Source organism: Heterodontus francisci, chromosome 11 (genome assembly GCF_036365525.1).
Source record: "Heterodontus francisci isolate sHetFra1 chromosome 11, sHetFra1.hap1, whole genome shotgun sequence".
NCBI classification, from domain to species: domain Eukaryota; kingdom Metazoa; phylum Chordata; class Chondrichthyes; order Heterodontiformes; family Heterodontidae; genus Heterodontus; species Heterodontus francisci.
Genome location: NC_090381.1, coordinates 44,112,105 through 44,397,657, shown reverse-complemented (window position 1 = coordinate 44,397,657; position 285,553 = coordinate 44,112,105). Strand labels below are relative to the sequence as shown.

The window sequence follows — 285,553 nt, the reverse complement described above, 5'->3', positions numbered from 1 at the left end:
ATCTGCTCTAAGTGATTGGATGAAAGGAAGGGGCTTTCGTGAGCCAGTCCTAACAGCTGGAAGCTAATACCTGTGGCCATTGCATCTGGTCTGCTGTACAACAATGGAATTGTTCACTCTGGAGGTGGATCATCAGATGAGGAGGACTGTGCCCCGATGAGGGACAGAAGGACAAATGGGCAGGGGAACATGCAACCAGCTGCCCCAGTGCACCTGACTAAATTGAATGGCATCGGAAAGGCGATGGGCACTCCACTCCCATCATCGCTTGCTATTTTAATGGCCCCCCATGCCATCCTGTCTGTCCCTAGAGGGCTGATTAAATTCAGCCCTTACGTTGGTTCTGTAGAAGCTATGCGTGACTGTCCTGCCTATTTATACACATTTTGTGCTGGCTCTGCATTTTTGGGGGAAATCTTTAAAATGTAAAAAAGTACAATATATGTGGACCGATTTCATTGGATTGATGTAATATTCCTGTGCTAAATAGACACATGAAGGTACTTATTTATATAGGAACAAATTGACAAACTGTTACAGATATTCCACTGACCCCACCAGATCCCCAACCCATTTTCTTATGTTCTGGGTTATTTAGTCATTCAAGGGATAAATTTCCTCAACTAAGAGTGAGCTTGCTGCTACAAATAAGGGAAATCGGGCACCGTTGCACCAGATGGCCTCCAGGTGAAAGAGCCCCAAAGTCAAAAATGGCTGCAGGTTTTGTGGGCCTCTGCCATGACTGAGGTATACAACTTTATGTGCTGGATCTGTTGAGAGGAGGGGGAGGGAGAAGGCAGGAAGTCTCTACTGTGCCCTCCCCTACCAGGAGACTTTAGGACCATTGCAACCTACTGTCACCTTTCCCCAGGAGGTCCTGGGGAAGCACAGTAAGAGCAGCCGACAGGAGGAACATCTGCGTGTAACTCAAGCCCCGCCTACCTACTAGCATTTGGATACAGCAGGAGGGAAGGGGATGGCCAGTGGCAGCACTGGCAGGGGTTGGGGGAGAAAAGTTCTGGTCAAGGCAGGTAGGTGGCAGTAGGTCTCCACGCCCCATTGTCCATCATTTCCACCAGTCCACCCAAGGTGGGGCAGGACAGTATAGGAAAATCCAGGTTGAAGTCTTCCACAATAAAATATATCAGGTTCTGATCTTTCTATTTATAAGTTTGCTTTCTGTATCAGTTTAGTTTTAAGACTTTATTTTATGTGAATAAAGGTAGTTAATGGATGATGAGTTGTACGTTACTAGAATTGTAAAATAGTACAGAACAGAAGGAGGCCATTTGGCCCATTGAGTCTGCTCCAGCTCTTTCGAAGAGCAATCCAGTTAGTCTCACCTCCAATATTTGCCCATATCCCTGCAATTTTTTCTCCTTCAAGTATTTATCAATTTCTTTTTGAAATCTACTATTAAATCAGTAACCAACACTCCATCAGACAGGGCATTCCCCATCCTAACCAATCATTGGACAAAAAAGTTTTTTCCTCCTGTTGCCTCTGGTTCATTTGCCAATCATCTTAAATCTCTGCCCTTTAATTATCGACTCCAGTCATTGAAAACAGTTTCTCCATCTAAATGCTTCGTAATTTTAAATACCTGTATCAAATTTCCTCATTCTTTTCTGCTCTAAGGTGAACAACTCCAGCTTCTCCAGTCAATCCATGTAATTGTAATCCCTCATCACTGGAACCATTCTAATTAATCTCTTTTGTATTCTCTCCAAAGCCTTCATGTCCTTCCTAAAGTGTGGTACCCAGAATTGGACACAATACTCCAGCTAGGGCTGAGCTAGTGTTTGATATAAGTTTAGCATAGCTTCCAGGTTTTTGTACTCTATGCCTCTATTTATAAAGCGCAGGATCTGATATGCTTTATTAACTGCTTTGGCAACCTCCCATACCACCTTCATAGATTTATGCACAAACACTCCTGGATCTCTCTCTTCTTGCACCACCTTTAAAATTGTACCATTTAGTTTGTATTGTCTCTCCTCATTCTTCCTACCAAAATGTATCACTTCACACCTTTCTGTGATGAATTTCATCTGCCATGCTTGCACCCATTCCACTAGCCTGTCCATGTCCTCTTTATGTCTATTACTATCTTCCCCACTGTTAAATAAACTTCCATGTTTTGTGTCATTTGAAAATTTTGAAATTGTGTCCTGTACCCCCAGTCGAAGTCATTAATGGATATCAAAAATAGCAGTGGTCCAAGTACTAAACAATGGGGAACTCCACTGTATATCTCCCTCCAGTCCAAAGAACAGCCATTCACCACAACTCCCTGAGTCAATTTTGTATCCATTCTGTTACTGTCCCAAGCAGAAAAGCAAGGAATGATATAAGGTAGAATGTTTAAATCAGAAGAGGGCTAATATCAATGTAGTGAGAAGTGATCTAGCCAGGATAAAATAGAACCAAAGACTGACAGGAAAAACTGTAACGGAACAATGGGTTATCTTTAAGGAACAGACGCTTCAGATACAGGTTAGACACATTCCAACAAGGACGAAAGGTAAAGGAAAGGTGTATGATGCATTCCAGGTGAACTCATCCAGTAAGATGCCAAATACAATAAGTTGAGAGGGTAGATGACGAATAAATTAAGACTGGCAAAGAGAGAATATGAGAATAGAATGGCAGTCATCATAAAAGGGAACCCAAAGATCTTCTACTGGCATGTAAATATTAAATGGGTAGTAAGAGGTGGAGTGGGGCAAATCCTGCAAATTGTGGCAGGACAGGCACTCTGATTTCAGTGTCCATTCTCAGGCCAACACTCCCACTACTGAGACACTGGTCATGGCTAGTCAGTTACGTTGGCGGGCCACATCATCCACATGCCTAACATAAGACTCCCAAAACAAGTTTTCTACTCCGAACTCCGTCACAGCAAGAGGCCACCAGGAGGGCAGAGGAAATGCTACAAGGATGTCCTTAAAGACTCCCTGAAAAAATCTGACATCTCCACTGATTTGTGGGAATCTTGCCCGAGACTGCCCAAAATCAAGAAGAAGCATCCGCGAAGGTGCCAGCTAGTTCAAACAACATCGGCATGCCCAGGCAGCGACCAAGCACAAACAGCGGAAGGAGCATTCGGAAATTCAAGCATCCCATCACCTCATCAAACACCACCTGCCCCACCTGTGGCAGAGTGTGAGGATCCAGAATTAGAATATTCAGTCACCTAAGGACCCACAACCCTGAAGTGGAAAAGAGTCATCCTCATTCCCGAGGGACTGCCGAAGAAGAAGGAAAAAGGGGCCTATTAGAGACAAATTGGGTAATATATGCCTAGAGGCAGAGGGCAAGGCTAATACCTAATGAATACTTTGTATCGCTGTTTATTAAGGAAGAGGAATTTGACAATATATCTGTAAAAGCGGAGTTTAGGCAATGGATAGGGTAAAAATTGAGAGGGAGGAGTTATTGGAAAGGCTGGCTATGCTTAGGGTAGATAAGTCACCTGGTCTGGATGGCTTGCATCCCAGGTTGCTAAAGGAAGTGGGGGTGGAGATAACAAAAGAGCTTGACATAATCTTCCAATCGTCCCTTGATATGGGGGAGGTGCCAGAGGATTGGAGAATGAAAAATGTGACAAACTTAGTCAAGAAAGGGTGTAAGGACATTCCTAGCAATTACAGGTCACCCAGTGATGGGTAAGGTTTTGGAAAGAATAATCAGTGAAAAAAATCAACAGGCATTTGGAGAAGTTTGAGTTAATTAAGGATAGTCAGCACTGGCTTGACTAGTCTAATAACAGAGAAGTTTGATGAAGGGAATATGGTGGATATTGTCTATATGGATTTTAAGAAAGTATTTGATAAAGTATCACAAAAAAGGTTGGTTAACAAAATTGAGGCTCATGGAATAGGAGAGTTAGTGTCCGATTGGATAAAAAAAAAATTGTTTAAGGACAGAGGACAGCGAGATGTGGTAAATGGTTGTTTTTCAGACTGGAGGATGGTAGACAGTGGTGTTCCCCAAGGGTTACTGCTGGGACCGCTGTCTTTTTTGCTATATATAAATAACTTGGATCTTGGAACACAGAGTACAATTTCAAAATTTGCCAATGATACCAAACTTGGAGGAGTGGCAAACAGCGAAGATATGAATCATCTGCAGCAGGACATAGATAGGCTAGCGAAGTAGGCAGACAAGTGGCAAATGGAATTTAATACAGACAAGTATGAGGTGATGCATTTTGATAGAAGGGATGTGGTAAGGCAATATATACTAAATTATGACCTTTTAAGGTGGTAGGACATATTGAGAGCGTGGTTAGAAAAGCAAATGGGATCTTGGGCCTCATAAATAGAGGCATAGAGTACAAAAGCAGGGAAGTTATGCTGAACCTTTATAAAGCTCTGGTTAGGCCACAACAAGAGTATTGCATCCAGTTCTGGTCAGCACACTTTAGGAAGGATGTGAGGGTCCTTGAGAGGGTGCAGAGGAGATTTACCAGAATGGTTCCGGGGATGAAGGATTTTAATTACAAGGTTAGGTTGTAAAAGCTGAGGTTGTTCTCCCTGGAGATTTGATAGAGTTGTACAAGATTATGACAGGCTTAGATAAGTTAGACAAGGAAAAACTGTTCCCAGTAACTGATGGTACAAGGACTAGGGGACACAGATCGAACGATTTGAGCAAGAGCTGCAGGGAAATGCGAGGAAGAAGCATTTTACGCAGCGAATGATAATGATGAGGGTGGTGGAAGCGGAGACAATCAATGATTTCAAAAGAAAATTGGATGACCACTTGAATGAAATAAACTTGCAGTCCTATGGGGATTGAGCGGGGTTGCGGGACTGACTAGATTGCTCCATAGAGGGCTGGCATGGACTCGATGGGCCAAATGCCCTACTTCTATGCCATAAATGACTTTATGACTGCATGGCCAGAATTTTACACCCCCCCCACCCCACCCCCACACCCACCACAGGTGCGAGCTGGTGGCTGAAGAGGGCGTAAAATTGAGTGAGAGGTGGGGGGTGCCAAACCTGATGCCTTCCCGCCCCTGCAGCAATTTCACAAAGGGTGGCAGTGGCAAGAAACAGCCTGTTTGCCCCAGGCCAATCAAGGCCCTTAAGTGGCCAATTAACTGCCACTTAAGGGCCTCCTCCCACCGCCGCTGGTTTTTTACCAGCGGCGGACAGGTGGCTGAGGTTACTTGGTGGCCTCCTTGCGGGCTGAGGGGCACCTCCTGATCGGACACCCTGTGACCCATGGAGGGCATCCCCCCAAAGCCCCAACTGCCCCCACTGAAATAAAATCCCCCACCCCCTCCTCCGAACCAACACCCCTTGCTTCGCTGGGGCCCAGCCAATTGTCCCAGCGAGGACCCAAAACTTATCTTTCTTCCTGGGCCGACATCCAAGTTCCTGCTGTTGGCTGGGTGCCATCCCAGCAGTGGCCACTGCTCCCAGTGGCGCTGCTGGGGCAGAGAGCTCCTGGCATGCTGATTGCCCAGCAGCTCTTGGAGGCGGGACTTCCTGCTTCAGAGGGGCGGAAGTCCCACCAAGCAATTAAGGGCTTGGGGAGAGCGTAAAAATCCTGGCGTGCCTCCCCATGCCCGGCGGAGGTGGGCTTGTCCCCGACTTTTTGGCCAGTGGGCAGGGCCTCCCACCCAACGTAAAATTCCATCGAATGTCTTCAATTTTGCCCAATATGTGGTACTTTATCAAATTCCTTTTGAAAGTTATAAATGTGCCATTTCCACGTTCAAAATGATCACTTTCGTTGATTATCCATGTCATTATAAATTCACCGATGCCCATCATAAAAGGCCATGTTCTATATTTGTGCAATTTTTAAAACAGTTTATTATTTACTTAATTTGCAGTCAATGTGAAAGATGAATGTTTGCTTTTTGTTGGCATTGAACTGGAAGACAAAATAAATTGGGGAAATACCAGATTAATAATAAATTTACCATTGTGGAGGTGTTACAGCTTCTCAGTTGCAAGTTTTCAATGAACTAGCCTTTTTGGAGCCTTCTCTTAAAACAGTTTCTCTGATGAGCTTAGATGTCATAGAGAAATGCAGCACTGAAACAGGCCCTTTGGCCCACCAAGTCTGTGCCAACCAACAACCACCCATTTATACTAATTCTACATTAATTACAGAGCTGGCGGGCAGCCATAAATGCGGGGCTAAAGTGTGGAGAGTCAAAGAGACTTAGCTGTTGGCAAGAAAAAAGACAGAAGCACAAGGGGAGAGCCAACTGTGTAACAGCCCCGACAACCAATTTTATCTGTAGCACCTGTGGAAGAGTCTGTCACTCTAGAATTGGCCTTTATAGCCACTCCAGGCGCTGCTTTACAGTCCACTGACCACCTCCAGGCACATACTCATTGTTTCCCGAGACAAGGAGGCCAAAGAAGAACATTAATCCCATATTCCCACCACCTACCTGCACTAGGGGCAATTTATAATGGCCAATTTACCTATCAACCTGCAAGTCTTTGGCTGTGGGAGGAAACCAGAGCACCTGGCAGAAACCCACACGGTCACAAGGAGAACTTGCAAACTCCACACAGGCAGTACCCAGAACTGAACCCAGGTCACTGGAGCAGTGAGGCTGCGGTGCTAACCACTGCGCCGCTGTGCCACCTGTACTTTGTAAATGTAAACAAAAAAAAATCCAAGGACAAAGAGTTATTGAAATAATGGCATCAAATTTATTTATTGTATAAATCCCATGCTCAGCATGCGACAAACTTGCTGGTTAGTTCAAATTACTGGATAGCTCTACTAAAGAGTAGGTACAGGAACACTGGGCTAAATGGCCTTTTTCTGTGCTGTGTCATTCTATGATATAAAATAACAACATTCTCACTATTTATCAGACATTTTTACATTAAACTGTAAATTCTGAAGCAAGGGAATGCAATTTCAATCTTCTTTTGAAAATGTTACTGTGTTTTGGAAATGATTGCTGCTTTGGCCACAGTTGTAATTGGCAATAATTTCCATTTGTAATATTATGTAAAAGTAATGTGTTAACAACTGTGGAATGGTTAATAAATCTGAATGTTATTTATCAGACCCTGGTTTGGATAAATAAATAATTTAACTATCCAAGCATACAATAATTCCAGTGATGTATGGCTTTAATGATACTAATTCAAATAAGAAATATATAGACAAGGCATACTGGAAGGTGTAATCAATTCAGGTCAGTTACCTGACCAATTGAACAACCAACCTCCATTGGGGGAGTGGGCTTCTCCATTCACTTGGTGGAGATGGAGAGGCAGAGATGGAGGGAATTCCAGAGCAAGGCCATGGAGGCAGTTGAACACAGGATAAGAATTTTAAGTTTGAGGCATTGCCGGACCAGAAGTTGATGTAGGTCAATGAGCACAGTGGGGATGGGGAGTGGTACTTGGTGTGAGTTAGGATACATGTGGCACAGTTTCGGATAACCTCAAGTTCATGGAGGGTGGAAGATGGGAAGCCAAGCAAGAGAGCACTAGAATATTTGTGTGATGGAATATAGGTATAATAGGCTTGATTAAGTAGAATTTGGAAATAGTTAGGGTATTATGCCTTTAGAGTTAAAGATTGAATAAATGGTTAGTTTTCAGTGCTCACCGAAGTTGCCCTTTAAGATGGTAGAGTTAAATATTTCAAGGTCTCTGTTAGAATAGAATCTCTGTTGTCGGGGGCTTGGAAGATAAAATGCATACATTGAAATAGCCTGTCAGTAAGAGGTAGCAACAAACTCAATTGGTTTGTTCAGACAAGTCGGTTGCTGTGGGTACCATGGAAAGGGCAATTAACAATAAATGAAATGTACTCACAGGAACAAGAGAGGTCAAGTAAACACAATGAGAAACATTTTGACCAGATAAAAGCTCACAGCTTCAAATTCCAGTAAAACAGTAAATTAAAGATATGGATTTTAAAAGGAACACAGGAAGGTCATATCTAATGCAAAAGTCATTTGACCCCTTAGAAATAATATAAATACAAGGTTCTGAAGCAAACACTTAGGGGTGTTGAATCCTCAAACAACACTTCTCGTCCCATGCTTTATTTGGGGATTTAAGGTACAAGTTTACTTCAAATTTTGATGGATATTCTGGATATTCTAAGATAATTTTGCTGTAACATTAGCAAGGTTAAACTTTTGGATTCTTTGTTAGAAATAAGAATGTGTGTTACATCTCAGTAATATTTGATATTGTGATATACTTATTGACTTAAGAAATTTATTGCATGTTAAATTCTTTAATAAATAAATAAAAGTTAATAAATTGTCTCATGTAGTATTCTGTATACAACTACAAGAACCCCTTCTCTGTGTCTCTATAAGTGGAGAGATACGTATTGAAGAGAGTTTCCCAGACCCTTATAATAACTGGGATATTTATGACTTAGCAATAAAATATTAGAAATAGGCTATCCGAAAGATGGTAAAATGCTCTTTTGGTTTTCTTTCTTTGAGGGAAAGCTAGTGCAATTCTTTGGACCTAAATAAGTGTCTCAGAATGTGTCTGGTTTGAACTTGATTAAAGGAGATTCGTGGGGATGTGCTCCTGATTTGGTTTAGTCCCTACAAGGGGTTAAAATCATAAATCACTTCAATTGAGCCTGGAGGGAATAAAGGCATGGTCAAGGCTTACAGCAGCTGATAAACTGAGGCAGGGCAGAGACAGGCAAAGGAGGTGGAATTAGGCAGCCTTTGTGATGACAAGCATATCGGGTCAGAGGAATAGATAGATAGACAGACCAAGAATGTAATATTAAATCGGCTGATACTATTACATGGAAGATTGCTGCATTCCAAATACTGCATTTTAAATCGTTGCTTTCACTACCAAAATACCAAGTTCGACCCAACCTGCAAAGTCACTTTCCAATGTATAAGAGCTATTAGGTTCCATCGAGAAATTCTTTCTGTTGTAGCTTACATAAAATATCACTGGGATGAAAATGAAACTAAGCACAAACTGTAACAACTTAGCAAACAGCTGCCTTCCATTCTTTCACATAGGGCTGAATTTTACTGGCCCCTCGCGCTGCGACCCGCGACCTGCAGGGCCCAGTAAAATGCTGCGGAGAGAGGCCCGCCACGACCCGCGACGTCGAGAAGGGCCTGCCACATATTATCGGCAGTGGTGGGACCTCAGTGTGGCCCCCCCGCCGCACAGCGGCGGCACCAGAATTAGCATATAGTAAAGAGTACTTACCTTTGCTGATTATGCAGCCTGCCACTTCGCCACTGATGCTTCCAGATTTTTCACTGAACGGGCGGCCGTCAGGTGCCGTCCCATTCACGATTTGAAAAGTGGGTGGGTCCACAGAGGCAGAGGTTGTTGCCAGCGATGCTAAGTTCTGTTATTCAGGGGTCTAACCCTGCATTCAGGAAGGGAGGAGGGAGGGGGGGACATTCAGGGGTCTAACCCTGCATTCTGGAAGGGAGGAGGGAAGGGGGACATTCAGGGGTTTAAGTCTGCTTTCTGGAAGGAGGGGGAGGGGGGATATTCAGGGGTCTAGCTCTGCATTCTGGAAGGGAAGAGGGAGGGGGGAATATTCAGGGGTTTAAGTCTGCTTTCTGGAAGGAGGGGGAGGGGATACAGCCCATGGGCTCCGGTGGACATTCCATGCCTTTGTTCCTCATAGTGGCAGCGGTTCTCAAGCCTGACGCCTCTGCAGCCTTTTAGGGGCCCCCCAGAGACCTTTGTGGGGTCACACAGTCAGCAGTGCACCTCTGCATCAGGGAGGTCACCAATGCCCTGCACCGGAGGGCCAGTGAGTATGTCCACTTCAGGATGGAGTCTCACAGTCAGGCCCAGAGGGCCATTGGTTCTGGCACCATTGCTGGAGAACCATAGGTTGTAATGTTCATAGACTGCACCCATGTGGCCATCAGGCCTACTGCCAGGCTACCACCTGCAGATGTCACCATTAAAGGAGCCCTCTCAATCTAGGTGAAGCTGGTACGTGAACACCGCAGGTGCTTGCAGCGAATGTGTGACCACTTCTCAATCAACTGCTATGACACCTGGGTCTTCCGCCAGTCCCGGCTGCCACCGCTGTTCACTGAACTGGCTCAGATAGAGAGATGGCTTCTTGGAGATAAGGGCTATCCTTTGCAGACATGGCTCCCGACACCAGTGAGAGACTCCACCACTGCTGCAGAGGAGAGATACAACGCCAGCCACTGAGCTACATGAGCCACCATCGAGCAGGAGATCGGCCTGCTGAAAGAGCGTCTCCAATGTCTGTATGGATAGAGTGATGCCCTGTACTACGGGCTGAAAAGGCCAGCTCCTTTCTTTGTTACTCACTGTGCTCTGCACAACTACACACCCAATAGGGGAAATGGATTGGGATGATATGAAAGGGATGAAAGGAATGGGATGGGGTGTGGCATGAGAGGGATGGCATCGGAAGTTTGGAATAGCACGGGATGGGGATTTAAAGAAATACTGTTGCAATAAAGATACTAATTTCACTGCAAGTGTTTTACGAGTCTCTGCTAGTTTTTAATATTTGGCTTTTTCTATTGTTACACTTGGTACTTTATAGTGTAGTTTCATTGTATTCAAATGGAGAAACACATCATCAAGTTTAAAAGTCTCCAAACCAAGCTACTTAGAATTAAGCAGAGTTTCAGCTTTTCCAATATGGAGTATACACAAGTCCTATAGGAATGCACAGAACGTATCCACACCCAGAAAACTTAGACAATGTTTGGCAAGACATAGACCCCAAAGTGTTCATAGAGATACTGCTAGAGTTTAACAACCTATTATCACAGAAATACTAGTACAGGTCTTCCCATCACTTGTTGAGCTCAGACCACATGACCCACCAGTGCATTGCCTTGCAGAGTTATCTGGAGCCAAGAAACAAATATCTTCTCCCTCTGCTAGGCCATATCAATGAACCAGTTCAGTTGACCACTCATAAGTAGTGCTCCCAGCCCCGCTTAGCTCAGTTAGCTGGTTACAAAATCCGACATTGGTCAACTTGTTCCAATCTCAGGTCACAACAATCATCATCTTTTAAATGCTTTCCCTGAAGGAAGAGGCTCGAATTTTCACATACCATGATTTCAGCCATTAAGTGGGGATTGCACTCACCAGTGCCCTCCACAGCTGACCCCATCAGAATATGTGGGATCCATAAGAGGACATCTAATTAGCATGAGGCCAGCAGGTATATGTGCTCTGAGGGACGCATCTCAGGCACCTTTGACACTCTGCTGCTCTCCATGGCGTAGTTTTCCCAATTGCAAAATATATTTTTTTGCCCCTTCGGCACAGGCAAGTAATAATTTTGGAAGAAAATGAACTTGCCTTCTGAAAACAAGCCACTTCCCTCTGCTGAATTCCCAGACGGTCCATCTTCAGGAGGTGGTACACTTCATCTCATAATTCTGTTCCCTCTGAGGCCATGGAAGGAAGACCTCCCAGTGTAAGGAGTGTGGATTCTTGGGTGCACATCCTCTCATGTGGAGCAGTCACTTTTGGGGTGGATAGCCCCAGCAAAACTCCTAGCGAAATCTGGATCTGAGCATATCTGGGTCTGAACCTATTTGCTGGGCCTTTTGCTGAACTTCTGTTAGTTATAACAGGAGTTCCCCAGAGGGCTACAGATGTTTAGAGCCCAGCTGTTTATTAAATAAGCATCGATTTGAGCCATTACCAGGTGGACCATGGTGAAATTCCTCCTGAATGGCTGGTGAGCAGCACAATTCCCTACAACGTGTGAGTGGATTACCATCATCATCTTGGCCACAATATTGACTTATACCATATTTCATTGAAGGGTTACAGGTGTGAAGCAGCTACCTGCCTCTCTGTAACCATTTAAGCTACGCACGGCCCCTAAATACATGGCCTCATAGTCACATCCTTACCCTTCAGGTAATACCTTCCAGTAGGTATTGTCCCAAGCCTCACAGTTTCCCCAATAACTTTGTGATAGATATCTTATTTCAGTATGACTTTCTGGATTGGATTTTAGTTCTGGGGTGGGAAACCCACGTAGCACACATTTCCAAATCCTGACCCCACGTCGCGTCAGTGCCTGACATCCGACACTAATTTTTACAAGCTGGACAATGAATGGCCAGGATACATGCTCATTATCCAATTAAGGATGATGGGTGAGTATCTGAGGCTGGAGAGGCAATAGGAGGCCCTCCGGCCCTGAGAAATCGACAGTCCCACTGTCAAAGCCAATGTATATAGGAGAGAGGATGCGCCTCAAGATTGAGGCGCCTTCTGAATGCTTTGTGAAAAGGCAAAAGTAAAACTGGCTACAGCTGCCAGTGGAGCTGCTGTGGAGCTACCCTCGACTGGATGACCTGTGGCTGCAGGAGTGGCCATCTCACCATTGTGGCCAAGCTGGGAGAATGTAGCAAGGGGAGGGTCAAAAATGACTGATGGTGCGCTGCACCCCCAGTCTGCCACTTGGGGGCTGCCACCATCTGTGGGCCATGTTTTGGCCTTAGCGGGGGGCCCAAATGCTGAGTGGAAAGTTCCAGTCAGCATCATCAGAATGACCTTAATAGGCCCTTAATGATGCCTATATAATAAAAGCAAAATACTGCGGATGCTGGAAATTTGAAATAAAAGCAAGAAATGCTGGAACCACTCAGCAGGTCTGGCAACATCTGTGGAAAGAGAAGCAGAGGTAACGTTTCGGGTCAGTGACCCTTCTTCGGAAGAAGTGGTTCCAGCATTTCTTGTTTTTATATCCTTAATGATGCCTAACTGGCTACCCACTGCTTGCAGGCAGGTAGATGTTCAAAGCCCCACCCTAAACTGGCACATACCAAAATGACCCGGAGGTGGGAACAAGCAGGAAAACTGGCACACTGGCGCTGTTGACCCAATAGTGGTGTATACGTTGTATTAGAACTCATCTATTGACTACAATATTTGATAATTTACAAAGTATGCCACAGGAACCTAGCATCTCCGTAGATACCGTCATTTTGTGTGTACAGATATGCAGATCAACTTAATAGCGCTTAGGAAGAGAAATTTCTACAGTTTATCCATTGATATCAAGAAATACCTTGATAGTTAAACTGAACTATGGAATCAATCAGATCTAAAGCAAAGCTTCTGTTGCATCTTAATAATAAAAATAAATAGCAAGTGGTTTAGTGTATTTCCATGTGCAGAATAGGTGCCATGCTCGGAGTGTCCTGCTCATGTGAACACAAATGAGGCCCCAAAGGTGTCCCCCTTATTAATTAAAATGAAATAGGCTGCCAGTGCGACTGGTGCTGCTCATTGGCAGCTCGCCCAATAAGAACGTCAATATTGTGCATTGCTGCTGTTATTTACAGGTGGCATTCAGCTCTTAAAGGAGAGATGCACATTAACTTAAGATTGTAGATAATGAAGGGGACAGGAGAAGCTGCAAGGGTTTTCTGACACTGTGTGGGAGGTATTGGTGGAGGAGATGAGCAAGAGGATGGACACCTGCCACTAGACAGAGGCAAGATTTCCAGGCAAGCTGCTTGACATGAATGGGCAGAGGTGATTGAGCATGTAAGTGCCAGAAGTACTGACCCTGCAATGAAGGAAGAAGTTCAATGACCTCTCAAAGATGGCTACAGTAAGCCTCCTAACTTGTATCTCATTAAGCTCACCCCAGTGCTCACGATCCTTCCTTCCCTGATTACCAGCATTCTTCTCCAATTACGGCTGCACATTTCACTCCACCTCCTTCTGCCCTACTCTGCATTGATACTCTCCTCACAATTACTTCATTCACCTCCTCACATCTTTGGCATTTTCCCACCAGTAACAATATTCTGCACTGACGCATCTCCTTCCTTCTTGCAGGGCAAGCGATATCATAGAGCAGGCAGCAACAGGAGGAGGGCCATGTTTCACCCATCTATTGTCCCCACTTGAAGAGTGGGTGATGGGCAACTTGGTAAGCTTTGCATCAGGAGTGCGGTGTCTGGGGAGGCTAGAGGGTTTTATACTGCCTTTCCTTCTCATCTCACTTAAATCTTGCCTTTACACATGGTGCATGACAACTTGCTGCTACTCTCAGAAGCCATGCATCTGTCTCTGCTTATCCATGCTAGAAAATGTCAACCCTTGTCCCATTCTATTATTTCAGGTACGCAAGCTGCTGACAAATCTCAGGGAGTAGAAGAGGAAGAGGGCAGCACTGCAGGCAGGAAGCATCATTCAAATTTACACTCTCAGACACCAGTTCAGAGACTGGGACCACATTTCGTTCAAACAGTGGACTAGAGAGCTCTGCATGTAGAGATGCACCCAGTAGAAATGCACAGTATAAAGGACAAGAGAACAGGATAACTCAGAGAGCAACCTGCCAGAGGGAGGGTGTGCATTTTGGTCCTGTTGCACAGATTATAGATGAAAACATTAAGGGCCCAACATACATAAGAAGACTTATGACAATCCACATGGCACTTCTAAGTGTACTGGGCTGCCTGCCATTTAGTATGCTCGCAATGTCAGAGAGCATGGAGGAGACTAGCTCCAACTTGTGTGTTGTCTTCATGCATGACGTTGAGACCATGCAGCAAGTGGTCAGCTCCATGAACACTACAAGGGGACCAATGGCAATGGGGCTACTGTTGACAGCTCTGACTGCTTTGATGGAAGATCAGACTGACTCCACCTTGGCTCTGCATCCCAGGATCTCCTCTGGCTTCCAAAGCTTGAAGGAGAGCATGGAAAGGGGCTTCAAGAGCCTCCCAGCACACCTGCACTTGGTTCCTGGGCAGAGCAGTGGAAGTGCTGAGGCTCAGCCCCCTTGGTGTGGTATTGGCTTCAAGGGAGATGCACCTGCTGTCCTCTCTTTGGAAGACAGCATGCCTGCTCTCCTACCAGCCTCTCAATTGGTGCTCCTGTTGGTTACCATAGTGGCTGTTCTGTCACCTTGTTTAATGTACATTGTTTCTATTCAAGTTCCACTCTGTTTAATCGATCATCTTGTCTGATATTGTCAGACAGCCAGCTAGGTCAGACTGCCCTGGTCAAAGTTGAGTCCCAGCATTCTGCGGCTAATATACCGTTGTCTCCTTGCAAACAGTGTTCAGTGACCTGCCGGATTGTTGCATGCACAGAAAACTGACCGAAGTCAGTGATGTCACCAGAAATAGTTTGAAAGGAGCCAGGGGCATAAAGGTTTAGAACCATTGTGGCTTTTACTGACACAGGCGGTGCAGTGCAAACCCTGGGATTGGGTGACAATTCTTGCTCCAACAGTTAAATACGGGTAAGTGGCCATCTTGCTTTGAAATGCAGGTATCTTACACACCTCTGCTGTCTGAGGTGCAGGAATTATCTTCTGTTCCTGAATACCTGCATGCAGTAATGCCTCCTTCAACCTCTTCATGCAGCCTGTGCAAGTCTTTGCTGCCTCCTCTGTTGCTGTTGCTGTTCCTGCTACTTATTTGGCTGCCTTAAGCCCGGCAGCATGCCCACATTCATCAATTGAGAACAAATCCTTCCAGAAGCCTAAAATGACTAACAGGAGACTTACCTTAATGGCGGTAAGAATCCCTTTGAATACCATTTTGAAAGTTGCTTGCTGGCAGTTCTCACAATGAATTGCTAGGTGGGTTAAGGAAGTAGTTTTAGGTATGTATGGGCACCAGTTTAACAAAGGGGCCCTGATTCAGGTGTAATACCCTTATTAGCACACTTTAATGATGTTGATGTTTGTTGCAAGGGGCTGCTGGGGCAACTTGTTGTGCACTTAACAATATGGCATTGCATGCATTTCCGGTACACAATTTTACGTCAAAGAATTTAACTTTGTTCCATCTGTATGGTCTTCAGAAACATGCAAAGCACATCACAATTTATACTTCTTGGCATTTGATCATAACACATTGAGGGCTGTCATGGTGATGAAGTGAAAACAGCTTCCAAATGGGTGCTCAGTTAATAAGACATGCCTGTTTGAAAATCTAATTGTAGCTGGCAATTTTGGTCCTCATTGCTGATTACCATAATGTAAACTTGCCTGGAGGTGCTAAAACAGAAGCAATTTCCGTGGAGCTGTATATGTGGAATCCACGTAGCCACTTCCACTGAAGGTGTGGACTGCACTGGCTGACGCACAACAGCAGATTTCAGGATGACTCGGGGACTGAGTGAGAGGGCATGGCACTGGAGATTCTAATAGAGGAGGTCCAGAGGAGGAGATATGATCTGTACCTACAGGGGATAGGAGACCACATCTCCCTCCTGTCCCTCTCTCCTGCAGCAGCAGGTACTGCTCTGTCTGGCCTCTTGTCCTCCTACCATACCTCCATGCATTCCTACAACAGACCAAAGGGGACCCCTAACAAGATGTCCATTACCAAGCATTCCCTTTCTCCTGGTGACTCACAAGGTGTCCAATAATGTAGAGTAGCACAGCACTTTGTCTTTTTAGAAGAAGTGCTCAGGCAATTTACAGAATCAAAGTAGATAATGTGAAATCTTGACAAAGTATCTCAAAGTCTTCTGTGGGTTTCAAAAGTTGTCTTTGAACCTCTGGCAACAAGTGAACAGTATAAGTTGGTATACCTTTAAGTAGTGCTCAAAGTCCTTAGCAATGACTTGTTTACTCCCAGTCAGCTGGTTGCTGTTTGGCGAGCATGATAGGTCAAGAGCTATCCACCAAAATGTCATGCAGTCTCATAAATGAGCGCTAGCAGGCAATTTAAATGGCAATATTCAGGCGGCCATTCCTAGCAAAAGTTTCAACTCCTTTATCAAGATGATAACTATATCTTTCTCTAAAGGGTGGCACAGTGGCACAGTGGTTAGCACCATAGCCTCACAGCTCCAGCGACCCGGGTTCGATTCTGGGTACTGCCTGTGTGGAGTTTGCAAGTTCTCCCTGTGTCTGCGTGGGTTTCCTCCAGGTGCTCCGGTTTCCTCCCACATGCCAAAGACTTGCAGGTTGATAGGTAAATTGGCCATTATAAATTGCCCCTAGTATAGGTAGGTGGTAGGGAAATACAGGGACAGGTGGGGATGTGGTAGGAATATGGAATTAGTGTAGGATTAGTAGAAATGGGTGGTTGATGGTCGGCACAGACTCGGTGGGCCGAAGGGCCTGTTTCAGTGCTGTATCTCTAAAACTAAAACATGACGTCTTGTGTTTAATGTGAAAAAAGCAGCATTTCATCTTAAGGCCCTATTTGGCCACCACTGAAGATCTTTAGCGCCTTAAGTATTTGGGGAAATCAACTTCCATTTTATTTAACCAAAAGCATCACCCATTATTTTAATGTATCCTCACCACAGTAAATATCTGGCGTTTTTAAACAAAATCCTTTTTTCTAACAAATTTCCTTTTCCAGTTGTTGCTGCACCACTTTGTATTGTCTCTGGTTAAGTTAGTGTGATAGATATAATAGTAAGCCCATCATATCAGGAGTGTGCCATACACTACCCAGCCCACCACGGCTGCATATCAGTTACAATTGGGAGACCATGCTTAGACAGAGTTTTATTAATTTTTTGGAAATACATTTAATGTACACTCTGTGAAAGACAAAAAATAGGTAATGCAAATGTTGAAATGGTTTCAAAACTCTTTCTGTCTCAATATTTAATTATTTTTGTCTTTTTTTAAAAAGTATCCTGGATGCGGAAGTTGTGTTGAACGAAAAATTTTAACAAACTTGTCGGTGAGATGCACAATCTGTACAGCTGAGAAAGGAAAGTGTTATGAATTCTGCTGGCAATGTTCAAAGGAGTGGAAGGGCCAAGCATCACGCTCCGATCGATGTGACAATGAAGGGTGCACCAACATCCAGCTGGAAACGCTGAAAAACTGTGGCAACAAGGTTTTACGCTACAGCAATATTCAGAACTGTCCCAAAATCCGTGCGTGTCCTACATGCGGGTTGCTAATAGAGCATAAAGATATGTGCAAATATGCAATGTGCACGAGATGTCATGTAGAATTTTGCTTTGCTTGCCTTCAGACTAAAGAAATTTGCAGCAAATCATCTCGATACTCTGCTGCTTGTGCTAAACCTGTGGCCCCAGAACAAACAAGTATTCCTGTGTGGAATCGCAGTTCAAATTCAAATGCACCAAATTCTGATGACTCTTCCTGGTGTACCATTAGTTAAGCAAGTGATGAGAGTCTCAAATTGTATGAAAATATGAAAAGGCCGATCACAGAAGTCAAACAATATCACAATGCACGTCATTTAATTTTGCTGATCAATATTACCTTGTGCTAATTTTAGAAGGAGCGATTTGATAGGCTAAACTAGGTTCGTTTGTTCTGATGATACTATGGTAAGAGATATAAATAAACAATTATATTTGGCATTTCATATTGTTAAAAACATTATTTCATAATACTTTCATCTCTGAATTAATGTGGACTGTAGCATTTGCTCAGACATCAAAGCCTGGCCTTTCCTTTTTCTATACTTCATTTATATATGGATGTGAGTGAAACTTTATAGCTGTTGTTTGGCACCATTACAAGTCAAGTGCGGTATATTTTGCATCAGTTGCATTATTCTCATATGAATGCTTAGTGGCCTGATGCAAAATACCTCTCTGCTTTCCTTATGTTAAACGATTTAAAATATAAATGTAATTTTAGAAGTATTAAGACACGTGTTAAAAAGTTGAAGGACCATTGCTGTTGGTGTACTCTCCTATAAAAGAAGTGTTGAGAATATAGGTCAGTATCTATCTGTATGTTAAGCAGTGTGCAATTTTATATTTAGTGTTTTAAAATAGTTCAAGTTATATCTGAGCTGTTAATGTGACGGGTTATTGTTTTAACTTGAATTTCATTTCTTCGTAATCTTTGGTTTTTTGAAATAAAGGCAGCAAAATGTGATAAGAACGGTGCATGATCACGGAGATTGTGATGCACCATTAACCTGTGACCATTGCTTCTGATGCAGGCAGCAAACAAACTTTGAGCTGTCTGCTCATTTAAATGATTGTCGCATGCAGCTAGGGCTAAGCGTATTGTTGCAAAGCTGTATGCCTGAGCACAAGGCAAAAAATTGTGAAAGTCATTATAAATGTGAGATTGATCTATCTAGTGCATTTGTGTTTGGGTGAGGTTGCAACCATTTTGGGAATTGTGTAAAAATAGTTTTTTTTTAACCTATGAGAAAACCTGTAATGTTTGTTTATTTGATCCGAAAGACATTCAGGGGCTAACACAATGTTTTTAACAAAACACAATTGTGGTCAGTTGGGAGGTGAACAGCGGTAACCATCCAGCCCCCTTTCCATCTGTCCATAACAGCTCTCTTGGAATACAGAGACTCAGTGACATCCCTTATGCAATAGTGGATGACACACTGGGACATGCTGCAAATATCATCTACTCCTGGCTGGAGGATGCCAGTAACATAAAAGATCATGGCCATGGTCGCCTTCGCAGCCTCTGGCAATATTATCCTCACCCTGCTCTGATGCTGCAGTTCTGGCTCCAGTAGATTTTCAATGAAAATCCCCTTTGGGAAATGGAGTGTCTGACACATTGTTTCTCGCTGAGATTCAGGTAGGAGAATCACTCTGTTAGCACCCTGGGCAGATATGGCCTCCTGCTGAGAACCCTTCTCCCCCTGCTTCTCCTCCCTCTTCAGTAGCTTGTCCTGCTCTATGTTGTCTCTGCCTATTCTCCCTGTCATGAGGTAGGACAGGGGGAATACAAACTACTGCACCATGTTTAGGAACAAGTGGTTTGTGCAGAATCCTTGAAGTCAAGACAAGGTCCTGCAGCATATGCCACTTCTCTTCCTGTAGACTTCAACAACTTTAAACAAGTCTGGAAATCACCAAACACTTCTGCAAGCTTAGAAATAGCCAGTAAAAAAAACGATAAGTAACTAACCAGAAGGTAGCTGATAATTCATTTAAATAGCACTGGTGCATTCCTTCCTGCAGGTGAAGGCATGTTCAGCTGTGTGATGCGAAGAGAGGACATTAGCTGAACCATTAGCGGGAGTGTTGAGCTCCATAATGGCACCATTGGTATCAAATCAGTGTGACGTCATGATCTGCCGACTCTGCATACTTCTGGTGGATGGTCTCTGTGCTTGTGTTAACACCCTCACCAAAATGGCATCTGGAGAAGTTAGCACCAGAAGTACGCACATGCATCATGCCATGGACACCATTTTGGGGGCAAAATGTGATCTGTAGTGCTGAAAAAACAATCACTATGGAGCCAAATTTTGGGCTCAAGGTTTAAAGGGAAGGAATTGACATAAAGGAATTTGGCACAAGTATGTAAAACAATTATATGGGAGCAGCACACAGTTGACGGAAATGCTCCCAGTGATATGGAAACAGATGGTCAGGAGATAGAAGCTGATTATTTAGGAAATATTTGATCTCATCTGGGAAAAATGATTGGGCTGAAGAATTTGAAATGTAATACTATAGCTAATCGTTCTGTGCAGTCTTGTAAGGAAAATGCAAATATTAAAGATTTCATTCAATAAAGTATGAACTTTGCAAACAATTTGTTGTGAATTTGTTTCTGAAAAGTTGATCATAAAATTATTTTAGAAGGGTTTTCAATTATACACAAGATGAAAGATAGCTGTGAAGTGTCTCTGTGCTACAAAATCATTTCAATATTCTTACTGAGAGTGCAATTAAGACAATATTTTAAACTTTAACAATCATTCAACTATTTTTACATATTTAATAGCTTTTATGCTTTCTGATCTGTAGTGCATATTTGTTCTGTGCATCAGATGACATGTGGAATGTTGTTTTGCTTGCCTTCAGACTAAAGCAATTTTCAGCTAATCACCTAACTATTCTGCTTCTTGTGCTAAGTCTTTTACTCCACAGGAAACAAATATTTAGTGTGGAATCACAAAACTTTATAAGCTAGTTTATCTGACTTCAGCTAAAACCTCACAGCTGCATAATTGCAAGGAGTGACGTAACAATTTAGACAACTAGTTCTGTGAAAGATTTTTGTTTCATAAAAGCATCCAGAATATTAAGTCATCTATTTTCCAGAGTCACCTGAAGCATCTGGGTCTAATACATTGAGTCTTTATAAACAGATGTCTATTTAAAGTGGTTAAAAGATGAGCTCTTGCAGGACATGCCACTCAGATTGGTTAAAAATTAAATCAAATAGGTTTATTCAAATGTTAAAGGTATAAGAGATGATACTTGTGGCACAAAATGTGTTTGGACAAAGGCCTTTGGAAAAGAGTGGCCTCAGCAAAAGCACACAGAGAAAAGTCAGACCAAAAACCAGATGAATGACAGATAGGAAATTCTGAGAGAAAAGTTGCAGAAATTTAGAGATTTAAAGAATCGACAAGCCAGATGCAGGCAGATGTTTAACTTTATCACTTGGATGCACAAGAAATTTTCTTGAAAATAAGAGGTGAGATTTGAACCAGCTCTAGTCCAACAGCTACCAGCAGCAGAGATCGATTTACCCAGGAAACAGACAATCCAAGAGGGAATAGATGCCACTTTACATATGTCAATCTGGGACATTGAACTAGAGATCAAATTATAATAATTGATGCCAATTGATGTTGAGCTATTGTGACATATTAGAACTGTCTTTGTAACCTCAATTATTAATTATCAGTTCATAATCTACACCTGATAGTTTCCATACGTTATTCTGAAATACTGCTAATTGTGTAATAAATGGATGAATAAAGAAATGTTAGTTCATGACTTCATGGTCTGACTGCTTTGTAGGTGATTGGAAAGAAGAGATTAACTCATTCCAGCTCCTTCCAGTCAGGGAGAACACAGAGGGCTAAGTACAAGTTGAGATACAATCAAAGAATGAGCAACTCCACACCAACAGTAGATTATTCATACACCTACATACAAAAGTGTTTCATAACCAAATAGAACAGAAAACATTTATAGAACTCCATCACCTAGTACACCAAAGTATTGGTTCTCTTCGGCTATAAAACAAGGAGAGTAGGCTCAGCTGTTCCTGGTAGTGTGTGCTGGGGTCAGGTGGTCACATCCAAGGAGGTAGCCACTGAATGAAAGTGGATAAATTAACAGGTGCTGCACTTCTGGAGTTATTTTTAATTATAATGGCCCCTCCCTCCCCTGTTATGTTGTCAAAATACTTTTAATTCTTTATCTTGAGAAGCTGTAAGATCCCAGCGGTGGTGGGAAGAGGCCCTTAAATGGCCATAAATAGGCTACTTAAGGGCCTTAATTGATCTCTGGGTGGGAAGGTCATAGTCGACCTTTCGTGCCCCCCGGGGGAATGGGAACCGGGAATCCCAGTGTTGGGTTCCACGGCAATTCTGCCCTGATTCTCCACCCCTCTACAACCCCCCAACACCCCCCACCCAATGAAAGCTGCTATCAGGATGAGAACAACATCTGGCCCTAAAATTGGTCCAACCATCCCTAACAACAGAAGTTAAAGATAGTATTTGACAACATTATAAGCCTCCTTCTTTAGTCTAAGAGTAGTATGCTTGAGGCTGGGAGGTATGCAGAACTAGGCAAAGGATGACCAATAAATTGATAAAGTGAGAGAATTAATAGAGTATGAAAATGAACTAGCGAGAGGCATAAAAACAGATTGTAAATGATTTGTGAAAAGGAAGAGATTAGCAAAAATAAAATGGAAATATCACACACACTGTTCCCTGCTTAGGTTGAGGAAAGAGAAATGTTCCCAGAAGATGCTGGGTGGGTAAGGTCTCCTGCTGAGAACCCTCCTCCTACTCCTCCTCCTTCCTCTGAAGGTAGCTTGTCCTCCTCTGTTTTTCCTCTTCTCAATCTACAGCATCCATGACTGGGAACAAGTGGTCTGACCAGAACCCTTGAAGTCAGCACCAAGAACTTCACCACATGCAGCAGTACTGCCTGTCAACTTCACCAACTTTTAACTGCACTAGAAAACCCACAGAAAACTGACAGCCACACCAGAAATCGATCAACAACTAACCTGAGAGTGGCTGATGATCCATTTAAAGTGCATTGGTGGGGGGAGGGGGGTCCTTCCTGCTGCTGAAGGCATGTTCAGCTGTGTGTGTTTAAGAAAGGGTGTTAGGTGAAGCAGCGAGGTTGAAAATGGCAGCGCTGGTATGAAATCAATGTTAGACTCTGACATGACATCACAATCTGCCTACTCTGCATACTTCAGGTGCACGCTCCTAGCACTCTTGATAGCACCGTCACCAAAATGTCGTCCAGAGCGCACCATGCACCAGAGCATCCGCAACACAGATGTCTTCTTGGTTCTGAAACAAAACCCTTCATGCTGAAACTACGGTCGGTATAGAGCCGGATTTTGCAGCCCTGAAGTCTTTTTTTTATTACATATGGAGTGCTACTTTTGGTCTCCTAGCCTAGGGAAGGATGTAATCGTAAGGATCTAATTGAAATATTCAAAATTCTTATGGGTTTAGTGGAGTAGATGCTGGGACAATGTTTTCACTGGCTGGAGTGTCTGGAACTAGGAGTCACAGTCTCAGAATAAGAGGGCGACCATTTAGGACTGCGATGACGAGAAATTTCTTCACTCATAGGGTTACGAACTTTTGGAATTTTCTACCCCAGATGGCTTTGGATGCTCAGTCATTGAACGCATTCAAGACAGAGCTTGATGGATTTATGGTTACTAAGCAAATTAAGTGATATGGGGATAGTACAGGAAGGTGGAATTGAGGTCGAAGATCAGCCATAATCTTATTGAATGGTGGAATAGGCTCAATGGATTGATTGCCTACTCGCTCCTATTTCATATGATCTTATGTAAGTAGATTCTTTGCCAGCAAATCTAATCTGCTAGAATGATAAACGGGATTTTTTTTCAATGTTGAGAAACCTCAGCCACTGAAATTAAATTTTGGGGTGGGGTGGATCACCAACTAGTTAAATGTCAAAAGATTATCTTGTGATGTGTCACAATTGTTCCTCCCTTTTTATCATAAAGTCCTAGGAAAGTATAGACAAAAGTGGATCTTGACTACTCACCTCAGAATTGACAGCGTTTATACCTATTCTCACACTTATGCCATGATGCTTTCAAAGATATTAACCTGCACCTTTTCAAGTTCCACCTATGATTCTAGTCTCAACTGTATCATCAAGGTCCCCGCGGAACCTTTGTCACAGGAACCCTTGCAGCAGGCTTTCAGCTACCCCTTCAAGATCACTCTGATGTAGATCCACACAGCCTGCAGTCAGGCTCGCCTGCTGGACATGCTGGCCATGTGTATGTATTTGTCCCCGTCCATGTAGTGAAGTCTGTTCTCCAATCGTCGTGGCCATCCCTGCCATTGGACAAAGACCTTGCTTTGCCCAGACTATGTGGTAGTCGGTATGCAACGGCCACCCCATGTTAAAAGAACCCATGCATAGGCATCTTCCAATTTGGATCCAGAATTGGACTATTCAATCACCTAAGGACCCACAATCCTGGAGTGGAAGAAAGTCATCCTCATTTCCGAGGGACTGCCTAAGAAGAAGAAGAAAACATGGTGAGGCTTCAAGGGGAGGATGTTTTGAATTGGACAGGAAGTCCAGCCAGGCAGTATTCACACAAGTCTCTTGTCCAATAACACAATTGTGTCTATTAGATACCTAACTGGATCTTAGTTGCCCACCAGGAATGGTAGGTGTTATAATTTGAGAAAGGGGAAGTGAAAACAACACTTTCACTTTCAAAAACATATTTTCAAAGAATTTAAGCAGGAATTGTGAACCTATCACAACCTCTGCATCACCAACTCGTTCTTTCATATGAAACCCCGTCACCAGGTTTCACGGAAGCACCCAAGATCACGTCGTTGGCACCAACTGGACCTCATTGTCACAAGGCGAGCCTCTATAAACAGTGTCCAAATCACACGCAGCTTCCACAGTGCAGACTGTGACACTGACCACTCCCTGGTGTGCAGCAAAGTTAGACTCATACCAAAGAAGCTGCATCACTTCAAGCAAAAGGGCCGCCTGCGACTAACAGAATTTCTTATCCACAGCTGTTACATAAGTTTCTAAATTCACTTGAAAAAGCCCTTCAAAACACTCCTGCAGGGGATGCAGAGATGAAGTGGGCCCACATCAGAGATGCCATCTATGACTCAGCAATGACCACCTTTGGCAAACGTGAGAAGCAGAATGTAGACTGGTTTCAATCTCACTTTGAAGAGCTGGAACCTGTCATAGTCGCTAAGCGCACTGCACCGTTGAACTACAAGAAAGCCCCCAGCGACTTAACATCCATAACACTTAAAGTAGCCAGAAGCGCTGCACAAAGAACAGCCAGGCACTGTGCAAATGACTACTGGCAACACCTATGCAGTCATATTCAGCTGGCCTCCAACACCGGAAACATCAGAGGAATGTATGATGACATTAAAAGAGCTTTTGGGCCAACCATCAAGAAGATCGCCCCACTAAAGTCTAAAGGAGGGGACACGATCACTGACCAACGCAAGCAAATGGACCGCTGGGTGGAGCACTACCTAGAACTGTACTCCAGGGAAAATGTTGTCACTGATGCCGCCCTCAATGCAGCCCAGTCTCTGCCAGTCATGGATGAGCTGGATGAACAGCCAACAAAATTGGAACTCAGTGATGCCATTGATTCTCCAGCCAGTGGAAAAGCCCCTGGAAAGGACGGCATTACCCCTGAAATAATCAAGAGTGCCAAACCTGCTATACTCTCAGCACTCCATGAACTGCTTTGCCTGTGCTGGGATGAGGGAGCAGTACCACAGGACATGCACGATGCCAATATCATCACCCTCTATAAGAACAAGGGTGACCGCGGTGACTGCAACAACTACCGTGGAATCTTCCTGCTCAGCATAGTGGGGAAAGTCTTCGCTCAAGTTGTTTTAAACAGAATCCAGAAGCTGGCTGAGCATGTCTACCCTGAGGCACAGTGCGGCTTTCGAGCAGAGAGATCCACCATTGACATGCTGTTCTCCCTTTGCCAGCTACAGGAGCAATGCCGTGAACAACAGATGCTCCTCTACGTTGCTTTCATCGATCTCACCAAAGTCTTTGACCTCGTCAGCAGACGTGGTCTCTTCAGAATACTAGCAAAGATCGGATGTCCACCAAAGCTACTCAGTGTCATCACCTCATTCCATGACAATATGAAAGGCACAATTCAGCATAGTGGTGCCTCATCAGAGCCCTTTCCTATCCTGAGTGGCGTGAAACAGGGCTGTGTTCTCGCACCTACACTGTGATCTTCTTCTCACTGCTGCTCTCACATGCGTTCAAGTCTTCAGAAGAAGGAATTTTCCTCCACACAAGATCAAATGGCAGGTTGTTCAACCTTGCCCATCTTAAAGTGACAACCAAAGCATGGAAGGTCCTCATCAGGAAACTCCTCTTTGCTGACGATGCTGCATTAACATCTCACACTGAAGAGTGTCTGCAGAGACTCATCGACAGGATTGTAGCTGCCTGCAATGAATTTGACCTAACCATCAGCCTCAAGAAAATGAACATCATGGGACAGGACGTCAGAAATGCTCCATCTATCAATATCGGCGACCACGTTCTGGAAGTGCTTCAAGAGTTCACCTAACTAGGCTCAACTATCACCAGTAACCTGTCTCTCGATGCAGAAATCAACACGCGCATGGGAAAGGCGTCCACTGCTATGTCCAGACTGGCCAAGAGGGTGTGGGAAAATGGTGCACTGACACAGAACACAAAAGTCCGAGTGTATCAAGCCTGTGTCCTCAGTAACTTGCTCTACAGCAGCGAGGCCTGGACAACGTATGTCAGCCAAGAGCGATGTCTCAATTCATTCCACCTTCGCTGCCTCCGGAGAATCCTTGGCATCAGGTGGCAGGACCATATCTCCAACGCAGAAGTCCTCGAGGCGGCCAACATCCCCAGCATATCCACCCTACTGAGCTAGCGGCGCTTGAGATGGCTTGGCCATGTGAGCCGCATGGAAGATGGCACGATCCCCAAGGACACATTGTACAGCGAGCTCGACACTGGTATCAGACCCACCAGCCGTCCATGTCTCCGCTTTAAAGACGTCTGCAAACGCGACATGAAGTCCTGTGACATTGACCACAAGTCCTGGGAGTCAGTTGCCAGTGATCGTCAGAGCTGGCGGGCAGCCATAAAGGTGGGGCGAAAGAGTGGCGAGTCGAAGAGACTTGGCAATTGGCAGGAAAAAAGACAGAAGCGCAAGGAGAGAGCCAACTGTGTAACAGCCCCTACTACCAATTTTAATTGCAGCGCCTGTGGAAGAGTCTGTCACTCTAGAATTGGCCTTTATAGCCACTCCAGGCGCTACTTCACAAACCACTGACCACCTCCAGGTGCTTACCCATTGTCTCTCGAAACAAGGAGGCCAAAGAAAGAAGAAGAAATATATGTTTTCAATGTTTGGTTATAGGGTTTAAAAAGGGCACTATTTAATAATTTATTTTGTGAAAAGATCTCAGATTCTAATGAAGCATTACAACAATTTGCAATTATTTATTACTCATCCACAAAACGACAATTATCAGCACTTGGCTACAACTTTACTCTAACCCAATCAATACATACCAACTTGAGAAGGCAAATCAAGTGGGAAAAGGATCCAATCTGAGGGCAGGAAAATTGATAGAACTGTAACATTGTGTAACAATTTTGTACCATGATCAATTTTGTGTATTAAGAATTCAAATAAGAGGGTTAATCCCAGAAAGGATGGTAATCATACAGAATTGATGAAAGTTACTGTTTAATTGAGAGACCTCAGAGACTTGGCATCAAAGACTCAAAGCAACACTTTGTATGTTGTATGTTGAATTTAATTGATTATAAGCATAAGGTTAACAGTAATATTGTATATATAATCAATAGCTACGTCAAATAACAGAATCCAATTCCGTAACAAACAACACAAATCTCTAAGCTTATATGAATGATTGAGGGAGAATCTCACATCCCTTGGAGACATCTGATATTTCATCAACCTTCTCATTTAACACAATGATGTCTATCTCTCAGTAATAGTTAAAACCAAATTTGTATGATGTTAATGCATTAGTCCTTTTACTTGTGCAATTGTTCCCATCTAGATACAACAATCTTCATATGCCACTCTCCTTATTTTATACATTTCAGTTGGCTGCTGGACTTTGGGCCTCGATGTGTCATGCAGATACTTAATTGCTTTCTAGTGAAGTTTCTATTATTAAAAGTAAAAGGTTCAAAATATATATTTTGCTAGACTTAATCTGCTTTTAGGATAAATCTGCTTTATGTAATCAATTTAATTTTTCATCAGGTTTGAAGCCTCTTGGGTTTATCAAGTTAAATTGTTGTTCTCTGCCCACACAGCTGGATTTAAGAAAACATTCACTTTCCATAATATACCAACTGTAAAAAAACATGAGCATAATAATCAGAACAGAGCTGTAAACCATCCTCTTCTTTCTGTTTTTTTCCTGTCCGCCTGTACTCGTGTATTTCTCAGACGTTTTCCACTGGAGTTGATGTTTGCGCCATTTAGCAAATATAGGAGCCTTGCTCCCTGTGTTTAATTTACTCCTAATCCAGTCTTAACCCAATGGTACGTTTGTGCATCCATAGTCCATAATTCTATCGGTTACAGTAGCTACACTCTGGAGGGAGAGCAGTGCAGCCTCAGCTGTCTGCTAAACTCCTGTAATATAAAATCATCTTAAAGTCATGTGAGGAACTTACATCTTGTTTTTCTTAATATATTTGTTCAATCTGATCTTATTGTTAAGAAGTATATGCACTGGAAGTTACAAAGGAAATGCAGATGATGGATTGATCAATTCATAAAAACAGCAATGGGCGATTACCAGCTGCACAATGAATGGTGCCAGGCTAAGTACTTTAAGCTACTACAATTCAAATAATCATCTCAGGCAACCATAGTCAAACATTCCTCCACACAAAGCACAGAATATTACATCAACATTATATGAAAATAGCACTGAAATTAATTTAGTCATGAAATTACTATTTTCATTACTGAAGTCTTCGGTGTCAGAAAGCTTATAAATAAGGCTTTAGGATTCAAATGTTATCTGGTTGTGGGGACAAGGGAGGGAAACTGGTTTTAAACAGTAAGTTCACTAATTCCCAATTAAAATTCAGTCTTGCAGTAACTGAAATGAATATAATGCTTAAGATGTCAGATGCCTCGGAATATGCTGTGATGCAGCAACACATCAAAGCATTCCAATGGCGTAAAAGCATTTTACGTGAAAACTTTGACCACTTTATCTACACAAATATGATGGCTTTTCCTTCATCTGAACATTTAGGTGTGCTTGATTTAGATATATGCAAATTAATGGGAACATCCTCCTATGTTCTCCATGTATTTCCAGGGTGCACACCAACTGGCCCACATTGAGAAAAAGTTTGAACATTACTGTACTAGTAAGTTCAGGAGATGATGATTTTCCCTTCCTGTTCCCCACAACCAGTCCCATGTGCAAGCATTTCCCCCCCAAGTTCCTGTCCTGTGATATGGAACTCACAGAAAGGTAATGGTCGGAACACGTCCACATTCCACTTCTCCAGTGCAGAATTTGTTAGACCAATAAACTGCACCACTGGGTTGAACGCATATGTAATATATCTAGGGAGAACCTCTTCGATTCCAGCTTGGAATCGAAGTTTGCCTTGGTGCAATCTCTTTGGCACAAAGAGAAAACCATGACTCTGGTCGGTTTGCCTGACATATAGCCGTCACCTCCAGACAGGCAAAGCAAAATTCAACATGACACCTACAACATATAATATTTTTACACCCTCTTAGGTTGTGCTCAAGCAGCTTGCCGCAAGTAGGGCATGCCCGAATAGAAGGGCAGTTTTTCACTACAGTTTCTGCGAGGTTAACTAATGGGCAGTTGCGTAATGTATCCAATTCTAAGTTGGTGCATCCTTCGTTGTCGCATCGATCAGAGCGTGGCCCAGGTCCCTTCCAAGGTTTCATGCATTGCCAGCAGAACTGGGCAACACTCCCTTTCTCGGCAGTGCAGATGATGCAGTGGACACTCAGGTTAGACAGGTCTGTGCGTTCAACAAATGTTCCACATCCTGGACACTATTGGCAAGAAATAAAGTGAGGTAAATAACTGACCAGCAATAACTCCAGGTCACAACAGTGAAATTCTGGCACGCTAACCTGTTGCATTATTCAGTCAAACTTGTTTAGCTGTTAATGTGATTGACTCTGTCTTCCATTTTTAATTATTGGCTATACCATAAACTCTATCCCATTACAACCAACTCAAGTTTTGCACCTAGGGGTAGTTTCAAAGTTAAAAAGGTATAAATTCTATTCAACTAATTTAAACTACCCTTTCTTTTGCACTGACACACAACATTATTGGACTTCTAACTGGTACCCAACATTTCTATACTTTAGTTAATTCTGGTGTGTTTGCAGTATACAAATGTCAGACATGATTGACTTTGTGTCATCTGCTTTTGAAAAATATTCAGCCTGGAGTTTGCTGTCAATGGTGAAGCAAGGGTGCTCACTGTTGACCATGAAGAAACCTGGCCACAAAGATCTAGCAATCTCTGTGGTGTGCCTTTCCTGACAGTAGTTTAAAGCAGGCCCTAAGTCAAGGGAATGCAACAGTAGCAATGTCGGCAGGCAAGATAAACAGACAATCAAATTGAAGTATTCATACACAGCAAACCAGGAAGTTAAAAGCACTTAACATCTTTCACTTTTAATTTAAATTTTCAGATAACAAAAATAAATGATTGGATTAAGATAGAAGTTAAAATAAAGTTAAACTGCTGAGAAATTAAAATAGATTTTTTCAGATATGTGGAATTTTTTCTCATTATGGAGAAATTTGACATTTCACAAGGCTAGTGAGAGTAATTATTAGTAGTAATTATGAAGCTAGTACATTGTTAAAAACCCAGTTACACTTCGTTCAACAATTGTAACTTTTTCAATGGTTTTTACATTGAGACTAACAAGTGTAAGAGTTCAAGTTTTGATCAATCCCATTGATTTCCATTGCTTGCAGTCTGGGGATGCCTCAACAGTGCACCCACTGGAGAAGCGTAGCATTACTGACAGCAACTTTCTGATGTCAGCATTATTCTGCACATTTGCAGACTCCAGAAGTTACTGTTAGTTCAGTGGTGTAATGATGGTGAATGCTGACAGTTGTGCCATCATTACCACCATAAAATCTGGGCCAGTGTTTCTGAAACAGCGTTAATGTGTGAAATCACTTCAGTGATCAGAAAATAATCCAAAACTTTTACTTGTGTTTTATATTTAACATGCATCCTCATTTTTAAAAGCACGGTTATCTTGTACTGTATTTCTATTGTGAAACTTACTGATTTGTATTCACAGTACTCAGCTGCAGCCAGCACGGCAACAGTTTCCTCAAAATATTGCTGCTCCTCGGTGGTCAGTACTGCTAGTTTGCGAACTTCATGATAGGGCCATTCCTGTCCACATTTGTTTGTAGTTTCCTCCTTCAGCGCTGGACAGAAGAACTTATACTGACCCTGTAGTTCCAAAGTTAAATTTAAATTAGGTCCCAAAACTTCAATTGGGTGACGACGATGTGAGTGGCAAAAAGGATTACACCACTCAGTTACGAATCCCTCACTGAGTTCCCAACACTTGTCCGACTGCCTCACAGTGTCCAACTCCCTCACTCAGTGTCAACCTCCCTCACTCACTGTCCGACTGCCTCACTCAATATCCAACTGCCTCACTCAATGTCCAACTGTCTCACTCAATGTCCAACTGTCTCACTCAATGTCCAACTGTCTCACTCAATGTCCAACTCACTCTCTCAGTGTCAACCTCCCTCACTCAGTGTCCAACTGTCTCACTCAATGTCCAACTGTCTCACTCAATGTCCAACTGTCTCACTCAATGTCCAACTGTCTCACTCAATGTCCAACTGTCTCACTCAGTTATCCTCTGATCTCCTGGAATTAACACAGGCAGCCTGTGACTCCCAGAATGGGAATGAGAAGCTATTTTTTCTTAAGGTGGCATAAAAATATAATAATAGATGGCATAAAGAATTTAGCAGGAATTTCTTTATACAGAGTGTGGTGAGAATGTGCATACCACTGCCACATGGAGCGGTTGAAACAGATAGCATTGATGTATTTAAGGAGAGCCTTGATGCTCACACAAGGAAGAAGTGAATAGAGAGATGAAAGAGGGAAATAGACTAGGTGAAGGGTCACATCCAGTATAAGCACAAATAAACACTGGCATTGGCCAGTTGAGCTAACTGGCCTTTTACTGTGCTGTAGACCCTCTGTAACTCTGATTATATTTTGACCACAGCAACACGGGAGTTCTATAAAGTTATCAAATTAAATGTGGCATCTACCTATTGGTAGGTAGGAGACATTGAACGTGCTTTTGTTCTACTGAGTTTTGTGCAGGATTAGTTGGAATGCCACCCTTTCTTATCTTCTGTATTCAGTGCAAATTCTTCCAGGGCATTTAGCATATTGCCTTAAGTCTTCCTTTGCATTCTTATCGTGATTCAATGCTGTGTTTAATATTCTGTCAATAAACATTGATGTTCCTGTATATTAACAAATTCCTTCAGTAGAAATGTTAACACTTTATGACAGAATCTTAAATCTATTTGAGCTCATCTCAATATCAGACAGATATTTCTCAGGCCTCTAGCACTCGAGTATTGTATCAGTAAAGCTGAGTCTGATATAGTGCATTGAAAATCTGAAGATAGGAAAGACTCTAAAATGATGTGGATATTAAATAATATTGTACTTGAGTGGTGTAGTAATTAAGAACAATGATTCAGACTAGTCTCAGCCAGGTTGGTAGAAAAAACAGAGTGTAGTTAAAGCTATGCACTTCTAACCATCCCAAAAAAATCACTTACTCAAAATATAGTGTGACATTGGGACCAAAATAACTGTGTGGGAATGATCCAAATGAATCCCAGGGGGAAAAAAAAACAATGAATGGAAGTGCATGTTGTATTCACACAGAATTTTAATTTGCTGATGGTAGAAAAAATATTGTAGCACAAAAAAAGCCAAATTTGAAATATGCTTTTTAATGAGAATTAGAGTAGCACTTAGGCTGAGCAGGGTTCATTTAGTGATGGAAAATAAATGCTGCCCTTGTTAGCACCACCACACCTTCAGAATGATTTTTTTTAAAGAGGTTATGCATTCCAGACTGCCTGAAACTTGGCCTGTTTTGCAGGCAGCATATGGTCTGCTACCCCTTGATGTGGTCACTGTGGCATATCTCATTCCACCTGAAATGGAGGGAGGAGGATGAATCTGTTAGGGAACAGATTCTCTTGACAAAATCTAAATTTAAAAACATTTAAGAAACAGTGCTGCAGGAGGAATAAAATATTATAGTTGTATTTTTACATATTTATATAGTTCCTTTAAGTTTGCCAGGCTCAATTTAAAAGCCAAAAATGCTTACCTGATCTAGAAGGCTTCGACACCAACCAGTCAGTGAGTTTGGATCCACTGCATGTTTGCAGGACATTTCCGCTCGCAAAATATTAGGATCATCATCTCCTGAAATAAAAGTAGCACAACCATTTTTGAAAGCGTGCTTACTTGGGAAACAGCCAAATGCTAATTACCAGTAGCTAATGTACAGGTCAGGAAAGATAAGACTCCTAGATCTAAAGGGACTAAATTTGATGAAAATCTTAACTTGAAGCTAGCCACGTGAAGCAAAACATCAAATGATAGTTATCCACTAAATTTTGTTTGTGCTATTGCTCCTACTCAATTTTAAAATGGCTTCCAAACTTCTAAAATGGCTGCCAATATTTTCAAAGAAAATGCACAATGGAATACATTTTTCCCCCAATATTCTTGATTGCCATCTTTGTAACATGCCATACAGGCTGCCTGGCTGGTAACCCTTTAGTTAGGAGTGGGTGGAATAAAGTGACTGAATTAGGGTCACTAATCTTCTAGGATTGTCCTGGAATTAAAGATTAATCTCCTGGATATTACTTTGAACAACCTTGGAGAAGAAAAATCACATTTGACAAAAGTGCTTTTTTTAAAAAACTTTTTGAACACTTTTGTTAATTAGTTAGACTGGGTGGTCAGAGGTCATGTGATCAAACCTCCAGGCTTATACCCAACCAGAGTTGGCAACTCTGGATTGATTGACTATTAGCATTGAGAAAAAATGTTATTAATAATGTAGAGCAGACTAATGATACATTCTTCAAAATCAGTATTGTTGACTTTTACTTGCTGTGGAGTAAAACTTGATATGAAACTTGTAAAGGAAATAGTAAAACGACGTTTAATATGTGGGAGTGCAAGAAGTTATTTTCTAGCTGGCAATCTGACCTGTGAAACTACAGTATGAATTAACAATTGTCATCACCAGTGTGCAAGATAACCTTTTAGATTTGTTCCTTTATTTTCCAGGTTGATTGAACCGTTGTTTCATACAGTAGAATCTCTCACACAATTGATAATTGTGGCTTCCAGAATTCTTCATTGGAATTTTACTCTATCTCCTTCAAAAGTTAATTGATTTTTAACCACAGACATTTTAATTAGTGCACTTCTAATTTTCTCAGACTGAAATGAGAAGGGAAAAAAGAAAGAAAAGCAATTAATTGTTTTATTGTTTAGTTTGTAATGTTGAATGAGAGTTTCTCTGTATCCCACCTGCTAAAAAGAAACACCAGCAAAGTCTCTGCAAAGTTCAATCCAACTCTGCACAGCTATTTATACTTCTCTATACACATCTGGGAGTGCAACCTTGAATGCACCATGATTTTACTAGCAAGTAAAATTTGTGGATGAACTCTTGCATGTACAGGGCAAAGCCTTGAACAGTTTAATTGGTTCACTAGTATATCTGTGTATATTGTCATACGTGGAAGGAGGTGTAATGAAATAAACAATGAAATGGAGTAATGATGAAGCTAAAAAGTCTACTGTTAAAACTAAAATACAGGAACTTGGACACTTGAACCACAGTCAAAATGGAGTAGTGGCCATGTGACCCTTCCTGTACTGGAAATCCACAAACTCATCTGCAAAGATGGGGCTCATTAGCCACATCTGAAAAAGCTCTGGGGAGAACCTCTTTGAAATTGAAAGGAGCTATTGTATATTAATAACTCTGATCAACATGAATGAACTAACAGAGGATGCTGGAGACAGTCTGACTCATAGCCAAACCAAGATGAATAAGGTGTGAAGCTGCATAACAGAATGATTCCCATTCAAACATCAAATGATAGCCATGGTTATCATCCTGGTTCATTGTGTGATCAAAACAAGGGAGAGGGCCATGCGTCTCCTAATAGAATCTCCAATGTGATAGATTTTGACTTTAAAAAGGTAGCTGTCTGGACAGAGAGGGAGGAGATAAAGCCAACATCACAGAAGCATGTGAGAAGGATTCAGCAAGCAAGAACCCTGCTGACCAAAAACAGCTACCACAGCAGAGACATCACAAAGAGACTAACCATCTGTAAAGGTAACAAACTACACACCACCACCTTTGGACAGTATTACAACCACGAGAGCTGTACAATACCTCCTCAAGGTCAAGATTGTGAATAATCAGGCCTGCAACATTTTAAAAAAAGACTTTTCCTCTCAAGAAGACTCAATAATTTTTTGTAAACTATAAACACCTTACTTGGGACTTTAAACTACCTCTTACCCTTTTCTCTCTATCTAACAATTCTTGTGTATGTATGGGTGGGTGAATGTGTGTGAGAGATGTTGCAATCATTTTGAGATTTGCTTAAAAATAGCTCCTTTTTTGTCTATGAGAAAACCTAACATTTGCCTGTTTAATTGACCCCAAAGACACTCAGGGACTAAAAGCATAATTTTAACAACATACGACTACGGTCAGTTGGGAGGTGAACAGTGGGAAGCACCCACATCCCTTATCATCTGTCCAGAGCAATATCAGTAAAGTCATCTGCACTAAGGAAATCAGCTGAAAATCAGAAAATGTCAGGCAACATCCTGAAAGCACACAAGGTCTACCCAAAGAAAAATCTTATAACAACAATTCAAAAAATCGTATCGTGCTAATCCATGACAGTGTTTTTGCAGAAAGAGACTCTAAAGTAAATTCTGCCGGTGGTTTAAAACACAGCAATACTGCATGTAATAGAACATATATATTTGCATTTACCTGTAATTTCATCCTTCCTTTTCACAAATTTCAACGTATGATCATTTGGATCATAACTTTTCTCTGTTTGCTCTCGGTTTTTTGACATCTCGCAAGCTGCAAAGTGTAATCTGTTTGCTGAAACACTGAATATAAAGTTGACTGGAAAGTCCCTTCAACAAAACGGTTCCGGAAAACAACAGCCTTCACTGCTGATCAGATGATCTTGCACAATGTAGCTGCAAGCGTATTAGACAGATGATAAACCAATCTAGGATATAAGTCACACACTGTCTCTTTGTGTTAACACTCCTTGGGCTGCATTTTATATTGCCGCTGCCAATTTAACCATGGCTGTCTGCACGCACGGACCGCAAGTCACGGAGCCGCCACGGTATTCAGCGGGGGGCTCATATTAAATGGCGGGGGCTGACCACCCACCTGATAACGTGAAGATAGTGGGCTGTCCGTCCCAGGCAATGGCATCAGCAGCCTTTGCGTAGGCACTGATACCATTTTTAAAGGGCTTCGAGCCCTTCCATTTTATTTACATATTTAAAGCTGCAGTGAAATTACAAATTTAAATAAATTTATCCTGACCCTCTCCCAACCCCACAGTAACACTGGAAGTAATAACCTGCCCTCTACCCACACCCCCCTCCAAAATATTTACCTTGTGCATCCGATGTTCCTCCACCCGAAAGTTCAGAAACTTGAAACTTTACCCCTACCCACCATCCCCTACACCAATGACAGGACTCTGATGCTGCTCCCCACCCCCGCCGCACTGAAAAACCTACCTGCTCCCCCTTCCCCACCAGTGTTCCACCTCGAATCCCCAGACGGATAATTTCACACTTCTCCACATCATACTCCATCTTCTTGCCCAAACACTTAACTAGTTTGATATCCCTTTGCAGCCTCTTTACATCCACCTCATGGCTGACTTTCCCACTTAGCTTTGCATCTTCAGCAAACTTGGATATGTTACATTCATTAATCCACATCTTTGTGTAGCACAGTGGCAATGAGGAGCAAAGAGGAAAAAGCACTCCTGCAGAGTAACAGGCAGAACTGAGCAGGGAGCAGGGTCAAAAGCAGATGAACATGGAGCAAAAGCTAAGTTGCTCAGCAGCATTTTTAATTTCCCAGCTGAGGTGGAAAATCTGTGGCAAAATGACCACAAGGAGACAGAAAAAGCACAGCACAGTGGCAAAAGAACAGCTGAGGCACAGTAGTGCCAAAACAACCCAGGATTATTTTTCATTTTGCACCATGGCAAATAAAGGTGGTGGATTGAACATTGAGGCCTAAAGTGGTCCAGTAAAGAGTCAGAAGTAGGGAAATGCTGAGAATCAAGGGAGGAGGGAATCAGGTAGTTTGTGGTGCTGCAGAGGTGGAGGAACAGGGGAGGGATAACAGTATCACCTAGTGGTTTGAGGCCTGTTATTACAGCAGGACAGGTGCATGTTGACATAAATTTATTTCATTATAATTATTGGCTAGAATTTTTACATTATAAATATTGAGATTAAAGTTTTTGTTTAAAAAATCTAAGGATAATGTAGTCATGAAATTTGCACCACATGCAAGGCTTGATATCTAAGTAGAGAGATACAGGTTCAACCAATTAAGAAAGAATATTGCTACTTTGTTTCAAGGTGTATTATCTTAATGAAATGTGGCATTCACATATATGGGATAGGGGACAGAGCCTTACATCATTTTATGACAGTAGGTGCAAGTAACATGTTTCGAAGTCAAGTCATTGTATTTTTTTAGTTCATTTACAGGATGTGGGTGTCACTGGCAAGGCCAGCATTTATTGCCCATCCATAACTGCCCTTGAGAAGGTGGTGGTGAGCCACCTTCTTGAATCACTGCAGTCCCTGTGATGTAGGTACACCAACAGTGCTGCTGGAGAGGCAACTGAGTGGCTTGCTCGGCCATTTTAGGGAGTAGTTAAGAGTCAACCACATTGCTGTAGGACTGGAGTCACATGTCAGCCAGACCAGGTAAGGATGGCTGATTTCCTTCCCTAAAGGATATTAATGAACCAGATGAGTTTTCACAATGATCAAGTAGTTTCATGGTCACCATTACTGAGATGAGTTATTTATTCCAGATTTATTTATTAAATTTAAGTTTAACCAGTTGCCATGTTGGGATTTGAACTCATGCATTATTAGTCCAGTGTCATTACTACTATGCCACCATTCCCTCCCTGTTACATGGCATTGTAGCATGTTTGCAAGAATGCAAACCAACATTCAAATAGTGTTTGCATGAACATGGTGCCTCTTTAAATTTTGTTTTGGATTTAGTAATTTTCTTGTAACACAATAATACTTTAAGTTAACAACAGCGGCAATCTTTAGTTTCTGTTTCATATCTCAGTAAGAAGTGGGGATTTACAGGAACTGAGGGTTGTTTGTTTATGAAGATAATGCACTTTGGCTTTTTCACTTGTCCTTCAGAGTTTAGTTTCAAACTTACATTGTTCATATTTCTAATTGCCACCTTCATTTCACTCAAGGGGAAAAAGTCATCACAATAACTTATATATTTCCTCCTAATTTTCTACTCTATATCCTCCTCTCTTAAAGGCAGTGTTCTAGAAATTCAGGAGTGACACTTTTGGGCTCACAGTGAAGTAAGAATGAATCTGATAGTGGGCTTCGGACCCTATTGCCATAGATTCTGTGTGGTGTTACAGCGCACTGAAGAGTGGGGAGAACAGGTAAGAAATCAGGCCATAGCTAGCACCGCAGTGGCCCTATGGCAGGTGGGTCTGAATGGAGATAGTGGAGGCCGGGAAAATGCGAGGGTTATGGGGAGGGGTGGGGTGGCTCTTCTCAGTAAGTGCCATCTAGAAGAATAAAATCAGGGGTATAGCCTTTCTGGAGTGTATGGGGACACCCGAGTAAAGCCTGGCTACCCGACCTGAACCCGACCAAACTCGACTTCATGTGTTGGGTTCGGGTCATGTCGGGTCTGTGTCCTGAGTCCAACATTCGGGCTCAGGTCGGGTCAGACTGGACTGTGCTGTTTTGTTTCATAGTGTTTTTGTTTTGATCTACAATTTTTATCCGTTTCAGTAATATGTTTGTTCTTTTAGGGTCGGGTCGGGAATTTTTAAAAAATAGAGGACTTGGGCCCGGGTCGGGTTTTAATTTTATACCCGAGCCAGGCTTTATACCTGAGTTCCCGTCCAGTCACGTACCATCCTGACTTGGACATATATCATTGTTTCCTTTTTTTTTCAGGTTGTTTTTCTTCTGGTTTGCACTTGCTGCTGTTCAATATTCAGTGTATTCACACCTAATCTGTACTAATGCTTTGTCTTTCAACACACCATTAACATATTGTTTGCCTTTTCTCCGTGACCTTTTGGTCAGCTATGTGGCCTGGTCCAATCTGCACCTTCTCCTTTGTTATTTCTTGCCCCACCCCCACCTCACTTGTTTATAATCTGTGACTTTTCTAATATTTGTCAGTTCCGAAGAAGGGTCACTGACCCGAAACGTTAACTCTGCTTCTCTTTCCACAGATGCTGCCAGACCTGCTGAGTGATTCCAGCATTTCTTGTTTTTGTATCATTGTTTCTTCATTGGCGTGGGTCAAAATCCTGAAACACCCGACTTAATAGTGTTGTCGGAGTACCTTCACCATGCAGACTGCAGCAGTTCAAGAAGGCAGCTCACAATGACCTTTTGAAGAGTAATTAGGGATTGGCAATAAATGCTGGTTTTGCCAGTTGTATTCACATCCAGAAAATGAATAAATGAAACCACCTAGATCATGATCTGAGGAATTTAGGAGCAATGGTCCTTAAACAATTCTCTTCTGATGACGCACAATTCACTCTTTTCTGGGTTTAATGGAGGCAGGACAGGGAGTGAGTTAGCCATTTAAATATTATAATAAGGCTGAGAGCCTCACATTTAAATTCTCTTACAGGTTTAATTGTGCCAGTCGAGTTTCCCAGATCTTGGGAGGTAAGATTAGCTTGTGGGCCAGGAGGAGCAGGGGTGCATCCCCCAATGCCCTTAGCTTCACTGGGATTGGACGTACACCATCCCACCCATTTAGAAACCCCCATTCAAAGACGATCTCACCCCAACCCTCATTTGAGGATCACATCCCCTCTTTGGGGTCACATGTTGGATCCCCCCCACCCCTGGATCAAACTCACCACCAGGTGGGGCAACAGTTCACACACACCTCACCCACAGTTCATAAGTCAGAGGTCAGGCCCCCAAACACTATCAGCTGCAGACTCCTTAACAGGGATTGTGGTCTGCTCCAGATTGCTCCCTGTCCAACTGGAAGCCAAGCTTGTCAATCAGTCTGACTTCCAGATAGACATCCTGTCAAAATAAAATACACATACTGTGGAGTTGACCCTCTACTCAGGAGACCTGGCCTTGTCATTGAACGTCAATGGTTCAAAATAGAAACAGGAAACGCTGGAAACATTCAGCAAATTAGGCAGCATCCATTGAGAAAACATGAGTCGTCAGTTGATGATGCAGCCTGCTCAGCTGAGTGCCTCCAGTGTTTGATGTTTTTGCTGCAGATTTCCAGCAACTGCAGTATTTTGCTTTTGTATCATCTTCCAACTTCTCTACTGAAGACTGAATTGGGGGAGAGAGCAACAATTTCCCTTTCTCAAGATTGCAACCCTTAATATGCATTCCTTAATAACAAACGTACCTCCACTTTCAAGAAAGAAAATAAAAATCCTTCCATTTATTTCGCACATTTCAAAAGCTCAGAACATCCCAAAGTGCTTTTCAACCAATTAACTAATTTTGAAGTAAAAGCAAAATACAGCAGATGCTGGAAATCTGAAACACAAACAAGAAATGCTGGAAATACTCAGCAGGTCTGGCAGCATCTGTGGAGAGAGAAGCAGAGTTAACATTTCAGGTCAGTGACCCTTCATCAGAACTGGCAGATATTAGAAATGTAAAAGGCTATAAGCAAGTAAAGTGGGGTGGGGGCAAGAGATAACAAAAGGGAAGGCGTTGATAGGACAAAGTCACAGAGAATAACTGACCAGAAGTTTATGGAGCAAAGGCAAATGGTATGTTAAGGGTGTGCTGAAAGATAAAGCATTAGTATAGAGAGGGTGCTAATGGACTGTAAACCGAGCCAAAACTAATTTTGAAGTTTAGTCACTGTTATATTGTAGGAAACATGGAGCCAATTAGAGAACAGCAAGGTCCCACAACCAGTAATATGATAATCTTCAGATAATCTGTTTTAGTGGTGTTGATTGTGGGATGAATATTGTCTTGAACTCCCCTGCTCTTCTTTGAATAATGCTGTGTGATCTTTTACAGGGCCTATTCTAAGTTATAGAGTGGCATATTTATCAATCAGTGAACATACCTGGTGTCTGTTAGGCTTCAGGAAACACATTACCTGCTTATTAATGTCTGATATGTTTATTTCATTGGTACATTGATTGTGTTCTTGCTGCCGTGAGTACAAGAAGCTTCTGCACATCAACTAATGATGTGCTACTGCCTGAGTGGAAACTGAAGGAACTTACCTTCAAATAGCTGATGTTCTTTAATGATGACAGTCATAATAATCAATTTCTAAATCATTCATTGCACCCACTCCAGCACAACCATGTTACTGAGAATATTAATAATTAGCGGAGACCCGCAAAACATTTGCGGTTAAATGTTAAATGCAACAGTACTTCTTTAGATAGAAGATTTCCAGTTATTCTTTCACCAAAGACTTTAACAGAATCAAAATTTCTGACTCTGGAAACAGGCCTAGCAAGATAAATACGAATTTTGTCAAGAGTCTGGCCTTGTGTCTTGTTTATAATCATAGAATATGAAAATCTAATTGAGAACTGTTTTCCCCTGAGTTGAAAAGGCAGGATTACATCTGATGGGCTCAATATTATTCGAGGAATAAACAATCTATTTCCTTGAAATCTGCCTGTTATAATTTCAATATCTATCATCAAAGAAAACAGCTTCCTAACTACCAGCCTTGTTCCATGACAAATTCGTTACTTCAGATTCAGCAACATTATAACTGCTCCTTCCTTGTGTCTAGGTTTGTGTGGTGGTATGCCCATTGAACTTAGACTGTGTAGAAACTCTGGAGGCAATAGATGTTATCATCTTCTTTGTCTACAGGATCAATGCTTATGTATTCTTTCAATTCACCTTACAGCTTTTCTAAAACTTCATTTTTAGCACAAAGAATGCCTTTCAAATAATAAGTTGGATCAAATAATTCTCAAATAATTGTCCCCTGCACACTTAACCAATTCCATCATCTCATCCACCCCTCCCATGCCATCCCCATCCCATGCCATTTCACCCCTCCCATGCCATCCCCATCCCATCCCTTCCATCCCTCCCATGCTATCCCCATCCCTCAGGGAATCAATCTCTCCAACAAGGGTAACTTCACTGTGGGGCTCCCCTAACCTTCAGCTGTTTTTGTTTTCCACCCCACCGCCACCACCAACTGTTGGCAGCCGCACGTGCATTGCTGCTCCAGTCCTTTGCATGCCCCACATACTTCTGCATGCACCAGGCACCACCCACCAAATATACCCACCAACAGATGCACCCCTTAAACTGACCAATCAAAAAAGTCCGCACAGACAAAAAAAAACGAGATTATTATAGATTCCACATTGGGAAGCAAGCCTGTAAATATCCCAGATCACAGTATGATCTTTTAAATATAATACTTATTAGTAATGTATAGGAAAATAAAATTATTGCCCAAGAACATATTATGTAAAATTTAATTTTAAATATTTACTTTATTCAGTAAAAGTTGGAAAAATGTACATTTGGTTTCACCTGCTAAATAATCACTGTAAAAATACCAAGAATTTTATAGTAATGATGTAAATCTACATTTTGAAACAATTTTGGTATAGATGTAACAAAGAGGTCGCATAGATAGCTGATGAAAATAGCAAGCTCTTCGACATGGTTCGTATTCAATGCAAACAGTATCGATAGATTTATCAGTACAAGTACCTCACCTCCACATATAAATGCAACCAAATATATTTTTAAAGCAATAACTTGTATGGATGTTAAGACCATGGTTGTGTTTGCATTCCTCTGTAATTATGTAGTGAGATTATACAGAATCTTCAGGTCCTTGTAATTATTCAGAGGTGAGATTAAATCTTATCACTGTTCCATTCCTCCAGGCAGACGTAGCACCATCAGAATTGTGGATTTATCCTTGAGCTTGTAATCGGTGAATTTTTTCACGTCTTCCAATTGCTCGTTTGCAAAAATTAAGCGCAGATCATCAGCACTGGCTAATACAAAAAAAAGAGAGAAAATGAGACAAAAAAAACCTAAACAAAACCACACGCACTTCCTAAATAACATCATTAGTAATTCTTCTAATTTTAGAGTTAAATACATTTAGATCCAGCATCACCTCCAGAAAGTTAAATCCCAAAGATGGGGTTAAATCTTGTCAAACCCAAAGATTTTAATATCAACATAAAGCACTTCTGCTGTTAAACACGCAGCCACTTTCCCATTAGGTGTATAGAACATCTTAGGGACAATTTTCAATTTCCATCACCCGGTGGAGCGGATTGTCCACCCAATGTTCATCTCGTTAATTTCAGAAGTCCACTCTTTAATCATTTCGCACTTATTACCCACATACCTGCTTGTCCTGGCAGTCTCTCCAGCAGTTTTTCCTTGAACTTAGAGACGAACATCTCATCAAATTCCGTCTCTGAATGTGAAATATCAACAGTAATCTTTTCCCCTTTCAACCCCACCACAAACACTTGATAGATTTTCCCCATTGTTTTGTCTTCGGAACTTTAAAAGCTGCTGAACGTCCTTCGTAATTCTCGAAGTCTCATGTATGTAAACAGGATTCAGTTTCACTTTTAGTTTCAAGCAATTTACTGGAACTGCAGCACTGAGCAATCTTAATGCTATGTGATACTTTCAATTTTTTTTTCCAAAATATACTTTATTCATAAAGATCTGTAAAAAATACATTACCAAACAGTTTCAAACAGCACCAAAAAATACAAACATTGCAGGGGAGATCAGTTTCCTTCATTACAATCATGAGTTGCTTCACAACCCTTCCTTTTCACATTTGTCATGCCAATTACATTTTTACATTTACAGCAAATGAAAATTTTCCCGATACAGTTCGAGGGGTTTCCCATGGATCCAGCCCCTCAGTTCAGCTTGGTGAGGGGACCTTACACTGTGGTCTTTCCCCATTGAGCCTTTGCTGCGGCTGCCCCAAGCTTTAGTGCGGCCCTCAGCACGTAGTCCTGGACCTTGGAATGTGCCAGTCTGCAACATTCGGTGGTGGATAACTCTTTGCGCTGGAAGACCAGCAAGTTTCAGGCAGACCAAAGGGCGTCTTTCACCGAATTGATAGCCCTCCAGCAGCAGTTGATGTTTATCTCGGTGTGCATCCCTGGGAACAGCCCGTAGAGCACAGACTCCTGTGTTACAGAGCTGCTTGGGATGAACCTCGACAAAAACCACTGCATCTCTTTCCACACCTGCTTTGCAAAGACACATTCCAGGAGGAGGTGGGCAACCGTCTCTTCCCCACCACAGCCACCGTGGGGGCATTGCGCAGAGGGGGTGAGACTTCGGGCGTGCAGGAAGGATCTGACGGGGAGGGCTCTTCTCACCACCAGCCAAGCTACATCTTGGTGCTTGTTTGAAAGTTCTGGTGATGAGGCATTCCGCCAAATGACTTTGGCGGTCTGCTCGGGGAACCATCCGACAGGATCCACCGTCATCTTTTCCCATAGGGCCTTGAGGACATTCCGTGCACACCACTGCCTGATGGATCAGTGGTCAAAGGTGTTTTCCCTCAGAAACTGCTCCACGAAGGATAGGTGGTACGGCACGGTCCAACTGCATGGAGCGTTCCGTGGCAATGTGACCAGGCCCATCCTTTGCAACACCGGGGACAGATAGAACCTCAGCACGTACTGTTTGCGTACTGGAGGTCTACACACAGCTTGATGCAGACGCACACGAAGGTGATCATCAGGATGAGGGCCACGTTGGGTACATTTTTCCCGCTCTTATCCAGAGGTTTGAACATCGTGTCCCTCCGGACCCAGTCCATTTTAGATCCCTAGATGAAGCGGAAAATGGCTCGGGTGACTGCCACAGTGCAGGAGTGGGGTATGGGCCAGACCTGCGCCACATACAGCAACAACGTGAGCGCCTCGCACCAACTTCTGTAAAATTCTTTACCCTAAATGTTATTGATAAATTATGAAGTGCTTTACCACATGAGAACTATTCCACTACACAATAAAGTAACAATTGCATACTTTGGAAAGATAATCTTCTGTAATTTTCTACACATGATGTGGTCTTGATTTTCCTCCATTTGACTGCCGGAGTTTGGACTGTTTCAGAGCTGCTGAAAGTGGAAAGTGCATAATACTGCATCTCAGAGAGCAGCTATAGTCAAAGACCATCTATGTAAAAACAAAAATACTCAGCAGGTCAGGCAGCATCAGTGGAGAGAGAAACAGAGTTAACGTTTCAGGTCAGTGACCTTTCATCACACCATCTACATATGTAACGTCAGTGCAAACATTTCACTGAATATGATCTGTATCCCTTCTTACTCTTTTGTTTCCCATGTTGCCAACAATTGTGCTATTTCAGTCCATATTTACTTGCTCCTTCATTAGCAGAAGGTGGGTAAAGTGGCTGGTGCTTTCCTCCTGAAGTCTTTAAATATTAAGTTGTCTCTTGTTTGAGGGCAATGGAGGCTCCAGTAGTGCTTTCTGCAGGCTATGTTTCATCTGCTACCATGGCAACATAGCCCTGCTCATTTCTGTCATGTGCCAGCATCTGAAGGGCTCGGACCCTTGAAATGTTACGCCCCAAGGCTCAACCAATGATGTCTCCTGATCCTCTGGTCAGCAGTGAATGCCTCTTCATCCTTCACCACCAACTCCTCCTGCCAATGTGCATTATAGTCTGTGCATTATCAGCCTGTGTATTATCTGACTGTGTATTATCAACCTGTGTATTCCCATCAGACTCAGAAACTACTTCCCCTTATTACACCCATACCACAATTAGTACTTTGGGTTAGTGCTTTGGAGGGAGACAGCAAATGTGTGTGAAGAGGGGGCAGGAATCTTTGATACAGATGGGCCAGGTTTCCCTTGCTGCACTTCCTTTGATGTGACACACCTAGGGCTGAATTTAATTCAGCCACTTGGAGTGGGAATGGAGGCATGGGAGCCAGAGAATCGCGTCGGAAGCGTCTGCCCAGAAATACGCCGTCATAGCATCGGTTCCGGATTTAATCAGCGGCAGGAAAGCATCAAGGTGGCATTGCCATCCCAAAGCCATGGGAAAGTAATTTAAATTGTAGAACACTTACGTTTAATACCTTAGTATCTAATTCATCGTGATTCAATGGGAGGCTTGGTATTAAGTGGATGGCGGGCAGCCGTCACGAACCTTAGGATTCCTGACTGTGAAAAATTGGTGGCACAGAGGTGAGGCTTCAGTGTCATGATGGGTAGGCAGCCATGCCCAGCAAAGGATCGGGGGAGAGGAGGAGTGGAGGCCATTGTCAGCATACAGTGTGGCACGCTCTACAAGGCGGGGGTCAGGGTCTTGGGTGCTCTGCAAGGGGTTTAGGGTTGCGGGTGGGAGTGCTGGCTGAGCAGGGACTTGGATGGTCTGCAGTGGGGGAGATGGCTAGGGTTTGGGTGGCTGCATTGGGTGACCAAACCATTGAGTGAGATGTTTGGCTGTCCATACTGCTGGATGAGAGTTGTAATGAGTTCTTTATGTTGTCTGATGCAACATAAATGAGATGCATGGAGTCCAGTTGGTTGAAGATCTCCCGGGTTAGATTCTGGGTACTGCCTGTGCGGAGTTTGCAAGTTCTCCCTGTGTCTGCGTGGGTTTTCACCGGGTGCTCCGGTTTCCTCCCACATCCAAAGACTTGCAGGTGATAGGTAAATTGGCCGTTGTAAATTGCCCCTAGTGTAGGGCGGTGATAGGGAATATGGGATTACTGTAGGGTTAGTATAAATGGCTGGTTGTTGGTCGGCGCAGACTCAGTGGGCCGAAGGGCCTGTTTCAGTGCTGTATCTCTAAATAAAAAAATAAATAAAAGCTTATTCACTATTATATGCACTACAGAGCTAACTATTTACAGAACCTTCCTCTAGGTATTATAGTTGCAGAGTGACTCTGAATTCGAGTCACATAACCTCATCCTGGTACTTAGCTCATTAGCATATTAAGATCTTAAATGGACATCACTCTTAAAGGCAATCATACAACAAGAGGGTCAGCTATCAGCAAGGATGGACACTGAGGGCCATCAGTGTGTTTGCCAGGAGGGGTAGCAAAAGCACAGTTGCCAAGGCAGAGTTGTCTTTGCATTGACAGTGCTCTGAAGGCCTACTGATCACCTGGCATGGGTCTCATATGCCTTGTCTTTTTGGACCCTCATAGCTTGATGTGGCACCTCCGACAGAGGGAGAAGCAGCAGCAGGCAACCATGCCAAGAAGGGTTCATCTGTGCCAGAGAGTGTACTGGACTTGAATCAGCTTCCTCCAAGCATCTGAGCAGCATTGTCAGTGAAGACTACGCCTTTCCAGGGAGGCCATCACTAACCTATACACCATGCTGCCGGACAAGTTGCGACATATGGAATTTGGGGGTCACCCTACGACCGTGGCCCTGAAGATCACAGTGGCACCAGACTCACAAATTCATGCCCGTCTTTCCTGGTACTCCAAGTTTGAATCCCTCCAATCAGATTTCCACCCCTGCCACAATACAAAAATGGCTTTTATCAAAGTCACAAATGACATCATATGTGACTGTGACAAAGGTAAACTATCCCTCCTTGTCCTTCTCAACCTGTAGCCTCTGACACAGTTGACCATACATCCTCCTCCAACACCTCACCACTGTTGCCCAGCTGGGTGGGTGGGACTGCTCTCACCTGATTCTATCCTTATCTATCTAATCATAGCCAGAGAATCACTTGCAATGACTTCTCTTCTTGCTCCTGCACCGTTACCTCTAGTGCCCCCCAAGGATCCATCAATTGGCTCCCTTCTAATTATCATCTACATGCTGCCCCTTGGCGATATCATTCGAAAATACAGCTTAGTTTTCACATGTATGCTGACGACACCCAGCTCTACCTCACCACCTCTCTTGACTCTACTGTTGCTAAATTATTGGACTACTTATTCGACATCTTTATCCAGTACTGGATAAGTGGAAATTTCCTCCAATTAAAGTTTAGAAAGAGTGAAGCCATTGTCTTTGGTCCCTGCTCCAAACTCCATTCCCTTGCTACAACTCTATCCTTTTCCCTGGCAACTGTCTGAACTAAACCAGACTGTTCGCAAGCTTGGTGTTATATTTGACCCCGAGATGAGCTTTTGACCTCATATTCATGTCATACTAAGACCACCTATTTCCACCTGCGTAACATCGCCCAACTTCACCCATGACTCAGCTGATCAGCTGCTAAAATCCTTTTCCTGCCTTTGTAAGCCTCCAGACTTGACTATTCCAATGCACTCCTGGTCAGCCTCCCAGATTCTACCCTCTGTAAACTTGACATCATCCAAAACTCTGCTGCCTCTGTTCTAATTCACACCAAATCCCATTCACACATCATCCCTGTGCTTGCTCACCTACACTGTCATTGTTAAGAAATGCCTCAATTTTAAAATTCTCATCTTGTTTTCAAATCTCTCCATGGCATTGCCCCTCTCGATCTCTGTAATCTTGTCTAGCACCTCAACCCTCTGAGATACCTGAGCTCATCTAATTCTGGCCTCTTTAGCAAGCCCAATTTTAATTGCTCTGACATTGGTGGCCATGCCTTCAACTGCCTAGATGCTAAAGCTCTGGAATTTCTTCACTAAACCTTTGCATCTCTGCCATATCCTTCTTCCTTGAATAATTCCTTAAAACTAACTCTTTGACCAAGCTTTTGGAGACCTTCCCTAATATTGCCATAAGTGGCTCGGTATCTAATTTTGCTTTATAGCACTCCTGTGAAGCACCTTGGGATGTTTTACCACATTAAAGGCATGAGATAAATATATGTTGTTGTTGCAAACATGCACCTCTTGCTTCTCCCCCTTCTCTCACCCCAACCCTACCCTTGTGACTTTCTCCTTTCAGATCCCTAAGAAATACCAGTTGGTTAAATACATGTGCAGGAGTGTGAAGTCCAAGAGGAACAGGACACAGATGAAAATGTAAAATCATCATTTGATCTGACACTAGCAGCCACCAGCTCAGGCACTGGCACTGCACGTACTCTAGAGGGTAGCATAGAGGTCGAATCTACATGTGGTGAGTCACTGGGCACAAGTGGCCTGCTGCCAGGGCAGGGGGAAAGGATAACACAGGTGCCAACTCTCCAGTGGATGGGGTGATGCATGAGTTCTGCTGCAGAGGACTCAGATGAGGGCATTGGTGGGGTGGCATACAGAAATAGGCTGATAGTCATGCACAATGAAATGCTTAGTGCATTGGCAGGCCAGTCAGAAAGCTTGTTGTCACTGACAAAGAGCATGGAGGAGTTCTGCATCAACTTGGCACAGGACTTTGCACAGAGTTTGGAGCCTATACTTCCCAGTGTGGTATTATTGGCCAACTCTATGACAGCACTTGCAGACCTGACCATGATGCAGTATTTGATGGCCAATGCCTCAGCTTCCATTGCAGCACAAGCAGATGCCACCTAATGTCTGAATATTGGAAGCTCAGACGGAGGCCACGCAATCTTAACCTGCTGCCATGCAGGCTCAGACTGCTTCCATCGTGATTCCTCCAACAGATTGCTGCCATCAATGCCGAGATGGTGCAATCCAAAGCAGGGGCTTCCAGGCCCAGAGCTGCTCGAGGTCATCCTGTAAGAACAACTGCTGGAAGTCAACATCTTCCACTAGCCGTGCTGCAGCCACTGGGTTAGCACTGTAGAGGAGCACTAGGCCAGGCAAAGACAGCCACAAGAAAGGCACCAAGGGTGATCAGTTGATTTTTGTATGGACTATTGGATGTTTTGTTCAGTAAAGTTGGCTTGGAATTGTTGTATTGTACTAGCTTTTATTTCAGCATTATGGCCAAGACGATGCTGCAATGCTCGGTGACAGATGGAAGGTTAACTGCGTGACTGTTTTAGAATGGGAATTTCTGGTTGTGTCCAGTGGAACCAGAGTTCAATGAAGAAATCATAGGCAGGTCGGCCAGAAAGGGTTGCCTGCTCCCCATTCCTTCTTTTCCTCCTCCTCCTCTTCCTCAGTTTCTCACTGTATACCTGGTGGCAAGGATTGTGCCCTCATGATGTCTAAATTGTGCCTGACACAGCAAAACACAACAAAATATGGCACATACTCCAGCGAGCACTGCAGGATTCCTGCAGAGCGCTCCTTGCGGTAGAACCATGCCTTCAGCACCCCTCTGGTCTGCTCTATGATGTTTTGTGTGGCAGCATGACTCTCAATGTACCCAATCTGGCCACATGTGATTGGGTTGTGCGCAGAGTCATGAGCCAAGTGTTAAGCAGATAGCCCTTGTCGCCCAATGGTCACGTTCTGGTTTGACATGGTGAGTGAGGGAACAGCAGACTGGTGCAGAATTAAAGCATCACGACTGCTGACAAGATAGTGCTGAGCAGGGTCACACAACAGCTGCATATTCAGGAAGTGGTACCCTTTGCAATTGCAATACATCTCTGCTTTTAGATGAGTTGTTAGCAAAGCCACGAGTGTACACTCAATGTCATCCTGCACCAGGGAAAGCCCACTCTCTTGGCAAAACCATGTGCATGCTTTTTTCTGGTCAGAGGAAAGACAATAAACTCCAATGTCCTGGCATAAAGAACACCAGTCACCTCCCCAGCAGCAGCAGTGGATGGTGAACAAGAACGCATTACAGATGTCACCTGTTCCAGCTTGGAAAGATCCCGACATGAAAAAATTCATGGTCACAGTCACCAGCACAGCCACTGGCAGTGCCGTCCTTGCTCTGCTCTGAGGTTGCAGATCTGGTTGCAAGGGCGACAGATTTCTGTGAGTACCTCTTTCATAAAATGCAGTCAATGCACACACTCTTACTGCCTTAGGTTGAGGTAGGAGAAATGTTCCCTGGACACCCTGGGTGGATAAAGCCTCCTGCTGAGATACCTTCTACCCTCCTCCTCCTGCCCTCCCCTCCTGCGAATAGCCTGTCCTCTTCTGTGCTGCCTCTTTTCTATCTGTCTCTCACGTTGCAGGCCAAGAAGCACTCATGACTTGCAGCAAGTGGTCTGATCAGAACCATTCGTTGGTTGTATATTAATGGTGTTTAATTGGATGCAGGTGTTGGGCATTAACTAACGCTTCACTTGAGCTCATATAAGTAGGAACAGACTGGAACTGGGGTTTTAGTTTAGGAGGTGCACGTTTGTACTATGTATCTATGTGAATAAATGCTTATAAAATGATGTAAAATTTCACTCCTGTTTTATCCTTCACCACGAGGCTTTCTGGAAAGTAACATGATAGCAGAGAATGGTTGCCTAAGTAGAAGCCTGGAAACTAAGAAAAAGATTTTTCAGATAGAAAATCTAAAATCCTAGTGGCCATTGTGGAAAATGGCAGAAAGCAAATGCAAATTGTCGGGGTATGATTATCCTTCGATGTTCTTGATGTCTGAACCATATGACCAGTGGAGGATTGAAGTGGATATGTGGTTCCAGGTTAAAGCCCCTACCAAAGAGAAAACAAAGTATAGCCTTGGTGTAAGAAGTAAAAGAAGTAAAATCAGAAGTCAAGTACTTAATGAGCTTGATACCATGTCAGTTGGATAGTGATATAAGTTTGGACCTTCTAATTAGAGTTCTTGGATGAAACCTACAAAAAAGATGATCTTTTAAATGCCTATGATGCATGGTCAGACTTTGATAGATTTCAAAAAACAGAGGTCATTCCATTAAAGAATATATCATGGACTTTAACAGGTTGATAAAATTCAATTTGCGATCCCTTGGTACCAGCGCTAAAAATACTGGATTGTGCTAAGGTGTCTAATACGGACAGGCAACTGGTTTTAACTGGTGTGAAAGCAAAATAATATGGATGCTGGGAATCTGAAATAAAACCTAAATGCTGGAAATACACAGAAGGTCTGGCAGCATCTGGGGATAGAGAAACAAATTTAACATTTCAGATCAGTGACTTTACATTGGAACTGGACTGCCATGAGGCAGGCTAGTTCTACCCTACTGATGCATGTTGATGATTTCTTATAATGGAAAGTGTTGTCCTTTAGCTTGGCAAACTGAGATAATAAAAAGGGTTATTAAAAGTACTCTGACTGCAGAAACACTGGTTCTTGTGGAGGGAGTGATATGGGATTCTATTTGTCAAATATTTTAGGTGAGATTCTGTACAATGGGCATACTGAAGATAGTATACCCAGTGAACGTTATGTAGATAATCATTCATTATGGGAGATCGTACACTCTACGAAAAGTGTGAGTGAAAAAAGGTTATGGATTGACCTTGCTGGTTTGAAACAAATGCTGGAAAGAAAGGAATTTCTAAAATTAAATGGGTGGTGCAAGCCATCAACAGTCAGATTGTTTTTCTAAAAAATAGGTGAGTGTGCAAAGAAATTGTTAGGTGTTCTAGAGGAAGGACGTCTCATAATGTAATGCTTTGTATAGAATATGTAAGTATTTTGATTTAATTTGATTTTTTTAATTATATCTATTAAGTCTATGTTTTAAATAAATAGAGAGGAGGGAATTGGTTAGTTTTATAATATTGCATTTAATTAGATGCAAGTGGTGGGCATTAACTAGGGCTTTTTGGGGCTCCTATAAATAGGAGCAAATTGGAACTGGGGTTTGAGTGTAGGAGGGGCATGTTTGTAATGTGTATCTCTGTGAAAAAATGCTTATACAAGTGTGTAAAGATTGGATCCTGTTTTATCCTTCACCACTGGGCTTTCTGGAAAGTAACACCCTTAAAATCAAAACCAAAGCCTTTATGGGGCCACATGGAGGAAGGGAGTGGAAAGCCCAGTATTTGTGGGGGGGGGGGGGAATCGATGGTGTTGGAATGGGAGATCAGGAGGGTCAAGTTGGTGGGTCTTGCAGCACATTTGATCGCAAGGTGTGGAGGGGGAGGAAGATGGTATGTAAGTGCAAAGACACTTAAAAGGCACTTACCTGTTGGATCCTAGATTCCTTGTCCCACTTTGGCTGTAGAGTTTCCGAAGGCCTGGGATATCTGGGTAAAATTTAAAATGGAGATTAAATTTGAGGCAGCAGCCTCATTATAATATTTAAATGAGGGACAGCCTCCTGTGACGACTTGTTTGGTTCTCTGTCCCCCTGCACCATCCCTTTCCTACTGCCCCTGATCCACACCCCCCACCACCACACTGGCTCTGCAAATACTGGAACTGGGTGGATTGGGGATGGCTTGCGGTCAGGTGTCAGATTTTGAACATTTTTACATCCCACCCAATGCTCCCATTTTTGGGAGTTAAAATTCCCACCTCAGTAATCTAAAGAGACAGGTTGTGCCTTATATTCGAGGTTTCTTTGTAATCTGCCAAATAGACTTTTAGCTGCATTGCTCAATAATGAAGGTTGTTCTTTTGCAGGACTGTGCTGTTGGAGGGACTTTCCAGTCAATTAAAATTCAGTATTTCAGCATAAAGGCTACACTTTGCAGCTTGTATAATGTCAATAGAACTACAGCGAACAGAGAAACGTTGTGATCCAGACAATCGTATACTGAAATTTGTGAAAAGGAAAGATGAAATCACAGGAAATGCAAATATATGTGTTCTATTATGCGCAGAATTGTTGCATTTTAAAACCACTGGCAGAATTTGATACTATCGTATACTTAACTTTTATTTGCAAAAACACAGACCGGAATTTTACGCCACCCCAACAAGCTGGATGGTGGCCACTTCAGGGCCTTCGCCCGCCTTCATGTGAATTATACGCATGGCAATCAGCTGTCCTGGAGCCAGGAAAAGCCGCCTGGGAAAAGCAGGCAGTTTCCGATCGTCTCGGGGTGGGTGGCCCTGCTCATCAGGCACAGGGTGCCCAATGGAGCGCCGACCCTGCTACCCCAACCAGCCCCAAGACCCAACACCTCCCCGCGCCCCTTCCCTCTAAACGACCACACTTGCCTTGCTGGGGCCCGACCGATTAACCCCATCGAGGCAACCAAAACTTACCTTTCCTCCCGGCTCCCCAACATCTTTGCTGGATGCTGGGCTGTAGGCCCAGAAGTGGCCACCATTTCCGGTGGCGCTGCTGAGACTAAGAGCTGCTGGCCCGCTGATTTGCCAGTAGCTCAATGAGGCGTGACGTCCTCCCTCAAGCGGCTGGAAGTCCTGCCTTGGAACAATTAAAGCCTGGCGACCCGTAAAATATGAAACGGATCCCCAGGTGAGGAGGAAGCGGGTTCGCCACTAACATTTCCGTCAGAGGCCGGCTCCCGTCCGCCCACCATAAAATTCCGGCCACAGTCATGGACTAGCAAGATATATGTCATTTTTTATTGCTGTTGCATGGTTTTTGGTCATGCTTTCAGAAGGTGGCCTGAGCTTTTCAGATTGTTAGCTGACTCCCTTGTGTACAGATGACTGTATTTTGAGTGTGACATTTATTTAGGATGGTGTAAAGTGCATTATTTTAACTGTGCTTGGTATTTTCTACTAACCTGGCTGAAACTAGTCCAAGTTCTTGCTCTTAACCACAGCACCTCTCATGTACAATATTATTTAATATCCACATCATTTTAGAGTCTTTCCTATCTTCAGGATCCTCCCCACTCCAAAGGTTAATTTCAGTGGCTTGGGTTTCTCAACATTTTTTTTAAATCCTGTTTATCATTCCAGCAGATAGGGTTTTCTGGCTAAGAATCTACTTACATAAGAACAGAAATAGGAGCAGGAGAAGACAAACCACCCATTGAGCCTGCTTCACCATTCAATAAGATTATGGCTACATCTACCTCAATTCCACCTTCCTGTATTATCTCCATATCACTTAATTTGCTTAGTATCCGTAAACCTATTAAGCTCTCTCTTGAATGTATTCAATGGCTGAGCATCCACAGCCATCTGGCATAGAAAATTCCAAAAGTTCAAAACCCTTTGAGCTTATAAATGTCTTGTCATCTCAGTCCTAAATGGCCAACCTCTTATTTGGAGACTGTGGCACCTAGTTCCAGATTCTCCAGCCAGGGAAAGTATCCTCCCAGCACCTGCCCTGTCAAGTTCCTTAGAATTTTGAACATTTCAATTACATTACCTATCATACTTCTAAACTCTGGGGAATATCTCCTCAAAGGTAAGCCCCTCATCCCAGGAATCAGTCTAGTGAACCTTCATTGCACTTCCTCTAAGGTAAGTACATCCTTCCCTAGGTAAAGAGTTCAAAACCACTACTCTAGATGTCATCTCAGCAAGGCCCAATGTAATTGCAACTACACTTAAGGGCCGCAAAATATGGCTCCATAGCGCTTGTAATTTCAGATTTAAGGGTGTCATTTTGCAACCAAAATAGCATCCGTGTTGCACACGCACACTTCCAGCATGGTGCATACTGGATGCTATTTTGGTGAGGATGCTATCAAGAGTGCTAGGAGCGTGCACCTGAAGTATGCAGAGTAGGCAGATTGTGATGTCATGTCAGAGTCTAACACTGATTTCATACCAGCGCTGCCATTTTCAACCTCGCTGCTTCACCTAACACCCTCTCTTAAACACACATAGCTGAACATGCCTTCAGCAGCCGGAAGGACCACCCACTCCCCCCACCAGTGCACTTTAAATGAATCATCAGCCACTCTCAGGTTAGTCGTTGATCGATTTCTGCTGTGGCTGTTAGTTTTCTGTGAGTTTTCTAGTGCTGTTTAAAGCTGGTGAAGTTGACAGGGAGCGGTGCTGCATGTGGTGAAGTTCCTGGTGCTGACTTTAAGGGTTCTGGTCAGACCACTTGCTCCCAGTCATTGATGCTGTAGATTGAACAGAGGAGAACAAACTGCCCACAAAGGGAGGAGGAGGAGGAGAGCTCTCAGCAAGAGACCTTATCTATCCAGGCTCTTACCTCAATTGAAGCAAGGAACAGTGTGTGTGTGATATTTCCATTTTACTTTTGCTAATCTTTTCCTTTTTACATATTATTTACAATCTGTTTTTATGCCTTTTGCTAATTCACTTTCAAACTCAATCCTCTCACCTTATCAATTTCTTGGTCATCCTTTGCCTAGTTCTAAATTCCTCCCAATCCTCCGTCGTACTACTCTTAGACTATATAATGGCTTATAATGTTGTCAAATACCATCTTTAACTTCTGTTGTTAGTCAGGGTTGGATCACTTTTCCTGTGGGGTTTTTGTTCTTTATCTGTTAGCAGTGGCTCAGTTTGTTCTTCCTTTGCCTCTGAGTTAGAAAACTGTGTGTTCAGATCCCATTCCAGAGACTTGACTGCAAAAATCTAAGCTGGTATTCCAATGTAGCTCTGAGGGGATGCTGCACTCTTGGTGGTGCTATCTTTTAGATGAGGTGTTAAACTAAGGCTCTGTCATCCTTCGCAGGTGGACATAAAAGATCCCATGGGACTATTTAGAAGAAGAACAGGGGAGTTATCCCTGGTGTCCTGGACTTTATTTATCCCTCCATTTCATCACTGAAACACATTATCTGGTCATTATCACATTGCTGTTTGTGGGAGCTTGAAGTGTGCAAATTGGCTGCTGTGTTTCTTATATGACAACCATGTCTACACTTCAAAAGTACTGGATTGGATGTAACGTTCTTTGGTATGTTGTGAAAGTTGCAAGTCTTTCTTACAGGAATTATTGTTTGCAAAAGAATGCAGCCTCTCAAGATAAAGTATGAAAAATATTTTGATAACATAACAGGGGAGGGAGGGGCCATTATAATTAAAAATAACTCCAGAAGTACAGCACCTGATAATTCACACACTTTCATTCTGTGGCTATCTCCCTGGATGTGACCACCTGACCCCAGCACACACTATCAGGAACAGCTGAGCCTACTCTCCTTGTTCTACAGCCAAAGATAGCCAATACTTTAGTGTTCTAGGTGATGGAGTTTTATAAATCTGTTTTCTGTTCTATTTGGTTATGAAACACTTTTATTTGTAGTTATATGAATAATTAGCTGTTGGTGTGGAGTTGCTCATTCTTTGATTTTATCTCAACTTGTACTTAGCCCTCTGTGTTCTCCTTGACTGGAAGGAGCTGGAATGAGTTAATCTCTTCTTTCCAATCACCTACAAAGCAGTCAGACCATGAAGTCATGAACTAACATTTCTTTATTCATGCATTTATTACACAATTAGCAGTATTTCAGAATAACGTATGGAAACTATCAGGTGTAGATTATTAACTGATAATTAATAATTGAGGTTACAAAGACAGTTCTAATATGTCACAGTAGCTCAACATCAATTGGCATCAATTATTATAATTTGATCTCTAGTTCAATGTCCCAGATTGACATATGTAAAGTGGTATCTATTCCCTCTTGGATTGTCTGTTTCCTGAGTAAATTTATCTCCCGGATGCTAGCTATTGGACTAGAGCTGTTTTAAACCTCACTTCTCATTCTCACAAAAATTTCTTGTGCATCCAAGTGATAAACTTAAACATCTTCCTGTATCTGGCGTGTAGATTCCTTAAATCTCTAAATTTCTGCAGAATTTCCTATTTGTCATTCATCTGGTTTTTGGTCTGACTTTACTATGTGTGTTTTTGCTGAGCCTGCTGTTTTCCAAAGGCCTTTTGTCCAAACATATTTTGTGCCACAAGTATCATCTCGTATACCTTTGACATGCAAATAAACCTCTTTGATTTAATTTTTAACCAATCTGAGTCATATGTACTGCAACAGTTCATTTTTGAACCAACTTAAATAGACATCTGTCAAGGAATTAGGAACTTAGGAACATAGGAGCAGGAGAAGGTCATTCAGCTCATTGAGCCTGTTCAGCCATTCAATACGTTTGTGGCTGATCATCCACTTCAATGCTTTTTTCCCACACTATGCCCATATCCCCTTATGTCATTGGTATTTAGAAATCTGTCAATCTCTGCTTTAAACATACTCAATGACTGAGTTTCCACAGCCGTCTGGGGTAAAGAATTCCAAAAATTCACAACCCTCTGAGTAAAGAAATTTCTCCTCATCTCTGTCCTAAATGGCTTCCCCCTTATTTTGAAATTGTGTCCCCTGGTTCGAGACTCCCCAACCAGCACAAGCATCTTAGTTGCATCTACCCTGTCTATTCTGTTAAGTATTTTGCAGGTTTCAATGAGATCACCTCTCATTCTTCGAAACTCTAGAGAATACAGGCCCAATTTCCCCAATCTCTCTCCATAGGACAGTTCCGCCATCCCGGGAACAAGTCTGGTGAACCTTCATTGCACTCCCTCTATGGCAATAATATCCTTCCTAAGGTAAGGGGACCAAAAATGCACACAGTACTCCAGGTGTGGTCCAACCAAGGTTCTGTACAATTGAAGCAAGACTTCACTACTCCTGTACTCAAATCCTCTTGTGATAAAGGCTAACATACCATTAGCCTTCCTAATTGTTTGCTGCACCTGCATGTTAGCTTTAAGTGACTTATTGACGAGGACACCCAGGTCCCTTTGTACATCTACACTTTCTAATTTCTAACCATTTAAGAAATACTCTGCACATCTATTCCTCCTATCAAAATGGATAACCTCACATTTTTCCACATTATATTCCATCTGCCACATTCTTGCCCACTCACTAAGTCTGTCCAAATCCCCTTGAAGCTGCTTTGCATCTTCCTCACAACACACATTCCCACCTAGTTTTGATTCATCTGTGAACTTGAAGATATTACATTTGGTTCCCACATCCAAATCATTGATATATATTGTGAACAGCTGGGGCCCAAGTACTGATCCTTGTGGTACCCCTTGCCAACACGAGAATGACCTGTTTATTCCTACTGTCTGTTTTCTGCCTGTTAACCAATCCTTAATCCATGCCAGTATATTACTTCCTATCCCATATGCTTTAATTTTGCTAACCAACCTGTGTGGGACTTTATCAAAAGCCTTCTGAAAATCCAAGTATACTACACCCACCAACTCCCCTTTATCAATTCTGTTAGTAACATTCTCAAAAAAAACCAACAGTTTCATCAAATATGATTTTCCATTCATAAATCCATGTTGACCATGCCCAATCAGATCATTATTATCCAAGTGTCCATTTATATATATTTCGAACATTTTCCCTACAACTGATGTAAGGCTAACAGCTCAGTAACTCCCTGTTTTCTCTCTCCCTCCCTTCTTGAATAGTGGGGTGACATTTGTGACCTTCCAATCTGCAGGAACCATTCCAGAATCTATAGAAGTTTGGAAGATGATCACCAATGCATCCACTATCTCCATAGCTACTTCTTTCAACACTCTGGGGTGTAGAATATCAGGTTCCGAGGACTTATCAACCTTCAGCCTCATTAATTTCTCCATCATAATGACTTGATATTATCCATGATTGAAAAGACCCAGATGCTTCAGGTGACTCTGGAAAACAGAAGAGTCAATACTTTTATGAAACAAAAAACATTCACAAAGCTGGTTGCCTAAATTGTTACCGTTACTCTTTGCTGTTATGCAAGCGTGACGATTTAGCATATTTTAATAAACTATAAAGTTTTGTGATTCCACAATATATTTGTGGAATATTTGTTTCCTTTTGGGCAAAAGACGTAGCACAAGAAGCAGAGTAGTTAGGTGATTGCCTGAAAATTGCTTTAGTCTGAAGGCAAGCAAAACAACATTCCACATGTCTTCTGATGCACAAAACTATATATACACTACAGATCAGATGATGTAAAAGCTATTAAATATGGAAAAAAAGTTGAATGATTGTTAAAGTTTAAAATATTGTCTTAATTGCACTCTCAGGAATGATATTTGTTATGATCACCTGGTTCAAGGTTTGTAATAATTTTCTAAAAGTAACTTATATTTTAGGAATTGAATGTTTTAATGCAAGACAAATAAAAACACCTGGCTTGAGAAGCTAGTAAACAAACCTAGGGTGGTTACAAATCTAAACATACCCCATATTTATTTAGTAAGGTCTTAATGGGAAGTGAGAAGAATCTAAACAATGGGAACCTGTCTGAACCTCTTGATGGAGATGGTGTGTCTGCAGCTGTCTCAATCAGGGGTTTAAATTAATCATGTGATTTCCCAGAACAAAGAGAAAATTTGGAGTTGGAAATAATTAGTTCAAATTGCTATCTGGGACATCCCTCACACATTGTGCAGGGAGTTCCTGTTGGTGTTTTGATCTGCGTACTTACTGACAGGCAACCAGTTGACTTTTGGAAAGCAGTTAGCTTCAGAGAAGGCTATTGGCCACAGGAAACCGCTAGGTTTTGGGAAAACATTTGACTTCAGACAGGCTGTTGGTCACAGACAAAGCTGTTGGCTTTAGGAGCAGCTGGAATCAGGAGCAAAGAGGCTATCGGCAAGCAGGGGTAGTTCTGTTTTGACTAAGACCTGTGCTCAAGCTCGGAAGTCCAGATCTGGGAGATATGATACCTCAGAAGATATCTGGGGGTTAAGGAATTCAAAATAAATTCCTAAGAGCTGTGGACATGTTTGGTGATTTCCAGAGCTGCTTAAAGTTGTTGAAGTCTACAGGAAGTGTTGTGGCACATGCTGTAGGACTTTGTCTTCACTTCACGGATTCTGTACAAACTACTTATTCCCAAATAGGGAATAACAAAGGAGAAGGTGTAGATTGGACAAGGCCACATAGCTGACCAAAAGGTCATGGAACAAAGGCAAACAATATGTTAATGGTGTGTTGAAAGACAAAGCATTAGTACAGAAAAGGTGTTAACGGACTGAATATTGAACAGCAGCAATTGCAAACATGAAAAAAACAGTGGGTAAGCAAACTGAACAAACTAAGATGAAATGAAATAAATGCAAAAAAAAAGGGTTGTAAAAAATGTAAAAAAGAAAAAAAGAAGAAAAAAGAAAAAACAACTAAAAATGAAAGTAAAATGGGGGGCTGTCATGCTCTGAAATTATTGAACTCAATGTTCAGTCCGGCAGGCTGTAGTGTGCCTAATCGGTAGATGAGATGCTGTTCCTCGAGCTTGCGTTGATGTTCACTGGAATACTGCAGCAATCCCAGGACAGAGATGTGAGCATGAGAGCAGGGGGGAGTGTTGAAATGGCAAGCAAACGGAAGCTCAGGGTCCTGTTGCGGACTGAGCGGAGGTGTTCCGTAAAGCGGTCACCCAAAACAGAACAGGACAAGCTGCTGAAGAGGGAGGAGAACCAGGGAGAGAAGGGCTCTCAGCAGGAGGCCATATCTGCCTGAATCTTAGTAAAGGAAACTACGAAGGTATGAGGCGCAAGTTGGCTATGATGGATTGGGAAACGTTACTTAAAGGGATGACGGTGGATAGGCAATGGCAAACATTCAAAGAGCGCATGGATGAACTGCAACAATTGTTTATTCCTGTCTGGCGCAAAAGTGAAAAGGGAAAAGTAGCCAAACCATGGTTTATAAGGGAAATTAGAGATAGCATTAAATCCAAGGGACAGGCATACAAATTCGCCAGAAAAAACAACAGACCTGAGGATTGGGAGCAGTTTAGAATTCAGCAAAGGAGGACCAAGGGATTGATTAAGAAAGGGAAAATAGAGTACGAGAGCAAGCTTGCGGGGAACATAAAAACTGACTGTAAAATTTTCTATAGGTACGTGAAGAGAAGAAGATTAGTGAAGACAAATGTGGGTCCCTTACAGTCAGAAACAGGGGAATTTATTATGGGGAACTAAGAAATGGCTGACCAACTAAATGCATACTTTGGTTCTGTCTTCACAAAGGAGAACACAAATATCATACCAGAAATGTTGGGGAACACAGGGCTTAGTGAGAGAGAGGAACTGAAGGAAATTAGTATTAGTAGAGAAATGGTGTTGGGGAAATTGATGGGATTGAAGGCTGATAAATCCCCAGGGCCTGATGGTCTGCATCCCAGAGTACTTAAGGAAGTGGCCCTAGATATAGTGGATGCATTGGTGGTCATCTTCCAAGATTCTATAGACTCTGGAACAGTTCCTACAGATTGGAGGGTAGCTAATGTAACCCCACTATTTAAAAAGGGAGGTAGAGAGAAAGCAGGGAATTATAGATCAGTCAGTAGCGGGGAAAATTCTAGAGACCATTATCAAAGATTTTATAGCAGAGCACTTGCAGAACAGTGGTAGAATCGGGCAGAGTAAGTATGGATTTACAAAAGGGAAATCATGCTTGACAAATCTACCAGAATTCTTCGAGGATGTAACTAGTAGAGTTGATGAGGGGGAGCCAGCGGTTGTGGTTTATTTGGACTTTCAGAAGGCTTTCGACAAAGTCCCACATAAGAGATTAGCGTATAAAATTAAAGCGCATGGGATTGTGGGTAGTGTGTTGCGATGGATAGAAAATTGGTTGGCAGACAGGAAACAAAGAGTAGGGATTAAATGGATCTTTTTCCAAATGGCAGGCAGTGACTAGTGGAGTACCGCAGGGATCAGTGCTAGGACCCCAGCAATTCACAATATATATTAATGATTTAGATGAGGGAGCTAAATGTAATATCTCCAAATTTGCAGATGACACAAAACTGGGTGGGAGGGTGAGTTGTGAGGAGGATGCAGAGAGGCTTGAGGGTTTGGACAAGTGGAGTGAGTGGGCAAATGCATGGCAGATGCAGTATAATGTGGATAAATGTGAGGTTATCCACTTCGGTAGCAAAAACAGCAATGCAGATTATTATCTGAACAGCTATAAACTGAGAGAGGGGAATATGCAACGAGAACTGGGTATTCTCGTATACCAGTCACTGAAGGTAAGCAAGCAAGTCTGACAGGTGGTAAAAAAGGCAAATAGTATGTTGGCTTTCATAGCGAGAGGACTCGAGTACAGGAGCAGGGATGTCTTGCTGCAATTATACAGGGCCTTGGTGAGGCCACACCTGGACTATTGTGTCCAGTTTTGGTCTCCTTACCTGAGGAAGGATGGTCTTGCTATAGAGGGAGTGGAGCACAAGTTTACCAGATTGATTCCTGGGATGGCGGGACTGACGTATGAGGAGAGATTGAGTCCGTTAGGATTATATTCGCTGGAGTTCAGAAGAGTGAGGGGGGAATCTCATAGAAACCTATAAAATTCTAACAGCACTTGACAGGGTAGATGCAGAAGGATGCTCCTGATGGTGGGGGAGTCCAGAACCAGGGGTCATAGTCTAAGGATACGGGGTAAACCATTCAGGACTGAGATGAGTGGTGAGCCTGTGGAATTCGTTACCACAGAAAGCAGTTGAGGCCAAAACATTGTATGTTTTCAAGAAGGAGGTAGATATAGCTCTTGGGTCTAAAGGGATCAAAGGATGTGGGGTGAAAGCGGGAACAGGCTACTGAGTTGGATGATCAGCCATGATCATAATGAATGGTGGAGCAGGCTCGAAGGGCTGAATGGCCTACTCCTGCTCCTATTTTCTATGTTTCTATGTTTCTGTGCCCAGGGTGTTAAGGGATCAATTCTCCAATCTGAATCTCACCGAGGAACAGTGTGTCTGATGTCTTCATTCCAGAAAGGAGATTTTCACTGAAATCTGCCAACTACTGGAGCCACAACTGCAGCCTCAGAGCAGGGCGAGGGTATTATTGCCAGTGGTTGTGAAGGTGACCATGGCTGTGATCATTTATGTGTTTGGTTCCCTCCAGCACTTTGCAGGCACCACATGTCAATTATGAGATGTACTGCAACTGGAAGGGATTTCATTCTCTCCATGTCCAGCTGGTGTGTGACCATAGGCAGTGTATCATGCAGGTCAGTGCCCAGTAACCTGGCAGCAGTCATGATGCCTTCATTCTGCGGCACTCCACTGTGCCATCTGCAGTTGAGCCAGCATAACAAACCAGAGGGCAGCTACTATGGGACAATGTCTATCTGCTGACCACATGACTCATGACGCCAGTGTGCAATTCATGCACACGTGGGCAGCATGCACATAAGGAAAGCCATGCTACCACATGAAATGTAATCAAGGAAACTTAGAGTACTTAATACTTCTGCTACCTGGACTGCTTTAAAGGAGCCTGCTCTCAGCAGAGTACATGTGAAGATTCAACATGATCTGCTGTATGCTGCATAACCTCAGCATCATGAGTGCACAGCCCTTGCTGCCAGCTGTATCGCAAACATGTCTACAAACCTAGAGCCAGTAAAGAAAAATCAATCAGTAGCTAAACAGAAAGTAGATGATGATCCCGTTAAATAGCAGTGGGCTATGTGTTCGGCTGTGCGATGATAAGAGAGGACGTTAGCTGAACTGTTATCTGGAGTGTTGAGCAGAAGGAGGAAGAATGGAAAGAGGAGGAGGAAGAGGAGGAGGAGGAAGAGAAGGAAGGAGGGCAACCAATACAGACTCTTTTTGGCCAGGCTGTCCGTGATTGACTCATGTAACTGTGGTACAAGTGAACACAATCCTAATTCCTCACGCATTATCTTCCCCCTGTTATTGATCATCACTGAATCCACTTGCATACATTGTTAAAATAAAAGTCACCACAAAACAAACTTCTGGGGAGTCCAGAACCAGGAGACACAATTTCAAAATAAGGGGGAAGCCATTTAGGACGGAGATGAGGAGAAATTTCTTTACTCAGATGGTTGTGAATCTTTGGAATTCTTTACTGCAGAGGGCTGTGGAAGCTCAGTCACTGACTGTGTTTAAAGCAGAGATTGACAGATTTTTAAATACCAATGACATAAAGGGATATTGGAATAGTATGGAAAAAAGGCATTGAAGTGAATGATCAGCCATGATCGTATTGAATGACAGAGCAAGCTCAATGGGTTGAATAGCCTACTCCTGCTCCTATGTTCCTAAGTTCCTAAAAACATTCTAAATCAAATTTATAAATCAAACCATGCCGTATTGCATACAAAGGTCAACTAATTGTTTTTGTACATTCCCTTAGTGCTTGACTTCTGTGTGCCTTTGCCTGTTGTTATGATCAGGTGAGGAGGGATCGAAGGGCTACCTCTTGTCCCTCTCCTTGTTTGACCGCAACAGGGTTTTTTTTAAAGGGAATGTGCTTGCCAATTCAGTGAGTGTTTAACTATTTACGTACTATGATCATAAAATAACCAATTGGACAGGTTTTCTTGGGTTTGACAAAGAAAGACATTAGCTTTATTGTACTTAAACCGAACTGAGTAAAATAATAAACTACGTTCCAACTTTCACACACACACACGCACTTACACACGCAAGATTCACACACACACACGCGCACACGCATCCATACACACACACAAATATGTTACAGAGTGGGGAAGGATAGATCGGTTACATTAGAGTCCGGAGCAATAAAAAAGGGTATAGTGTCTGTGGAGTTCGGTGATGAACCCAGTAGTCCTGAGGCTTCCAGTTTGTCGATGTGCCAGCAGTTCCTCCTGGAAACAGTGATGTAGATGAGATCCTTCACGGGGTTTCTGTCTACTGCTGTGATAGGCTTAGGTAGGCAGGATTTAAAATGTGCCAAGTGGACAGGAGAGAGAGAGAAGGACTCCACTTGGGTCTCTTCTGATCAGTGTCCAGTTGCTTGTCTGCTGCAGGGAGAAAAAACAGCTTAAAACACACAGATGGTGTGCCTGTCATGTGATGGCTCAGTTTGTGTTTCCTCTTGCAATTTAATTAGTTCCTGTCTCGAAATTCCCTTCTCTCAATCAGGTTTCCATTGTTTAAGTGATTGCCTTTGAATGGTTTGTCTCCACCAGTTTAATGTCCCAAGTGTTTGTCTTTAAATCTCTTGCTCATGGGACTGGCCAGGTGATGCATTCCAAACTTCCCAAGTTATTGTTCTGGAGGGGACTAGCCAGACAATTCAACTCCCTCTCAATGCATTGGCATGTAGGGGAAATTTTGGTGACCATTTCAACTCCTAGAGGTCACCTTTCTTCAAATTTTGATTCAGGTTTCCAGCCGATGGTTTAAAAAATCATCATTTGGCGTACCACATGTACATGGCACTTTTTTAATGATCTGACGCAGTGTTACCCCTGTGGCTGCAGCATGGCTGGTGGAAAGCTGCTAATTCTCAGATGAGATTGCAGATGACTTTGAGCAGCTTTGGCCTGCGAAAGTCCATATTCAGTCTGCATGGGGGTGGGGCAGCAGCCTGGGATGGCTGGCTGACAAGCAACAGCAAGGCCACTGGTGGCGTAGTCGTGGTGGGAAGATGAATGCTATCATTTGAGAGAGGATGGCAGGTTTGTGCTCCATGGAGCCACTGCCACTCTCCTACGGCAGTGCCAGAGCAACCCTCATTGGAGGACAGACTGCTGGGCATCAATGACAGTTTGCAAACCCTTTTGAACACTGGCATCCACAGCTGTAATGGCAACAGTCTGAGCTTCCACTGCAGCACCCTGATGTTGGGTGACCTCTGCTTGTGCTGCAATGGAAGCTGAGAAATCGGCCATCAGATACTGCATCATAGTTGGGTCCGCAAGTGCACTCATGGAGTTGATCACCACTTCGATGCCGGAGCAAATGGGCTCTAAGCTCTGTGCAAAGCCCTGTGGCAAATTGGTACCAAGCACCTCCATGCTCCTTGACATTGACCTCAGGCTTTCTGTTAGGCCTTCCAATACACCCAGCATTTTAGAACACATGACCATTAGCCTTCTTTTGTCAGCCGCCCTGTTGAACTCCTCACCTGAACTTGTGGGCAACCTTGGAAGTGAAATGTGAGAAGGAGGATTAGGTATGAGCGTACCATCATCTTCAGTTGTTCCAACCTTGCTGCTAGCCATGGCTACAGTGATGGTCACTCTAATGATGACAACCATTATCTCCTTCATGGGAGTAAGGATGTACAGGTTTGCCTGTTCCCCACTGGTTAGGTACTGCTGCCACCTGTTGCGCGCCACCTTTTCTTGCAAGAGAGAAGGAAGTATTGATAGTGAGTGTGGTGCAATATGTTTGGGTGACCTGGCTATCATGATAGAATAGCTGGCAGTGTGTGCAAGATGTTAAATGTGGGTGTGAGGGTTGTAGCAAAGTTAACTGTGTGAAGGCGAGGTGAAGCTTCGAATGTTAGGTATGAGTCGTGATTAATAGAGATTGTTGGTAGGTGAGTGATGCGATGGTGATGCATTGAGGCTTGTGGTGCGGTTGGTGGGATGTGGCATTTGAAAGCAGATTCACTGATCTTGACTACTCGTGTGAGGTCACTGAGTTTTTCGTGGCACTGCATCTAGACCCTCAGTGCTAGACTCATGACTTTGTCTGCCACGGCTATCTGGTCCCACTGCCTTCTTAATGTTTATCTGGAGTGCCTCCTGGCCCCCTCTGGACAGGTGACATTTCTCCTGTGCCAAGGCCTCCAGTGCAGCATTGGAAAATCTTAGAACCCTCTCTCTGCCATGTTGTGCCATTCATGTGTCTTATGTGGGTCAATCTCACATTTACAATGACTTCCAGCACCTGCTCCAGCCAATATGCACCACCCCTTTAAGAGGTGCAGGCTCACTTCATATAGTGCCGGCATACTAACTCATTCTAGCCTTTCACAATTTTTTGCCTCCTGCTCAGGCATGCAGCTTCACAACAAAATATTTAGACTTGGCTGCTCAAAGTTTGCATCGGAAGCAATGGTCGCAGGTGAATAGAGCATCACAATCTCCATGCACGCTTACAGTTCTTATCACATATTGCAGATTTTATTTCCAGAAACCAAAGATTAAAAAGAATTGGAATTCAAGTTGAAACAATAAACTGACAAACACATTAATAGCTCGGCTATAACTTGAATTTTTTTTAAAAACACAAAATATAAAATTGCACACTGCTTAACATATAGATGGTTAGCACCGCAGCCTCACAGCTCCAGCGACCCGGGTTTGATTCTGGGTACTGCCTGTGCAGAGTTTGCAAGTTCTCCCTGCCACTGCGTGGGTTTTCGCCGGGTGCTCCGGTTTCCTCCCACAGTCAAAGATTTGCAGGTGATAGGTAAATTGGCCATTATAAATTGCCCCTAGTATAGGTAGGTGGTAGGGGAATTGAAGGAAGGTGGGGATGTGAGAGGGTAATGGGATTAATGTAGGATTAGTATAAATGGGTGGTTGATGGTCAGCACAGACTTGGTGGGCTGAAGGGCCTGTTTCAGTGCTGTATCTCTAAATAAATAGATACTGATGTATATTCTCGACACTACTTTTATCCGACAGTGAGCAGATGGGGTAGGAGGGAGGGCTTTAGTTTCACTGGGTCTGTTTCTGGCAAAGGTGGGACCTGTACAAGTTGGATGGGTTGGACCTGAACCGGAACGGGACCAACATCCTTGCTGGGAAGTTTGCAAGTGCTGTTGCGGGGGCGGGAGGGGGGGTGGGGGGTGGGTGGTTAAACTAATTTGGCAGGGGAATGGGAGACAGAGTGGAGGTAAAGTAGGGGGTGATGCACAGTCAAATATAAAAGAGAAACTGAGTCAGTCTGGAAGGCAGAGCAAATATAGACCTGTTAAGGCACAAGTGAAAAATGCAAGGCTGGATTGCATCTATTTTAATGCAAGGAGTCTTACTAGTAAGGCAGGTGGATTGAGGGCAATGATTAGCACATGGGAATACGATATTATTGCTATCAAGAGATATGATTGAGGAAGGGACAGGACTGGCAGCTCAATATTCCAGGGTATAGAATCAACAGGTGAGACAAGGGAGGGGGTAAAAGAGGAGGTGGCATTGCACTGTTGATCAAGGAGTCAATTACTGCAGTAAGGAGGGATGATATCTTTGAAGGTTCCTCAAATGAGGCCATATGGGTAGAAAAACAAAAAAGGGGCAATCACTTGGCTGGGAGTGTACTACAGGCCTCCAAACAGTTAGGGAGAAATAGCGAAGCAGATATGTAGGCGAATCTCAGAGAGGTGTAAAAATAATAGAGTAATAATAATAGGGGATTTCAACGTCCCCAATATTAACTGGGATAGTCTTAGGGCAAAAGGCATAAAGGGGGCAGAATTATTAAAATGCATACAGGAGAGCTTTTTGAGCCAGTACCTAGAAAATCCGACAAGAGAAGGGGCAGTACTGGACCCAAACCCAGGGAATGAAGCCGGACAAGTGTTAGAAGTGTCAGTGGGGGTGCATTTCGGGGATAGTGACCATAACTCTGTCAGATTTAAGGTAGTTATGGAAAAGGACAAAGATGGACCGGAAATAAAGGTACTGAATTGGGGGAAGGCCGATTTCAATCTGATATAACAGGATGTGCCAAAGTGGACTGGGAGCAGTTACTTGTAGGAAAGTCTACATCAGACCACTGGGAGTCATTCAAAGAGGAAATAATGAGAGTTCAGAGCCAACATGTTCCCATAAAGGTGAAGGGTAGGACCAACAAATCCAGGGAACACTGGAAGTCAAGGGATATAGAGGCAACCTTTTTTTTTTGCATTTATTTCATTTCATCTTAGTTTGTTCAGTTTGCTTACCCACTGTTTTTTTTCAGGTTTGCACTTGCTGCTGTTCAATATTCAGTGTATTAACACCTAATCTGTACTAATGCTTTGTCTTTCAACACACCATTAACATATTGTTTGCCTCTGCTCCGTGACGTTTTGGTCAGCTATGTGGCCTGGTCCAATCTAGACCTCCTTTGTTATCTCTTGCCCCACCCCCACCTCACTTGCTTATAACCTGTGACTTTTCTAATATTTGTCAGTTCCGAAGAAGGGTCACTGAACCGAAACGTTAACTCTGCTTCTCTTTTCACAGATGCTGCCAGACCTGCTGAGTGATTCCAGCATTTCTTGTTTTTATTTCAGATTTCCAGCATCCGCAGTATTTTGCTTTTATTTAAGGGATATAGAGGATTGGATTAGGAAAAAAAGGAGGCTTATGGCAGATTCAGAGTGCTGAAAACAGCAGAGGCACTAGAGGAGTATAGAAAGTGTAGGGGGGTACTTAAAAAAGTAATTAGGAGAGCAAAGAGGGGACGTGAAAAAACACTGGCAGACAAGATAAAGGAAAATCCTAAAGTGTTTTATAAGTATATTCAGGTCAAGAGGATAACCAGGGAAAGAGTAGGGCCCATTAGGGGCCAACGTGGCAATCTGTGTGTGGAGCCAGAGGACATAGGTGAGGTTTTAAATGATTACTTTTCATCTGTGTTCACTATGGAGAAGGACAATGCAGGTGTAGAGATCAGGGAGGGGGATTGTGATATTGTGATATACTTGAACATATTAGCATTGAAAGGGAGGAAGTATTAGCTCAGATGTATCCCAGGCTGTTATGTGAGGCAAGGGAGGAGATAGCAGGGGCTGTGACACAAATTTTCAAATCCTCTCGGGCCACCGGAGATGTACCAGAGGATTGGAGGATAGTGAATGTGGTACCATTATTCAAGAAGGGTAGCAAGGACAAGCCAGGTAATTACAGGCCAGTGAGTCTAACATCAGTGGTAGGGAAACTATTGGAAAAAATCAGAGGGATAGGATTAATCTCCACTTGGAGAGGCAGGGATTAATCAGGGATAGTCAGCATAGCTTTGTCAGGGGGAAATCGTGTCTAACTAACTTGATTGAATTTTTGGAGGCGGTGAACAGATGTGTAGATGAGGGTAAAGCGGTTGATGTAGTCTACATGGACTTCAGTAAGGTTTTTCATAAGATCCCGCATGGGAAATTGGTTAAGAAGTTAAGAGCCCACGGAAACAGGGGCAATTTGGCAAATTGGATCCAAAATTGGCTTAGTGACAGGAAGCAGAGGGTAATGGTCGAGGGTTGTTTTTGCGAGTGGAAGCCTGTCACCAGTGGTGTACCGCAGGGATTGGTGCTGGGACCCTTGCTGTTTGCAGTGTACATTAATGATTTAGACGTGAATATAGGAGGTATGATACATAAGTTTGCAGATGACACGAAAATTGGTGGTGTCATAAATAGTGAGGAGGACAGCCTTAGATTACAGGACGATAGAGATGGGCTGGTAAGATGGGCAGAGCAGGGGCAAATGGCGTTTAATCCTGAGATGTGTGAGGTGACGCATTTTGGGAGGACTAACAAGGCAAGGGAATATACAATGGATTGTAGGACCCTAGGAAGTACAGAGGGTCAGAGGGACCTTGGTATACTTGTCCATAGATCACTGAAGGCAGCAGCCAGGTAGATAAGGTGGTTAGGAAGGCATATGGGATACTTGCCATTATTAGCCGAGGCATAGAATATAAGGTCAGGGAGGTTATAATGGAGCTGTATAAAATGCTAGTTAGGCCACAGCTGGAGTACTAGGCACCACACTATGGGAAGGATGTGATTGCACTGGAGAGGGTGCAGAGGGGATTCACCAGGATGTTTCCTGAGCTGAGCATTTCAGCTATGAAGAGAGACTGAAAAGGCTAGGGTTGTTTTCCTTAGAGCAGAGAAGGCTGAGGTGGGACATGATTGAGGTATAGAAAATTATGAGGGGCATTGATAGGTTGATAGGAAGAAACTTTTTCCCTTAGCAGAGTGGTCAATAACCAGGGGGCATAGATTTAAAGTAAGAGGCAGGATGTTTAGAGGGGATTTGAGGAAATAAATTTTCACTCAGAGGGTGGTTGGAATCTGGAAAGCACTGCCTGAAGAGGTGGTAGAGGCAGGAACCCTCACAACATTTAAGAAGCATTTAGATGAGCATTTGAAACGCCATAGCATACAAGGCTACAGGCCAAGTGCTGGAAAATGGGATTAGAATAGTTAGGTGCTTGATGGCCAGCACAGACACGAAGGGCCTATTTCTGTGCTGTATAGCTCTATGACTCATAGGGAATACGAAGAAGAAAGTTACTTCAAAATAGAACAGGTGTATCAGTTGAATGAAAGTAGATGATTTGATGACATAAGGTGATTAATTATAATGGAATAATAGGGTAATTCTATGACTCTATGACGATGAGTGCACCAACAGCCAATTTATGAATATTTGTACAGCAATTGCCCATTGCTTTTTTAACGTATGTCTTAACACTTCTAAAAATCAATTTATATTTTAAATATTTTAACATTAGGAAAGCACGAAGAAGAGGATGAGTTTTCTTGGCAAAAACAAGATGCTGCTACCCATATACAATAGTTAGTAAATACATTGTAATGGATAGCTTTAATGAACCTTAATCTATGATGAACTGTCTATGATTCCTTAACAAAATCCATGATGCATGTGCAGTTTTGAAAACTGTTGAGACATTGTAAAAATTTCTTATGTTTCAATGACCATTTTAGAAACAGTCATTAACTGATTTTTTTTGTTGCAAATTGAATTAAAGGATAAGTTTTACAAGTATGTCAAAGATTAGTAACTGCAATGTGCATCATTTGCTATCCAGTTTGAGGGCAGATAATCTGAGTGTCCAATGTCATTTGGAAGTTGTCTGTATCATATAATTGTATTACGTTATGTGCACCTTTGTGAACAGGTAAGAGATTTGGCTTGAAGTAGATTGGTTAGTCTGGAGTACAATCTTACAGATAGTGACTAAACATTTTGTTTTTGAACAATACATACAGTAACAAGTCCCCAACTTTTTGCAGAAAAGCTTTTTGTTAATAATTATCTTGTCAGAGCTGAATTGTAATTGACAGTGATAGACAGAGATATAGACAAAAGTGAATTTAAGAGAATCACTTATTTGGAGGAACAAAAAGGCACTCTTTATTAGCAATTGTGTTTATCTAATTTTGTCAGTAGCTTTGGTGAGCAAATGGCATTTTGTCAATGAGAGATTCTGTTTTTTCTGTATTTTAGAATCCAGGACCTGGTTTAACAGCCTGTCAAGATGAATAAACTAGTCTTGTTAATCTCTTTGGCCCTTCCTGTCTCACTCTGTATTTTTTTCTTTTACATGACTCTTCTGAAGTCCTGCCCAAAATTCTCCTGATTTGGAGATGTTTGCAATACAGAGGGAGGAGGCCTTGCAGGATGATGAGAGACGGGAGCAGGAGATATCCTCGGACGATGAAGACACAGTGGAGGTGCTGCAGCATATGCACATGGGAGGATGAAGAGCTTTGAGGCATTGCAGACAGGGCGAGCAAAGAGCAAAGGATGCACGACAGCGCCTTATTGCTGAACGCTTGCACTATCCTTGAGGAGCAGAATATGCTCCCCATGCCACACATCAGCGTGCTTCATCTGATAGACAGTCTTCTGCACCTGTAACATCTGTGTCTCCTCCATCACTGGCAGCAGATGACTGAGCCATTGCCCATGTGACTGCATCCTTGCGGTGCATTCATCATGCACACTGGCATGGCAATGATGTTGTTCCAAACCTTGGCATTTCTCTCAGGTCAATGATGTAATGGGAGGAGACACAATCGGAACATGCTGGCATGCACCATTCACACAGCACAAAGGAGACACCTGTTAGAAAAATACATTTATTAAGAAGGAAATCAATAGATATGCATTTCACCTGTGATAACCCATCAGTGTCATGGTGTCTTTTTTAACCATTTGCAGGTTTATTTTCACTATGCAACCTCTGCGCTAGCAGCTTGACTGGAGGCAGGTGGCTTTGGATGACTTGGGCAGTCGTCCGCTGGGCACACGAGGCCTGGAGGGCAACGGCTTCCTGAGGGCATCCTGCACCAGTGCAGGGCTTTCCTCAGACATCACAGCTGCTGGAGCAGGTCTCAATGGCAGAGGGGCTGGGGAGCCGGTGTCCACATTGGAATCACCTTGAGGGGAGACCCCAGATATGGACTGCTGGCTCACCTCCTCCCTCTCAACGCTCATAGGAACCTCTCTGCTCTCCTGAGAAGGACCATGTTGTTGTTTGCCAATGTTATATATCTGCATCCTTACTCTTCCAGGAAGAGGGCACACAATGAGAGGGAGTCCTCCAGGACTGGTGGAGGGGTGCTGGACCTCCGACCATTGTTCCAGGCTGAGGAGGAGGCCCTCGAACTATGTGGCAGCCAGGGAGAACATTCTATTTCAGACGTAGAGCTTGGGTTCCCTGGGTGAACATGTATCTCTTTGACAAACACAATGATTAATTGAATCACTTCCTTTAATACTGTCATATTAGTGATATGTACACCAGTGAACCTAAAACTGTGTTCTTCACATTGGATCGTGCAGGGTGACACTCCAAGGTGGCATTGGAGGCCCTGGAGAAACAATCTCTAGGCCCCTAATCCCTCTCTCTCCTAGCCACTGCTGCATCAAGCTCATGGCCACGGTGGGGGTTTGCAGGTCTGCGCACATCTGTGAAATGTGACTCTCCATGAGGGTCGCCATCCTCCCATGGAGGAAGCCATGCACTCATTTGCCTGGGACATGGCAGCTGTCATGGCATGGATGGACTTCCCCATCATCCGCTCATGGCTGCGCATGGTCTGTGGCATCTCCGCCAGATGTTGCCTTATCTCTCCCTGCAACTCCAGCATGCCCTGTACTATCAACACCAGAGGGGCATCATCAGCCTGGAGCTCAGCATGGGCCTGGCCACCCACAGTCCTCCGACTGTCTGAGGCCTCAGCTATTTCAGCCTCAGCCAGCTACTCAGGCGCATGCGTGATGCTCTCACCAGCTGTGACCCAGACTCTAAAGCCGGACGGTTTCCCAACAAGGTGAGTATCTCTGTGCTGGTGGAAGGTGCGGGAGTGTCATGGGATGCTGCATCCTCTGAGATTGTTTGTTTCTCACAGGTGCTGGCACTCTCCAGGTCTCGGATGCCACCTCGGAGCGTCACCCTGCAAGATACAATGTGAAGAGCACAGTTTTAGGTTCACGGGTGTACATATCACTAATATGACAACATTGTGTCCACAAAGGAAATGTTTTGAATAATCATTGCATTTGTCAAAGAGATGTATGTTCACCCGGGACTCCAAGCTCCAAATTTGAAACTGATCATCCTCCCTGACCACCATGTAGTTCGAGGGCCTCCTCCTCAGCCTGGGACAGTGGTCAGAGGTCCAGCACCCCTCCACCAGTCCTGGAGGACTCCCTCGCATAGTGTGCCCTCTTTGCCTGGAAGAGTAAGGATGCAGATGTATAACATTGCCAAACAACATGACGCTTTTCACAACAGTTGTGCTACAACAAAAGGTGGGGACAGTCAGTGTGTCAGACGGACTCAGCCTGTCATGTACGTGCCATGCTCTTGGGTGCAAATGAGGGTGGATTCTTTCACACACACAGCCACCCATGTAGCATCAATCCTCCCTGCCTGACCTCCCTGTCTTTGACATGGCAGTTGCACCCATGTCAGATGGAGCCACAAAAAATAGTGCCAATTACTTTTGCCGTGCATGTGAGATCGTTCATCCTCTTTCTGACTCGTCAGCTGACACTGTTTGCGGCGTCGGTCAGCCGGCCCCCTCCACATCATCGGGGGGGGGGGGGGGAGGCAACCTGGGCATGCTAATGAGCCGCTACACTTAGGATCGCAGCAGCTCTGCGACATGCGGCCCGCCATTTTTCTCAGCCGCTGCCAAAGTTAGTGGTGGCCATTTAAAATCCAGGCTGGCATGTTTCAACATCATGTCATTATTTATTTTAATTCATTCACTGGATGTGAGTATCACCAGCAAGGCCAACATTTATTTCCCATCCCTAATTGTCCATGGGAAAGTGGTGCTGTGTCACCTTCTTGAATCACTGCAGTCCATGTGATGTAGGTACACCAACAGTGCTGCTGGAGAGAGAACTGAATGGCTTGCTCGGCCATTTCAGGGGGCCGTTAATAGTCAACCACATTTCTGTGTGTCTGGAATCACAAATAGGCCAGACAGGGTAAGGATGGAAGATTTCCTTCGTGAACCAGATGGGTTTTTACAATGGTCCAGTAGTTTCATGGTCACCATTACTGAGATTAGCTTTTTATTCCAGATTTATTAATTGTATTTAAATTTCACCAGTTGCCATGATGGGATTTGAACTCCTATATTACTAGTCCAGTGTCATTACTGCTATGCTATCATTCTCTCTATGTTACTACATGTCATTGTAACATGTTTGCAAGAAGGCAAAACAACATTCAAATAGTGTTTTCATGATCATGGTGCTTCTTTAAATCCTGTTTTGGATTTAGTAATTTTCTTGTCACACAATTTTACTTTAAATTAACAACAGCTGCAATCTTTAGTTTCTGTTTCATTTCTCTGAAAGAGCTGGGGATTTACAGGAACTGAGGCTTGTTTGTTTATGAAGATAATGCACTTAGGCTTTTTCACTTGTCCTTCAGAGTATAATTTCAAACCTAGGTTGTTTATGTTTCTAACTGCCACCTTCATTTCACTCAAGGGGAAAAATTAAATCACAATAACTTATATATTTCCTCTTCATTTTCTACTCTATATGCTCCTCTCTTAAAGGCAGTGATCTAGAAATTCAGGAGTGACAATTTTGGGCTCGTGGTGAAGTTTGGGATGAATCTGATAGTGGGCCTCAGACCTAATTGTCATAGATTCTGTGTGGTGTTACAGCTCACTGAAGAATGGGGAGAACAGTTAAGAAATCAGACCATGGCTAGCACCGCAGTGGCGCTCGGGTAGGTGGGTCTGAATGGCGATAGTGGAGAATGCAAGGGCTATGGGGAGGGGTGGGTGGCTGTTCTCAGTAAGTGCCATCTAGAAGTATAAAATCAGGAGTTTGGCCTTTTCTGGAGTGTATGGGGACACCCCAAGTTCCCCTCCAGTCACATACCATCCTAACTTGGATATATATCACTGTTTATTCATTGGTGCTGGGTCAAAATCCTGAAACGCCCTAACAGCACTGAAGGAGTACCTTAACCACACAGACTGCAGCAGTTCAAGAAAGTGGCTCACAATGACCTCTTAAAGAGCAATTAGGGATTGGCAATAATTGCTGGTCTTGTATGAATAAATGAAAGCACCTGAATCATGACCCAAGGAGTTTAGGGGCGATGGTCCTTAAATAATTCTTTGTTGATGATGCACAATGCCCTAATTTCTGGGTTTAATTGAGGCAGGACAGGGAGTGGGTTAGCCATTTAAATATTATAATAAGGCTGAGAGCCTCACATTTAAATTCTCTTATAGGTTTAATCGTGCCAGTCGAGTTTCCCAGATGTTGGGAGGTCATATCAGCTTGGGGAAAAGGTAAGTGCCTTTACAGCACTGCTTGTGGGCCAGGAGGAGCAGGGGTGCTTCCCCCAGTGCCCCAAGTTTCACTGAGATTGGACGTACACCCTCCCACCCATTCTGATACCTCCATCCAAAGGCGGCCCCACCCCTACTCCTGTTCGGGGATCACACTCTTCCTCGGTGTCTCAAATCATTCCACCCCAACCCTGGATCAAACTCACCACCAGGCAGGGCATCAGTTCTCAATCTCCTGCCCCAGAGGTCAGAGGTCAGGCCCCCAAACACCAGCTGCTGCAAGCTCCATAACCAGCAATATGATAATCTCCAGATAATCTGTTTTAGTGGTGCTGATTGTGGGATGAATATTGTCTTGAACTCACCTGCTCTTCTTTGAATAATGCTGTGTGATCTTTTACAGGGCCTTTTTTAAGTTATAAAGTGGCATATTTATCAATCAGTGAACCTACCTGGTGTCTGTTAGGCTTCAAAAAACACATTAACTGCTTATTAATAAAAGCAAAATACTGCAGATGCTGGAAATCTGAAATAAAAACAAGAAATGCTGGAAATACTCAGCAGGTCTGGCAGCATCTGTGGAGAGAAAAACAGAGTTAACGTTTCAGGTCAGTGACCCTTCTTTGGAACTCAGAACTGAGTTCACCACTAAAACAGATTATCTGGAGATTATCATATTGCTGGTTGTGGGACCTTGCTGTTCTCTAATTGGCTCCATGTTTCCTACAATATAACAGTGACTAAACTTCAAAATTAGTTAATTGGCTGAAAAGCACTTTGGGACGTCCTGAGCTTTTCAAATGTGCTATATAAATGGACGTTTTTTAAATTTTCTTTCTTGAAAGTGGAGTTCTGAAGAAGGGTCACTGACCTGAAACATTAACTCTGCTTCTCTCTCCATAGATGCTGCCAGACCTGCTGAGTATGTCCAGCATTTCTTGTTTTTATGCCTGCTTATTAATGTCTGATATGTTTATTTCATTGGGACATTGATTGTGTTCTTGCTGCCGTGAGTACAAGAAGCTGCTGCACATCAACTAATGTAGTGCTACTGGAAACTGAAGGAACTTACCTTCAAATAGCTGATGTTCTTTAATGGTGACAGTCATAATAATCAACTTCTAAACCCATTTATTTCACCCACTCCAGCACAACCATGTTACTGAGAATATTAATAATAATTAGCAGACACTCGAAAAACATATGCTGTCAAATCAGTTTCTTTATTGCAATAGTACTTCTTTAAATATAAGATATCTAGTTATTCTTTCACCAAAGACTTTACAGAATCAAAACTTCTGACTCTGGAAAAAGCTACATAAAGCTGTCCATGTGTCAAAACAGGCCTAGCAAGAAAAATACGAATTTTGTCAAGAGTCTATCCTTGTGTCTTGTTTATAATCATAGAATATGAAAATCTAATTGGGAACTGTTATCCCCTGAGTTGAAAAGGCAGGATTACATCTGATGGGCTCAATATTATTCGAGGAATAAACAATCTATTTCCTTGAAATCTGCCTGTTATAATTTCAGCATCTAACATAGAAGAAAACAGCTTCCCAACTACCAGCCTTGTTCCATGACAAAGTCCTGTAGACATTATCATCTTCTTCGACTATCGAATCTTTTAATTCAGCTGACAGCTTTTCTAAAACTTTTTCATTCAAATCCAGTGAATCTTCATTTTTAGCACGAAGAATACCTTTCAAATAATAACTTGTATCAAATAACAAAGTGACTTCTGGCAACGTAACAGCCCGCCGACATCTTCAGAGCGCTGCAAGCTGCGCACATGCGCAGTCTCCTTCTCTCTGCTCCTGCGCGGCCTGCTGTCTTGCCGGGGTGTGTTGTCGCATGCTTGGGAAAATGTAAAGTGCATTGTGTTACATCATCACGTAACGTACCTGGTCCATCTCCACGCATGCGCGCTGAAGTGTCTGATTGTTCCCCACTCCTCACTTCCCACGCCCCCACCCCTAATCTCGCACCCCCCCCGCTCTCCAGCCACCCACTCCCAGCTTTCCTCCCCCCACCCTCCTCCAGCCGCTAGCTCTTAGCCCGCTTCCCTCCTCCTGGCTGGCCTTGCTTCTCCAGGTGGCGAGCGAAGAACGATCGAATGTAGGATTGAGCGGCCGAGGAGGTAAGTGCCGAAGCTTGGAACTAACGGCTGGGGGAGGGCAGGTGGTGGTGAGGGGGTGTGGGGGGGGGGGGGTCGAAGCAGGGAGTGAGCAGCTGGAGAGCAGGGTGGCGGGTTGGGAAGGGGTGCTGCAAGCAGGAAACAAGAGGCCTGAGAGCGGGGTGATAAATATGTGATAAATTGAGCAGCGCCATTTTCTGTGAGAAATTGAGCAGCGCCATTTTTAATCCTGACAGCTGCCTGAACGTCGCATACAGTGACTTTCCAATGGAAGATGCTACATTTGTGCATGTACTAGTACTGCGCCACCTAGTGGTTGCATTGTCAGCAAACACAGCCATCAAATAATTATCCCTGCCATTTTGCCACACTTAACCAATTTCATCATCTCATCTACCCCTCCCATGCTATTCCATCCTTCCCATTCCATCCCTCCCATGCCATCCCCATCCCATTCCTTCCATCCCTCCCATGCCATCCCTCAGAAAAACAATCTCTCCAGCCAGGGTAACTTTGCTGCTGGGCTCCCTAACCTTCCGCTGTTTTTATTTTCCACCAAACATTCCCCTCCCCACCCTGCCGCCAGCACCAACTGTTGGTAGCCGCACATGCATCACTGCTCCAGTCCTTTGCATGCTCCACATGCCTCTGCATGCGCCAGGTACAACCCACCAAATAAACCCAGTAATAGATGCACCCCTTAAACTGACCAATGAGAAAGTCCAGAAAGAAAGAAAAACGCATATTATGATTATAGATTCCACGTGGTCCTGTTGGGAAGCAAGCCTGTAAATGTCCCTTGTCACTGTATGATATTTCAAATATAATACTTATTAGTAACAATATAGGAAAATACAATAATTGCCTAGGAGCATATTATGTAAAATTTAATTTTAAATATATACTTTATTCAGTAAAAGTTGGAAAAATATATATTTGGTTTCATCTGCTAAACAATCACTGTAAAAATACTAAGAATTTTATAGCAATGATGTAAATCTATATTTTGAAACAATTTTGGTATAGATGTAACAAAGAGGTCACATAGATAGCTGATCAAAATAGCAAGCTCTTCGACATGGTTCGTATTCAATGCAAACAGTATTGATAGATTTATCAGTACAAGTACCTCACCTCCACATATAAATGCGACCAAATATATTTTTAAAGCAATAACTTGTTGAATGTTAAGACCATGATTGTGTCTGCATTCCTCTGTAATTGTGTAGTGAGGTAAGGGTCACCAATGTTCGATTATACAGAATCTCAGGTCCTTGAGATTTCTTCAGAGGTGAGATTTGCTCTCTAAATCTTCTCCCCTCCTCCAGGCAGACATTGCACTATCAGAACACAGGGTTTATTCTTGAGCTTGTAATCAGATAATTTTTTTGCATCTCCCAATTGCTTGTTTGCAAAAATGAAGCGCAGATCATCAGCACTGGCTCATCCAAAAAAAAAGAGAAAATGAGAAAAAAACCTAAACAAAACCACACTCACTTCCTAAATAACATCATTAGTAATTCTTCTAATTTTAGAATTAAATACATTTAGATCCAGCATCACCTCCAGAAAGTTAAGTTCCAAAGATTTTAATATCAACATAAAGCACTTCTGCTGTTAAACATGCAGCCACTTTCCCATTAGGTGTATACAACATCTGGGGGGCAATTTTCAATTTCTATCACCTGGTGGAGCAGATTGTCCACCCAATTTTCATCTTGTTAATTTCAGAAGTCCACTCTTTAATCATATTGCACTTATTACCCACATACCTAATTGCCTCCAGCAGTTTCTCCTATAACTTAGAGACAAACAAGTCATCAAATTCTGTCTCTGAATGTGAAATTTCAACAGTGATTTTTATTCCCCTTTCATCCCTATCAAAAACACATGATAGATTTCCCCCATTGTTCTGCCTTAGGAACTTTAAAAGCTGCTGTATCTCCTTCGTAATTCTGGATTCAGTTTCACTTTTAGTTTCAGAAAACTTACTGGAACTGCAGCACTGGGCAATCTCAATGGTATGTGACACTTTAAATAACTTCCTTAAAATGCTTCATCCCAAATTTTATTAATAAATTTATTTATTTAGAGATACAGCATTGAAACAGGCCCTTTGGCCCACTGAGTCGGTGCTGACCAACAACCACCCATTTATACTAATCCTACATTAATCTCATATTCCCTACCACATCCCCACCATTCTCCTACCACCTACCTATACTAGGGGCAATTTACAATGGCCAATTTACCTATCAACCTGCAAGTCTTTGGCTGTGGGAGGAAATTGGAGCACCTGGCGGAAACCCATGGGGTCACAGGGAGAATTTGCAAACTCCGCACAGGCAGTACCCAGAATTGAACGCAGGTCGCTGGAGCTGTGAGGCTGCGGTGCTAACCACTGCGCCACTGTGCCGCCCGCTTTACCACATTAAGAACTATTCTACAATACAATAAAGTAACAATTGCACACTTTGGAAAGATCATCTTCTGTAATTTTCTACGCATGATGTGACTATGCTCCGGACTTTCTGGGGTTGATTTTCCTCCAGTTTACTGCTGGAGTTTGGACCAATTTGGAGCTGATGAAAATGGAAAACACTGCATAATACTGCATCTCGGAGTGTAGCTATAGCGAAAAAGACATTAGTGCAAACATTTAACTGAGTATGATCTGTGTCCCTTCCTACTCTTTTGTTTCCCTTGTTGCCTACAATTATGCTTTTTCAGTTCATATCTCCATTGCTCCTTTATTAGCAGGAGGTGCTGTTACAACTGAGGTGGGAGTAATGCACTGTCAATTCAGTCCCATTATTCCATAGGTCATAGCATATTATTAAAGTTTCCCCACCGACCAGAAATTAGGCAAATTAAACACTTGATTGACCCCCAGAATAAAACAGACAAAACCAGATATCTTTAAACAACAGCAAATTAACTATTTATTAATAAACTAAGTCTTAAATACTATTGAGATAAACCTATGTCAAAAAGACTTCATAACTTCTTATTTCTCCTAACCTTCATGCACACACATACATCCAAAAACCAACAGTTAACTTTTTTTAAAATAATGTTTTTAAATTAGAGCTGTTTCTTAGGGATAATAAAATAATTGAGTTGTAAGTCTTGGTTGGTTACATTCCTAGTTTGGTGAGGTGTCCCAGAGTCAAATACTCAGATGCCACTTGAAGTCTCCAGGCGAATTTGACCAACGGTCTATAATGGATAGGCGTTCAAAGCACTTTGGCTAAGCTGGCATCACACATTTCTTTCAAGAAGGAGTATAACAACAGGTCTATTTGGATTTTAAAATTGGCAGTCTATCAGCAGAAACTTTACTGACAATTCCAGAAAGCACAAACAGGTAACAGAAAGTCACTCCTGAGGCAGAGACTTCCAGAGATTGGAAGTAAAAAGGAATTTTCTGCCTCCAATAATGCAAATGTTCTGTTTCCAGGGTTTTTTCCTCCTTAGGCAATAACACAGCCTGTAGGTCAATGTAGATTTTTCTGCTGAGAGAGACAACTCTTTCTTCAGTAGAGCACATTTCACTGGTCTCCAGATCAAACCAGTTCCAGGCAGTCTTTACACACAGTAAACTGATACAATACAGCATGTGACCCCGCTCTCGTGCTGTTGCCTAGGAAACAGGATTGCTTCTTGCACACACTGTGCCTAGAGAATATAGAAGCTTCTCCCAGCCTTAAAGGTACACAGACCCCCCCCCTTAGTTTTTAAACAGAGCAGGAAAAATCTCCCATGACAGTGGGTAAAGTGGCTGGCTGATGCTTTCTTCATCCTCCACCACCAATTCCTCTTGCCACTGTGCATTATCAGCCTGTGCATTATCAACCTCTGTATTACCTGTTTATTATCAGCCTGTGTATTATCAACCAGTGTATTATCAGCCTGTGCATTAAAGCCTGGCTGCCCAACCTGAACCCAACTAGACCCAACTACATGTGTTGGGTTCGGGTCGGGTCGGGTTGAAATTCCAAATCCAGCATTCGAGCTCAGGTCGGGTCGGGCTGGACACTGCTTCCAGGAAGTCACGGGATCAGGCTTACCCATGATTCCCCACAACTCCAGCTGCAGGAGCAGCCTGCTGCCAGAACAGATGAAGGAGATTTGTGTCGGGTCGGGTCGGGTCAGGTCGGGTGCGAAAAAAATTAAAGGGCTCAGGTTGGGTTCAGGTTGGCTGTGGTCGGGTTGGGTTTTAATTTTATACCTGAGCCAGGCTTTACTGTGCATTATCAGCCTGTGTATTAGCAACCTGTGTATCATCAGCCTGTGTATTATCAACCTGTGTCCTGCCAGCCTGTGTATTCCCATCAGGCCCAGAAGCTACTTCTCCATATTACATCCATACCACAATTAGTATCTCTGGGTTGGTGCTTTGGAGGGAGACAGCAAATGTGCATGAAGAGGAGACATGAAGCTCTGATACTGGAGAACTGCTAACGTTGTACCTCTGTTTAAAAAGGGAGCAAGGGATAGACCGAATAATTACAGGCCAGTCAGTCTAAACTCAGGAGTGGGCAAATTAATGGAATTTATTCTGAGAGACAGGATAAACTGACACTTAGAAAGGCACAGGTTAATCAAGGATAGTCAGCATGGATTTGTTAAGGGAAGATCTTGTTTGACCAACTTGATTGAATTATTTGAAGAAGTAACAAGGAAGATAGATGAAGGTAGTGCAGTTGATGTGGTCTACATGGATTTTAGCAAGGCTTTTGACAAGGTCCCACATGACAGACTGGTTAAAAAAATAAAGTACCATAGGATCTACGGAAATGCAACAAGGTGGATACAAAATTGGCTCAGTGGCAGGAAACAAAGGGTAATTGTTGATGGGTGTTTTAGCGACTGGAAGGCTGTTTCCAGTGCCGTTCCACAGGGCTCAGTACTGGGTGCCCTGCTTTTTGTGGTAAATATTAATGATTTGGACGTAAATGTAGGGGGCGTGATCAAGAAGTTTGCAGATGACACAAAGATTGGCCGTGTGGTAGATAGCGAAGAGGATAGCTGTAGGCTGCAGGAAGATATTTATGGTCTGGTCAGATGGGCAGAAAAGTGGCAAATGGAATTCAACCTTGCAAAGTGTGAACTGATGCATTTGGGGAGGTCAAACAAGGCAAATGGAATTCAACCTTGCGAAGTGTGAGCTGATGCATTTGGGGAGGTCAAACAAGGCAAAGGAATACACAATTAATGGGAAAATACTGAGAAGTGTAAAGGAACTGAGGGACCTTGGAGTGAATGTTCACAGATCCCTGAAGGCGGTAGGACAGGTCAATAAGGTGGTTAAGAAGGCATATGGAATCTTTACCTTTACTTGCTGAAGTGTAGAATATAAGAGCAAGGAGGTTATGCTGAAACTGTATAACTCATTGGTTGGGCCACAACTTGAGTACTGTGTGCAGTTCTGGTCACCTCGTTACAGAATGGATGTAATTGCACTAGAGAGGGTATAGAGGAGATTTACAAGGATGTTGCCAGGACTGGAAAAATGGTGGTCTAATTGAAACATATAAGAACTTGAGGGGACTTGACAGATTGGATACCGAAAGGATGTTTCTTCTCGTGGGAGAGACAAAAACTAGGGGTCACTATTTAAAAATAAGAGCTCACCCATTTAAGACAGAGATAAGGAGAAAATTTTGCTTTCAGAGGGTGATGAGTCTTTGAAACTGTCTTCCTCAAAAGGCATGAAAGTAGAATCTTTGAATATTTTGAAGGCAGAGGTAGTTAGATTCTTGATAATCAAGGGGGTGAAAGGTTATTGGGGGTAGGCGGGAATGTGGAGTTGAGGTTACAATCAGATCAGCCATGATTTCATTGAATGGCAGAGCAGGTTCGAGGGGCCAAGTGGCTTAATCCATAATCCATAAGTTTCTATGTCTATAATGCTTCTTTGCATCCCTTTAATTTCAGAGGGTCACTCTTTAATCATATCACACTTATAACCCACATACCTGGGGCTGAATTTTACCAGCCCTCTGACGTTGGGGGTCGTGGCAGGGGATGGTGGGGGGGCCATAAAATTCTTCCTGAGAGGCGCATCTCGTCCCCCGACATCAAGAAGGCTCCACCACATTTTACCAATGGTGGCGAGGCCTCGTTGCGGACCCCCATCGCAAAGTGGCGGAGTCTTCTTTGCGTAATAAAATTAGTTCGAATAAATGTTCATGAACTTAGCTGAACCGGGCGGCAGTCCCACAACAATGTTACGACCAGTGGCCAGAAATCCCACACCTTCAGATCCCCATTTGGGAATCTGAGGCAAGACACTGGTGGGAAGGGGGGAGGAGTGTAATTTTCAGGTCGAGGCAGGGGAGTGGTGAAAACTGATTCCATTGGCTGAGGGGATGCTTGAAAGGGATTGAAGGTCAATGATCATAAAGGTCGGGACTGGCAAAAATGTTTTTTCTGGAGGGGGAGGGAACAAAATTTATTGTTTGATATTTTGGGGGGTGGGGGGGTGTTGGAAGATGGTCTTTGATGTGGACTTTACTGTTTTTATTCAAATTAAAGGTAATGTTCCCTTTAAACATTCAAAGCATCTGTCAGGGTTTGAACGCCATTGCCAGGGACAGAGTGGCTGCCCCTCCATGTCATCGGGGGCAACTGTCCCGCCCCCACCATTTAAGTGAGCCCCCGCGTGTAATATAGAGGGAGCTCAGCAACGGCCGATCCGCACGGGTGGACCACCAACTTCAAAGTGCACTGCCGCGATTTGCGGTGCACTGAGAAAATTCAGGCCCTGATTGTCCTGGCAGTATCATCAGCAGTTTCTTCTTGAATATCATAGACTCATAGGAAATAGGAGTAGGAATAGGCTATTCAGCACATCACGCCTGCTCTGCCAGTCGAACAGATCTTGGCTGATCATTTACCTCAACGCCATTTTTCCCCACTATCCCCATATCCCTTGATGTCATTAGTATCCAGAAATCCAGAATATAAGGACCTTCATCTCATTAAAGTTTGTCTCTCATTGTGTAATATTGTCATTTTTTAAAACCAGTTAAACATTGGTTTTTGAATGTATGTGTGTGTGCATGAAGGCTAGGATAAATAAGAAGTTATAAGGTCTTTAGACATAAATTTATTTCAATAGTGTTTTTTGGTGTATTTTAATTCTGGGGGTTAACAAAGTTTTTAATTTGGCTATTTTTCTGTGGAGTGATGGGACTGAATTGACAGTGCATTGCTCCCACCTCAGTCATAACATATTAATTGGGGGCTCATGTCTGGGATCATATTAATTGCTCTCACATCTAGGATCATATTAATTGGAGACTCAATTGTCGGGATCCAAATCTAATGCCAATTACATGAATTATAAGGGGAGAAATAATTTGAAAGAGAAAAATAAAAGCAACCAGGTTTCCTGTATAATGGGGTAAAGGCTATATCATCAGAATGGCATTAGCAGTTGCTGGAGACTTTCAGGGAAAGGGGAATGTGTCCCACAATGACCTGACAACTTTAAGATTAGACTAAAAGATCTGGCAGTACAATTGGGATTAGAGTTGAAATCAGGTGCTAAAATGCAGAGATATTTGATGTAATAGTCCAACATTTATAATTGGAAGAAGAAGAAGAAGAAGAAGAAGAAGATAGTAAGTCAGAGAATGATGCAGTGGAATTAGCTAAAATTCAGTTACAGTTGCGGCAACTGGAGCATCAACAGGAAACAGAAAAAGCAATAGCAAGAAGAAAACTTGAACTTCAGAGAGTAAGTGAAAGAGAAGAGAGGGAATTTAGATTAAACGAGATGGAACTAAAGAAAAAGGGGCAGTCTTTAATCCAGGGAAAGTTCTGGTCAGGAAAAATCTGAATTTAGTCCAGGACCCAGCGAAAAGCTATTTAAATTTATACAAGCTCTTCCTAAATTTGAGGAAAGAGACGTAGAGGCATTTTTCATTTCTTTTGAAAAAATACATAAACCAATGAAATGGCCAAAGGAAAGCTGGATACTGCTTATGCTAAGCAGGTTTATAGGCAGAGCTCATGAAGTTTATGCCATGCTTCCTGAAGAGGCTTCTGCAGATTATGAGATGGCAAAAAGGCTATTCTCACTGCGTATGAGTTAGTCCCTGAAGCTTACTGTCAGAAGTTTCGGAACTTACAGAGATTGGCTGTGCAGATGCATGTAGAATTTGAGAGGGTGAAGCAAATTAATTTTGACCGTTGGATACGGGCATTAAGGATGGAAACCACATATGAGAATGTTAGAGAATTGACTCTCTTGGAAGAGTTTAAAAATTCCATTCCTTCATTAATGAAACCTCATGTAGATAACCTGAAAGTTTTGAAAGCTAGGCAAGCATCGGAAATTGCTAATGATTTTGAGCTTGTGAATAAGCCAAAACCCTTTGGCTGTCACCCCCATAAAAGCAAGAAGGATAGAAAGTGGAAAAATGAAAGGAAGGCAAATAGCCTGGGACAAGAAGGAACAGCTGGGTATGCGCCAGGATCACCTCCACAGGCCAGAAAGGAAGATGCTGAGGGTAGGACTGAGGCCCGCAAGCCAAAGTGTTATTATTGCTACAAAACAGGTCATCTTCATTCAGAATGCCGGAAATTGTGAGGTATACCCATAGGACTTGTTGGGGTACACAAAGCTAATGCAGAGGAAGGAACTCTGACTGAGAGAACAGCAGACCAGGCTGTAGCTTTAAAGCGGCTGTAAAAGCAGATACAAAAACTAAAGTGAGTGTAGAGGTTAAGAATAAGATACCCAAAAGTTATAATGAATTCTTGTCAACAGGAAAAGTAACACCAGATCCTTTAAGTGAGGCAGGAAAATCTATCATTATACTCAGGGATACAGGAGCAACCCAAACACTCTTGCTGGGGAAAGATATAAAGTTTCCACCAGAGAGCGCCCTGAATGCTAAGGTTTTAGTTAATGGAATTGGCGGGGAGTAGATACACGTACCTTTATATAAAATACGCCTAGAGAGTGACCTAATATCTGGGATAGTAACTGTAGGAGTTGTCCAGAGTTTGCCAGTAGAGGGAATGGATCTACTCCTAGAAAATGATTTGGCCGGATCAAAAATATCAATTTCTCCTATAATTACAAAGAAATCAAGTGAAGTTAGAGAAACAGAACAATTACAGGAAAAAGTTCCAGGAATATTTCCTATGCGTGTAGTCACCCAAGCAATGGCTAAACATGTTCCATTGTCGGAGGTAAAAGTGGCACCACAAACAGACAGCTGACTATCTGAAACCTTATTTGGGGATTTAGATAATCCAGATGAGATGTTTAACAAATCTTCTATAATTGCAGCACAGCAAGCTGATCCAGAGTTATACAGAATGGCACAGACGGTTCTGACAGATGCTGAGATAAAATGAGTTCTGAAGGCTATTATGTGGAAAATGGGGTTTAGAGGAGGAAATGGAGACCACTTCATAGAATTGCGGACCAAGACTGGATAATGGTTGAACAGATAGTAGCACCATTTAAATATCGCCAGGGTTTATTAAGGTTAGCACAAAGCATTACTTTTGCAGGACAGGGGGAAACATTAAAAGGACTGTTCAGTAGCCCTTATAAAGTGATTAAAACAGTGGGTAAGGTAAATTAAAAACAAGAAATGCTGGAATCACTCAGCAGGTCTGGCAGCATCTGTGGAAAGAGAAGCAGAGTTAACGTTTCAGGTCAGTGACCCTTCATCGGAACCCGAAAGGTAAATTACTTGATTTACACCCCTGATCACTGAAAGAAGAGTCAGTTGTGTCACATCAATATGTTAAAGCAATATTATCACAGGGAGGAGGATAAACCAGTACAGATATGTCAGATAATGGGGACTGTTGAGAAGCAAAAAGATAGTGAGGATGAGGCAGAAGGAGGCCTAGACAATTCTCAGACTGAACCTCCAACTATCCGTTTAGCGAATACAGAATGGCTAGGAAAATTGGACAACATGCTTTTGCAATTGGATGCAAAACAACGTGAAGACCTAACCAGGCTTTTCACAACATTTAAAAGAGTTTGTAGGAATAAGCCAGGATGTACAACCTTAGCCACACATGACGTGGATAGAGGAGAATCCGTTTCTTTAAAGCAGCATCCTTACCAATTAAGTCGGGACAAAGAGGCCCAAGTAAAAGCAGAAATCCAATACATGCTGGAAAACAACTTAATCAAACCTAGTCAAAGCAGCTGGAGTTCACCAATATTCTTGGTGCCTAAACCTGACAGGTCGGCCCGACTTTGCATAGACTACAGAAAAGTCAATGCATTAACGAAGGCAGACTCCTACACAATTCCTCGTTTAGAAGACTGTATTGATGGAGTGGGCAGTGTTAGTTTTTTTAGCAAGATCAACTTGTTAAAGGGATACTGGCAAGTTCCTTTGACTCCTCGAGCCAAAGAGATATCAGTTTTTGCAACACCAGACAGTCTTGTTCAGTGCCGAGTGATGCCATTTGGGCTAACAAAAATGCCCCAGCCACTTTTCAAAGATTAATGAATCAGGTGGTTGCCAGTGTTCCCAGCTGTGTAGTGTATCTAGATGATGTACTAATATACAGTAACATGTGGCAAGAACACTTAAACCAGCTAAAACTCTGTTTAAAAAATTGCAAACAGTGGACATAGTGATAAATCTGGCAAAAAGTGAATTCGGAAAAGCAAACGTAACTTATTTCGGACACATAGTGGGGCAAGGACAACTATTGCTGAAAAAGGCAAAAGCACAAGCCTTAGTAGACTTTCCTATCCCTGAATCTAAATGTGAAATAATGAAATTTTTGGGAATATGCGGTTTTTACAGGAAGTTTGTTCGGAATTTTAGTGCTGTAGCTACTCAATTAACAGATTTGCTACAAAAGAAGAAAGCCAAAGTAGTCTGTTCAGATGAATGCCAGGCAGCTTTTGAAAAGTTAAAGGCAATCTTAACTAATGAACCAGTGTTGGCTGTTCGAAAGTTTGCTAAACCCTTCAAAATAGCGATTGATGCTAGCGATCTGTGGGGCTGATGCAGTCTTATTGCAGGATGACGAATCGGGAATAGAAAAATCAGTAGGGTACTTTTCAAGAAAACTAAAATGCCACCAAAAATGGTATCCCACTGTGGAAAAGGAAACATTAGGACTGTTGCTGGCTCTCAAACATTTTGAAGTGTATTTCCGCCAAAACTATAAAGAAACATTAATATACACTGACCATAACCCATTAACGTTTGTGGAAAAATGTAAAAGTCAAAATGCTAGAATATTTAGATGGCGTTTATTGTTACAACCTTATCATTTGAAGATTGTACATATTTCGGGGAAAAACAATGTTATCGACAATGCTTTGTCATGAATTTAACCTTGTTATGTTACATGAATGGCGATGGTGCAAAGAAAAATTCTGTTAATTATCAGTAGAGTGAATGGGTGCATGAATGTGAAAATATATTGAGTTTTTTTTCAGTTTATGTTTTGCATTGTAATGAAATGCCTTTTTAAGAATGGTGTTTCCTTTCGCCAAGAGCAGAGATGTCATGGAACTGATTTTTTTCCTCCTCTATTAAAACAGTGTGCCTTCAAGACTGAGAGAAGCTTTTATATTCTGTTTGCAAGCTGCACCTGTTTCCTAGGCAATAGCAGGAGAGACGTGTTGTATTGTATCAAGTTACCGGTCTGATCTGGAGACCAACTAAGCATGCTTACTAAAAGGAAGGATCCCTCTCTCTTTGCAGAAAAATCTACATTTATCTTCAAGCTGTGCATTGCCTAAGGAGAGAAAAACCTCTGGAAAGGAACATTTTGCATTGTTGGAGGTAGTAACTTTCTTTTTAGTTCCAAACTCTAAGAATTCTCTGCTTCAGGAGTAACTCTCTGTCATCTTTTTGTGTTTGCTGGAATTCTCAATAAAGTTTCTACTGAAAGACTACCAATTTTAAAATCCAAATAGACCTGTTGCCATACTCCTTGTTGAGGGAACTGTGTGATGCCTGTTGAAACCAAAGTTTTGATTGCCTATCCCATAAAGACAGCTCATCAAAGTTGTCTCGAGACTTTGAATGGCATCTGGCTATTCCACTCTTGGACACCCCACCAACTGGGAATGTAAATCACCAGGACTTGCAACCCAGCTACTTATTTATTCCTGAGAAACATCATTTTTTAAACCGGTTAACTGTGGTTTTTGAATGTATGTGTGTGCATGAAGGTTAGGATAAATAAGAAGTTATAAGGTCTTTAGACATAAATTTATTTCAATAGTGTTTAAGATTTATTTTATTAAAAAATAGCTAATTTATGGTTGGTTAAAGATGTATTTTTATTCTGGGGGTTAATAAAGTGTTTAATTTGGCTGTTTTCTGGTAGATGGGAAAACTTTAATGATATGCTATGACCCTGGAGTGTTAGGACTGAATTGACAGTGCATTGCTTCTGCCTCAGTCGTAACAATATGAAGTGATTTATTTTTCCCCTTTCAACCCCACCACAAACACCTTATAGATTTTCCCCATTGACTGTCCAAGGAACTTTCTAAACTGCTGTATCTTCTCTGTAGTTCTTGAAATCTATTGCAAACAAGGTGTATTCAGTTTTACTTTTAGCTTCATACAGTTTGATGGAATTGCAGCACTGAGCAAGCTCAATGGTGCATGACTTTAAATAATTTCCTTATGATGCTCCAATATTCTACAATACAATAAAGTAAGAATTGCACACTGTGAAAAGATCACCATCTGTAATTTTCTACACATGATGTGGCCATGCTCCAGACTTTCTGTGCTTGATTTGCCTCCATTTTACTGCCAGATTTTGGACCATTTCAGAGCTGCTAAAAATGGAAAACACTGCATAATACTGCATCTCAGAGTGTAGCTAAAGAAAAAAGACCATCTACATAGATAAAGCAGTACAAATATTTAACTGACTATCATCTGAGTCCCTTTCTACTCTTTTATTTCCCTTATTACCTACAATTATGCTATTTCCGTCCATATCTACTTACTCCTTCATTAGCAGGAGGTGGGTAAAGTGGCTAGCTGGTGCTTTCCTCCTGAAGTCTTTAAATATTAAGATAAATATTAAGCTGTCTCTTGTCTGAGTGCAAGGGAAACTCCAGTACAGCTTGTTGCAGGCTATGTTCCATGCCAGCCTAGTCCTAGTTCATTTTTTCCACATGTGCCAGCATCTGAGGGGCTAGGACCCTTGAAGTGTAGGCCCCAAGGTTCAACCATGACAAGAGTTTCCTGATTCTCTGGTCAACAGAGGTAGCGAAAGGATAGTTGAGGCAAAAACCCTCAACTCATTCAAAAGGAGTCTGGATATGCGCCTCAAGTGCTGTAATCTGTAGGGCTACAGACCAAATGCTGGAAAGTGGGATTAGAATAGATGGATTGTTTTTCCACTGGCACAGACACGATGGGCCGAGCGGCCTTTTTCTGTGCCTTAAACTTCCTATGATTTCTATTCTATGATTCTAACAGTCCAGTCTTCATCTTCCACCGCCAACTCCTCCTGGCACTGTGCATTATCAGCCTGTGCATGCCAAATAGGCTCATCCACTACATTTTAATGTTACCCGACCACCACAGCAACCTCATTCCCCCACTCCAGCAACCCCACCCCACAGACCGCATTCACAATGAATATCTCTGGGTTAATGCTTGGGCGGGAGGGAGTAAATGATGGCATGTATGAAGGGGAGGCAGGAAGCTCTGATTCAGATGAGCCAGGTTTCTCTTGCTTATTGCTGTGGCACACCTCGCAAGGCAGAAAAGAAGAGGTTAGCATGGGTATGTCAGCAGTAAAATAGTCATAGCACTTTCAATACAAGCTATGACTTTAAGTGGTCACATGGTAATATGATGCCAGATTATTTGCATGCTAAAGCTGTAAGACATGAAAGTATGAGTTTTAGATCTAAATTGCAGCCGGCATCTCCCCTCCTGCTTCCTTGTCTCCTACTGCTTCTCGCAAATGCCCATCGAAGAGCTTCAGGTCTTCCTCTCTAATGGAGTGAGAAACTGGAAGCTGGGAGACCTATCACTTGTTGTTGCTGGTTACTTTCTACTGTTTACTTTCAGAAGAAAATAAAGCACAGGCCAAACTGGTTACAAATGTGAAACATACTTATTACATTGCATTGTTGCAGGGCATAATTTCTTACCTTGACAATGCTGGAAGCTCAACTAGCTTCTTCCAGTATTGAGTTAGCATGTGAGGAGATGGCACTGACTGCCAAGACCACTTCCGTCCACTATATTTGGATTGTGCCTTTGGTTAGCCTCCTTCCAAATAACAACTCCCTCCTTTCCCTTATCTGAGTAAATAAACCATCTGTGAAAGAGTCTGTAAACTTCAGGACTCTGGGCCTGTTAGACAAATTTCTAGCAAGCACTCAAGTCCTTACTTTTTGATGTTACACTGGTAACTTACCCCTTTACGCTTCTGCAACAGCAGTTTCATGCCCCTCCTCTCAAGGGCCTCCAAGTGACCTCCCAATACAGATTGATAATTATGTTGCAAACCCAATTTGAAGATTAAGAATGAGAGAAAGGTCGCATAGGTGGGACCACAGAGGAAAATATATGTCTTTTTGTTGTTGTTTGTGACCTCTGATTTGGGAAGATTTTCCAATTGTCACTGTGTTGTTCAGCCTATTTATCTCAACCAATTTTTTCAAATGTTCTTCTCAACTTTGGACAAGACAATGGCACCTCCTGCTGAAGAAACAGTTGTGATTGACTTCAGATTCCAAAAACTGAGGAACTTTGTTTTCCCACTTTTTAAAATTGCTACACAATATTGAACCATGAGGCTAGTGTTTCCATCCATTCCCAATCAATAGGCAGCAAATCCAGCTTATTGATTGTTTTACAAACCATTTTGGAATGCAACTAAAAATGAACAACAGACATTAGATGGACAATTTCCAGTTGAAACATCTGTTTTTGGAATGCAGGGACTAAGAAATGAGATGGGAATCAGAGTCTGTCAGATTCCCACTCAACTTGCACATTGTGCAAAGTTCCAGTCAGTCTTTTAGGTAGGCCTCAGAATCTTCAGGTTGGGTTCTCATCAGAATGTGCAAGAACCCCACTTTAATAGGCAATACTATTTAAATTAATTGAAATGATGTCCAATTCCATTCTTTAAAACAGGATTCCATTGTGTGCAAAGTCTGCCCATATATAGGGCTGTATTTAGGGCAGCCACTTGGAGTAGGAATGGAGGTGTGGGAAGCCGGATAATAGTGTCGGACAAGTCCACCCAATGCAACATGAATGTAACTTAAATAGTAGAACAGACAGTTTTAATGCATTTGCATGCAATTGTAAGTGATTCAATGGGTGGCTTGGAATTGAGTGGACAACAGGAGGCCCTCATGTGCCTTCAGACCCCAGCCGTTGGAAGCTGGTGGCACCATGGTGTGGTCTCAGTGCCGCGACGGGTAGGCAGCCATGCCCAACACTGCATGGGGAAGAGTGGAGGCCATTGTCGCTGTGCGCTCTACATTGGTGGGCTTGGTTTCGGGTGGCAGTGCCGAGTGAGCTGGGTTTCAGGTGGCAGTGACAGGTAAGCAGGGTGTCGGGTGGTCTGCAAGGGGGACTTGGATTTGGGTGGCGGATGAGAGGGTCAGCTATCAGCAAGGATGGGGCACTGAGGACCATTAGCAAGTCTTCCAAGAGAAGTAGCAAAGGAAAAGCTGCCAAGACAGATTCATATTTGCAAGGACAGCACTCTGGAGGCCGACTGATCACCTGGCATGGGTCTCATACACTGTGCCTTTCTGGAACCCCGTGGCGTGATGCAGAGGCCCCTGAAGGAGGGAGGCCAGGAGGCAGCTGCACCTGCCCATGAAACTCCACATCAAGAGCAACAGCAGCCAGCCATGACAAAAAGGGTCAACCTGCGCCACAGAGTTTAGGGACACAAGTCAGCTACCTTCAAATGTCCAAGGCATTGTCAGCAAAGACTACGGCACTCCAGGGAGGCCATCACTGACTTATGCGCCATTTATGACCTATGGGATTTGGAGGGGAACCTATGCCCATGGCATTGAAAATCACCATGGCACTTAACTTTTACATATCCACTGGGGACATGTGTGGCATTTCCTAGGCAGTAGCCCACCACTGCATCAAGAAGGTGACCAATGCCCTGTTCAAGAGGGCCGGTGACTATGTGCACTACTGGACTAACCCTGACAGTCAGGTAGAGAAGGACATTGGATTTGGGACAATTGCTGGATTTCCCCAGGTGTACGATGTAGTAGACTGCACGTATGTCGCCATCAAGGTTCCAATAGACCAGCCAGCTGCCTTCATCAACAGGAAGGACTTCCATTCCATCAATGTTCAACAGGTGTGTGACCACCGAAAGCATTTCCTGCAGGTGTGTGCCTGCTTCCTGGGAAGCAGCCATGCTGCCTACATACTTTGTTACACCTACAAGAAGTTCAACAATAAAAAATTATGAACTAAAACTGAAGAGTTATAAAAATTGACTTTGTCTTTTAAAAAATTGAGTTTTCTTTTAAAAGGGAACAATGTGCTTCAAAATGCCTGCTGAAGGTTCAAAGATCTGGACTTTGTACATTCAAATTGTCTGACAGAGACAAAGGAATAGCTTCAAAGCTCAGAGGTGTCAATAGCACCCATCCTACACCCATCCTGAAATATTCCTGAATTGAATGGGGTCTTCTGAAACAAAGAAGGTGTGAAGTGAAAACATCATAAACAGATTATTCTCATCCTGAACACAACAAGAGACACTTTTGAATTGAATGGGTTCATCTGAAACAAAGAAGGTGTGATGTAGCCATATCCTCGGCCATTGTTGGTCACTACAGAGAAGAAAATACCTGTTTTCCAGCAGAGGCAAGCTGTAACAAATTTTTACCTTACAAAGCAGCCCGAGAGAGAGAGAAAGAGAGACATGCAGAAAGAAGCTTCATAACAGCTTTTCCAGCTAAGGGGCTGGGAGAACATCCAGCAAACCAGAAGGGCCATGCCCTGCCATAGAATTCTGCAGTGAACTAGAAGTGATCCATTATCTTCAACTGAACTTTCAACCAAGAGAGAAACCTACAAACATCTCAGCCTGCAATGAATAAGAACTTGAATTCCAAGAGAATTCAACAGGTTTACCGTGACCCTGAAATCTACCCCCCACTTTCAAGTGCTTAGCTCTTTTCCTCTCTATCTGTCCCTTGTGTGTGTGTGAGTGTGTGTGAGTGAATGTGTGAGTGGATGTGGTTGTGACAATTTTGGGTTAAGGCACATTGATCAATAAATAATTGATTTTCTGTTTTAAACCTACAAGAAAACCTGTCACTGTTTGCTTATTTGACAAATAAAACACAAAGGGGTTAAACCCTAATAATAAAACACACTTGCTGTGGTCAGGATGAAGTAGAATAGTGGGACCCACCCAAACGCCTCACCACGTGACCATAACAACTTCGACAGTCCCAGGTGCCACAGCTTTTCAGGCCACCCCACTCACCTTCAGGAACGGATTCTCAGGGACAAGGGCTACCCATTGAAGATATGGCTACTGATGCCTGTGAGGAACCCTTGCACTACAGCAGAGGAGAGGTATATCATCTGCCACAGCTCCACCAGAGTGCTCATCGAGCAGGCCATTAGTCTGCTGAAGATGAGGTTCCGTTACTTGGATCGATATGTTGGAGCCCTGCTGTATGCCTCAGTGAGGGTCTCATGTATCATGGTGGTGCTGTGCTCTGCACAATCTAGCACTACAGAGGTGGTAGGCCTTACATGATGAGGACATGATTGAACGTCGCTGCTCAACCGATGAGGAGGACACTAACGAGGGTGTTAAGTAGGCAACACTGGATGTTGAACCCCTTGTACTGGAGGCCAGGCACATTGAGAGATGGGTCAAGGAGGCAAGAGACAATCTTATACACACCCGCTTCCAGTCACCATGATGACCTTGCAGAGTGAAATCAATAAAGACTTATCTCGATGCAAGAAGTCTGTTGCCTCCTTTCCATTAGTCTTCTGTGCCTAGCGCCCAGCGGAACCATATACTATGGCCCATGGGAGATGCTAATCAAATGAAGGCTGTACCTACATTAGCATCCACTAAGGGGGAAGGGTGAAATCAGCAGCTCACAATTAAGGCATGATTGAATAATCATTTTCTACAATTAAAGTTAATTTCAAAAACAAAGGAACTTCATAAGAGAAAACAAATGTCAAATGTCAAACACCCTTGAAACCCCAAGTATCCCTAGGTGGTTTTCTTTATATATTTTTGAGTGTTTCTATGAGGTGTGATTCCTGCGCTGGCAGCTGAACTGGAGACAAGCTGCTGGTCAGGCTGCCCCTTGGCCGGATGATGACTTTGGCAGCCGTCCTCTGGCTGCCTGAGGCCTGGAGGGCCCCAGCTGCCTGAGGGTTTCTTGCACAGGTGCAGGACTCTCCTTAGGTGGTTACTGGAGCTGGGCTCACTGGCGGAGGGGCTGAAGAGCTGCTGTCCACACTCGGAGCACTCTGAGGGGAACCTCCCTGGTGACCAGAAAAGGATGAGGAGCTGGAGAAGATTCCAGGTGCCTTGTCCTTCTCTTGCCTTGCCACTGCAGCTTCAAGCTGATGGCCAAGGTGATGATGTTCAGGTCTGTGTGCATTTGTGGGATCTGGCTCTCCAGGAGGGCCGCCAATATCTTGATGGAGGAAGCCAGGTGCTCACATGCCTGAGGCATGACAGCATTCACGGCATGAATGGACTCCTCCATCATCCGCTCATGGCTGCACATTGCCTCTGGCATCTCCGCCAGATGTTGCCTTACCTCTCTCTGCAACTCCAGTATGCCCTGTGCTGTCAACACCAGAGACTCGTCATCAGCCTGGGGCTCAGCATGGGCCTGGCCACCCACAGTCCTCTGACTGTCAGATGCCTCAGCTGTCTCAGCCTCAACCAGCTGCTCGGGTGCGTGAGTAGTATTCTCACCAGCTTGTGACATTGATTCTAAAGCCGAGCCGAAGCCCACCAAAGTGAAAGTATCTGCGCTGGTGGAAAGAGAGAGATAGTAAGACTTTTCAGGAAGAGCGAGCTAACAGTTCTGCTAGTGGCAGCCCCTCGTCCCCTGCTGGGGTTTCCTACATGGTTCCTCCCCACATGTGCTGTCAGGGGAACTATTGGGGATATGGTTTGAAAGAAGGTCGCCTGAGGCCAAGATGCAGCCATGCACCTGCCAGGATGTGGTGATGCCTCACCCTCTCTGCCTGCACCTTTGAGGTGCCTCCCTCCCCATCTCAAGCTGCCAGGCGCATTCCCACATGCAAGCCCCAAGAGGAAGGGGGTGTGAACTTTGGCAGACCAAAGAGGTCATTGACTCTTTTACTGCACTGGACCAAGGTTCTGGGGCTGCTCCCACAGCTGCTTACCTCCTCTGAGAACTCCGTCCAGGGTTGTTTGGTCTGGCGGGAGGGTCTCTTCTTGCCATCCCTGGGGAAGAGGATCGCCCACCTTTCTCTTGCATCCTGCAGGAGAATCTGCAGGGAGGTATTGTTAAATCGTGGGGCCACCCTGTGTCTTGCCTTGGACATGGTCCCAGTTCTATCAAGCTCTGTTCTGATGGTCTGAATTCCTGGTGCAGCAAGGTCCAGGAGCTGCGGTCACAGGAACCAGCAGCTACAGTAGTGTTGTAGGGGGGTCCAGTAGTCACAGGAACCAGCAGCTATAGTAGTGTTGCAGGGAGGTCCAGTAGTATCAGGAACCAGAAGCTACAATAGTGTTGCAGGGTGGTCCGGTAGTCACAGGAATCAGTAGCTACAGTAGTGTTGAGGGGGTGGGGGGGGGGGGGGTCCAGCAGTTCACAGTACCATCATAGTGCTCCAGCAACACTCCAAATTCACTGCCTAACTGAAAGGCAGCAATACAAGCAGGGTCGGCAGCTCTTAAAGTATGGCACCAGCTACTGCTGAGAGGTCAGCTGATGGCATAATTTGCACCTCGGAGTTCGCCCCGCCACATAATTGGATGGGCCCCACGCCTCCATTGTTGTAATTGGCTGTCCGCTGCGTGATTGCGGTGGGCCCGCTGCACATATAACGAGCAGAGACAATGCCTACATCTGGGTCCACTACCGCCACTCGCAACGGGCTTCCTAGATCCAGGCCATGGTCAAAGGCCAGGATTGTGGAATTTCTGGCTGTGACTTTATAGCACTTTTCTGAAGTCTTCGCTTTTTGAAATTTGCTAACCATTGGAACAGCTCTCCAGGCATTTTGACAATTACTTGGTGTAAGCACGTTGCTTCTGTAGCCCACAGCCCTCTTTCTTTCAACAAAGCTTTCACTAAAATAGGAAATTCTTGCTTCCTGAAACATGTCATATATCTTTCTAGAATATGGTTCACCAACCTGCTTCAATAACTATCAGCACAAAGTAAACCAAAATCATTAGCAAAGGTCATATGGCTCATTTCCAATTGTTGGTTCACACTTAGGACAAACCATCTTCAGCTGCTTCATCAATGACCTTCCTTCAACCAAAAGGTCAGAAGTGAGGATGTCCGTTGATGAATGCACAATGTTCAGCACCATTCGTGACTCCTCAGATACTGAAGCAGTCTGTGTAGAAATGTAGACAACATCCAGGCTTGGGCTGATAAGTGGCAAGTTACATTCATGCCAGCCACGTGAGTGGCAAGTAACATTTGCCCCACACAATTGCCAGGCAATGACCATCTCCAACAAGAGAGAATCTAATCATCTCCCCATGACATTCAATGGCATTACGATTGCTGAATCCCCCATTATCAACATCCGAGGGGTTATCATTGACCAGAAACTGAACTGGATTAGCCATACAAATACTGTGGCTGCAAGAGCAAGTCAGAGGCTTGGAATCCTGTGGCGAGTAACTCACCTCCTGACTCCCCTGTCCACCATCTACAAGGCACAAGTCAGGAGTGTGATGGAATAGAATGACTTGGAATTATATCGCCGTTCCTTCACTGTCACTGGGTCAAAATCCTAGACCTCCCTTCCTAAAAGCACTATGAGTGTACCTACCTCACGTAGACTGCAGCGGTTCAAGAAAGTAGCTCACATCACCTTCTCAAGGGCAATTCGGGATGGGCAATAAATGCTGGTCTATCCAGCAACACCCACATCCCATGAATGAATAAAAAAAACTTATCTAGCACTCTACTGAGTGATTTCAATTACTGCATATGGTAAACATAGTAGCATCAATCACATGATTGCCCTTCCACTTGTTCTGGACTAGAATAAAGTGTCCATAAACAAGCTAAAGGTTGTGTTTTTATTCTCTACAGTGTATGAGGGGACCAGGTAGCTTAGATAGCTAGCCTATGTTCAGGAAAATGTCAACAGTGCAGGTTCAGTTCCTGTTTTGGTTTGAGGAAGCCACTTCAGATAACATCTTCGCTAGTCATTTTCATCTCTCCTGGGAGGAGAAAAAGAACAGAGTACCGATACTTGGGCAGACCACCACCTCGGCACTGTATATGACAGAATAGACCAAGTCTAACATTTAACCTTAAGTGATTAATCAGTTATTAGACAATACAAATGATGCTCTGTACTGCATATTTCTTGTCATCTTAGATGGTTGAAAAATAGTACATTGCTACGGATATATGAACATACGAATTAGGAGCAGAAGTAGGTCATTCAGCCCCTCGTGCCTGCTCCATCATTCAATAAGATAATGGCTGATCTGTTTGTGTCTCAAATTCCACACTCCCTATCTATCCCCGATAACCTTTGATTCCCTTGCCTAACAAGAATATATCTACCTCTGCCTCAAAAATATTCAATGACCCTGCCTCCACCACCTTCTAAGGCAGAGAGTTCCAAAGTCACACAATCCTATGAGAGAAAAATAATTCTTCTTGCAGCTACCACTGCATGTATGTAAAACTACTTTTCCATATTTATCTACAGATAAAAATAATTGATGGAAACATCAGCCAAATGCTAACAGCACAATAGTCAAGCTTGTGCTTTATCCAAACTGGGTTCAAAATAAAGACACGATCCATAATTCTTCTTAGCGTACATATTCCCTGATTATATATTCTCTTTCTTTCGCATCCTGTTGACCTCTATATTTATTGAGCTTTAGTGAATATAAAGCTGAAACTGGAGATACCAAGAGGATGCCTCGATTATAAGGATGCATCTTCCTTTAGAGTCATAGAGTTATACAGCACAGAAACAGGCCCTTCGGCCCATCGTGTCCTTGCCAGCCATCAAGCACCTAACTATTCTAATCTCATTTTCCAGCATTTGGCCTACAGCCTTGTATGCTATGGCATTTCAAGTGCTCATCTGAATACTTCTTAAATGTTATGAGGGTTCCTGCCTCTACCATCTCTTCAGGCAGTGCATTCCAGATTCCAACCACCCTCTGAGTGAAATTTTTTTTCCTCAAATCCCCTCTAAACCTCCTGCCCCTTACCTTAAATCTATGCCCCCTGGATATTGACCCCTCCGCTCGGAGAAAAAGTTTCTTCCTATCTAACCTATCAATCAATGCCCCTAAAAATCTTGTATACCTCAATCAGATCCCCCCCTCAGCCTTCTCTGCTCTAAGGAAAACAACCCCTAAACAGCATCCATCTCTTTTCATTGTATTGAACATCAATGCGACAACAGTGATGTAACTCATGTCTATCCTAAACTGCACTTACCAATAATTATTTAATAATCATGGAATCCATCCAGCAGTTATGTTGCAATCTCTGAAACCACACAAACTACCCTATATCTCCATTAACTACTAAATCTCTAGTTGCCATGTGTAGTGATGTCGTAAGCAGGATTTTTTGAATATATTCATTACTTATATGCAGTTAGCAAACAATAGTTAATTTCCACAATATCTTTGGATGAAATATTTGTGCAATTAGAATTATAGCAAGTGAATGCAGTACTTCATATCACAGGATTGTTCTCAATATCACAGGACTGCATGATGATAATATGAAAGTATGAAATTTATTAAAATGCTGGATTCAAAGATGTGAAAGACTGTTTGTTGACATGAATTTGATGTTTCAGGCTGATGACCTATCAGTACTGATAAAAGGTTCACAACTTGAAATATTAACTGTTTCTCCTCAGATGTTGCCTAACACGCTGAGTGTTTCTTGGAATTGATGTTTATATTTCAAATTTCCAGCATCCTCAGTATGTTGCTATTAACATTATCTTGTTTGAATTGTTAAATCATTCAATTACAGACATGGATGTGACATGTATTTTGTGGGGGAAGCGACTATCTATAATCTTTCCAAACGCGCGTTAATTATGATTGTTTAATTCAGTATTTACCTGGGGGTGAGGGCGTAGCATTAGTGACAGACTCCCATGGAGCTTCTCCCAATATTAACAATCACAAGGGCCCTGTACTGATTTCAAAAGGGTGCGATATCGGGATCATCAGCCGTTCTTAATTGGAAGTAAAAATCAGGAGAGGTTTAGAACATCGCCCGTGTAACAGAATCGGGAAAAGTCAAAATTACCCTCGTGTGAGCTACTTAAAGGAAAACTTTTTTCAAAAAAAAAAACATAATTAAGCTGCTAGTAAATCAACAAATAGACAAAAGATACAAAAATAGACTAAATGTGATGACTTTGTAGATACCATGGAATCACTTTGCGGGCCATTTGAGATGTTTTCACAGATTCTTTCGGGTCTGGAAACTGCTGACAAGCTAATGTTTTCAGTGAGCACTTCCTTCAACGTTGTAAATCAGCCAGTCAGCTGGCGAGCCCAAATGTGGCCGATCTGAGCTCGAAATCTTGCCCTGATTTGGGGAGAATACTTTTGGTTGAGATATAAAGAAACAAATAGTGGATGCTGGAAATCTGAAATAAAACCAGAAAATGTTGTAAATATGCTTTCCAGATGGTACATTTGCAGCGAGTGTTTGTTGCTAAGTTTCTGCTTGTCTTGTGAGGCAGCTTGTTGCTACAGGGAACCAAGAATGCAGAGTTTCACTTTCTGTAGCTGACTGTAAAATTGCGCGACAATAAAGTGACTGGCCGGCAGCTTCTGTGAATTGGAGCCAGTGAGGTAAAAGCACTCGTCCTCACCCCGACCCCAGCTCCAGTGAAGTTGTATCCGGAAGGACAGTTAGTAAAAGCCCCAAATCTACAGCAGAGGAATCCTCCTCCCCGGATAACAGCAGAATGAGACCGGGGCAGACCCGGGCCACATTGAGCTCCGCGATCCAGGTCAGCGTCAACCAAGCAGCCAGTCCAGGCTCCAGGAACCGGAGTAGCTCTATGGCCCAGGACCTTCCGGAATATGGACACTTCGGCGATACAGAAACAGGCCAGGTGTCAGCAGAAATAATGTCTCACTTCCAACCACCGGAGCCCTGGTTAAAGCTTTCTGCACACACAGAGGAGGGAATAACACCTGTGAGTTTGCTTTCTTCACCCCATCTGGTCTCAAATCTATTTGTATTTCCATTTCTCTTTGTCCTCAGCAAAATGCATTATTACTCTGCAGCACTGAATATGTTTAGCAGATTAATCCTTTGCATACATATTTAGACGCAATTCAATATTAAGGGTTATACCTGTTTTAAACAATACTTCAAGGGAAACAGTAAAATCTGTTTTAGAATAGAAAAGTTATTGTGCAAAATAAAACAACTAACAGACTGGTTCTACCAAGACTAAAACAAATGTTTTACTGTTATAACTCTATTGTACGTCCGCAATTTCCATTTTTCCCCCCAAAAATATACTTTATTCATAAAATTCTGTTAAAAAAATGCATTACAAAACAGTTCAAACCAGCACTAAGTTGACATTCGAAAAAGTGCAAAAGAAATCAGTTTTCTTTGATACAGGAGTGAGTTGCCTCACAATTTTTATTTTTTTTATTTCCAAAATATACTTTATTCATAAAAATCTGCAAAAATTACATTGCCAAACAGTTTCAAACAGCACCAAAAAATACAAACATTGCAAGGGAGATCAGTTTCCTTCAATACTGTCATGAGTTTCTTCCCAACCCTTCCGTTTCACAATTGTCATGTCAATTACAGTTTTACATTTACAGCAATTGAGAATATTAATGATACAGTTCGAGGGGTTTCCCATGGATCCAGCCCCTCAGTTCAGCTTGGTGGGGGAACCTTACACTGTGGTCTTTCCCCATTGAGCCTTTGCTGCGGCTGCCCCAAGCTTTAGTGCGTCCCTCAGCACGTAGTCCTGGACCTTGGAATGTGCCAGTCTGCAACATTCGGTGGTGGACAACTCTTTGCGCTGGAAGACCAGCAAGTTTCGAGCAGACCAAAGGGCATCTTTCACCGAATTGATAGTCCTCCAGCAGCAGTTGATGTTTGTCTCGGTGTGCGTCCCTGGGAACAGCCCGTAGAGCACAGACTCCTGTGTTACAGAGCTGCTTGGGATGAACCTTGACAAAAACCACTGCATTTCTTTCCACACCTGCTTTGCAAAGGCACATTCCAGGAGGAGGTGGGCAACCGTCTCTTCCCCACCACAGCCAACGCGGGGGCACGGTGCGGAGGGGGCGAGACTTCGGGTGTGCATGAAGGATCTGACGGGGAGGGCCCTTCTCACCACCAGCCAAGCTACGTCTTGGTGCTTGTTTGAAAGTTCTGGTGATGAGGCATTCCGCCAAATGACTTTGACGGTCTGCTCGGGGAACCATCCGACAGGATCCACCGTTTCCTTTTCCCGTAGGGCCTTGAGGACATTCCATGCAGACCACTGCCTGATGGACCGGTGGTCAAAGGTGTTTTCCCGCAGAAACTGCTCCACGAAGGATAGGTGGTACGGCACCGCCCAACTGCATGGAGCGTTCCGCGGCAATGTGACCAGGCCCATCCTTCGCAACACCGGGAACAGATAGAACCTCAGCACGTAGTGACACTTGGAGTTTGCGTACTGGGGATCTACACACAGCTTGATGCAGCCGCACACGAAGGTGGTCATCAGGATGAGGGCCACGTTGGGTACATTTTTCCCGCCCTTGTCCAGAGATTTGAACATCGTGTCCCTCCGGACCCGGTCCATTTTAGATCCCTAGACGATGCGGAAAATGGCTCGGGTGACTGCCACGGCGCAGGAGTGGGGTATGGGCCAGACCTGCGCCACGTAGAGCAACAACGTGAGCGCCTCGCACCTGATGACCAGGTTCTTACCCACAATGGAGAGAGATCGCTGCCCCCACATGCCCAACTTTTGTCGTACCTTGGCTACTCGCTCCTCCCATGTTTTGGTGCACGCCCCGGCCCTTCCGAACCATATCCCCAGCACCTTCAGGTAATCTGACCTGACGTTGAAGGGGACAAAGGATCGGTCAGCCCAGTTGCCAAAGAACATGGCCTCGCTCTTGCCGTGGTTAACTTTGGCTCCCGAGGCCAGTTCGAACTGGTCGCAGATGCTCATCAGTCTGCGCACGGACAGCGGATCCGAGCAGAAAACGGCGACGTCATCCATGTACAGGGAGGTTTTGACCTGAGTGCCTCCGCTGCCTGGGATTGTCACCCCCCTTATGCTCGCATCCTTCCCAATAGACTCAGCAAAGGGTTCAATACAGCAAACAAACAAGACCGGGGACAGAGGACAGCCCTGTCTGACTCCAGATTTGATCGGGAAACTTTCAGATTCCCACCCGTTGATTGAAACTGCGCTACTGATGTTTGTGTAGAGCAGTTGGATCCAATTGCAGATTCCCTCCCCAAACCCCATTTTGGAAAGCACGTCCATCATGTAGGTGTGCGATATCCTGTCAAAAGCCTTCTCCTGGTCCAGGCTGATGAGGCAGGTGTCCACCCTCCTGTCCCGTACGTAGGCGATCGTATCCCTGAGTAGCGCGAGACTATCAGAGATCTTCCTGCCGGGTACAGTACAGGTCTGATCGGGGTGAATCACCAACTCCAGAGCAGACTTGACTCGACTGGCTATGACTTTGGACAGAATCTTGTAATCAACATTAAGCAGTGAGATGGGCCGCCAATTTCTGATTTTTGCCCTCTCCCCCTTCTGCTTGTAAATGAGGGTGATGATGTCTTTTCTCATGGATTCTGACATGCTGCCGGCCAGGAGCATACTCTCGTATACTTCCAGCAGGTCCGGGCCAACCCAGTCCCACAGGGCCGAGTACAACTCGACCGGTAAGCCGTCGCTCCCGGGAGTTTTACTCGTCTCGAAAGACTCGACGGCCTTTGTCAGCTCGTCCAGAGTTAGCGGCTTGTCCAGTCTCTCCCTCCTGCTGTCATCTAAGACCTCTGTGATAGATGACAGGAAGGACTGGGAGGCTCTGCTGTCTGTGGGCTTCGCGTCATACAGCCCAGCATAAAAGGATTTGCTAATCCTTAGTATGTCGGACTGCGAAGACGTTACCGAGCCATCTTCTTCCTTCAGGCTGCTGATAACAGAGCTCTCTCTGTGTACCTATTGGAAGAAGTAACGCGAGCACGTCTCATCCTGCTCGATGGAGCGGACTCTGGACTGGAAGATGATCTTGGAGGCCTCCTTGGCAAAGAGCGAGGCCTGCTGGCTCTTCACCTCTTGGAGGTCCTCCTTGACCTCAACCCCCATTGACTGCAACCGGAGTAGATTTTGCATAATTTTCTGGAGTCGGGACATTTCCCTCTGTCTCTCTCTCTCGCCCTCTGAACACCTTTGTGGATGAAGAACCTCTTGATGTTCTCCTTAATCGCTTCCCACCAGTGAACTGGAGACTCAAAGAGGGGTTTCACGGTCCTCCAACCTTTGTAATCCCTTTTGAGTTCCTCAACGTTCTCTGGGGTCAGCAGTGTCGCATTGAGCTTCCACGTCCCTCTGCCAACCCGCTGGTCGTCCTGGAAGTGACAGTCGGCCAGTAAGAGGCAGTGGTCGGAGAAGAACACCGGCTTGACGTCGGTGGATCCGACCGTGACAGCACGGGACACAAACAGGAAGTCAATCCTCGAACGGGCAGACCCGTCCGATCTTGACCATGTGTATCTGCGCTGCGCTCCGTCTGCAGGTTTGCTGAAGACGTCGTGCAGTTTGGCATCTTTAACTGTTTCTATTAGGAATCTGGACGTAGTATCCAGTTTGCTGTCGTCACTGCCGGATCGTCCAGCCGCATCGATGATGCAGTTGAAGTCACCGCCTAGAATGACCGGCCTGGACGTCGCCAGCAGCAGTGGGAGCTGCTGGAAGACGGTCAGCCGCTCGCTGCGTTGTTCCTGGGGCGTACACGTTGATCAACTGGAGCGGAGCGTTGTTGTACATCACGTCTGCTACGAGGAGGCGGCCGCCCACCACCTCCTTAACTTTGGAGATGGTGAAGTTACCTCCCCGCAGCAGAATACCCAGGCCGGAGGAACGGCAGTCATTACCCACCGACCAGACCAATGGCCTGTGGGACCACCATCGCGACCACTGCCTGTAGGTGCTGAGGTGTGGTATTCCACACTCCTGCAGAAACAGTAGGTCAGCTTTGACCTTGGCAAGGTAATCCAAGGTTGAAACACATCGCGTAGTAGATTTAATGCTACGCACATTAATGGAAGCAATTCTTACACCCATTTTTTACTAAAAATTAGTTGTTGCTTCCCATACCATTTGTCCTCGCTAGTCCCAGTCCTTCGGGATGTTCCTGCATACCCATCGTGTGCGCAAGCAGTTTCACGTTGGTTGGGCTCAGAAACCCCTCCTGATTTTTCATGCAGTGTTTGTTCCGCTCGGGTGACATCGGGGGGGTCTTGTAGGCAGAGGGGATTGGGTTGTCCTCAGCTGCTTCCATCTGTTCCTCCTCGAAAACATCACAGCTCCCGGTCTCCCGGAGCTCAGGTGCGCCAGACGTGTCTTTGCTCCCGGTGTCCCGGAGCTGAGATGCGTTGGCCACGTCGTTACGTGTGGGGCATTGGGGTTGGGGCACGCCGGGCCCATCACAGCTTCCAGTGCCCGGGGGCTGGGATGCTTTATCATCCATCTCGCAGTTCTGCCGCCTCTTTTGAAGGGGCTGTCGTTCCAGCATTTCCCCGTCCAGTGAAGAGGAGTCGTTGCAGTCTGATTCAGAAGAGAGCCTCCTCTTGCCACTGGTTTGGGTGGTGGCTTTGGGATGTTTTTTCTTTGTGGTTTTCCTCTGGACCACTTGCCACTGACCTGTTTGTCCATCTGCTGCCTCCTCCTCCATTGATTCTGTCTGTGGTGGAGGGGTTTCCGGGCGCTGGGTAGGTGCTGGGTCATTGGTTTCAGCTGCCTCCCCTTCCTTCTCAGGTTGAAGTTCCTCACTGCGGAGAAGGTTGCTGGTCTCCTTTCGAACAGCGGACGCCTTCGTCGAACCTTCTCCCGGCCTTTCCTTGGACCTTGCCGCCTGAGCATAGCTGAGGCAACGTTTGGGGCAGGTCTTGTAGAGATGGTCTGCCGCACCGCACAAGTTGCAACACTTAGTCTGCTTACAGTCCTTGGTCTGATGACCTTCCTCCTTGCAGTTCTTGCAAACAACCGTGCTGCAGTTGGCTGCCATGTGACCAGATTTGCCACAGGTGCGGCAAACTCTGGGCTGCCCAGCCCAGGCCATATGGGTGGAGAGCAGAAGAAAAAGGAGCAGCCTAGGAGTGTACTATAGACCCCCAAATAGTGAGAGGGAGATAGAAGAACAAATATGTAGGCAAAGTTCTGAGTGTAAAAACTATAGGGATATAATAGATGGGGATTTCAACTACACTAATATAAACTGGGATACAAAATTCTTGAACTGCATTCAAGAGAACTTTTTTAGCACGCACGTAACAAGCCCAAAAAGAGGGGTCGCAATTCTAGATTTAGTCTTCGGTAATGAAACTGGCAGGTAGATGAAGTAACAGTGGGTGACCATTTTGGAGATAGCGATCATAATATATTTAGTTTTAGTATAATTATGGGAAAGGACAAAGATAAGACAGGAGTTAAAGTTCTAAATTGGGGGAAAGCAAATTTTACAAAATTGAGAGGCTGTCTGGTGAAAGTGGACTGGATACAGCTACTGGAAGGAAAATCAGTGGCAAACCAATGGGAGGCATTCAAAAGCGAGATACTATAGGCACAGTGTAGGCATGTCCCCACAAAGATAGAGGGTGGTACGGTGAAATCTAGAGCCCCCTGGTTATCTGGAGACTTACAGGGTATGTTGAAGCAGAAAAAGAAAGCTTATGACGATCACAAAAAAACTTAATACTTTAGAAATCCCAGAGGAGTATAGAAAGTGCAGGGGTGAAGTAAAAAAGGAAATTAGAAAAGCCAAGAGAGAACATGAAAAAATATTGGCAGATAAAATCAAGGAAAACACAAAGATGTTTTATCAGTCCATTAAGAGAAAGAGGATAACTAAGGAAAGGGTAGGGCCTATCAGAGATGTACAAGGGAATTTATGCATGGATGCAGAAGATGTGGGCAGGGTTCTTCATGAGTTTTTTGTCTCTGTCTTCACAAAGGAGAGGGTTGATGCAGACATTGTAGTTAAAGAGGAGGAATGTGAAATATTAGATATGATAAGTATAATGAGAGAGGAAGTACTAGAGGGTCTGAATCTTTGAAAGTGGATAAATCACCAGGGCCGGTTGGATTGCATCCCAGATTGTTAAAGGAAGCCAGGGAGGAAATAGCGGATGCGCTGAGGATTATCTTCGAATCCTCACTGGATACAGGTGATGTGCCAGAGGATTGGAGGTCTACGAACGTTATCCCATTGTTTAAAAAGGGTGCAAAGGAGAGGCCAAATAATTATAGGCAAGTCAGTCTGACCTCAGTGGTGGGTAAATTATTAGAATAAGTTCTGAGGGATAGGATAAACTGTCACTTAGAAAGGCACAGTATGGTCAGGGACAGTCAGCATGGATTTGTTAAGGTAAGGTCATGTCTTACTAACTTGATTGAATTCTTTGAGAAAGTAACAAGGAGGATTAATGAGGGTAGTGTAGTGGATGTGGTCCACATGGATATTAGTAAGGCATTTGACAAGGTCCCACATGGCAGACTGGTCAGTAAAGTCAAAGCCCTAGGGATACAGGGGAATGTGGCAGGTTGGATTCAAAATTGACTCAGTGACAGGAAGCAAAGGGTAGTAGCCGACGGATGTTTTTTGTGAATGAAAAGCTGTTTCCAGTGGCGTTCCACAGGGCTCAGTGTTGGGACTCTTGCTGTTTGTGGTATATATTAATGATTTGGACTTAAATGTGGGAGGCATGATTGGGAAATTTGCTGATGACACAAAAATTAGTCATGTAGTTGATAGTGAAGAGATAGCTGTAGACTCCAGAATGATATCAATGGTTTGGTTGAGTGGGCGGAAACGTGGCAAATGGAATTCAATTCAGAGAAGTGTGAGGTAATTCACTTGGGGAGGGCAAATAAAGCGAGGGAATACACAATAAATGGGAGGATATTGAGAGGGGTAGAAGAAGTGAGAGACCTTGGAATGCATGTCCACAGGTCCCTAAAGGTGGCAGGACAGGTAGATAAAGTGATGAAGAAGGCAAATGGAATGCTTTCCTTTATTGGCCGAGGTATCGAATATAAAAGTAGGGATGTAATGCTGGAACTGTATAAAACGCTGATTCGACCACAGCTGGAGTATTGCGTACAGTTCTGGTTGCCACATTACAGGAAGGACATAGTTGCTCTGGAGGGAATGCAGAGGTGACTTACAAGAATGTTGCCAGGGCTTGAAAGTTGCAGCTATGAGGAAAGATTGGATAGACTAGATTTTTTTCCTTAGAACAGAGGAGGCTGAGGGGTGACTTAATTGAGGTGTACAAAATTATGAGGGGCCTAGATAGAGTAACAGGAAGGACCTGTTTCCCCTAGCAGAGAGGTCAATTACCAGGGGGCACAGATTTAAGGTGATTGATAGAAGGATTAGAGGGGACATGAGGAAAAAGCTTTTCACCCAGAGGGTGGTGGGTGTCTGCAATTTACTGCCAGGAATGGTGGTGGAGGCAGAAACCCTCAGTTCTTTTAAAATATACCTGTAATTGAAGTCCATCATCCTTGGAACCATTCCTGTATATCATTTCTGCATCCTCTCGAAAACCTTCACATCTTTCCTAAAGTGCGGTGCCCAGATTGGACACAATACTCCAATTAAGGCCGAATCAATGTTTTATACTGGTTCATTATCACTTCCTTGCTTTTGTACACTATGCCTCGATTGCTCGATTGGTAAAATCCAGAATTCTGTATGTCTTTTTAACCAGTTTCTCAGCTTGCCACTTCAACGATTTGTGCACATATATCCCCAGGTCTCTTTGTTCCTGTACATCCTTTAAATTTGCACCTTTAATTTTATATTGTGTTCTCTCATTCCTCCCACCAAAATGAATCGCTGCGTTAAATTTCATCTACCACACGTCTTTCCATTCCACCAGCCTGTCTCTGTCCACTTGAAATATATCATTTTCCTCTTCACAATTCACAATACTTCCAAGTTTTGTATCATCTGCAAATTTTGAAATTGTGCCCTATACACCCAAGTCTAAGTCATTAATATATATGAAGGGAAATCGTGGCTCTGGTACTGAACCCTTGAGAACACCACCTTCCAGTAGTCTGAAAAACAACCATTTGTCACTCGTCTCTGTTTTCTCACTCAGCCAACTTCATATCAATGCTGCCATTGTCCCTTTTATTCCATGAGCTTCAACTTTGCTGGCAAATCTATTATGTAGGACTTCAGCAAACACCTTTGGAAGTCCACATACACCACATCAACTGCATTACCCTCATCAACCCTCTCTGATACCTCATCAAAAGACTCAGTCAAGTTAAACACGATTTGTCTTTAACAAATCCATGCTGGCTTTCCTTAATTAAACCACCCCTGTCTGAGTCATCGTTAATTTTGTCCCAGATTATCTTTTCTAAAAGCTTTCCCACCCCTGAGGTTAAACCAACTGGCCTGTAGTTATTGGTTTTATCCTAGCAACGTTTTGTTTGAACACCGTTTTGTTTGAACAAGGGTGTAACATTTGTAATTCTCTAATCCTGTGCGACCAACCCTGTATCTAAGGAGGATTGGAAGATTATATCCAGTACCTCTGCAACTTCCACACTTGTTTTCTTTGATCTATCCTCAAGAAGCTTTAATTCCCTTGATAAACCACTAAAAAAGCCACAGATTGTAACTTTCCTGCAAAAGGCCACTTCCCCATGACCTATTTCTTGGAAACCATGATTCACTGCTGAGGGACAACAATTCCACTCATTTGTCACAAGGTGGAAAAAATTCCAGGTTCTATAATACAGAGGCGGAGAGGCCGAGACCCGAGAGTAGCTGAGGAGAGGCGGAACGAGAGAGAGAGGGAGATAAAGGGCGCGAACAGAGGCAGAGAGGCCGAGACCCAAGAGGAGCTGAGGAGAGGCATACCTTCGGGAACTTCAGGCGGCGGTATTCCAAGTGACATCAGGATTCAAAAAGTAATGGGGGCGCAGGGAAGCAGCTGATTGGTAAGTAGGTTCAGATGAGTTTTTCTACTGCAGTCCATTAGCTTCAAAGGTAAAGGTAAGGACTTTAGATTGTAGTGGGTAGTGTTTGGAGTAGAACAAGGCCCCTAGTGTAATTAGTATTTTTTAATTAAAGGGAGTAACTAAGTAATCTAAAGGTAAGTCGTGGCAGGAGATCTCGTACCCATGATATGCTCCTCCTGCGCTATATGGGAAATCAGGGACGCTTCCAGTGTGGTGGTGGGGGTGGGGAGGAGCTGTGTTTGCTCGTGCTGTTGGGGAGGGTTTAAACTAGAATGGTAGGGGGATGGGAATCTAAGCAGGGAGACAGAAGAGGAGCAAACAAGGTTAGAAATGAAAGACAGAAAGGTAAGAAGCATAATTGGAAGGCAGAGAAAACAAGGGCGAGAAAAAGACAAGTTTAAAGGCATTGTGTCTTAATGCGCGGAGCATTCGTAATAAGGTAGATGAATTAACTGCGCAAATAGATATAAACGATTATGATATAGTTTCGATTACGGAGACATGGCTGCAGGATGACCAAGGATGGGAACTGAACATCCAGGGGGTATTCAGTATTTAGGAAGGACAGGCGAAAAGGGAAAGGAGAGGGGTGGGGGGCGGTGGGGGAGGTGGTAGCGTTGTTAGTAAAGGAGAAAATCAATGCACTAGTGAGGAAGGATATTGACTCGGAAAATCATGATGTGGAATCTGTATGGGTGGAGCTAAGAAATACCACGGGACAGAAAACGTTGGTGGGGGTTGTCTATATGCCCCCAAACAGTAGTGGAGATGTGAGGGATGGCATTAAACAGGAAATTAGAGATGCATGCAATAAGGGTACAATTGTAATCATGGGTGATTTTAATCTACATTTAGATTGGTCAAACCAAATTAGCAATAATACTGTGCAGGAGGATTTCCTAGCGTGTGTATGTGTCAGTTTTTTGACCAATACGTTGAGGAACCGACTAGAGAACAGGCTATCCTAGACTGGCTATTGTGCAATGAGAAAGGATTAATTAACAATCTTGTTGGGTGTCCCTTGGGGAGGAGCGACCATAACATGATAAAATTCTTCATTAGGATGGAGAGTGAAGTAGTTGAATTTGAAACTAGGGTCCTGAATCTAAATAAAGGAAACTACGAAGGTATGAGGCGCCAGTTGGCTATGGCAGATTGGGGAACTTTACTAAAAGAGTTGATGGTGGATAGGCAATGGATAATATTTAAAGAACGTGTGCATGAATTACAACAATTATTCATTCCTGTCTGGTGCAAAAATAAAACCGGAAAGGTGGCTCAACCGTGGCTTACAAAATAAATTAGGGATAGTAGTAGATCCAAAGAGGAGGCATATAAACTTGCCAGAAAAAGCAGCAAGTCTGAGGATTGGGAGCAGTTTAGAATTCAGCAAAGGAGGACAAAGAGATTGTTTAAGCGGGGGAAAATATAGTATGAGAATAAACTTGCGGGGAACATAAAAACTGACTGTAAAAGCTTCTATAAATATGTGAAGAGCAAAAGATTAGTGAAGACAAATGTAGGTCCCTTACAGTCAGAAACGGGGGAAATTATAATGGGGAACAAAGAAATGGCAGAACAATTAAACACGTACATTGGTTCTGTCTTCACAAAGGAGGACACAAATAACCTCCCAGAAATGTTAGGGAACCAAGGGTCTAATGGCTTTTTATTTTAGGAACTTACTGTATTTGTCCATAGAAATGTAAGTCGTGTCACTACAAGTCTAAGTACTCTTTTAACACTGTGAGAAATGTTAATGACTGTCAGTAAGCCTCTCTGGTACCGAAAATTAACTTCTGCAATTGCGGATTCTTATTCTTCCAGGTTTTGAATTTTTTAGGAAAATTTGAATTAGATCAAATTTTATTTTATTTATTTTTGCTTTCTGTTTTTTTTCTATCTCTCTTTTAATCAAATCTTTCTTTTCCGAAGATGTTCCTCTCACTTTATTTCTCTTTCTGTGCCTGATTTGACATTGAATTCACCACCTTTAATTCGCCTTTTTCAGTTCTCCGATGTATATTTCACAATCCTTCAATCTGATTGGTTAAGGAGGTACCCTGTTAGTTGCCCTGTTCACTCTGGTCCCAGATGCTCTGTTTTCCTTACTACAGTTTTATCAGCTCACACTTTCAGCAACTTTGTGGGCAAAACTCTCAATAATGGCTATATTGATTTGTGTGCCTAGTTATAACTGTGCTTGGCAGTTATTTGGGGATAATACAAGTGCAGCAGAAACAGAGCTCCATCTGACTTCAAACTGTAAAATTCCAACGAAATCTTTTAATAGTTAAAATAATACATAAATATGTCCAGATATAGAAATTAGTTTTGAAGGAAGTGGCAAGCTGCTTTTCTCAGAAGAACATAATTATAAGCTTAATTCTACAATCCGACACTTCCAGAGCATTCAAAGAGACCACGGGTTTGAAAATTCGGGCTACAAAATTATCGTCCTTCTCTGATCTGTGTTCCTTTTGAGCATGACTCCCCATTGTGAACATAGGATTGCAAAATTACTCCTTGCATGTAGTCACTTGATTTGTGTTGAGAGTTTGGAAGGACCTTATCAAATAATTTTCTGCACTTCTTCAGATTGCTGCATATTGATGAAATAAAAACCCTTATATTCCTGTTTGACAAAAACTGTTTAACAGAATCTGCTTACAGTCAACTACACCCAGTGGTGTGGAAGGTCAACATAGTATGGAGCTTTAACTGTGTTTCTACTATTTCAGAGGAATCAGTTAATCCTGCCCACCTCTTGAACAGTTATTTTCTAGGTGTCAGTGACATTATAATTTCTTCCTGGTGCCTTGAAAAGAAGCAATATCCAAAGAAATTGACTGCTTACAATTCAATAGGTACAGTAAAAGCAGTTGGAGTCACTGAAAATCTGCAGAAATCTAGAGCACTGTTTCATCCAGTTCTGTAATCCCCCTCTGGTGAGCCTAGACCTCCTAATGTACTGCTAACCTGATAACGCTATGTTATTCATCCTAGGCTTGTATATGCTTTTACAAACGTAGGATATTTTTCCTGTCCTCTTGTGTGACTACCTCTCCTGTCCTCTGCCCTCTTTGAATACCAGAGGGACTAATGAGGCCTATGTTAATCAGTCTTGCACAATCTGTCACACTTGTGGTGAACAAATTTTTTAAATCTAGTCCAACTGTAGTAATACTGATGTCATTTTTAAATAAATCATCAAGATGGCTTCCATAGCCAAGTCAATTGGATCTTCTCCTTTATAATTTCCTAGGTTGGGGTTTCAGTACACCAACAACAACCACTTACTGCTGTGTTAAACCTATATTAGAATGTGCAGAGTAGTGTAAACGTCACTCAGAGGTATGCTTAACACATATGGGCTGGAATTTTATGTTGGGTGGAGGCCTGGTCCACCGGCTGAAAAGTTGGGGGCAAGCCCGCCTCCGCTGGGCCTGGGGAGCCACGCAGGGGATTTTTCGCTCCCTTGATTGGCCTTGGGCAGGACTTTGACCTCCTTGAGGCAGGAAGCCCTGCCTAATGGAGCTGCCAGCCAATCAGTGGGCCAGCAGCTCTTAATCCCAGCAGCGCCACCCGGAGCAGTGGCCACTGCTGGGACTGCACGCAGCCAATAGAAGCAAGAAGGATGACGGCACCTGAAACAAGGTAGTCGTTCCGGGCTCGCCAGGGACAATCAGCCAAGCTCCGGTGAGGGAAGGGGGTATTGTTTGGGAGGGCCGGGGGGGAGTGAGTAGTGGGGAGAGGTGGGCCTGGGGAGGACCTTCCATGGGACACAGGGCATCCGATCATGAGGGCCAACCCCCTGGCAATTAATGGCCACTTAAGTGCCTTGATTAGCCTGGGGCGGGCGGGCAGGCCGTTTCTCACTGCTGCTGCCTTGTGTAAAACTGCAGTGGGGCCAGAAGGGCGTCGGGAATGGCAACCCCCAGCTGTCACTCAATGTTACGTCCCCCTTCTGCCATCAGCCTGCATGTGTGAAATTCCGACTGTAGTGTACATTTGTCTAACTGTTGGTGAAATTACTTACATTCCAAATATCTGATCTTGTGCTCCTAAAATTATTGCTAAACAGCTGTAATGCACGCTTTATATTTCATGGAATAGCTTATTGGCAATAATTTTCCAGTCACATGCTGCAAATCTATGGATGAAGTTGCATACAGGATGATTCAACTCCATATCTATATGTTTCAGGAAAGAAAATTAAACAGAGATGCAATGCTGCATTCTCCAGGAATCGCAACCCAGGCTCATGTACCATATTTCTGTAACCATGAACAAAACTCTGTTGACCAAGTCTGTGAAGAGAGGCCACCCACAAGATACTCTAAAAATCAACGTAAGTGCATGCTAAGATGATAAGCTGAATTGAAGTACACCTGAAGTGAAGCTCACAATGACTTCAATAAGAAAAACCTACCTCTTCAGTAGGTGCTGTTTTGTCCCATAGGCTTTTTTCACCTGGATGGGGGTTTACAGTGTCTATGAAGAAAGCTGGAATAATTTAATCTGTTTCCCGTATTAATTTTGTTCTCTATGAATGTCACCTGTATTACTATATTGTCAGCATATGCATCCACCACGGTATGCAACAATCTTGATGTTTAGCAAGAACCCCACTTGAATCACAATCATCTGTTTAGGTATAGATATGCAAAAATTCCAGAAAACTGCAGTTCCTACACTCTTGGGATATTGGAACGTTGTGTGCAGAATTAAATTTCGGAATACCAGCTTCGCACAGTAGCAGTACTCTTACCTGAGTCTGACGGTTGTGGGTTCAAGTCCCACTGCAGGGTCTGATCATGTCATTTAGGCTATTGCTTCAATGCAGTGATGAGGAGGTACATTACCAAATGAGATATTAAATGAGGCCTGCCTGCTCAGTGAATGCAAAAGATTCCGTGGCACTATTCTATATTTCCAGTCTCTACACTGTACCTCAAGCAGTGCAACTTAAACAGATGGACTGGTGATTTATTTCATTGCTGTTTGTGGAAACATAATGTGTTCAAATTAACTGCTGTGTTTGCCTCCATCCCAAAAGTGAACACAAAATTGTAATTAATTGGATGTGAAAGGTATCAATGAAAGTTCTCTTTTCCCTTTACTTATTTACTTCCTGAATAGATGAAGTAACTTGGGGGAGAATGCACAGCATAGTTTGTTGGAAAAATGGGGATTGACAGCCTGACTGAATTTTAAATGTCATCTGATTGCTAGAAGCTTGAAGCTGCATATCAGCAAACATGGAGGCTAGAACAACAAAGTGTATAATATAACACTTCTTTTTATAGGATTTGTGGGACTCACCAATACAAGCAACAACTGCTGTGTGAATGCCCTTCTGCAGACCTTGTTTATGACTCCAGAATATAAAATCTTACTATTGAAGTAAGTTCCAGTTTCACTAAGCTGATTTTTTATTTTGTAACTAATCAAGACTATATTTGTACCACATATTTTAACCTCTACCAGGTTTTGCAAATTTGACCATATTTGTGACATACCTTTTATATTTTTACACACACAAAACACCGTTAAAGTAATTTTAGATTCATTTTATTGAAATCTGTAATATTCATTCTAAGGAATCCAGACTGAATTTCAGCTAAATGACAAAATGATGCTTCAGTTGTACAGAACATCTGGGAATTTGGATTCAATTTAGAACACTGACCCACAACAACAATTTGTATTTATATAGCACCTTTAATGTAATAAAAGGTCCCAAAGTGCTTCACAGGAGTGTTATGATGCAAAATTTGCTACTGAGCTGCATAAGGTAATATGAGATCAGATGTCTTAAAGCTTAGCCAAAGAGGTAGGTTTTAAGGAGTATATTAAAGGATGAAAGATAAGCAGAGAAGTATAGGGAGGAAATTTCAGAGCTTAGGACCTTAGCAACAAATGGCAGAGCTACTAATGGTGGAGCGATATAAATCAGGGATGCTTAACAGGCCAGAATTAGCTGAGTGTGTATATTTCGGAGTGTTGTGGTGCTGAAGGAGATCACAGAAATGGGGAGCGGCGAAGCCATGGAGGGATTTGAAAACAAAGATGACAATTTTAAAATCAAGGCATTGCTTAACCTGGAACCAATGTAGGTCAGCGAGCACAAGGGTGATAGATGGCGTGAGTTAGGCCATGGGCAGCAAAGTTTTGGATGACCTCAAATTTACAGATAGGTAAAATGTGTGAGCCAGGCCAGGAGTGCATCGGAATAATTAAGTCTAGAGGTAACAAAGATATGAATAAGGATTTCTTTTGCAGATGAACAGAGACGGGAAAAGTCAGGCGATATTACAGAGGTGGAAATAGGCAGACTTAGTGATTCTTTTCCTTGTTTTCAAATCCCTCCATGGCCTCGCCCCTCCCCATTTCTATGATCTCCTTCAGCACCACAACACTCCGAGATATATGCAAATATGTTATTGGAAGCTCATCTCTGGGTCAAATATGACACCAAGGTTATGAACAAACTGGTTTAGTTCCAGAACGTTGCCAAACAGAGGGATGGAGTTTGTAGCTAGGGAACGGAGTTTGTAGCAGTAACCAAAGGCAATAGCTTCAGTCTTCCTAATATTGGAGAACATTTCTGTTCATCCAGTACTCGATGTCAGACAAGCAGTCTGATAATTTAGAGACAGTAGAGGAGTCGAGGGAGGTGGCGGTGAGGTGCAGCTGGGTGTCATCAGCATATGTGTGAAAACTGACATTGTAATTTCAGATGATGTCGCCGAGGAGCACCATGGAGATGAGGAATAGAAGGGGTCCAAGGATAGATTCTCAGAGGTCATAAGAGATAATGTTGCAGCAGCAGGAAAATATGTTATTGCAGATGATTCTCATGCTACAATTAGATAGATAAGAATGGAACCAAGTACCTGCAGTCCCACCCTCCTAGATGACACTGAAGAGGCATTGCAGGAGAATGGTGTGGTCAACCATGTCAAAGGCTGCAGACAGATCGAGAAGGATGAGGAGGAATAGTTTACCTTTGTCACAGTCACATAAGATATCATTCATGACTTTGATGAAAAGCATTTTGGTCTTGTGGAAGGGACGGAAACTTGATTGGAGGGATTCAGACATAGAGTTCCAGGAAAGAGGGGCACAAATTTGGGAGGCAACAACACATTCATGGATGTTGGAGAGGAAAGGGAGGTTAGATTTGGGGAGGTAGTTTGCAAGGACGGTGGGGTCAAGAGTGCACTTTTTGAGGAGCGGAGTGATGACAGCAGGTTTGAAGGAGAGGGACAACACCTGAAGAAAGAGAACTGTTAACAATATTGGCTAACACGGGAACTAGGAAGGGAAGTGGGTGGTCAATAGTTTAGTGGAATATGGTTGAGGGAACAGGAGCTGGGTCTCAGAGGCAAAATGAGCTCAGAGAGGGTATGAGGGGAGACAGGAGAGAAAGATGCGAATTCAGGCTAGGGCAGTGGGAGCTTTAGAGGAGGTTTGGCCAGGTGGGTTAGTGGAAGGGAGGGAAGCATAGAGGCAGCTGATCGTATGGACTCAATCTTAGTGACAGATGGGCCCATGAGCTCCTCACACTTGTTATTGACGGTAAGGGTGGAGGACACAGGGGAGAGGGTTTTAAGAAGATGGTTTGCAGTAGAGAAAAGAAGCTGGGGGTCATCTCTGCATTCTCGGATGATCCTAGAATACTAAGCAGTTGTGGCAGACAAAAGGTCTAGCCAGATCTGGCGGTGGATGGCTAAGCCAGTTGTCCACCGTATCTGTCAAGTCTGCGGCCGTTGGTCAAAAGGGAGTGGAGATGAGGGCTGTACCGGAGGTACGGCCAGAGTGAGAGAAAGTCATGTTTTTCATGGGAACTAGGGCATCAAAGGTGGAGGTGCGGTCGAACAAATCTGTAGCTGCAGAAATGTCATGGTGGACAGAGGGCCAAATGCTGGACAGTTGGAATTTTGGAAGTGCAGTTGTAAATGAACTAGGGGGAGTTTTTCATCTGCGGATACAGAAGGAAATTGGGTGGGACAGAGAAGGGGGTGTGGGTGGAATGGTGCAATAAGAGATGACCTTATCTGCGATTATTACAATGGGAGAACTGAGGCCTCATGATATACACTGGCCTTGGAGTAGGTGCAGCACGCATTCACCCAGAGTGATACCAGAATTTAGGAGGTTAAATTAAGAGCATAGTTTGCATAAACTTGGTTTGTATTCCCTTAAGTTTGGAGAGCTGATCTAATTAAGGGATCAAAAATGATAAAGGTATTCAATAGAGTAGATAGAGAGAAACTCTTTCCTCTGGTGGAGGGGTTCAGAACAAGAGGACATCATCTTTAGGAATTAAGTCTTAAAATCAAGAAGCAATTTTGTTTTTCTTACACAGAGGTTAGTGGAAATTTTAAACTCTCTTCCCCAAAAGGCTGTGGATGCTGAGTCAAATTAAATTTTCAAAATTGAGCTTGATACATTTTATTATATATTCTCTGAAGTTTAGATGAATGAGAGGTGATCTAATTGAGACATACAAGACTCTGAAAGGGCTTGATAGGGTAATATTGATGACTTGGTATCAAAAATATATATTAATGATGAACTTGGTTGTCGACTGATACTATACATTCCAGTTTTACCAGCTACTGGGCAGCAGTGCCACCTACTGGTAGCCCATGCAAAGAAACCAATACTGGAGTTTTCAGTGACCTGTCATTTTCTGATTCACATCTGAGCTACAAATTTCTATGCATAGGTTAAGATGAAAATCAGTGTGCACCATTCCATTAGTCAAAGAACATATTAAAAATAAATCAAATGTTTACTTTTATGCTCAAATTGTGTTCTATTTATTTGAAGCATCATTTTTTATTATAAATGGAACGGAATAGCCTAATATGATGAATACTGTAGTGATATAAAAAGAGTTCCCTCAATTGGCAAACTTGCCACCTAGCACTGCCTAGTACAGACTAGCAATGTCTAAAGTTTGATTCCTAGTTTTGGCTAAGGAAGCCAATCTCAATCGGCTATAGTAAATCTACTACACTGGCCCTCAGGCCCCTTGACCAAGGGAGGAAAAATCAACCAAGCCTGATTACATTACTGGAATAGTTACTGCTTGGCCAAAGGGTCAGGCATAGCTCTGATGTACCTTGTGGTAAGCATCTGGGCTGGTTTGAGAAAGGTCTGTTGGGCACGGTACCAGAGGGCAGCTGGCACCTGTGCAACCATACCACAATATGATTCATGCCCTTCAGTCAAGGACAAGAAGAAATTAGAGAGAGGAAAATAAATTGATTGTTAGGATGGGGTTTACACTCAATCTGCTGCATGATGTGTTCCCTAACCAAACTGTACCACCATTGATTAGTGCAGAAAAGAAGCAAACCACATCCACAAAGGGAAGAAAAAGAAATTGAAAGACTCATTACCTATGGTTGCACATACATAGCACCTAATAGTGGTAAAGTAACTGGTGCAATTAAGTCTTCGTCCTGTCTGTTGCTTGGGAAAGTTCTTGATGCAAAGAAACTGTGAGTAAAAAGGAAAATAAAACATTGTACAGCAGAAACTATTTGCTGTGAAATATCTTGAGGCTTACAGATCCAAATTTCTTTGTGATTACTCCTAGTTACACTTTATGATCCAACAGAAAGTCTGTACTGACACAAAGCAGGCAATGGCTCATTTGAATCATACACTCTTTGCCAAAGATGTGGCCTCTCAGTTTTATTTTTGTCCATCCCTGTCCATCGCAATGAACATGCTTCTATTGAGTTAGTTTTCTGGGTACACAGTTCGTTTGTTCCCTTGTTATAGGTGTCGACAGAAAGGTGCTCTGATAAAAGCCAATAACCACATCCCATATCATCTTGACAAAGTGTTCCAGCATCTGCAGGATAATACCCAGAGAACGATATTTCCTTTGAAATTTATTCGGTGCTTGATATTAAACCATATTAACAGTAAGTATACTGCCAGCTTCATTTTGGATAGTTAACTTGACTTTACCTGTTGAACAAAGAGTGTGAAAAAATCTGATGAAGTCAGTTTAGTATCTGAAAATAAATGAGTGTTACAGTGAGTGTTTGACTGCAACAGGGTTTATTCCTCTTAAACAGTGACTATGCTTACCACCTTTGTGAGTGTTTTATCTTTTACCGTTACTGTGATTGAGAAAGAACCAATTGGACAGGTTTTCTTGAGTATAAACAAGAAGAGGTAAGTTTATTATACTTGACACTCTAACCCGATTTAAAGATACTAAAAATACGCTACACATTCATGCACACATTCACATGAGAATCATACACATATGAATAGATTACAGGAGGGAAAATAGATTTGGTGGCTGGATTAAAGTGCAGGATAAATGGAACTTAAATACAGTCTGTAAATCCAGTAGTCATTGGCTGAAGTTGTATTCATGAAGTCCTCGCTGGTCAAAGTGCACTTTGGTTGGTCTGCTTTGCTCAAGGTTGCTTGAAGGCAGAATTGCAGTTGGCTCTATTCCCATTGTCACTGGCTGTAGCAGTCTGGGTCCCCAGTCGCAGACAGTTTTCACTTGATGTTTTCTGAGGAGAGAGAAAGAAGAGAGTGAGAGGTGGGGAGCTGCAGCCTTCTGTGCTGTTGTACACTCAGTTACTCTTTGTCTCATTTGCTGTACAATGAAACTTGTTTTTTCAGAGATGATCAGGCGGTCACATGGTTCTTTTCAATCCCCTTTGTTTCCAAGAAGGTTTTTCTGAAATCTTCCAATGAAATTCAAGGTTCTACACGCCCCAGGGTGTCCATTCACACTCAGGGCTGAATTCTATAAGCCCGCCACCGAAATCGGCCGTGGGCAGAAAAAATGATGGCCCGCCTATGCGGGCCGTACATCAAAGAGTCATCGTGATTCCGAGCGCAGCGGCTCATTTAAATAACAGGGGCAGGCTGCCCACCCCGATCATGTGGAGGGGGTGAGCTGTCCATTCTCGGCAATGGTGTCAGCTGCCTGTGCACAAGTGCTCACACCATTTTTAAAGGGCTGTCAGCCCTACCAGCTAATTTAAGTATTTAAAGTGAAATTGAATTAAAATAAATAAAACATTTCTTTTGCTCCTGTCCCACCCCCAATATTAATTACATTAATTATTTGCCCTTCTCCTCCAAAACACATATCTTCACAATCTGACCTTCCCCCTTCCCCCTCCAAACTACACAAACTTTAAATTTCCCACCATCCCTACATTTATGACATCATGGCGCTCCCCCCCCCCACACTGAGAAACTTACCTCCTCCCCGCTCCCCACCAATGTTGCGCCTTGTTTCCCTGGACGGGGATCTGAAGGCGCAGCCATGCCGGCCTTCAGGGTGAAGATCGCGGCAGGACTTCAGGAGGCGACAGGATAGTCATTAATGCAGGTATTTTAATTTATTTAAATATTTAGATTTAGGTCGTGTCACCAAGCAGCAGCGGGCTGCCACGAGGCCTCACCCTGTCAGCAATATCAGGCCGGGCCCTGCTGGCACAGGGTCTGTGGCGGACCTCATCCAGGGCCATCTTCAGGTGCCCCCCCCCACCCCCCACCACGAATCCCGATGTCAAGGGCTGCATAGAATCCAGCCCTTGGAGGGGGTTATCTCTTTCAAAGTTAAAGGGTGGGATGGCCTTGACTGTCAAGCTAATGAAGCCATTCCAGGTAACTCAGTTACTTAGAGGAAGCCATTGTGGAGGCAGTGGTGTAGTGGCATTGTCACTGGACTAGTAACCCAGAGACCCAGGGTATTGCTCTGGGAATATGGGTTCAAATCCCACCACAGCAGAAGGTGGAATTTGAATTCAATTAATAAATCTGGCATTAAAAGCTAATCTAATGATGGACATGAAACCATTGTCGATTGTTGTAAAAACTCATCTGGTTCACTAATGTCCTTTAGGGAAGGAAATCTGCTCTCGTTACCTGATCTGGCCTACATGTGACTCCAGACCCACAGCAATGTGGTTGACTCTTACATGCCCTCTGAAATGGCCTAGCAAGCCACTCAGTTGTATTTACCCGCTACGAAGTTAATAAAATTGAATGAAACCGGATGGACCACCCGGCATCGACCTAGGCACCAGAAACGACAATGGCAAACCCAGCCCTGTCGACCCTGCAAAGTCCTCCTTACTAACATCTGGGGGCTTGTGCCAAAGTTGGGAGAGCTATCCCACAGACTAGTCAAGCAACAGCCTGACATAGTCATACTCACAGAATCATACCTTACAGACAATGTCCCAGACATGGCCATCACCATCCCCGGGTATGTCCTGTCCCACCGGCATGACAGACCCACCAGAGGTGGTGACACAGAAGGGAGGGAGTTGCCCTGGGAGTCCTCAACATCGACTCTGGACCCCATGAAGTCTCATGGCATCAGATCAAACATGGACAAGGAAACCTCCTGCTGATTGCCACCTACTGCCCTCCCTCAGCTGATGAGTTAGTACTCCTCCATGTTGAACACCACTTGGAGGAAGCACTGAGGGTGGCAAGGGCACAGAATGTACTCTGGGTGGGGGACTTCAATGTCCATCACCAAGAGTGGCTCGGTAGCACCACTATTGACCGAGCTGGCCGAGTCCTAAATGACATATCTGCTAGACTGGGTATGCGGCAGGTGGTGAGTGAACCAACAAGAGGGGAAAACATACTTGACCTCGTCCTCACCAACCTGCCTGCCGCAGATGCATCATCCCATGACAGTATTGGTAGGAGTGACCACCGCACAGTCGTTGTGGAGACGAAGTCCCGCCTTCACATTGAGGATACCCTCCTTCGTGTTGTGTGGCACCACCACCGTGCTGAATGGGATAGATTTCGAGCAGATCTAGCAAGGCAAAACTAGGCATCCATGAGGCGCTGTGCGCCATCAGCAGCAGCAGAATTGTACTCAACCACAATCTGTAATCTCATGACCCGGCATATCCCCGACTCTACCATTACCATCAAGCCAGGAGACCAACCCTGGTTCAATGAAGAGTGCAGGAGGGCATGCCAGGAGCAGCACCAGGCATACCTCAAAATGAGGTGTCGACCTGGTGAAGCTACAACACAGGACTATCTGCATGCCAAACTGCATACCCAGCATGCGATAGCCAGAGCTAAGCGATCCCATAACCAACAGATCAGATCTAAGCTCTGCAGTCCTGCCACATCCAGCCGTGAATGATGATGGACAATTAAACAACTAACTGGAGGAGGTGGCTCCACAAATATCCCCATCCTCAATGATGGGGGAGCCCAGCACATCAGTGCGAAAGATATGGCTGAAGCATTTTCCTCCTCCTGAACTCCCCAGCATCACAGATGCTAGACATCAGCCAATTCGATTCACTCCGCGTAATATCAAGAAACAACTGAGGGCACTGCATACTGCAAAGGTTCTGGGCCCTGATAATATTACGGCAATAGTACTGAAGACCTGTGCTCCAGAACTTGCCGTGCCCCTAACCAAGCTGTTCCTGTACAGCTACAACACTGGCATCTACCCTGCAATGTGGAAAATTGCCCAGGTATGTCCTGTAAACAAAAAGCAGGACAAGTCCAACCCGGCCAATTACCGCCCCATCAGCCTACTCTCAATCAGCATAAAGTGATGGAAGGTGTCATCAACAGTGCCATCAAGCGGCACTTGCTTAGCAATAACCTGCTTAGTGACGCTCAGTTTGGGTTCCACCAGGGCCACTCAGCTACTGACCTTATTGGTTCAAACATGGACAAAGGAGCTGAACTCCAGAGGTGAGGTTAGAGTGACTGCCCTTGACATCAAGGCAGCATTTGACCGAGTATGGCATCAAGGAGCCCCAGCAAAACTGGAGTCAATGGGAATCAGGGGGAAAACCCTCCACTGGTTGGAGTCATACCTAGTGCAAAGGAAGATGGTTGTGGTTGTTGGAGGTCAATCATCTGAGCTCGAGGACATCACTGCAGGAGTTCCTCAGGTTGTGTCCTAGGCCCAACCATCTTCAGCTGCTTCATCAATGACCTTCCTTCAATCATAAGGTCAGAAGTGGGGATGTTCGCTGATGATTGCACAATGTTCAGCACCATTCATGACTCCTCAGATACTGAAGCAGTCCGTGTAGAAATGCAACAAGACCTGGACAATATCCAGGCTTGGGCTGATAAGTGGCAAGTAACATTCACGCCACACAAGTGCCAGGCAATGACCATCTCCAACAAGAGAGAATCTAACCATCTCCCCTTGACATTCAATGGCATTACCATCGCTGAATCCCCCACTATCAACATCCTAGGGGCTACCATTGATCAGAAACTGAACTGGAGTAGCCATATAAATACCACAGCTACAAGAGCAGGTCAGAGGCCCGGAATCCTGTGATGAGTAACTCACCTCCTGACTCCCCAAAGCCTGTCCACTTTCTCCAAGGCACAAGTCAGGAGTGTGATGGAATACTCTTCACTTGCCTGGATGGTTGCAGCTCCAACAACACTCAAGAAGCTCGACACCATCCAGCCTGCTTGATTGGCACCCCATCTACAAACATTCACTCCCTCCACCACCGACGCACAGTGGCAGCAGTGTGTACCATCTACAAGATGCACTGCAACAATGCACCAAGGCTCCTTAGACAGCACCTTCCAAACCCATGACCTCTACCAACTAGAAGGACAAGGGCAGCAAATGCATGGGAGCACCACCACCTGCAAGTTCCCCTCCAAGTCACACACTATCCTGACTTGGAACTATATCGCCGTTCCTTCACTGTCGCTAGGTCAAAATCCTGGAACTCCCTTCCTAACAGCACTGTGGGTGTACCTACCCCACATGGACTGCAGCGGTTCAAGAAGGCAGCTCACCACCACCTTCTCAAGGGCAATTAGGGATGGGCAATAAATGCTGGCCTGGTCAGCGATGCCCACATCCCATGAATGAATAAAAAAAATTTAAAAATAGTCTTGGTTGGGCTTCTTGTTAGACTTTTTGTCTCCAGTCCAATCTCCTGATATTTGAAATGTAAATGGCAGTGGCCATCTTGGCTGTTAGTTCTTTAAAAGTTACTTGTAGGGTTTTTTCCCATTAAAAGTCTAAGGTAAGTTTCCATCCAATGAAATTAATATTTCCCATTTGACATATAGGGTTTTCCTGACAAACTTGATCTATCTCATTGTCAGTTAATACATTTTTATAGCAGTGTTTTATTTGTTATAATGTCTTGGAAGGACATTGCAGAATATCGCTATCCTAATATGTTGTGCGGCAGCATCGCAGGGCATGTTAATACTGTCGCCACACACATCCACACACGCATTTCGCCATCTGCCAAATTCCTAACCTCAGCATATCATCTCTGTTCATTAACAGCAACTTGTATTTTTACAAATCCTTTAACATAGTAAGACATTTCAAGGTGCTTCACAGGAATGTTACCACCAAAATATGACACCAGGCTACATCAGGAGATATTAGGGCAGATGACCAAAACCTTGGTCATAAAGATAGGTTTTAAGAAGCAGCTTAAAGGAAAGAGATTTTCATCCTTTGTTTATGTCCCTCAGCACATTGTTCTCCAGTTTGCAGGTCAGGCAAACCTCACCCTGAGAAGGTGTTCGGGAATTCCTCATTCACTTGTCTTCTGATTTTCTACCCACCTAGGAAAGGCCCATTTTCTCTGGGAAATATCTCCCCAATGGCTTAACTGGGATTTGGAACGCCGTCATGTGGTAATTTCCATGGCTCATTGCATTGTTACAGTAATATGCTGGACCACCAAACTATCACCATCCTTGTTCATTTAGCTGGAGTGGAACATCATGTATTCACTGAATAGTGCATTAGGTGTAGAATCTCTCTGCTCCCAGGCTGCCATTGCCCAACCATTTTTTTTTTAACAGGACTAATGAAGGACTGAGAAGTTGTAACAAATGTACAGATAACCCTTTATAACTTATATTGGAATTTAGATATCTACAGTTCAGCTTTAATGTACCATATTCATGGGTTTAAATGGTACTGGGTAGTATTGTTTACCAATTTTGAAAACACTGAGGAGAAAATTTAGCACAATGTAAATCTGCATCAAGAAGTGAGTTAAAAAACCTTAGCAAATAACATGTATATAACATACAGCACTTTGGACAATACTGTCTCCTCCAAGGATTATGTTATGGAGCTAGTAAGCAAGACAACAGCATCAAAAGAAAAGGCTTGACTGAATCTGTTTTAGTAGCTTTACAGAGAAGAAAGCAATTTCAGTATATAATACAAATCCTCAGACTTACATCGAAACTCTTACAGAGTGTAGTCATTTCTATAGAATATAGTAATTTTTATAGGGTGCAGTCTGAGTTGTGCAATGGATGTATGGTATTCCCAAATATGTAAGGTGTTTTATTTCTGCATTTAATTTAAGTGGGGATTCAGCTGGATGCTGAAGAGACATTTCGTTCCCTCTTTAGTCTGTTACAAGATCAGCTGAAGGAGACAGAGTTTGTAAGTACCTGAGAAATGAAATCTTTTTATTTTTCTATCAGACCATAGGCCTGTATAAAGTTGTATGTTTGAACAGGTTATGAATTTGTCGGAGATGAGCACATAAAACAAGTCAAGAGATGTTCACTCTTTTTGTTTCCAATGTTTCCTCTGCTGTGGTAAAGGGACTGGATCTTCCTAAGAGTGCAGTTGCATAGTTACTTAACAGTCCACCAGTACTTCATCCAAATGACATTCTTCATCAGTGAGTGTCAATAAGTTATTCAATCATGGAGGATATCATTGCCAAGCCCAATCCTATCCTCACCTGCAGTGAAGACACATGCCCTCTCAAGCAGGTTTCACTGGATCCTGATGAGGAGTAGAAGCCAAAAGGTTTCCTTTATCTGCCAAGGCCACTTAACAGAGGGTTTATTTTTATTTTATTTAGAGTTACAGAACTGAAACAGGCCCTTCGGCCCACCAAGTCTGTGCCAACCAACAGCCACCCATTTATACTAACCCTACAGTAATCCCATATTCCCTTCCTACACTAGGGGCAATTTACAATGGTCAATTTACCTATCACCTGCAAGTCTTTGGCTGTGGGAGGAAACCGGAGCACCCAGCGAAAACCCACGCGGTCACAGGGAGAACTTGCAAACTCCACGCAGGCAGTAACCAGAATCAAACCCGGGTCCTTGGAGCTGTGAGGCTGCGGTGCTAACCACTGCGCCACTGTGCCACCCAATGATTAATACCCTTACAATTCTTACAATACCCTTCTAATCAGTAAGTATTTTATTAGATCATGTTGCAAGCAATGATTCCTTGCAAAGAGAGGGCAAAATTCTATAGTTTGTGAAACTGAAATTGATCCCAACTTCAGAATTTAACGTATTAGCAAATTAACATGGAAATCCTGAAGTTGCAGTTTCTCATTCAGTGCAGGCTGTGCTGTGACATCCTCCTTAGAGCCCACAATCGGTGAAATCAGTTGATTCCTGTTTAGCACTCTCATATTTCTATTAGAAACCCCATAAAAACTTAAACCTTGTTCATTAAGATGCAACTAGGTTTTTAATGGCGATCTGAGTACTAACAATTGCTGAATAAATGATCGCACCCTGAAAAAATAGTTTTATATTTGGGGCATGTTGTTACATTTCTCCTTTATGATTAATTACTAGATTTTTTCAAGTTAAAATAATTGCCAAAATCAAAATTGTTCATGATATTTCAGCTTCTATCTTAACCCCATGTGTACATCCCAATATTTATTTCTCTCTCTGTAAAAAAAAAAATTGAAGTGATTTGATTTTATTGCTTTTCATATCTTGATTTGCTGTCTGTAAGAATTATGTAATGTGATTGGCTGCTTGGATAGATTGATGATGTCACTGCAGCTCAATGCTGGCAATCCGCATTGAAGAACACTACAATCAATAGCATGGCAAGAGAGTTAAAGTTCTTGCCACAGAGATTGCGAAATCTCTCAGCGCAGCTTTCTTTAAGGTCCATGATGATTGCTATCACTTTGTCACTGACTGCAAATTCTGGTCCAAGTGCCAGGAGAGAATTGAAAAGTGAAATCTATTAATATTGTTCTACGTTTTATATTTATTTTTCTACAGATCAGTGATATTAATAATCTTCATATGCTAACCACTGAGGAATATACAAAATGTTTAGAATGCCAACATGAATTCAAGCAGGTTGGATACATGCTGACTATTCCTCTTTCGCTTTACAACCCTTCATCTGGGAAACCTTATGAGAGTGTAGTAAGTGTTATTTTCTTAAATCCCGTTTTGATTCATGATATCATGTTTTAATAGTAAACATGTTAATAGTCTCTCAAGTCTTTACATTCATAAAAATAAACTTCTTAATGGAGTCTGATGTGGATTTATCCTCACGTAGAACCGAACAGAGGAACCCCTTCAAGGTTTGATTTGATAACTGGAATTGGAACAAAAATTCTGATCCCAGTCTTGACTGGCTTTTTTTTAGCATGGCTTTGTCTAGCTTTGACAGTTCTAGGAAGTTGTTCAATAACCAAGCATTATGTCACAAATGGTGGGATTATCGATGGCTGCATTTGGCTAACTATTTCAATGAATTCTGAAATCTAGACATTAGAAATTATCATACTGATCTCAAAATCTGCATTTACACAACCCATATTTGTTTTTTAAAAAGTTTAAGTGTGATTTTGCACACTAACTACAGTAATCTGTATAAGGTCAATCACATTTTAAATACAAGTATTAGGAAACAGCCAGTTATCTGAAAAATGTAAACCCCTTCTCTGTGAATTACTGATATCGCAAAAAACAAAGATTTGATTTAGAAACTTGCATCAATCTTTGTTGTTTTTTTTGCCACGTAATCTGAACTAGAAGAGAGTATTTCACAAGGGTAAATGCAGATGACAAAGATCCCTCAGCCATCTAGCTTATCTTCCCATAGAATCCCCCTCATCACAGCATCAAATTGTTAAAATTATTCCAGAAATTTTGGCTGCAAAATTGGTCTCCTCAGCTCCCATATGTTTGGCACTATGGGTGCCATTTTAGTACCAAAATGGTGTCTGTGCCACATTTGCACACCACACCGAACACCATTTTGGGAAGGTTAGTAGCGTAGGTGTTAGGAGCATGCACCAGATGTATAGAATAAGCAGGTCATGGTGTCAGTCAGTGTGTAGTGCTGATTCGATTCTAGCGGTGCCATTTTCAGCCTCGTCGCTTCAGCTAACACCCTTTCTTAAACACACATAGCTGAACAGGCATTCAACTGCACAAATGACTCCCCACCAGCACTTCTTAAGGAATCATCATCAACCACTCTCAGATTAATTGCTAATTAGTTTCTGCTGGTTCTGTTTGAGCTTGTAGAAGTTGTTTAAAGTTAGTGAAGTTTTCATGGAGTGGTACAGCATATGGAGAAAGCCTTGGTTCTGACTTCAAGGGTTATGATCAGACCACTTGCTCCCAGCCATGGGTGCTGTAGTTACCATCCTCCTTGGCCTGCAGCATGACAGAGAGATTAAGCAGAGGCAGCAAGAAAGAGGACAAGCTGCTCACAGAAGGAGGAGGGGGAGAAGGAGTCTTAGTAGGAGGCCTTGTCCACCTAGGGTCTTCTATGAGCAGTTCTCTTACTTTAACCTAAGCCAGGAGCACTGTGTGCTAAAGGAACTCTGCCACCTATTGCAACCAGACTGGCGACCTCAGAACAAGGCAGACGGTGCTGCCAGTAGCTGTGAAGATGACTCTAGCCCTGTGTTCTTCACATTGGGATCTTCCAGGCTGGAGTAGGTGACATATGTAACATCTCCCAGTTCACCATCCACTGCTACATCAAAGAGGTGACAGATACTTTTTTATGCCAGGAGAGCAGAGTTCATTGTATTCTCTTTGACCAGAGAGAAACTGACATAGCATGCATGTGACTCTGCCAGGATAGCATGGTGCAGGGTACCATCGACTGCACCTTGTGCCTTTACAGGCACCACTTCTAGCTGAATGTGCAGTTAGTGTGCCACCATGCTCAACCATCATACTGGTGAATGCCTGCTATCCTGGCAGCAGTCAGGCTGCTGTTTCCTCAGTATTTCAGCCACTACATCAAGCCAGAGAGGGGCTGCTCAGCAAGAAGGTCTATCCATTTCACACCTGGGTCATGACTCCAATCTGCAACCTGACCACATGTGGCCAGCATGCGTACAATGAGAACTATACTGCCATACAAAACATCATAGAGCAGACCACTGAGGAGCTGAAGCAATGGTTCCACTGTCTGAACTGGTCTGGAGGAGCCCTCCAGTACACACTGGAGCATGTGTCCCAGTTCATGCTGGTCTACTGTATGCTCCACAACCTGGCCAGCATGAGGGCCCAAACTTGCCACCAGGGATACAGCGAGCAACTCAAGAGGAGGAGCGGGGGAAGGGAGGGGCAACCAACAACTTCCCTTTCTAGCCGGCTGTCCATGGTCACCTCATTTGACTATGGGTCCCATGAACGTACCCCATATCACCTTTGTACAACAGTCACGCACCTTACCATCCCTCTCTTATGGACCATCACAATATCCTCTTCACCATAATACTGAAATAAAAGCCATCACAAAACTACCAGTCCAAACCAACTTTATCCAGAAAAAACATCCAATAATGCATAAAAAAAAGTCAACTATTCATACTTGTGCATTCCCTTAGTGCCTGTCTTCCACGTGCCTTTGCTTGGCCTAGTGCTCCTACACAGTGCTGCACCAGTGGCCGCAGCATGGCTGGTGGAAGGCTGCTGTCTTTCACTGGGAGAGACTGCAGATGGCCCTGTAGGATGACCTCGAGCAGCTCTGGGCCTTGAGGGCCTGGCTATGGACTGCACCACCTCAGCATGGGCAGCAGTAGTCTGGGCTGGCTGATTGAGAGACAACAGCAAGGGCACTGGTGGAGTAGCAGTGGTGGAAGGAAGAATGCTGTCATCCTGCGAGAGGACAGTGGGTTGGTGCTCCACGGAGCCACTGCCACTCCCCTGGGGCGCACCTCAGAAATCCTATTGATCTACTGGAGCACAGATTGTTCAGGTAGTGTGAGATCCTGAAAGCCTCTTTGATTGCTGGTATCTGCAGCCATGATGGCAGCAGTCTGAGCCTGCATGGCACCAAGCTGTGCTTACATGGCAACATCTGTGACTTCATGACCTTGTCTGAGATTCCACTGCAGCATTCAGACATTCGGCGGTTTCTACCTGTGCTATGAAGGAAGCTGAGACATCGGCCATCAGATGCTGCAGCATGGTTGGGTTCCGCAAGTGCTCTCATGGAGTTGGCCACCACTTCCTGGGCTCCAAACTCTGCGCAAAGCCCTGTGCCAAGCTGGCGGCGGGCTCTTCAATGCTCCTTCATAGTGACAGCAGTCTTTGTGGCAGATCTGCCAAGGCACCCAGCATGATGTGCATGGCCATCAACCTTTTTCTTTACACCGCCCCATTAAAGTCCTAATCTGAATCCTCTGCAACAGAACCCATGTGCAGTCTTGTCTTCTGGGGAGCTGGCCCCCTGCACTACCTTTTCCCCCTGCCGTGGGTGCAACCCACTCATGCCCAGTGACTCACCGCAAGCAGATCCCGCCTCAATGCTATCTATCCTCTAAAGTTCATGCAGTGCAAATATCTGAGCTGGTGGCTGCATCTGTGAGATCAAGTGAGTGTGTTTCTTCATCTGTGCCCCCTAGACTTCACACTCCTGTACTAATGCTTGAACAGATGGCAGTTCTTGGGTATCTGAAAGGAGAAAGGCAAAGGGTAGGGTTGTAGTGATGGGGAGGAGAGGAGGGAAGCATCCTTAAACCATCTGCAGCTTGTCAATCTGAAGAGAGTGTTGAATGAGGGGGAGGTGGGATGTGAGAAGGTGGATTATGAAGATACCATCATCCTCTATGGTTTCAGCACCCCCCTGCTGGCCATGGCCGCTCCAGTAATGACCAGCACCGTCTCCTCCATGGGGGAGAGGACTTGCAGCCATGCCTGTCTCCTGCCAGTTAGGTGCTGCTGCATCCGACTATGTTCCACTTTGTCCTGTAAGAGAGATGGAAGTGTGTCAGTGAGTGTGATGCAATGTGTTTCAGTGATGTGCTTGTCATAGTTGAATAGCTGGTATTGTGTACAGGCTGTGAGATGTGAGCAGTGCTAAGCTTGTGAGGTTGCAGTGAAGCTATGAGTGTGAGGTATGAGTCGTGGTTGATAGAGACTGCTGGTAGGTAAGTGAAAAGCGTGTGGTAAATGGAGCAATGTGTGAGGCTGGTGGTTCATTTGTAAGGTGTGAAGATGTATTCACTGACCTTGACCACTTACGTGAGGTCATTTAAACTTTTTGCAGCACTGCATCCAGGTCCTCTGAATTGACCACAATGGCTACCTGCTCCCACTGTCTTTGTAATGTCTGATTGGAGAGCCTCCTTGTTCTCACTGAGGAAAGGGGATGTCTCTCCTCCTATCCACCTCCTACACTAAGGCCTGTAGTGCTGCATTGGAGAACCATAGGCCACATTCTCAGACTTGTTGCATCATTTCCCCTCTTCTTTCTGTTCATGAACTCTTCTTGAACCAGTTCCAGCACCTACTGCTGCCAGAATGCACCGTCCCTTTAAGAGTTGCAGACTGGTTTTAATCAGTACAGGCTGGCTTTAAGTGGTGCTAGCCTTGAACAAACTAGGGTCCCCTGCTGAGGCATGCAGCAACTCAGCAGTATGGTTAACACTGGGTTGCAAGGCACTATCATGTAAATTAGCAGCGAGCACAAAGTTTGTGCGCTGCCTCCACTGCTACAAACAGGTGAATCAATCATGCATCACGATCTCCGTGCCCATTTTCCAGCCTTATCCAATTTAGAGTCATAGAGTTATACAGCACAGAAACATGCCTTTCGGCCCATTGTGTCTGTGCCGGCCATCAAGCACCTATCTATTCTAATGCTATTTTTTCTCCTTTTGTTTTCACTGCTTTACCCAGAAGACTGTTTCAGGCATTAATCACTCTTTGTCAGTTAGAGCTTCCTGACATTGTCCTTAACTTGTTTTTCAGATTTATACTCAGGTCCCATTATCCAGCAGTCATAAGTAGGTCTCCGTATTAAACTTTTCTATTCCACACAGTATCCCATTTATTTCTATATAAAGTCCCCTCCCATTCAAATCCTTGTCATGTTGATAGTATTGAATTTTGTTCTGCCATAGTTTTGTCCACTTGCAAATATATCTTGGCTTGTCTGTAATTTCTTGACTGCACCATTAGACTCGACTACTCCTTCCACCCCCCTCCACTACCGCCACTTAGTATCATCTGTAAATCTGACTAAACTACATTTGCATTTCATTTATGTCATTTATACACATCAGAAACAAAAGCAGTTCTAACACCAATCTCTGGACCATAGCATTCAGTATATCTCACCAATCCGCCATTAGTCCCCTAACTGGGAGTTGCTACTTCCTTTCCTTCAGTATTTCCTAACGTGTCTTAAAGTCTTTTTACTTAAGATATCAACTGCCTTAAGCTTCTGTAAGAGTCTTTCATGTGCAACTTTATTTAAAGTTTTCTAGAAGTTTAAATATACAACAGCATGAGGCTTATAAGTGTCCACTTGAGAGGTTGTTACGATCAGGTGAGAAATGTGTCTAGGGGTCTGTTACTATCTTCACCTGGTCTTATTGTAACAGGGTTTAATTTTAAACACATTGTGTTTTGAGCTCCCCCTTTGTGAATCCTTGTTCACAGCTTTCCAATTATAAGACAAAGAAACCAGCACAAACAGGCTTTCTCAGGTTTAAAGAAGAAACGTGAAATTTATTAAACCTTAAACTTAAACTCTAAAACGGTTAACGTCTACGGATATATGACGCACCCACGCTAGCATGCACACGCAATATACACATGCAGATAGGGACAGAAAAGGGAACAAGAAAATATAGTAGACAGGGGTTTGAGGCAATATCAGAAGAGTTTCTTGTTTACTGTGCTTCGAGCTCACTGTTGTCCTTTTGTAAGTAGTCCTGCTGTTCGTCCGGGCCCAGTGTTCTTCTTAAACCTTGTTCACGTAGGAAACTTTTCCCTCTTTGAAGTTCACATGTTTTCACAAGAGTCAGTTCCATGGGAAAAAGATGGAGGCAGGCAGGACTGGAGAGGAGGTTCTGTTCCAACTGGGAGCACACGGCGTTCTGAGTTCAAATTCTGTTTTTCCAATTTAAAACTTCCCTAGTTGGCCAGCAGGTGGTCACATGACTGACTGGGTTGTCCAGGTCTCTTCTGTGTATCGGGGCAGGGACTGGTTCCTCGTTGTTTCAACACTGTCTGTAACTATGCCAATGCTTTTCCAGTCAGGGGCTTGCAATTTTAAGTTTTAATGTTCATGTGGCGAAATAATGTGTGCCTCAGTCTTGGTAGGTGGGGGGGCTTGCCTGAGAGAGGTCAATTCCTTAAAACAGTCGAGGGGTTTGGTTAGGCAGAATCTGTCCCTTGTGAAGTAGGGTAGAATCTTCCCAGCACCATGGAGGCGGGGCAGGAGGCAAGACTGGGAGTATAATTTCAAGATAGTATGTCGGGTCGGCTCCCCAACATGCTCCTGCCCCTGAGCGATCTTGCCAGAAGCAGGGTCAGTATAGCAGTGGGGGTAGCAAATTAAGCCACTTTAGGGGCTAATTGGGGGCAAGCTGCTGCCGGGATTGTCCCCCCGTTGCACTGGCTCCCCACTGAGGCCAAAGCCCAGCAGGTACCAGGAGGAGGCTTTTGGGCGGAAGGCCAGGGGGACAATTGACACCTCCTACGGCTGCCCCCTTATCACGGAGCCACAAGCAATCCTGTAGAGGGGCCCCCCCTGCATAATGATGGCTTGACAGCTGTGGCTATTTATTTTTTAATTTACAGAAGAATTTCTATTTTGAATCAATCTCGCTGTCTCCAGACTGCATCAGCAGTGCCCACCTCACCCCGAGGGGCTGACGGCCGTTCACAGCTTTGGGCACTATGATTGGCCTCCTGCTTTGGGAACCCGCCTGCAATCTTTAATTGGATGGTGAACACATAGGCAGCCTCTTAATTGACTGCTTCCAGTAAGATGCGATGCCATGCGGCCAGCTGACACCATCAGGGTCAGGACCCTCTTTTGGTCCCGATGGCAGAAAAATTGCAGTGGTAGTAAAATTCCACCCAGTTTTAACTACTACATATTAGTTGTTTTCATAAAAATAATCCTCAACTTTCTTCCTAATGAGCAATTCCATTATTTTATCAGTTACCCAGCTTTGTTTTATCACCTTTCTTGATAATAGGTACCATGTGGGTTTGTTCCACTCGAGCCAGACCTCCCCTGTGTTCGCAGGTTGCCTCAAAATGATGACCAGCTTGCTGTAATTTTGTAAAGCAGCTAATTATAAAACCTGAATTTCTCAGCATCCTTTGGAACCCTCCCCCCCCCCCAAATAAATGAAAACAAGCAACATCTTGAATGCACCCTGTTAGACTGTGACTCAAAACAATAACATCCTGCATTTTCAACACAGGCATTCACTTGCAGTTTTTTTTCAGTGTGAATTTTGCCCATGAATACAGAAGCAGCATACTAAGTATGGAGGATAAAAACTGAATGTAGTTTTGGCAGGATAATTTCATGATGCAGGAGTGAAATAGATGAGATTTGCCTTGTTCACCACATAAATCAGTGCCATTTCTGTACACTGCGGGAGGTAATAGGCACAATACAAATGGGAATTATGGAATGGGATCTCACAAGGAATCTGTGCTACTTCAGTTAGTGAAAATTAATCTGGATTGTTTCATCTTTAGCTATGAATGACAGTTACTATCTGTTTCCACATATACACATGCCAAGGTTAAATATCCTATGGGTCAAGATTTGGTTTTCAAAGGTAAACCCTTTTGAAAATAAGCTAAAGGACAACTTTAAATTGTACTCTGGTATATTGACATAAGTTTATTTTAAGAATACCATGTGTGCCAAGTTGCCAATGCAAAGTCAAAAAATGTTATGGGGGATTTAGTCACTTCTTTCCAAATCCAGAACTGAAAAGGGAGAAAAATAAGATCGAGCTACGGAGACGGTGTTGTTCAGCTTGTTTGTTGCTGATGAAAATTCTTTCAGAACCTTTGCTAAATATCTAGTGCCACCAAATCATGAGACAAATGCATGACGGGGAAAAAAATAGACTTTTTTTTAATAGATAGAAATGTTGTTCTCAGGCTGTGACATTAGATTTGCCCAGAAACTTCCATCAAAAGCCCAACTGCCTGATCCAACTTCAAACCGGCCAGGGAAACAATAATTTCTGGGAATCATGCACTTTGAAATGTAACATTTAAGCCATTGTCTCCTTCATCCATAATATTTTTGAATTTTGGTTCCCTTAATGTCCCACCCAAAATAAGTAAACCAGATATTTCTGGGATTTTTTTCTGGTTTAACATTGAATACTTTTGTATTTAACCAGGAGAAATCCCTTGATGCCTTCTTTGAACTCCAACACTTAGATGATGCTAACATGTGGTATTGTGACCAATGTGGAGAAAAGACAGCAGCAGTACAGGTGGGTACTGACTACCAAATCAGATTTGGAAGACTTATCATTCTTGTGTCAAATAGTTAATATTTTTCTCATTTCGGTATTATAAAAATGAGCCATATTAACTCACAACTGGATTTCATATTTGTATGTTTGCTTTTACTTCTGTGGCATGTATGATTATCTGATAATTACTTTTTCTTTAACAGGGAAACAAAGTGCTTTCTTGTCCACAAATACTATGCCTACAGCTAAAACGCTTTGACTTTGCTTCAAATTTGGGGACAACAGTCAAGAACTATGATTTTATGGCATTTCCAGAGAGCTTGCATTTTGAAAAATTCATTGAAAAACATCACAGCCAAATGGTGTGTTTTTATGCACAGGCGCATGTCTGAATTGTACACTGTTTTTCTTCCACTGTCCAGCTCTGAGTGACTGCCCTTCCATTTCTACCTATCCAAACACAGTCGGTGCTTTCCAGCAATGGCTTCTCCTCTCTCCATTGTACAATCACTTCCAAGGTCCCCAAGAATCTAATTTTGACCCATTTCCTTTTGCTTATCACTGTGGGCTAAACTTTGACATGCACACTGACAGTGCTCAATTCTAGCTATCCACCACTTCTCAACCTCTTCACTGCCTTCATGCTGTAGATTTCTTGACAACAGGAAATCCTGAATTAGTCACAATTTCCTCTGGCTCAAAATCAGTAAGACATCGGAAGGGCTGAATTTTATGGGCCGCCTAGGGATGGGAATGGAGGTGGGGTGGCACATAATTTTACACCAGAAGCCAGGGGTGGGAGGGTAGAGTGCCCATTGTCATCCTGACACCTTCCAATTTAGTCTGGGTTGAAGAAGGCCAAGGATGGCCTTCCCGTTCTAGGCCAATTGAGACCCTTAACTGGCCAATTAGTGGCCACTTAAGGGCTTCTTCCCGCCTCCACCTCAATTTAATAGAAGGCAGAGGGGCCCGCCGCCATGGGGAGACGTTGCCAAGTAAAGTGTGACGGCCTGCTAGCGGGATTGGGGAGGGCTCCTTCTTTGGGGGCAATCCAGGGCCTCAGGAGAGCCTTCCCCCCCCCCCACCCACCCCAGTGCCGATCACCACTTTCCTGGAAAGACATGCCCCTAGCCCCCCAACCCTGTATCCGTGGCCTGCCTGAGTGGTGCCAGCAACCGTGACTCCATTTGCCTCTCTCAGGGCCTCTGAAGTCCTTGGTACAGCAGTACCAGCAGTGGCCACCACTCCCAGTGGTACTGCCGGTACTGTAGAGCTGCCAGCCTTTTGATTGGCCGGCAGCTCTGCAGGCAGGATCTCGTGCCTCAAAGGGACATGAAATTGCAACGGGGTCTGATGGAGGGCTGAGGCAGGGTCTCCCCACTCCCCTCCCCCACACCTATTGACTGGCCGCCAGGAACCTCATCGCCAGAATAAAATTCAACCCTTCATCTTTGGCTTCCATCCCCTGCCACTGATTCCATTCCTTCCCCAGTCCCACTCATGCTGAACTAGTCTGTTTGCATTCTTGGCATCCTGTTCAACCCTGAGCTGCATTTAAAGCCTCATACCCTACTCATCAGTGAGGTCACTTACATCCACCTCTGCAATATTTCCCACTTCTCCCCATTCAGCAAAACATTTGTATGTGCCTTTGTCACATCGAAACTGCCTTTCTCACCCTCCATAAACGCTAGCTTATTCAAAACCCGGCCACACATATCCACTCCCACACTAAGTCCTGCTAATCCATCATCACAGTCCTTGCTGATCTAAACTAGTGCCCTGCTCCCCCAATAGATTAAATTCAAAATTTTTATCCTTGCCTATAAATACCCCCATGTCTGTGTCCTACCGTATCTCTGCAATGTCCTCCAGCTCTCCTCAATGCTTGCTCCTTTGAATCCAGCCTGATATGCGTCTCCCCTCCATTGGTGGCAAAGGCTTCAACCAGCTGTCTGGAATTCTCTACCAAAATCTGTCCAACTTGCCACCTCTCTCTCTCCCACAATGTTAAAAAACAATTTCTTCAACCAGCCTTCCATTGCTCTTACTAATCTGTCATGATCTGGTTCAGCATCCCTTTTCCTTACACCTCTTACACCTTGGGCCATTTCTTTATGTTATAGGTGTTATAGATCTGCTGTTGCTAATAGTTTGCATTTTTCTTTGCAGAGCAAATGGCAATACAATCTCCTGTCTGTGATTGTGCATATGGGCAGCACATCCTTTGGGCATTACTATGCTCATATAAGGAGGTTTCCAGAAATGGATTGGTACTGCTTCAATGATAAAAATGTAATGAATGTAAGTACTGGTATATTTAAGATACAGGCTACTTAAACTAAAATATCAATCCCATTGTTCAGATTATAGACTGTTGCCTCTGTATAGGATGCTTGAGGCTGGTTATTTGTAGACAGCTCCTGAATTCTTGAAGTACAGTCTGCCATCAGATGAACTCCTTTGTAGACATAATTTCTCTAGTAATTTGTTCTCTGTTTAGTTGAGTTATATTGCTGCTCAGTTTATAGCTGGGATAATAGCACAGTAAGTGTTCAGTGAACTCCAGAGTGTGGATACCACCATCAGATGGCTGACATATTTGTTGTCTTGCTGGGTAGACTCAGAGTGGTATTTGAAGTCTAGAAAGAAGATCAAGAAGCCCATGGTAATTTGAGACAGACAATGGCAAAGTGGGAATGGTGGAGTAGAGGAGATGTGGGACTGCTTGGCACACAAATTAGGTGGAACAGTGGAGTTCCAGGCACATGTAGCGGACAGTATAACAGATTATGAGGCAGATGATTTTTTGGTATTCCACATTAGTTATTTTAGCTAAGAGAACAAAAAAAAGTTCTTATATTCTTGATTTTCTGATTAGTGCACCTTAATGTAAAGTTCACTCCCAAAATTGCACACCCTTTATCTAAAATTGATCGGTTTACCAGCTTGACTTATTAAAATTTATCTTCAACTTTTAACTTGAAATGCTCACATTAAAGTCATTTAGAAATTCTGTCAAAATCCTAGGGCACAATCGATTCCTTAGATTGTATGTGGGAACACATTTGTATTGGTCTTATTTAGGATTTTCTGTAGATAGCCTCTAAGAAATGATGGTGGCATAAATACACATCTATTTTTCCCTCTCTGCCATAAAAGGATTCATAATGAGAAATCATGGAATATGATTTGTATCCCACAAAGTGGCGAAGTGGTGTTACAGTCGGTGACACAAATGGTACATTGCATCATATTCTATGACTTATTATTATTATTGCTTTAAAATGCCAACTGTATTAATGGCCTTGGTTTTGTGGCAACAGTGAAGCAATGGCAATCTGTAGCATGACAAGCCTTTTCCCAGAAGCAGTTTAAATCTGGAGCCAAGTCAAGGAAATCTCCAGGCGTGCAGTAACAATGATGTTAGCAAGCAGGGTAAGCAGCCAATCACATTGACGTATTCTTACAAACAGCAAACCAGGAATATCAAATGTTTTATCCTTCATTTTTAATTTAAATTTTCAACAACAATGGCAGTATTTATATAGCACCTTTATCATAATAAAAATGTCCTAAGGCGCTTCACAAAGGCATTATAAAGCATAATGTGATACCGAGCCATATAAGGGGATATTAGGGCAGGTGACCAAAAGCTTGGTCAATGAGATAGGTTTTAAGGAGTGTCTTAAAGGGGGAAAGTGAGGTAGAGAGGGGGAGAGATTTAGAGAGGGAATTGCAGAGTTTCAGGTCTAGGCAGCCAAAGGCATGGCCACCAATGGTGAAATGATTAAAATTAGGGATGATCAAGAGGCCAGAATTAGAAAACGCAGATATCTTGGAGGGTTATAGGGCTGGCGAATATTATAGAGATAGAAAGGGCCACAGTGTGGAGGGATTTGAAAACAAGGATGAGAATTTGAAAATCAAGGCACTTTTTAACTAAGAGCCACTGTAGGTCAGCGAGCACATGTGTGATGGATAAACAGGATATAGTGCGAGTTAGGACACAAAAAGCAGAGTTTTAGATGGCTTCAAGTTTACAGAGGGTAGAATATGGGAGGCCAGCCAGGAGAGCATTGGAATAGTCAAGTCTGGAGGTAACAAAGGTGTGATTGAGGGTTTCAACAGCAGAAGAGCTGAGGCATGGCAGAGTCGAGCAATAGAGGTGGAAATAGGTGGTCTTAGTGAAGACATGGGTATGTGGTTGAAAGCTCATCTCGGGTCAAATATGACACTTTTTTTTTATTCGTTACTGGCTAGGACAGCATTTATTGCCCCTCCTAAATTGCCCTTGAGAAGGTGGTGTTGAGCTGCCTTCCTGAACCACTGCAGTCCATGTGGGGTAGGTACACCCACAGTGCTGTTAGGAAGGGAGTTCCAGGATTTTGGCCCAGCGACAGTGAAGGAACGGTGATATAGTTCCAAGTCAGGATGCTGTGTGGATTGGAGGGGAACATGCAGATGGTGGTGTTCCCATGCATCTGCAGCACTTGTCCTTCTAGGTGGTAGAGGTCGTGGGTTTGGAAGGTGCTATCTAAGGAGCCTTGGTGCATTACTGCAGTGCATCTTGTAGATGGTACACACTGCTGCTACTGTGCGACGATAGTGGAGGGAGTGAATGTTTGTAGATGGGGTGCGAATCAAGGGGGCTGCTTTGTCCTGGATGGTGTTGAGCTTCTTGAGTGCTGTTGGAGCTGCAACCATCCAGACAAATGGAGAGTATTCCATCACACTCCTGACTTGTGGCTTGTAGATGTTGGACAGGCCTTAGGGAGTCAGGAGGTGAGTTACTCGTCGCAGGATTCCTAGCCTCTGACCTGCTCTTGTAGCCATGGTATTTATATGGCTACTCCAGTTCAGTTTCTGGTCAATGGTAACCCCTGAGATGTTGATAGTGTAGGATTCAGTGATCATAATGCCATTGAATGTCAAGGGGAGATGGTTAGATTCTCTCATGTTTGAGATGGTCATTGCCTGGCACTTGCGTGGCGCGAGTTTTACTTGCCACTTATCAGCCTAAGCCTGGATATTGTCCAGGTCTTGCTGCATTTCTACATAGACTGCTTTAGTATCTGACGAGTTGTGAATGGTGCTGAACATTGTGCAAACATCAGCGAACATCCCCACTTCTGACCTTATGATGGAGGGAAGGTCATTGATGAAGCAGCTGAAGGTGATTGCCCCTAGGACACCACCATGAGGAACTCCTGCAGTGATGTCCTGGAGTTGAGCTGATTGACCTCCAGCAACCACAACCATCTTCCTTTGCACTAGGTATGACTCCAACCAGCAGAATGTTTTCCCCTCTAATTCCTATTAACTCCAGTTTTGCTAGGGCTCCTAGATGCCACACTCGGTCAAATGCTGCCTTGATCTCACCTCACCTCTTGAGTTCAGCTCTTTTTGTCCATGTTTGAACCAAGGCTGTAATGAGATCAGGAGCTGAGTGGCCTTGGTGGAACCCAAACTGAGCATCACCGAGCAGGTTATTGCTAAGCAAGTGTTGCTTGATAGCACTGTCGACATCTTCCATCACTTTACTGATGATTGAGAGTAGACTGATGGGACGGTAATTGGCTGGGTTGGATTTGTCCTGTCTTTTGTGTACAGGACATACCTGGGCAATTTTCCACATTGCCAAGTAGATGCTAGTGTTGGTAGCTGTACTGGAGCAGCTTAGTTAGGTGTATGGCTAGATCTGGAGCACAGGTCTTCAGTACTATTGCCGAAACGTTGTCAGGGCCCATAGCCTTTGCAGTATCCAGTGCATTCAGTCATTTCTTGATACCATGTGAAATTAATCGAATTGGCTGAAGACTGGCATCTGTGAAGCTGGAGACTTCTGCATCACTAAGATTGAAAACAACCTGGTTTAGCCTCAGACAGTTGCAGTCAGTGGCTAGGGAGTGGAATTTGTGAGAATGGTTTCTGTCTTCCCAATACTTAATACGAGGAAATTTCTGCTTATCCACTACTGGATGCCAGACCAGCAATCTGACAATTTAGGGACAGTAGAAGGGTTAAGAGAGGTGGCAGTGAGGTAAAGCTGGATGTCATCAGTGTACATGTGGAAACTGGCGTATTTTGGGTTAAGGTCGCCAAGGAGCAGCATGCAGATGAGAAATAACAAAGGCCAAGAATAGGTCCTAGGGTGACACCAGAGGTGACATTGCAGGAGCACGAAGAGAAGCCAGTGCACATGATTCTCTGGCTACAATTAGATAGATAAGAATGGAACCAGGTAAAAGCAGTCCCACCCGGCTGGAATGACGGTGGAGAGGCATTGGAGGAGGATGGTGTGGTCAACCATGTTAAAGGCTGCAGGTAGGTCGAGAAGGATGAGGAGGGTTAGTTTACCTTTGTCACAGTCACATAGGATGTCATCTGTGACTTTGATGAGAGTTGTTACAATACTGTGCCGGGGTGGAATGCTGATTGGAGGGATTCAAACATGGAGTTCTGGGAAAGATGGGTGTAAATTTGGGAGGCAATAACACATTCAAGGACTTTGGAGAGGAATTGGAGGTTGGAAATTGGGAGGTATTTTGCAAGGATGGTGGAGTCAAGGGTGGGTTTTTGAGGAAAGGGGTGATGACGGCTGATTTGAAGGAAAGAGGAAGATGGTGGCATAAATAATGATGATTGGATTAAGTCAGAAGCTAAATTATCAATATAGACAAACTTTAAAAACATATTATGTTAAAAATATATAACTTTTTATCATAATGGAGAAATTTGACATTCAACAAATATTAAATTACCCTTTCTGGACCAGTGAGGGTGTTTAGCTGTAGTCATGAAGTTATTAGGCAATTAAAAACCCAGTAACACTCCATTCATCAAGGTGTAACTTTTCCAATGGATTTTACAATGAGGCTAAGAGCATAAGAGTGGAAGTTCTCATCAGTTCAAAGTTTTCCCATTGATTCCAGTCTTGGGGGACCTCATCAGCACCCTATGGAGAAGCATAGAATCACTGACAGAAACCTCTGGGGCTGAAGTTTTGCCACAGAGGTGGGAAACAGGAAAGTTTTTGAGTCAGAAACCTGCCTCTGTTGGAAAATTGATTAAAGTTCAGATTTTCACAAGGGTGAGCTCTTAATTGATATGGAGATGGGTTCCCTGTCCAATTACAGCCAGTGAGGGTGGGAATGGAGGTGGGTCAGATGAAGTGTGGGAGTCATTTAGACACCACTGAGACTTCTGGTTGTCTTGAGGGAGAAATCTGCTGATTGTGCCAAAGTCTTCCACAGCACCAGCGGCCTGGCACCCGGGTAGGGCAGACCCTCGCTTTATCGACGTCGACCTGGATCTAATGCTGGAGGTCGTGACAGAGAGGAGGGAGGTCCTCTTTGGGAAGGGTGGCAGGAGGAGGCCAACTCGTCATGCAGCAGGGGCACCTCGCCATTCAACATTATCTCCCTCTGCCTCCAAATCCTCCTCCTCTCTTAACCTCCTGCTCCTCCCCCGATCAGCTGCCTGTCCTTGGCAGCTTTACCCCCTACTTTTCTGCCCCTGCAATTCAAGGAGGGTGATAACCCCATTCAAAGCCTGGTTGCTGACTGCATATTCCCCCTGCTACCTATGCAGTGCCAAGCACACCCCCTTCCAAACTGTCCAATCCTCCCTCCTGTGGGGCCGTGATGATGCCATGGGGCAGCCATGACTGGCTCCCCACTCTTTACTGGCCTCCCTTCAGCTGGTCAGTTTCAGAAGGTGTGGATAAGCTGTTCGCCCCTTTAAAAATTAGAACTTCAGTCCCTGGCAAGCTCTAATTAAGCTTTTTAACAAGATTACTAGGACTCCATTGGGAGGAGATTGGGATTCCTGTTCTGCCATCCCTCCACCTTGCTGTGTATTGTTGGCACCGGGATCAGCACCTTGAAATTTACACCCACGCGGCACCAGTATTTTTGGACCCCACCGCCTCTATTCCTGACTTTGCGGGGGGCGGGGGGGGGGAGGGGGCTCCGAAAATTCAGCCCTTGGAGTCCGCACAAGTGCAGAATAACCTGGAAATCCAGAAGTTGCTGTCAGTTTCAGTGGAATAATGACGACAAACGCTGACTGTTTCGCTATCATTGCAGCACAAAATCTGGGCCATTGTTATGCATTGTGGATTGTTTCTGTGATGTCTTTGTGAAATCCCAGCCCCTCCCCCAACATATGCTCATTTGTGACACTGTTTCCATGAAGTGCAAATTTAAAAAATGTGCGGTGTAATGAATAATGACCTTTCTGCAGTGAAGCTAACCATTTATATCCTGTCGCAAAGGGCACACAAGTGCTGTGACATTTTAATCTAAATTGCATTGCCCAAGGAATAAGGAAGCCGGCATGATCAAAACGTTCAAGTCACTTGCCTCTCAAAAGAATCTGTTATGTAAATTAGATAGTAATGCTAAGATAGTCGTGGGAGTCAGTTGCCAGCGTTCGCCAGAGCTGGCGGGCAGCCATAAAGACGGGGCTAAAATGTGGCGAGTCGAAGAGACTTAGTAGTTGGCAGGAAAAAAGACAGAGGCGCAAGGGGAGAGCCAACTGTGCAACAGCCCCGACAAACAAATTTCTCTGCAGCACCTGTGGAAGAGCCTGTCACTCTAGAATTGGCCTTTATAGCCACTCCAGGTGCTGCTTCACAAACCACTGACCACCTCCAGGCGCGTATCCATTGTCTCTCGAGATAAGGAGGCCCAAAGAAAGAAAGAAGAATGCTAATGCTAATGAACCTGGACTTTCAGATTGTGGAAGTTCATTTGTACTATAAATACTGATTATCTCTGCTCTGATAGGTAACATGGGAAGATGTTAAAATGACATTTGGATCATCGCCCAGCTCCTCAACTCATCAAAATGAATTTCAAATGTAAGCATACTGCAATACATTCCATTAACATTGTTTAATGTATGGGGGATTAGTGCCAAATTTAATTGTAAAGCCAAAATTTTGTTACATTTTTGGGATTTTTAAACAATTTTTCCACAGAAAGGATTAGGAATTTTTTTTTAAATTATTTTTAGTGTTGTGTTTTAAAGCAAAATGTATTCGCACAAGTTCAACAGAAATGCACAAAAAACATGAATTAAAATAAATACATGTTTTGTGCAAAGGTTGGAAATAATAGTGAATAATTATTTGATGAAGTTCTTTTTCTTTTTGCCTCTTGGAGGCTCTTTTATTGTCACTAATCATAAGGAGTTTAAAAGTGTTGGTGGTGGAATTGGACTTTGTAGCGCCCGTATTTTGGGTGCTATGAGGCATCTTAAACTACAAAAATGGCATCCTTGACTTGATACACGCTCTTCCGACTCCAGCCTATGCCCTATGCAGGTGCGCTTCTCCCACTTCAGTTAATTCTTGCTGCCTCCTGTTGTGTGCCACCTTCTGCAAGAAAGAGAGAATTGTGTCAATGACTGTCGTGCACAATGTCGTAATGTGGCTGCCATGGTTGCAAAGCTATCAGTTTGTGCAAGCTGAGAGATATGGATGCGAGGCTTACAATAATGCCAAGTGTGTGAGAGTGAGATAAAGCTATGAATTTTAGGTATGAGTCCTGATTGATGGAGATTTCTGGTAGGTGAGTTGAATTGAGATGGAATTGAGCAGTGGCTGAGATTGCAGATGCAGTTCAGAGGATATGGCATTTGATGATGCACTCACTGATCTTGACCACTCGTGTGAGATCATTAAACGTCTTCCTGCACGGCATCCAGATCCTGGGGGCTACATTTCTGGCATTGACTTCTGCCGCTATCCCTTCCCACTGCTTTCTGAGAATGTGTGTGTGTGTGGCGGGGTGGGGGGGGGGGGGGGGGAGGAGGGGGCGGGGAGGTGCCTTCAGCCACCCTGAGGGTACAGGACATCTCTCTTGTTGTATTATCTCTTTCTAGATGAATACAAATGGAGCTGAAGGGCAGACAAAAGGTTTGAACGCAGAGCTTTAATGGAGACTTGTTGTTTCAGCTTACATGTGATAACTGACTGCAAGACTGAATCACGTGATATTGCATCACTTCCTGTAATGATATACAGATTAACATAAACAAATTATTATATTTAACACAGTAACAAATACACTATCACAACATCCTCCTTCCTTTAAATGACAGCCCCATGTTGTATAACATTAATATGTATATAAATAAGCAAGCCTTATGAGGATAAGAAATTTGACAATTACAACACTATTCGCATAAAACATTCAACTGTAACAAGAACATTTGGAACGCTGCTTTTCAAGGTGTTGTCTACATTTGGAACCATACTAGTTATCAGCTGACTCGACCCGACCTTTGACAATGTCATGTGTGTTCTTGAACTGTCCGTCCTCTCCTTCTGAAGATTATGTTTGGAGGATTGTTTTCAGTTGTCAGCGTGTTGCTTGTTGTCACTTCATCTGCAAAACATATGTGAGTACACATAGGCGATGCTGGTTGGTCGCTTTGTGCATGGTGAGCAGAGAGTCCCTGAGGTGAGATTGATTCCTTCGCAGAACTGCATCATTTGCTGTTGTCGTCTCATATGAACGTGGTTCTTTGCACACCTTGGACACCTCTGCTGGGATTCATGTCTGTTCTTAGGAACCTCACCTTTTGGCCAATGTATAGTGGTGGTAATTGTGCACCTGCATGCATGTCATGTGCATCTTTCATCTTATCTTGTTTCTGACATAACCAGTCTGTGACCAAGGACAACTTGGTGAGATGATAGCTTGGTAGTGTTGTTCTCATCGGTTGACCTAATAGAATCTCAGCAGGTGACGGCAATCTGCAGTCTAATGGAGATGTACAAAGATGCAATAATGCAACTTGGATATCTTTCCCAGTTTCCGAACACTTTGATCAGCGATTTGACTGTCCTGACCACACATTCAGCCATCCCATTTGAACGAGGATATCGGGATGATGATGCGACATGGTTGATGGACCATTGTTCACACATATCCTAGAATGATTTTCCCATGTATTGTGGACCGTTGTCAGATACCACTTCTACTGGGGCAAAAAAGACTAAAGGTGGCACTAACAGTGTTGGCCACTGCTGTACTCGACGTGTCTCGAAGCTTCTGTACAATAGAAAATTTGGAGTGGTAGTCAGTCACTAGCAGACAGTCGTCTCTGCCCACAAAGCACAGATCAGTTGCTGTCTTGCTGCATGGTGATGATGATATGTCATGCAGTTGGAAAAGCTCTTTCTGTTGACTAGCCTAGTATTCCTGACATACAGCACAAGCTCTCACCCTCTGGTCAATGTCCTTGCTACTGATGAACCAGAACACTGACTCACAAGCAAGTCATCTCAACCTCTCTATTCCCATGTGGAGCTGTCCAGGAATGTCAGACTGAAGTGTCACTAGAGTGAGTACTTGGCGTCCTTTGAATTGTACTCCATTTGATATATCCATTTTGTCTCAATATGGCCAATACATTCTCAGATCCGTAGGGATCTCCTGAATGGTCTCCGGCCAACCCTAGACAACGATCTGCCACAGTGCTCAGAGTATGGGGTCTTGAGAAGTTTCCCTCTGGAGTTCCTCTCTCTTGTTTTGACTGAAGCACATGAGATCTACGTTGTAGACAAACTCCAAGCTTGCACAGACTTTGTCCACCTGGAAGTCAAGTGGTATGTCTCGCACCATCCCAGGATTGGGCAGTCCTATGTGGTCTGATAGGACCATCTGACTACCCGGTTTATATCTGACATCACAGTTATCACCCTGAATTTTGATGAGTGACCTCTAGAGTCGAGGCCATGCGCTCATGAGCGATTTTCTCCAGGTCATTTCCAGCATATCTGTCACGAATGTGAACTCTTTCCCAAATAAGTATGTGAGGAACCTGGTGATCCTGAAGACAAGAGCGAGAGTTTCGTGTTCGATATTGGAGTAATTTGCTTGTACCGGTGACAGACTTTTAATACCAAATGCGGCAGGCTTGCTGTCTTGAAAAAGACATGCACTGAGACCTTTCTGCAATACATCCACTTCGAATGTCATTGCCCTCACAGGGTCAGAGTATTGGATACATGACTTGGCTGACAGTTCTTGTTTCAACACATTGAACACATGTTGATGATCGTCCTGCCATAGGAATGGAATGTCTTTTTTCAGCAGTTCTCTTAGTGGAGAAGTCTTCTCTGAGAAGCTCGGCATATATGCAGCAAGGAAGTTGAATAGACCTAGACACCTTTGGAGGTCTCCTTGTCCTGCGATGTTAGCATTGACTGGATATCTTCGATCTTCTCAGGATCCGGGCGGATACCTGAACTTGAGTAAACGGCACTGAAGAAATTTATGTGGTCTGCCTTAATGGAGCACTTTTTGCTGTTGAAAACCAAACCTTTGCATCCGGCGGACTCCATTCACAAGTGTGAAGGGCAGGCATAAAGGTTGAACACAACTTTAATGGAGACTTCTTGTTACTTCAGCTTACACGTGCTAACTGACAGTGCAAGAGAACTGAATCACGTGATATTACATCACTTACTGTGATGGCGGGCAGCCATAAAGGCGGGGCTAAAGTGTGGCGAGTTGAAGAGACTTAGCAGTTGGCAGGAAAAAAGACAGAGGCGCAAGGGGAGAGCCAACTGTGTAACAGCCCCGACAAACAAATTTTTCTGCAGCACCTGTGGAAGAGCCTGTCACTCTAGAATTGGCCTTTATAGCCACTCCAGGCGCTGCTCCACACACCACTGACTACCTCCAGGCGCTTACCCATTGTCTCTCGAGATAAGGAGGCCAAAGAAAGACTGTGATGGCATACATATTAGCATAAACATATACTTAAATGATTATATTTAACATACTAACAAATACACTATCACAACATCCCCTTTTCTCCATCTCTTCCACCAGGACCTCCAGTGCAGCATCGTATAACTTTGGGCATGCTCGCTGCCACGGTCAGCATTGTTGACTCTTCCACAGCACACTATTCTTAATGATCTCAGAACCACTAGCCATCACCATGTTCCTCCCTTTAAGGGTGTAGGCTAGCTTTAAGTAGTGCTTGGCACTCAGGCTATTGGGTCTCCTACTGATGCGTGCAGACAATGAACAGAGTGGGGAGTGTTGACTGCATGCAGCATTCAAGGAAGTGAGCTGACAGCACAATGTTGGCACCCTGTCTGCATTGCAGTGAACAGGCATGGGTTAATAACATGTCGCAATCCCTGCCCCGTTCTCAGTGGTTATCTAATTTACTAGCCTGTGCGGGTTAATGTCCCCAACTTAAATGCAATACAAATCCAGCAGGTTTTATCAGTTGTCTGCAAAGCTTGAGGAAAGAGCTTCGCTACTTTCAAACAGATACAGACTGCCTGATTTCTTCAGTTATGTGCATGCCAGCCAGCTATTTTCAAATTAATCCAGGAAATACTTCTAATTGTAAGTGTTTTGAAGGATGTTTAAAATACTGTATCTGTTCATATTTGGAAAAATCACTTTTGAATTTCTTAGACATATAATTCAGGCAAGAGAGCTGCTGCACTGCTAAGAAGCTCAAGAAAAAAGACTGCATATTAAACTTAAATTTATAGAATAGCTTAGCAATTAGGCTGTGAACATTTTATAGTTAACCTATCAAGGAGCTAGATAGGATTTCTGTTATTGTTATTTATTTATTTGTTCATCTTTTATTGCACAAATTTGCTTAATAATTTAAATCTAAAAAAGAGGTTATACTGGTGGGAGTGGGGCTGCAGCATGGGTGGTAGATGGGGGAACGGCTTGGGAGGGGGATATGTTACTGAAAGCTTACTTAGATATCAAAGTTGGTGAAGGTGCTGTCGAAGCATGGAGAGTTGGAACTCATCTATGAGGGTAATCATTGGCCAACAAATCTTCAGGAAGAGTAGGAAAGACTCACAAATGTAGCTGTGTATGTCGAACACCCTTACACAAATAGCTGAAATAAAAGAATATGCAGCAAGTGCAATTTAATCATTCAGGCTAGCTGTATTTCAAATTAACCTTGCCACAGAGGGTGAAAATTATTTTCAAATTGTAAATGTCCAAAACTCCTGGTACAAATTTTCAGAACAATTTTGCCACATACTTGTCTTTCCCAGTGTTAATGTAGGCATGGTGGATCTCACTTGGTTTAGTGCCAATTTTGGCATTTAGAAACTAGCCTCCAACTGGTAACTGGTATGTGTGCAACACTCAACTAGCAAGTGCTCAATTTTCTATTTCTTTCCCCCAAATAACTCACTCCAAGTGGTGTCTTCTCATTGCCAGCACTGGACAGAGTTGTAAAATTACTAAGCTGAAGCTAGTGCCTTTTCTTGCTTCCACCAGCAGAAATCTCGCCCGTACTTTTGGACGAAACTTTGTATTACTGATAAATTGGTTATGACTGCGTATAAATATATGTGGCTTCCTATGTGACATCTGCATTTAACAGTTTTCATTCTATTTAGGCACGGAACAGCTTATCTTCTTTTTTATAAGAGGATGGAATAGATTTCAGGTTAGTCATTCATAACTTATTGAAATATTCATGATAAATGCATAAAATAAATATTGGTTTCAAAACCAATTTAAAAAGATTCTCACTGAGTAAATATCCTTGCAGTGTTTTTCACCTCTGTCCGCATCTTTGGATGCAGTTATGGTATAATGCGATTGCTTTTGTCACAATATAAAAACCCAAAAATCATCAGTACCATGGTGTTGTAGAATAGAAGGTCTCTCCCACAAAACCTCAGGGAGATGGGACATTATTTTTAGCCCCAGTTTTAACCTATCCCACCTGGAGCATAAAACCAAGTGAGGTGTAAAACTGGCATCTGACCCAAACATGTTAAAATCGGACCTATTATTCCGAGTCACTTTCTAAAGTGCATTGTAGGTCATTGACCATTAAATGCCAACTTCAAGCGTTTAGATATAATTTTTACATCTTTACTCCAATTAATTATCAGCACTTTGTCATTAGTATAGAGGAAAGCCCATTATATGCATTCAAGCAAGTCACGCATCAATAAAGTTGCATATCGACTTGTAAAGAGTGCTGGGATTACATTACACCAATAATTTTTCTAACCATGGAATTTAAGAGGTGATGTAAACAGGGAGCTCAGCTGCATTGGCCATTTTATTGCACTGTGGCATGAGGGAGAAGGTGTGGCAGGAAACCTCTACACATTAACATTGGCTGCTTCTCTGGTTAATTATTACTTTACAACACAGTCTTCTCTTTTCAAAATGATTGAAAACTAATGCACAGCTGCCGATGCCACCAGAGATCTTTTAAATTATAAAGAAAGGTTTGCAAAATGGCAGAGCATCACCTGGACATATGTGATGAGATTTCTACAACACCTTTAGCACCAGTACACTTCAAATTTCAGGTTCAGTATAAAAGCAATACAGGAGGATTGACCATCTTTTGTACTGGGGAACAACCATGGAAAACAGAAAATTGTCTGTACAACAACTTCAAACAAATGAGATTCACCTATAAAATTGCATGTAGAGTTTACTTTAATTCTGCATCTTTGATATCTATTGTAGTTTGCAAATATTGACTTCTTGGGGTTATTGTCTGTCAGTTCTCTTCATTGTAGGAATGCAGACCTTGCTGTCCTTCAGTCTAGGGATCAAGGCCCTCTTCCATTCTTTGTGTTTTGGGCTCATGGTTTGTCTATAGATTTTCAGTCTTTATTTTCAATAAAATGTTTTACTTGCCTGTGGACATTAACCTATTCTCATTAATTCATGAATGTACATGTGAGAATGAGAAAATAAAGTAGAAAATCAAGTCAGCATGCTAACCAAATTACAAACGGTTTTCTAATTTTGAAGCAATGGGGCATTAAAAATCACTTCACATTAACCAAGAAGATGGAAAAATTCCAGTGAAACAATACAGAGCAAGCTGATCCTCTAATCTTTTTCAAATATAAATTGTGACTTTCATATACTCAGAAAAATGTAAAAACATATTCAAAATTTACAAGACTTTTACTTACTTTTTATAATTAAAACTACTCTGATTTGATTAAAGCTCGAGTAGGATGGAGCTTAAGGAAACTTATTCCTACCCAAGATATCGTAACATTTTTCAGATCTTCACAACTTATTAGTTTTCTTTTATTAATATCAAAATGAAGTATTAAAATTCTAAACTGGGTTGCAGCAAAATGTCTTTAGTAGAGAATCCCTTAATGGCTCCTGATCTGCACTGAGTCTGTGAAACTGGAAAAGTCTATTGGCTTTAATCTTCTTAGACTAAGGGAAGGATGAGTTCCACTGCGTACATTTTTTACACCGAGTCTTGCTGGAAGGAAGCACTTATGTGGACAGTGATATGGGACCTGGTTCTGATGCCCCACAATAGTCAATATTCACAGTTTAGCCTAACATATGATGAATAGCCTTTTGGATGAAGACTGTTATTTTAATAATTTTTGAGCATGGATCTTCAACACCAAAACATATTGCTGGTCAGTTATATTTCGAGAAGAATTAGCAGGACTGTATGAAAAGTGTATATTTATATACTATGTAGTTATAGAAGATCTCATTATAGGATCTAAACACTAAAATTTAAGCATTCATAATTCAAATTATTAATGTAACTAAATCAGTGTTTATTTTATTTTTTATGCTCTAGTGTTTTTGGTATATCTATTGTGAAATATTAAATATGAAGTTTAAGTTTAATTTTTTCTGTATTTTCCTGATTTAAATCAGATGATGGATTTGTAGTCTGACTGTGGGTTAGTTTCCATCTTGTTGGGGAGTAGCTTATTTTCCCAAGAGAGCAACTGCAACTCGATCTATTTCTTACCAACCTTTTCTGAAACAAATACATATTTGCTAGTGAATGCCAAACAGTCATAGCATGTGACCAGCTTATACTCTGCTGCTAGCACAGTACAAATGTTATTTTAAGTTGATAAACCTGCCCCATCAAGGACATGTGTGCAAATGGGGCTTCCAGAACATAAATGTTATAACTGAACTACACACAAGACTTAGGCTGCACCTGAATTAATCTCCATCTTTTTAATGATTAGGGAAATATATAAACTGGATCTACCAGAACTCCATTTATTCCAAACACCAGCCATGAGGAGAGGGGTTGCGGATGTGATAGAATGTCAAGATTGGAATTATCTTTAACATTGTACAGCTGTTAAAGTGAAAATACTGTTACAACACATGGTATCTCAGATCATGTAAAAAATGAAATAAACTTCCAAAAATTACATGTTCTGCTCATTTTGTTTCTTTCATTCTTCTTCATATAATTGCACACACTCAACAAGCCGATGGTCTGAAGTTTTACTATCTGAATGCGATTTCTGATGGATTTGGTTTAATAGTGACTTGGATGGAATTCTGCCATTTTGTAAGCACAAATGAAAATAGTAGAATGCATACCGAATATTTATATGGCACCACTTGACTTTGTCTCCATCCTTGCATTTGAGACTTTCTTTCATTGATCTAGTTCTTGTGCAAGCAGTCAGTAGTTGTGGAAAATTTTAGAATTTTTTGAGAAGATTCTTTGGTGAAATCTGAAGGACATTTTTTCACACTAATATAACACACCACGTCCATAGTGAAACTGAGCCAAAGTATTAAACATTAATTTATTACATGACCAGCAACTTTACAAACCAGTTTTGAGATTAGATTAGATTAGAGATGCAGCACTGAAACAGGCCCTTCGGCCCACCGAGTCTGTGCCGAACATCAACCACCCATTTATACTAATCCCACATTCCTACCAAACATCCCCACCTGTCCCTATATTTCCCTACCACCTACCTATACTAGTGACAATTTATAATGGCCAATTTGCCTATCAACCTGTGGCACAGTGGCGCAGTGGTTAGCACCGCAGCCTCACAGCTCCGGTGACCCGGGTTCAATTCTGGGTACTGCCTGTGTGGAGTTTGCAAGTTCTCCCTGTGTCTGCGTGGGTTTCCTCCGGGTACTCCGGTTTCCTCCCACAGCCAAAAGACTTGCTGGTTGATAGGTTAATTGGCCATTATAAATTGCCCCTAGTATAGGTAGGGAAATATAGGGACAGGTGGGGATGCGGTAGGAATATGGAATTAGTGTAGGATTAGTATAAATGGGTGGTTGATGGTCGGCACAGACCCGGTGGGCCAAAGGGCCTGTTTCAGTGCCGTATCTCTAAACTAAACTAAGTCTTTTGGCTTGTGGGAGGAAACCGGAGCACCCGGAGAAAACCCACACAGACACAGGGAGAACTTGCAAACTCCACACAGGCAGTACCCGGAATCGAACCCTGGTCCCTGGAGCTGTGAGGCTGCGGTGCTAACCACTGCGCCACTGTGCCGCCCTATATTCAGTACAAACTCATATTTCCCAATCTGTCTGCAGCCAGTTGACAAAAATGTCTCTGCCCTTATAACCCTAAATGTCGAATTCAAGATAGTGACCAACTTCATAGATTTCAAGATCTTAATTGTCCAAATTGCAACATTTTAATGAAAGTATAGAATTTCTCAAGGAAGCATATACCCTTCCAGGAATAAAAAGAAAGAAAAGAAAGACGTGCATTTATATGGTGTTTTTCATTACCACCGGACGTCTCAAAGTACTTTACAGCCAAAGAAGTACTTTTGAAGTGTAGTCACCTTTGTATTGTAGGAAATGTGCAGCCAATTAACACCCACAGCAATGTGATAATGATCAGATAATCTGTTTATATGATGGCGATTGAGGGTGTAAATATTGGCCAGGACACTGGGGAGAACTCGCCTACTCATTTTTGAAATAATATGCCATGATATCTTTTACATCTACCCAAGCAGGCTGATGGGTCCTCTGTTTAATGTCTCATCTGACACATTAGATTTTGGTGGCGTGCACCATTTGAAAGGTGAACAATGGCCTGGATTTTGCAGTCAGCAGCGAAGTGATGGTGCACACCGCTGACCTTAAAGAAAGCTGCCAAAAAATGTCTAGAGTCTCTGTGGCATAGATTTCACCTTTACAACGTTAATTTAGTTCTGATGGCAGCTATGGGGCATTTCTGGCATCCAGCAATAGTGATGTCATCAAGCAGGCTAAGGAGCCAATCACATTGAAGAATTTTCACTGACAGCAAACTAGGAGATAACAAGCAGGATTTATCATTCATTTTTAAAATAATTTTCCAGAAAGCAAAATAAAGACTGGGACATAGATATGGGACTAAGGTAGAAGCTGAAATCTATGGAATTTTTAGCATGGAATGGAGAAATTTGGCATTCCATACATATAAACAATAGGAGCAAGAAAAGGTCCCTTGGCTCCTCAAGCCCGCTCCGCCATTTAATAAGATCATGGCTGACCCTCAACCTCAACTCCACTTTCCCACCGATTGCCATATCCCTTGATTTCCTTAAGAATCCAAAAGCTCCAGTCTCAACCTGGAACATACTCAACAACTGAGCATCCACAGCCCAAGAGGGTAGAGAACATTAAAGATTCACAACCCTTTGGGTGAAGTAATTTCTCCTCATCTTAGTCCAAAATGGCTGACCCCTTATCCTGAAACTATGCCCACTAGTTCTAGACTCTCCAGCCAAGGAAATAGTCTCTTAGCATCTACCCTGTCAAACCCTCTCAGAATCAAATTAGTTTTTCAGGATCAGAGAGGTTTATCAGCAATAATTATGACTTAATAAACCATTAAAAACCTAATTACACATTCCAACAAGTCACAACTTTTTCCAAGAGTTTTTACAAGACCAGTAGCATAAAAAGGGGGAGTTTGTGTCAGTTCAGTGATTTCTAATTGATTTCATTGCCAAGGACTTCAACCCTGTGGAAGAGCAGGGAATCACTGACAGGAACTTCTGGATTTCCACATTTAACCGCACATGAACAGACACTAAAGATGCTGTCAGTGCCAGAGTATCAAGACACTAGTCATGGCTAGTCAGTTATGTTGGGTGGGCCACATCGTCCGCAAGCCTGACTCAAGACTCCCAAAACAGGCTTTCTACTCTGAGCTCCAACACGGCAAGAGGCTACCAGGAGGGCAGAGGAAATGTTACAAGGATGTCCCTGAAAAAATGTGACATCTTCACTGATTCATGGGAATCTCTTGCCCGAGACCACCCAAAATGGAGAAGCATCCACGAAGGTGCCAGCCTGTTCAAACAATGTCGACATGCCCAGGCAGCGAACAAATGCAAATAGTGGAAACAGCATGCAGAAATTCGAGCATCCCATTCACTCGCCTCACCAAACACCAGCTGCCCCACCTGTGGCAGAGCGTGCGGATCCAGAATTGGACTATTCAGTCACCTTAGGACCCACACTCTAGAGTGGAAAAAAGTCATCCTTGTTCCCAAGGCACTGCCTAAGAAGAAGAAATGTAGCAAACACTGATAGTTGCACAGTTATCACAACTGCAAAGTTCAGGCTTGCCATCCTATTCTGATTTTAAATTCTAGCACCATCTACCAAAAACTTGCTATAGTCGCCTTTAGCTGTGAAGGTGCCTGACATGAAAGAAACTAACTGGGGGTGGGAGGGAAAGGAGGGTAGGCAAAAGAGAAGGGATAACAATTTAAGATAATTGAACCTTTCCTATTACAAAAGATGTAGAAGGTTTTTTTCAGATCAATTTCTCAAAAGGGCTCTTGATAGCAAAACCCCACTTCTGATATCAAAAAAATACCAGCAGCGTAAAGGCCTGCTACCCAACCCGAACCCGACGGGACCTGACGACATGTGTCGGGTTCAGGTCAGGTCAGATTGCTCTTCCGTGTCCGGCTTTCAGGCTCCGGTTGGGTCAGGCCAGGTCTGGGTCGGACACACACAGTATTGATTGGACTTGAAAGGTTGTTAAAAAGATGAAGAATGGAGCCACGAAGTCAGCGATTGTTTGGTCATGAATTAAACAGAAACCCATGGAGCTGTGCCCAGACAGGTTGTGCCACACTGTACTAGTATCTGTATTGCCTAAAATAAACACAGCAGTTGCCCGAAAGCGCAGAAAATATCATTATACATTACCTAGACTCCTGCTTTACAGGATGAAATACTTGCTGCAAGTTTATCCAGTAAGCAGTTGAGATGCAGAGACCAGGAAGGTCCTGAGTGATTAATTATAAAATATACCGTACTTATATAAAAAATATAAAATGATCACTGTCAGGACTCTAGTCTACATACATACAGTACTGTACTAGACTAGAGTCCTGACAGAGATCATTTTATATTTTTTATATAAGTACGGTATATTTTATAATTAATCACTCAGGACCTTCCTGGTCTCTGCATCTCAACTGCTTACTGGATAAACTTGCAGCAAGTATTTCAATCAGTAAAGCAGGAGTCTAGGTAATGTATAATAATATTTTCTGAGCCTTCAGGCAACTGCTGTGTTTATTTTAAGGCTAAGTTTGCTGACAATGCAACCACTAGGTGGCACTGCACAGGCACATGCATAAATGCAGCCTGTGCCACTAAAACATGACAGTCTGCGACATTCAGGCAGCTGCCAGGAATAAAGATGGCACTGCTCAAATAATCACACAAAGCCAAAGTAAATACATGGTAGCACACAATGGCCGATGGTAGCGAGTGAGCGGGCGGGGGGGGCTGTCGAGCGAGGTGGGAGGGGGGGTAGCAAGGGAGGGGGGTGTGGAGAGCGAGCAGGTGGGGGGGGTAGCAAGCGGGGGGTTGGAGGGAGAGTGGGCAGGGCGTGGAGAGCAAGGGAGGTGGGTGTCGAGAGCAGGCAGGGGGTGGGGGGGGGGGGGGGGGGGGAAGGAACAGAGCGCACCTGCCGCCACCAAGGTCTTCGGCCGCTCTCCCACCCACTCTCTCCCTGCTTCCCCATGTAACGCAATGATGTCATATCCGCATGCGCCAACCAGTCCTGGCAATCCAGAATGCAGTGCATGCGCAGAGCAGGAGCCTGTTTGCGCATGTGCGCATCTTGGCACGGTCTGATGACATCAGCGGCTGGCTGCATTGTCAAGAATCACTTTGTTATTTTAAGCAATACAGATACTGGTCCAATGTGGCACAACTCCATGGGTTTCTGTTTAACTCGTGACCAAACAATCACTGACTTCGTGGCTCCAATCTTCATCTTTTTAAACAACCTTTCAAGTCCAATTAACAGTTTTCGTTGCTTATCTGCACAAACTGAAAAAGTGAAAAACGGATTCGGAATCGGAAGGTAAGTAAAGTGAACATTCCGGTGGTTGGGTCGGGCTTGGGAAAAAAATGGAAGGACTGGGGTCAGGGCGGGCTCAGGTTCGATGTGGTTCTGTCGGGTTCGGGGCGGGGTTTTTTTTAAATCCAGACCTGAGCAGGCCTTTACAGCAACTGCAAAGCACTGCAGAAGCAATACGTCTCATGGGCGTATCAAATTACAGGAAAAGCTTGGCAGAAAGACAATTCGGCGTCCCTGAATATATATTCTGGGATAATAGTAGCACTAGAACTACAAAAAGGAACGAAACTGTCTGAGGAATTAGAATCCATAACAATACATATTTGTTTATAGACAATGCTCGCCGCTCCAGCTGTGTTTGTGGTTTTTACCGCCTATATAATTTGGAATCTTCATCTAACTCAACCCGCGCGCCTCATTTAAACAGAACGGAAGTGACGTTTCCAGACTGTCCGATTCAGAAATCGACACCCAGAATTAAACATGTGAAATTATTTTTAATTGTCTGCTATTTTACATTAGATATATATTCCCCGGCTATTATTTGTTTCTGATTATTGGGATTAATTTAATGATTTGGTGTGACGTCATGGCGTGGGCCTGGCCGAGGCTATAAGAAGGGGAGCGGGGAGCGTTCGCGCTCTCTCTGAGGCTGGCGCTGGCTGTGAGTAGGTTGTGTTTTCTGATCGTTTGGCGTCAACTCTTATTTTCATGATAGTAATACGATAGAGAATGGCTGTTTAAGAATATTTTAACCAGTAAATCAAGTGTAGCCTATTTGTACACTTTTTTAAAAAAGTCGTTTTTTGAGCGGCGCGGGTGGGTGGCTGGACGCCACGTGGTGTGGGTGGGGGAGGGGGTGATGGTTTCTCCCGGGAGTGGAGCGCCTGCGTCCTCCTTTCTCACCCAAGTCCTTTATCCCACTCTATTCCCCACCACCCGCCCCTCCCTCCCCCCTCCTTCAGTATCGGCGCCTCTGTTACCCGCCCCCACCCTTTAGAGGTCCCATTTCAGTTGCACGTGTTAATACCGATAAAATGGTGGCTGGGCCCAGAGTGATAGTGTAGGATCGGATCTGCGAATGAGTGGCTCCGTCCCTTAACTGCCAGACATCTTGTAATAAGTGTTGACACAATGGGCGACCCCCCCCCCCCCGCCCCGCGAATGCCTATTGACATGGGGACTGTGATCTCATTGAAACCTACTAAAGGGATCGGCAGGGTAGATGCAGCTGTTTCCCCTGGTTGGGGAGTCTAGAACCAAGTGTGATTGTGTCTTTTCTAATTTGTTTTTTCTTTCAATGTAGGCATCATTTTTAACTTCTGAGAAATGGGGTCAGGATTGATTGTGCTGTTTGCTATAACAGGTTAGTATGAGCCCTTGATTGATATAATACTGGATAGTACACCATGGTGTTTTTATGTGCGGCCGATGTTTACTGTTGACTGAAATTTGGGTTGTATTTTGTAGCCTGAATGTGTTTAATGCATAACCCATATCCTAACACCGAATTTCGTTTTTATACATGTGCTCAGCAATGGGAAATTGTTAAAGAAGTAAAGCAATTGGCTGTTACTGTGAGAAGGAACCTTTCCCATTCTACCTTTAGACGAAGGTGTCAAGCCTTGACCAGACAGTGCACAATCTAAGTGGTACATGAAATTGTTGCAATGAAGCCTTGCCCTCCCTTTCTGGCAGTTACAGAAGAGGCTATGACACTATTGGAAGAAATTGTGTAAGTTCTCTGGGTGCCCTGGTGAATGTTTATTACTTACTTGGGTGGCGCAGTGGTTAGCACCGCAGCTTCACAGCTCCAACGACCCAGGTTCAGTTCTGGGTACTGCCTGTGTGGAGTTTGCAGGTTCTCCTTTGACCGTGTGGGTTTCTGCTGGGTGCTCTGGTTTCCTCCCACAGCCAAAGACTTGCAGGTTGACGGGTAAATTGGCCATTGTAAATTGCCCCTAGTATAGGTAGGTGGTAGGAGAATTGAGGGAAGATGTGGTAAGGAATATATAGTTAGCGTAGGATTAGTATAAATGGGTGGTTGATGGTTGGCGCAGACTCAGTGGGCCGAAGGGCCTCTTTCAGTGCTGTATTCTCTATGACTCTGTAAAAGCATCTTCTAGTAATTTCTTGCTGTTTGTGGTCCATTGGTGTGCATAAATTGGTTGCCATGTTCCCTTGCAATAGGGCAATAAAAGTGCATAGGGGTGTGCTGAGGTCATTAAAGGTGTTTTATCAACAAAGTGACAATGCAACCCCCACCCCCGGACGACGTAGTGCTCCCAGGCTCGCACGTGTGCAGAACAGACTCCTGCTGCCAGTATGATGCTGCACACGCGCAGCCTGCGTTAGCACCCATACACGTGCATTTGTCATTTTTCGGTTGTCACCACTCTTTTTCCCCCCCCCCATGATCGCAGCCTTTTTTCCCAGCATGGGGGAAGTGTGGAAGAGAGACTGACCAGATGGGGAGGGTAAGTGGCGTTCCAGTACATGAGGCTGCATTTGCAAGTACTGCGCCACCTAGTGGTTGTGTTGTCAGCAAACAGCCTTTTATCAATGCAGATTTGTTCTCTGCCACCATTTTGGACTTTAAGCATTAAATACACCTTGTATTGCCTTGTATTTACCTGAATGATGAAACCAAATAGGAAGTGCCGTCAGATTCGAGAACTGATGATCCTGTTTTAATTCTGATTTAATTAAACGTGAAATTTAATTTTTTTCACGAGTACATGTGGTGTGTTCTGAAATTACTGAATATTGTTTGTTCTTTTTCAGCAATTGATATCTCTGAAATGTTTTAATTGGTAAGTTATAATCAAATGCTATCAACCTAGGCTAATAAGTACACTAAGCATCCATTCCTCCCAACAATTTGTCCATGCTTATTTATCTTTTCCACCCAATTGGCACTACCAACTATGTAACACTTGCTACAGAGGTTGTGGCTTCAAGCTACACTATATAACTTGTGTAGATCTCTTGGCAGAAACCTCAGGTCAACAGGGCGTACCACATTGTCTATGGTCTTATCTTTTGGGTAAGATACTAACTGCCTATTTGTATACAGAAGTTCCCATTGTAAGATTTGCAAATGTCTGTGATTCTTTCAAAGTTTTCACCAGCTTTCAAAACCTACACTGGGGTCCTTGTGCCATTGACTGAACAAATTACAGGCTTGTTACTGGATTTTCTTGCACATTCTTGTCACAATCACGTGGCATGTATATAACTGCTATTGAGCTCCAATAGTCAAGTAACCTAGGCAGAAACTGCAGCAAAATTAGGAATTTTGAACTCTTGGAACTTTTGATTAATTTCAGAAATTATAAACTTTATATATGAAGTTGTGTTTATAGTAAATCTGTGGCAAATAATTTGCAAGTGGGCTGCAAAATTGTGCTGTAATGAAACCAAATTGAAAATAGCTGGAATTAAGGCCAGATTGGAAAGTGTTGAGCAATAGTTTTCTGGTCAGACCTGGTCTTTATGTAAAGGCTGAGATTTAAATGTATTCTAATTTTTGTTTTCTTTTAAAAGTAGGAGCCCATTTCCACATCTGAGGAATGGGAACTGGATAGATTCTGTGCACAGTTGGCTCATAACAGGTCAGTTTGAGCCCTTTCTTCATATTATTCAGGGTACTGCACCATATGGAGTTAGTGTTACTGTTAATAGACTGTAATCTGAAATTTGAGTTGTGCTGACCCCTAATTCATACCCTTGCCTAATAGTCTATAAAAATTAGTATTGAAAAGCAATTGGCGCTTGGTATGAGAAGGAAACTTTCACTGACCTTTGATATTGAGCTGAATATCTGAAGTCACGTGCTTAAATCTGTTGCAAGTAATTTCAAATATAGTGTGCAAGATTGTGCTGTAGAATGACATACATGATGAAACCTAAACTCAAAATAGCTGGAATTACCGTCAGATTGGAAAGTGTTGAGCAATGGTTTTCTGATCATGTCATGTGACCCTTTTAATGTAAATATTTAATATTGGTGTCTTTGTTCTAATTTTTGTTTTCTCTTTGAAGGCAGTTGAGCTTTTCACCTTGCGCGTGGTGGTGTCGTTCGGATGCAAGCATTCATTGAAGTTTGCCGAGGAGTTCTCGTGTCCCAACTTCCAAAAATGGTGTAACTGGCTCCTTATGCCAGTGCTGAAGGTAGGACCTTGTATGCATAATGACTGCAATTAATTGTGAGAAATAGTCATTTAGGTAGTGAAGTGCTTTTGGCTGCCTAGTTTTAGCCTCGTGCACATCCCTTATTTTAATCACGCCATCATTGATGGCTATATCTTTGGCTGCCTAGGCCGTAAACCGTGGTATTCCTCCCTCTACCTTTTTAAGCCACTCCCTGGAGCCTACTCTTTGACCCAGCTCTTGGTCACCTTTAAGCCCCTTATGTGGCTCAGTAAAATTTTGTTGAATGCTCCTGTGATGGACTTGGCATTTTATTACATTAAATGTGCTATGTAACTAAGCTGTGAATTATGTAAAGGCCATCTGTTACTTATTTGAGTTTGTTCTTCAAATAGGTAGAAATATTTGGGTAAATTTTAAACCACTTAGGAGCCTAATTTATTTGGAGCTATTTTCTAATGGTATTCAATAATTCTGTTGTGTCAATATTGAAAGTTGAGTGCATTTTCTGGCTTGTGTTGTACTCCATATTGTAATTTTTGAAGCAGATTTGATCTTGTGGATGATGAAACTAAACTCAAATAGCTGGAATTACCGTCAGATTGAACAGTGTTGAGTAATGGTTCTCTGATCACAACATTGTATTCTTCTGTGTTAAATACACTAAAAATGGACAATTTTAACACATTTGCTGTGTCCTTAGATGGCGATGGTTGTCGCACTGGATCCTTGGCTGTGCCCATGAAAGATTCATTGCCAGGTGAGCTTTGACAGATGAAATTTCAACACTGACTAGCATGTTAATCTGTAAAATTAGCCAATAATTCAATTCAAGCTAAGCTTTTTGCAATTTGTTGTAAGTTAAATTGGTGCTTTAAAAATATTCAGTAGACCCCATCTATGAATGATGATAAATCCAAATAGGAAGTGCCGTCAGATACGAGAACTGATGATACTCTGTTTCAGTACTGACTCTTCAGATGGGGACAACTACAGCTACCTTTTAAACAGTTACTATGCCTTCTGAATACTTTTTTTTTTACTCTCCCAGCAATTGGCATTGAAACCATCTTCAATATTGACCATTGAACAGGTGAGTAGTAAATCTAATTTGGGTATAGATGAACTGCTTTTTTGAGTGTGACAGCATTATGGTTATTGAATTGAAACATTGTGTTACTGGCCATGTGGTTAGACAGTGTTTTTATTAAGCTGAAGTATTGCTACTGTCAGAATAGATGTCCATAAAATGTGCTAATATAATCAGTTTTGATTGAGAGACTGGTCCTGCTTCATCCCTATATTCCTTAAGCATCTGGGATATTACTTTAAAGGTTGTAAAAGCTTTTCATCTTGCACTCATCAGGGAAATTGCAACAATCAATGTAAGGGAAAGCAACAACTTGTACTGCATGAGAAGAGTACTGTTTGGTTAGCAAGTGAACTCTGGTAGTGGTATTGCCATGGCGAATGCACCAGTTTACAGTGACAAGTTAACTGCCAAGCCTATCATTACTCATAATGTGATATATAAATTTCAACGCCAGTGGGGTGCTAGGTATATAGGCTGTATGTCCCAAAGACTGGCGGATAGTATCGAACAACACGTCCCTTCTACTGGTTGCAATGGGCAAGGTACGGGCTGTACCCAACCAACTCCTGCTTGCAAAACTCAAAACAATTTTTCAACATTAGGTGTAATTCCGCGATTGGACAATATTTGCTAAATAATCCAGTGTGCTAAGAATTAGACTGACAACCAATTCAAGGTTGTTAGTAGGGCTCGCAGTGTGGCGCATTTGTGCGTACTAGAAGCTACATATATTAATACACAGAGCCCTGTCTTCGCAGACAGTGAACATGTACAAGTATTGCGCCTGTTTGAGCTGAACAAAGTAAGTGACAGCCATTCGCTGTTTCATTGGTCAAGGCATTGCCCCGAGGAATCAGGTAAGCTGTCTGGTTTAAATTTCAAACAAAGCTTGGCCGTAAACTGGTGCATTCGCCATGGCAATGCCTCTACCAATCAGTTCAGTTGCCAATCAATCGGCACTCTTCTCATACTGTATATGTTGTTTTCCCTTACATTGGTTATTCTTGCGATTGTCCTGGTGAGTGCAAGATGGAAAGCTTCGACATGTCTCTATTTTCAGCAATACTCAGTTCTGTGCTACTAAACGACTATACTTTAAAGGTGCTTTATAAATGCGTGTTCCTGATTAAACCCCATTTCAGAATTCTCTAAACTGGTAGGTATAAATTTCTGAGGTGGTTAGGCTTACCATGTGGCATGATTCAAAATTGAAGCAGAGTGGTTGTCTGTCACTGGAAGAAGCCAAAATAACGAATGCTATTAATGGGAAGCCTCAATGGGGTTAATTAATTATGGCCTTGCAGGCAGGGAAGAGTACTCCTTGACTGTCATTCTCATCTTTGTTCTTGATCTCGTTACAGCACAGTGAAGAGCTATTGAAACTACAATCTTTGCCTGTGGGTATAAACAACCGTTGGCCTTTTGCTTGTGATCTGTGGAGTTTCTGGCAAACTTAAATCCATTGTTCTCATCCAATGAGGTTTCTACTAATAGTATTGACAATCTGTTTGCCTTGTTCATGTTTGATTAGCTGATATTGGGGCTAGAATTGTAACATTTGTGCCCAAGTTGAAAGTTGCATCTTTTGTCGTTTGGTAGTACAGAAATTGGGTATTGCTTGAAAAAAAGACATACTGTCAAAGCTTTTCATGTGCTCATCAGGACGGTGCAAGAATGGAAAATTTCAAAGGGGAGCAACAATTTATACTTCATGAGAAAAGTGTGCTGATTGGTTGGCAAGTCAACTCTGGTCGAGGAGTTGCTGTGGAGAATGCACCAGGGAACAATTGTCCCACACATACTGGGCTGGATTTTACCAGTTTCTACCAATGTTGGGGGCCTGGGGAATGCAGAAAGTACCTCCAGGGGAGGCATGCCATGGGCCTCGATGCCAGGAAGGACCTGCCCCATATTATCAGCAGTAATGAGGCCTTGTGGCAGCCCCCGCCACTCGCAGCAAGGGTCTGCAAATGAGGCCCGGCAGAACCTCATCCTTCCTTTTTTTTTTTCCCCCCGTGCCTGACCCGACCGTCGGTTAATTTACCTTCCGTTTTTCACTTTCTTCCTTACCTGCACAAGCTTAAAATAACTAGCAAAACCATCTTTAAAGTCCAAAAAGTAAATTAACATTAAACCTGAGGTGATGATAGAGCATGTCCGGTCCGACCCAAGCCCGAATGCCAGACCCGGAGGTACGACCCGACCTAAAGCCAACTTGTCTGGTTCAGGTTGGGTAGCAAGCCTTACTTGGCAGTGGAAACTTAATTTAAATAATCGTAATTCTTGCATAATAACTTAGCTAGTCGCGACAGCCGTCACATGCCAATATTCCTACCAGTTGCCGGAACTCCTGTGTCTTTGGATTTCTACATGAGGCGGCACACTGGGGGGAGGAGTAAAGTTATCAGGGCAGCGTGGCAGAGAAAACTTCTTATTGGTTGAGGGGATGGTGGGCAGGGGTTGAAGGTTACAGCAAAGAAAGTTTGGGAGGTACAGTCGGGATTGCGAGTTGACTTTTTGGGGGGTGGTGGAGAGATGGCAGCTAATAAAGTTTTTTTCATTGGGTGGGAGAGGGGGTTGAAACTAATTTTTCATGACGTACGTATTTTAAATAAAAATGTAAATCGTACTGAAGGGCTCAAAGCCCTTTAAAAATGGCACCTACGCTGTGGTGCTGGACACTGGACGGAGCACCTACCCCCTCTACGTCATCGGGGCGGGCGTTGTGCAGATTCCATGTAAGTGAGCCGCCACGCTAAATATTGCGGTGGCTCAGTGGCGCACATCTCGTGTGTGCTGTGCCATTTTTGAAGCTGTAAAAATTCAGCTTACTCTTTAATTCAAAAAAGGTGCAACATGGGCAGCACAGTGGCGCAGTCGTTAGCACTGCAGCCTCACAACTCCAGGGACCCAGGTTCAATTCTGGGTACTGCCTGTGCGGAGTTTGCAAGTTCCCCCTGTGACTGCATGGGTTTTTGCCGGGTGCTCCAGTTTCCTCCCACAGCCAAAGACTTGCAGGTGATAGGTAAATTGACCATTGTAAATTGCCCCTAGTGTAGGAAGGGAATATGGGATTACTGTAGGGTTAGTATAAATGGGTGGCTGTTGGTCGGCACAGACTCGGGGGGCGAAGGGCCTGTTTCAGTGCTGTATTTCTAAATAAAATGTTCCTTTTAGCCTGCAGGGGACAGGTCCCTGCATAGAAATATTTGTAGCCTCTAGCAGGCGTAAGTGAGCTAAATTGAATGGTGTAATTCACTGGTGTAAATTGTTGCTCCGCTTTGAAATTTGGCATTCTTGCATTTGTGCTGTTGAGTGCAAGAGAAAGCTTCGACAATGTCATCTCTTCAACAATACTCAATCTTTTGTGTTACCTATTGTAATTCTTTTACACCTGTTTGGAGTAACAATTGACTGAAGACTTGTAAACAGAAAATGAATGCTTGAGCAATTTGTGAATTCTTTTGATACGTTCAATGATATTGGCTAAAGTGTAAAAATCTGAAGATGTGCTTACTGATGCACTTGACATGTATATAGGTATCCATATTCAATGAATGATTTGGAAGTGTGGTTCTGTCTACCATGTTTTAAACTTGTGCCACCTTTATAATGGGGCATGTACTGTTTTAGTGTGTAAATCTGTAAACTTTTAAAATAAATGGGAAAGTTTATTAGGCAGTCTAGAAAGATAAACCAACTAAAATATTTATTTGAAAGCACTTATTTACTTACAGAAAAGAAGATGGCAGCAAAAAAGGTAGATGAGAGGAAGAAATGTCATAACTTTAGCGATGAAGACCTTGACAAACTTCTCAATGAGGTAGAGGCGAAGCGTCACCGTCTTCTTGGTTACGATAAACGCAGAGCTCCTAGAAAAGTTAGCATCTTGGCATGGAAGGAGGTTGCAGAGGCTGTGACTGCTAACAGCACTGTTCCACGGACTGCAGAGCAATGTCGCAAGAAATTGAATGATTTAACACGATCTGCCAGGGTTTGTAGAGTTCTTGGAGATCTTTTAAATTTTCTTTTAGGATTTAAAAGGTTATGAAGTGAAGATCTTGTCTGCGGGTAGTTGGGTGGGTTGTTCAGGGTGATATGAAGTCAAGTGGTTGTATTTAGTTGCCTTTGGAGATGGGACTCACTAAGTCTTGTAAAGATCTCTTGTCTGCACTCAGTGGAGCTGTGAAATTGCTTTCAGTGGATGATACCTCGAAATCTGACATTTAGTAATGTTTTGCATGTCTCTTTAAACAGAGTAAGATGGCTCATAATGCCCGGGAGCGTTCATTGACCCGATTGAGTGGGGGTGGTGTGGCTTTTCTGAAGGATCTTAACGAGTATGAAGAGAGGGCCAGGCAGCTGGTGGGAATCAGTAATAGTTCAGTGTCTGGTGGCCAAACAGATATTGGAGTGAGGGAAGGTGAGTGTAAGCAGCTGAATGTTTAAGCTTTGTTTGTACATATGAACTTCTGTGATATGACAAATGAATATGCATCAATGATTTTTTCTGGCAGGTGTACAGCTGTCTTGGGACACAACGGCTGGAGATTTCAACGAGTCAGCGACAGCAGCTGAGGGTGCTGAAAGAGGGCCTGGAGAAGGTGCTGAGTTGCGGGTCATAGAGGAAAGCAAGATGATAAAGGATGAGGTGAAAGAGGAAGGGGAGTGGCATGCAGATGAGCAGGAAGGTGTGCACCCTGGCTGGGAGGGCAGGCAAAGCAGTGCTGTTACCCCTGTCCCCATGTTGCACCTTCAGGATGCTGATGTGGGGGGGCCACAATCCTGGGACAATATTCAGATTGTCTCTTCATCTCCTGGCCCCTCTTGCTCTAAGCTAGAAACAGATAGATGCCCTCCTGTCAGCCATGAATCTGATACCGGGGGGCTACTGGGAGGATGTGTGATAGACCGGTCTGAACTATCAAGTGCTGAGGGGCTTCCAGCAGTTCCAGTACTTGCTCCATTGCCTTCAGTGACACGTGGACCACATCAGCCCCATGTTGAGACCTCAGTGGAAGAAGTGGAAGAGGTGTTCATTGCAGGGCTTAGGGATGTGCTGGTGGCTCAACATGACAGGCAGCTAGACTCTCTGGACTTGATCAGACAGGAGATGACTGGTCTTTGTCAGGAGGTGAGGGAGTTGAAGACCAGTCTTTGTCAGGAGGTGAGGGAGTTGAAGACAAGTCTTTGTCAGCAGCTGGCCTTTTCTATTCAAAAACTTACTGATGCATTGACTGCTACAAAGCAGATCCATGTAAATCAGGTTGCTGCAAGTGACCTTAACCAGATAGCAAAACAAACACCCGAGTTGTATGCAGTTGGTACAGCAGTAACAGAAATGACCCCAATACAACCACTCTTAAACACTCCAAGTCCAGAAACAGTGCAGTCATATGAGCCAGCAGCTGTACCTGTAATGGATGCAGCTTCTGGACAGCAGCATTCCAGCAACGAGTTATCTGCTGCTGGGCATGCCTTTGGTACCAGAGGGGTCAGGTTGCGGGTACGGGGAAGACGCAGGAGGCATTAGGGTGCCACCACTTAAAGTGGGCTTTTTCTCCGCACCCTATGTAATAGTGACACCAGGCACAGATGATTAATTTGGTTTTGAGGAAATGGTTGTTATTTATTGAATTGTTATTTATAATTTACTGTCGTTTGTTTTTACACATTTAGCCTGTAGCCATTCTAAATTGTTCAAAATATTATTTTTTTTAATATGGGACATTTTAATAACATTGTATAAAAAATATTGCACTAAGCAGCTAAAGTTAACATTGTTCAATAACTACCTCAGATGTCTTGCAATGAGTCTTTGCTGCTAAAATAAAATGACACTTATTTCACTTTCCATCTACGCGGTCTGATTTCCTGGGAGAGAGAATTTTGCCACTGTGTCCAGATGCATCAGCCATCAGCTGCTTTCCAGCCACCCTGGCAGCTGCAGCTGGGGTTTCCTCAGGTGGACTCTAAGTGACCATTTTGGATCCTCCATTCCATCAATTCTTGGTGCGATCTTGCCTGCAGATGGAGGGTAGTCCTTCATGCAGAGCAAAGTTGTGCAATGAGCAGCAGGCCACCCCACAGTTCTTGACAATTACTGTAAAGTGCCCCCGATTTGTCCAGGTACTTGAAACGTGATTAAAATACATTTTTAAGTCACTTCAATCTTGCTAAAGTGTTTTACATTAAAACATCAAAAGGCAAATATTCATAAGTCATACACATCTAAAGCTCTTTCAACAGTTGCTTGAGTCTTACACATTAAAACAAAAGTCAGATAAATTGATTAGTCATATACATTTAAAGATCTTCTGAAAGTCACTTCAATCTTTTTCCAAAAAGTCAAAAAAAATCCATTGAAGTCTGAGCCATACTCAAAACTTGCCTTTAACAAATAAATGAACATTTAAAACGTCATGCACTCCAATCTATGAAAGTTCCCTCCTGCTGCTTTGTTTTAATGCCAGTGCCTTCCTGGAATGATTGAGCTCCTGAGCAAGGTTTGTGCCTGCTAGTAGCTCAAAAAATCCATGTGAATTCCAGTGTAACTTGTGAGCAGTCAGTCCAAATTCACAAAGTATTGGTCCCTGCTGCTTTAAAGAGAAGGCTGCTGTGGAGCACATTATCGCACACTGCAACTTCCAGTTTTTGGTGCAAATTTTTACAGACCAGAAGTTGCAGTGCTGTTCTGATCCTCAACAGCAATGAACATCTCAGCAGTCCTGTCCTGCAAGCTGATTTAATTCTTCAATCAACAGGTCATGCTTCTTATTCTGTTGGCCACAGCATTGTCTTCATGTTCCAGCACCAGCTATTCCTTGCCCTTTTCCTCCCACTCTGATGGATGCTGGGAGAAGAGGGCAACAAAGCAAGCTTGTGCACACTTGTCAGACTGCTATCTGTTTGCTATCAGGCAAATAGTACTAACTTGGTCATTTCTGCTGAGTTCAATTGCAAAGGCAGATAATACATTCAGCATGCTGGTTTAGGGAAGTTCAATAAGCACTTTGTGCTTTAATTTTACTTATCTTTGGCCTCCTTATCTCGAGAGACAATGGGTAAGCGCCTGGAGGTGGTCAGTGGTGTGTGGAGCAGCGCCTGGAGTGGCTATAAAGGCCAATTCTAGAGTGACAGGTGCTGTAGAAAAATTTGTTTGTCGGGGCTGTTACACAGTTGGCTCTCCCCTTGCGCTTTTGTTTTTTTTCCTGCCAACTGCTAAGTCTCTTCGACTCGAACTTAATTTTACTAGAATGACTTAATCCTTGCTATTTACTATTCTGAAAGCTTTGCTGATTTCTGGCATTTTGGAAGTATTAAATATCAGATTGTATTGCCTGCCTTCTGCTAGCAAAACTCTTAACGCTACATGTCCACTGTAAGCGGTATATATTCATATGGCTGGGGAAGCAGTTATAATTCGATATTGAGGTTAACAATCTATTCAGTGGCTTCAGCTGATGCAGTATGAATGATTTTGATGCCACCAGGAATGGATCTCAGGGCAAGAGTTCAATATGTGGGTGATGTTCTGACTTGGGATGGCCAGAATCTCAATTTGAGCTGGTCCTCATGTTCTGCTTTAGTTTTTGTTTTGGAGATACAGCACTGAAACAGGCCCTTTGGCCCACCGAGTCTGTGCCGACCATCAACCACCCATTTATACTAATCCTACACTAATACCTACCCTATATTTCCCTACCACAATGGCCAATTAACCTATCAACGTGCAAGTTTTTGGCATGTGGGAGGAAATCGGAGCACCCGGAGGAAACCCATGCAGACACAGGGAGAACTTGCAAACTCCACACAGGCAGTACCCAGAATTGAACCCAGGTCGCTGGAGCTGTGAGGCTGCGGTGCTAACCACTGCGCCACTGAGCCAGTGGCCACATCTTCCCTGGTTTGTCCTCAAGCGGTTGAGGGTTGTCCAGATTTTCTGTGGGGAATTTGAAACCTGGGACTTCGCCACGCAGGTCAATTACCATGTTGTGGTTGCTGATAGCAGTCAACCAGGAGGTGAGGCTGTTGTCAGTTTGTAGGGTGTGGAGTGTGTTCCAGTAGGGGCTGAGGTTTCAGGTGAGTGTGTGGAGGTTTTTTGTGGTTCTGTATCAGTGGGAGTGCTTCATTAGCTGTCAGCTGGTGGTCTTTGCGGAGAACATTTTCCCTGTGGACATCGGGAGGTTCATTCTGTGCTAGCTTAAGAAGCCACTCAAGCTGTGTTGGTCTCAACATTCCAGAAGTAATCCTCATGATTTCTCTGAGGTGGATATCTACCATGTTTGTGTGGTGGCTCCTGAGCCAGGTAGAGCAACAGTACTCTTGGGTACATTGACCGTACACAGCCACAGTCAAGACGAGAGTGAAATCTAATAAGGAAACTGGGTACCAGCTGGAGAGCCAACACTATATAGCACCCTCAGCATGTCACCAGATGCTTTACAATAGATTGGGCCAGAATTTATAATGGCAAGGTTAGTTGCACTTACTATTTTATGTGGGTAACCAGTACAGCAAATGAACTTTCTGTATTTGGGCGGCACAGTGGTTAGCACCGCAGCCTCACAGCTCCAGGGACCCGGGTTCAATTCTGGGTACTGCCTGTGCGGAGTTTGCAAGTTCTCCCTGTGACCGCGTGGGTTTTTGCCGGGTGCTCCGGTTTCCTCCCACCGCCAAACACTTGCAGGTAATAGGCAAATTGGCCATTGTAAATTGCCCGTAGTGTTGGTAGGTGATAGGGAATATGGGATTACTGTAGGGTTAGTATAAATGGGTGGTTCTTGGTTGGCACAGACTCGGGATAAAGGGCCTGTTTCAGTGCTGTATCTCTAAATAAAAATAAATAGATGTGAAATCCAAAAATTGCTGTCTTGAGTCACCTCACAACTATCTTATCTGGTGAAAGATCACAGATCTGAAATGTTAACTGTCTCCACAGATGCTGCCAGACCTGTTCAGTATCTCCAGCACTTTTTTTTTATTTCTCAACATCTTTTTTTGAACTTTCTGTACTTGTCCATTAAATTTGCCATAGAAGCTTGAGTTGTCATTACCTGCTTATCATCATAGAATCAGAGATACAGCACTGAAACGGGCCCTTCGGTCCAACGAGTGTGTGTCGACCAATAACCATCCATTTATACTAATCCTACATTAATCCCATATTCCCTTACACCCCCACCTTCCCTCAATTCTCCTACCACCTACCTATACTAGGGGCAATTTACAATGGCCAATTCACCCATCAACCTGAAAGTCTTTGGCTGTGGGAGGAAACCAGAGCACCCGGTGGAAACCCACGCGGTCACAGGGAGACCTTGCAGACTCCGCACAGGTTTAATGGCAGGTTCAATATTCATGCTCACTATTAGCAACCTAAATAGTTTGCACTTCAGGAAGAAACTCCCAATCCCATGAAAATTCCCATTCTAACAGGAAAGCTATGAAGGAATGGCATTTCACGTATGCCCTAATGCGACTGTTGCTTTGCATAGGTGATCTGCACCAATTCTGGTTCCACGGATCACCAATAATCTCCAGTCTTCTGGAATCTGGTTTATTATGAGCACAGGTATTTTCAGATCAGATTGTTCCAGGAAGGGAGTGGATTCACTGTTTTCCAACTGTCACAGACCTGTAGTTATTTTTCTCCTCAGATTAAAAACAGTGTGTGTGCCTTTAACAAAAACAAGAAATGCTGGATTCACTCAGCAGGTCTGGCAGCATCTGTGGAAAGAGAAGCAGAGTTAACGTTTCGGGTCAGTGACCCTTCTTCGGAAGGTGTGTGCTTTTAAATTTGTTAAAAACAGTGCCCTGTTAAGGGATAGAACATTCTGGAGAGACAGTGTGCCACAGTTGCATTTTTTGTTACCCTGGGCAACAGTAAGAGAGAGAGAGGTCGCACTGTAATGTTTCCACTTGGCTGTGTGGGGAACTGGCAGAGACCGGCTGAAACCAGTTCTGAGAGACTTTTTAGCAAGGTGAACTGAAGAGAAAGGAGCTGGTTATTCTCTCTCGGCAGAAAATTTTAGAAGGAGCTACAAGCCAAGCTAACTCCCTGAGTAAAGAAGAAAAAGCCTTCTTTTTCAAGAAGGCATTTGTATTGCTGTGCTCATCGTTCAAAGAACTGTTTAATGCTTGCTGCAGCCAAAGAGTGGAATGTCTATCTAGCGAAGGACTATTTTCATCAAATCTATGTGAAAACTCCAAGTGACCTTTGATTATTTTTCACATTAGAAGACCTCATCCATCAGGAACGCAACCTACAAAAACTCATTTTATTTGTTATCCTTTTAACAAAAGTGTTGATGACTGTTCAATCTCCCACTAACTTTTTGGTGAGATTTTGAAAATTCTTTTTTGACTCTTTATTCTCTCTCAATTCAATCTTTCCCTCCTTTTTATGTAGCTGATTTCATGTTTTTCCAAAAATATGCTCTATTCATGAAATTTGTAAAAATACAACTGTTCAAATTTGATATTACATAAAAATGCAAAACAGATCTGTTTCTTTCAATACAGTACATGAGGTGCCTCACTACACTTGCCTTTACAGGGTGTGTTTACATTGCACATCAAACGAGGGGTTTTATATATTTCTAGCTGCTCTATGATAGGTGAGCTTTATGCACCTTTCCCTATTGAGCCTTTGCCTCAGCTACCCCAAGCTTTAGTGCGTTCCTCAGCACGTACTCCTGGATCTTGACATGTGCCAGTCTGCAACACATTGATTTCACCACCTCCAATTTGCCCTTTTTCTCAATTTTATTTCCCAATCCTTATAACGCATTGCCCTGTTCAATCTGGTCCCAGATGCATTGTTACCCTCACTGCAGTGTTAATCAGAAAGCACTTCTGTGAGCAAAATTTTGCTGAAGCATGGAGCATTTTTAACTAATAGATACTGCTACAGAAAATTTATGGCTGAATGTATTTTGAAGTGCCACAAGGCAACCACAAGTATAATAGTACACATCAAGGCCACAAACATCAGATAAATGAACGATCAGATAATTGCTCTTTTTCAAGTACCATGTTTTGAGTACAGGAGTAGTGAAGTTGTGCTTCAATTGTCTAGAAGCTTGATTAGACTGCATCTGGAGTACTGTGTGCTGTTTTGGTCCCCTTAGCTTAGGAAGGATATTATTCCCATAGAGGGAGCGTGAGAGCGGGCAGGACTGTCCTATGAAGAGAGATTGGGGAAACTGGGCCTGTATCACCAACTCGTTCTTTCATACTAAACGCTGTCACCGGGTTTCATGGAGACACCCAAGATCACATCGTTGGCACCAGCTGGACCTCATTGTCACAAGGCGAGTCTCTATGAACAGTGTCCAAATCACATGCAGCTTCCACAGTGCGGACTGCAACACTGACCACTCCCTGGTGTGCAGCAAAGTTAGACTCAAAACCACCAAGAAGCTACAATGCTCCAAGCAGAAGGGCTGCCCGTGCATTAACACTAACAGAATTTCTGATCCACAGCTGTTACATAAGTTTCTAAATTCACATGCAAAAGCCCTTCGAAACACTCCTTCAGGGGATGCAGAGACGAAGTGGGCCCACATCAGAGATGCCATCTATGACTCCGCAATGACCACCTTTGGCAAACGTAAGAAGCAGAATGCAGACTGGTTTCAATCTCACTTTGAAGAGCTGGAGCTCGTCATAGCCGCTAAACGCACTGCACTGTTGAACTACAAGAAAGCCCCCAGCGAGTTAACATCCGTAGCACTTGAAGTAGCCAGAAGCGCTGTACAAAGAACAGCCAGGCGCAGTGCAAATGACTATGCAACACCTATGCAGTCGTATTCAGTTGGCCTCCAACACCGGAAACATCAAAGGAATGTATGATAGCATTGAGAGCTTTTGGGCCAACCATCAGGAAGATTGCCCCCCCCCCCTCAAGTCTAAATCGGGGGACACGATCACTGACAAACGCAAGCAAATGGACTGCTGGGTGGAGCACTACCTAGAACTGTACTCCAGGGAAAATGTTGTCATTGATACCGCCCTCAATGCAGCCCAGTCTCTGCCAGTCATGGATGAGCTGGACGAACAGACAAGAAAATAGGAACTCAGTGATGCCATTGATTCTCTAGCCAGTGGAAAAGCCCCTGGAAAGGAAGCCATTACCCTTGAAATAATCGAGTGCCAAGCCTACTATACTCTCAGCACTCCATGAACTGCTTTGCCTGTGTTGGGATGAGGGAGCAGTACCACAGGACATGCGCAATGCCAATATCACCCTCTATAAGAACAAGGGTGGCCGCGGTGACCAACAACTACCGTTTAAATCTCCTTGTTCAGCATAGTGCGGAAAGTCTTCACTCGAATCGTTTTAAATAGACTCCAGAAGCTGGCTGAGCATGTCTACCCTGAGGCACAGTGCGGCTTTCGAGCAGAGATCCATCATTGACATGCTGTTCTCCCTTCGCCAGCTACAGGAGAAATGCCGCAAACAACAGATGCCTCTCTATGTTGCTTTTATAGATCTTACCAAAGCCTTTGACCTCGTCAGCAGACGTGGTCTCTACAGACTACTAGCAAAGATCGATGTCCACCAAAGCTACTAAGTATCATCACCTCATTCCATGACAATATGAAAGGCACAATTCAACATAGTGTTCATATGCCTCATCAGACCCCTTTCCTATCCTGAGTGGCGTGAAACAGGGCTGTGTTCACGCACCTACACTGTTTGGGATCTTATTCTCACTGCTGCTCTCACTTGCGTTCAAGTCTTCAGAAGAAGGAATTTTCTTCCACACAAGATCAAATGGCAGGTTGTTCAACCGTGCCCATCTTAGAGCGAAGACCAAAGTACGGAAAGTCCTCGTCGGGGAACTCCTCTTTGCTGACGATGCTGCATTAACATCCCATACAGAAGAGTGTCTGCAGAGACTCATCGACAGGTTTGCGGCTGCCTGCAATGAATTTGGCCGAACCATCAGCCTCAAGAAGACGAGCATCATGGGACAGGACGTCAGAAATGCTCCATCCATCAATATCGGCGGCCACGTTCTGGAAGTGGTTCAAGAGTTCACCTACCTAGGCTCAACTATCACCAGTAACCTGTCTCTCGAGGCAGAAATCAACATGTGCATGGGAAAGGCGTCTGCTGCTATGTCCAGACTGGCCAAGAAGGTTTGGGAAAATGGCGCACTGACATGGAACACAAAAGTCTGAGTGCTTCAAGCCTGTGTCCTCAGTACCTTGCTCTACGGCAGCGAGGCCTGGACAACGTATGTCAGCCAAGAGCAACGTCTCAACTCATTCCATCTTGGCTGCCTCCAGAGAATCCTTGGCATCAGGTGGCAGGACCGTATCTCCAGTGCAGAAGTCCTCTAAGCGGCCAACATCCCCAGCATATACACACCACTGAGCCAGCGGCGCTTGAGATGGCTTGGCCATGTGAGCTGCATGGAAGATGGCAGGATCCCCAAGGATGCATTGTATGTGAGCTCGTCACTGGTATCAGACCCACCGGCCGTCCATGTCTCCGCTTTAAAGACGTCTGCAAACGCGACATGAAGTCCTGTGACGTTGACCACAAGTCGTGGGAATCAGTTGCCAGTGATCACCAGAGCTGGCGGACAGCCATAAAGGCGGGGCTACAGAGTGGTGAGTCGAAGAGACTTAGCAGTTGGCAGGAAAAAAGACAGAAGTACAAGGAGAGAGCCAACTGTGTAATAGCCCCGACAACCAATTTTATCTGCAGTTCCTGTGGAAGAGTCTGTCACTCTAGAATTGGCCTTTACAGCCACTCCTGGCGCTGTTCCACAAACCACTGAGCACCTCTAGGCGTTTACCCATTGTCTCTCGAGACAAGGAGGCCAAAGAAGAAGATTCTCTCGAGTTTCGAAGAATGAGAGGTGATCTCATTGAAACCTACAAAATACTTAAAGGGATAGACAGGTTAGATGCAGCTAAGATGTTTCCCCTGGTTGGGGAGTCTAGAACAATTTCAAAATAAGGGGAAAGCTGGAGCAGGCTCGATGGCCTGAATGGCCTACTCCTGCTCCTACATTATGTTTTACAGTCACAGCAGATGCAGTGCAATGCTCCCTGTGCTCAAGTGTCAGAGTGAATTGTGTGTTCAACTCTAGTGCAGCTTTTATCGACAATGTCTTGTCTTAAAGAAGTGAGAGTTACCAACTGAGCAAAACAAAAACTTAAGGAACAGAGTGAGTGAGAATGTGTGCTTTCTGAGGGGCCTGTGTCTTATTGCTATGCACATTTAGAGGAAGAAGTGAGATTTAAATCCATCTCCTGAGGGGTGGAGTTCACATACCTTTCAGTCGAAGGAGAGAGGTTTCATGATGTTAGATTAGATTAGATTAGAGATACAGCACTGAAACAGGCCCTTCGGCCCACCGAGTCTGTGCCGACCATCAGCCACCCATTTATACTAATCCTACACTAATCCCATATTCCTACCAAACATCCCCATCTGTCCCTATATTTCCCTACCACCTACCTATACTAGTGACAATTTATAATGGCCAATTTACCTACCAACCTGCAAGTCTTTTGGCTTGTGGGAGGAAACCGGAGCACCCGGAGAAAACCCACGCAGACACAGGGAGAACTTGCAAACTCCACACAGGCAGTACCCGGAATCGAACCCGGGTCCCTGGAGCTGTGAGGCTGCAGTGCTAACCACTGCGCCACTGTGCCGCCCCACTGTTGTTTACTGACAACTGATAATTGCTTCTCTTCCTATAGTATCTATGTTCAATTGAATCCTCAGCTGGCACATGCCCACCCACATCACTGTCTCGAACATCCCGAATGGCATCTCTTAGAGTCAGGGTCATTTACGGCACAGAAGGAGGCCATTGAGTTCATGCCAGCTCTCCACGGAGCTATCCAATTCAGTTCCATTCCCCCACTCGATCCCTGTAGCCCTGCAAGTTTTATTTCCTTCAAGTGGCCATCCAATTTCCTTTTGAAATCATTGATTGTCGCAACGAGTTCCAGGACATTACCACCCATTGTGTAAAAAAAAAGTCCCTCCTCATGTTTCCCTTACATGTCTTGCCCAAAACCTTCAATCTGTGTCTCCTAGTCCTTGTACCACTTGTCTAACTTATCTAAACCTTTCATAATCTTGTACACCTCTATCAAATCTCCTTTGTTCTAAGCAGAACAAACCCAGCTTTTCCACCATAACCTTGAAACAAAAATCCCCCATCCCTGGAACCATTCTGATAACTTTCCTCGGCACTTTCTCAAGGACCCTCACATCATTCCTAAAGTGTGGTGACCAGAACTGGATGCAATACTCTGGTTGAGGCCCAACCAGAGCTATATAAATGTTCGGCATAACTTCCCTGCTTTAGCATTCAATGCCTCTATTTATGAAGCCCAAGATCCTATATGCTTTACTAACCACTCTCTCAATATGTCCTGCCACCTTCAAAGATCAATGCACAAGCACCCCCAGGTAGGTCCCTCTGTTCCTGCACACTCTTTAGAACTGTGCCATTAATTATATATTGCCTCTCCCTATCCCTTCTGCCAAAATGCATCACCTCATATTTGGTCAGTATTAAATTCCATCTTCCACCTGTCGGCCCATTCTGCTAGCCTATCTATGTCCTGTTGCAGGTGATTCATATCATCCTTGCTGTTTGCCACAACTCCAAGTTTGGTGTCATCGACAAATTGAGATTCTACTCTATTCCACGGTCCAAGTCATTTATATGTAGCAAAAAAGCAGTGGTCCAAGCACTGACCCTCAGGCAACACCACTTTCCACCATCCTCAAGTGTGAAAAATGACCATCTACTACAACTCGCTGTTTTCTGTCCTTATTTTCTAGCCAATGTGACACTGCCCTTATTCCATGAGCCTCTATTTTGTTTCAGGATGTACACGATTTCCATCTAATAAAGGGTTAGTTGTTGGATCCTTGGTGTTTTCCCATCTGTTGCCAGTCTCTACTGCCTGCATTTTCATTTTTAAAAAAGCACAAAATGCGAATTATCTTTGCAACAAAACCCAGGTACTTGTATCTGCAGGTGACCCATAATGGTGGAGGAGTGATATCCAGCGACCCGGGTTCAATTCTGGGTACTGCCTGTGTGGGGTTTGCAAGTTCTCCCTGTGTCTGTGTGGGTTTCCTCCCACATGCCAAAGACTTGCTGGTTGATAGGTTAATTGGCCATTATAAATTGCCCCTAGTATAGGTAGGTGGGAGGGAAATATAGGGACAGGTGGGGATGTGGTAGGAATATGGAATTAGTGTAGGATAAGTATAAATGGGTGGTTGATGGTAGGCACAGACTCGGTGGGCCAAAGGGCCTGTTTCAGTGCTGTATCTCTAAACTAAACTAAACTAAACTAATGCTTGAGGCATTTCCTGAGCAAATTAGATTTGTTTTTTTATTTGTTTCTTCCATTTACCATTTTAATCTCAGGCAGGTTCCAGCATTTTCTCTGTTCTGATGAAAGGTCACTGACCTGCAACGTTAACTCTGCTTCTTTCTCTGCAGATGCTGCCAGACCTGCTGAGTATTTCCAGCATTTCTTGTTTGTATTTCAGATTTCCAGCATCTGCAGTATTTTGCTTCTATTTTAGTTCTTTCAGTGTCCTCTTGACAACCCAATTGAAAAAAAAACTAATCCAACATTTCTTCAGTTTGACTGAATTCCTCAAAAAATATTTTCAACAAAAAACAGAAACATTTTCATAACAAAGGCAAGGAGAAAATGCTGGTATAATTAAAGCAAAATACTGCAGATGCTGGAAATCTGAAATAAAAACACAAAATGCTGGAGATACTCAGCAGGTCTGGCAGCATCTGTGGAGAGAGAAGCAGAGTTAACATTTCAAGTCAGCGACCCTTCTTCATTTCCGATGCTGAAGAAGTGTCACACAGGAAGAGACCAGTTTCTTGCTGAATGCAGAGGAGAAGGGAATTCTCAAGGAAGGAGAGAAGACCACAACCCAGCTCAGCTTTCCAGCACCTCTAAAAGACACTGAGAAGTCCACTGTGTCAACTCATTTCATCTCCTGTCTTTGAAGAAAAGCCTGCTAAATTAATTCTCAATGCCACCTGAAAAGAACTGTTCTAAAAGTTCCCAGTGACCTGTTTATGTGTGCTCAGAGGCAAGTCTGTATGCCAGTTTTGGAACATAACATATCTCATCTGCTGTTTTCTTCAGGAATGAGCAAATATTTAGCCCAGGTGCTTTTTTTTGTCTGTAACAGAGCTCTGAACAAAAATCCCTTTTATTTTTTCGCTTAACCGCTGTGTGAGTGATGGGCGCTAAGGTAGAAAAGGGAACTTTAAAATTTCAATCTGTGTGTTTATGCTTTACTTCATTACTGGTTAAGACTTGTTTTATAATCTGACAATTTTGTTGTTCATTAAAGAAACCTGATTAGTGTGTTTTATTCTCAGAAAAATAGAGTATATGATTGACTGTATCGGTACTTGGGAAAATTTAAATATATGTTGTGACCTGTGGAGATGTGGAACTAGAACAAACAATGCACTCCTCCTGCCTCGATCGTAACACCTTGATATGCATGGAATCTTATTGAAATAACTGAGCTTACTGCTCTCAGTGTAATTTGTGTTGCCTCCATTATTAGTGATACCATTTCTGGATCCAAGGCATTGGATCGACCTGTTTGGATGAATACAGTTGCACCTGCCACATTATTTTCTTCTGTTTGTCTGGAGCGTCATTATGTTTAGATTATATTTCCATTTCTTGAAATCATCATTGCTTTGTTCAAAAATAGCCTATCAGAATAACCTTTTGCATTTGCCATCATTAATGTTGAAAGCAGACTGAATGTTTTTCATTGTACATTTTTAAAATCAGTTTCTTTCTTTGCAATTTACACTTCTGTGATGTTGCTATGCATAGCTTTGAATTTATGAAGTATAACATACAACTTGAAAGTGATTCTATTTTAAACTCTGCCATTACCACTACTTGCCTGTTAATGAGTTTTCAGTGAGAGACAGCTGGAGTTCTTAGGTTGGAGTGATGGTGATACTGCTTTTAGTTTGAAGGAGGAGGAGAAATAAGTGGGGTTCTCTAGCCCCAACTGGAAAAGATTTCTTAGTGCGAGATCCTGGTACATTAATTCAAGTGTAAACTGTCACACTTCTCAACATGAGTATTAATTAATCTTATGAGGAAAGCACAGCCTAGTGTTATGGAAGGTCACGCTTTAGTGTCCATTTTGGCTGTGATCTGTTGAAATATTTCCATAATAAATCTTTAAAGTGATGTCACAAATTCTTTTGTAATTTATGAATGAATATGATCATTTAAAAGTCATCTTTTTGAAGAATTAGCTAAATTGTTACTACAAATTCCCATGGAAAAAAATTGATTGCAGAATTCCTGTGAGGAATGACATGATTTGATGTAGTTCTATTATCTTTGTAATATTCTGTAAATTTTGAACATAAGCTGAGTATAATTTTATTCTAAGTCCTAGGACCTAGGTGTTTAGCAATATTGATTCATGACAAAATGAAAGTGTTTTATTTGTTGGTGTGACCTGAAATCAACCATACTGAATCACTTAAACCATATGAATCTGATGAATAATTGTGTGACAAGAACTTTACAATTAGTGAAAAGTCCTGAGATATTGTGACATCTCAGCTAGCTGTTAACAAGGGCAGAAAACATAGAAGACAGTGTAAAAAATAAAACCGAAAGTAAGGAATTTTATCTGAAATAAGGTGCCATTTTGATGTGTAATCGAGGAAAATTAGTTAAGCAAGTGATCCATATTTTTCACAACTAAAATGATGCATAAAATTACATGCACAAACAGAAATCTGGTGCTATTACTAGTATGCAACTTTTGGCATGAAGCCTTCCGTAACAGTTTCTGATATGAATAGAGTAGGTAATCAAACAGGTTATTTTCTTATCACCATTTTGATATGTGGACCCGCAAATGGAACAATAGCATATTGCATTATGGGCATCTTCTAAATTTCTTTAAAGGTCAAACTTCCCAGCTGGCATTTACACATTCTGTCGCCATGGAGACTGCTATTTTTGTAGATATTGGCAGCATCACCACCTAAGATGTAACAGGGCTCAACATGCAGATTACATGGGAAGATGCCACAGATTGCTTCAAATATCATCACCACCTTGCCTTTCCCCTTTTTAAAATAGTTTTTGAGGATTTTAAAATACTAACATTATTCCTGTATTTCTCAAATTTAAATCAGTTCTTTGCATTAATTTATTTCTTCCCTCTGCTGCTAATGGTGCAAGACAGAACTTATTACCTTTCATGTTACTGAATTTAAATAATTCAGCAGCTTAATACCTTAATAGTACAAAGCAAACAAACTGCTCTGGACTTTAGTATTCAGAGGAGTGACGCAGGTATACAGAGCAATTACTGAAACCATAAAATGCTAAAACAGCAAAGGACTTCACGGAAATACCTTACCACACTCACTACTCAAGTTTAACGAAAAAGGCTTTTTGTATGAAAATCTTGCATGTGGAATGAGTGACTTATTGAGAGTAGCCAGAATTTAAAGAATGTGTAAGTACTTTCTAAACTATTTAATATTTTAAAAGGCCAAAGTGCATACTCAAATATTTACAGAAGTCAAATTCTAGGAGTAATCTGCTTTCCACAATGTTAAGACTGCCGAGGCTTTAACTTTTATCTGAATTTATATTTAAACTATCAAGCAGCAGGCCCCCAAACTATTGTACAGCAACTATGGAGTGTGGAATGGGACTGTAATCATGTTTGAAAAACTGTATTTGCTTTAGAAGAGCAGGTAAAGGAAATGGCTGCTAGGCAGAACTTGAACATATGTCAGAGACTAGGATTATGCATAGCTACTCTTGCCCTCCCTGTTTTAGTACATTCATTGCCCAGAAACATAGGAACAGGTATAAGCCACTCCGCACGTTGAATCTGTTAAACCATTCAATTAGATCATGGCTGATCTGTATCTTAACGACATCTACCCACTTTGGTAATGCAACCTTTATAACCTTGTCCAACAAAATCTATCACTCTCAGTTTTGAAATTTTCAATTGATCGATCCGCAACAGATTTTTGAGGAGAAAGTTTCAGATTTTCACTATCCTTTTGCTTTAGGTAAAATATTCCTAATTCTGCTTGTGATTGCTTTTTCTGCTGCTAGGATTTATTCTCTGTTGTCCTAATTGTATCATGCATTCAAATGGCAATTTCTTTCACCCACAATGTGGTGGGATATGTCTGCTCCTCAGTATAGATAGAGGAAGAATTTCCTATGGGACCATAACACACAATACGCAGCTAATAGGAATAACCATAAGTATTTTTTAAAATGTCATTGCCTGGAGCCTCCCAGATACATCCAATACATAAATTTGTGTGTGTAAAAAGATTGTATGAAGCAAAAATGTGTTTAGGTTGCCCAGTGGTACAGCTCATTGAAGGAAAGAAAGGCTTGCATTTATATCGCACGTGTCATGAATGTCCCAAAGTGCTTTACAGCCAACGAAGTACTTCTGAAGGGTACTCACTGTTGTTGGAAATGTATCAGCCAATGTGTGCGCAGCAAGCTTCCACAACTAGCAATGGGAGAATGACCAGATAATCTGTTTTTATGATGTTGATTGAGGGATAAATATTTACCAGGACACCAATGATGACTCCCCTGCTCTTCAAAATAGTGTCATGGGATCTTTTATGTCAACCTGAGAGGGCAAAACTGACCACGGTTTACCGTCTTATCTGAAAGACTGCATCCCTCTTAACTATCAGTTCTATTATTAGTTTCAAGAGTTGTGTGTCACAACAGTGGTGCTGTAGCTCTACTAACAAATAGGCCGAGGTGGCATCTAAAGTCCAAATTAGAGTAAATTAAGAAAAATAGATCTTAATTGGCTTAATTTGTTTCAGACATATTTGAACCCTGTGGTAGATACTTTGCACTACTTTGCAGCTATAGGGATTCTGTGGTTATATAGTTTATCATATAGATTTGCTTGAAAAAGAGGCATATTAAAAGACATGGGGAACAAGCAGGAGTTTGGGATTAGACAGGGGGGGAAGGTCATTTTCTCTTTCACTGTCTGGATGATAAACAGGCAATTTTCATTTCTTATTGATTACTCTCAGAATAACTTACCTCTTCCCAGTCCTGCACCATCACCTCTTGAATCCCCCAGTGATCTATCCTTGCACACCCCACCACCAGCGCCCCCACCGGCCCCCTTCCTTACTACATGTTGCCTCTTGACAACACCATTCACATATATGAGGTCAGCTTCCCATCCAGCTCTCCCTCACAATACAGCCTCTATACTGTCAGACTGCTTGTTCGATATTTAGTTCTGGGGTGAGTAGTTGTCTGCAGCTATGCATTGAGAAAGCTCATCATTTTTGACCACTATCTTAACATTCATATCCTCATCACCAGTTTCACTCCCTTTCATCCAGCCACTGTCTGAGAATGAAACAGATTTTTTGCAACTGTGGTGTCCTGACTGATTCTGAGTTGAGTTTCTGACCCCAAATCCTCTCCATCCCAAAATTCTTGGGCTGGAATTTCATTACAGAGGCAGGAAAAAGGAGCCTGATCTGGTTTTTGGTCAGAAACTGACCACTGGTGGGAAACTGGTTCAGATTCAGATTTTCAAATGGGTAAGCCCTTAATTGGTATGGAGATGGGTTTCCTGTCCACTTAAAGGCAGCGGATCTGGGATCCCAGTGGGCTCATGTCCTTCTCTGGATTCCTACCACTCATCACTGTGAAAAGCAAGTCTTACAGCTGCAGCAATGGCTACTCTATGGCATTTTTGGAGCAGTTGAGCTTTATTTTGGGCCTCTGATCAAGTTAAACAGCCCTTCTCATAGTCCTCATGGCCCCTCTCAGCGTTCATAACTTGTACTCCCTGCCGTGTTCCAGACATGGTGTTTTCCCCATTTCCTTCATTTAAAAATTGTGAACTGATAAGCCTGTTAATGAGCTCCTCAATGAGTTGAACAGGCATATAATTGGAGGTATGCGGGGTTGCCGTTCCCTCCCTCCGGCATCCCTTTAGAAATGGCTTTGCATTCCGAAGGTGGCGGGATCCAGTGCTGACCTCCAAGAATGCAATCTTTAAATTGCGCCCATAATTGCTCCCACCCCCATCAAGTTTTAAAATCTGACCCTTATGATTCCACCTTTGACCACCTCAAGCAGTGAAATCATCATCCATGCCTTTCACACCTCCAGACTCAAGGTCTGATTTTTATCTCCCCCTACCTAACAGAAACCGGGCTGGGAGGCAGCTAAAATGAAACTAGCCATTTACCCACTCTAATGTCACTTCCTTCTCACCACTTCCAGATGCTAACGCTTTTTTGCGCAGGCAGGTGGGACATCTACAGGAAGGAAGCGGGGTCCTCCTTTAAATATGCAGATTGAACCAGATCTGCAATTTTAGTTGGGAGTCCTGTACAAGGGAGCAATGATTGCTTCCCTGTCAAGCTGGACCTGTCAGCAGGGGGATCATGGGCCAGAAGAGGCCCCGCAGGTAACTTTGGCAGATGTAACTTAAGGAAGTTCTCATAAAGAAGCTTTGAACCTCTCTTGCTCAGGCTACAATCCCCCCACCCTGATTGTGGCCAGAGCACCACCACTCCCAGCTGCTTTGGGGCTCATGCACACTATACCCCACTCCCCTTTAAAACCAGGGCCAATTACTCCAATGCTGTGCTGTCCAGCCTCCCCATCTTTTACATTCCAGAAATTGCAGCTAATCCAAAACTCCGGTGCCTGTATTCTGTCCACTATCAAGACCCATGTTCCTATCACTCCTAGCCTCATCAACCAAGGTTTGGTTCCTCAAGTATAAAATAACCTCACCCTACCTTTGTAACCTTTTCCAGCCCTGTAAACTCCCCATGGACCCTGCGCTTCCCATTTCTTTGTATCTGGTCTCATGTATCCCTCTTCAGTCATGCTTTCAGCTAATTAAGCCAATGTATATGGTTGCTGTCATTTCTGTATGCCCATATGGAAAATTGGCCCCTCAGTTTTATTTTGACAGTTAAGTATAATCAGAATCTTAAATACCAACCTTGATGTTTGTTTAATGTATCCAGATTGGGAGTGGGAACAGGCTTTCAATGTTGCATGTGTTTTCCCCCTTTCAACTTTGAATTCTCCTAAATTAAGAGAAAGCATTGAAAATGATCGAGGGCTGGGGCTGAAGGAAAATGGAGTTGATGTGTAGAAAGTAGAAATAGTGCTTCAAAGGCTATGAAGAAATGGGTATCCCCATAATGCTGAAATTAGATAAGTCAATTATACAGCTTCTCTCCATCCCATCATACAGATTCCCATGGAAATCTTGAATTGAAAGATGATCATGCTGTAAAAATATGTATTTTTACATTCCCATATCCATATCACCTTTCCAGGCACTTACCAGAAGACCGACAATGAGGCATGGTGGAGGCATATTAATTTATGGTATGTTAGCTGATCATCATGAGCCATGTATTGCATATATACAGATTGGCGAGTAAATATGGCATGCACAAAGGGAAGTTTTCTTAAAGGGACAGGCTAGCCTATATAAATCATCTCTGCCAAAGTTCTGTTATTTCAGAATTTTATCTGAATTGGACTAAAACAGATAAAATCAGATTTCTTATTTGGTTTGGAACTCATTTCCACCCACTGTACCCTCCTTTAGTAACAGTGCTATTAGTTGTCATGGTAACGAAGATGAATTCATGCCTGGTTACTGACAATATTTCAATAGCTCTTTCTGAAATCTCTCTTCATTTCATTTGAGATGAACTAACCACAGTATAGCTATCCTTGGAGTGAAAGATTCAGGGGCACTCACTGGATTATAAATATAATCTTGCATTTCTTTCCATTTACCAAGAGTACCCAGTATGGATTCAGCAGGAATAACACAGCAAAGAGGAACATCAGTGTGAAGGGATGATAGCAAGCAGTAAAAACAGTGTGAAACAGATTGGTGCAGTGAAAATGGATGATGCTCACGGTGATAATAGGGAACTTGATCTCACTCAACACGAAACTGACGATGCAGAGCGAGAAGGAAAGAAGCACGTACCCATCCGCAGGAATTCTTTGTTTTACCGATCTATGAGGAGGAAACGACATACTAAGGGTCAGTCTGAATCAGCACCAAGACAAACAAACAGTAAGTTACTGAGATGTACAATCATAATAGCATACGCAGGGCCACAGAATAGTCATGGCACTTCATCGTAGGTAAGCAATATTAATTCCATGTCATCACAGCTGATAACCAAACTGTTTTTTTAAAAAAAAATTTCCCCTCAATTTTCTCCACTTTTCTCCTGAATTGTGTTGGGATGAGGATGCATGGGCACCAGCTTGCCTTCTGATACCTTGTCCAATTGCTCATTCGGCACATGTAAGCCTAGGAGTTGAGCGTTAGCAGGTTACTCAATTAAGGAGGACCCGACCAAACCATGAGGATTTTGAACCTGTTCTCACTGGGAACCCACATGCACACAGACTTCTTTCAATGGCAATCGAGAGTGGGAACCCTCTCTAGATTAAGGGCAGCGTGACTAATTATCACACTCAACTATAGCCCCAGCTAAGGTCATCCAACTCTACACTGACCAAGGGTCAAGTCTGAGATCTTCCTGGTCTATGCTACACAAGATGGTGCCTTTACCAGTGAAGCAATTGGTGGAGTTCTGACCAAATAGTTCAAACACTAATGAACATTGTGCAGTCAGACCATTTGTTATGAAACAAATTGTACTGTACTGTTATCCAACAACATATGTTAAAGAGGCAGTTTCTTGGTAATTGGTGAAGGATAATAACAGAACAATCACCATTGTTTTTATTGTGATGAATTCTTAAGCAATTGCCATAATGCAAGTATACACTGTGAAAGGATTTGTGCCATTGCATTGGAACATTTGGTAAATGTAGAAAAAGACTTGACATTTTTTCAAAATCACTGTTGCCCCTTTAAGATCTTAACTCTGGAATATTCAATTATCTAAAGTGCTCTTGCTCACAGTGAAGTACTGTAAGCGCATAGAGCCAGCAGTCAGTTTGTCCAGGCAACACCTCTAAAGCGTTTCATTCAGAATACAGAGTTCAGACTCATCCTACTAGTCAGGTAGGAGGATGAATTTAACATAATTTCTGCTTGCTCATGTCAGTAGTGTTTCATATAAAAAAAATGTTTCCTTATTTTGGTGCTTGGGATGTTTAAAATAATTCAGCTCGTAAGCTTGATTTTTTTTGTTCAAAGTCATTCACAAATAGGGAAACTGATCTGATATGAAAAATGTTACAGTACAGTAAAAAAAAATTCAAAAGCTGTTGTGTAAACATATTTTATAAGTGCATTTAAGATAATATACAGAATAGCAATATATCGAAGAGATTTATACAGGGACGTTATGCTGAACATTTATAAAGTTCTGGTTAAGCCCTAACTAGAGTATTGTGTCCGGTTCTGGTCACCACAATTTAGGAAGGATGTCAGGGTCCTTGAGAGGGTGCAGAGGGGATTTACCAGAATGGTTCCAGAATGGGGGTTTAGTTACAAGGTTAGGTTGGAAAAGCTGGGGTTGTTCTCCCTGGAGCAAAGAAGATTGAGAGGTAATTTGATAGAGGTGTACAAGAGTATGACAGGCTTCAATAAGTTAGACAAAGAAAAACAGTTCCCATTAACTAATGGAACAAGGACTAGGCGACACAGATTGAAGGTTTTGGGCAAGAAATGCAGGGGGAATGTGAGGAGGAACTTTATTACACAGTGAGTGGTAATGACCTGGAACTTGATGCCCATGAGGAAGCAGAGACAATCAATGATTTCAAAAGGAAATTGCATGGGCATGAAGGAAATAAACTTGCAGGGCTATGTGGATTGAGCAGGGGAGTGGGACTGACTGGATAGTTCCGTGAAGAGCCAGATTGGCCTCGATGGGCTGAATGGCCGCCTCCTATGTCGTAATTGACTGTATGCTAATCACAGGGCCGCATGGAGTCAATCACATTTCACTGGCATCAGTGGCTCTCCAGCACTACCTCACTCAAGTGACCATTCTTCATTTGCGAGTATGTCGACAGGCAGCTCAACCACATGATGCATCACAGTCATGTAACCCTCTACTGACACACATGCACTTTAAGAAAGGGTCACTGAATAACATCATAAGTGTGAATTGTAGCTGGTTTTATTCCCTAGTCTAGTTTCGGTCAGCTACAGGTGAGATCAGCTCACAAAGCAGAGATCAACTAATTCAAAAGAGACCAAGATCAATCTTGCGACCTCTCTGGTCTACAACAGAGTTGCATCACATGTTGCGTTTACTTACAGAAAGATCAGGAGAGTTAACTCATTCATTTGGCAATTACAGTAAATGTGATTTGTCTCATTTAGAAAAATATTTGTAAATGCCAAATCCAATTTGTTATACGGTATTGGATTGACAGCTTCTGGAAGGTTTATATAATGCAGATCATTCCTGAAACAATGTAAATTCATTTTATTTTAAGATGTAAACATGCACAAAATTATTGGAACCCAAGATTGGGTTATTGCATCTAAACCTGTCAAGCTTTTGTTTAAAACTAGCAAATCTCCCACGACAAAGCACATGGTTAATCAAGGATGCAGTAGGGTTAATGTTGGTGGGAAAGTGATTGATGAAAAGATTTATTTCCTATGTAGATTTGTTTAAATGTAGTAATTACACATAATGATTAATAAAATTCAATTAGAGATTTAAATAGGGATAAGTCACTTATTTAAATGATAAAAATAAATGAGTAAATTAAGTAAGTTTAAAATGCAATAAACTATTATACGATGGAGAGGATCCCACAATACTGTCGGCAGGTAAATTCAAAATGGTGAGATACAAAGGTGTCCGTGAGTAAAAAAGCTGAATAATGAAGAACGAAGAGCACCGAAATAATCAACAACTGCAGAATACAGTGACAGTAATAAGCTTTGCGATTCTTAATCATGAATTCAAAATTTACTCATTCTGTTCTTTTATCTGTATACTTCTGTTGGATATGGAGCTAATCATGGGACTGAGGGATGTGAAATTTCACTAAATTGAAATAAATTTGGAAATTAGAGTTATATAGTCATTTATGGCACAGAAGGAGGCCATTTGTCCCATCGAGTCCATGCCTGCTCTGTACAGAGCTATGTGGTCAGTCCCCAGATCGATCCTGAGCCCTGCAAGTCTATTTCTCTCAACATCCAACTTCCACTTGAAGTCACTGATTCCACCACCCTTGTGGGCAGTGAGTTATAATATAATATTGATTTGGTTCAGAATGTCTAAGATGACTGAAGAGAGTGACAAAAGTGTGGCAGAACATATGAAAGTTACTCAGTTACTTACATTAATTTAACAATTTAAAAAAAGAAAATGAAAAGAGCCTTGACAGATAAAAGCTCTAAAGTACAAAGTCCAAGTACTGGTTATGTGTTACTAGTCTAACAATAACTTCTCTACTAATCTCTACAATTTTCAGTACAACATTTAAAAGCACAAACCCGACTAATTGGTTTTCACTGATTGAATTGCAGAACTAACTCAGGATGAACTTTTGTTTCTGTGTTCTGTCAGTGATCTAAACACACTCCTTCAAAAAAAGGAGTGGCTCTATTAAAAAAGTAGAAGTTTTGGTGGATGTTTGAACCTCTGACTGCACCTCCATCTACACGACTGGAGGAATTGAACATCTTTATCAGGTTATTGCAACGCAATATATCAAGATTTCTTTTGAAGGTTTCATTGCAGTAATAATTTGAAGAAAGGATGTTGAGAACTTCTTTCAAAACAATTTATGACATTTCTTAATTTTTCAGATAGCACCAATTTTAGATGAAAGGATTGGTCTAGAGCATACTGTCCCTCAATAAATGCAGCACTAAAGCCTGCTGCGTGGAATTGGAGCAATACATTTTGGGTTTAGTTGTGTTCTGTGAGTGATGATAAATTGAAAGAGATGTTTCAATCTTTTGTATTTGTACAGGGACCAAGGAAATTGCATAATCCTATGACTCATCAGAAATAAAATTAACTTTGAGGCTGATTGGTTATCGCTGCAGAAAACTGGAGGTGGACTTAAGATGTGAGAAATGTGATAATAATAGGAATGCTGTCTGAGCCCCTGCAAATGAATAATCTTTGCATCATTATTATTGAGATATCCAAGTAGGAAAGGTATTTCTACAGCATACATTTGGTGAAGGGGAGATATATTTTTGAGAGATTCTCTCACAGCAATAAAAGCCGGGCTTGGTGGGATTCAATCTGAAGATTTTTTTTCCTTCCTCTCCCCTCTTCTCTCACCACTTATTTTCCATCCCACCTCAGCTTAATGCATTGGTTCCTTGCTGGGTTACCGTTCCACGTATGCCAGTCACCATCCAGTATTTTGCTTAAGTGCTCACTGTTAATATGTAAGCCTTGACAGTGAGTGGCAGGGCCCTATTTGACTATGGGGATGCAATGTAGTCAGGCCCAGTCCTGTCCTTGTCCGACATCCACACATGGGCAAGGGTGCTAGGTATTGGAATTTTTGTAGCTTTCTGGTAAATTATAGAGAATCTATATTTACTATATTATTCTTACATGAAGGAATCTTTTTCAGATACCATTTTGGGTATATTGTTTATGGGAGAATGGTGCCTATATGATAGTACATGACAGATTTATACAATATCAGAACCTTTATTAAATATCTATAAATACAAACTGGATAGTTGGATAGAAAATTCAAGTGCCAAAGTTAAGTCTCAAAATGCTGAGTCAGGAGTCTGCCATATGTAAAGAAATCAATATCAATCTATGTCAAACGTCAATTAAATGAAAGACTAAACTTATGCAAATTGAAAGACTAGAAGCTGCAGCGACACACAAAATATGGAAACATGGGGTAAATTAATCTATTCAAGTGCTTCACGGAACATGAAAAATTAAAAAATAACTTAGGTGAGAATCAAACAGTCTGGAAAAGTCTTTGACTGTTAAAAGAATCAGAAAGGAAAAAACAATCATTTTTGTACCGACAATGACATACAATATTGAGAACAAAAGCATGATTGACCTGCTGTGTATTTCGAGCACTTTCTTTATTTGGCACAGTACTGAGACCAGAGTTTTGGAAGCACGTTGGGGAAAAAAAAAGGAAGCAACAGAAATGAAGGTCACTAAAAACCACACTAGGAAGATGAATCAATATTCTAAGAGCATGAGGATGCATGGTTATGAAATTGTGAGTTTGGAAGGGAGGTTAGAGCAAGCTTCAATAGAATCGAGAAGCTTGCATGATATTGAACATCAGAATGAAGAGGGCTGGAATGGGAAGCAGAATCAGACCCGAGGCAATGGCAGAATTGGTATAAAAACAGAAATAAAAACAGAAAGTCTGGCAGCATCTGTGGAGAGAGAAACAGAGTTAATATTTCAGGTTGGTGACCTTTCATCATAGAGTCATAGAGTTATACAGCACAGAAACAGGCCCTTCAGCCCATCATGTCCATACTGGCCATCAAGCACCTATCTATTCTAATCCCATTTTCTAACACTTGGCCCACAGCCTTGTATGCTATGGTGTTTCAAGTGCTCATCTAAATGCTTCTTAAATGTTGTGAGGGTTCCTGCCTCTACCACCACTTCAGGCAGTGTGTTCCAGATTCCAACCACCCTCTGCGTGAAATTTTTTTTCCTCAAATCCCCTCAAAACCTCCTACCCCTTACCTTAAATCTACGCCCCTTGGTTATTGACACCTCCGCTATCTACCCGATCTATGCCCCTCATAATTTTGTATACCTCAATCAGGTCCCCCCTCAGCCTTCTCTGCTCGAAGGAAAACAACCCTAGCCTATCCAGTCTCTCTTCATAGCTGAAATGCTCCAGTCCAGGCAACATCCTGGTGAATCTCCTCTGCACCTTCTTCAGTGCAATCACATCCTTCCTATAGTGTGGCGACCAGAACTGTACACAGTACACCAGCTGTGGCCTAACTAGCGTTTTATACAGTTCCATCATAACCTCCCTGCTCTTATAATCTATGCCTCGGCTGATAAAGGCAAGTATCCCATATGCCTTCCGAACCACCTTATCTACCTGTGCTGCCGCCTTCAATGATCTATGGACATGTACACCAAGGTCCCTCTGACCCTCTGTACTTCCTAGGGTCCCACCATCCATTGTATATTCCCTTGCCTTGTTAGTCCTCCCAAAATGCTCACACTTCTCAGGATTAAATTCCATTTGCCACTGCTCTGCCCATCTTACCAGCCCATCTATATTGTCCTGTAATCTAAGGCTTTTCTCCTCACTATTTACAACACAACCAATTCTCGTGTTATCTGCGAACTTACTGATCATACATTCACGTCTAAATCATTAATGTACGTTACAAACAGCAAGGGTCCCAGCACCGGTCCCTGTGGTACACCACTGGTCACAGGCTTCCAATCGCAAAAACAACCCTCGACCATTACCCTCTGCCTCCTGCCACTCAGCCAATTTTGGATCCAATTTGCCAAATTGCCCTGGATCCCATGGGCTCTTACCTTCTTAACCAATCTCCCATGCGGGACATTATCAAAAGCCTTACTGAAGTCCATCTAGACTACATCAACTGCTTTACCCTCATCGACACATCTAGTCACCTCCTTGAAAAATTCAATCAAGTTTGATAGACATGATCTTCCCCTGACAAAGCCATGCAGACTATCCTTGATTAATCTCTGCCTCTCCAAGTGGAGATTAATCCTGTCCCTCAGAATTTTTTCCAATAGTTTCCCAACCACTGATGCTAGACTCACCAGCCTGTAATTACCTGGTTTATCCCTGCTACCCTTCTTGAATAATGGTACCACATTTGCTGTCCTCCAGTCCTCTGGCACCTCTCCTGTGGCCAGGGAGGATTTGAAAATTTGTGTCAGAGCCCCTGCTATCTCCTCCCTTGCCTCACATAACAGCTTGGGATATATTTCACCTGGGCCTGGGGATTTATCCACTTTTAAGCCTGCTAAAACCACTAATATCTCCTGCCTTTCAGAGCTAACTTGTTCAAATATATCACAATCCCCCTCCCTGATCTCTACACCTACATCATCCTTCTCCATAGTGAACACAGATGAAAAGTAATCATTTAAAACCTCATCAATGTCCTCCGGCTCCACACACATTGCCACTTTGGTCCCTAATGGGCCCCACTCTTTCCCTGGTTATCCTCTTGCCCTTAATATACTTATAAAATGCCTTGGGATTTTCCTTTATCTTGCCAGCCAGTGTTTTTCATGCCCCCTCTTCGCTCTTCTAATTACTTTTTTAAGTACCTGCCCCCTACACCTTCTATACTCCTCTAGGGCCTTGATTCCCTAAAAACCACTACTTACTATATGAAAAAAATTAGTAATAATTACTAGTATTTATTAATAAATTACACTAATTAAAAAAAAAACACACTTTAGTAGTACTAACCTTATCACTTATAAGGTAAGTTTTGAGGTTTTTAAAAAGAACTTTCTCTCCCTGATTTTTTAAAGCTATTTACAGGCACTAACTGCTGTTACTTACCCAACCAATCAGCTTACAGATTTCCTGTGATCAGAACTGGTAAAGGTTTAGAAATGTAACAGTCTTTGAGCAAGTGAAATGGGGGAGGGGGGAAGAAGAACAGGAAGGATGGTCTGTGATAGGGCAGAGGGCAGGAGGGATTAAATGACAAAGATGTCATGGAGCAAAAGGAAAAGCGAGTAGTAATAGTCGTAGTAAAAGACAAAATGTTGGTGCAGAGAGAATGTTAATGGCAGAATAACTGTCAAAGCAAAAACATGAAAAACAAGTTGCAGACTGTTTTTTAACATGTACCAATCAAGAAGGCAGTCATGGTCTGAAGTTGTTGAACTCAATGTTGAGTTCGGTGGGCTGTAGAGTGCCTCATTGGAAGATGTGGTGCTGTTCCTTGAGCTTGCATTGAGCTTCACTGGAACACTGAAGCAGGCATTGGACGGAAATGTGGGCAGAGTGGTGAAGTAAAATGACAAGCAACTGGAAGCTCGAGGTCATGCTTGTAGACTGAGCGGAGGTGTTCCACAAAACAGTCACCCAATCTGTTTTTGGTCGCCCTGTTGTAGAGGACACCGCATGGTGAGCAGCGAATATACCAAATTGAAAGAAGTACAAGTAAATTGCTGCTTCACCTGGAAGGAGTGTTTGGGGCCTTGGATGGTGAGGAGAGAGGACGCAAGAGGGCAGGTGTTAACACCTCCAGCGATTGCATGGGAAGGTGCCGTAGGAAGGGGCAAGGTGGCGGGGGTGATGGAGGAGTGGACGGTCCCTTCAGAATGCTGACAAGGGAGGGGAGGGAAGATGTGTTTGGTGGTGGCATCACACTGAAGGTGCCAGAAATGGCAGAGGATGATCCTTTGGATGAGGAGACTGGTGGGATGGAAAGTGAGGATAAGGGGAACCCTGTCGCGGTTCTGGGAGTGAGGTGAAGGGGTGAGGGCAGAAGTGCAGGAAAAGGGTCGACATGGTTGAGGGCCCTGTCAACCACAGTGTGGGTGGGAATCCTTGGTTGATAAAAAAGGAAGATATACCAGAAGTGCTGTTGTGGAAGGTTGCATCATCAGAACATATATCAGAACATAAATGGGTGGTTGATGGTCGGCACAGACTCGGTGGGCCGAAGGGCCTATTTCAGTGCTGTATCTCTCTATAAATCTATGACTCTATATGCAATGGAGAAACTGGGAGAATGGAATGGAGTCCTTACAGGAGGAAGGATGTGAGGAAGTGTAGTCGAGGTAGTTGTGGGAGTCAGTGGGTTTATAATGAATATTAGTAAACAGCCTATCCCCAAGGATGGCGACAGAGAAGTCGAGGAAGGGAAATGTTGGAGATGGACCATGCGAAGGTGAGAGAAGGGTAGAAATTGGACGTGAAGTTGATAAAGTTTTCCAGTTTGGGGTGAGAGCAGGAAGAATCAAAGAATCATCGAAAGTTTAAGGCACAGAAAGAGGCCACTTGGCCCATTGTGTCTGTGCCGGCTGAAAAACAATCAACCCATTCTAATCCCACCTTCCAGCATTTGGTCCGTAGCCCTGCAAATTACAGCATTTGAGGTGCATATCCAGACTCCTTTTGAATGAGTTGAGGGTTTCTGCCTCAATTACTCTTTCAGGCATTGGGTTCAGACCCCTACCACCCTCTGGGTGAAAAAACCTTTCCTCATCTCCCCTCTAATTTTCCTACCAATCACCAAGGCCCCAATAGAGTCATCAATGTACTGGAAAAAGAGTTGGGTGAGGGGGCCTGAGTAGGACTGGAACAAGGAATGTTTGACATACCCCACAAAAAGACAGGCATAATTAGGACCCATGGATGTAGGTGGGATGAGACTGGACAAGGGGAGAAAAAATTGAGTCAAGATAGCAAGAAATAAGTTCAGTGGGACAGGAACAGGCTGAAATGATGGGTCTACTAGGACAGCCCTGTTTTGTGGATTTTGGGAAGGAGGTAGAAGCGGGCTGTTCAGGGTTGCGGGACAATGAGGTGGGAAGCTATAGAGGGAAGACCTCCAGAGGAGATGAGGTCAGTAACTGTCCTGGCAACAGTGGTTTGTTGTTTGGTGGTGGGGTCCTCGTCCAGGAGGAGGTAGGAAGAAGTGTCTGAGAGTTGATGCTCAGCCTCGACAAGGTTGAGGTCGATGCGCCAGACAATAACAGCACCACCCTAGTCTTCAGGTTTGATCATAATGTTGGGGTTAGACGTGAAAGAATAGAATGCAGAGGGAGGTATAAGAACAGAACTGTTTAGATGTAGTTAATTAGGAAGGTTCTATAGAATTTGCTGAGCTTCTGAAATGGGATTATACTGTGTCCCCCAAGAAGCCTGAGGTATAATGATTCGGATACTCATTTTGGAATGTAGATGTTAAAGCATTGGTTGTGATACAAATTAAGGTTTGATTCTTTGTTTATCAAATTAGCATTTTATCACATTTGGTTGCTTTTGAATATTATGGGCTAAAAATTCAGGTCCCGCTGGGGGGCAGGAACGGAGGTAGGGGAACAAAAATACAGGCACTGGCTGGTGTGCCAATTTCCTGATGTCATTCATGGCGCCGGCTAGATTCACCAGGGTGGGAGGAGGTCGTCCCCCCGATCCATGAACAACACCAATTAACATTGTTAAAGAGCTCGTTGAGGAATTTTCTGATTTTGACAGGAGCACAATGGCTGCACGCGCTGTCTGGGTGATTGGAGGTCCGCTCACGGAATTAGGTGGGCTCCATGAAAGGGTGAGGGGGACTCAGTCATTGGCACACAGGTACCATCAGGTCAGCGCAGGTTAGGGAGAGTGGGCAGTAAGCGGTTAAGCAGTACAGGGGTTGTCACCCCGCTGGCATCGTGGGGGCATAAGAGGAGGGGGCAAGGCTTCCAAACACAATTCAGGGGTGGGGGAGGGGAGCCTACCTGAGCAGAAGAAAGGCAGCAATGACAATGGGGGCATGTCTCTCAGATTTTGGGTCAACTGGTGATTAGGAGCAACACCCACCACAAGGGTAGAGCCCCGGCATCAGGAGGACAGAGAAGAAGTTCGAGGGGCAAGAAGGATATGGAGGTCACACCCTCAGCATTGGATCTATCACTGAAGACCAAGAACTAGTGTCCCAGGAAACCGCATCTGTGATCTCGTTGACGAAGACTTCACACCTTGCAGCACTGGTCAACGTGCCCTGCCAGTAGCCATCAAAGTTACTGTGGCCTTGAGCTTCTTTCCTTCTAGCTCCTTCCAAGGATCAGCTCCAGACCTTGGCATCTCCCAAACAGCTGTACACCACTGCATCTCACTGGTCACTGATGCCTATTTGTGAGAGCTGGACAGTACATTCAATTTCAGACAGATGCGGCCCTGCAGGCAAAGAGGGCAGTGGGTTTCACCTCCATCATTGGATTCCCCCAGGTGCAGGGTGTAATTTATTGCACCCATCTGGCCATCAAGGCACCCAGTGACTGTTCAGACAAATTCATCAACAGGAAGGGCTTCCACTCCCTCAGCGCTCAACTGGTCTGTGACCACAACAAGAGCTTCCTCCATGTGTGCGCTTGAAGCTGCCATGACTCCTCCATCTTTCCACCAGTCCAGGCTGTCTCTCTACACTCCACCCATCCCCCCCCACCCTCAAACTCTGTGGATGGATTCTAGGGGACAAGGGCTATCCCTTGAAGAGACGGCTCCGCACCCCTCTACAAGAGTCCAAGACAGAGGTACAGAGACAATGCAACTGAAGCCATCTGGTCAGTAGGACCACCATTGAACAGGCCATCAGGCTTCTGAAGATGCAGTTCCAGTGCTTGGACCGGTCGGCTGGTTTAGTTTAGTTTAGAGATACAGCACTGAAACAGGCCCTTTGGCCCACCGAGTCTGTGCTGACCATCAACCACCCATTTATACTAATCCTACACTAATTCCATATCCCTACCACATCCCCACCTGTCCCGATATTTCCCTACCACCTACCTATACTAGGGGCAATTTATAATGGCCAATTTACCTATCAACCTGCAAGTCTTTGGCATGTGGGAGGAAACCGGAGCACCCGGAGGAAACCCACGCAGACACAGGGAGAACTTGCAAACTCCACACAGGCAGTACCCAGAATTGAACCCGGGTCGCTGGAGCTGTGAGGCCGCGGTGCTAACCACTGCGCCACTGTGCCGCCCTGTGCAGCACACTCCTGCAAGGGTTTCGGTCATTGTGCTGGTCTGCTGTGCTCTCCATAACATGGCTTTCCAGAGAGGTGTAGACCTTGAAGAGCGTGAGGCCTTGGAAGAACACAGCTTATCAGTGGAAGAGGAGGTGGAGGGGGAAGATGCAGAACACCAAGGTGCCTTTGTTTAACAGGGTGGTGGTTGTGCCTGACGCGGGGCTCGAGGGTCTCATCAGGATGCCATACACATCAGGGATCATCTGATTCATGCTTGTTTCGACTGAACCCCTTTGACCCAAGAGCAATGGTATGGTATGGAACTTACTCTAAGCTTGCTCACCTTCACTGCTTCATACCTCTTGTCCCATCATTAATAAAAGGAGGATCACAAGTCTGGCTTCATGTATCAATATTTACATAATTCTCATTAAGGAAATCAGTGCATATTTACAGGTAGAAGATACCCCAGTGACCCACTCAGTGCTCTGTCCGTGCGGTGGTCTCTGTGCTCGGTCACTTCTATGTGGTGCTCCCATGTGGCCTCAGAGGAGGTGGAGGCAGTCTGCTCAGTTGTCTTTGCATGTGGCAGTCATTCTCAATGTGGAGGTGCCTGTGGGCGTATCTCCAATGGCTGCTGCATCTGCATCAATGAAGGGGCAGCCTCCGTCACTGGGCCCTAGTGCATAGATGCTCCCTCCATCAGAGGGGCCAAGGAGGCTCATGATGATGATACCTCGTGAGGGGTGGGACCCTCATCCTCCTTGATAACTGCCTCAGCCTTTGGTTGGTGCTCCAGATTGCTGGATGGGAGCACCAGCTGGGGCACAACTGGCATCCTGTTCAGGCATCCCTGCGCCATCAGCGCCACTGATTGGTCAAGGCTACACAGTATGGAATGTATCCTGTGTACGTCAGTGCACCGTTCCTGCATGCACTCCATGTGCTGCCACATATGACTCTCCACGAGGTTGGCCACTCCCTCAGTGGAGGAGCTAATGTGCTCAAAGCCCTGAGCCATGGTGGCACACATGAGCTGAATGAACTCCTCCATTCTCAGTCCATGCCCTCTCACTGCCTTAGGGAACTCCTACATGTGAGAGCACATCAGTTGCTGCTGGTCTAAGTAGAGCCTCCTTTACTATGACTCATGAGACAGCTATACCCAGCTGAGCAGGGCTGCATCTGACCTCCATCCTTCAAGGGGGACTGCCCACCGCTGCCTCTGGCACCCACTTGTGCACTCTAGCGCTGTGCTCATCACCCAATGCCACCCTATCTAATGGCATGCGAGGAGCCACAGAGGTGACTGTATATGCATTGATCGAGGGTGCGCTTGTAAGATGTGAAGTGCCTCTTCTGAGCTCTGATGTCGCTGTACTCAGTCCAGTGATGGTGAGAGAGTTGATCTCATTGCTTAGATGACTGCACCTGTGGGAGACATAAGAAGAGATCATGAAAGCTAGCAGTGGATAGCAGAAGCCTCTGCAGTGCTGAGGCTTCCCAATGCAACTCAGTCTTCAGTATGCTGTTGGACAGGGTGGAGTGTAATGGACCCCCTTAATAAACACATTGCACTCTCTAATCACCATCTCCACCATGGATGCTCATTTTACCTTGCTCAATTTCCTCATGGTATGCAACCATAGTGATGTCCACAGCTTCCTCTTCCACGGCAGTGATAACATGTAGGTAGGGAACCCCTCCTCCTGTCTCAGCACGCTGATGGAAATTATGAGCCCGTTTCTCCTGAAAGGGCAAAAGAGAGGAAGATAAGGTCCTGCTGTCCTCTTTGGCTATTAGAGGCTGCATGTTTCAAGTTCTGGAAGGTCCTCAGCAGCATGATGGCTCTGAGCATTCTGAAGGGTCAGTTAGTGTCCTGGTCACACACACCTCTCAGCTGAGGCTCCTCAGCTGGTGGATCTGCTGGAGGATGAATACCCAGAGGCCTGTCCTGAAAGTTTTGCAATGCATTCACCTTGCCAGAACGTATGTGATCATTGAACCTTTTCTGACACTGGATCCAGTTACAGCACACCACATTCCTTCTGCTGACTGTGTCAGCTATTTCCATCTAGGCCTGCTTAGTCTGGGTGGATGGCCTCCTCCTGCCACCCTCTGGGAAGAGGACCTCCCTCCTCTCCCTTACAGCCTCAAAGAAGATCTCCAGGTCCGCATCCGTGAATCAAGTGGCTGCACTGCCCCAGGTTCCAGGCCTCTGCCTCTCCTGACACCTTCTATGATTTTCCAAACTGAAGGTAAAGCATTGAAATGGCAGCCATGGTAACGGCTGCCTTTGTCTGTTTGAATCAAGCCCGCACTTGAACATTCCCTCCTCCATTTCCACCACCACAACCACTAAACCTTTTTCCAAGCCAATTAAGGGGGCATCCCCGTCAATATCAGGGCCGGTGAATGTTTCCCTTCAGGGGCAAGTTCGGGACCGGAAGTGGTCTCGACTTACGTTTCCGACCCCTGGAAGGGAAAATCCTGCTCTATATTTACAAGCTGAGCTACCTTAAGGTGACCTTAATAAAGAATTTAACAATTCCATCATTATTATCAGATGGATACTCTTGATAATATATCAGGACTATTTTTATAGTGTACAGTATGTGAAGTTAGCACTGGTACGTGTATTTTTGTGTTCTGGTGCAGCATTCTTGAGTCTGAATTTTGAAGTCACTAAACTGAAATTTAAAGTTTATTCCCTGGTATGAAACTGGATTCATTTCTTCATGTTCCAGTGAATAGATTAGTTTTTATCACCATTGCTACTCATTATCAACAAAATAATCAAATTTAGTCACAGGTGTATCTATGATGTTGAAATCAGCACTGGATAACATACTTGCTAAGTGTTACAACAATCTCAAGCTACCTTTTATACTGATTTGATAGACTCAACATTATAATTTCACAAAACCCTTGCTTTTTCACTTTCCATTGGAAGTACATATTTGTCCATTGTTTATTTTCTGGTGGAGTCTAGCAAATGTAAATGTATTACAAAGTTCTTGATCCAAATCTTTTCCATTGTAAATGTACAAAAAATACTTTTCAATCAAGATACAAAGTAAGTACGTGGACTCCTAGTGTCGATGCCCTGATGAAAACTGCATTTATATCATGACAGAAAAGTGGTTATACATTTACTAGCTTAGTCCTGTGTTGTTGTATCGCAACCTGTGCAGTAAGTTAGCTATATTGAACTTTTTATGGGTTTTATCTTATTAGATAGCTACAAGACCATGAGGAATGATGGCCTGCAGGAAAGACCAAATGATCTAGTACGTGCTCCCAAATCTTCCGATTCATTGCCTTGTTGGAAAATTCCAACTATCACCCCACAGAACCTGCAGAGATCTCCACTATTCAGCAACAACCTTAGGTGAGAACATGGGTAAACAACTCTGTTTGAATTGTGCAAGGTGAAAATACAGGAAATGTGTGATGTACTTTTGACATGTTTCATCAAAATGTTTCAACTGATTCCGATTTTCCAACAAGTCTTCCAGCATAAGGATCCCGATTTTAATTCAAGGAAAACCGGCCTGACCTTGGCAGTGTGAGGCATGGGCCTCATTCACACGCCTCCAGTCAGTTGCCCATCTAATACCAACCAGAAACAGCATTTGGCTATTTGGCAGGAGTGGAATATGAAGAGGCTGCTGATGGAGCACTGAAGGAGGTAGTCTCATGGTAGGGTTAAACATAAAGCTTTTATAAGAGGAATTGCAGTCATTTCATGAAGTGTGTGACAGTGTTGCCAATGTTTTCTGTGAATGTGCATGCTGAAGGTTATTGCCTGCGGACTTATACAAGGAGCAAAGATGATTCCAGGGAGTAGACTTGAGGAAAGATTTTGCTTTTAACAAGTTTTGAAAAGTTTTATGCTCATCAAAGTGAATTCAACCTGTCCTATTTCAAGTACCAGTGTAAGCATTAGTACTGCCAGGTTAGGTGTGTGTGAGGATAAAAGCTCCTTTTCTTTTCAAAAACTATATTCATACAATTTGTAAAAGTACATTATATAACAGTTCAACTTCCACAAAGTGCAATACAGTTCAATTTCTTTCAATACTGTATGTGGCAATCTGAGGTGCCTCACTGCACTTACAATTACAGGTTATTTTTACATAATACATTTACATTTCATGTCAAACATTCTCTGGTGCATACAGCCTGAGGAGTTCCAGCCCTTTGGGGAATGCCCTAGACTGTGGCCTTTCCCCATTGAGCCTTTGCGGGCTGCCCCAAGCTTTAGTGAGTCCCTCAGCATGTAGTCTTGGACCTTGGAATGTGCCGTTCTGCAGCAGTTGGTCGAGGGCAACTCTTTCCACTGGAAAACTAAAGAGCGTCTTTCACCGAGTTGATGGTCCTCCAGCAGCAGTTGATGTTTGTCTCGGTGTTCATCCTGGGAACAGCTTGTAGAGCACTGAGTCCTGTATTATGGAGCTGCTCGGCACAGTGGTGCAGTGGTTAGCACTGCAGCCTCACAGCTCCAGGGACCCGGGTTCGATTCTGGGTACTGCCTGTGTGGAGTTTGCAAGTTCTCCCTGTGTCTGCGTGGGTTTTCTCCGGGTGCTCCGGTTTCCTCCCACAAGCCAAAAGACTTGCAGGTTGACAGGTGACATTATAAATTGTCACTAGTGTAGGTAGGTGGTAGGGAAATATAGGGACAGGTGGGGATGTTTGGTAGGAATATAGGATTAGTATAAATGGGTGGTTGATGTTCGGCACAGACTCGGTGGGCTGAAGGGCCTGTTTCAGTGCTGTATCTCTAAAAAAAAACCACTGCATCTCTTTCCAGACCTTCTTTACAAAGGCACATTCCAGTAGGAGTTGGGTGACCATCTCTTCCCCATCAGAGCCACTTCAAGTGCAACGTACGGAAATGCTGGGCCTCCGTGTCTGCATGAAGGATCTGACAGGAAGGGCCCTACTCACCACCAGTCAAACTACATCTTGGTGCTTCTTTGAAATTCTGCCAAATGCCTTTGACAGTCTGCTCAGGGAAACATCCAACAGGATCAACCATCTCCGTTTTCCGCAGAGCTCCAAAGGCGTTATGTGTGGACCATTGCCTGATGGGCTTGTGGTCAAAGGTGTATTTCTGTACAAAATTTTCCATGAGGGTCAAATGATATGGCACAGTCCAACTGAATGGAGTGGTCCATGGCAATGTGGTCAGACCCATCCTTCACAACACTGGGGACAGACAGAACCTCAGTATGTAGTGAAACTTGGTGTTTGCATACAGAGGCTCTATGCACGGCTTTGTGCAGCTGCAGACAAAGGTGACCATCAGGATGAGAGCAACATCGTGTACATTTTTCCCCCAAGAGGAGTCTAGAGACTTGTACATTGTGTTGCTGCAGACACGGTCCATTTTCGATCTCCAGATGAAGTGGAAGATCGTTTGGGTGACTGTCATGATGCAGAGCGGGGTATGAGCCAGACCTGTGCCGCATGCAGCCAACACTGAGAGCGCCTCACGCCTAATGACCAGGTTCTTACCAGGAATGGAGAGGGAGTGTTGCTCCCTCATACCCAGTTTCTGTTTCACTTTGGCTATGTGCTTCTCCCTGTTTTTGGCGCATGCCCTGGCCCCGCCGAAGCATATTCCCAGCACCTTCAGGTAGTCTGACCTCGGTGAAAGGGACAAAGGATTGGTCAACCCAGTTCCCAAAGAAAATGGCCTCGCTCTTGCCGCAATTTACTTTGGTTCCCGAGGCCAGTTCAAACTGGTCACAGATGCTCATAAGTCTGAGAACCGACAACGGATCTGAGCAGAAGACGGTGACATCGTCCAAGTACAGGGAGACTTTGACCTGAGTGAAACTGGGCAGGGAGGCTTTGACCTGAGTGAAACTGGGCAGGGAGGCTTTGACCTGAGTGCCTCCACTTCCTGGGATTGTCACCCCTCTTATGCCCACATTCTTCCTAATGAACTCAGCAAAAGGCTCGATACAGCACACGACCAAGACAGAGGAGAGAGGACAGCCTTGCTTGGCTTCAGATTTCATCCAAAAGCTTTCATGATTTCCACTCATTAATTGAAACTATACTACTGATGTTTGTGTAGAATAGTTGGATCCAATTGTGGATTCTCTCCCCAAACCTCATTTTGGAGAGCACATCCGGCATGTGTGCGATGTTTTGTCAAAGGCTTTCTCCTGGTCCAAGCTGATGAGGCGAGTGTCCACCCAGTCTTATCCCTGAGTAGGGTAAGGTGATCAGAGATCTTCTTGCAGGGTACAGTGCAGGTCTGATCGGGGTGGATCACCAACTCCAGAGTAGACTTGATCCATTGGCAATGGCATTGGACAGTATCTTATTGTTCACATTAAGCAGTGAAGTTGGCCGCCAATTTCTGATTTCCTCCCTCTCCCGCATCCGCTGTAAATGAGGGTGATGATGCCTTTTCTCATGGATTCTGACATACTGCCAGCCAGAAGCATACTCTCGTACACTTCCAGCAGGTCTGGGCTGATCCAGTCCCACAGAGTTGAATACAACTCAGCTGGTAAGCCGTCACTTCTGGGGATTTTATTCATCTGGACGGTCCTGACAGCCTTTGTTCATAGTTGGCATTTTGTCCAGACTCTCCCGCTTACTGTCATCTCAGATCTCCATGATAGAGGACAGGAAGGACTGGGAGACCATGCTGTCTGTGGGCTTCACATCGTACAGCCTGGCATAAAGGATTTTCTGATCGTTAGAAAAATGAAATACTGTGGATTTTTTAATTCTTTCATGGGATGTGGGCGTCACAAGCAAGGCCAGCAATTGTTACCCATCCTGAATTGCCCTTAACAACTCAGTGGCTTGCTAGGCCATTTCAGAGGGCAGTTGAGAGTCAACCACATTGCTTGAGTCTGGAGTCACATGTCGGCCAGACCAGGTAAGAACAGCAGATTTCCTTCCCTAAAGGATATTAGTGAACCAAATGGGTTTTTACAACAATCGATGATCATTTCATGCCACCATTACTGAGACTAGCTTTCAATTCCAGATTTTTATTAATTAATTGAATTTATTAATTCATTGAATTTAAATGCCACAAGCTGCACCGGTGGGATTTGAACCCCTGTCCCCAGGACATTAGCCTCATTTTGGAGAGTATGTCCGCCATGTAGGTAGCTGAAAATCTGAAATAAAAACAGAAATGCTGGAAATACTCAGCAGGTCTGGCAGCATCTGTGGGGAGACAAACAGAGTTAACATTTCAGGTATGTGACCTTTCACCAGATGTTAAGATACGGTTCTTGTGAGGTGACTCAAGACAGCAATTTTTGGATTTCACATTTAACTGTACATTTGCTGTACCATTTACCCGTCTAAAATAGCAAGTGCAATTATCCTTGCCATTATAAATTCTAGCCCAATCTATTGTAAACAGAGTTAATGTTTCAAGTTTGTGGCCTATCATCAGAACAGTTCTCCTGTAAGTGACAGTCAGCCAGTAGGAGGCAGTGGTCAGAGGAGAACATGACGTCAGTGGATCTGACCAAGAGCACTTGGAACACAAACAGGAAGTCTATTCTGGAATGAACGGGCCCGTCTGTTCTTGACCAGGTGTGTATATGCGGACCTCCATCTGCAGGGTTACTTTAGACATTGCGCAGCTTGGCATCTTTCACTGCTTCCATCAGGGGTCTGGATGTAGCATCCGGTTTGCTGTCAGCCTTGCCGACTGTCCAGCTGCATTGATGATGCAGTTAAAGTCTCTGCCTAGAATGTCTAGACTGGATGGGAGCTGCTGGAAGACGGCCAGCTGCTTGTTCTTAAGAGCCGGGGCGTTTTAAAAAATTTGTTCATGGGATATGGGCACCACTGGCTAAGCTAGCATTTATTGCCCATCCCTAATTGCTCTTGAGAAGGTGGTGGTGAGCTGCCTTCTTGAACCGCTGCAGTCCTTGGGGTGTAGGTACACCCACAGTGCTGTTAGGAGGGAGTTCTAGGATTTTAACCCAGCAACAGTGAAGGTACAGCGATATAGTTCCAAGTCAGGATGGTGTGTGGCTTAGAGGGGAGCTTGCAGGTGGTGGTGTTCCCCCATGCATCTGCTGCCTTTGTCATTCTAGGTGGTAGAGGTCGCGGGTTTGGAAGATGCTGTTGAACGAGTCTTGGTGAGTTGTTGTTTCTTGTAGATGTACACACTGCTGCCACTGTGCGTGAGTGGTGAAGGGGCTGAATGTTCAATGTTGTGGATGGGGTGCTAATCAAGCAGGTTGCTTTGTCCTGGATGGTGTTGAGCTTCTTGAGTGTTGTTGGAGCTGCACCCATCCAGGCAATTGGAGAGTATTCCATCGCACTCCTGACTTGTGCCTTGTAGGTGGTGGAGAGGCATGGGGGAGTCAGGAGATGAGTTACTCTCTGCAGAATTCCCAGCCTCTGACCTGCTTTTTTAGCCACAGCATTTATATGGCTGGTCCAGTTCAGTTTCTGGTCAATGGTAACCCCCAAGGATGTTGATAGTGGGGGATTCAGCGATGGTAATGCCATTGAACATCAAGTTAGATGGTTAGATTCTCTCTTGTTTGAGATAGTACTTGCCTGGCACTTGTGTGGCGTGAATGTTACTTGCCACTTATCGGCCCAAGCCTGAATGTTGTGCAGGTCTTGCTGCATATGGGCACAGGTTGCTTCATTATCTGAGGAGTCGTGAATGCTGCTGAACATTGTGCAATCATCAGCGAACATCCCCTCTTCTGACCTTATGATGGAGGGAAGACCATTGATGAAACAGCTGAAGATGGTTGAACCTAGGGCAGTACCCTGAGGAACTCCTGCAGTGATATCCTGGGACTGAGATGATTGACCTCTAACAACCATCTTCCATTGCACTAGGTATGACTCCAACCAGCGGAGAGTTTCCCCCCAATTCCCATTGACTCCAGTTTTGCTAGGGCTCCTTGATGCCATACTCGGCTGCCTTGATGTCAAGGGTATTCACTCTCACCTCACCTCTGGAGTTCAGCTCTTTTGTCTATGTTTGGACCAAGGCTGTAATGAGGTCAGGAGCTGAGTGGCCCTGGCGGAACCCAAACTGAGTGTCAGTGCGCAGATTATTGCTGAGCAAGTGCCAGTTGATAGCACTGTCAACGACCCCTTCCATTACTTTACTGATGATCGGGAGTAGACTGATAGGGCGGTAATGGGCCGGGTTAGATTTGTCCTGCTTTTTGTGTACAGGACATACTTGGGAAATTTTCCACATTGCCGGGTAGATGCCAGTGTTGTAGATGTACTGGAACAGCTTGGCTAGGGGTGCAGCTAGTTCTGGAGCACATGATTCAGTACATTAGTTAACCAGAGCGGAGCATTTTTGTGCATTACATCTGTTATGAGGAGGCAGCGGCCTACCACCTCCTTAACTTTGGCAACGGTAGTTACCTCCCCACAGCAGAATGCCCAGGCTGGAAGAACGGCAATTGTTTCCTCTTGACCAGATCAATGGTCTGTGCGACCACCATCCATTGCCAGTAGATGCTGAGGTGTGGGATTCATCACTCCTGCAGAAATAGGTCGACTTTGATCTTAGTGAGTTGCCCCAAGATGGAAACATAGTGGCCTTAACACTATGCGTGTTCATGGAGGCAATTTTTAATCACCTTTCAGGTGTGTAATCTATCAGTCTGATTATGCTAGTCCCTGCCCTTGGCTATGATCCTGCATACCCATTGTGTTCACGAACTATTGCACTGTCGTTTGACTGAGATACCAGTCCTAGTCTTCCATGGGAACAGTGTTCCGCCTGGGTGACATCGAGGGTGGAGGGGGGAGGGGAGGCGGTGGTCAGAGTGGTGTTTGTGTAACTGGGAAGGTTTGGCTTGTCCCCAGATAGAGCAGAGGGGAAGGACAGCACTTTGGCAAGGACTTTGTTGCTCCAAGCCTCCCAGAGCTAGTGCGCGCTGGTCACTTTGTGCTGCCGGCTTCCTGGAGCTTGTGCGAATTGTTCCCAGTATTTTTGGGCGGGGTGCGCTGGTTGCATCGCTGTTCCCAGCTTCTCGGGGCTGGTGTGCACTCAGCGCTTTGCTGTTCCCAACCTTCTGGGACTGGGGTGCGTTGGGCTGCTCGCTATTCCCAGTGTTTTGGGCCTCAGTGCACGGGGCCCTTTGCCACTTTCAGTGTTTCGGAACTGGAAACCCTTTGCCTCCTTTATTGACTTTGCATTTTTCTGCTTTTTCTGTTGATGACAGCTTTCTTGCAGTTCCTCGTCCAACAAGATGCATCCGCTGCTGTCCGTTTGAGACATCAGTTGCTTCTTGCCATTAGTTTGGATGAGAGCTTTTTCCTTTTTTTTGTGTATTCTTCTTTGTGGTTTTCCTTTTAACCACCTGCCAGTCTCCTTATTGTTCCACTGCTTCCTCTCTTCCATCGACTCTGTCTACTCTAGAGGAGGCTGAGGGGTGATGTTCTGGGTTTGGCAGTTTGCTGAAGTGTCTTTCCCATTTTTGCCCCTTGTCCACTGAGGGCCTTGATGGAGGGTGGGGTGTTAATCTCCTTTGAAGTGGCCTTGTTTGTCCCTCCTTTAATTGCCTGTGCATAGGTGGCACTGCACTTTGGGCAGGCCTTGTAGAGCTGACCAGCCTCACTACACAGGTTGCAGCACTTGCTATCCTTGCATTCCTTTGTCTGATGATAATGTTTTGCTGCAATTGGCGGCCACATGTCCGGCTTTGCCACAGGTGCAACACATTCTGCGTACACCAAGTAGTTCGACTTCCTCCGATGGTGAAGCTGGAAGGATGGTGGAGGATGGCTCCCTTGCCGTTCACCTTCTAGATCACTTTGACCTGACGCATGCTGGTCCAAATCCCAAAAAGGTCATTGACTTCACTGCTGTTTCCAGCCATCTTGTCGCATCTGGCAAGGAACATAAGTGCATCCACGGCAGGGATATGGAAGCTATATATGTGGATCATCACCACGCAATTTCATTATGATGGTAGCAGCTCCGCAGTGAGGATCAAAGCGGTGCCTGATTTTCTTTCTTCTTGAATACTTACAGAGACTTCATCACTCTTTGGAAAAAGAAGTTTCTTCTGAATTCCCTATTGGATTGCTTGGTGACTCTTATATTAATGGCCTCCAGATATGCTCTCCCCCACTAGAGGAAACATGCTCTTTGTATCCACTCTATCAAGATCTTTTAGAATTTTAAAGACCTCTATTAGATCACCTTGCAGCCTTTTTTCAAGGGAAACGAGAACCGACCTGTCGATCCTTTCCTGATATGTATACCCACGCATTTCTGATACCATCCTTGTAAATCTGCTCTGCACCCTCTCAAGTGCCTCTGTATCATTTTTATAATATGATGACCAGAACTGCATGCAGTAATCTTAAGCGTGGTCTAACCAAGCTTCAATACAGGTTCAGCATAACTTCCCTACTTTTCAATTCTATCCCTCTGGAAATAAAGCCTACGACTTGGTTTGCCTTTTTTCTTTAAGAGCCTTGCTAACCTGTGATGCAACTTTTAGTGATTGGTCTATTTGTACCCCGAGATCCCTTTGTTCCTCTACCCCACCTAAAGTCACACCTTCCAAGTAATAAGTGACCTTCCTAGTCTTCCTACCAAAATGTACTACCTCACATTTATGTGTGTTGAACTCCATTTTTGATTCCAAAGGCAAGCAGGAGATGTCCGCAGCTTGAAATCCACAGCAGTCGAATAGGATCCTCTTCACAAAGAAGATGTCCATCGGCATGCCTTTTTCTGTCTTACACACTCCTTGGCTTGGAGCTCAGGTGTTGATTGCAGCCATAGCTGAACATTGAGTTTTCACTGTATTGGCATTAGGCCTGAGCCAGCATGAAGATCCACTAATCACAAGAGAACTCAAATGTCGTTGGTGTTAGTCTGAAGCTAACGTTGAGATCAACCCAGAAACAAAAGAAGTTCCTTTTACTTGACACCAACTAAGTGTCTAAGTATTTCAGCCCCAACCTCAGAAGAGCCCACCCTAATGTATTCAGTGAGACAGTGTTTCTATTCCATTTCTAATATCCTGTGGCCTGTCTGGTTAGATTGCTATTTAGTAGCAAATTAGGAACAGTTTTGTACACAGACCCACGCCCATTAGGAATTGGATTTAGACTGTCCAAACTCATTTTACATAGAATTACTTAGAAGTACTTACATCACAGAAACAGTCCATTTGGTCCAATCAGTCCATGCTGGTGTTTATTCTCCATTCGAGCCTCCTCTCATCCTTCTGCATCAAATTATATTAGGATAACCCTCTATTTCCTCTCCTTCATGCTTGTCTAGCTTCCCCTTAAGTGCATCTATACTATTCGGCTCAACTACACTAAATGGTAACGTGTTCCACATTCTCACCACTCTGAGTAAAAAGTTATTTCTGAATTAGCTATTTGATTTATTGGTGACTCTCATATTGATGGTCTCTAAGTTTTACTCTTTCCCACAAGTGGAAGCACTCTCTCTGTCTACTATATCAAAACCTTACATAATTTTAAAGATCTCTATTAGGTCACCTCTCAGCCTTCTGTTTTCAAGTGAAAAGAGACCCAGTCTGTTCATCCTTTCCTGATAGGTATAACCTCACAGTTCTAGTATCACCCTTGTAAATCTTTTTTGCACCCTTACCAGTGCCTCTGTATTCTTTTTATAATATTGTGACCAGATCTTTACACAGTACTCCAAGTATGGTCTAAGCAAAGTTTAATTCAAGTTTAGCATAACTTCTCCTCTTCTCAGTTCTATCCCTCTAGAAATAAACCCTAGTGTTTGGTTTGCCTTTTTTATGGCTTCATTGACCTGTGTCGCTACTTTTAAAAACTATTTATACTTCCAGATTCCTTTGCTCCTCTACCCTACCTAGATCCTTATTTTCCAAGTGTTATGCAACCTCATTATTTTTATTAACAAAATGTAATACCTCACACTTGGCTGTATTGATATTCATTTGCCAATGATATGCTCATTCTGCAGGTTTATTAATGTTGTCTTGTAATCTGTTGCTGTCCTCCTCAATATTGACTATCCCCTTCAATTTGGCATCATCTGCAAATTTAGAAATTGTGTTTATGATTCCAAGGTCTTCATTGTTAATATACATTGTCAACAGTTGTGGTCCCAGCACTGATCCATGTCAGACCCCACTTCCCATCTTTTGCCATTCTGAATAGCAAGCCTTTGCTCCTACTCTCTGCTTTCTGTCTTGCAGCCAGCTAGCTATCCATTGTACTACTTGTCCCCAACTCCACATGCTCTGACCTTCTCCATTAGTTTATTATATGGTACTTTATTGACAGCCTTTTGGAAATCCAGATATATTACATCCACTCCATTACCTTTGTCTACTCTTTTTTACCTCTTCAAAGAATTCATTGAGGTTGGTTATGCAAAGCTTGCCCTTTTGAAATCCACGCTGACTATTCATTATTTAAATTTTTGGTTTCCAAATGTATTTGAGAACATAAGCAATAGGAGCAGGGGTAGGCCATTCAGCCCCTCAAGCCTGCCCCGCCATTCAATAAGATCATGGCTGATCTGTCCCAGACCTCAACTCCTCTTTCAGGCTTCCTCCGCATACCCCTCGACTCCCCGAGATTTCAAAAATCTATCTACCTCCTCCTTAAATACATTTAGTTGGCTAGCCTCCACAACTCTCTGAGGTAGAGAATTCCAGAGATTCACCACCACCTGAGAGAAGAAATTCCTTTGCATCTCAGTTTTAAATGTGTGCCCCCTTATTCTGTAACAATGTCCCCTAGTTCGAGATTCCCCCACCAGTGGAAACATATTCTCAACATCTCAACAATTCAAGCCCCCTTAAAATCTTATATGTTTCAATCAGATCACCTCTCATTCTTCTAAACTCCAATGAATAATGGCCTAACCTGTTTAGTCATCTTGATAAGACAACCCCTTCATCCCAGGAATCAGCTTAGTGAACCTTTTCTGAACTGCCTGCAATGCTAGTGTATCCTTCCTTAAATACGGGGACCAAAATTGTACGCAGTACTCCAGGTGTGGCCTTACCAACACCCTGTACAGTTGTAACAAGACTTCCCTATTTTTAAACTCTAACCCCCTAGCAATAAAGGCCAAAATTCCATTTGCCTTCCTAATTACTTGCTGCACCTGCATGCTAACATTTTGTGCATCATGTACAAGAACACCCAGATCCCTCTGTACTGCAGTATTTTGTAATCTTTCTCCATCTAAATAATAATCTGCCTTTTTATATTTTCTCCTTTAGTAGAGATTCTATCTTTCCTGCCACCGATGTTTAACTGACTGGTCTATAGTTTCCTGGACATGGTCTATCTCCTTTCTTAAATATAAGTATAATGTTAGCTCTCCCCTAGACCTCTGGCACTACATCTTTATCTAATGAATTATTAACTATGTGTAATAGTGTCTCTGCTATCTCTACCTTAGATTCTTTTAAAACGCACAGATGCAATCCATCCAATTTTATCCCCTTTGAGTTTGATTATTTAATGGCCTGGATTTTGCAGTGGTAATGACAGTGAAACTGTCGATGCTTGCCATCATTACTCCACTGAAACTGACAGCAACTCCTGTGAGTCGTACTTCTCCCAGTCTGCACTTGATGCTCTCCAGAAACTTCCTGTCATGGATAAGTTAGCTGAAGAACCCTCATCACAAGAGCTCGAGAAGGCCATAGACCGCCTCACAAACAGAAGGGCACCTGGCAAGGATGGAATCCCAGCCGAACTGCTCAAGTGTGGAAAGTTCCATCTATTGCCACACCTTTATGACCTTCTCCTTCTCTGCTGGAAAGTAGGCTCTGTTCCACAGGAGATGCGTGATGCCAAAATCATCACACTATACAAGAACGAAGACGATAGAGGAGACTGCAACAACTACAGGGGTATCTCACTCCTTAGTGTCACGGGGAAGGCCTTTCCTAGGGTTATACTTAAAAGACTCCATTTACTTGCAGACCAAGTGTACCCGGAAGTGCAGTGCGGTTTCCATGCCAGCAGATTTACTGTGGACATGATAATCTTCATACACCAGCTACAAAAGGAGTGTAGGGAACAGAGCATACCCCTTTACCTTACTTTTATAAATCTCACTAAGGCATTCAACACTGTCAGCAGAGCAGGGCTCTACAACATTTTGGGAAAAATTGGCTGTCCACCGAAGCTCCTCAGTCTCATCCACTCCTTCCATGACAACATGTACTGCACTGTACAGTTTGATGGCTTCACTTCCGACAGTTTCCAAGTGAAGAATGGACTGAAACAGAGTTGTGTCCCAGCCCCCACTCTGTTTGGCATCATCTTCTCCATGCTCCTGACCTTTGCCTTCCCTGCAGATATGGAAGGAGTCTACTTGCACACTAGGTCAGACGGCAAGCTCTACAATCTATCAAGGTTGAAGGCGAAGCCAAAACACATTGCGTCCTGATCAGAGAACTCCTCTACCCTGATGATGTTGTGCTATTTACTCACACAGAAATTCAGCTACAAAGACTCATGGACTGTCTCTGCCGTGCCTGTAACTTGTTCTCCTTGATTATAAGCATCAAGAAAACTTTGGTCATGGGACAAGATGTTGCATCTCCACCCCTGATCACACTAACACCCCAATGGAAGTGGTTAGCAAATTCTGCTACCTTGGGTCCACGGTGACAGACAATCTAGCTCTTGATGCAGAGCTCAATACACACATAGAGAAAGCAGCTACCACCTTTGACACGCAAAACGTAAATAACACTAAGCTGACCCTTAGGACCAAGCTGATGGTTTATAAGGCCTGTGTTCTCAGCACCTTGCTATATTGCTGTGAAACATGGGCAACTTACAGCTACCAGGAAAAGAAGCTCAATAATTTCCATCTTTGCTGTCTGCAGCATGATATGGGTATATTCTGGCAGGACAAAATCATAAATGCGGCAGTCGTCTCAAAGGCAGAGCTCCCAAGTATGCTAGCACTAATCAAAGAGGTGGCTTCAGTGGATCAGACATGTCTGCAAAATGGAAAACAGGCACGTATCCAAGGACCTTGTGAATGGTGAGGTGAACGCTTGCAAGCTTGACATGAAGGCCTTACATGTTGACTATCGCACCTGGGAGTCACATCCTGTGGACTGGCATGCACTACCATGACGACCAATGGCTATTGTAGCTGGGCAACAGGTGCCAAAGCCGAAAACAACAATTCACAGTGTCACTTGGCAGCTTCACATGCAGCACTTGTGGCAGAATCTGCCTCTCGAGGATTGGCCTTCACAGCCATCAGCAAAGGTGCACCAAGAGAAGACACCCCACTTAAATGGATTATATGCTGCGTGTCCATCATCTTTCATAGATGGAAGGATGCCGACCAACGATGGTGAAACTGTCAAAATTTGCCATAATTATTCCAGTGAAACTGACAGCAACTTTGGGAGTCTACTCATGCACAGAATAGTGTGAAAATCCAGAAGTTGCTGTCAGTGATTTTGCGCTTCTCCTGATATTGAGGTCCCCCAAGAGTACAATCCCTAAGCGTCCCCTTTTATGCTTTGTCTTGTTGTAAATTTTCTTGAAAAAGTTATACCTTGTTAAGGAGAAGTAACATCATACTAATTTTATAATTACTGCTCAACATTCTCATAGGCCTTGAAAATCTTTTGTGGAATGACAAATTTCTATCACTAAAAGAAATTTGCACATATTTTTATTTTTTTTTTAAGTTTGTTTCTATTGATATTTTAGCTTCTGTCTAATCCAATCATAATTAGTTATTTTTCTATCTGGAAACTTAAATTAGAAGTGAAAAATGAAGTGCTTCACTTTCCTGGTCTATAGTCTTTGAGAATATTTCAATGTGATTTGCTACTTACCCTGCTTGCTGACATCACTGCTGCTGCATGCCTGGAGATCCCCATAACTTGGCAGCAGATTTAAACTGATGTCAGGAAAGGGAGACTCCACGCCACAGAAATGGCTAGATCTTTGTAGGCAGATTTCTTCAAGGTCAGTGGCAAGCACTGTTGTTTCACTACTGACTGTAAAATCTAGCCCATATTGCTTCCCCTCTTATTTTAAATGCTGTTATATCATTTTTAATCTCATCTTCCAATATCATGTCCACCTGATCTGTCTCCCTGATGAATAATGAAGCAAAGTGATTATTTAATATTTCTTTCTGCCTTTTCAATATCGTTGCCTGTGACTTTATCTTGACTGACTATGAGCAGTTGTATTCTCATCCGAACTTAGCTTGTTTTTATTCATGTGTAGAATATTTTACTATTTCATTTTATGTTCCTTGATAATTTAATTTTATAGTTCTTCTTTGCTTTTCTAACTTTTTTTTGACTTCTCTCCTAATCTCTTTGTATGGTCAATGCTGTAGAGGGGTAGAAAAAATTGAGTGAAGGGGATAGTTAAAAAGAACCCTAACAACACTTCTAAAAGAATTCTTGGGCTCTTTAAGGTGCTACACCAAGTGGAGAACATAAAACACTGTGAAAAAACAAAATGCTTGAAATCTAAAATAAAAATGCTCGAAATACTCAGCAGGTCAGGCAGCATCTGTGGCGAGATAAACAGCGTTAATGTTTCAGGTTGATGACCTTTCTTTGCTGATTTTACATCTTGTTGACTTTAAATCTCTAACCTTTGCGTGTTCTGATGAGAGGTCAATGACCAGAAGCATTAACTCGATTCCTCTCTTCACAGATATTGTCTGGCCTGCTGAGTATTTCCAGCATTTTTTATTTTTATTGTAAAACATTGAGATGTCTGCAGTAATTTCAGATAAAAGTTCAATTATTCTATCAGCTACAAACTGGTGACAGATTCTTTAGTCAGAATTCTTTTTGCCAGTTTGAAGTTGCTTGTTGGATTACTGAGTCTGCTGGTACTGTCCTCCAGCTAATTCCACTTAAATACATCAGCTGTTCTTTGTCCTACTTTGAACAGAAGTAAAAATAACAGAATACAGAAAAAATTGACTTCCTGCATTTTAGCTTCCAGCTACAGATTCCAAATTTACATGTTGCAATCTAGTGTTTCAACTTTGACTGATTACCCAAGTGTTTATTTTTCCATGTACTTTTCGTTATTTGTTCTTGTAATAGGAGCATCAGTATTGCCATTCCTAATTGCCCTTGAGGAGGTGGTGGTGAGCCGCTTTCTTGAATTGCTGCAGTCCATGTGGTGTAGGTACACTCACACAGCTGTTAGGGAGGGAGTTTCATGAATTTGACCCAGCGACAGTGAAGGAACAGCGATATAGTTCCACGTCAGGATGTGAGTGACTTGGAGGGAAACTTGCAGGTGATGGTGTCCCCATGCATCTGCTGCCCTTGTTCTTCTAGGTGGTAGAAGTTGTGGGTTTGGAAGGTGCTGTCGAAGGAGCCTTGGTGAGTTGCTGCAGTGCATCTTGTAGATGGTACACACTGCTGCCACTCTGCATCGATGGTGGTGGAAGTAATTGTTGAAGTTGATGGATGGGGTGCCAATCAAGCGGGCTGCTTTGTCCTGGATGGTGTCAAGCTTCTTGAGTGTTGTTGGAGCTGCACCCATCCAGGCAAGTGGAGAGTATTCCATCACACTCCGGACTTGTGCCTTGTAGATGGTAGACAGGCTTTGGGGAGTCAGGAGATGAGTTACTCACTGCAGAATTCCCAGCCTCTGACCTGCTTTTGTAGCCACAGTATTTATATGATTGGTCAAGTTAAGTTTCTGGTCAATGATTACACCCAGGATGTTGATAGTGGGGGATTCAGCAATGGCAATGCTGTTGAACATCAAGAGGGGATGGTTCGATTCTCTCTCTGAGGAAATAGAAAGTTGGGTCCTCTGACTCCTTCCTCATTAAGAAATTCAGTAGTAAGCTTACCAATCAAGATGAGTACTACTGCTTCGAACAGTACATCCGTAGCAGATACCTCATGAAAAGAATTATCATCACAATAATAGTTTTATGGGCATCAGGAGATGAAGTGATGAAATGCTTAATATCCCCAATAATTATGGACAATGGTAAAGGTTGTTGGCTGATGAACACACCAATACTTTCATCTCAGTGGTCTTCTTTTAAAACTCTGCAAATTATATTTGTTTCAAAACACAACACTTAAATATAACTTATTCCAATATCCTCCTTGTGAAGGAAAAAAAGTCAAAAATCCCAAAATGTGACATATCCATTAACTACAGTGCTGTTTTCTTTCCTTTGTCCAACTTTCTATCCAGGTAGCCACATTCCCTTTAATATAAGGTGCAATGGGGCGGCACAGTGGCGCAGTGGTTAGCACTGCAGCCTCACAGCTCCAGGGACCCGGGTTCGATTCTGGGTACTGCCTGTGCGGAGTTTGCAAGTTCTCCCTGTGACCGCATGGGTTTTCGCTGGGTGCTCTGGTTTCCTCCCACAGCCAAAGACTTGCAGGTGATAGGTAAATTGGCCATTGTAAATTGCCCATAGTGTAGGTAGGTGGTAGGGAATATGGGATTACTGTAGGGTTAGTATAAATGGGTGGTTGTTGGTCGGCACAGACTTGGTGGGCTGAAGGGCCTGTTTCAGTGCTGTATCTCTAAATAAATTAATACAATTTTATCAACAAGCACCTGATCTGTGGAACCATGAGCACAAACCAGCCAATGGCTCTTGACTTAACCATAGCCTCGAATTGTCATGCTGCAGGACCCTTTAACACTGCCTTAGAGGTTAAGATAGATGCTTGTGGGAAGCATAAACACTAGCATAGACCAATGGGCTGAATGGCCTGTTTCTGTATTATAAACTCTGGCCAGAATTTTATGGAGCCACTTGAAATGCGTTCAGCTGGGTGGTGAGGAGGGCGACTTGTATAATCGGAACAGAAGACGTCGGACCAAAAGTTGTTTCCAGTTTTTACCAATCGTGGCCAACATGGAGGGCAGACTTTGCACATTGACATGGCAGGAGAGCAATTAAGGTATTTAAGAGGCCAATTAACTGGACTTTTACAGCGCATTTTGGATTTTACTAATAGAAAACAGGAACCACGGGTCTTCAGAGCCTCGCCTGGTTAAAGGAGACGGCAAGCAACTGAGAGCTCAGTGCTGGCTCTCTCAGCCAGCCATCGAGAGGGCCAACATGCCATGCTCGGCAGGGTGATGCACAGAGGGCAGGGAAAAATGATGGCAGAAAGGGGGAAAAGTGTCAGCACTGTGGGGGCATGCTGCAAGGATGCCAGTGGGGCAGTGGCACTTTCTGGAAAGAAACAAATCAGGCAAGGGGGTGGGGGTGCTGTCTGGACAGAATGGCCTTGCTCTAGGATAGAGGCCACCTGCTAAAGGACTCATCCACCCAGGCTTCGAGGCCCCTGAGGAGCAGCTGAGAGGGAGGGAGATGCAGACACCAGCAGAGACACATCAGCAACGTCAGGACCAACAAGAAGGTCAGCCTCAGGCTGGGCAAGCCAGAGAAGGGCACAGAGGGGCATGCCAAAAGTCTCCTGCATGCAGAAGAGGCTATCCCCAGGAGAGAGTTCAACATCCAAGGCTCAACTACCTTGAGATGCCTGAGCGGCAGTATCAAAGAAGACAGTAACTCGCCAGGGAAGCAAGATGAACTGAGACCCTTGGGGCTTGGTGGACACCTAGTGCCACTGGCATTGAGGATCACCATGGCTCTCAACTTCTACGCCTCCGGATCTTTCCAGGGATGCATCGGAGACATTATTGGACCATAACTTTTGTGCATAAATTAGGTTCCCACCTATGTATAAGCGGGCAACTTCAAAGTCAGTGAAGATATTGTTGGGCAGAAACGGTTTAGTAAGTGGACTGAGCCTAATCTTTATCCCTCTTATGGACCATTCTTGTTGGGAGACAGGTGTTAAAATCAGCTCAATTATGTCTGATAATGTTGCATTGTCCAGATGCTGAACAGAATCTGCAATTCACTCACTCAATTGACACAAAGGCAATTTTCTCCTAATCTTCATACAGTGGAAGAATAAATATTTTATCAAATGGTGTGACTTAGCCAAGTGATGTGTGATTTTTTTGGCAATAACCTGAGCATTGTGAGCCATATTTAGATGGCTGTTGATGGATATACCAGCAAGGACCCCAGAGATAGTGAAATGAGCCCCTTTTTACTTTGATTTAAAGTTGAATACAGTGACCATTTTTTTGTTATACTTGTAATTCTGAAGTTTAAATGGGAAAATGCTTTTTGTCATTATTAAAAATGATGTGCAAATTTAAAGTGACCTGTAACGCTTTCTTGTTTAAAATGTCTAGTTGTGTTTCAAATGTTGATGATGTAAAGAACACAATATCTTTTTGGCTCAGGTCATCGGTACCAAAGAACCCTGGACCTAAGCATTGGAGTAGCAGCGAAGCGACAATGCTGCCCAGTTACCAGGGGTCTTTGCCAGTTTTGGAACTACGTGAGGTACAAAAGGAAAATCACTTACAAAGACCTTATGGGAACCAAAGTTGTCAGTTGGCATCAAACCCTGAAAATCTTCTAAAGAAAGCATCCAATTCCATTCCAGCTCAGGGTAAAATAACTGGTACAGAGACTTTGGCCAATGACCTTGGATCCTGTACTCTCAGAGAAGAAGCTCAGCTCCTTGAAAACACAGGTTTAAAGGTATTGGTGAATGTTCCAGAGAAAGACAGCTCAAACAGGTAAGACATTTTTGAAAAACAAAGTAAATAATACATGTTTTGAAAGTATAGAAAAGAATGAGACTAGCATAATAAAATACTGCCACTTGACTTTCTGGTGCTGGATTCAAATCCAGTCAGACATTTTAAACTTTGAGTCCAAAATGAAATTTATTTAGGCAGGTTCAACTGAATTTCTGTTGGACATGCATAGAACAGCAGATAATTCTGAAAGCTTTCCCATTCTAACCATTTTGTCCTGAAAATGGTAATCTCACTTGGAAAGGCCATAAGGATCACTGGTGAGGTAAACAGAAATCCCACATTGAAATTTAGAAGGCATTTAACTGTACATCCAACCTGTGATGTGGTAACACACTTTACTGGTCAATGTTTAGATAGAAATAGATGAAACAGTTCATTAGAACATTATCCTTTCCTCTCTGGGGGCCAAGCGTTGACTTTAAGCCCAAAGGCGGATTCTCTGATTGGGCACTTGCAGCAAGTGCTGGTCCAGAATTCAATAATTTTAATGTATAGAAGATCAGGGATTGCAGGTTCATGATCTCCTGACCAGCACCCCATGAATACCACTCCTTGCTTCCAGTGCCCAATCAGAGATCAACCTGCTAGACCTCTCTGTCTGATGGTACTGACATACATAAGTGAAATGAGTATGGATGATCTCCATCCAGTTCCCAAGGAAGCATAGGTCTGTAATATATTTCAAGATACAACTCAACAAAATAATGATACCAAATTGGAAATCTCACTGAGATATGCTATAAAGAAAGATAGTTTAGAAAACTGAAAAATCCACATTGGTGCATTAGGGGTACCCTTATGAGATCAGAGTTAAAGAATTTTGAAAGGAAGATTCGAGAGAAATTTACTCTGCATTTGGCCCATTCTAAATCAGGCTCAAGGGTAGCTTCATGTTGATACAAAATAAAAGAGTGTTCAATTTACCAGAATTGGCATTTCTCAATTTAATGGGCAAGAATTTACTGTCCAAATAATGGTGAGGTTAATGGTGCTTGCTGTTATTTATGGGTAAATGGTCCAGCAACTGCAAGTGAGGAGCAGATGAGCGGTTAACTGTGAATATCCAAAATTGCTGTACAAGTTGTACAGCTCGGCCGTTAGCTTTGTAAAAATCGCATTTTGCTGTATGCCTCACCATTGACATGCATTGAACGGCATGAAGTTGTTATATTTACACGGTAGATACAAACAAAACTCACTACAGAAATTTAAGTCTTGTCATCACATGCATAAGTACTGTTTTAGCAACATGGTAATTGTTAATTGCAGCCTAATCAATCTCTCTATCACTGAGAAAATTAACTGTTATGAAGTGTGGAGTCTTATTTGTTCAGGTTTTTATTGTTGAAGATTTGAAAAATGTCATTCAAAATTTATACAGTTTTAAAAAAACTTTTCCTTTCCATTCCTTTTCTCTCTCACTTAATCCTATCTTTCTTTTCCTCTCTATATTTCTCTTTCTGTACCTGATTTGGCATTGAATTCACCCACTCTAATTTACAGTTGCATCTCTGTCCTTGCGCTGTTAATTTCACAATCCTTCAACCTGATTTGTTAAGGAGATAAACAGCTGCTTATCCTGTTCAGTCAAGTCTCAGACACCCTGATTCCCTCATTATCTGCCACTATCAGCTCACCCTTAAGCAACTGGATGGGCAAAAAATATTTGAGCTATAGGCTGCAGGGGCAAGTCTAACTAACGGCAGATGCTTCTAGATGCCCCACTACAGCAAATTTTGGCCCAATGATAAAACTGACTCGGTTAAAACAAGTAATTGTTCTCCCTAGCTGGGACATTTCAGTTCCGTTCCAATGGTGCCTTATTCAACAGGTTGCTAACAGAAAACAATTGATCTAAACTACACATGTAAACTCCAGATAAATACAGAATATCAGGCGGACGAGAGTAAATTACAAACACATGCTGGTCCAAATTCATTTTTTTTTTCACATAAGCTTTCAGAACTAATGAAAAGCACCATACAAATCTAATTCATCCCTCAGCATCTGTTGTATAACAGATGCACGATGTTTACTGCTTTACTTCTTTTTATGGGCAAGAATCAGGCTGGGGGAGGCCATTGCAAAATTGAAGAAGCCATTGATAACAAGCAAATAGGATGGTATTGTGGTATCATAAAGTGGGTGGAAGAGAATGAGAGTGATAAGCACTAGAGCAGCAAAATAAATAGAATAATAATCTGCACATGCATGCTGTTGATGGGCAAATAATATTTGTTTTGTAGGGAGGTGAAGGACTACATAAATGTATTATTCCAATGAAAACTAACCACATTTCTATGTAACTCATCTATCATCTCCTTCTGTACCATTTTAGATTTCTTCTAGCAAGCTCACAGCAAAATGGAAATTCTCCAGCAAATGCTTCCTTAACCAGATTTAGGAATGTGTGGCATTTCATTGAAAACATAGGTACAATACTGTAAATGAGCAATGTCTCTGAATGTTTCAAACTATTACTTTAATATGATTTTGAGAAAATTTTGGCATTAGTATCCTCTCTAAAATGAAAAAGTTCAAAATTATGATGAACCTGAAAATCTTATTTGTTTTTTTTTCTCAGTTCTGTTGATTTTATAATGTGCATGTTTGTGAAACAGTGGGTGCTGGCTTGGGGGAGTTACTGAGCCTGACAACATGTGGGAGGTGAATTAACATTAGCACATAGTTATTAATCCAAGGTACTTCAGAAAGCTAAATTTCATTTGTGCTTGTCACTTCAGCTTTCTTTCATTATTGGGCTCACTAATTGCACCAAGCCAACATCATCAACAAAATATTATTTCCATAAATATATCTAGAGACAGGCCAGAAAAACACAAAAAAACATGCTAAAGTCAATGGCAACTTTTTTTAACCTGCTTGATTTTTTTTTCACTATTAACCTTTTTGAGAAGATTTTATCAAGCTTGGCTAAATGGTAGCATTCTTCTTGCTGAGTCAGAAAGTCATGTTTCAGGTCCCACTCCAGAGACTTGAGTACATAATCTAGGCTGACACTAAACTAGTCACTAAAAAGCAGATTATCTGGTCATTACCTCATTGTTGTTTGTGGGATCTTGCTGTGCACTAATTGGTAACTGCATTTCCTACACTATAACAGTGACTACATGTCAAAAGTACGCCAGTGGATGTAAAGTACTTTGGGATGTCCTGAGGTAGTGAAAAATACTATATAAATGTCAAGTCTTTTTTCTTTATTTTAGTAGGCTATATCTCCCAGCTCAATAGTTGGGCTACTCGTACATAAGAAAAAGGGATTCCTTTTTTAATATATATTGGTCCAGATTTTGTAGTTGTAATGGTGGTGAAACTGTCAGCGATCACTGTCATTATTTTGTGAAACCAACAGTAACTTCTCATGTCTGCACATGCACAACTAAATGCGGAAATCTGGAAGTTATTGTCAGTGATACCCTGCTCCCCCACAGGCTGCACTGTTGCAATCTTGGATGTAATCAACACTGAAATCAGTGATTTGACATGAACTTCAACTTTTTACACCCTAATTTCACTGTAAAAACCATTGAAAATGTCACACTGAGTTTTAATGGTGTACTAAGACATAATTACTACTGAAGACCTTCTGGCCCTGAAAAACTAAGTTTTGAAGTTTCAAGCGTCATTCCCTTCATTCCATGATAAAAATTTCATAGATTTTATAATTTTTTTTAAAGTTTATGATATGTAAAATGATTAAAAAGTGAAAAACAGTCAGCGTTTTTCACTTCCTGGTTTGCTGTCTGTGAGAATTCTTCAATCTCATTGGCTGCTCAGCCTTCTTGATGACTTCACTGTTCTTGGATGCCAGAGATCCACTATAGCTGCTGCCAGATTGAAATTGACATTGTAATAAGGGAAATCGATGCCATAGAGCTCGCTAGATATTTGTGGGAAACTTTCTTCGAGGTCAACACTCGCGCTGTCCCTTAGCCATGGACTGCAAAATCTGGGCAATTAGTTGGTGCATTATGACAAACAACAGAGTGCAAGCAGAGACAATAGTAACAAGGGCAGTTGTCTCTTGGAATTAACTCTGGCATTTGCTGGAATGCAGAGACTCTTGGAGAAATCATATTGGGATTCAGCAGATATCTCATTCTCAGAATTGGCATACAAATAAACAAAGATGACAGACAGGAAAAGACCAGAAGATACATTGAGTATCTTCATATAGTCATATTGCAAACAAGAATTATGATGCCCAACATAACAGCTTGGATTTTAGTTTTCCTCCTCCACCAAGTAACTGAAAAATTAAGTTTGGAACTGATAGATGTTTATATAGGTTGAACATAGTGATTCAGAAAGAGATATTTTGAGATTATGTCCCTCTGTAGTTTTACAACCCAGCAGATTAACTAATTTTAAGCAACTTTTCATGATTATTTGACATAGCTCCTCCCAAGCACAGTCCTTGGGGTCCTCTCAGTTGCAGTATTTCACTGCTTTGACATCCAAGAGCACACCCACAAAGCTATTCACCATTTTAGTATCTTTTGGGTCAGTATCTAGAATTACACAGCACTGCTTGGTAGGGCTGCCAACTTTGCTTGGAAGTATTCCGGGAGTATTCATCACATGACATAATTTGAAAACAATTATAAAGTAAAAGAGTACCGACCTAGCATTAATGTTAGAAGCAACACCACTGGTGCACAAATATACTGGTGTGTTGCCTCGGCATTTCATCACTGGTTGGACTACAGACTCTCCAGGGATATATGAAAATCTTAGAGCACATCTTAGTCAAAATATGTTTGAGAATTTTGCATGATTTTTCTCCCCAATGTTTGGAAAGTTAATCTTTAATTCCTGGAGACTCTAGGATAATCCAGAAGGGTGGAAAACCTTTCTGCCAAATCAAGAGTGAGACTCTGGAAACCCATGGACCATGGATCCCAGCAATGTTGCACCTGCTGGAGACCTCGTCTTCAGACTCCATCGGAGTATACAGGGTCAGCAAAAGGTTACACGATTTATATATCCCAGGCAGGCACCTGCATGACTAGCGGCAGATCTTGGGTTCCCCCTGCCCCATGAGGCTGCAAAGTGTGGTGTTGGTGGCCTGGTTGGGGAAGGGCATCAGGCCCCCTCCAACCAGAAATCTCCTGACTGTATCCTGAAGGGGGCTGCTCTAAAAATTATATTGAATTTTATTGAATCTTCCTTTACAGGGGTGCAGGCCACGACCTAGGCCTGACTCCCTAAAGTGGGATCCAGATCTACCTCTTCTGCAGCCAACTGCAAATCACCTGACCAACTCTCCCAAGCCAGGTCACACAAACATCTGAGCTTGGAGTCCTGCCCTGGCCCCATCTTCCACACCAACCCCCCTGCTTCCCAAGCAGAGGCTGCACCCTAAATGTGCCCCACCATAAGGGTAACTCCAGAGCAATATCAGCACCCAATATATCTTGGTCACATCATAGTTTGCATTGCTTCCATTGTACTACCATTGGAGTTATAGTGAATTGTGCTAGAAGGAATGAGTATTTTTGGCCTCTCTTTTTTTGGAAGCTACTTTCTTGATTTCTCCTTTGTCTTTTGTGGGACATTCCAGTGGCATGCTTCATACTCAACTAAAAGGGTGAATGACCTTCTAAGCTTTGCCAATGCATCTATGAAATTGGGTGCTGGGAATCACACTTAAGTGGCCTAAGTGACTGTTTGATTTTCCTTCCTTGTGGGAACTGACTAGCCATTGATTCCATTCTTATGATGGCAAAGGTTAACTGATAACCTCCCGACCAAATGAAGATCAGAGGTTTAAACCCAAATTCTACCCGATGGATCATTCTAAATAGGTTTTTTATATTCCAGTGTAGTCTTCGCTGTGCCTTTGTGGATTACTTTGCTGTAAGAAAGTACAATCTTTGAAAACCATCAGATTTCTAAAGATAAATATGCCGCTAAAGAATGCTTCAGTGCGTTTTATGTTGCAATATGGATCAAAATGCTCATTGTACCACAGGCTGGCTGTATTTATCCTGAAATATTCATTATAATTATTAGTAGATAAAGCAAAAGCAATCACATGGTAATAATGCAAGTCTAAGAATTCTCCTGCTGCTTCTCTTGATCTGATAAACTGCCATGAATCCCAGTCTATATCACACATAATGCGTGCATGCTTAGCCAATTTGATTCATCGACTGAAAAAAGACCATGTACTGACTTGTGTTATCCTAGAACTTCTGTACCAGGAATATCGGGAAAATTGTACGTTTCAAGAAATTGAGACAAGACGGATGCAGGATTGTACTGAGAAGAACAGAGCAGAGTTCACGAATGAAGCCAAGCCTCAGGAAGTAAAGACTGACACCAACACAACTGTTCAAGTGGCATCACAGCCAGCCAAACTCAGTCAGGGAACGAATAACCTGGGCATGAAATTATGGCAGAACTCAGAAAAAGTAAGGAACAGCAGAGTGTTGAGTACTCTCAGTCGCAAGGAAATTAAACTCCAGGAGGTAAGACAGAAGAATAAAGGCAAGGTCTGTGTGTAGTTTTACATTCCAATGTGTTATTCATTCCAAAAAAACCTTTTGATTATTCAAAATGGCCATCACTCATTCTGCAGACTCTTTCCATCGGTTAATTGTGACCACCTTCAGTAGCAGAAAATTGCAAATGACAGTAAATAAAATTAGACATTTGAAATATATAATTTTTTTGACAACAGCATCAGGCTACAATGAGCTCACTATAAGTCCCATAATTTAGAGAGACTATTAAAATATGACAACTGATGGGTTAGGTTCTTAATTATACCTGAGGTATGGACTAGATGGGTCTGAATTAGTAATCCATTATAATCCTATGTTCTTCTATTCCAAATTTGTCTGGGAACAATGGTGATGAGATGGGTTTTGTTCAATTCTGGCTTTATAAATTTTATTTTGCTATATTCCTAGAAGTTGCTGTGGGGAATCTTTTTTTTAGAGATACAGCACTGAAACAGGCCCTTCAGCCCACCGAGTCTGTGCCGACCATCAACCACCCATTTATACTAATCCTACATTCCTACCACATCCCCACCTTTCCTATATTCCCCTACCACCTACCTATACTCGGGGCAATTTTATAATGGCCAATTTACCTATCAACCTGCAAGTCTTTGGCTGTGGGAGGAAACCGGAACACCTGGCAAAAACCCACGCAATCACTGGTAGAACTTGCAAACTCCACACAGGCAGTACCCAGAATTGAACCCGGGTCGCTGGAGCTGTGAGGCTGTGGTGCTAACAACTGCGTCATTTTGTAACTCAAACATCATCAACCATTCACGATTGTTACACTGATCTTACCTTAAAAGTACAAGAAAAATATAATTACTGTTATTAAAATAACTTTTAGTTTTATTTAAGTACAGTGCATTCTCACTTCAGTTTGTCAACTAACGGAAATTTCTGCAGTTTTCTGTTTGTAATGAAATTGTGAACACCTTCTTTATATATGAGTTTGCAATCTTGATATAAATAGGAACCAGTGGAAATTTTCCTTCACAGTGGTGGCATATAAGAATAATTAAAGAATATATTTCTGGAGATTTTAGTTACACTGTCCATTTGCAGGGATTTGTAAACATTTGTCACTGATCGATATGGTAAGAAAATTAGGGTGTTCATGTAAAATAAATGACAAGTGAAAATTGTTGCTAAAAAAGGGCAGCATAAGATAAAGTAAGAAATGGGCTACATGCATGTCAGCTGTCCACATCTGATGCGGATAGTCAATATTCATGATTGGTATGGGTGTGTTCATGTTTGCAGGTGAAATTCAGCAGGAATTTACACTTTCCACACGGTACTGAGGTTTACACAATAAGCCAACATACCTCGGGTGTAAAGGTCCTGCTCCACTCCCTGTTCACCCCTCATGTCTGCTCCCAGCCGTTAATCAATGCTTTGGATCATTCCTTAGCAGATTAAACTTTTGCTGTCAGTTCTGTGAAATTGGAAATTCCCAGCCAGAGTGTGGAATACTTGTATCCCCAAACAAAGCAGAAACTTTAGGGAGGAGTTAGAAGTGGCAGTGAGGGGCAAATTGGGAGAAAATGAGGGTACTTCCACAAACCGAAGGGAGCGGGAAAGAAGTGGGTGCCTCTTTGAGATAGAGACAACAGAAGAAGAAAAGATGCATTTGTGAACTACAGGCAGAAGAAAACTATTTTTGTGGAATGTGACTCTTTACAATGTTCCACTATACAGATGATGGAAGTTTGTGTGCACCTGCACTGACCATTATTATTCCATAAGATGAATGTCCTTATCCATTACACTACGAACTCTACAGGATCTAGACACACATTGAATGTGACATCTTATGGTGCTTGCTTAGTGAAATATTTTTAAAGAGAGATAAATGTGTGTAAGAGTTAAAAGGAAAGAACAAATAACATTAAAATTGATATGACATACAAATTAATTCAAAATGTTTTGAGGATATAGAGAAGTGAATTTTATCACACAACAATGTTTCTTCAGGCAATGTTCGAACTTGTCACCTCTGAAGCTTCTTACCATAAGAGTCTGGAGATCCTAGTTTTCCACTTCATGAAATCTGACCAACTTACTGAAGTACTCAGTCCCACTGAGAAACATCATATTTTCTCCAACATCCTTGACATCAAAGTAGCCAGTGAAAGGTAAGGGAAGGAACATCAAACCTGCTAAATGTACAACAAGATACAGATAATTTTGACATCTTGAAAAAGTGTCATTGACTGCACATTTTAGTATCAAGCCTCGAATCATTTTTTAAACAGTTGACCCTATTTAATTTTACATCTGAGAATGATCCCTCAGCATTATTTCGAAGAAGGACAAGGAAGCTCTCCCTGTCCTGGCAAATATTAATTCATCAAACACCATTATTAAAACAGATTATACAGTGATTATCTGATTGCTGTTTATGTGATCTTGCTGTGCATAGATTAGCTGCCATGTTTGTAACATTCTGAGAGTGACTGTACTTCAAAAATACTTAATCGGATGTGAAGCACTTTGGGACGTCCTGAGGTCATGAAAGGTGTTTTATAAATGCAAATCTTTATATAACTCTAGTGAGACATAAACCTGTATTCTTATTGGTGTGTCTCAGTTTTGTTTTATTTTTGCATTTTGTGCTTTTCATGTAGCAAGTTTGTAGCAGACGTCAATGCAGGAAGAATTCAGCGTGGACTATCTGTCCACAGGCTTCCCTAACCTGCAGTTCTAAAGTATCAGATATGAGAACAAAGCATAACCAAAAGGCACCTGCAAAGTTACAGATATCTCTCTTTATAACCCTTATCAGTGTACATTGATGGATCATTTCGTTATCAGTCAGCGAACATTACCAAGTACATTACTTTTTACTTTCAGATTCTTTCGCGACCTGGAACACCGTATAGAAGAAGACATTGTTATCTTAGATGTCTGTGATATTGTGTATGAACACACTGTCAACCACTTCAATGTCTACATCCCGTATGTCACAAACCAGAGCTATCAGGAGGCTGCCTATCGACGAGCAATGTATGCTTCATTGATGTTTCTGTTTCTGAACAGGAGGGTGTTACAGGGTGTACATGTACACCAATGCATGAGTCTGAGTAGATGTGCCATTGAGCCTAATAATAGATGCAGCATCTCACCTACATGCATAAAATCTGCTGGTGTTAGCTTTGTGGTGACAAAGTCACATTTGAATTTCAAAGATAGTTGTTCTTTCTAACACTCAGTGGGTCAGGCAATATCTGTGGAGACAGCAAGGTGGGGTTAACATTTCAGGTTTCATGACTCTTCATCAGAACTGGTTGCTCCATACATGTCAGCTGTGTTTCAGTTGATAATGTTCTTGCCTCTGAGTCACAAGGTTCCAGGTTCAAGTCCCACACATTTAGGACAGGGTTGTCCAACTTTTTCGGGCGGAGGGCTGCATTACGATTTTTTTTGGCCCGGAGTGAGGGGGGGGGTGCGGGGGTGGGGGGGGGCCAGTGAACAAATTTTGAAAGATAAAGGCATTAAAAATTTATCTTACTGATTAAAAACAACAACAAATGTGTGTCTTTGTGAAGTAGTTTTAAACGAGAAGACTAATTTATTGACTTAATTTCTCGTCACTATATAGAAAACTGATTTAGTGACATATCTGCCATTGTTTTTGCTTGCATAAGTAGTCAATCTCTGCCCACACACCTGATGGAGTGATGCAGAGTATTCTAGATAGATGTCCATCTGTCAGGAGTGATCTTGATCTCTCTCTCTGTCTCTCCCTGTATTTCCCCCTCTCTGTGTCGTTGCCCCCATCTGTCCCCCTCTCTCTGTCCCCCCCCGCCTCTCTCAGTTCCCCACCTCTCCCTCTCCTCTTTTGTCCCCCCTTTGTCCCCCGTCTCCTCTTTTGCCCTCCTCTCCCCTTTTGCCCCCTTCTCCCCTTTTGCCCTCTGTCCCCATTGATGTTCCCATGTGCCTGCTGCCCTTGTCCTTCTCGGTGGTAGAGGTCCCGGGTTTGGGAGATGCTGTTGATGTAGCTGCATTGGAACAGCTTGGCCAGAGGCTTGGCTAGTTCTGGAGCTCAGGTCTTCAGCACTCCAGCCGGGATGTTGTCAGGACTGTAGCCTTTGCTGTATCTGGTGTGCCTCGTCATTTCTTAATATCACGTGGAGTGAACCAAATTGGCTGAAGACTGGCTTCTGCAATGATGGGTTCTGCCATCACTGATTATTTAAAAAAAATCAAAATTGTCCTGTGCTCAATCTCTTCAGGGACAATTTATTTTTGAAAATGCTGCAGTTCATGGAAGTGCCCCCTGTCCTGAGATTGTTCTCCAAAGTGTTGTGCATTCTGCTGATGAACTCCTCCATCCGAGGTTTTGTCCACAGCACACTGCCTGCTATGGCCCAGTGTCACCATCAGCTCTTGATACTCTATGATCACTGTTTTGTATTTAAATGCGAGACCCCTGGTCTGTAGAACTCCAGGCTCCTCGGTGGAGAAGTGACACCTCCTGACTTCAAGCACTCCACACACACTCAAACAGCATCTGGGTGACTGGGTTGTATTCCGCACAATATTCAGAAATAGTTTGGGGTAAATATGAAAGAAACTTAAAATTCTGAGATTTTTAAGGCATTATATCTGAAAGAATGTACATGTTACTGCTGAATTTCAAAGTCGAGATTCTTCAACATTTTATGAGAATTGTTGCCTTGACTCTGCACTTCTTCTTCAAAGGGAAAATAATCTTCAGTTCCGCACTGTGATGGCTGAGCTCGAAAAAGATCCGAAATGTAGAGGGCTGCCCTTCCCTTCATTTCTTATCTTGCCTTTTCAAAGGATAACACGATTAAAGCTGCTGGTACAAGTAAGTACCTGCGATCACTCTATTGATGTCGAACTGACTACATTTTTCAGGCAAACATTTCAGTGTCTAATAGTACTATGATTATTATTTTATACAATGAAGGTGATCAGGTAATGTCGTGGAACATCAACAGTACATTACACCAAGTTGCTGGGCTGACTCAAGTACCTCACTAACTCCACACTACCCAGTAAAACGTAATTCTTTTTTTGAGGAAAAAACCTATAAAGTACTGTGAAGGTATAAATATTACTCAGCAATCGGTGTAATATTCATTTCGAACTTGCCTAATGGGGTCTTTCTCACATGGACTCAGGTAGCCATGACACATGAACATTTTGTTGCTTGCGGTTTTTTTAGTGAGCTGTTGGCCTCAAGAGGTTTTGTATCACATTCCAAAAAAGTATCCACTATGCACAAAAAATTGGAAGCTTCGAAATAAATAAAAGTATTGTTGTGGAATTTAGGCCAGTCAAGCAGCCAAGAATTTGATCCCTAGTTCAATTCTCAAGGCTGACTATCACTTTACAATCACTTATATTAGTTGGATGAACCTTATCCTTTCTTAGCATGTCTTAAAAATGTAATTAATTAATTAAAATCCAAATTGAAAAGCTATTCTCAGTAATGGTGCCATGAAACTATCATCAATTGTTGTTAAAAACCCATCTGGTTCACTAATGTCCTTTCGAGAAGGAAATCTGCCATCCACACTTGGTCTGGCCTACAGACCCACAGCAACATGGTTGATTCTTAACTACCCTCTGAAATGGCCTAGCAAGCCACTCAGTTCAAGGGCAATTAGGGATGGGCAACAATAGCTGGCCTGCCAGTGCCGCCCACATCCCATGAAAGAATAAAAGGAAAGGTAGAATGCTGTGTGATGGGCAATATGTTTCTTTGGAGGGAATGCAGAGATGTGAACTCTTTGTTTAGTTTCTCCTGCCCCCACTGAGAACTGATATTTGAAGTAGCATAGGGTCAAGAAAGATACAAGGCAACCAAATGGATGTCATTTATCTTCATTAAAAAATTGCTGCTAAGTGGCTTATGTTTCTGAATTCAATTTTGTTTGACAGAATATCTTGAAAACAGCTGAAGAAGAGTCAAAGAGGGAAAGCACAGCTGTGAAGGCACATAAAGAACTTGAAAAGGTGCAAGACTAACATTTTTTCCTTTTTTATTCCGCTGCCTTTCCTCACTCCTTAGGGGTAGTTTTGACTTTGGGCGATAGTGTAAAACATGCCATGTTGGCTCATTGCCCTGGTTATACATTGCTCCTGATTTTAATTTCCATGGATGTCAACCCTTCCCTTTTGTTGGTTTCCTTTTGCACTTTTACTATGCCTTCCATGCAAGCATTTACAATTCTTGACTCTATATTTAGATATGCATGTATGCTATTATGATGCACACATCATAATACATTGTAGAAGACTGTGACAATATGCAGGGGTAGATTTTCAATCAGGCCTACACCCATCCATTATTAGAACCCCTGACCATTAATTTGCTGATCCTGCAAAAGTGTGGTCAGCTTTATTTACAATGTGGGGACTCCCTGCCTATATTTGGGCTTGGTGATGAGCGCTCCTAGGGGTACTGGGGGAGGAGGTAGGAAAGGAGGAGGGGCACACAAAATTGCATGCATACAACCCTTCAAGGGTAATCCATAAATTTAAAGATATACAATCCTTAAAGGTAAATGGCCACATCGGAAGATAAAATGCTGGTAACCTTTCAAAGACTGATAGTATTTTTAATGTGTATTTTAGCATGTGCAGAGGCTGTTTGGGTGACAGAAATGCCTGATGAAACCTGGTGGCTGCCACATTAAGTGTGCAGGCAAGAGGTGTGTTATGCCCCAAGTGTTGGTGCACAATGAGATGGCACATAAATTGCAGACAGATGGTAAATTGTAGACCAAGGAAATCAAGTGAAAATATGTCTAAGTCCCACTGCCTTAATTTTCCAATCTCCTACACAACTGGTACAGATGGGCTGGAAATTTATCCTCAAAACACACTGTCAGAATGTCTTTTTAGATACATTTATTCAACACAAATATGGGATTAAGCACAATTAAAGTGGAAACTGTTCTGTGTGTCTTCATTCTACATGTAGTCTATGATACAATCACTGGTTCATTTTAATCATTTAAGGGGCCCAGTAAAGTACTGGACCTCCAGGAAAATTTCACCTACAGAAACTAAGATAGCAGCAGCTACAAATTCGGGCATGTTGTAAGATCTCCCTTCCTGGTTGCGGCATCTTCCAAGTCAAGCTTACCAATTTAATATCAATGGTACCTCTATAAAGCAGCCCAGTAGAAACATCTTTTTACACACAGTTAGAGATTAAACCAATCTTGCAAGGTGCTGGAACAAAGGAAGAATTAAATGACATAGGTCATCAGTAGCTTGGTATTTTCTAAATGTTATCGTGTAAAGCTGCACAAAGTGCAAGAATTTGTCTATTAATAATAGTAATTTCTTCTTGTTGAAGGTTATCAAAGAGTGTAGTGAACGTGTGAAAAAAATGGGTAGAACTGAGCAGCTGATCAACTTTGAGAAGAAACTTGAGTTTAAAGTCAAGGTATGACTCGAAAAATAGACTTTTGTCTATATAAGGATGAATAAGTCTCTATCTGTAGGCCAGTATACATAACCTTCAGAGAACTCTTCAGAACAGAATGCAATTGATGAATTGGAAGAACAAAATAAAAGAAAAATAGAATTATAAGATAAAATAGAAGGTAAAAATCACTCTTTGTACTATATTTTAGAAATTATAGAAATGTATGTTCAGTAAGTAAATTTTTAAAGGAATTCCCAAATTGTAACTAGGTAGACTTGTGTGGAACCATTCCTTTCACTTAATCAATATCTTTAAGAATTTTTGACCAATGACCATAGAGAGATCAGTAGACTGTCTTTATTTTATTACCACCAAAGAATATATCTAACCAATACCTGTACTCTTCTCAGGCTGTGCCAATTATCTCCCAGTCTCGGTGGTTGCTGAAGGAAGGTGAACTGGAGCAAATGTCAGGACAGAAAGTAACAAGAACCTTTAGGAAGAAGAAACTGTTCAAGCCAGTCTACCTGATTCTGTTCAATGATCTTTTCCTAATAACCAAGAAACATTCCTAGTGAGTCCTTGCCAAAAACATGAAAGCTATTGGCAATATGGAGGAAACTAAATTCATGTATTGTGTGGTTATATGTAACATGAATAGTTTTAAGGCTTGTACTTGCCTTGAGGTTTATTCCTTGAAGAATTGTAGTTTTTGCACAATAGCGTTGTTTCATACTGTGTAAATTTTGAAATCTGAATTTCTGCCTGCTGCATTATCAAGAATTTCTGGTTTATGAAAGAAAAGGCATTTGAAGGGTATTGAGAGAATGGTATATATGTGAGTATGCAATGGTTTGTTTACAATATGTTTTTTGGATAGTTTCAAAGGTGGAATCTGAATAGAAAAGCTTTCATTAGGGAGCTTGCTGATTGGTGGATTTGACACTGGCCATTCACCTCTGTGCCAGAAGTTCATTCTAGCCTAGATTGATGGGAGGAAATTGTCTCTGCTGACTGCAAAGGTCTTATGTGAAATGAGTTTGGATAGTCTCAGTCCAGGTCCTAGTGGATTTGGCCCTAATGCACTAAACAGTCATAAATTCAACACTAATTAGCAATCTCAGTCAGAGAGATCACAGGATGGCTGGTGTGGGAAACGAAAAGGATGCAATGCTGGTCTGTTGAGGGTATTTTGTTCAGACACATTAGAGGCAGCTTCACTCAACATCTGGCTAAACGATATCTGACCTGTAAGTGGTCTGTGATGACACTGGTTACCTGAAATAGGAAAACTCTGCATTGTCCAATGCTAACATTCCTCATCTTGATGAGCACAAACATTAATTGTACAGGAAGAATATCCCTTAAAAATGGCCCTTATAATAACTGCAGTTTAGACACTTGATTGCCAACATCCATGGAACTTCCTTACAGCGTCTGCGTAATATCAGGGCAAAAACAGAAAGGTAAATTTTCCATTTCTGTGCTCCTGTCTTAGGAGTGGGAAAATTCACTGTGAAGTATTTCTAGTAGTCCTGAAGAAAATTGATCAGTGTTGACATTGAAATAATTTATGATGAAACTTTAACTTCCATTTAAGAGGTTGTTAAAAATATATATTGTGATTGATAACCTTGAGGCCTCCCAATCACATCACTAAGGGACAAAAAAGCATTGTCTCATGCTGAGAGTTCTAGATTTGTCTTTTAAATCATAGATCATTTACTGGAGGAACCCTGCGAAATGCTTCCCCAAACTATTCAGTGTGGTTCTCAACTGTGATGTTTCTTTTTTCTAGTGGTGACAGATACGAAGTGTTTGATTATGCACTTCGAGGCCTCCTACGGGTTCAAGAGTTGGAGGACCAGGGTCAGGCACTTGCAAATGTATTTGTGCTACGACTCTTGGAGAACAACAATGAGCGAGAGGTCCAGTATATGCTGAAAGCAAAGTCACTGTAAGTATCTCAACAGAGCTAGGAAGGAAATAAAAATGGAAAATTTCTGAAAATGTACATCAGGGTTCATGGATTTCCATGAAATCTTTCCAATCTCCCCCAATAACTTAGACAAAAGATTGGTTCCACCAATTCAACTCCAGAGAGCACCATGAAAGTTCCAGACGCAGGTCTGTCAGAATCAGAGTGAATAGGCAGGCTAATATTTTGGGCAGGGACCTTATTCCAAAATCTCCTGATGAAGAGTTTCCAATCTGTATTTCCAATATTTTCTGTCTTATTTCAGATTTTAGCATTTGTAATTTTTATTCTTTTTTTAATTGTCCTCACCAATCTGCCTGCCCCAGATGCATCTGGCAGTGACCACCGCACAGTCCTTGTGAAAACAAAGTCCTGTCTTCACATTAAGGATACCCTCCATCATGTTGTGTGGCACCATCACCGTGCTAAATGGGATAGATTTCAAACAGATCTAGCAATGCAAAACTGGGTATCCATGAGGCACTGTGGGCCAGCAGCAGCAGAATTGTACTCAACAACAATCTGTAGCCTCATGGGCCAGCATATCCCCCACTCCACCTTTACCATCAAGCCAGGGGACCAACCCTGGTTCAATGAAGAGTGCAGGAGAGTATGCCAGGAGCAGCACCAGGCATACCTCAAAATGAGGTGTCAACCTGGTGAAGCTTAAACACAGGACTATCTGCGTGCTAAACAGCGTAAGCAGCATGCGATAGACAGCTAAGCAATCCCATAACCAACGGTTCAGATCTAAGCTCTGCAGTCCTGCCACATCCAGTCGTTAATGGTGGTGGACAATTAAACAAATAACTGGAGGAGGAGGCTCCACAAATATCCCCATCCTCAATGATGGGGGAGCCCAGCACATCAGTGCAAAAGATAAGACTGAAGTATTTGCAACAATCTTCAGCCAAGAGTGGATGATCCATCTCAGCCTCCTCCTGAGGTCCCCAGTATCACAAATGCCAGTCTTCAGCCAATTGGATTCACTCTGCATGATATCAAGAAACGACTGAAGGCACTGGATACTGCAAAGGCTATGGGCCCTGACAATATTCCGGCAATTGTACTGAAGACCTGTGCTCCAGAACTTGCCGCACCCATAGCCAAGCTGTTCCAGTACAGCTACAACGCTGGCAGCTACCCAGCAATATGGAAAATTGCCCAGGTATGTCCTGTACACAAAAAGTAGGACAAGTCCAACCAGTCCAATTACCGCCCCATCAGTCTACTCCCAATCATCAGTAAAGTGATGGAAGGTGTCATCAACAGTGCCATCAAGTGGCACTTGCTTAGCAATAACCTGCTCAGTGAGGCTCAGTTTGGATTCCACCAGGGCCACTCAGCTACTAACTTCATTACAGTCTTGGTTCAAACATGGACAAAAGAGCTGAACTCGAGAGATGAGGTGAGAGTGACTGCCCTTGACATCAAGGCAGCATTTTATCAAATATGGCATCAAGGAGCATTTGCAAAACTGGAGTTAATGGGAATCAGAGGGAAAACCCTCCGAAGGTTGGAATCGTACCTCGCGCAAAGGAAGATGGTTGTGGTTGTTGGAGGTCAATCATCTCAGCTCCAGGACATCACTGCAGGAATTCCTCAGGGTGGTGTCCTAGGCCCAACCATCTTCAGCTGCTTCATCAATGACCTTCCTTCAATCATAAGGTCAGAAGTGGGGATGTTTGCTGACGATTGCACAATGTTCAGCACCATTCGCGACTCCTCAGATACTGAAGCAGTTCATGTAGAAATGCAGCAAGACCTGGACAATATCCAGGCTTGGGCTGATAAGTGGCAAGTAATATTTGAGCCACACAAGTGCCAGGCAATGACCATCTCCCACAAGAGATAATCAAACCATCTCCTCCTAACATTCAACGGCATTACGATCACTGAATTCCCCACTATCAACATCCTGAGTGTTACCATTGACCAGAAACCGAACTGGAGTAGCCATATAAATACCGTGGCTACTAGAGCAGGTCAGAGGCTAGGAATCCTGCGGCGAGTAACTCACCTCCTGACTCCCCAAAGCCTGTCCACCATCTACAAGGCATAAGTCAGGTGTGTGATGGAATACTCTCCACTTGCCTGGATGGGTGCAGCTCCAACAACACTCAAGAAGCTCAATACCATCCAGGACAAAGCAGCCCACTTGATTGGCACCCCATCTACAAACATTCATTCCCTCCACCACTGACGCACAGTGGCAGCAGTGTGTACCATCTACAAGATGCACTGCAGCGATGCACCAAGGCTCCTTAGATAGCACCTTCCAAATCCACGACCTCTACCAACTAGAAGGACAAGGGCAGCAGATGCATGGGAACACCACCACCTGCAAATTCCCCTCCAAGGCACACACCATTGTGACTTGGAACTATATCGCCGTTCCTTCACTGTCGCCTGGTCAAAATCCTGGAACTCCCTTCCTAACAGCACTGTGGATGTACCTACCCCAGTTCAAGAAGGCAGCTCACCACCACCTTCTCAAAGGAAATTAGGGTTGGGCAATAAATGCTGGCCTAGCCAGCGATGCCCACATCCCATGAACGAATATAAAAAATATCTATGCCATGAGGTACTCTAATTATCAGCTAACTAATGCATTCTATCTAGCAGTGTGTAAATGGTGCTGGACTGTGGATAATGCTATCTACAAGGCTGATTATTGCTTTACCATATCAGAATGTGCAGCTGTGATTCTTTTACACTTCAGTCTGTGGGATGTGACATCCATCTGGCAAAACTAATCTCTTCATATAATTTTTACCCCTACTTACTTATTTGTGAATATGATAAACATCTCTGAGAACAGCAGGGCTGGCTTTCATCTCACTGGATCTTGAAAGGAATCATGGCAAAAAATAAATCAGACAGCTATTCAGTAAAAGGTTATGCAAATGATATTTTAATAATATACAAATGGAAGATCTTTAAAAGCTTCTGCTGTCAAAATCCTTCTCAAATCTGTTTGATTTGAAATCCCAGTGGACCTAGCATTTCTGCTATCAGAGTCACAGTCACCATATAGATCAGTGCAATCGTGAATGTACCACAATTCGCTCAATAATCCTTTAACTGTAATGTCTATGTCTCTAATCCTATGCTGTACTGTGGATGGGAATATGTATGTATCTCCTGTCTCTATAGCAGTTAAATAAACTGCTGTTTGCAGTTTAGTGCAGAAAGTATTCATCGGAATTGCAGCCAATGGTCTTAAAATGATAGAATTATTATATTAGTTACAGTGCACTATTGCATTATGTAGCTTCTCCTATCACAGCTAACATCTTCGTAATGCTCAAATTACTTTGACTACAATTTACCAAGAAGCAAGTGGAAATAATTGAGTGAGCAATATTGCTTCTTCTGCATCATTTTCAACACTTTGCAGACTGGCAGATATACGATTCCTCTCATAAGTCATGGGGTCATCAGTGGCGCAGTGGTTAGCACCGCAGCATTACAGCTCCAGCGACCCGGGTTCAATTCTGGGTACTGCCTGTGTGGAGTTTGCAAGTTCTCCCTGTGTCTGCGTGGGTTTCCTCCGGGTGCTCTGGTTTCCTCCCACATGCCAAAGACTTGCAGGCTGATAGGTTAATTGGCCATTATAAATTGCCCCTAGTATAGGTAAGTGGTAGGGAAATATAGGGACAGGTGGGGATGTGGTAGGAATATGGAATTAGTGTAGAATTAGTATAAATGGGTGGTTGATGGTCAACACAGACTTGGTGGGCCGAAGGGCCTGTTTCAGTGCTGTATCCCTAAACTAAACAATTTGCCGATTTGGCTGAAATTTTCCCACCACTAAGTAAGAGATGCCACTTTATTATAAAGTGGTGGTGATAACAAAATAGCTCTTGGAAATGTAATGGGCCAAACAAATAACGATTCTCACTTCATTACTGAAGGGGTTTAATGGATAAAAATGCAAAGCTTCTCTCCTGTTCTGATGTACATATACAAGTATAGCAGCTTATATCTCCTCTGGGATCTCCTCTGAGGTTTCAGCTATTTTTTCATCATTTATTTTACTGATTTTATTTGTCCACAAATTTATTTTGCAGGAGTGATAAGAAACGCTGGGTTCATGCACTTGCTCCAAACCGAAGAACAAAGTATGTTTCTCCCAGCTCATTGCATTGGGGTAAGTCTTTATGTTGTCATTTATTCCTATCCAGGTATCTAACCAACCTTCGAGTCTGTGTTTGATCGGGGTTGGATTTTTCTCATTTCTAACCTTAACATTTGATGAGCAGGGAAACAGTGGCATCCTGCTCCTGAGGTCCATCTCTAACTAACCAAAAGTAGAAGAAGCTTTACCTTGCACAGAAATTAAATCACATCTGACCCAAGACTGGGTGTCCGAAATAGAAACAGATGATTTCCGTTAACGTCATAAGCACAAAAGCCACAAGAAATGACTGTTAGGCCAATCATTATTGTTCAGTGTAAATGTTTAATTTTTGTTTCCACGCCTTGCCTACAGGTAAAGGCACCAAAATTGGTTAACCACAAAAACAGGCAAGATGATCACGCTGCATAGTCAACCTGCACCATTGCTTCCGATGCAGGCAGCACGCAAAGTTCGCTTATTTAAATGATTGCAGCATGCAGCTAGCATTAATTGTGCTGTGGGTGGCTGCATTTTTGAGCAGGCGGAGCAAAATTGTGAGAGACCAGAATGGGTTTAAGCTAACCTATATTCCTTAAAGTCAGCCTGTACCTCTTAAAGAGAAGGTGCACTTTGGCTGGGGCAAACGCTGGATGTCATTATAAAAGTGAGTTTGATCTGGAAAAGACACAAGAATGTCACAACATGACAGAGAGCGGGCTCCAAGATTTTTCAACACTGCACTCGAGACCTTGTGTAAGAGGTGGAGAGCAGGAGAGATGAAATCTATTCACCGGAGGCCTGCAGACAAACTTTGTGAAGGCAGTGGTGGTCAATGTCAGGAGTCTAGTCCCAAGGATCTGGATACAGTGCCATAAGAATTTCGATGACCTCACACGAGTGGTCAAAGTCAGTGAAAATAGCTTCAAATGCCATATCTCACCAACTGCACACTAGACTTGCACACTGTTCAACGCACTGCACCCCATCACTCACTGACCAACGATCTCTATCAATCACAACTCATACCTCATATTTATAGCTTCACTTCATCCTCACACACATAGCACTGCTGCAAGCCTCACACCCACATCTCACATCTTGCACATATGATAGTTACATCACCCAAACACATTGCACTACAGTCACTGACACACTTCCCTCTCTATTGCAGGTCAAGGCGGCGCATGTCCATGTCCATGGAGGAGATGCTGCTGGCCATTATTGGGATGGGCATTGCTGAGGCTGTAGCCAGCAGTGGGGCTGAAATCATTGAAGATGATGTTATCTTCTTACCTAATTCTCCTCTTCACATCCCACATCCCGCTCATCCCACAATCTCTTGTGACTTTTAAGCTGCAAATGGTGTAAGCATGCACCTCTTGCTCCCCCTACCTCCACCTCTCCTCACTACAACCCTATCCTTTGCTTTCTCCTTTCAGATACCCAATAACTGCAACCTGGCCAGATAGGGATAGAAAGAGCAGAAAGACAGTGATGAAGAAGAGACACTGTTACTTGCTATCATACTTGCAGTCACCACCTCAAATACTCTTATGGAGGGTAGCTTAGAGGCAGGATCTGCATGTGGTGAGACACTGGGCACAACTGGACTGCAGCCAGGGCAGGGGACAATGGAAGGAGAGATCACAGCTCGCCGCAGGGTGAGGTTGCAATAGAGTTCTGCTGCAGAGGACTCAGATAAGGAATTCAATGGGGAAACCTACAGAAGAAAGCTGATCGGTGTGCATACTGAAATACTTGATGCATTGGCAGGCCTACCGGAAAGCCAGTGACGAGGAGCATGGAGATATCTGGCACCAACTTGGCACAGGAATTTCTGCAGAGCTTGGAGCACATCCTTTTCAGTGTGGAAGTGGTGGTGAATTGCATATGAGTACTTCTGCACTGATCCATTGTCACAAGAGCTTTGTTTTTTATTGAAAGCTAAGAATTGTGTGTTTATAAAAAGACTGAGAAAAAGGATTTTCTGTGAAGATTGAATGCTGAAACTTGGTGTGTGAACTGAGTGGGACAGACTGCAAGACACCTGTTCCAAACAACAGTAAGGGAAATGACAGGTCACATGACTTATTGTTAAGCCTTTTGGCTTCACTTTTGGCAGTGTAAAAAAGACCAGGAAGCTGGAAGCAGCTTAGCAGTGAGCTGGCTCGGACCTGTATTTGCAGACCAGAGGAAAAAAAGACATACTCTCTAAAAAGATTTGCCTCTCTTGTAAAAAGAAATTCTACATTTGAGGTGGTGGCTGTGGTCTGCCTGGAGAGAGAAAAGACCCCAGAGAGGAAAAGACCCAGGAAAAGAGGAGATGTTGCTCTCTGTAGAGAAAGGCTCCTTTGCTGAGAGGAAGCCCTGCATTTTAAAAGGTAGTAAATTCCTATTGCCTCCAGTCTGTGAAATATCTCTGCCTCAGGAGTGATTCCTGTTGCCTGTTATGTTTTGGGAGATTCTGAAATCTCAAGAAAGCTTCTATTGCTAGATTGCTATTTCAAAATTCAAGTAGACCTGTTACTACACCCTTTTCTGAAAGATCTATGTGATGCCTGTTGCAGACGAAGTGCCATGAATACTCACCCATCACAGACTGTTCATCAACCTCGCCTGGAGAGACTTCAAGCAGCAACTGACTATTCGACTCTGGGACACCTCACTGACCCGAAAATATCCTACCAGAACATTACAACCCAATTATTTCATTATTCTTAAACAGTTGTAATCCAAAACATCCTTTGAAAACCGGTTAACCATTTTTTTTGAATGTATATATGTGCATGAGGGTTAAGAAGAGTATGAAGTTTGAAATGGATCCTTTCACATATAGAGTTATCTTATTATTGTTTAAGACTTAGTTTATTAATAAATAATTAATTTTGTTGTTTAAATAAACCTGGTTTGGTGTGCTTTATTCTGTTTTAAATTCCATTTAATTTGACTATTTTCTGGTAGGTGGGAAACTTCACTAATATGTTGTGACCTGTGGAGTAGTGGGACTGAATTAACAGTGCCTTACTCCCACCTAGGTCATAGCACCATGATATAGCGTCTGACGTCGCAAGTTCCATTGCAGCACAAGTAAAAGTTACCTAACTTTTAGGAAGGGTCAGTGACCCGAAACGTTAACTTTGCTTCTCTTTCCACAGATGCTGCCAGACCTGCTGAGTGATTCCAGCGTTTCTTGTTTTTGTTGTAAAAGTTACTGGCTGCTGTGACGGAAGCTCAGACAGAAGTCATACCAGCTCAGCTTGTTGCCACACAAACTCAGACTGCTGCCATCACAAATGCAGATATGAGTTTTCAAGGGGACTTGCAGGGTTTCACAGCAGTCCTGAAATCTGTGCTCCAGTAGATTACTCAGATTGCTGAGGCTGTGCCCCAGGGCAGTGGCTGTGGCTCCGGGGAGCATAAACCTGCTGTCCTCGCTCTCTGGATGACACCATTTGTCCTCTCACTGTTTCCACCAGGCCAGTGCCCTTGCTGTTGCCTGTCAGCCAACCAGCCCCAACTGCTGTTGCCCATGCCGAGGTGATATAGTCCAAAGCTGGGCCTTCTGGCCTAGAGCTGCTTGAGGTTGTCCTGCAAGGCCATCTGCAGTCTCCTCCACTGAGAGTCAACAGCCTTCCACCAGCCATGCCACAGCTACGAAGGTAGCACGGCAGAGGAGGACTAAACAGTCCAAGGCACACTGAAGACTGACACTAAGGGAATGCACAAAGGTGATTGTTGACTTTTGTATGCAATATGGCATGCTTTGGTTTGGGAGGTTTGTTTTGTGTTGGCTTTTATTTCTGCATTGTGGCCTAGATGATGCTGTGATGGTCAGTAACAAAGAGAAGGTAAGGAGTGGGACTTGGTGAAAGGGGAACTGGGGTTGCGGTTACTGGTATTGCAATCAGGTGAGTCAATCATGCCAGCCTGACCAGAAAAGAGCTATGATGGTTGCTTCCTCAATTCCTCCTCCTCCTACTCTTCCTCCTCCTCCTCCTACTCTTCTTCCTCCTTCTCCCCCTGCTCCTCAGATGCTCACCATATAGCTGTTGGCAAGGACTATGCCCCTCGATGGCAGGGTTGTGCACCATGCAGCAGAACACAACAAATCTTGACATGCACGAGTTCTGAGGTCCAAGCAGGGAAAGCCTTTTTCAAGTATCGCAGTGGTCTGCTCGATCACATTTCATGTCCCAACATTTCATGTGCATGGGTTGCGCACTGGAGTCATGAACCATGTGGTCCTTGTCACCCTTGTAGCCATCCTCTGGTTGTCATGTTGACTCAAATGCAGCTGGCACAGTGGACTGCTGCAGAAGGAAGGTATGATAACTGCTGCCAGCATTGACCTGCATGATACACTGAGCATGGTCACACAATAGCTGGATGTTAAAGGAGTGGAATCCCCTCCGGTTGTGATACATTTCAAAGTTGACAGGTGTCTGTAAAGCTTTGGTCTTTGGTGATGCACAGATGTCTGACACTGTTCCTCACTGAGGTTCAGGTAGGGGAATTGCTTTGTCGACATACTAGTTGGATATAGCCTCCCTTTACCAGCAGCTTGTCCTGCTCTGTGTCACCTCCCCTGCACCCATGTCTGGGAGCAATTGGTTTGTGCAGAATCCTTGAAGTCAGGACAAAGTCCTTCATGTGCTGCACCACTCCCTGTAGGCTTTAGCAACTTTGAAGAACTCCCCACCGAACACTTTTACAATCACAGCATGAGCCACAGAAATCAATCAGCGATTAACTGAAAGTATTGATGATCCCTTTAAATAATGCTGGTGGAGAGGTCCTTCCTGTTGCTGAACGTGTGTTCAGCTGTGCATGTTTAAGAGATGGTGTTAGCTGGAGCACTGAGCTCCAAAATGCAGTGCTGGCATCTAATCAGTGTTACACACTGATTGACGATCTGCCTATTCTGCTTACTTCTAGCAGATGCTCTTTACACACGAGCTAATGCCTTCACCAAAATGGCATCCCGCACAGCTAGCACAAAATTGTGTATGTGCCGCAGATGCCATTTTGGAAGCAAAATGATAGCCATAGCATTGAAAAACCAGTCACAACATAACCAAATTCATGGACAAAATATATTGTAATCGAATGAAAAGAAAATTGAATGAAAGAGGCTTGTGAGAAACCTTAGTTGCCCATTATTTTCAGCTGTTGATATTCAAAGGATTACCATAATTTGTTACAATCTCACTAATGTTCTGTGGTCTCTACTAGATTGTCCCCAGGTACAGTGTGTCCAGAGATACACTGCACAGGAACCTGACGAACTCTCTTTGGAAGCTGCTGACATCCTCAGTGTTGTGGAATGGACAATAGATGGTAAATGTAATTTTATATTACGAAGTACAGTTGCTAATTTATAATTTAAGTAACCCATCTCAACCTCATACTGCAGTGTCATCTCATCAACACAGCGAGCCACTAGTTTTATCTCAGTTTCTATAGTGATAGGTTCTTTCTGTTATAATGCTGCAGGTCACTGGGGGAGCACAAAGCAGCATTTGATTAGGTAGTAGTGCACATTAGTTGGATACTGACTGGAAACACTAGGATGGAAAATAGCAACAAAACACACATTGCATGAAAAAAAATATTTGGTAGCACTTTTTGTTTGCATTGTGCTTGGCGAATATTCTTGTAATCGTATTACACACTGAAGCATTAGCTAAGTGAAATGGTTTCCAACTGTGGCTCAGTTGGAAGTATTCTCATCTCTGAATCAGAAGGTTGTGGGTTCATGCCTCACTCCAGGATTTAACACTGTAGTGCAGTACTGAGGGAGTGCTGCACTTTAGAGGTGCTATCTATCATATGAGAGGTGAAGATGAGGCCCCAGCTTCCCTCTCAGGTAGATAAAGAAGATCCCATGGCATCATTTTGAAGAAGAGCAGGGGAGTTATCCCTGGTGTCCTGTCCAATATTTATCCTTCAATCAACATAACAAAAACATCAGATTATCTGGTCATTATCACATTGCTGTTTGTGGGAGCTTGCTGTGCACAAATCGGCTGCTATATTTCCTACATTACAACAGTGGCTACGCTTCAAAAATACTTAATTGATTGTAAAGTGTTCTGAGACATCCAGTGGTCATGAAAGGTGCTATAGAAATACAAGTCTTTTGACAATCAGGGAATAGTTGTCAAATCAGTAAATGAGGAAACTTTTGTTGAGGGAATGGTGAAGATACAGAGGATCTAAGGTGACGGACTCCTGAATCAGATACTGACAGATGGCACTGGTGGCTGGCAATTGTGCATCATCAGCAGCGTCTTCAGCATGCTCAATCTTCCATAGGTTTTCACCTGCAGACACTGACGGCCCACCTTCCTTGAGAGCTCCATGTGTCTTCCACATTGCACAGCATAGTGCTGTTGGGAACCTGAGAGTTGATTCAAAAGGGAGATAAGAAAAGTTGGAAATAGAAGGCAGAAAATGAGTAAGTATGTTTGGAAGGCAGAGGAAACAAATGCTAGAAAATAGACAACAAGGGAGTTTGGCAGTGCACAATGGTATATACTTCAATGCAAGAAGCTTAGGGAATAAGGCAGATGAGCTGAGAGTACAGATTGACATGTGAGAGTGATATATGTGACATGTGAGAGCTATTACTGAGACATGTCTGAAAGAAGGGCAGGAATGGGAGCTTAACATTCCTGGTTGTAGGGTTTTCAGATGAGATAGAGTGGGGGAATAAAAAAGGAGAGGGTCATATTGTTGCTTAAAGAAACAATTATAGTTGTGAGGAGGGATGATATGGTAAAATGATCATCAAATGAGCCATATGGGTTGAACTGAAGAACACAAAAGGGGCAATCACTACTGGGAATGTACTCTAAACTCCCAATAGTCAGAGAGAGATAGAAGAGCAAATATGTCGGCAAATCTCTGAAGTGCAAAAGTAATAGAGCAGTAATAGTGGGGGATTTCAACTACCCTGTTATTAACAGGGATAAAATGAGTGTGAAAGGCACAGAGGGAGCAGAATTCTTAAAATGCAATCAGAATTTTTTAGCCAGTCTGTAACAAGCCCAACAAAAGAGAGGACGCGGTTCTGGACTTAGTTTTAGGGAATAAAGCTGGGCAGGTGGAAGAGGTATCAGTTGGGGTGTACTTTGGTGGCAGTGATCATAATTCTGTTAGATTTAGGGTAGTTATGGAAAAGGACAAAGAAAGACCAGGAATAAAAGTTCACAATTGGGGAAAAATCTAATTTTACTAAGCTGAGATATAATTTAGCTAAAGTGGACTAGAAACAGCTACTTGCAGGTTTAGTCAGTGCCAGATCAGTGGGAGGCATTTAAGGAAAAGATAGTGAGGGTTCGGAACAAGTATGTTCCTTTAAAGAAAAAGGATGTGACTAACAAATCCAGAACCCCCTAGAAGCCAAGGGTCTTAAAGGAGAGAATAAAGTAAAAATGGGAAGCTTATGACAGACATCAAGGGCTCAATACTGCAGAAAACCTAGAAGAGAATAAAAAGCGTAGTGGTAAAATTAAAAAGGAAACTAGGAAGCAAAGAGAGGACATGAAAAAGTATTGGCAAGTACAATAAAGGAAAACCCAAAGATTTTTTTAGAAATACATAAGGTGAAAGAGGATAACTGAAGAAAGAGTAGGATCTATTAGGGACCATAAGCGTAACCTGCGTGTGGAGGTAGAGAACGTGGGTATGTTTCTTAATGAATACTTTGCATCTGTTGTCACAAAAGAGAGGGGTGATACTAGACATTGCAATCAGGGAGGAGGAGTGTGAAATATTAGATGAAATTAACATAATGAGAGAGGAAGTAGTAAGGGGTTTAACATCTTTGTAAATGGATAAATCCCCAGGCCTAGATGAAATGTATCCTAAGCTGATAAGGGAAGCAAGAGAAGAGATAGTGGAGGCCATCATTTTCCAATCCTCTCTGGCTATAGGCATGATGCCAGAGGACTGGAGAACTGCTAATGTTGTACCATTGTTTAAAAAGGGAGAAAGGGATAGACCACGTAATTACAGACCAGTCAGTCTAACCTCAGTGATGGGAAAAGTATTGGAAAAAATTCTGAGGAACAGGATAAATATTAATTAAAAAGACGCAGATTAATCAAATACAGTCACCAGGGATTTGCTAAGGGAATGTCGTGTCTGACTAACATGATTGAATTTTTGAAGGAAGTAGCAAGGAGGGTTTGTGAGGGAAGTGTATTATATGGATTTTAGCAAGGCTTTTAATAAGGTCCCACATAGCAGACTGGCCATGAAAGTAAAATCCCATGAGAGCCAAGGCAAAGTGGCAAGTTGGATCCAAAATTGGCTAAGAAGCAGAAAGCAAAGGGTAATGGTCGATGGGTGCTTTTGTGACTGGAAGGCTGTTTCCACTGAGGTTCTGCAGGGCTCAGTACTAGAACCCTTGCTTTTTGTGGTATATGTCAATGATTTGGACTTGAATGTAGGGGGTATGATTAAGAAGTTCGCAGACTATACAAAAATTGGCCATGTGGTTGATAATGAAGAAGAAAGCTGTAGACTGCAGGAAGATATCAATGGACTAGTCAGGTGGGCGGAACAGTGACAAACGGAATTCAATCTGGAGAATTGTGAGGTAATGCATTTGGAGAAGGCAAACAAGGCAAGGGAATACACAATAAATGGTAGGATACTGAGAAGTGTAGAGGAACAGAGGGATCTTAGAGTCCATGTCCACTGATCCCTGAAGGTGGCTGGACAGATAGATAAGGTGTTCAAGAAGGCATACCTGCCTTTATTAGGTCAGGCATAGAATATAAGAGCAGGGAGGCCACACTGGAGTACTGTGTGCAGTTCAAGTCACCACACTATAGGAAATATGTGAATGCACTAGAGAGGGTACAGAGGTGATTTATGAGGACGTTGCCTGGACTGGAGAATTTCAGTTATGAGGAAAGATTGGATAGGCTAGGTTGTTTTTTTTTTGGAACAAAGGAGGCTGAGGGGAAACCTAATTGAAGTGTATAACATTATGAGGGGTCTAGATACAGTGGATAGGATGGTCCTGTTCCCCTTAGTTGAGGGATCCATAACCAGGGTCAGAGAAATAGGTTAAGCAGTAGGAGGTTTTGAGGGGATTTGAGGGAAATGTCTTCACCCAGAGGGTGTTGGAACTCACTGCCTGAAAGGGTGGTGCAGGCATAAACCCTCATAGCATTTAAAAAGTACTTGGATATGCACCTGCCGTAACCTACAAGGCTATTGACCAAGAGCTGGAAATTGGGATTCGGCTGGATGGCTCCTTGTCGGCCAGTGCAGGCACGATGGGCCAAATGGTCTCCTTCCATGCTGTAAATTTGTATGATTTCATAGTTATGCAGACTACAATGTAAAGGACGATGATGGCTGGCTATAATTTAGGAAATCCCAAAAGTATTAACGCATCTGACTCTCTGATTCACCATTCCTTTTTTTTTACTTCTCCGGGCTGCAGATTGGCCAAAACTGCAGATATTTCCTTGTGGCTGCCTGAAAGAGGGCAAAGGCAAAGGAAGTTCAGGGTTATACCCAGTTTCACTAATAGGCAGTACTATGTTTACCCTGGGAATTATCTACAGGTGCTCTTGCAGCATACAACAGAACTGCCACTGTCTCCTTGGTGAAGTAGAGCCTCCACATGCATCACTGTAGTGGCAAACACAAGAAGATATGCTTTTGCCTGTATAGTCAGTTGGCAGGGTAACAACAACTGTATTTATATAGCACTTTTGCTATAATAAAGCATCCCAAGGCACTTCACAGGAGCTTTATAAAACAAAATACAACATCAAGCCACATAAGGAGATATTTGGTCAGATGACCAAAAGCTTGGTCAAAGAAGTAGGTTTTAAAGAGTGTCTTAAAGGAGGAAAGTGAGATATAGAGGCAGAGAGGTTTAGGGAGGGAATTCCAGAGCTTAGGGCCCAGGCAGCTGAAAGTATGGCCACCAGTGGTGGAGCAATTAAAATTGGGGATGTTCAAGAAGTACAGATATCTTGGAGGATTGTAGGGCTGAAGGAGTTTACAGACATGGTGGGGGGTTGGAGGGGGGTGAAGGTCATATAGGGATTTGAAAACAAGGAAGAGAATTTTAAAATCAAGCTGTTGCTCGACCTGGAGCCAGTGTGTAGGTCAGTGAGCACAGAGATAATGAGTGAATGGGATTTTGTATGAGTTAGGAGATAGACAGCAGATTTTTGGAGAGTGCTGACCAGAGTGCACTAGAATAGAATAATGGTCACAGAAAGTTTCAGCAGCAGATGTACTGAAGTAGGGCTGGAGTCGGGCAATGATATGGAAGTAAAGGGGGTAAAGGTGGATAGGAGTAGGCCTTCTCCTAGGCGTTGTTGCTTAGCGGCACTCTTGCATTTTTCATCTTTCTCTTCCTGTAAGTAATCCAGGTAAAGAGGTAATCTCATATTGACACCTGGGGTAGAATTTTATGGGCTGTGCTAGAGCAGATTTGGTGGCATGCAGGGTGACATAATTAAGCAGGACATGTTTTTCCGGATTCTTGATGGCAGGATATGTTAAAGAAATTAAGTCAGCAGCATGTATTGCGTCGTTCCAGTGTTGCCCCAGCACAGTGGCAGATTGCAGCTTTGCATCCATTTAAATAACATGAGTACTCATTACCCTAAACATAGTTACAATTTAGTCCTACCTGCCAGATTAAATGAACAGCGAGCGATATTCCCGTGCCACCCGGTTCATGATTGTTACAGCAGTTGGATTTGTACAGTTGAGTCTGTGCTCTTCTCTCTTTAACCCATCCGCTAAACTAACGCCAGCATTGGAATGGATGTTTCCCCCCAGGCTCGACACCAGCAAGGGTGAATGTTCCTAGGGATGGCAGCGAAGACATGGAGTGGGGTGGGGGGAGGATGCTATATGGAGGATCAGGGCAGGGTACTCTGGTAGGAAAGGGTGGGATTGATTGGGTGCATGGAGGGTACAGTGGAGCATCCAGGGTGTTGAATGGTTGCTGTTGATGCTGAAGCTGCATGTTGTCAGCTGCGGGGGTGGTGGGTGGATGAATTAAAGCATTACAGTGTGAAGATATTTGGCAAGGGCCTAAAGGGAGGGATGAGTGCTATCATTGTCGGGGAGCTGTGGGACAAATTGAGGGGACTGGCTAGCATTGGGAACAGTCACAGTCAATGGGGGCAAATGGATTCTGTAGGGGGGGAAGGTCAAGACTAACGGGCGGGTATCCGACAACTTCATTAGGAGGGGAACAGGACTTGGCAACAATGGTCTGTTCGATGTGAGCAGGATCAAGGATAAGAATCGGCATGTTGATAGTACAGGAGTAGGAACAGTGGGGAGGGATGGCATGAATAAATTGATGATTACACTGTGCACAGTGATGATGGGGGGGGAGGCTCAATGTTAACAGAGGGAAGGGTAATGTTAACACTGGGTGGGTCAAGGGTGATGGGTTCAAGCTGGAAGGTTGCAGGAGGAGGTTGGAAGGTGGGGAGACTTGCCCTGAATTCCACACGCACCATTTTCTCCAATGATAATGAAAACCATGTGGACACTCAAGGAGAGCAAGCAGAGTGGGAGGAAACAAATGATAATGAGTGTGTCTTCTACCTGGCTGCAATTTGAAGGCAGATATAAGGAAGCTGATCATTGCCTGGATGTTTCAGCTTTCTATCAACAGAGGGCTGAATCTCCAAGCTCTGATTATTTATTGTTCAGAAAAGCTGCAGCGAAATGGGTCTCATATACCCAATTTTCACTCAACTCATGATGCTTGAGCACCAGCAAAAAGCAGAATAGGAAGGTGAGGATGCTTCGAATGATAACATCCATGAACGGCCTTATCGAAGACGTGCACTAGGACATCATCACATCCTCAGAACAAGGACAAATTACCCACAAATGTCAGAGAGGCAAAGCCAGAGACACCTAAAGATGTCACGCAAAATGGTCACAGAAATTTGTAGGATCCTGCAGCATGACCTACAGCCACTTGGCTTCAGTGGGCATCCCATGACAGTTGCCCTCAAGGTGACTGCTGCACTCAATTATTTTGCAAGGATCCACGGGCGACATAAGTGGCATTTCACAGTCTGTGACTAACAGGTGCATCAAAGAGGTGACCAATGCCCTTTTTTGATGTGCCAATGATTTCATCTACTTAACTGCAGACAAGAACAGCCAGACAGCAAGTTCTGCGGCCTTCAGCACCATCACTGGCTTCTCTAGAGTGCAAGGGGTGATCAACTGTACTCGTGTCCATTAGAGCTCCCTGGTACCAGCCTGCTGTCTTTGTTAATCGCAAAGGCCGTCACTGTTTAAATGTTCAATTGGTTTTCAACCACAGGAGAAGAATCATGTATGTTTGTGCATGTCTGACTCGTGTCATAACTCCTACAATTCGAGGAACTCCCAACTGCCAGTAGTTTGAGATACCAGCTGAAGAGGATGCTGAATCCTGGGTGATTAGGGTTGCCCTCTTTGTACATGGTTGATGACACCAGTACATCATCCGCAAAGTGCAGCTGGAGAGGTACAATGCTGCGCGCGCAGCCACCAGAGCTATCATTGAACACACCATTGGCATGTTGAAAATACAATTCCGCTGCCTTGACCAGTCTGGAGGGTCCCTTCAGTACGCGCCACAGAGGGTGTCATGAATAATCGTTGTCTGCTGTGCCTTGCACAATTTTGCAATTAGACACAGCAACATTCTACAGGTGGAGAAACAGGAGGAACACCAGTCCTCTTTAGATGGGGAAGACTATGAAGAGGGTGAGGAGGAGGAGGACGACAATGTCAATGATGCAGTCATCGATATGAGGGCCATGGAGAGACATGCAATGGACATCAGGGGGAACCATATTGATGCACATTTCAGCCAACAATAATCATGAAGGAACGTTGGGATGAGAAACATTAAAATTCCCCGCAGAAATTCACTTTTGTATGAGGTCTTATTCATCGCTGCAATCTTAATGAAGCGTGGCTGCACTTTCATGTGATTGGCATTTGAAATCATCTACGGGCTACGATGGCTGCGACTGTACACAAGTGCAAGCAACATCAACTTATGACTGCAGAAACACAAAATAAGGCATGACAGTCGTGGAAAAAGTGATTCATCATCAGTAGGAAAACAGCCAGCATTGAAGATTGGAGGCTTAAGATTCAATGAGAAATGGAAAATGGACGTTTTCTGAGATGCTTTGCAAACATCAATGCGTTCCTGCCATAGGCCTGCAAAGAACATCTTTGTTTCCATCTGTAACCAAGCAAAAGATTAACAAGAGTGGATCAAATTTTAAATGAAATAAAGATGTATTGAAAAATCTTTACTATTATCACAATATGTACATCACCTATGCCATCTTACTGTTGAAAATTGTTTCAATTTTCTTTTTCTGCCACTATGTCTAGGTGCTACCCTGACATTAGCAGCTGAGGTGGAGGCAGTCTAATCAATGCAATGTCCCATTGCTGGGGTGGGAGACCTCTAAAGGAATGGGGCCTTGATGGCTGCACTCTACTGGGGGTCTGCAGCACTGGTGCTTGAGTATCTTTTATTCGTTCGAGCATCACTGGCTATGCCAGCATTTATTGCCCATCCCTAATTGCCCTTGAGAAGGTAGTGGTGAGCTGCCTTCTTGAACCGCTGCAGTCCTTGGGGTGTACCAACAATGCTGTTAGGAAGAGAGTTCCAGGATTTTGACCCAGCGACAGTGAAGGAACGGCGATATAGTTCCAAGTCAGGATGGTGTGTGACTTGGAGAGCTTGCAGGTGGTGGCGGTCCCATGCATCTGCTACCCTTGTCCTAGGTGGTAGAGGTTGCAGGTTTGGAAGGTGCTGTCGAAGGAGCCTTGGTGAGTTGCTGCAGTGCATCTTGTAGATGGTACACACTGCTGCCACTGTGTGTTAGTGGTGGAGGGAGTGAATGTTTGTGGATGGGGTGCCAATCAAGCGGGCTGCTTTGTCCTGGATGGTGTCAAGCTTCTTGAGTGTTGTTGGAGCTGCACTCATCCAGGCAAGTGGAGAGTATTCCATCACACTTCTTACTTGTGCCTTGTAGATGGTTTACAGGCTTTGGGAAGTCAGGAGATGAGTTACTCGCCACAGAATTCCCAGCCTCTGACCTGCTCTTGTGGCCACAGCATTTATGTGACTAGTCCAGTTTAGTTTCTGGTTAATGGTGACCCCCAGGATGTTGATAGTGGGGAATTCAGTGATGGTATTGCCATTGAACATCAAGTGCAGATGGTTAGATTCTCTCGCTGGAGATGGTCATGGCCTGGCACTTGTGTGGCACGAATGTTATTTGCCACTTATCAGCCCAATCCTGTATGTTGTCCAGGTCTTGCTGCATATGTACACGGTTTGCTTCAGTATCTGAGGAATCGCGAATGGTGCTGAACGTTGTGCCATCATCAACAAACATCCCCACTTCTGACCTGATGATGGAGGGAAGGTCATTGATGAAGCAGCTGAAGATGGTCAGGCCTAGGACACTACCCTGAGGAACTTGTGCAGTAATGTCCTGGGACAGAGATGATTGACCTCCAACAACACAACCATTTTTCTCTGTGCTAGGTATGACCCCAACCAGCAGCATGTTTTCTCCCTGATTCCCATTGACTCCAGTTTTGCTAGGGCTCCTTGATGCCATACCCCTGTGTATCCCCTGTGTGTTCACCTACTGGAGGTATGGGGTCAATGTTGGGTGGGAGGACAAGACGCCGCTTACCCTGGAAGTGTCCTGAGAGGAAGGGCCTGGATAGCTGGCAAGTGCTCCTCCTCCATCTGTATACACGATGGCACATGCCTGTCTCCTTGAGGGGAAGGGTCGCCCGGAGGGAGGTCCAGGTTCCTCAGCCCCCTCTTGCGTAGACGCTGCATGGAGCCCACGGCAACAGCGATAGAGTGCATGTCAGATCGCATATGGCTCCAGTGCTCAACAAGACTCGCCACGGAATTCACAAGACTTTAGACTGAGGAAGCCATGTACTCATATGCCTGGGACATGGCAGACATCATCATTTGCATGGACTCCTCCATGGCAGTGCCATGACCTCAGATATCTGACATATTTTCCACATGGCTGTTCTGCACATCCAGTAGACTTCTGGTAGCAACAAACAGAGGATCATCATGAGCGTGGGGCTGAGCAGGGACCTGGTCCCCAGCAGTCCTCCAGGGCACCTGGCTGACACATGCTCCCTCAGCTGCTGGGACGTATCTGTGTTGTCAAGAAAACCCCATATGCTAAATGAGAAATATTAATTTCATCATTTGGAAACTTATATCAAGCTTTTAATGGAAAAAGTCCTGCAGTAACTTTAAAAAAGCTAGCAGCCAAGATGGCCACTGCAATTTGCATCTGAAATACCAGGAGATTGAACTGCAGACAGAAGTCTGAGAAGCCCTGGACCCAGAAACATGGCTTGCTCTAAGTAATTGAATTCGTAGGATTGCTTCATTAGCATGCTGTCAAGGCCATCCCGACACATTGACTTTGAAAGAGCAAACCCCTCTGAGTGCAAATATTGGCATCCTGGAACCTGTCGAGCCAATTCTGAACCTTGTATCTCATTAAAACAAAGGGGATTGAGAGAACCATGTGACCATCTGTCCCTCTCTGAAAAACCCAAAGTTGTGTTACACTCACAGAAGACAGGCAGTAACTCAGTGTGCAGCAGCGGAAAGCTGTGCACTTCCCTTTCTCTCTCTTTCCAGAAAACATCAAGTTTGAACACCATCCGCGACTGTGGACCCTCCAAGCCTACAAACTGCTACAGCCAGCGACCGGGGAAGAGAGCTAGCTACAGTTCAGCCTTCAAGAAAACCCTGAGCAAAGCAGGCCAACCAAAGTGCACTTTGACCAGCAAGGACTTTAAGAATACAGCTTCAGTCGGAGGACTACTGGATCATCCACTTCATAGATTGTATTTAAGTTCCATTTATTTTGGACTTTAATCTAACTACCAAATCTATTTTTCCCTTGTAATCTATTTGTGTGCGTGTGATTCTTGTGTGAATGTGTAGCATATTTTTAATTATTTTAAAATTGGGGTTAGATTGTTAAGTATAATAAACTTACCTCTTTCTTGTTTAAACTCAAGAAAACCTGTCCGATTGGTTCTTTCACGATCAAAGGTAAAAAGGTAAAACACTCAGAGGTGGTAAGCACAATCACTGTTTAAAAGGAATAAACCCTGTTGCTGTCAAACAAGAGGAAGGGCAAGAGGGGAGCCTGAGACCCCCTCCTCACCTGGCCGTAACAGTGTCGTGACCACCAGCTTGTGACCCAGATTCTAATCTTAAACCCCCCGTGTACTGTGTGGATGTATCTGCGCTGGCAGAGGCGGAAGAAGAGGCGAGTGAAGTTGCACCCTCTGGGACATTGGCTTCTTCTTCCTGCCCAGAGGAGGATTCTTGGGCCACGCAGCGTTATGCTGCTCGAGTGCGGGCACCTTCAGTGGAGACACAAACAGAGGCACTTTAAGCATCCGATGCACAAGTTCACACAATTTTCTTTAGTGTCCACATATGGCTGCAAGAGTGGAGATGACACTTCATCCTTCTGCCTTGTGGATCCTGCCATCTCTGCTCACCTTGCCTCCCTCCTCTTGTGACCTCTGATGCTTCCTCCTCAGCTGTGGTCAGCAGCCTGATGTCAGGGACCCCATCTCCCATCTTAGCATGCTCGTACCGGTTGTGGCTGCATTTGTCCTGTAGAAGATGGTACAGATTTACTTACATGGCAAAAGATGCATCACAACTATTGCATACCATGCATCAACATCACTCATTCTGCAGTGGATTTCACATGACACATCCAAGCACATAAACAATGCCAATCTTCATCGTAGTGCACAATAATTTAGTGAATGACACCAAGGCTGCTCACACATTCCACTGCATTCTTTTGTTGTACCCTCTGCCTTAAAGATGTGGAAGCAAGGAGGAAAACAATGGAGCTGCTTCACCAAGAACACTTACCCTCACCGATCTGAGCAAGTCATTGATGCACTTGCAACACCGAACCCAGGTTGTGCATGTCATCCCATGGTTCGAGACCTCCTCTGCTACCTCCATCTGGGCCGCCTTCGTCAGGCAGGACGGACTTCAGATCCCATCTGCAGGGAAGAAGACCTGCTGCCTTTCCCTGACGGCCTGGAGGAAAAGCTGCAGGGAGGCATCACTGAACTGTGGGGTTGGTCTTTGCCTACAGGCTGACACCTGACTCAATCTTGCTGTAGGGAAATAAATGATGTGAGGTTGAAAGTGACTTGCACACAATAAAGGAGGCAAAAACATTTTGAATTAAGTAAAAGTTTCAATTTAGGTTAACCTGAAGATACTTAGATGAAGAGAAGGCTGATGAACCTTGAGACTGCAAGCACAGAATATTTTATATCTATGGCAATCGTGCTGCTTGGGGCAGTGACGGCGGGTTCCACCAATGAAAGGCCGTCCTCGCTGCATGATCCCATGTGTCTCCTGTGCCTGTCGTCGCATGATTCATTTACATATAAAATCGCGTGTGAAACGGGAAATACAGTGGCAGCAGAAGTTACGTCAATTTCCGGTCCCACCTTCAGGAACAACATGGCTCTCATAAGATCCTGGCCCTATAGTCCAAAAGAACAAAAACCAAATGGCCAAAAATCCCTCCTACATTCCCTCATACACACACGGGAATTAAATTGGACCATGTAACACCTGTTTTTCAGTCACTATGCAATCTCCTGAGCCCCCAAAATGATGGTCAGGAAGCATGCGTACACTTCCAACCGGAAATGTGCCATCTGCCATATTGGACAAGGATAAACAAGTGGTGTCCTTTATCCAAGCCTGAAGTAAGCATTAGGCAATTTGCGTATGTAAATAAGGGGCCTAATGCCTGCTTCACGTTCCTGCTCCAGCATTGGTTGCCCCGAGGCTGCCTCAATGCCCAATGAATCCTGGATTACTTAATTTCCTTATATTTCTCAAGAGGGGAAAGGTGTCATGGCAACTAAATAAATTAGGTCAGAAAGTTCTGAAAATAGGGAACAACCAAAAGCCATTTAAATAATGTGAAAAGTTAGTCATATAATTTATTAAGTCTCCACTTGAAATCAGGTCAAGTTGGGTCTGGCTGCATTCTTAGATTCAAAGTCCTCCCTCATTTTGTAATAAAAGTTCAAAAAATATACATGCTAATTGTTTCATGTTGACAGTATTTTGAAGATCCAGTATGCATGCAGTGTTTGATGAAAATCATTGCAGAGTAGGCTCATTTTTGCTCAATGCTGCTTTTACCATTAATAGAAGTGATTCTTGTACCTGCATAATATAAGTGGGAATTGTTGCCAATGCGGCATTTTTTGCCTATAATATGGAATCACTGTTAGGGAGGAATTGATGACAATGAGGGAGGAATGGAGAACAATAAAGTGGAGAAGCTAGGGAGAAATGAAGAAGTGAGGACAGGTTAGGAGCAGTGGGGAGAAGAGGAAAGAAACTAGCTGTGACATTTTGTGGTAGAGGAGGAAGGAGAGTGGTGTGGCACAAAGGAAAGTGCCAGCTTTAACTGGTTTGGGGCTGGGCGTGGGAGGTGGAAGGTGGCGGGGGGGTGGGGGGGGGGGGTGGTTGCGGGGGGAGGTTGAGGAATGAGTACCAGCATGATCTTGGGGTGAAGAATGTCAGTTTAAACTTAGCAGGGTGGGAGGAGCAGTGACAATGTAAAGTGAGACAGGAAAGGGTGCCAGCTTGAAAGATGGGGTGGAAGAAGAGTGTAATATTTAGCTAGGTTGGAAGCAGAAAATGATGCCAAGTTAAACTGAGGGGGGAGGGGAAAAATGCCAGTATGAAGTGGGGTTGGAAAAGAAATGCGTGTCCCCATGAAAGGATGAGCAGTTGGATATGGTGTAATGTCTCTATGAATCAGGTATGGATGGCAGATTTTTAGATTTATGGGCAAGACGTCAGCCAATTAAGGCAACAGGATACTTAATTAATCAGTCCAGAAAGTTTATTGAAAGTAAAACAAAACTTAACATTTGAAAGTAAAAATTATACTTAACAAACTGGGGATTATAACTTTACAGATCTTAGCAGGTGCGCACACTGGTAAAGCTTGGTAGCAGGGTGGGCGATACAGTGGTCTTGACTCAGAACAGATCCTCATCAGGTGGAGAACCTGGCTGATGATCTGTGCCTTTACCTTTGGAGGTCTCCTGGTGTTACTGCTCAATGAAACCTTACACGACCCCTGCTTTTAACCCCTGGATGGCCATCACACCACCTCAGAGTCAGGCTCTTGGAAAATAATAATTGGTTCTAACGGTTGCTAGGTAAATTTAATTGGTTCTTAATGATGTCTTCCCCTAACAGCCACCTGGTCTCACAATCTCAGACATGAATACAATGGAGTTGTTTCACACTGTCTCCTAATCTGATCTTAAACAAGTTTCCTATTCATTCAATCTGGACACTTGAAGGCCATGGTGTACCATCTCACGGACTTTATCAGGGGTTCCAGAAAGGTCCATTGTTCGAAGTGAGCTGAAGCTACACTTTCTCATACACAGTAATTAGATCTAACAAACTTTAAATGAAAACCCATTTTTCCTAAAATGATTATTGATTCATTAATTAGAACTCAACCAAGGTTCATTACTTGTACAATCATCTGTTTCATGATGGGTAACGACCTATTAATTAATGTAAGATACAAACGTTAGGATACAATAAGTTAATACTAGACACAGAATGGCTTCTTTGGTCTTGTGTTAGTTATAAAATGGCTTTATTTATCTCGTTAGACATTCTAAGTGAATACAGCATAAAAATGGTCAAGCTAAACTAAAATCTAACTACCCAAAACCACCTACATGGAGGAGTTTGAAAATCTACACCGTGCTAATCCAAGTTCAAATAGCTTATATATTTCAGTACTTGGTGCCCAAAGTCTTTCTCAGTATATGTAAATTTGAAATATTTTCATGTATTAGTATTTTCTTCAATGACTAAATCATTATCGACTGCAGCGTTAGAGCACTGAAAGGTGCAGTGGATTAACATACAGGTCCTGAAATGCATTTTGGTACCAGTATATAAATGCATTAGTCTAAAATTTCTTCCTCCCCTATCTAAACTGGAGGAGCACAAATATCCTGGCTGCGAGGTTTGCTAGCGTCACTCGGGAGGGTTTAAACTAGTGTGGCAGGGGGGTGGGAACCAGAGCAGTAGGACAGCAAGTGAAATAAATGAGGGGGAACTAGTAAATAAGGCCTGTAAGACTAAGAGGAAGAGCAGGCAGGGAGATGTTGCGGAGCACAGCGGGACTGGTGGTCTGAAGTGCATTTGTTTCAATGCGAGAAGTATAACAGGTAAGGCAGATGAACTTAGAGCTTGGATTAGTACTTGGAACTATGATGTTGTTGCTATTACAGAGACTTGGTTGAGGGAAGGACAGGATTGGCAGCTAAATGTTCCAGGATTTAGAAGCTTCAGGCGGGATAGAGGGGGATGTAAAAGGGGTGGGGGAGTTGCATTACTGGTTAAGGAGAATATCACAGCTGAACTGCGGGAGGACACCTCGGAGGGGTCATGCAGCGAGGCAATATGGGTGGAGCTCAGGAATAGGAAGGGTGCAGTCACAATGTTGGAGATTTACTATAGGCCTCCCAACAGCCAGCGGGAGGTAGAGGAGCAGATATGTAGACAGATTTTGGAAAGATGTAAAGGTAACAGGGTTGTAGTGGTGGGTAGTTTTAACTTCCCCTATATTGACTGGGACTCACTTAGTGCTAGGGGCTTAGATGGGGCAGAATTTGTAAGGAGCATCCAGGAGGTCTTCTTGAAACAATATGTAGATAGTCCAACTAGGGATGGGGCCGTACTGGACCTGGTATTGGGGAATGAGCCCAGCCAGGTGGTCGAAGTTTCAGTAGGGGAGCATTTCGGGAACAGTGACCATAATTCCATAAGTTTTAAGGTACTTGTGGATAAGGATAAGAGTAGTCCTCAGGTGAAGGTGCTAAATTGGGGGAAGGCTAATTATAACAATATTAGGCAGGAACTGAAGAATTTAGATTGGGGGCGGCTGTTTAAGGGTAAATCAACATCTGACATGTGGGAGTCTTTCAAACGTCAGTTGATTAAAATCCAGGACCAGCATGTTCCTGTGAGGAAGGATAAGTTTGGCAAGTTTCAGGAACCTTGGATAACGCGGCATATTGTGAGCCTCGTCAAAAAGAAAAAGGAAGCATTCGTAAGGGCTGGAAGGCTAGGAACAGGCGAATCCCTTGAGGAATATAAAGACAGTAGGAAGGAACTTAAGCAAGGAGTCAGGAGGGCTAAAAGGGGTTATGAGAAGTCATTGGCAAACAAGATTAAGGAAAATCCCAAGGCTTTTTATACATATATAAAGAGCAAGAGGGTAACCAGGGAAAGGGATGGCACACACAAGGACAGAGAAGGGAATCTATGTGTGGAGCCAGAGGAAATGGGCGAGGTACTAAATGAGTACTTTGCATCAGTATTCACCAAGGAGAAGGACTTGGTGGCTGATGAGCCTAGGGAAGGGAGTGTAGATAGTCTCAGTCATCTAATTATCAAAAAGGAGGAGGTGTGGGTGTCTTGAAAAGCATTAAGGTAGATAAGTCCCCAGGGCCTGATGGGATCTACCCCAGAATACTGAGGGAGGCAAGGGAAGAAATTGCTGGGGCCTTGACAGAAATCTTTGCATCCTCATTGGCTACAGGTGAGGTCCCAGAGGACTGGAGAATAGCCAATGTTGTTCCTTTGTTTAAGAAGGGTAGCAAGGATAATCCAGGAAATTATAGGCCGGTGAGCCTTACGTCAGTGGTAGGGAAATTATTAGAGAGGATTCTTCGGGACAGGATTTACTCCCATTTGGAAACAAATGGACATTAGCGAGAGGCAGCATGGTTTTGTGAAGGGGAGGTCGTGTCTCACTAATTTAATTGAGTTTTTTGAGGAAGTGATGAAGATGATTGATGAAGGAAGGGCAGTGGATGTTATCTATATGGACTTCAGTAAAGCCTTTGACAAGGTCCCTCATGGCAGACTGATACAAAAGGTAACGTCACATGGGATCAGAGGGGAGCTGGCAAGATGGATACAGAACTGGCTCGGTCATAGAAGACAGAGGGTAGCAGTGGAAGGGTGCTTTTCTGAATGGAGGGATGTGAGTAGTGGTGTTCCGCAGGGATCAGTGCTGGGACCTTTGCTGTTTGTAGTATATACAAATGATTTGGTGGAAAATGTAGCTGGTCTGATTAGTAAGTTTGCGGACGACACAAAGGTTGGTGGAGTTGCGGACAGTGATGAGGATTGTCAGAGGATACAGCAGGATATAGATCGGTTGGAGACCTGGGCGGAGAAATGGCAGATGGGGTTTAATCCGGACAAATGTGAGGTAATGCATTTTGGAAGATCTAATGCAGGTGGGAAGTATACAGTAAATGGCAGAACCCTTAGGAGTATTGACAGGCAGAGAGATCTGGGCGTACAGGTCCACAGGTCACTGAAAGTGGCAATGCAGGTGGATAAGGTAGTCAAGAAGGCATACGGCATGCTTGCCTTCATCGGTCGGGGCATAGAGTATAAAAATAGGCAAGTCATGCTGCAGCTGTACAAAACTTTAGTTAGGCCACACTTAGAATATTGCGTGCAATTCTGGTCACCACACTACCAGAAGGACGTGGAGGCTTTGGAGAGGATACAGAAGAGGTTTACCAGGATGTTGCCTGGTCTGGAGGGCATTAGCTATGAGGAGAGGTTGTATAAACTCGGATTGTTTTCACTGGAATGACGGAGGTGGAGGGGCGACATGATAGAGGTTTACAAAATTATAAGCGGCATGGACAGAGTGGATAGTCAGAAGCTTTTTCCCAGGGTGGAAGAGTCAGTTACTAGGGGACATAGGTTTAAGGTGCGAGGGGCAAAGTTTAGAGGGGATGTGCGAGGCAAATTCTTTACACAGAGGGTGGTGAGTGTCTGGAACTTGTTGCCGGGGGAGATGGTGGAAGCAGGTACCATAGAGACGTTTAAGAGGCATCTTGACAAATACATGAATAGGATGGGAATAGAGGGATACGGACCCCGGAAGTGCAGAAGGTTTTAGTTTAGGCAGGCATCAAGATCGGCGCAGGCTTGGAGGGCCGAATGGCCTGTTCCTGTGCTGTACTGTTCTTTGTTCTTCTATTTTCATAGAAGGTTAATTGTTTTTAAGATTTGCGGCAGGTCAAACTTCATTCCCCCCTTGTAAATACAGTGCAACAAAAAGAGATTAGTTCTTTCTCTGCCTATGTTATAAGTGGCTATAAATTATTGATGGTGACTATGGATATCAAAAGTGTAAAAAGGCCCTACTGTCCAGGAAAAACATTCATTAAAACATCATCTTTAAACAAAAACTATTCAAATGTTTTTGAAAAGTGTGTATCTCAATAGGAGTTGATAAATTAGGAGAGTGGACTTTGATAAGCAAGCATAAGTTGACACTTTGTCTTTCAGGCTGGATATTAGGAGACCGTTTGCACGATGGAGAGAAAGGTTGGTTTCCAAGCCTAATGGTTGAGGAAATAAAAAATCCAGAACTCCGAGCTCAGAACAGGAAAGAATGTTACCGAATCTATAAGGCAGAGGAATGCCATGGAAGTAAGAACAAGGAAGGAAGAAAATTTACCAACAGAAATGTGATCCATCAGCGGTGATAGAATCTTACTGTTTTGTCCTGCTTGTACTTTTGACAGATTGCGAAACTCCCATCATTCTGCATGGCAGTGTTAACAGTGAAATTTTACCAGAAAACTGCAGATTGTGAACAGTTTTTATTTAATTCACAGGTCACTACATTTTAAAAAATTATTTCATCTACACAGTAAAAGTCTGACTCAAAGTGAATGTTTTCCATCTGCAGAATGCAGCCACTAAATACATTGGAGGGAGATTATTGTAATATTTTTTTTAACTAAGCAAAGGCTAATTCCAGCTAAAATATATTGGCAGCTATGTAGATAGAGTATACTTGAATCCGGATAAATCCTGCCACATTTGGATAATGTTTGAATGGGAAAAGTGCAGAGGATGAATTGTAACATGAAAAGCTAAAGATCGAATCTCTATCTTGAAGAATTCATTCAGAATTACACTCCATATCTCCAAATCTCTATGAATTATGTAGGTTACCTGTGAATATGCAGTAGGTCCTCTGTACCAGTGCTGCAGGTATCTTGTACAAGCCCATACAACTTCCTGTAACTGGTAAATTATTTTTATGATGTAAAAGATCAAAATAGTCCCCAGCAGGGAGTTTATGTGAAAATATCTCTGGAATTTAGCCACCATTAGTTTAGTTCCTAATCTTAACCCCAGGGATTATTATTTGTTATGTCCCTCCTGGTATTTGTTGCTATTCACAATGAAATAGTTCTTGGTTACAAGGAAAGATGAAAGACAACAATTACCACATCAAGAATTAAATCTGAAGACTAAGGGAAGTATCTAAATAAGTTTAGGAAGGGAGGCTGTAAACTCTGCATCCAAGATAATGTAGATCATTCATTCCGATTCAGAGTAAATCCAGTTGCTATTTCTATATGCAATAAATGGTGGAACAGGAGAGAAGAGAAAGAAATTGCAGTTTAGCCTTCTGTACAAACCAAGAACAACTCTGGGAATAGGCTTTAAAAGATTAATAATGAAGGGAAATTATATTAAAAGTCTACTTTTATTAAATTGCAAGTTGAAATTATAGCCTTCTTTGACAAAATGACCCATCTCAGTTGATGAGCTTTGGGAGTTTTTGATCAAACTATTCTATGGATCACTTAGTTACAATGAAGTTATTCATTTCAAGGAAGAGGAAAAGAATTGTCTTCATCCCACAATTTCTGTTCCCTCATCACTGACTCCAACCCTCTCCCTGGGCTCTGTCTCAGGCTGAACCACACTGTTCACAACCTCTTTGACCTAAAACAATCCTGTATCCTCTCCATCAGAAAGACTGTCTAATTCCACCTCTATAACTTAACCTGCCTCTGCCCCGCCTCAACCCACCTGTGGTTGAAACCCCCATCTATGCCTTTATTCCAGTCTCAACTATTCCAAAGCAAAAACCTTGAGCTCATCCAAAGGTCTGCTGCCTGTATCTTAACTCGCATCAAATCCCACTCAACCAGTACCCCAATGTACAAAAATTCAAATCCCTGAATCTGATCCTTAAACTTAGCTGACAGTTAATTTCCTTTCCCTTTTTATGGGAACAGTTTGACAGGATGAACATTGGTTATATTTAACCCATGCTATCAGTAGAACAGTCCCTTAGGAAAAGGTGTAGTTACATAAATTTGTCAATAGGTTGAAGATATATTCACGATTTAAAATCTTTTCCGCATTAACTGTGTCAGAATTTTGCTAACAGTAACTTTGGTTGGAGATGTACTTTAGATCTTAATTGTGTCAAAGTTATCAGATGCATGATAGTGTTATAAATAATTGGGGCAGATTTTCTACTGGGCATAAATAATGGCCTAGGCACATAGAGGAATATCTACCCATCAACATTTTGTTTTACAAATGTGGACTTTATGTAGTGCCATCAGTGGCTGAACTTTGAGAGAGTTTAAAAGTGCAGCCAACCAGGAGGTTCTGAATGAAGAAAAATTTACATATATGAATATTGTGATTATGAATTAGTCATCAAGCAGCTATCAAATATTCATGAAGCATATCGATGGATGCTGCATAAACGAATAGAAGTTAATGTTTTGCATTGTAAAACAGTTTCAGTAATTTGTGAAGAGTTTCATCCACCATGTGTTCCTTCATTTACATGTGGGGGATTTCTGTAATCTTATAAAGAGGACAATTAAAATCATATTATAATAACTGAGTCTAGTGTAGTTTTTGTGATTATACGTCTATCAGAAATACAGTTATGTATGTTTATTTGGCCTACAGTTCCTGTGGGACTTTATTATGCTTCACTGGTCACTTGCAGTTGACATGCAGCATCATGTGCTTAATTTGCATGAAGTCACACTGCCACGAAGCAGTATTTTTATGATACAGTTGAGCCAGAACACATCTTACTACGTCTCCTTAATTTTCAAGAGCTAGGATGTGGAGTATGAATTTTGAGGATGTGAGGAGACGGTGGTAATATCTCTGGACTAGTAATCCGGAGGCCCAGGCTAATTCACTGGGGACACGGGTTCAAGTTCCACCATGGTGGAATTTAAATTCAATTAATTAATAAAAATATGGAATTGAGAACCAGTCTCAGTAATGGTGCCATGAGGTTATCATTGATTGTCATCAAAACCCATCTGGGTCACTAATGTCCTTTCGGGATAGAATTCTACCATCCTTACCTTGTCTGGCTTACATGTGACGCCAGACTCACAGCAATGTGGTTGACTCTTAACGGCCCTCTGAAATGGCCTAGCAAGCCACTCAATTGTCAAAGGCAATTAGGGATGGGCAACGTATGCTGGCCTTGCCAGTGATGCCTACATCCCATGAAAGAATAATAAAAAATATAGAGAGACCGCATCTGTTGTTTAGAAGTACTATTTCAATCATTGAGGTAATTAAAACAGATTTGGAAATCTGTCAGATTCCCAGCATGTCCTGTGACTGAGAAAAGTTCCATCAGATATACCGAGATGCATTGAGCAGCAAAGGATGCTGGGATCATTAGCCTGGATGTTGACATGCATCTGTGGCCTTCAATCTCAGAGGTGGCATGAAAATAACAGCAGTTCTGGATGGGAGATCATCCATCAGTGAGTAAGCTTTCCAGTTCTATTATTTATATAAAAATATATACTTTGTAATTTTTACTCTGGAACAAAGCCATTATGCAGTGTCATCATATAATATAGGTACAACCCACCAATATAAAGTTAAATAAATTGTTTTAAATTTAAAATTAATGGTAACTCTGGAGTCATTTAGTGGATTAAGTACTTGGAAGGGGAAAATGAGGGGTCTCTGGACACTGGGGTTTTGGAGAACTACGAGAAGTTCTGAGAGCACTTTTAGGGTCTGTAAATACATAGGCGTCTGAAGTCTGGAAGTACTCAGGAGAGGGGGGTCAGGATTGAGATTTGTGACCACTTGTCTGGAGTGTGGGATACATGAGCAATTATGGGTCTGGGATCTCAAAGCACTTGGGGAGGCCTGAGGTTGGAAGTACTTCAGTGGCCTGTTGCTGGGAACACCCAAGGGGGCTGGATTTTGTTCCCAGCCCGGTGTCAGGTTCCGTGGCGGGGGGTGGGGTGTAAAATCGAAGCGGCAGCAGCTGCCATGGAACCCGACACAGGATTGTCAGGCAGGATGTCCCCAACGTAGGGGAGGTTCCATGGCAAGCCCTCCACCGGCATGCAACGGGACCCAATTTAGCATATTTAAATAACACATTTGCATGAATTAAATTATAAACTGCAGCGATCTTACCTTTCATTCTCGATCCTCAGCATGATGAACGGCACTCGTTGCCTTAACTTGCCTGTCCAGGGAAAGCTGGCGCCACTGAGCTGGGGAAGGGGTGAGCTCTGCACTCTGATGGGTAGGGGGTGGGGTAAACTCTGCACTTTGTGTATACGGAAACGGTGAACTCTGCCCTTTGTGTATAGGGAACGGGTGAACTCTGCCCTTTGTGTATAGGGAACGGGTGAACTCTGCCCTTTGTGTATAGAGAACGGGTGAACTCTGCCCTTTGTGTATAGGGAACGGGGGGTGGGGAGGACTGAACTCTGCACTTCATTGAACTGTTTGCAGGGCTGGCAGCCTTTCAAAATGGTGTCTGCTTCCACATCGGTGACGCCGTGAACAGTGTTGTCAATGACGCTCCTGCCACGTGATTGGAGAGGGGTGGCCAGTGGCCGCCCTCCACAGAATCGCAGCAGCATGGCAACGTGGGTCCCATGGAGGACAGCTGCCATTTTCCATACCCACCACCGCTCCCAGAAACAGGACTACAAAATCCAGTCCAGTGAAACTAAAGGGCTTGAGGGAGTGGTGGATCTGGAATTCTGGAGCACTTGCAGGGTCTGGGAGGACTCTGGGGGGCTCATATTAGGGAATTCTCAGTAGTGCTTGGTTATCTAAGTAGTGAGAGCTCTGTGATCGCTCATCATTGGGGAGGTGGGGTCTGGGAGCAATCAGGAATTCTGAGAGCACTGGGAAGGGGGGGATTTGAATGATCTCAGTTGGAGGGGAAGAGTGGGATTTGGAAGGTCTTAGGAAGGAATGCAACCCCTGGAGTAGAAACAGAACAGAACTGAATTGCTGAAAGCAGGCAGTGGCTGTGACCAAATCAGGAGGAGGAAAAGCCCCGCTGAAGGATGCGAGGATGAAGAAAAAGGAAAGTCTGAAACCCCTGAGAAAGTGGAAGGATATGTGGAGGAAAGCTATCTTAAATATTGGTAAATGGAATAGGTGAGTTCATTAATAAGGTTAGTGAATCTTTTCCTGAATTTTGTGTATTTGTTAACTTTGTTTTTAGGCATATGTTATAGCCATGTGAGAAAGCAGAATATATGAGCAGTTTGGTGATGTACCACATCAGTGAATCACAGCAGTGCATTACAATAGCAGTTGTAGTGTTTAATGGCAGAGTTCCAAAATGGCTTATTAATGAACTGAGACATACTGAACACGCAGTTCCCAGATTCTCAGATACAGATGCAGCTCAATCTCACCACTACATCTCTCGACCCATCCACTGCCTTTGATTTGTCACGCTGCTTCCCTGACCTCCAGTATTAAATTAACATAAATTACCAACAAATAAATACTGGGATATCATTTTCTTCCTCCCTTGCTGCCGACTCCATCCCCCTTCCTGACCACTGTCCGGAGACTAAACCAAATTGTACACACCCTTGGCATCCAACTTAACCCTCAGCTGAGCTACCAACTCCATATCCTCTCCATTAACAAAGCCATCTCCATTGTATTGCCCTTCTCCACCCTGCCTCAACAAATCTGATCCTATAACCCTCATCCACGCTTTTGTTACATCCAAATTCAACTATTCAAATGCTCTCCAGGCTGCCCTCCCACATTCCAGCCTCCATAAATTTCAGCTCATCCAATGCTCCACTGCCTGTATCCTAATTTGCACCAAGTCCCATTCACCCATCACCCCTGTAGTCACCGATCTATATTGGCTCCCAGTCCAGCAATGCCTTGCATAGAAATTTCTCATCCTAATGTTGAAATCCCTCCATGGCCTCACCCTTACTTATCTCTGAAACCTCCTCCAGCCTATCAATCCTCCAGGATCTCTGTGTTCCTCCAATTCTGGCCACTTGTGCAGACCCAATTTCCATTGCTCGACCATTGGTGGCCGTGCTAAGCTCCTAACTTCTGGAATTCCCTCCCTAAACCATTCCATCTCTCTCTGCTCCTTCAAGACACTCCTTAAATCTTACCTCTTTGATCAAGCTTGTGGTCACCTGTCCTTTTTTTAAAATTCATTCATGGAATGTGGGCGACACTGGCCAGGCCAGCATTTATTGCCCATCCCTAATTGCCTTTGAGAAGATGGTGGTGAGCTGCCTTCTTGAACCGCTGCAGTCCATTTCGGGTAGGTACACCCGCAGTGCTGTTAGGAAGGGAGTTCCAGGATTTTGACCCAGCGACAGTGAAGGAACGGCGATATAGTTCCAAGTCAGGATGGTGTGTGACTTGGAGGGGAACTCCAAGTGGTGGTGGTGTTCCCATGTATTTGCTGCCCTTGTCCTTCTAGTAGGTAGAGGTCGCGGGTTTGGAAGATGCTGTCTAAGGAGCCTTGGTGCATTGCTGCAGTGCATCTTGTAGATGGTACACACTGCTGCCACTGTGCATCGGTGGTGGAGGGAGTGATTGTTTGTAGATGGGGTGCCAATCAAGCGGGCTGCTTTGTCCTGGATGGTGTCGAGCTTCTAGAGTGTTGTTGGAGCTGCACCCATCCAGACAGGTGGAGAGTATTCCATCACACTCCTGACTTGTGCCTTGTAGATGGTGGACAGGCTTTGGGGAGTCAGGAGGTGAGTTACTCGCCTCAGGATTCCTAGCCTCTGACCTGCTCTTGTAGCCACGGTATTTATATGGCTACTCCAGTTCAGTTTCTGGTCAATGGTAACCCGTAGGACGTTGATAGTGGGGGATTCAGTGATGGTAATGCTGTTGAATGTCAAGGGGAGATGGTTAGATTCTCTCTTGTTGGAGATGGTCATTGCCTGGCACTTGTGTGGCGCGAATGTTACTTGCCACTTGTCAGCCCAAGCCTGGATATTGTCCAGGTCTTGCTGCATTTCTCCACGGACTGCTTCAGTATCTGAGGAGTCACGAATGGTGCTAAACATTGTGCAATCATCCGCGAACATCCCCACTTCTGACCTTATGATTGAAGGAAGGTCATTGATGAAGCAGCTGAAGATGGTTGGGCCTAGGACACTATCCTGAGGAACTCCTGCAGTGATGTCCTGGAGATCAGATGATTGACCTCCAACAACCACAACCATCTTCCTTTGCGCTAGGTATAACTCCAGCCGGCGGAGGGTTTCCCCCTGATTCCCATTGACCTCAGTTTTGCTAGGGCTCCATGATGCCATACTCGGTCAAATGCTGCCTTGATGTCAAGGGCAGTCACTCTCACCTCACCTCTTGAGTTCAGCCCTTTTGTCCATGTTTGAACCAAGGCTGTAATGAGGTCAGGAGCTGAGTGGCCATGGCAGAACCCAAACTGAGCGTCACTGAGCAGGTTATTGCTAAGCAAGTGCTGCTTGATGGCACTGTTGATGACACCTTCCATCACTTTACTGATGATAGAGAGTAGGGCGGTAATTGGCCGGGTTGGATTTGTGCTGCTTTTTGTGTACAGGACATACCTGGGCAATTTTCCACATTGCAGGGTAGATGCCAGTGTTGTAGCTGTACAGGAACAGCTTAGCTAGGGGCGCGGCAAGTTCTGGAGCACAGGTCTTCAGTACTATTGCTGGAATATTGTCAGGTCCTGTAGCTTTTGCAGTGTCCAGTGTCTTCAGTCGTTTCTTGATATCATGCGGCGTGAATTGAATTGGCTGAAGTCTGGCATCTGTGATGCTGGGGACTTCAAGAGGAGGCCGAGATAGGTAATCAACTCGGCACTTCTGGCTGAAGATTGTTGCAAATGCTTCAGCCTTATCTTTCGCACTGTTGTACTGGGCTCCCCCATCATTGAGGATGGGGATATTTGTGGAGCCACCTCCTCCAGTTAGTTGTTTAATTGTCCACCACCATTCACTGCTGGATGTGGCAGGACTGCAGAGCTTAGATCTAATCCGTTGGTTATGGGATCGCTTAGCTCTGTCTATCGCATGCTGCTTACACAGTTTGGCACTCAGATAGTCCTGTGTTGTAGCTTCACCAGGTTGACACCTCATTTTGAGGTATGCCTGGTGCTGCTCCTGGCATGCCCTCCTGCACTCTTCATTGAACCAGAGTTGGTTTCCTGGCTTGATGGTAATGGAAGAGTGGGGGATATGCCGGGCCATGAGGTTACAGATTGTGGTTGAGTACAATTCTGCTGCTGCTGATGGCCCACAGCACCTCATGGATGCCCAGTTTTGCATTGCTCGATCTGTTTGAAATCTATCCCATTTAGCATGGTGATAGTGCCACACAACACGATGGAGGGTATCCTCAATGTGAAGGCGGGACTTCGTCTCCACAAGGACTGTGCGGTGGTCACTCCTACCAATACTGTCATGGGCAGAAGCATCTGCAGCAGGCAGATTGGTGAGGACGAGGTCAAGTATGTTTTTCCCTCGTGTTGGTTCCCCCACCACCTGCCGCAGACCCAGTCTACCAGCTATGTCCTTTCGGACTCGGCCAGCTCAGTCAGTAATGGTGCTACCGAGCCACTCTTGGTGATGGACATTGAAGTCCCCCACCCAGAGTACATTTTGAGCTCTTGCCACCCTCAGTGCTTCCTCCAAGTGGTGTTCAACATGGTGGAGTACTGAGTCATCAGCTGAGGGAGGGCTGTAGGTGGTAATCAGTAGGAGGTTACCTTGCCCATGTTTGACCTGATGCCATGAGACTTCATGGGGTCCGGAGTCGATGTTGAGGACTCCCAGGGCAACTCCTTTCCTACGGTATACCACTGTGCCACCACCTCTGGTGGGTCTGTTCTGCCGGTGGGACAGGACATACCCAGGGATAGTGATTGCAGTGTCTGGGACATTGTCTGTAAGATATGATTCTGTGAGTATGACTATGTCAGGCTGTTGCTTGACTTGTCTGTGGGACAGCTCTCCCAACTTTGGCACAAGCCCCCAGATGTTAGTGAGGAGGACTTTGCAGGGTCGACAGGGCTGGGTTTGCCATTGTCGTTTCTGGTGCCAAGGTCGATGCCGGGTGGTCCATCCGGTTTCATTCCTTTTTATTAACTTCGTAGCGGTTAGGTACAACTGAGTGGCTTGCTAGGCCATTTCAGAGGGCATGTAAGAGTTAACCATATTGCTGTGGGTCTGGAGTCACATGTAGGCCAGACCAGGCAAGGACAGCAGATTTCCTTCCCGAAAGGACATTAGTGAACCAGATGGGTTTTTACAACAATCGGCAATGGTTTCATGGCCATCATTAGACCAGCTTTTTAATTCCAGATTTATTAATTAAATTCAAATTCCACCTTCTGCTGTGGTGGGATTTGAACCCATGTCCCCAGAGAAATACTTTGGGTCTCTGGGTTACTAGTCCAGTGATAATACCACTACGCCACCGCCTACCCTAATATCTCTTTGTGTGGTTCAGTGTCAGACTTTGTCTGATTATGCTCCTCTGAATGGTTTTGGGATGTTTTACTGTGAAAGGTGCTATCCAAATGCAAGTTGTTGTTGTTGATTCAGTTCTCTTTCTGTGCTGGGTTTGGTGATCTCAACTGTATGGAAAAGGCATTACAGTTGGTTCCAACATCCCTGGGATAGGGAATGGAAAAAGTAACATGAATTCCCTCTTTTGACCATTAACCAGTGACCCCTGATGGAACATGTGCCCATGTAGACATCAGGTGAGGACAAATAAACACAAGAAATGCTGGAAATACTCAGCAGGTCTGGCAGCATCTGTGGAGAGAGAAGCAGAGTTAACGTTTCAGGTCAGTGACCATTCTTCAGAACTGGCAAATATGAGAAATGTAAAAGGTTATAAGCAAGTACAGTGGGGGTGGGGCAAGAGATAACAAAGGAGAAGGTGTCGATAGGACGAGGTCACAGAACAGACCAGAAGGTCATGGAGCAAAGATATGTTAATGGTGTGATGAAAGACAAAGTATTAGTACAGATAAGGTGTTAACGGACTGAAAATTGAACAGCCACAAGTACAAACATAAAAAAAAAACAGTGGGTAAGCAAACTAAACAAACTAAGATGAAATAAAATAAACACAAAAAATATATATATATAAAAAAAAATAATAACTAAAAATAAAGTAAAATGGGGGGCCCCATGATGTAATTTATATTTAAATAACACATTTGCATGATTTAAATTATAAACTGCAGCGATCTTACCTTCCATTCCTGATCCTCAGCATGATGAATGGCCTCCCATTTTACTTTTATTTTGCTTTGTCTTTCAACACACCATTAACATATCTTTGCTCCATGACCTCGTCCTATCTACACCTACTCCTTTGTTATCTCTTGCCCCACCCCCACTTTACTTGCTTTTAACCTTTTACATTTCTAATATTTGCCAGTTCTAAAGATGGGACACTGACCTGAAATGTTAACTCTCTTTCTATCTGCACAGATGCTGCCAGACCTGCTGAGTATTTCCAGCATTTCTTGCTTTTATTTCAGATTTCCAGCATCCGCAGTTTTTTGCTTTTTAGCAGGTGAAGCCAGTACTGTTCCCACCATTTACATCCATCCATGGGGAGCTGTCTGTATTGGACAAATGGTGCTAACCATTTGCCATGACCATGAGAGTCAATTCCAAAGATGCCCTTATAACCTATTAAGCACATCGTCAATTTTGGGGTGTTAAATAAGTACTCATCCTGCACTTACCAATTGAAAACGCTGTGATGATTTCAGACAGAGTCAGGTCCTCAACTGCTCGCACCTCGTTAATATGATTCCTTCTGTTGTTGAATAGCCTGATCATGTTCAGTGTCTAAGCTCACATGTGTGCAATGCCCACTGGCGGCGGGGAGAATACTGCAGGAGAGCTGGTGCTCAAGGATCAGCAACGTGTCCATACACGGACACCAGTGTCTGTGGTAAAAAATGTTGAGGTCCGTGGTTTCCAGCCAGCCCATCAATCCTCTAACTGACAGCGGGCAGCCCGTGACTTGGCTCTGATTGACAGCTCTCCTATTAAAGTGCAAAAGAAGCGAGACCTGCATCTGACGGACGGTGGATGCCTGTCTGTGACTGATAGTGGTCTGCCTGGGCAGGATGAACACTGATTGTTGGTTTGTGGCGCAGGTATGCTGCGTCGGCTGCCCCTGCTGTGTTCACACAGTTCAGGGAGTAAGAGGGAATGACTGCTACGGGGAAGAGGGAGAGAGAGACTGAGGGGAGAACAGGAAGCAGGCTAACGCATAGCTAGAGGCACGGAGTGGAGTGAGCGTGCTGAGAGTCAGGCAGCCCTTTAAACAAGTACTGGCCCAGGGGGCAGAGTGGGGGCGAGAGATAGATCACAATCATTCCTGTCAGATGGACATCTATCTGAATTCTCTGCATCGCTATATCAAGTGTGTGGGCAGACATTAACTACTTGCACAAGCAAAAACAATGCCAGTTATCTCACTAGATAGGGAGAATTGTGTTTTAAATCGGACTGTGTTTTGATGGCATTAGGTTGGCTATACAATTTATATACAGATTAATTGCCCCCCTCTCTGTGTCTGAGTCAATAGTTTTGTCAAATGTCTCTGGTGCAAGAGATTGATGCCTATCCCTGCTGTGCTTGAGGAACTAGATCCAGTCGCAGTCAGTGCCTTCAGGAAACAAAGGGAGAAAGTTGGAAATAATTAGAAGCGAGGGGATGGGCAAAAACCTTGGGGAATCTTGCCCTTCTAAAAAATGTTCTATGGTTATGTTGGCCACAAAAAGAGCAAGTAGTTATTCTAATGTTTTTTTAATGTTCCTATCCACTATGAAATCACAATGAAACCATTCTTGCAGCTACCAATAGAGGGCAGCAGAACGTCATCACAAAATGTTGGTAAGTATTACCTGTACAAATAAAGAATTCATTCAGTAAAAGCTTACAGTGTGTGTATAATCCCATATGAAAATGCAGCTTCCATGTTTTTAATGGAAATATCACTCTTTATGCCAAATACAGATCAATGACAGCTTACTTCAGCCAAATTCACTGTCGATTGCAACCCCAAAATAAATTTACTAGATCAATAAGGTAATTTTTGGATAAAACTCTTTCTCTGAAATGAGGAGCATTCTTTTCAGGTTTGTGAAGGAATATATGACATCGGTTGTAGTAACCGGTCATTGTCAGACTGAATTTAGCAAAATTAAAAGGAAGCAGTCTTCAGATTGAGACAGTTTTTTGTATTAGGAGGATACCAATAAAGGTTGCCCTGTAGTTTAGCTGGTACAGCAATGGGGGACCTTGTGAAAGTTGGATGCAACCAGATCAGGTGCCCCAGTTCCTCCAATAAAGAAAGAGCTTGCTTTTATATAATGCCTTTTATGACTCAAGACATGCTAAAGTGCTTCACAGCCAATGATGTATTTTTGAAGTGGAGTTAATGTTGTAATGTAAGAAATGAGGCAGCAAATTAGCACACAGCAAATTAGCACACAGCAAGTTGCCACAAACAGCAATTAAATAATTTAATTGATTGAGGAATAAATGTTAGCTAGAACACCAAGAGAATCTGCTCTTCTTTGAATAGTGCCATGGGACTTTTTATATCCATCCAAGAGGGCAGATGCGATCTCAGTTTTTTTAAATTTATTCACGGGATGTGGGCGTCGCTGGCCAGGCCAGCATTTATTGCCCATCCCTAATTGCCCTTATTTGAAAGTTGGAAACCTAGGTTAGGTGTTCAAGTCTCTGGAATGGGGCTTGAGCCATAACCTGGAAACTCAGAGGCATAAGTACTACCACTGAGCTAAGACTGGCAATGTTAAGCTACTAACACTTACTATCAAGGTTCGTCTACTATTCATGGAAACATGCCTCAGCAGGGAACAAAGGTTTTCAGGAGGAGATGGAGAAAGGTTATGGAGAATATCCTGAGGCACAAAATTTGTTATAAAAACTGACTTCAAAGTGTAGTGCAGCTTGTGTCAGAGAAATTACACAGGGATATCAGGTTCTGTTATCCAGATTTACTATGGTTCTAAAAGTGTTTTTAGTGGTAATATTGCACAGTGGAGAGCAGATCTTGGAGCTACTCTGGCTACTTACATCCTGTATAACCAGATTATATAACCCGCTTGATTTCTTTTGGAAATCATCAGCTCTATGATGGCTAACTGATATGATGTATCAGATATGCAACAAGATTATAGATTCCTAGGATATAATAACCCTTTGAGTTCAAAGTGTCATCTGACCTTCGAAGTGTCACTGCCTAGAAAAACACTCCTATAGCTCTTCTACTTTATTAACAAAATGTTGTTATTTTGCTTCTGTTTCTTCACAGTGGCAGGAATTATGAACAGGACTCATGATCAGGACATTCTATGAAGCTGATGTGTGATGATGTCCACATTGAAAGACTGAAATTGTGATATAATCACTGCAAACCTATCAACTGCTTGCCAGAAACCAACATAGATCAATATATAATATATAGGTGCAGAAGAAAATGCATATTTAGGAGCAATTACAAGATCATAATGTCATTGAAGGATTCAGAAGAGATTGAACCATGAACACTTTATTGACCGCTAATCCAGGTGATATTATTTTCAATATAATAACTCAAATGCATACAGTTTTTAAAGTGCATGGAACCATTCGTTATATATAACAAGGAGAATACTTCCTTGAAATTTAATTGGCAGAGGATTATTTTGTATGATTACTTAGTGACATACAATTTCATTGCATGATTAGCACACTCTTCCACTCAACTAATATTTATAGTTTTCTTAAGCTCTGAATAAAAATCTAATATTCCAATCTTCCAATATAATACGTACAGGCACAAAGTAAACAGAATATAACATTAAAAGGCAGCAGTTAATTAAAAGGGATTTTATGAGTATAGAAGACTGGTATTTTATAATCATTTGATCCCAATGTTATTTTTAGGTTGAATTGGAGTCACTGTAGTCAGCAGAAATAATATTACAGGAGTCAGCCTTTTTAAATCAATGGCTTGATGTGCTGAAATTTCTTAGGTAAAATGGAACTAGAAAACTTAAATTTCTTAAGTATGTTCACCTGCAGTTAGGTCCTCCACTGATATTTCTGGTCAGATCTAAAATGCTCATTACCAAGATGCCACTGTCCAATTTCTTGTGTATCATCAAATCTCTTATGGTTTCAAATACTTTGTGTATTAAATGACATTCAATATTTGATGAACTGTAATTTCCTCCAGCTAAACATTAGGAAGACCAAAGCCTTTATCTTTGGAGAAAGCAGGAAATCTATATCCTTGCCATTGACTCCATATCCCATCTTCGTCACTGTCTCAGGCTGAGCTAAACTGTCAGAAACCTTGATGTCCATTTCAATCACAAGCTGGGTTTCTGATACCTCATCCTCTATCAGAAAGATCATCTACTTCCACCTTCATAACATTTTACACTTCCATCCCGACCTCAGTCCATCTACTGCTGAAACCCTCATTCATGCTTTTGTTACCTCCAGACTCAATAATTTCAATGATCTCCCAGCTGGGCACCCATCCTTCCCCCTCCATAAACTTCAGTTCATTCCAAAACACTGTTGACCATATCCTACCCTACACCAAATCCTGCTCATCTATTGTACTTGTCCTCTTTGTCCTATATTGGTTCATGGTTCTTCACCTCAAATTTAAAATCCCTTCTGAGCCTCAAGTGATAGAAATCCCTACCTAAATCCCTTGGCCTCTTCAACTTCCAATTATTAAGCTTTGAAATGAACGTTATAAGGACTAACTGCTCATGCAAAGTGTCATTTGGTGTTGAAAAGACCACAGCAACAGAATTTTTTTTATCTGCCAATGCCTTTATTATCGCTAGACTTGATTATTGCAAGGCACTCCTGGCCAGCCTCGCATCTTCCACTCTCCATAAAACGCTGCACATATCCTAATTCTCACCAAGTCCTGTTCGCTAATCACCCCTGTGCTCATTGACCTACATTGGTTCCCGGTTGAGCAATCCCTCAATCTTAAAATTCTCATCCTTGTTTTCATATCTCTCCATGACCTCAGCCCCTGCTGTAACATCCGCCAGCCCTACAACCCTCCACGATCTCTGCACTTCTTCAATTCTGGCCCCCCAATTTTTATCTCTCCACCATTAGCGGCTATGCCTTCAACTGCCGAGGCCCTAAACTCCTGAATTCCCTCCTCAAATCTCTCCACCTCACTATCTCTCTTTCCTCCTTTAAAACACTCCTTTTTATTTGGTAATGCTTCAGTAAAGCATCTTGGGAAGTTTTTGCTATGTTAAAGGTGCCATATAAATACAAGTTGTTGTCATTATCATGGCCTGATATTCTGTCACAATTTATATCAGAAAGATTCATAGGACAAAAAGTAAAAATAAAATTACTGCAACAGCATATGCATTTATGCACTTTGCAGCTGGAAGCTAGAATTCAGGTAGGAGAGGGGGGCTGTTGGCCTAGCCATGAAAATCTTTAAACCAAAGGATGAGTCATCTACTATATGGGTCACAACTTTGGGACACAATGGTTTATTAAAATTAGTCAATGAGAAATTTATTTATTAATAATATTACTGTTTTTTTCCCTCAGCAGCTACTAGGGCAAATCTCTTACTATAACTGTACTGACTGATTACCAACTCCTGGAATACTAACTCAGCGCTTTCAATATGAAATTTAACCCATGCCTAAAAATGCGTGAAAGGTATTGAAGGGGTAATTCTACAATCTTGTGCTGACAGCCGAGAACTGTGTTCATAGGCAGCATGGGTTGGAAATTGGAGCTATAGTATTTTAGCCCTATCTCCAGCCCATCCAACATGTGAGCACTGGTTTCTACTGGGAGTACGGGTGAATGAAATTACATCTAAAAAGCAGACTGGCATTTATATAAAGCCTTATGACCTTTCTCTGAAAGATGTCAATTTTTTTCATATACAATTAAGTGCAGTGGCTCTGCTATGTAAACAATATGGCAGCCATTTTATAAACAGGAATATCCCACAGGAGTGAGGTTAATAGCCAATGGATTTTTTTTTAATGGTGTTGGATCAGAATGTTGATCTTTAAAATTGGGAGAACATGCTGTTTGTCTTAGAATAGTGGCATTGAATCTTTAATCTCTAGAACAGATAGGTGAATCTGAGTTTAATGTCTTATTTAAAGGACAGCACTCCCTTAGTACAGCCTAGATTATGTATTCAAGCCCTTAAATGGGGCTTAATCTCACAATTTTCTGTTGGAGGCAAGAGTGTTTGAGCCAAATAGACTATCAAATTAGAACATGGTGGTCATCTTATATGCAGTCAAGTCTCTTATGGATGGATGATGAAAACATCTGGCAAAAATAGGCTGAGACATAGGGATAACAAATATTGTTAGAATCACTTTTCTAAGCTCATAAAAAAAGGATTGAGTGTCAGAAACTATCTTCTTGGTAAATACTAATCAAAAGTGTCTTTAAATTTCAACTATACCTTACAATGCTTATTAGCTGAGATTTTGCTCGAGTCGCTCTGAACAGGCTCCAGAAGCTGGCCGAGCGCGTCTACCCTGAGGCACAGTGTGGCTTTCGTGCAGAGAGATCGACTATTGACATGCTGTTCTCCCTTCGTCAGATACAGGAGAAATGCCGTGAACAACAGATGCCCCTCTACATTGCTTTCATTGATCTCACCAAAGCCTTTGACCTCGTCAGCAGACGTGGTCTCTTCAGACTACTAGAAAAGATCGGATGTCCACCAAAGCTACTAAGTATCATCACCTCATTCCATGACAATATGAAAGGCACAATTCAACATGGTGGCTCCTCATCAGAGCCCTTTCCTATCCTGAGTGGTGTGAAACAGGGCTGTGTTCTCGCACCCACACTTTTTGGGATTTTCTTCTCCCTGCTGCTTTCACATGCGTTCAAATCCTCTGAAGAAGGAATTTTCCTCCACACAAGATCAGGGGGCAGGTTGTTCAACCTTGCCCGTCTAAGAGCGTAGTCCAAAGTACGGAAAGTCCTCATCAGAGAACTCCTGTTTGCTGACGATGCTGCTTTAACATCTCACACTGAAGAATGCCTGCAGAGTCTCATCGACAGGTTTGCGTCTGCCTGCAATGAATTTGGCCTAACCATCAGCCTCAAGAAAACGAACATCATGGGGCAGGATGTCAGAAATGCTCCATCCATCAATATTGGCGACCACGCTCTGGAAGTGGTTCAAGAGTTCACCTACCTAGGCTCAACTATCACCAGTAACCTGTCTCTAGATGCAGAAATCAACAAGCGCATGGGTAAGGCTTCCACTGCTATGTCCAGACTGGCCAAGAGAGTGTGGGAAAATGGCGCACTGACACGGAACACAAAAGTCCGAGTGTATCAGGCCTGTGTCCTCAGTACCTTGCTCTACGGCAGCGAGGCCTGGACAACGTATGCCAGCCAAGAGCGACGTCTCAATTCATTCCATCTTCGCTGCCTTCGGAGAATACTTGGCATCAGGTGGCAGGACTATATCTCCAACACAGAAGTCCTTGAAGCGGCCAACACCCCCAGCTTATACACACTACTGAGTCAGCGGCGCTTGAGATGGCTTGGCCATGTGAGCCGCATGGAAGATGGCAGGATCCCCAAAGACACATTGTACAGCGAGCTCGCCACTGGTATCAGACCCACCGGCCGTCCATGTCTCCGTTATAAAGACGTCTGCAAACGCGACATGAAATCGTGTGACATTGATCACAAGTCGTGGGAGTCAGTTGCCAGCATTCGCCAGAGCTGGCGGGCAGCCATAAAGACAGGGCTAAATTGTGGCGAGTCGAAGAG

General features: G+C 43.2%; 5 protein-coding genes and 5 non-coding genes across 16 annotated transcripts; 8 read left to right on the top strand and 2 right to left on the bottom strand.

Moving 5' to 3' along the window:
* Window positions 1-27,610: 27,610 nt before the first annotated feature.
* On the bottom strand, window positions 27,611-36,589 carry si:ch211-212k18.15 (uncharacterized protein LOC563681 homolog). Its single transcript, XM_068042076.1, has 4 exons — window positions 36,145-36,589; window positions 33,427-33,524; window positions 31,317-31,490; window positions 27,611-30,048 (listed from the first exon to the last, which is right to left on the bottom strand). The coding sequence occupies exons 1-4, from the start codon at window positions 36,230-36,232 to the stop codon at window positions 29,581-29,583; spliced, it is 828 nt and encodes a 275-aa protein (XP_067898177.1). The 5' UTR covers window positions 36,233-36,589; the 3' UTR covers window positions 27,611-29,580.
* A 6,315-nt stretch (window positions 36,590-42,904) lies between these two features.
* zgc:194655 (uncharacterized protein LOC794380 homolog) lies at window positions 42,905-44,063 on the bottom strand. Its single transcript, XM_068041415.1, has 2 exons — window positions 43,813-44,063; window positions 42,905-43,450 (listed from the first exon to the last, which is right to left on the bottom strand). The coding sequence occupies exons 1-2, from the start codon at window positions 43,955-43,957 to the stop codon at window positions 43,317-43,319; spliced, it is 279 nt and encodes a 92-aa protein (XP_067897516.1). The 5' UTR covers window positions 43,958-44,063; the 3' UTR covers window positions 42,905-43,316.
* Window positions 44,064-103,277: 59,214 nt separating this feature from the next.
* On the top strand, window positions 103,278-156,745 carry LOC137374857 (ubl carboxyl-terminal hydrolase 18-like). The gene is made up of 12 exons (XM_068041414.1): window positions 103,278-103,939; window positions 117,203-117,347; window positions 118,306-118,402; window positions 122,801-122,946; window positions 129,385-129,464; window positions 131,078-131,227; window positions 139,453-139,548; window positions 139,734-139,892; window positions 141,703-141,834; window positions 148,323-148,396; window positions 153,950-153,999; window positions 156,554-156,745. The coding sequence occupies exons 1-11, from the start codon at window positions 103,706-103,708 to the stop codon at window positions 153,990-153,992; spliced, it is 1,356 nt and encodes a 451-aa protein (XP_067897515.1). The 5' UTR covers window positions 103,278-103,705; the 3' UTR covers window positions 153,993-153,999; window positions 156,554-156,745.
* Window positions 156,746-162,335: 5,590 nt separating this feature from the next.
* On the top strand, window positions 162,336-172,785 carry LOC137375228 (uncharacterized). 5 transcript variants are annotated; one of them, XM_068042075.1, is made up of 11 exons: window positions 162,336-162,359; window positions 162,998-163,057; window positions 164,476-164,504; window positions 165,241-165,305; window positions 165,736-165,864; window positions 166,547-166,603; window positions 166,895-166,936; window positions 168,298-168,416; window positions 170,674-170,930; window positions 171,194-171,359; window positions 171,454-172,785. In XM_068042075.1, the coding sequence occupies exons 9-11, from the start codon at window positions 170,682-170,684 to the stop codon at window positions 172,467-172,469; spliced, it is 1,431 nt and encodes a 476-aa protein (XP_067898176.1). In that variant the 5' UTR covers window positions 162,336-162,359; window positions 162,998-163,057; window positions 164,476-164,504; window positions 165,241-165,305; window positions 165,736-165,864; window positions 166,547-166,603; window positions 166,895-166,936; window positions 168,298-168,416; window positions 170,674-170,681; the 3' UTR covers window positions 172,470-172,785. The 5 variants fall into 5 exon arrangements, with proteins under 5 accessions (XP_067898176.1, XP_067898174.1, XP_067898172.1 ...); XM_068042073.1 differs by having other exon boundaries at window positions 165,238-165,305; window positions 168,298-168,333; XM_068042071.1 differs by having other exon boundaries at window positions 165,238-165,305.
* Window positions 164,325-164,393, top strand: LOC137375523 (small nucleolar RNA SNORD49). Its single transcript, XR_010976012.1, has one exon. It is a non-coding gene; the product is annotated as a small nucleolar RNA SNORD49 (small nucleolar RNA).
* LOC137375530 (small nucleolar RNA SNORD65) lies at window positions 165,100-165,171 on the top strand. The gene has a single exon (XR_010976018.1). It is a non-coding gene; the product is annotated as a small nucleolar RNA SNORD65 (small nucleolar RNA).
* Window positions 165,588-165,662, top strand: LOC137375527 (small nucleolar RNA SNORD65). The gene has a single exon (XR_010976016.1). It is a non-coding gene; the product is annotated as a small nucleolar RNA SNORD65 (small nucleolar RNA).
* LOC137375529 (small nucleolar RNA SNORD65) lies at window positions 166,404-166,476 on the top strand. Its single transcript, XR_010976017.1, has one exon. It is a non-coding gene; the product is annotated as a small nucleolar RNA SNORD65 (small nucleolar RNA).
* LOC137375524 (small nucleolar RNA SNORD49) lies at window positions 166,744-166,817 on the top strand. The gene has a single exon (XR_010976013.1). It is a non-coding gene; the product is annotated as a small nucleolar RNA SNORD49 (small nucleolar RNA).
* A 13,542-nt stretch (window positions 172,786-186,327) lies between the features above and the next one.
* On the top strand, window positions 186,328-270,287 carry ngef (neuronal guanine nucleotide exchange factor). 3 transcript variants are annotated; one of them, XM_068042069.1, is made up of 17 exons: window positions 186,328-186,488; window positions 190,363-190,414; window positions 190,839-191,123; window positions 205,917-206,070; window positions 223,974-224,315; window positions 226,678-226,772; window positions 230,553-230,833; window positions 232,850-233,010; window positions 233,729-233,881; window positions 235,580-235,709; window positions 236,789-236,863; window positions 238,215-238,304; window positions 238,697-238,860; window positions 240,085-240,243; window positions 244,338-244,417; window positions 249,620-249,724; window positions 267,912-270,287. In XM_068042069.1, the coding sequence occupies exons 3-17, from the start codon at window positions 190,898-190,900 to the stop codon at window positions 268,109-268,111; spliced, it is 2,415 nt and encodes an 804-aa protein (XP_067898170.1). In that variant the 5' UTR covers window positions 186,328-186,488; window positions 190,363-190,414; window positions 190,839-190,897; the 3' UTR covers window positions 268,112-270,287. The 3 variants fall into 3 exon arrangements, with proteins under 3 accessions (XP_067898170.1, XP_067898169.1, XP_067898171.1); XM_068042068.1 differs by lacking the exon at window positions 190,363-190,414; XM_068042070.1 differs by lacking the exons at window positions 186,328-186,488; window positions 190,363-190,414; window positions 190,839-191,123 and adding an exon at window positions 191,998-192,089.
* Window positions 270,288-285,553: the final 15,266 nt, after the last annotated feature.

Coding starts and splice junctions, on each gene's coding strand:
- si:ch211-212k18.15 (XM_068042076.1), bottom strand. CDS start 36,232: ATGTCAAAAAACCGAGAGCAAACAGAGAAAAGTTATGATCCAAATGAT. Junction 33,525..36,144: donor AAGGAAGGATGAAATTACAG/GTAAATGCAAAT, acceptor CTTTTATTTCAG/GAGATGATGATCCTAATATT. Junction 31,491..33,426: donor GTCGAAGCCTTCTAGATCAG/GTAAGCATTTTT, acceptor TTGGAACTACAG/GGTCAGTATAAGTTCTTCTG.
- zgc:194655 (XM_068041415.1), bottom strand. CDS start 43,957: ATGGGGAAAATCTATCAAGTGTTTGTGGTGGGGTTGAAAGGGGAAAAG. Junction 43,451..43,812: donor GAGACTGCCAGGACAAGCAG/GTATGTGGGTAA, acceptor TTTTTGTATTAG/CCAGTGCTGATGATCTGCGC.
- LOC137374857 (XM_068041414.1), top strand. CDS start 103,706: ATGAGACCGGGGCAGACCCGGGCCACATTGAGCTCCGCGATCCAGGTC. Junction 129,465..131,077: donor AGCTGAAGGAGACAGAGTTT/GTAAGTACCTGA, acceptor ATTTTTCTACAG/ATCAGTGATATTAATAATCT. Junction 148,397..153,949: donor CATCAAAATGAATTTCAAAT/GTAAGCATACTG, acceptor CATTCTATTTAG/GCACGGAACAGCTTATCTTC.
- LOC137375228 (XM_068042075.1), top strand. CDS start 170,682: ATGGCAGCAAAAAAGGTAGATGAGAGGAAGAAATGTCATAACTTTAGC. Junction 170,931..171,193: donor ATTTAACACGATCTGCCAGG/GTTTGTAGAGTT, acceptor CTCTTTAAACAG/AGTAAGATGGCTCATAATGC. Junction 171,360..171,453: donor AGATATTGGAGTGAGGGAAG/GTGAGTGTAAGC, acceptor TTTTTCTGGCAG/GTGTACAGCTGTCTTGGGAC.
- ngef (XM_068042068.1), top strand. CDS start 190,898: ATGATAGCAAGCAGTAAAAACAGTGTGAAACAGATTGGTGCAGTGAAA. Junction 230,834..232,849: donor AGGAAATTAAACTCCAGGAG/GTAAGACAGAAG, acceptor ATGTTTCTTCAG/GCAATGTTCGAACTTGTCAC. Junction 238,861..240,084: donor ATAACCAAGAAACATTCCTA/GTGAGTCCTTGC, acceptor TCTTTTTTCTAG/TGGTGACAGATACGAAGTGT.